Here is a 228,797-nt window from a genome sequence, read left to right on the forward strand (position 1 = left end):
CTTCTGTATATCTCAGGCTCTGGCAGACCTCTAAGGAGACAGTTATATCAGGCTCCTGTCAGCATGCACTTCCTGGCATCCACATCAGTGTTTACCTTTGGTGACTGCACAAGGGATGGATACCCAGGTGGAATAGTCTCCAGATGGCCCCTCCTTCAGTTTCTATCCCACTCTTTATCTCCATATTTGCTCCCTTGAGTATTTTGTTACCCCTTCTAAGGACCAAAGCACCCACACTTTGGTCTTCCTTCATGAGCTTCATGTGGTCTGTGAGTTGAATCTTGGGTATTGCGAGCTTTGGGGCTAATATTTAATTATCAGTGGGTGCATATCATGTGTGTTCTTTTGTGATTGGGTTACCTCACTCAGGATGATATTTTCTAGTTTCATCAACTGGAAAGAACCCAGATGTCCTTCAACAGAGGAATGGATACAGAAAATGTAGTACATTTACACAATGGAATATTACTCAGCTATTAAAAACAATGAATTTGAGAATTCGTAAGCACTGCTGCTCTTGCAGAGGAACCAAGCTTGCTTCCCAGCATCCAGGTGAAGGTTCACAATTGGTTCCAGGGCCTCTGATGCTCTCCTCTGGCATCAATGGGCACTGCATGCATGTGGTATACTTACATACCGGAAGACAAAATACTCAAAAGAAAAATTTGGAAACCCCTACCCTTCCCCCACACTTTGCTACATGTAATTCCAAGATAAGTACAGATGTACTTTGGTTGAGACGCCAATCTGATAACCAAAAACCGTATTTCTTTTTTATCCTTGTAGTTAAGTTACAAGGAGGTTAAGACACCTTTTATTGTAAATGTGATTTCTGTTGACATTTGTAGAAAAATTGCAGGTTTACACTTGGGAAAGGAGAAAGACCATATAGGTTTAGTTCATAAGCATGATTAATTTGCTATTTTAATATATTATTTGCTATTTAATATATTATATAGAAGTAATATTGTCTGTATGTCAGCAAACTTCACAATAAATATTGTGTTTGATTTCTTGATTCTCAACTGGTGAAAGACTACAGTCTAATTCCAGAGTGAATATCTCACTTCCTACGTATCCTTATTTTTCGCTGTCTTGCTGGCTCAGTGGTTAAGAGCCCTGGTTGTTCATCCAGAGGACCCAGTTTGATTCCTAGCATCCAAATGGCAGCTCACAACCACCTGCAATTCCAGCTCTGGTAGAGATGACATCTCCTCTGGCTTCCTAGTGGACCAGTTACACACAGTGCCACACATACATGCAGACAAAACACCATACATGTAAATAAATGGAAAAATGAGATGAAAAAATTATTTTATTGAGTTCCTATTTCTTTTCAATTTCTCCTCTTGAATACCTTAATTTGAATACCTTAATCTTAAAAGCTGTTGAAATCTGGGCCTTAATATGGCTCAGTAGGTAAGGGCACATACCTCCAATAATGATGACCTGAGTATGACCTCTGGGATCCCGAATAAGAGAAAACCAACTCCTACATGCTATATTCTAACCCCCACATATGCCTTGCATACATGCACACAAAATAAATGAAAATGTAAAAATAAGTATGTATAGAAAAAAGTCACTGAAGACTAAAGATCCATTTTCTGTAGTTTGTAGTTTCTGAACCAGCATGTACACCCTGCCTATCCAGGGATCAAAAGTCTGTCTGACCCAAAGAATACTTGAGAAGGTCTGAATTCAGTGGGGCAAGAGAGTCACCATTCAGTGGAACTCAAGAAGAGAAGAAATCTTCAATGTTGGAACCCGCACTGCAAAAAGCATTAGGGGCTAAATTGTTAGAGCCCGCATTGCTCCAAGCTGCTCCAGTCCTCGGGTAGGTGTTAAGCAAGAGAGAGTGTGAGGAAAGAGTTGAAGAATGGAGACCAGACAGAGTGTGATTCAATCCTGTTTATTCTTCAGTCTCTCTTCTTCTCTCTTTCCAAGTCCCTAGTTCCTAGTACCAAGTCTCAGGTCCTAATTCCTAGTTCCTCTGTAATAAATCTCAAGTCCTAATCTCTGTTCCAAGTTGCTAGTCTCTTTCCTGGTTCCAAGTTCTCTTCAAAGTGCCTGTCTTAAGTCTCAAGTCTCAAGTACTCTTCCAAGTACAAGTGTCTAAATGTCTAATCTCAATTGTCTGTCTTCTGTCTGCCTCTTGCTTTTTATATATCTCACTTCTAAGTCATGCCTTTGAGTCAGGCCTTTAAGTCTTATCTCTAAATCACACATTTTAGTTGCACCCTTAAGTCTCACACCTTTATGTCTCACACACCCAAGGGATGATCCTGGGTATCTAAAACAAGATGTTATCAGAGTGTGCTCAGTTGTTGTAGGCTGTTGTAATCAAGTCTCTTGTCAGGGTATATGGCTCAAGATGGCTGCAAGGATGATAGCCGCCTTCTGTAGGCTCCCCACACTTGAGACATCAAAACTCCTCTCTCTCTCTCTCTCTCTCTATCTCTCTCTCTCTCTCTCTCTCTCTGTGTGTGTGTGTGTGTGTGTGTGTATGTGTGTGTGCATGTGTGTGTGCATGTGTGTGTGCATGTGTGTGTGTTGTGTGTGTACGTGCGTGTTTGTATCATATATGTCTTAGTCAGGGTTTCTATTCCTGCACAAAACAGTATGACCAAGAAGCAAGTTGGGGAGGAAAGAGTTTATTCAGCTTACACTTTCATATTGCTGTTTATCACCCAAGGAAGGACTGGAACTCACACAGAGAAGGAACCTGGAGACAGGAGCTGATGCAGAAGCCATGGAGGGATGCTGCTTACTGGCTTGCTTCCACTGGTTTGCTCAGCCTACTTTCTTATAGAACCCAGGATTACCAGTCCAGGGATGACACCACCCACAAGGGGTCCTCCCATCCTTGATCACTAATTGAGAAAATGCCTTACAGCTGGATCTCATGGAGGCATTTCCTCAAGGGAGGCTCCTTTCTCTGTGATAACTCCAGCTTGTGTCAAGTTGACACATACAACCAACCAGTACAATATTAGGTAGGTAGGTAGGTAGGTAGGTAAGTAGGTAGGTAGGTAGGTAGATAGATAGATAGATAGATAGATAGATAGATAGATAGATTACATAGAAAGTTGTTATGCCTCAGGTTAGCACCAAAAATACAGGGCCTTTTTAAAATCATGAAGTGCCTGATAAATATGTATATAAATTGTTAAAATGTAAAAGGAAGATTCTGGCATAGAAATAATTTGGGTACATAAGTCTTAGAGAACTGAAATTCCTATTGTCCAGGAATCTGTGGATCCCAGAGATCATATGCAGGTCATCAGTACTGGTGGTATGTGCTTCCCTACTGAGCCATATTTCAAAGCCCAGACTTTGACAAATCTTAAGATTAAAGTATCAAAATCTCAAATAAAGAAATTGAAAAGGGATACAAAGACAATAAAATTATTTTTTAATCTTTTTTTTATTTATTTACATGTATGGTATTTTTGTTTTATGTGTATGGGTGCTTTGTCTGCATGTATATGTGGCAGTTTGTCCGAGACTGGTCCACTAGTCATGCATGATAGATAGATAGATAGATAGATAGATAGATAGATAGATAGATAGATAGATAGATGATAGATAGATACAAGATATATAGATATATAGATATTTAGAGAGACATAGATATTATATAAATATATAGATGTGTGTGTATACACAGCTGTCTGGTAATGGCCAAGTATCATAGTTAACTTCACCTATCCTTGGGAAGAGAGAACCTCAACTAAAGAATCTGCTCTATCAGATTAGCCAGTGGGAATGTCTGTGTGTTGTTTCTTAGTTATTGGTTGACATAGAACTCAGCCCACGGTTAGCAGTGCTATCTCTAAGCAAGTAGGCCTGGGCTGCATAAGAGAGCAAGCCATGGGGAGCAAGAGAGGAAGCAGTATTGCTCCATCATCTCTGCCTTAGTTCCTGCTGTGGCTTTCCCCAGTGATGGGCTATAACCTCTAAGCCAAATAAACTCCTCCCAAGTTGCTCTTGGTCATGGTGTTTTTTCATAGCAGCAGAAAGCAAACAGGTATACACAGACCTGTTTTCATGCTGCCAAAAACCCAAACTGCTGCCTGTTTCTCCTCACCAGGATACCCCAGAGCCTACCTCTCCAGACCTCTCCCCTCCTCCTGTGCCAATCACCCTGCATTGGCACTAACTTTATTTATATTACCCCTCCCATCACGTGCTCTAAGGCCACAGCCAAACCCCCAAGTCCTTCTCCTTCAAGGACACCTGACCCAGCATAGGTCCTTCCTCTAAGGGAAGTTGCTGGGGTAGATGGTCTTGTCAGAGTACATGTTCCTTTCTGGCTGGTGAACTTTTTCAAATAGAGAGCAGACTAGGTTCCTATACCTCTAACTCCTCCGCCTTTATTAACGAGTTCCAGTACATTACTCAATCTTATAGCTTGACTTTCCACGATGTCCATATGATTCTTACTAATAACTTCCTTCCTCGGGAACGCAGGTGAGTTTGGGAGCAGGCAAGGACACATGCAGATGAAATTCATCAAACAGATAGAACATATCCAATCGGATCTGAGGCAGTGCCTGACCAGGATCCTAGAGGGAATTATAACTCCACTGGTGGTATTTTAGCCAGAGATAGATTTATAACCTGCCTCCTGGCTGGCCTAAGAAAGACAGCCTTAAAGCCAGTAAATTTTGAACAACTCCAAGAGGTTGTCCAGGACAAACAGGAAAATCCATCTCCATTTTTAGAATGCCTCACAAAGGCTTTATTGCAGTATACTGATCCGGACCCTGAAAACCCAGAAGGTAAGCAACTTCTGATGACCTACTTCTTTTCCCAGAGCTACCCTGACATAGAAGCCAAACTTAGAAAGCTGGAGAGGGGACCCCTAACTCCACAGGCAGAAGTCTTACCACTGGTCTTTAAGGTGTACCATGAGAGAGATAAGAAAGCCCACAAACAAAAATACCATATGCTAGCAAAGGCTGTCTGACAAGCCCCAGCCACTGTCCAGGACTCCTAGTCTTCTAAGACTCAGAGACCACCAGGCTCCTGCTACAAATGTGGTCAACTAGGTCATTGGGTGAGAGCTTGCCCTAACTTCTGCAAGCCAAGGGGGCCACGCCCTAGATACTATCAGGAGGGACATTGGGCTGTCAATTGCCCTCATGTTGCACAGAACAGAGGGACATCACTCCCAGATAACCCTCCAGCTGATCTCCAAGGTTTGGCTATGGCTGACTGAGGAAGGCTGAGCTCCCTTGACCCGACCACTGCCATCACTAGCAGGGAGCCCCAGGGAGCCATCATGGTATGTGGGCAGCCCATCTCCTTCCTCTTGGACACTGTGGCCACTTACTCAGTCCTGATGGAGTTCTGGGGACCCGCTTCACCCTCTCATTTTCCTATTGTCAGGGTAGGAGGACAACTTTGCCTTTCTCCTCGGACCCCACCACTTAATTGCATTTTTAGGGGTGTACCTCTCACTTATTCCTTTTTGGTAGTACCAACATGTCCTGTTCCCTTATTGGGAAGAGATCTTCTAGATAGGATGGGAGCCTCTATTTCCTTTGCCCCCCTATTCGCCTAAACCAAAGCTCTCCAGCAGTTCCTCTCCTCCTTCTTCTAGCCAGTCAACTTACTAACAGTAACATGTTTCCTTTACTGGCTTCTCAGGTAGATCCCAGAGTCTGGGATGTCCAGAACCCATCTGTAGCTAAATACCATTCTCCTGTTGTCATCCAATTACTTGACTCTGCCAGGTACATCACCCAAGCTCAATTCTCTCTCTCTCTCTCTCTCTCTCTCTCTCTCTCTCTCTCTCTCTCTCTCTCTCTCTCTCTCTCTCTCTCTCCAGAGCCTCAGGGGACTCAAGCCTATCATTTCTGACCTCTTAAGGAAAAAACTGCTTCACTCCACCTCTTCCCCCTTTAACACCCCTGTTCTAGCAGTTAAGAAACCTAATGGTAACTATCGCCTGGTTCGAGACCCCAGAGGCATTAATTCTGCAGTGGTCCCCTTCCATCCTGTGGTGGCTAACACTTACACACTTCTTTTCACTATCCCCTCAGGGACTTCCCACTTCTCAGTCCTAGATCTCAAAATGCATTTTTCTCTATCCCTCTAGACGCCCAGTCACAGGACATATTTGCCTTTACCTAGACAGATCCTGACACCCACTTTTCTACCCAACTTACCTGGACTTCTACCTCAGGGATTCCAGGACAGCTCACACCTATTTGGCCAGGCCCTGGCTTCTGACTTACAGTCTCTGTCTCTCCCCCCACCCCCAAATCTTAGATTGTACTTTAAGTAGATGATGTCCTCCTCTGTAGCCCCTCTCTAGAGATTAGCCAAGCTGACGCCTCTGTTCTTCTAGATTTCCTCTCTAGGTGAGGCTACAGGGTCTCACCTTCTAAAGTCCAACTGTCTACTCCTCAGGTCACCTATTTGGGACTAACAATACCCCAAACCACAAGGCTATTACCTTAGATAGAGTCTGATTCAGTCTCTACAAAGGAAGAAATTTTGTCATTCCTAGGAATAGCTAATTTTTTACATTCCTGGGTTCCTTCCTTTTCCCTCCTTTCTTGCCCCTTATATGAAGCAGTGTTAGACCACACCCATGAACCTCTTCTCAAACCTGTTATCAAGCCCTTTCAAAGGCTCCAACAGGCTCTCCTTAAGGCCCCAGCCTTACATCTTCCTGACTTGACTTGTCCTTTTTCCCTCTATGTAACTGAAAAGGAAGGGTTTGCCCTTGGAGTCTTAGGTCACCAACTGGGACCATCTTTTGCACCCATAGTGTACTTGTTAAAAGACCTAACAACTCAGGAATGGGCACACAGTATTCATACCTTAGCAGCCACTGAACTCCTTATTCTAGAGTCAAAAAAACTAACCTTAGGGTCTCCTACAACTGTCTTCTCTTCTCATAATCTATCACAGCTCCTAACTTACAAAGGTTTACAGATCTACCTCCCTCCAGGGTTCTTTCTCTTCAGGTGGCACTAATAGAAGACCCCACACTCACCTTCCAATCATGCCCACATTTTAATATTTCCAATCGTCTTCCTCGACCAAATACTAACCACTCCCTATCTCACTCCTTCACTGAAACGTTAGAAGAACTACTACCTCATCCTTCATACATACAGGAGGGCACATTGCCTCGGGCCATCTATACCTGGTATACAGATGGCAGCTCCTTTCTACACGAAGGGGCCAGAAGAGCTGGCTATGCCATAGTGTCAGATACAGAGGTGGTGGAGGCACAGGTCCTTCCTGCTCACACCACCAATCAATAGGCTGAACTAATAGTCCTTACCTGTGCCTTCCAGCTGGCACAGGGACAATCCCTTAACATCTACACAGATTCCAAATATGCTTTCCATATACTCTTGTATATGGAAACTATCTGGAAGGAACACGGGTTACTTACCATTAAAGGAGGATCAGAAACTAATGCAAACCAAATTATGGCCATACTAAAGGCCTCCCCATCTCCCCACAGCTATTGAGTGTGTCCACTGCAGATCCCACCAGACGGATGACTCTATTGTCTCCAATGGAAACATATGAGCGGACAAGGCAGCTAGAGCTGTTGTCCTTAGGGGCCTTGACTTGTCTCACCCTCCTCAGGACATCCTTACACAGCAACCCACATCCCCACCTTCACCCCCTGACACTCGTCAAACTCTATTCCATCTTCACCAACTCTTTCATCCTAACAACCAACGTTGTCTTATTTTGTTAAGACCCACCTACAGCCTACTCCTGGGGACTTAAGTTTCTTAAAATCTATCACTGCTTCTTTTGAAGTAAGTCAGATGTCAGACTCCAACTCAAGGTATCAGAGCACCCCTTTTCCTACCCACCAGGCTAGAGGTGCCCTTTCAAGGTAATTCTTATGGTCCTACAGCTGCTAAACTTAAGGGATTCTCTTCTTGGGTCCACCTGTCTCATCTCAAACCTTTCATCCCTCCACCTAAAGATGACTCTTCTTCATACACGTCGACCCTAACAGGACTGTGGTCTGTTAAGCTCCAGAAGACGTAGAGAACACCTACCTTGTCTCCAATCCCAGAAAATGAGACTCCACTCTGGCAGCTGCGCTCGACCTCACTGGATTAGACATGGGTTTCTCGTCCTCCCCCGATGTTCTTTTCAATCCAGGGCAGCCCTTACATCTGGAGATTCGAGGTTCAAGAAACCCCCACAGATAATAAACAGTCTCTCCAAATAGAGTCAGTAAATAGGTGCATAGCTGGATGGATCCAAATTGCTGTCATCCCGGTATCTGTTGTCCCATCTAAATATTACAATCTCTATACTTGCTTTCTCTTTGACCAGACAAAAGATTATTGTAGAAAATGGCCAGATGAATATGGGGGCTGCACATATTGGTCTTGTCAGATATATGTGCTAGGAGCAATCACTTCTTCGATCAACACCACAAGACACTCTTCTTCTACATACAGGACTCATGGAATCCTAGGTGGGAGACAGGAGTTGTTGGTAAGCTCTACTATAAAAATCAACCTGGGTCCCCAGTAAATACTATCTGCATCCAGAGAAAATATGTTTCAATTGCCCAACCTCTAGATATTAGGAAAGTAGGAGAAGTAATCAGACACTTCCCCCAAGACCCTTATGTCTTTGACATCACCCCTCATAAATGGCTCTGACTTGTCATTTCACCTTTTTGCTTCAGACCTTGACCTTAGTGTACCAACTCCTCAATGTCACCAGACTTCTTCACTTTAAAAATTGCTGGCTATGTGTAACCCCTGGAACTAACTCACAAGTACCACTTATAGCCTCTCCAGTGATACTGCCAAGTAACCTTACCTCACCTTTTGTTAGCTTCTCTGACTCCGATGTTGCCATGACTCCATACCTTTCCTCTATCCCTCTCCTTGGCATAGCAAACTGTTTTAAGGCCTCTGGGACACAATCTGTAGGAAGGCTAAGCTCCCTAGACTACAATCGAACCACAACCCTTGAATATCATCTCTGCCACAATGCCCTGCAGTCCAAAACACGTCAATTCTTTGTGGCACTCAGGTATGTCATCGCCTACCCACCAGCCTGTCGGGAGTTTGCACGTTGGTACTTCTTTTCCCTGAACTAGGAGTAATCCAGGGAAATGAGCCCCTGCCAATCCCAGTTGTAGATATGATAGCTGCCCTATGTAAGAGGACAGCTCAGGTCATGCCACTCTTGGACGCTGCGGGAATAGCCATAGGTGCTGATACTGGGCATCTGAGAGCCCAAAGACTCAGACCACCAGCCTCCGAGCCAGCCTCGGCCGGGAGACCCCCACTCAGAAGCCCTGTCCCCGCAGGACCTCAGACTGAGTCTCCCCATGCCTGGGCGGGAGGTGGGGGTGCGGTGTGGGGTGGGGGATGGTGGGGAGCCCCGCAGCATCCACCTGGTGCTGCAGGGAGTGAACTCAATCAAATTCCTGTGCTTCTGCTCCCCGGAGCCGCTGGATCCACAACTCCGCCCAACAGGACCCATGCCCACCCCCACGAGCGAGCTAACCACCCCTCACATAAGATCTTCATTTTCCAAGTTATTGTTAGTAAATGTATACTGTGGGTTTTGTTGTTTGTTTGTTTGTTTGTTTTGAGATAGAATTTATATATATATATATATCTCCCAGGTTAGTCTCACATTCAGTTTGGGAGACTAACTGAATACCTGATCCTCCTGCCTCTGTCTCCTAAGTGATAGGATTACAGGCATGAGTCACCATGCCTGGCCATTTTTTATTGTTACAAATAAATAGTTTTAGTTCTACATGTAAGTGTATTTAATTTTCACCTAAGTAATGTTTATAATCTTCAGGTATCACAAGTTTAATCAAACATATATACATACATATGTAATCTTTAAGTTTCATGTGTTATAATTTTTTTCTTATGGCATACTTGAATCTTCTGGTTTTGTCCTCACTTTTCCCATTTTGGAAAAAATTCTTAGTACAATAATTTAACATTTTAAATCTTTTTCTCTAAGAATATTTCCTTTTCTTTGTTCCTTTTTTTTTCTTTTTCTTTATTTTTTCTAAAAATAGTTTTTCCCCCTCCTTGGGTATTTAGGATTAAACCCAGGTCCTTGAACATGCTAGGCAACTGCTCTACTCCTGAGCTATGCCTTCAGACTTCCTCTTACTCATTATTTTGAACCAGTGTCTCAATCATATGCCCAAGCTGCCCTTGAACCTATTCATTTGTACAGTGATAGTTCAACAGTTCAGATGATTGCTGCCATGCCTGACAACCTAAGTTAGATCTCTGAGAAAGAGCTGACTCCCACAAGTTGTCTTCTGACAGTTGTAGTTATGTGTGCAGAGTCACAAATATGAACAAGAAAATTTAAAATGAGACTATTTTTAAATGTGTTAACAGCAGAGAAGCATTTTTATCTTACCAAAAAAAATTAATTTATTAGTTTTACTGAATTGAAGAAATTTGAACTAAGTTTATGTGTGTGCTAACTTAGAAATGAACTTAAATTAAGCCTTTTGGGGGAAGACTTTATTATATAAACATATCATATGACATATCTAATGGTAGCATACAGAAACATAGATAGAGATAAGCCAATATAATAAAAGCTTTTCTTGTGATTAAAGCTTAATCATACAAAAAGAGCAAATTAATTTTTACCAGTTTAAAAGCGAAATAAATCTAAATACATAACATAACAAAATAAACCCAAACCACTGATTTGTCTGAACAATTCTTTTTTGTTATTGGCATTACTCAAGTGAACCTCAACCCTACATAAACTTTAGGATGTTTCACTTTTATATGGCCTTCATAGGCCCAAGTCAGCTTGATAATTTGATTGTGCATCTCACAGAACCATCTCACTGACCCTGATCATCACTAACAGACAAGAGTAAGTTGAGACAGTAAAACGTTGAACAGCCAGTTTTATTAAGAAGAAGCAGATTCATGTTTCAGACATGATAGAGAGGAAGGAATTGTCAGGTCAGGAACGAATACATTCAGTCTTTAGACTACAATGAAGTGTATGTTTGCTGAATGTGCTGTGAAGGGGCAGTAGGCCAGGCAAGAGCAAGTACCTGCAGCATAAGGCCGTGGTCTGGGGGAGAACAATTGTGGTGGATGGTTCGGGTGGTAAATTACTTTGTATTGAGTTTGCTGGAGCATAATCCCTGTTTTCCCAATATGGGAGTTACTGAGATGTTTAGGATCAGAGCCTGGACCCTGACCTTTCTAATAAACTAGGCTCAGCTATTCGTCCTGATTATGCCAATTTTGCTATCCAATGTAGTTCAGGCCCAACCTCAAACTCACAATCTTCATGCTTAGCCTCTCAGATACTATGCTCAGTGTGACTGACATTTTTATTTCAGTTCTAGAAAGACTCTGCTTCTTCTTAAACGGTATTCTCTGACGATATCAATGATCAACTGTCCCGTGGTTTGATTTCAACTGTCCCTCATTAGCAGGAGGAGATTTATCATGGTTAGTCTGACATGACTCCATGTTAGTGGGGTACAAATGTCAAGTAATCACTGCCAAGAAAATCCTTTATGGCCAATTCTAAACAACTAAGAGGGTCTTACTGTGAAGCTCAGGCTGGCCTGCCTCTACCTCTAGAGTGCTGGGGACAAAGGCATGCACCATCACACCTGACTCTAACAGCAAATATTTAAAGAAGAGTAATTTGAAAATTAAGTAACTGTTTAGAGATGCATCCCCTAGAGGACTAGTGTCTAATCTCTTTTATGAGGAAGTACCATTTAGAGTGTACGCTAGAGCAGTCTGGCCATCTTAGAGAGAATCACATGGACACAGCTGGGAGCATGCAAACGTAAACCTCAAAAAAGGCTAACACACTAGCAATTCTAGTTGGGTGGCTCCCAGCTTGGTAAAAAGTTTTCTGTAGCTTTGCATCTTAGAAGGCTTATCTAACACACATGAATTTTAAAAATTTAAAAAGCCAGCAACTATTAGCACAGATGGAAACGGAGAAAGTAAAACATTCAGGCAGTTGAGAAGCAAGGACCTCAGAACACAGCAGTTCTATGTTCTTGTCTTTGCCAGAAGCCGGAAATGCTACAATTACCTAGGAACACTGGATACAGTTTCTTGTTAGTTTTCCTCTCATTATACACAGCAGTGAGCACAGCTGCCTGGAGACTATATAGGAGGGCAGGACTTACATTCCAGTCCAGACACAGAGCACCTAAATAGAAAGGCGAATGGCTATCTCCTGGGTGGGACACCTGTACTGGACAACTCATGCCTCAATCTGGTAAGGCTTTGGTGACCCCCTAGATTGGGCCTTTCAGAGTAGGAAGGCATCTGTGGGACCTGCTCTTGCAGAAGCTCAGTTTGCTTCCCATAATTTTTTTCTCTCTTTTCAAGAGTAATTCACTTTTGCATACAACTCTGTGTGTGCACATCTGTATGCAGATCACTTAACTCTTAAGCTCTCACTGGTGAACCTGTAATAAACTCTCTTTTAAAAATCCATCTTCCTGTTACCCATGAAATCCATTCATCAACTTCACTAGAAAAAGGATCCAGAAACCACTGGCTTGTGTTAGCTTTGGTTGCCTTTGACCAACTGGAACCCTTGTCCCCAAACTAATGATCATCTGAGATGAGAAAACATTTGTCACACTCATAAGGACCTGGGCTTTATCCTCAACTTCCCTGATTACTGTAACTCCAAAAAAAAAATCTTTACATAATAACTTAGCTTCTACTTTTAAAGCAAAATTTATCATCTTTGAATCAATAGCATAATGGCTGGGCATATATGTTCCTCCTGGGAAATATCATACATTTAACATGAAAACATTGCGGTGTGCTTGAAAAAAAGGGGATCTTAAACATTTCCCTTTAGGGTGGGAAGAACATTTTTGAACATACCTACAAAATTATTCTTTATTACCAAACACCGGCAATATTTTGGTCTATTTATAACTTGGGATTGTTTATGATTGAAAAAGAGTAGGCGTTAAAGAGCCAGACTAGACAGGCACTTCAGAATCATGCCCCGCCCCCGCCTCTGCCCTTGCCTTTCGCTCCCTGTCTCTGCCTCCCGCGTGCCAGGATACTTTCTTTGAAGTCCGCCCCACAAAAACAAAGGCCTGCGGATGAGACCTACATCCAGGTCACCAATTAGTAGACCCAGAAGAAATCGGTGTTCTTCTCAGCCTGGGTAATGGAAACCTAGCCCCTGTCACATAGAAGGTTCCCTTCATAGTGCAGAATCTACTGAGTGACGCTTTTGTAACAAAGGTGTCCTGTCATAAAGGGCGGGGGCAGGGCAGCCTCAGTTGCCAAGGCTCCCTGAGGTGAGGGGCCTTTCTTCCCGTTTATCTGTTTATCTCCTGCCAGCGCACTCTCAGTATTGTGGATCACCTCCCTACTACGTGTCATGTCCTTACCACATGTCATGACTTCACTGGGCTTCTGCTTCTGCGTCCCAAGTCTTCTCCTCACCGGACACGTTTTGCTGGTGGTGACCCAGGCGGATCCCATTGCGGAGTGGGTCAAGAATCCAGTTCGTTTGACCTCAGAGCCCTGGGTGAGAACAAAACTCGGGTCTTGGCAGCCCTCTGATCAGCCACCCAAATCCCTGAAAGCTCATACATCCCAAGCAGCCGTGGGGGCCTTTGATTACCCGGGCTCCTCTGCTCCCTCCCAGATCTTCTCCCCAGCTCGGGAATTGAAGGACAGCTTTCTTTTAATCCAAGCAACAGATACCTCTGTGGAGCCTCACCCAGAGTCAGATCAGTTCAGTGTTCCATATCAGCACTTGGCCAAGCAAATGACTCCACCCAGGAAGCTGCGGGAGAACATTTTAAAGCTAAATGAGGACCAAAATCAGTCTCCACGATCCAGAAGTATTTCCAGTCTAGATCGGGCTGCAGACGAGCAGTTGTTTGAAATGCTTGTTCCGTCACTAGACAGTGAGAGTTCAAGCATAACAAAGTTCATAGCTTCACCCCACAAAATAAAAAAGCACCTAGTTCAGCACAGGCCACCTGCTAAGAAGGTTGTTGGAGCTACAAAACAATTTGCAAAACCTCAACTCCAAAAAAAAACTGTAGAGGATGAATACAGGGATCTAAATATGAATGAAGGTTATTCTAACAGCCTGCCTCTGCAATCCCAGGTAAACCAAGAGGAGCCTCTAGAGCCTTCTGGGCAGATTGAACAGCCTGAATACCTGCTGGAAGCACAAACTCAAGACTCAGACAATCTTGATATGGTCCAAGAAAACCCAGATCATCTCTCACTGCTCCCTGAGGAAGATGAACCTTCAGTCCAGAAGGAAAGACCAGTTCAACATCATTTTGCTTCTGGGAAAGCTGCAGCAGTAAAGCATCCTGACAGAAATGCGCCCTCTCCAAAAGGAAATGAAACTCACCACTCCAAATGGCCAAACATCACAGTTAAGCCTGTAGATCTGGAGATTACAGTAATTCCAGAGGCAGATAAGGAAACCCAACATACTCTGAGCTGGCAGCAGGCCCCAGGCCATCTTCCAGCGAGTCCTGAGGAGGTAGGACCTTTGTCAACCCAACAAGATAACCTGGTACACTTTTCAGAGGGTCCTGAGGAGATAGGAACTGTGTTAACCCAACAGGAGGCCACAACTCCGAATCCAGAGCTCTCTGAGGAGTTGGAGTCTTCATTAGCTAGACAAGAGGCCCTAAGTGAGTCTTTAGAACTCCCTGAAGACCTTGAAGCATCGGGTAGCCAGCTAGAAGTTCCAGCACTACCTACAAAGCCCCCTGAAGAAGCCAGTCCTCCAATTGAGCAAGAGGCCACAAACCCAACTCCAGAACCCTCTATGCCAGGTATAATTGAAACACCAGTAGCAGCAGTTTCACATCACAGTCAGGATCAAGTTCATCATTATATTTTGCCCACGATTACAGTCAAACCTGCAGATGTGGAAGTTACAATAACTGCTAAACCTTTTAATGAAGCTGAAACATCTCCAGTTCGTGAAGAGACTCAGACCCCAGGTCCTCGTGTGAAAGCTGGACATCATGGCCTAGAACAGCAGCCAGCTGAACCTTCTGGGTCTTCTGGGGAGGTTGAATCACCTGAAAGGTATCTGGAATCCTCAACTCAGCCTCCAGAGGAAGAGGAGGAAGAGGAAGAAGAGGTGGAGTCTTCTCTAACCCAAGAGGACGTCCCATCACAATACCCGAGTCCTCTTCTGGAGGAGGAATCTTCTATTGAACTACAGCAGCCAATTCGACCCTCTGGATCTCCTGAGGAGGTGGGATTGGGTCCTGAAAACCAGTCAGAAGTTATACCTGCAGAGTTCCCTGAGGAAGTCAAGTCTCCAATGGAGCAAGAGGCTCCACTTCACGCTCCAGAGTCCCCTTTTGAGGCTATAGTTGAAACGCCACCAATTCATAAAGACCGGCCAGCTCCAAATAAAGTGTACCATTATCATTTGCCAAATGTTACCGTCAGACCTGTGGATTTGGAGTTTACCATAAATTCAGAGCCTACCAAGGAGACTGAGTCTTCTCTAGCCCATCAGGCGTTCTCAATGCATCCTTCAGAGTATACTGAAGAAGGGGATTCTTTTCCCTACGAGCAGGAACAGCTGGTTCAGCCTTCTGAGCTGAACTTTCTAACTCAAGCCTCAGAGCATCATCATTTGGCAAGTTCAGCCTCAACTCACCCTCAAACTCACCATTCACTCTCACTCTCTACAACTCTTAAACCTGCAGATGTGCAGCTCACCATAGCACAAAATCCCACTGCAGAAGTGGAACCTCCTTCAGTGCTTCATGAGGTTGTAGGCAAACCAATTGCCATCTCAGACGAGGTTGTAAACACTTCAGATGAAAATTCAGAGCTCCTAGAGGAAGTTGAATCTTCTTTAGACCAACAGGAGACCCCAGTGAATTCTCTGGTGTTCCCTAATGAGATGATGGTTCAACCTTCAGCACACCATGAGGCAACAGGTCCTCCCCTTATTCACACTCAACTTCATCCTCTTGCATCACACAATGTCACAGCTAAGCCTCCGGAGTTGACTAATGAGGTTGAAACTTCAAGTCAACAGGGATTTGAACCTTTGGAAGACCAGCAAGAAGAAGTTACAAGTCAGTATCCAACGCCCCCTGAAAATCATCAAGATTCTTCACTTTATCAAGGGGTCCTAACTCAGCCTGCAAAGCTTCCTGGGGAAGTTTCTTCAGGTCAGCAGAGTAACTTGTCTCCACCCCTAAAGCACCCTCCAGGGGTGCAGTTTTTACCATTTCATCAAAAACTCCCAGACCAGCATCTAGAACCACCCAAAGAGGGTTTCTTTCTTTCTCCAATTGAAGATACCATGTTCTTTTCACCTGACGATATAGAAGCAATATTCAGATATGAGCTCTCAAAGCTGCGTAAAACCACAGTTTTACATTTGAACCAAGCACATACCAGAGCTCCAGAGTCCTCTGTGGAAGTCGAATCCCTTCAGGTTCAGGAGGATGATGTAGTTCCTATACCTGTAATTCCCACCGAACAAATTGAATATTCACAAGTCCAATTTGAATATCCTTCCCATACACCAGAATTCCCTGAAACTCAATTTTCTCAGCAACAGTCCATAGGTCAGAAAACAGACCTCTATGAAGAGGCATATCCTTTTCCTACTCAGCAGAGTGACCTATATCTATCTCCAGATTCCATTATAAGTGCAGAACTTTCTCCAGCTCAGCACTTGAGCTGGTCTCAACCTGAAGACCTCTCTGAAAATGTAGGACCAACTCTAGTGCTACAGCCCACCCTCGCACAAGATTCAGAACCTCCAAAGGAGATAGTTTTTTCTCCAACCCAGCAAGTGCTCCTAAACCAGCTTCCAGAGTTCATGAGCAATATTGTAACTCACCTTCCAACACAGCAAATGACAGTCCCAACACCAGGTCAGATTCAAGCAGAGTATCCAACAGCACACAGTATCTCATTTCAGGCTTTGAACCTGGAATTCTCCATAACTTCACAATATACTTCAGAGGACAACCACACTACAGAACCTCCTCCAACAAATCCTCAGGTGACATTTCCATACTCAACTGAAGTCACAGTTCAACCTTTGGATCTGGAACTTAGCATAAGTCCACAATCTACTCCTGAGGAACTTCCTCAGACTATGTCAGAGACCACAACTCAGACTACAGAACCACCAAGAGAGGCTGTAGCTCCAGCCACTCTCTATCAGGAGATGACAGTTCCAACAGCAGGTCAGGATCGAGTTGAATATCCAATTCCACCTGCTGTTTCATTTCAGCCTTTGGACTTGAAACTCACCATGAGTTCAGAGCCTACAAGAGAGACTCAGCAGCCTACAGCCACAATGAAGACTACAGGTACTCCTCCAGAGCACCTTCAGGATCACGTTTCCTATGTAACTGAAGTCACAGTTCAACCTTTGGATCTGGGTCTTACCATAAGTCCACAATCTACTCCTGAGGAACTTTCTCAAGCTATGTCAGAGACCACAACTCAGATTACTGAACCACCTAGAGGGGCTGTAGCTCCAGCCACTCTCTATCAGGAGATGACAGCAGGAGTTCTAACAGCAGGTCAGGATCAAGTTGAATATCCAATTCCACCTGCTGTCTCGTTTCAGCCTTTGGACCTGAAACTCACCGTAAGTTCAGAGCCTACTAGAGAAGTTCACCATTCCACAACCCCAAAGGAGACAACAGTTCCTCCTCCAACGCCCCCTCAGGTGACACGTTCACAAGAGTTTCACATTCAGAATCTATACCCAAGTGAAGTTACAGTTCAACCTTTGGGTCTAGAACTTACCATAACACCACAACCAACTCCTAAGGAACTTTCTCAAACTATGTCAGAGTCCACAAATCAGATGACAGAACCACCTAAAGAGGTTGTAGCTCCACTGTACCAAGAGGTGACAGTTCCAACACCAAGTGAGGATCAAGCTGAGTATCCAACACTTCCTATTGCCTCATTTCAGCCTTTGGACCTAGAACTCACCATGAGTTCAGAGCCTACAAGAGAGACTCAGCAGCCTACAACCACAATGAAGATTATATCTCCTCCTCCAGAGCACTTTCAGGATCACATTTCCTATGCAACTAAAATTCAACCTTTGGATATGGAACTTAACATAACTCCACAATCTACTCCTGAGGAACTTACTCAAACTATGCCAGAGACCACAACTCAGATTACAGAACCACCTAAAGAAGTTGTAGCTCCATTATATCAAGAGGTGACAATTTCAACACCAAGTTGGGCTCGAACTAAGTATCCAACACTTCCTATCGCCTCATTTCAGCCTTTGGACCTAGAACTCACAAGTTCAAAGCCTACAAGAGAGACTCAGCAGCCTACAACCACAATGAAGATTATATCTCCTCCTCCAGGGCACCTTCAGGATCACATTTCCTATGCAACTAAAATTCAACCTTTGGATCTGGAACGTAACATAACTCCACAATCTACTCCTGAGGAACTTACTCAAACTATGTCAGAGACCACAACTCAGATTACAGAACCACCTAAAGAGGCTGTAGCTCCATTATATCAAGAGGTGACAATTTCAACACCAAGTTGGGCTCGAACTAAGTATCCAACACTTCCTATCGCCTCATTTCAGCCTTTGGACCTAGAACTCACAAGTTCAAAGCCTACAAGAGAGACTCAGCAGCCTACAACCACAATGAAGATTATATCTCCTCCTCCAGGGCACTTTCAGGATCATGTTCCCTATGCAACTAAAATTCAACCTTTGGATCTGGAACGTAACATAACTCCACAATCTACTCCTGAGGAACTTCCTCAAACTATGTCAGAGACCACAACTCAGATTACAGAACCACCTAGAGAGGCTGTAGCTCCAGCCACTCTCTATCAGGAGATGACAGTTCCAACACCAGGTCAGGTTCAAAATGAGCACCTAACAACCCTTCAGCCTGTGGACCTGGAACTCACCACAACTTCAGACTTCACTACAGAGGCTGAACATTCTACAACCCTGGTAATGACTACAGTTCCTTCTCCAAAGTACTCTCAGATGACACTTCCAGAACAGGTTCTCTTTCAGCATCCAAACCCAGCTGAAGTCACAGTTCAGTCTTTGGATCTGGGACTTACCGCAACTTCACAGCCAGATACTGAGGGAAAACTTTCTCAAACTATGCAAGAGAGCACAACTCAGCCTATAGATCCACCAAAGGAAGCTGTAGCTCAAGCCCCAGTCTATCAGGAAGTGACACTTGCAACATCTAGTAAAGATGCAGCTGAGAATCCAACCTTACCCATCATCACATTTCAGCTGTTGGACCTGGATCTCACCATACATCCAGAGACTTCCAGAGAGGCTCACAATTTAACAACCTTGGAGGAGACCACAATTCTTCCTCCAAAGTACTCTCAGGTTCACACTCAGTACCCACCCCCAAGTGAAGTTACATTTCAACCTTTGGATCTGGATCTTAGCACGTCTCCACAAGCTATTCCTGAGGTAGAACTGTCTCAAACTGTACAGGAGACAAAAACTCAGCCCTCAAATCCAGCTAAAAAGGTTGTCACTCCAGCACCACAGCACCCAGAAGTGACAGTTCAAGCACCAGATCAGGATAAAACTGAGTATCTAATACTGCCTACTGCCTCATTTCAGCCTTCGGACCTGGAATTCACCATAAGTTCAGGGCCTACAACCCCACACGAAAGTCCAGTTTCTCCTCCACAATACCATCAGATGGCACTTTCAGAACAAGTTTATATTCAACGTCCAACTCTAACTAAAGTTACAGTTCAACCTTTGGATCCGGAACTTACAGGAATTCCAAGCCCCAATCTAAATGTTGAGATTTCTCCACATATACAGGAGATCCTTCCTGAACCTGAACAGCCAAATGAGGAGGTCACAGCAAAAGCTCCAGTGTTTTATGAAATAACACCAATTCAGGATCCAACTCAGCATCTGGTTTCTCCTAAAGTCACAGTTCAACATATAAAAGTAGAACATGGAATAGCTCCAATATCCAGTGTGGAGCCTGAACTTTTGCCAGCCACATATATTACAGCTCTTCCTCCAAAGCACCATGAGATGACCCTTCTACCTGAAGACCAGGTTCAGGCTCTGCATGGAAATCCAACTCAAGTCACAATTGAGCCCTCATACCCAGAATTTTCCATAGCTCCGCCACCTGCTACAATGGTTAAACGTTCTGCACCAGTTCAGTCTATAGAGTCATCTAAGGAGACTGGAACCCAATCTCCAGTATACCTCAATATGACAGTTCTAGCAATTGTCCATGGTCAACCTCAGCATCTCAACTCAGAGGCTACACAATCTAAAGTCCCAGCAACCACTCATCCAGAGACTGTACATTCCATAGCCCTAACAACTACTCATCCAGAGACTACACATTCTACAGTCCCAACAGCTATGTCCCCTCCTTCAACACACGATGAGGTAATACTTTCACGGTCAAGCCAGGTTCAGGCTCATCAGCCAAAGCCAACTGAAGTCACAACTTGGTCTTCACCCACAAGCCAACAATCTTCCATAACACCACAGTCTGTTACACTAATAAGCCCTTTTGCACCTATGTTTGAGATCACGGCTCAGCAAAACCCAAGTGGCATCACACTTCAACCTGTGAATCTTGGACCTACCATAACTCCTTATGCTGGAAATTTTAATACAGAAAAAGATTTAATTTTCCAAAAGAAACCAAATGTCTTCATGAGCACCAACGTATGTGACTTTTGCTTGTGTGAAAATCACACACTATTGTGTAATCATCTCAGCCCAATGCGGAAACTCCACAAGGTGCCTGTGCCAAGTCCCAACACCTACAAGGGCACCCTAAATGTTTTGTAAGAATCACCTTTTTCTTATTTCTGTTTTTCATTCTGCTTGACATTGGGGCCTTTTCCTCAAAGCCTTCCTGGACCTTCCTTGTCACCCCAACCAACACTGACTGACTTTCTGCTCTTACCTATGCTATGTCGTCTTCTTACTACAGTCCTCTCCTCCATTCATTTTTATTTAGCCCCACTATGTAATTATAATGAATTCAACTTTGGCTCTTCCTATTTTTCACTCCAACCTCTTTATAACTCATCTCTCTAGTGAGGATGCAGCAGAGAGTTGGGACTAGATTCCAGAGATGGACTCCTACAGTTGGACCCCATGTGGTAGCCTCTACAATTCTAGGAAGAGTGCATAACTGGGAGTGAACTTCCTCACCTGTAAAATGGGGAGTGTGTTAGACACTCTCTCATAGGATTGTTGTGAGGCTTAGTTGACTCTGTGGAATACTGAATCTTAGTTCTTAGCATCCATGAGTGTTAGCTGTTAATATTTGTAATCTCTGTTGTGTTCAGAAACTTATCTTTATCCTAGGATATATAATCTTTTGTGTGCAACTTGAAGCTAAGAAGTGTGAGAGTCACATATTATGTGTGTTGTATCTGGGACATGAAAAAAATAAAGAGGGGACAAGGGAACAGTAAACCTTTCCCCATGGCTCAAAAGATGTCTATAAGTATGGAACAGTAAAATTAGAGAGTACAACCTAGGCAAAGGCATGATTATAAGAAAGATGGGGAGATAGACAAGTCAGATTAAAGGAAAGACATTATGTGAGATCTGAAGTATCAACTATAAGATTTAGGAAGTGACAGAGGGAGACATGGAAAGCCACCAGATGTTTGCAGGAAAGAAAGGAATTACGACAGAAGAATTTAAAGAAAAATAAAATAAAGACAGACCAGTAGTATAATCTAGCCTGGAGTTTCTGATTCTCCTGTCTGGGCCTTTCAAGTGCTAGGATCATGGGCATATTCCACCATTCTCATATCTTGGATCATTTTTAAATCCATAAATATAATGGCCTCCAGGCCCTCCACCATGACAGTCCATAAGAAAGAGAAGGTAGGATTTAGTAGCCACTGGTTAAATTGAGAGTTGGGCTCTAGAGTCTATAACACAGAGAAGAGTGGAATGTGAGCCCACAGGCTAGAAGTTTACCTTCTGAGGAAGTGTCTCAATGCTTGCACCAGTAGTCCTGCTGCACCCTTAACTGCGCTCCCTTGGAAACAGAGATCCAGGAATTAGAGTTGGTGGTGTCTTTTGTTCTTCATTGAGCACCTCCATGAGGGTGCGATAATTTCTACTGATTCTTTTTCTTTTTATTCAAGTATATAAATTGTTTCTTCACAGAAATTTCCAAGGAAATGTTATCTCTTACATTGACAAAAATGTATGGAAAGCATACCGTTGGGTTGAGAAACTGTGAGTATGTTTTCTCCAAATATGAATATAAAACAAACAAACAAAAACCTACTGCACTGTAAGTTCCTTCTTGGTCCAGGTTTTAAGGCAAATACCCACGCGACAAGGCATTTCCCCTTCATAACCCAAATCAAGCTATAGTGACTGAATTTCTCTGGTAAATTTTGTAGTGACTAAGTGTTGCAGAGGGGAGAACAGTTGCCTAGCACAACACATGAGGCCATAGGTTCAGACACCATCAATTCCTCAAAAAATTGTTTTCCATTTTATTTTGCATGCACACCAAGCCAGAGCTTGTATGTGGAAGTCAGGGGACAGCTTGTAGAACTTGCTTTTCTCCTACCATGTGGGCCCAGGAGACTAAACTCAAGTTTCAGTCTTGGCAACAAGTCCCCTTTCCCTTGAGGTCATTTTGCTACCCAATTTTTTAGATTAAATTTTATGGACTCTCCCTAGAAGCACTGACAATTTAAACTTGTCTCCCATGCAGAAGTCATCGATGATATTTTGGGCTGTTTTGGTTTTTTTGAGACAATGTCTCTCTGTGTCACCTGGGCTAGCCTGAAACTCACTCAAGCAGACCAGGTGGTCTTCAAACTCAAAGAGATCTGCCTGCCTCTTCTTCTTGGGTGCTGGTTTAAAGGTGTGCACCACCAAACTTGATCTATGATTACATTCTTAATGGATATAAATTAAATATCAGATATAAAGAAATCTTCCTTGTGCTCTAAGTTTTCACCACTGGGATGTTTGTGTTAGTTTTGTTTTGCTGTGATAAAGACCATGAACAAAAGCCACCAGGAGAGAAAAGAGTTTTACTCCAACTTAAAATTGTAATCCGTCCTTATAGGAGCTTAAGAAAGGAACCTACAAGTGCCAGGAGTTGAGGCAGAGGCTTGGAGGAACACTGCTTAGTGGCTCATTCCTACTGGCTTGAGAAGTTTGTCTTCTTGTTCATCCCAGGCCCCCTGTCCTGGGATGACATTGCCCATAGTGGGCTGGGCCTTCACGTATCAATAATTTATAAAGAAAATGCCCAACTTGCCCACAGTGAAGACATCTTCTCAGTTGAGATCTCCTCTTCACAGATGACCCCGGTTTCTGTCAAGTTGAAAGTAAACTAGAATAGGTAACTGCTACTGTGATTTTGGTATATATCCTTCCAGACATAATTTGCATATAGAAAAACAGATTTGTCACAAATTCCTTTTTAATTTTTACATAAATGATAATATCCTGCAACTTGATGTTTTCACTGCATGATATTGAAAGTTACTTTTTAATACATAGTTATTCTATTTCTTTCTAGTACTGCATAATATTTCATAGTGTGTATACATCCACAAGAATTTAATATTACCCTGCTGGTGTTTAGAGACTATCTGATTATTCTGTTACATGTCTGGCTATAATAAATGTCCTGTATACCTTGGTCGAGTGATTCTATAGACCAGATATCTAGAAAGAGAGTCTTTAGGATGGATACCATTGTACATATGAAATTTTAATTGCCCTAACAATAAGTAGTGCCAACTTACGCTCTAGGCAATAGCACGTGACAGTGTGTACCTCTTCATCCTATTTCACCACCAATGTTCTCCATCTGTTTGATGATTTTTGATCCAGGTAACCTTTTAATTTTCCAGAATTCTCAGTGAAAATTACCTGACTGAATTACATAAGGATTCATTCGAAGGCCTGCTATCGCTCCAGGTTTTGTAAGTTAGTTGAGCATACCTATTTTTAAGTTAATGAATTATTCGTGGATGAATTAGATACTAACATGTCTTCAAGCAGTAAAGTTGTGCAATTATTGACTAGGTTTGTCAGTGCTTGCTTATAATCCCAGCACTGAGGCAGTGGAAAATGGGAGGATTGCTGCAAGTTGGAGATCTGCATGGTCTACATAGTGGGTTTCATACCTGTTCCAGGGCTGCTTGGCAAGAGCCTGGCTCTAAAACCATGATAAAAGACAATCTGCGGTTATGTCTGTCTGTGAGGGTGACAGCCTATCTCTACCATTAAAATGCCTTCTATGCATTTTAAATTTCCCAAATCATATAGACAACTTCAAACAGAACAACTCCATTTACAGAAGGAAAGTGTTAGCAGGATGTGAGTCATTACTGAAACCCACACAACCCTTGTTTTCTGAGGCGTAGGCTTCTATTTAGATCTTCATACCTCCGTCAGTTCCGGTCCATGTTCTCATTTACTGTAGCCCATGAGTTGGGAGTGCTTTGATACTCTTACCGGACTTGTGCAAGTTGATGTGACAGGGTGCCTGATAAGAACAAGTTAAGGAGGTAAGATTCATTTTGGCCCTTCATCTCAGAGGTTTTCGGTTCCTGACAGCTGGCTCCATTGTTTCTGGCCTGTGGTGAGGCAGACCATGATTCCGGAAGGCTGTGGTAGAGTAAAGCCTGGAAAGAGTGAAAGAAGAAATGCCCAACAATAAGCCACGCCCTCACACCCCGCCCCCTCCAGTCAGGCACCGCCTCCTCCTAGCACATTCAGGAAGGGACTCATCAGTGGGTTAATTCGTGGATGACCTTAGTGTCTTCATGGTAAATATACCCCCAGCTGAGAATCAAATCTCCAGTATATGCTTTCTTATTTTCAGGGGGGTTGGAGGGACTGTAGGGTTTACTTTATATCCAAACCATTAACAAAGCTAAAAAAGAAAAAAGAGAATCAATAAAGAATGTGCAACATAAGGTATGTGTGGCCTGCAAAGTCCAAAATGTTTGCTAATCTAACCTTTAAAAAAAACGCGTAGTAGGACAGAAGGAATTAATCCTTCAAGCCATCGCATCTAAGATTAGAGAAGAGCTACCTGCATTAATTTGAAGGTGTGTGTGTGTGTGTGTGTGTGTGTGTGTGTGTGTGTTTACATCTTTGTTTAGTGTGTGTGTGTGTGTGACAGAGAGAGAGAGTTCTTGTCAGAGACAGGTGTGGAGATCAGATGACAACTCCAAGATTTGGTTCTCTCCTTCCACCACGAGGGTCTGAGGGGTCAGACTTGGGACATTAGTCTTGGCCACAGGTATCCATATTCATTAAGACATCTCACCAGCCTCAGACAGGTCTCTTGGTGGAAAAGATGCTAAGCACTAAACACAAGAGTGGAGACAAAAGTTAAAGCCCTGTTAGAGGAGTGCTCATGGGCCCTCTCCAGACAGACCTTCTGGGGGTTTGAGTGCAAAGCCAAGGTACCACGACGAGGACCACGGCGCTGTAGCAATGCTTGCAAACAGCCAGAAGCCTCACAGCATCACCTGGAGCATTTGCTAGACCTGGGTCCTGGCATCCCTGCTCAGTGGCAGTTACTGAATCAACAAGTCTGAAGTAGGGCTGAGAACCTGTGTCTTCAAGGGCCCCAGTACCTGGAATTACCTAGTAATTTCAGAACTAGGGGAGGCTGAGGTAGGAAAACTGGGAATTTGAGGGCAGCCTAGCCTACATGGAAAGACATATAAAAAAGTCAGATAATCTCTCAACATGACTAACTCCAGAATCTATCAAGATCTATAGTTTTATTTTATATATTTGAATATTATAAAGGGTGATACTCTTGGGAGAAGGATGGACTGGGTAAGTGGCTTTAAATATTCAAATCCAAAGCTTTAGAGTTTAGACAAAAACAATGTATTTTCTATTATCGACTTTAAGTTCTCTAGTTATACTTACTAGATATCTAACAGCTAAGCAAAGCAATATTTCCCTTTTATGTTTCCTAGGGATTTATCCTGCAATAAAATACATTACATTGAAAGAAGGACATTTGAGTCATTACCCTTTTTGAAGTATATGTAAGTTACAATTATAACCCTTTTATGTTTAAATTTCAATCCCCCTTTGTGACTTCCAACTTAGCTAATAGGACTCAATAATAACCTAGACTCAAAAAAAGACAAATATTGCATTTTTAAAATTTATTTGTTTTGGTGACAGGGACAAACCTAGGGTCTTGTACTTGCTATCCAAGTGCCCTCTCAGTGAGCTACATTCCTAGTTGTATATGTGTGTGTTGGAAGTGGACGATGCCCGGGTGAGGGGTGAGAAGGGAGCACAGAAGGGTGGAAAACAAGAGAGGATAAGAGAAGAAAGATAAACCATCATGTTTCCTCGGGTGTGGGCAATCATTCTGTGCTTGTGCATGTGAGTGTGTGTGTGCGGGTGTGTGTGCAACAGGAAAGTAAGACTGTATTGGGAGGAAGAAGGCCAGCAGAGTGGGATGGAGACTTAGTAGGCCAGGTAAGAGCACAGTATAATGAGATAGAGGTAGATATATGAAATTATCAGGATAAAACCCAGTATTAGTACAATAACTCAACTTTACTGCTGGTGGAAAGCCATGAACATTCTAAGTCAAATTTGTATAATCTGTAATAAAGCTGAATGTGAGAATTCCGATTAGTCAGAGTGAATCGTGAGTGACAGTTCTCACTCAGTGTGACAGCACCCCCTTGACAATTGTGGATAAACTGCTGGCATCTGGTGAGCAGATTTCATAGCCATCATACCTGTTCCTAAGCACCCTCCAGTATATAGGACAAACCTATACAACAAAGAGTAGTCTAACCCCAAATGTCAAGGGTGAAAAAAAAAAAAAAAAAACGAAAAGAAAAACCTATCAGAGTAGTAAAGTTCTATGGGAGAAAATTTTGAGCATTTACTGTGACTAATGTATTATATAATGTAAATATAAAAAGTGTAAACCATAAGCCAGTGTCACCAGAATTCTTTAGCAAAGTGAGAAAGTATTGAGCTTAAGTTTAATTATATATAAACTAGAATCACAACAAACACAAATGTTCTAGAGAGTATCTTTTCATTGGCTTATGTCTTTTTATTGTTATTATTTTAGAAACCTTGGGTGTAATTTACTCACTGAACTGACCTTTGGAACATTTCAAGCATGGCACGGAATGCAGTTTTTACAGCAGTTGTAAGTGAAGTAGAAGTTAACTAAGCATATGTAAATACTTATTTGTGTGTCTGAAAGAATGCAGTATTGACTTACTGGGTACAAACCCCGTGTAAACTGGGGAAAGTCTGTCTTAAGGTCCATCCATTCTTTTCCAACAAGGAACCTAAGGCACAGGAGGCCTGGGCCTTGTGTAAATTACAGGACATGCTCTGCTTTCCTAGGCCTGACCTTCAGCTCAGGCACAAGTAACACCATCCTCACTAGGTGTAGTCATGAGGCCCCAGTGCCATGCTCTGACGTGGGGATGCTTTTGGAAACCCACTTGTGAGTTTCTCTCTGATTCCCCACTCCCATGCACAGTTCCCAGCTGCTTGAATGGCTGCCACACAGAGCTGCAAAAAATAACATCAAGGCCTGCAGGGAGCAAAAGCTGTGGGTCACTTCTTAGACGTGGAAAGGAGAAAATTCCTCAGCCTTGAGGCTTCTCTCTCCATGATTCAGAATGTTATTTTTCAGGAAGTATGTGCCTCTGAGGTCATGGATTATATATGGGTAAGAGACACTTTTGCAGCATGAGGAAAGATGCATTGAACTGTGTGATTGGAAAATATTCATAAAGAAAATGCATTGCTCCAGCCTGGAGAATATTTCTTTCTTACTGGGCACAGTGGCTCATGCCTTTAATTCCAATACTCGGGAGGCAGAGAAAGTGGATCTCTGTGAGTTTGAGGCCAGCCTGGTCTGAAAAGCAAGTCTAGAACAGCCAGGGCTTTTACACAGAGAAACCCTGTCTTAAATTTAAAAAAAAAAAAAAAAAAAGAGGAAAGAGAAAAGAATATTTCTTTCCCAAGAAAAGGGTTTTTTCCTTTAGAATAAAGGAATTTATTTTAGAAAAAATAAAATTCATGTTGTTTGCTAAGCATGGTGGCACATGTTCTCATGCCAGAGCCTGCACTCAAAAGAACAAAGCCTGAGTTTGGGGCTAACCACAGGGACATTGCATGTTCTAGCCCAGGCTAGACTATAGAGTTCAATCTCATCTTTAAAAACCTTTTATATGCTTTTCCGTGATCAGAAGGACGTTATAAACTCAAATCAAAATGTCCCTCTGAACTTGACTTTGGGTGACTGTACCTGTCTGGCAGGTCAGAAACCCAGATTCACAGCTGGTTCCCACTGGAGGGAGAGTCGGGATGTGCTGCAGCTGGATGCTCTGTAGACACTCTTTGTAGCTCTCACCCTCTCTGGTATAATTTGCTGACTCCTAACTAGAGGAAAGGAAGAAGAGCATCTGCTTCTCAGGTAGAGTAGGTGTGGACGGTAGGGTAGGAAAGACTCAAGCAGGAGGCACTGGCTTGTTGTCTCTAGTTCCTGTGTCCATCTTAACAGGAAGGGAAGTTGCTTCCTGGTGATGAGAAAAGCAGAACTCACTGGGATTGGACATTGATATTCACATCATGTGATCTGAATGGAACTACATCTCTCAGAATTCAGTTACCATCGCAGATTGGCACAGTGAGGCACGCACCATGTGAGCTGGTGGGTCTAGCTACTCAGATGCTGAGGCAGGAGGATGTCTTGAGCCCAAGAGTTCAAGGCTGACCTATTCAGGATAGTAAGAACTCATTTTTAAAAAGAACTTGACAATGTTGGACACAACCCAATAAGCATGTGCAGGGAGCTAGACTCCTCTGTCAGGATCCAACACCCAACTCTTTGTAATAGACAGTTTTCTTCGAGAAATATGTCTCATGATAGCTGTCTTAGGGTTTTATTGCTGTAAACAGACACCATGGCCAAAACAACTCTTATAAGGACAACATTTAATTGGGGCTGGCTTACAGGATCAGAGGTTCAGTCCGTTATCATCAAGGCAGGAACATGGCAGCATCCAGGGAGGCATGGTACAGGAGGAACTGAGAATTCTATATCTTGTTCTGAAGGCTTCTAGCAGAATACTGATTCCAGGCAGCTAGGATGAGGGTCTTAAAACCCATACCCACCGTGCCATGCCTACCCCCAAAAGGCCACACCTACTGGAACAGGGCCACACCTTCTAATAGTGTCACTCTCTGGACAGAGCATATGCCAACAAGTAGCACAAAAGCTTCTTGAATCTTTCCAAAGGCATGTTGCCGAAGGTGAGAACAGGAATCCCGAGAGTCTCTCTTCCGTCTCTTGTATTTTGTTGGAGATGCTTGCATCTGTAATTTCTGTTCACTTACCTAGATTTTCCATTTCCAGAATTTGCTCAGTTTGTGTTTTCTTTATTGCTTCCATTTTCACTCTCGGGTCTTGAACAGTTTTGTTTGTCTCATTCAACTCTGTTTTTTCCTTAACTTTCTTTAAGAGATTATTCATTCCTCCTATTTTTGTTTCTTTTCCTTGATTTCTTTAAGGGATTTATTCATTTCCCCTTTAAGGACCTCTCGCCTTCATAAAGTTCGGCTTCAGGTCATTTTCTTGTGCTTCATCTGTGTTGGAATATTCAGGGCTTGCTGTAGTAGGATAACTGGGCTCTGGTGGTTGTGTTCTTACACTGGTGTCTAGGCATCTGGGTTGAGGGTGGTTATAGATCTAGGGGCTGATTTCTGTGTTTGTCTTTGTTGAATGGGTGTTTTGTTCCTTGTTTTCTGTTTCCACTCTGGTCTTCTGACCAGGGTAGTCCATAGTTGAATAGAGAGTCTTCACCCAATTTGGCGGCTGGACTTCTGATACCCAGGTAGTCTTTGTTGGGGCAGAGGCCTTCCACCAGAGATGTGGGCTGGAGTTCTGGCAGCCTGCATTGGCCTCAGAGGTTCTGACAGTAGGCATGGCTTATGGTAAATCTCCACCCCTAATTAGTCCAGGAAAGGAAAACACACCTCAGTTGTATATTTACAAACTGCACACCTGTATCGGGCAGATTTGCCTCCTCGCCACTTTCTTCCCCAGCTATGAAATCCCTGCTACTTGCAGTTTTTCCAGGCCATGCACTTCTGCTCCATCTTCCTTTCAACCACTCTCCCTCTGTCTTCCTCTGTTTGCCATCCCTGCAATTCCTCCTCCTCCCCTCCTCTTCCTGTCTTGCCCATAAAACCTACCTCCTTGCTTTTGCTCAGTGATTGGCTATTTGTTGTCTTTATTAGCCAGATAATTAAGGGAAATTCCTCTACATCTCACCTTTTCTATCCAATAAAAAAAAAACTCTTCTTCCAGATATTGAAAAAAAAATTATGACAGGTAAATCACAGAGTATGAGGTATAAATGACATCCAGTCTAACAATTTATCAATTAGATAAAGCACTCTGCCATCCAACTTAAAAAGGAATTATACCTGAATTATGTCCTGTTTCAGATTGTATACCATCTGGAAACCATCCTCTCAAATCTGTGTCATCTCTCTCAATGCTAAACAGCTTGGGTTGGCTATGAGACTACATCCAGTCTTCAACCCCATCAGAAATCCAAAAACGATTTAAATATTACCTGAAAATATAAGGAGCACAAAACATACCTTCCAAAACTTAACCAATTTATAGAGACAACTGATCACCTGGACAGTCCCTCAGTCCACAACATGTTGGAGCATCAATTTTGTAGCCTTCTGGCTCAGGATCAACTGACAGACCTTGTGAAACAGGAATTATGAAGGACTAGCTTATTCTGTTTCGGCAGAACTAAGCTGTCAACTATCCTGTATCTTGTGTCCTCTCGTGGACAGTACAGGTCTGTAGAAGAAACAGGAAATTTCTGCCCAGTGGCTGCCTTGCCACAATAAACAACCTCTCCTGGGGGCGAAGATGCCCAGTATCTTCTTTGAACGGAAGAAAGGGGGCACTGTCAGGAGCAGGCACATCTCAGCATCAAATAATCAAATAACATTAAGTGTCACACTCTGTGGATCTCTGATGTTTTTAAAAAACTATCTGTATGCAAAGTATATCTGAACTGTTAAGCCTTAACTACTCTCAACCCTCTCTAATTGAAATATCTCAAAAACTCCCTTATAATTAACTCAGAACCATGAGTTTGCTATCTGGCCCTTAACTCATACTGCTGAAACATTTAAAAAAAAAAACAAAACAAAACAAAACAGCTTGTAATAGTAGCTAGAAGGACTGGGTCTAAGCTTTGTATTCTTAACTCTTTGTATCAATAGGAGAAATTTACACCAATGAAAACCTTAAATCTATATCACAATAGGTCAAAAGTAAATTCTGTACCAATGTCAGAAATTATAACTTTAACTTTGTAACAATTATAAGGTTTCTACCAATGTAAGATATAGCTATGCAATGTTTTGTTCAAGAGTAAATTTGATAACCTATCCCTATTTCTCTAATTTCTTTATTCCTATATTCCCCCTTCTCCTTTCCACCCCTCCCTCCTTTACCTAAAAAAAAAAGGAGAAGAGGAAAGGAAAGGTAGAAGTTTCCAAGTTTAAGCTCTCTCATTTCCTCCCTGTCTAAAGCTACATTTGTAAAGTATCCCTTAAAATGACAACATATCTGTAATCCATAAAATAACCAGAACCATCCATCTCAACATAAGAGACTAGAACAATGATCTTCTTTTGTCTGCTTCCAGCTGAATTGGGGTGAAGAATTTTCTTCTGGGGACCCAAAGGGAAGTAGGGAAATTGGCTTTGTCAAAGTAGAGCTAGCTGGCATCATTGCCTTCCAGTCACTCTGTGCTGAGAAAGTTCATTGCTTAGCTGACATCTTCACTATGATAGTCCGAAATGCTGGATAGGTGAGCTAGCTGTCCTGGAAAAGTTCTGGAATCAAGTCTTTAAAAGAAGCAACTTCGATGTAGTTGAGGTAGAATCAAGCAAGGAGCCGGAATGGAAGGTCCCAGAATCTCGGCATCCCGGAATGTGAATCTTGTCAGTACTGTCTTTCTCTTCTTTCATCCTGCAGTACACAAAACTTACAATGTATAGTTCTGCAAAGGCATTCATATGGAGAGTGCAGGGTGCAGATTGATTAGTGAAGATCAATAAAGACAGCTGCCTTTCTTCAGAGGTTAATTTGATCACATAATCAGATGGCAATATAAATTTCTATACATGCCATCTTAAATGATAGCATGTAATAACAAGTCATGAGAATTTTGTACCCAATAAGTGTTATTGGCTGTGTACAGACATATTAGTCTTAGCCGGTTCCAGAGCTGTCTCCGTAGACAGAGACATAAATATCACCACATATACATCACCTATTTTGTTGGTTGTTTTAGTCTCTCTTTTCTTCTCCATCACCAAGGTCTTCAGGAGGTCTCCATCTGTCATGTCTGATTTTTATCAACTTGGAAGGAACCCACAGCTTTTATTTTCCTGTGGAAACATAGGCATAACCTCTCCCCTAGCGTAACACATTTCCCATTTTCCATTCTGACATCAGAATATCCTTAATATAAATAGGCTAGTTTAGTTCAGTAGGTTTTTTTTTGATAATCCAATGTCTTTCAGCAGCTGTAGTGTTTTGTTCATTAGCATTAAAAATTTAAGCTTAATAAAGCACTATGTAATCTATCTTGGTGGGGGGGGGGGGGTTGGTTGCCTCCTTTGCCAGCTAAGTATCTCTTTTAGAGTTTGATTAAATTTCTCCACAATCGCTTGTCCTGTAGGATTGTGTGATATGCTGGTAACATGTTTTATAATATGTATAAAAACTGCATCGTCTTATTAGAGATATACAACAGACTGTTGTCCATTTTCATTGTAGGTGTATTCCCATAATGGCTATAAATTCTAACAACTGTGAAATTACAGAATCAGCCTTTTCTGACGCTAAGGCAGTTGCCCATTGAAATCCTAAATATGTGTCTATAGTATGGTGCACACAGTTCAGCTTACCAAACTCTGTAAAATGGAAGACATCCATTTGCCAAATGTCATTTCTGTGGGTACCCCTAGGGTTAATTCCTGTAGGCAAGGGAGTTTGGTTATATAATGAGCAAGTAGGGCATTGCCTCACAATTTTCTTGTCTTGTTGCCAAGTGATAGAGAACTCTTTCTTTAAACCTTTCCTGTTAACATGGTGTTTTTATGGAATTCTGAAGCCTCTAGCACACTTCCTATCAATAGCTGGTCAATTTAATTACTACCTTGCACCAGAAGGCCTGGCAGATCTGTATGGGATCTTACGTGTGTTATATATAGTGGATGACTCCTATTTCTGATCATTTGTTGTAGCTGAATAGTCAATTCCGAATCATCTTAAATAAGTTCAGCGATGTCTATGTGTAAAACAACCCCTTCTGCATATTGAGAGTCAGTTACTATATTAAGAGACTCTCGAAAATCTGACAACACCATGAGTATTGCATATAATTCAGATTTTTGAACTGACTTATAGGGACTCTCAGCCACCTTACTTATGTCTTCTAATTTATATCCTGCCTTTCCTGATTAACTGGCATCAGTGTAAAGTGTAGGAGCTCCAGATATTATTAGAGTTCTCTTTATTATATGAGAGAAAATCTAATTAGTTCTTTTTATGGATGGGAGTTGCTTGCTCTTAGGGTATCTGGTGTTAATCACTCCCAAGAAATTACTGCATGCTCTTTGCCAGTGTTCATCTTGTGCCCATTACGAGGCTATCTCTGCATTAGTAAAAGATACCATTTCAGTTGGATCTATTCTAACTAACTGTCAAAGTCTCATTTTTCCTTTTAGTATTAATTCAGAGACCTTCTCAATATAGGATTTTTATTCTTTAATCTGTTTATGTGCTAAAATCCATTCTAAGATATAGTCTTCCCTCTGCATGAGAATTTCTGTAGGGGAATGATTAGAAGGTAAGATGACTAAGATGCAAGCCATCTTTCGATCAATATGATCTAGATGTGTATCCTGCAATTTAATTTCTACTAGAGCTAACATCTTCTCAGCCTCAGCTGATAATTTTGGGGGGTTATTTAAATCTTTATCACCTTGTAAGGTTTAAAATAAATTGCTTAGCTCTTGAGTGGCCAAGCCAATTGCAGGCTGCAGCCAATTAATATTTCCCAGTAATTTCTGAACGTCATTAAGGGTCCTTAATTGGTTTCTTCTGATTTGCACCTTTTGTGGACTAACCTTGTGCAGACCTATTCTATACCCTAGATAATTAATAGAATCCCTTCTTTGTATTTTTTTTTTCAGGGGTGATTTGCAATCCCCAGCAAGACAGGGTTTTGGTGGGTTTTTTTTTTTTTTTTTTTTTTTTTTTTTTTTTTTTTTTTGGTTCTTTGGTTTTTTTGTGTTTTTTTTGTGTTTTTTTTTTTTTACTTCATCAAGCATTTTTTCCAGGATATCTATATCTAGATCAGCCAATAGGATGTCATCCATATAATGTAAAATAATAGAATGAGAAAATTGTTTGCAAATTATCTCCAATGGCTGTTGTACAAAATACTGATACAAGGTATGCTATTTACCATTCTTTGTGGCAGGGCTTTCCAATGTTATCCTTTTATTGGGCAACCTCTATTGAAGGTAGGTACTGAGAAAGCAAACCTTTCCTTTATCATGTTCATGTAGAGGAATTGTGTCTTTTACATCAATCACTATGATGGGCTGGCCATTCCTTAGACAACAAGGAAGGCAATGGAATTCCAGGCTGCAAGGAACCCATTGGCTGAATAATCTTATGTAATCACTCTGAGATTTGTCAACATCCTCTATTTTCTAGATTTTTTTAATGACAAATACTGGAGAATTCCAAGGGCTGGTAGACTCCTGTATATGCTGAACTCCTGGACTAGCTGTTCTAATGCCTGTAGTTTTTCTTTTGTCATAGACCACTGATGAATCCAAATGGGTTTGTTAGTCAGCCACCTTACTGGTAAGACTGTTGTTGTCTTATTAGCAGTGGTTCCTTGGGGTAGAGCTAAATTGTCAGCCTCTGCCATATCTTGTTTATGGACAGCCTGGACAGTTTGTAACTGCATTTGATAACATTCCCTAATTAATTAAAGTTTTTTTATTAGGAGCCTGACTGGTTTCATGGTCAAACGCTGAAACTAGGGATATTAATTTGTGTTTTCCATTGCTGTATTAGATCTCTTCCCCATAAGTTAATGTATATCAGCCACATATGGCCCTAATTTTCCCACCTGACCTTCAGGTCCTGTACATCTAAGCCATCTGGTGCTTTGCTTATTTGGATAAAGTCCCAATTCCTTGAAATTGGATGTCTACTTCTTGAAGTGGCCAACTTGAGGCCAAGATTTTGGAGAGATAATGGTGACAATCTGCTCCAGTGTTGGCCAGTCCTTCAATCTCAATATTGTTTACTAGTATTCTTAGTTTTGACCTTTGATCCTCTATAGAAGTTTGCCAAAGTATTCATTTTGGGCTTCCTTTTAAGTTTTTTGAGTTGTCTATAAAACTTGCCTCAGCCTCATTATCTGGTCTCCAACATCTGTTTTGAAGCAGTGATGTTTAATTGTCCTGAGGAAGAGAACTCTCCCTAACTGACATTGGGGCCTGCAAGAGTTCCTCCTGGGAGTTTTTTGGTACGGTGTTGCCCCATTTGTTTGTTGTTGCTCTACATTCCCTAGTCAAATGTCGGCCTTGGCCACATCTTTGACATATTCCAAAAGGCACAGGCCCCCTTTTGGGATTACTTTGGCTTTTTTCCTGAGGTTATTTCTGAGATGACTCTGCTCACCACACTTAAAACATTCAAAATCTTGAGTCATCTCTAGGCAGAAAGGTGTAGATGGCCCAATCAGTTCACTATGTCTGCCCAAGTCCAGCTCCAGGCTGGGGTGCTGCCCCTGGCTGAAGCTGTTTGCCTGGGGAGTGGGGAGGGAGTGTCTCTGCAGTTCTCTGTAGGCCCCTCAAATCCAGTCAGCTTTCTTTTTTTTTTTCTTTTCTTTTTTTTTTTTTTTGGTTTTTTGAGACAGGGTTTCTCTGTGTAGCCCTGGCTGTCCTGGAACTCACTCTGTAGACCAGGCTGGCCTCGAACTCAGAAATCCGCCTGCCTCTGCCTCCCAAGTGCTGGGATTAAAGGCGTGCACCACCACCACCCGGCTCCAGTCAGCTTTCAATCAACACACTGCCATAGCCTAGATTGCTGCCCCAGCCTTGTAGTGGGGATAAGTGGAGGGGCAGTGATCTTTTATCTCAGGTTAGTTGAGTTCTAATCCATATGTTGGAGCACCATTTGGTTTTGGTAAATCTCCACCCTCAATAAGCCCATGCAAGGAAAAAGCAACTCAGTTATATATTTACAAACTGCACACCTGTATCGGGCAGATTTGCCTTCTCACCACTTTCTTCCCCAGCTATGAAATCCCTGCTACTTGCAGTTTCTCTAGGTCATGTGCTTCTGCTCCATCTTCCTTCCAACCACTCTCCCTCTGTCTTCCTCTGTTTGCCATCCCTGCAACTCCTCCTCCTCCCCTCCTCTTCCTGTCTTGCCCAGAAAACCCGCATCCTCATTTCTGCCCAATGATCGGCTATTTGTCATCTTTATTAGCCAGTCAGATAATTAAGGGAAATTCCTCTATAGGCATGGACTCTGGCGGGACACAAGCTTCTTGTATCTTTTCCAAAGGCAAGTTGCCAAGGGAGAGAAGAGGAATTCTGTGACACCTGGTATGTGATTCCTGGAATGTTTGGGGGTTGAAATTCTATTTTCCCTGCATTACAAAAGTTTGTACAAAGGTCCCAAATTAGTTAAGGATTAGGCCCCTCGAGATCCACAGACACCTCTGGTTCTAGGTACCTACTTGGATACAGCCTCCAACTGTCAAACACTGATGTTAGTAGTACTCTAAGGGCAGACGCTTTTGAGTCTGAAATTCAGGTCAAAGACACACCGAAAGCTCACTGGTTATGTACCATTGTTTGATTGATAGCAGGAATCTTTCCTCATTCATATGAAAAATGTTACAAAAAAAACCAATAGTGGTTGATAATCTAAACGATAAATGTATCTCCCACCTCCCTCCAACTTTAAAACACTTCTCCTTCATCTCCCTAATCAAATCCAGACTGGTGGCTTGGGTTTTTTTTAATTCTTTTGCTACTAACTGCTAAAAGTTCATTGCTGCTACTAATAAACTCCCTGAAAGTCTTCACTTGGCAGAAGATCTACATATTATTCAGACCGAGCACATTCACATGATAGTTTGGCTATGGTTATGTCAAGAGCATAACCCTGAAAGGAAATGAAAGGAAAATCCAAGTTTTATCCCTACTGAAGTATCTGCACACTATTAAGAATATCCATGGGGTAAATGGCCATAAATTCACTCATGGACCCAGAAATACCCCAGTGCTTCCTTCTGGTCCCCTGGCATTGATTTCATGTCAAAATTTTGATCCTGGAGCCGAAGAGATAGCTCAGTGGTTAAAAGCACATGTCACTCTTGCAGTGGACCCGGGTTCGATTCCTAATACCCACATGGTGGCTCACAGCTATCTGTAACTCCACTTCCAGGAGACCCAATACACTCTTCTGACTTCCGCAGGTACCAGGCACACATGTGGTACACATACATACATGCAGGCAACTACTCATACACATAAAATAATAAATCTAAAAGAATTGAATATATTTCTTAAAAAAGTTTACTGTCTGCCTTCAGGATCTGGTGGTCCTCACTTTGGTTCAGACAGGATATTGGCAGCTGCTGCTCACAGTGAGAAAGGCGCAAACACTCCAGTCTGTCCTTCAGGATGAGTTAGGTGGGATGTTTAATAATTTGTAGTCATCCGGCAATCTTGAGAGGGTCACGTCTAATATTTATGGCACCTTTCCTTTCTCTGTCACATCTGATTCTTCCCACTGGTATGAGAAGGCTCCTTCTGTTGCCATCCCAGTAGCTCTCCCTCTGCCTGTAATAACTCTTTGGTACTCACATCTAAAGCTGTTTGACATGTTGCGGGTACTATTTGAAACACTGATGCGAGAGAGAGGTGGGCACATAGGACATACTGAAGCCTGTGGTTGACTTTTACTTCTCTGTCCATGAAACTATTCTTATCCAAGTCTTGTAACTGATGAAGTTGAAACCGAGAGACCTTGGCTACCTTGCCTCTGTCTGCATCACTAACAAGTGGCAGGACCACCGAGGAGTGGTGTTTTCTGGACAGGTTAGCTCAGCTTTCTGGGCTTTGTATCTTATCATGAAGTTGGCGTCTACTTGCAATAGGACCTGTGGGGCAGAAAGCTGCATTTCCTTCTAAGAAATCCAGACCTGTAGAACTCCCAGGCACACTCTTATCTGGCATCCCCGGGGTTCCTGCCCCTGGTTTATTGTCTATACAAAGTCCCTAGTGCTTAGCTGCCTGCTCTGGTCATACCTGTTCTAGATACCTTTGAATCCTGGGCTGCTTGGGAAGGAAAATCATAGGTCTTTTTCTACTGAAAGAGTTCATGTTTGAGGCTGTCCTACTCAAGTGACTTCACTCAGACGTTACGGAACCAGAGTTTGAACCCAGATCCTACTGGCTCAAGCCACTTTTGCCTGTTCTTCCTGCTTGTTTTCCTCATGGCTAGTTTAAGTACTGTGACTCTCAAAACTATGGTGCAGAAGCAAGATCACCACTTTTGATTTCTTAGAGTCTATTGGAATAACACAGAACAGAACCCTGCACTGAGGAGCTTGGAGTGGGAAGGTATAGTCGAAGGCTCAAGGACCTTATAGATGTGGAAAAGAAAGGATTTCTTCTTTCCTCACATTCTTCTTGCACGTTGAAACAGGGTCTGGATCACTACTTATTTCTCTGACCATCTTCCTCTAAGGAAGCCGTTTCCCTGCCTGCCTTTGGGATTCTAGTGTGGGTGCTTTTGGAGGCAGCCTTAGCTTCCCCCTTCTACCTGTGCAGAACTGCAAGGCCAGCCAGGGGTGAACTTCCTTGGGTATATTTGGTTGTTTTTCTACCTATGCTCAAACATACACATGTACATGGCCTTCCAAATACTCAGGCGTGTGGCTTGTGGTCTTCTGTCTTCCAAGCACATATGTGAGCATCTCACAGTTCCTGTGGACATGGAATTCCTCTGCTTTCCTGTCAGTCTGTTGTGTAGGCCTTTGTTGTCCCAACTGTGCTCACATCACTGCCTCAGTTAAAACACTTGCTTGTAATTGATTTCTGAAGCCACCTTCTTGGGGGGAAACCACCTTCTGGGCGAAGTTTCTAGAACTAGAGAATGCTTGGTAAGGTCACATACAGACAAGCCTAGTCTCACTAGGGGCCACCAGTTCCCTAGGATTGAGGCTTTGAAGGAGCGACAGCTTGATTCTGCTCCCTCTCACAGTGAGGCTGTGGGGTGTGTGTGTGTGTGTGTGTGTGTGTGTGTGTGTGTGTGTGTGTCTGTGTGTTAAGGTTGCCACTGAGCTGAGATGAGGAATGATTTAGGTGAGGTGAAAACAACACAAAACCTATCGTTCTTACAGAAATTGAGTTGATTTTCTTGACTAAATGATTCCAGAGTGTAGCAGGCCTTCGGTTAACTTTCCACAGTTTGATAATTGGTTTATGCCTATGCCGAGGAGCTCTGGTGTCCTTACTCAACTGTTTTCATTGATATCAACATATTATCTCGATGACAATGGGCCAATTAAATGTTAATCATGGGAAATGATTAAGGAAAAGGAATAAAAGGAAACCTTAGTTCTTCCAGCTGCATTCTAAAATGCGCATATGTGGTTTAAACAGTTAGCTTCTAAGCCACTCGCAAGTGTGTAATCCCAGCACATGGGAGGTAAAGCCAGGAAGATCAGAGTAGCAAGGTCATCCTGAGCTGTATAGTGAGTTCAAGGTTGAAGCTAGCCTGGACTAATAAGACTTGTTTCCTTTTTTTAAAAAGTTATTTCAAACCCATTATTTTATACTATTAATACACTCTTAAAATGTGTCTTTTCTTTTCTTTTTTTTGGTTTTTGTTGTTGTTGTTTTTTGAGGTTTTTCGAGACAGGGTTTCTCTGTGTAGCCCTGGCTGTCCAGGAACTCACTCTGTAGACCAGGCTGGCCTCGAACTCAGAAATCCGCCTGTCTCTGCCTCCCAAGTGCTGGGATTAAAGGCGTGCGCCACCACCGCCCGGCAGTGTATTTTCAGCCTTTACTTATTACTTTGCGTGTGCCATGGTATAACTGGGAAAGACAATTGGGCTCAGGGACTGAACTACAGTTGTCGAGTTGACAGTAAATCCCCTACCTAGTAACTGCCATTTCTGCCAACTGGCCAGCCCCAGGAAATTGTGTTTGTAAAGGTTTTCTAGAAAGAATATGATCAAAATATATTGTGTGAGCTTTAGCTTAGTGAGAACGCGCACCACCCGTGCACGAAGTTCACGGGTTCAATCCCCATCCTTGTCAAAAAATAAATAAAAAGAAAGGCTGTTAGGTGTGGAGATGATTCTGCAAGTGAAATTCTTGCTGCACAAGCCGGGTGGCCTGTTTGACTCCTGGACCCAGGGTATAGAGAAAACAGACTCCTCAAAAGTGTTTGCTGACATCCCACAGCCCCCTGGCACTCACATGCACAGCCTGGCATGTGCACCACCTCCAACACAATAATTATAAAAAATAAAATTTAAAACTGTTCTAAACTAAGCCTCAAGAGGAAGATTTCATTGTAGCGCTCTTAAATCCCCTTATCCATGCTGTGGGATCAGAACTAACCTCAAATTACAATTGTGATTTTTTTTTTTTTTTTTGCATGCCTTTAGCAGACAAGGACAAGTCATAGTTTGTGTGCCTTGGTTTCCTCATCTGGAAAGCAGGGGTGGTGGTTGGAGAGATGGCTCAGTGCCCAGAGCACATCTTGCTCTTGAGGACACGCGTTCAAAGTTCCCCAGGCTCTGACTCCCTCTTGTGGACTCCTCAGACACTGCCCCTGCTCCACACACATAAACACTTCATTTAATTTAAAATAAATGTTTTTAAAGAAACCGAGGTGGTGATTACCCTGGCACCTATGGTCAGGGTTAAACACACCAGGATGGCAGATGCCTGGGAGCAGAAGTGATTGTTACTATGATGTTTAGTGATTGAGAACAGACTAAACCTAAAACGGTTTTCCCCGTTTCACTTCATTTCTCCTATTTTATTTTGTTTTTGTTTGTTTGTCGGCCTGGGAAACTAAACAAGGTCCTCTGTCAAGAGAGCGGGAGAGAGAATCTATTAATTTTATTGGAGTATAAACAATGCTGCTTACTTATCCCATAAACACTTGTTAAATACCATGGTCAATTCAGGTGCCCTTCCAGGCATAGAGGTGATGGTGGCGATAAGGCACCGTCTTTGTCCTCCTGGGCTCATGGACAGAGCTTGGCACATACACAGGCTTGCTCAGTCTGTGATGATCAAGAGCACAAGTGAGACCATGTGGTGGAGCCAGGCTGTGATAGAAGCCCTGCTGTGGCTGAAGCCCGACTATGAAAAGGACCTGGCTGTGACAGGGGCTCAGCTGTGACAGAGGGGTGGGACAGGGGCCTGGCTATGACAAGGGCTTGGCTGTGACAGGGGCTCAGCTGTGACAGGGGTCCGGGTGGGACAAGGGCTTGGCTGTGACAGGGGCCTGGCTATGACAAGGGCTTGGCTGTGACAGGGGCTCTGCTGTGACAGGGGCTCAGCTGTGGCAGGGGCTCAACTGTGACAGGGGCTCAGCTGTGACAGGGGTCCGGGTGGGACAGGGGCCTGGCTGTGACAGGGGCCTGGCTGTGACAAGGGCTTGGCTGTGACAGGGGTTCAGCTGTGACAGGGGCTCTGCTGTGACAGAGGCCCAGCTGTGACAGGACCCAGCTGTGACAGGGGCTCAGGTGGGACAGAGGCCTGGCTGTGATAGGGGCTCAGCTGTGACAGGGGCTCGGCTGTGACAGGGGCTCAGCTGTGACAGGGGCCTGGCTATGACAAGGGCTTGGCTGTGACAGGGGCCCAGCTGTGACAGGAGCTCAGCTGTGGCAGGGGTCCGGGTGGGACAGGGGCCTGGCTGTGACAGGGGCCTGGCTATGACAAGGGCTTGGCTGTGACAGGGGTTCGGCTGTGATAGGGGCCCAGCTGTGACAGGGGCTCAGCTGTGGCAGGGGTCCGGGTGGGACAGGGGCCTGGCTGTGACAGGGGCCTGGCTATGACAAGGGCTTGGCTGTGACAGGGGTTCGGCTGTGACAGGGGTCTGCTGTGACAGGGGCTCAGCTGTGGCAGTGGCTCAGCTGTGGCAGGGGCTTGGCTGTGACAGGGGCTCGGCTGTGGCAGGGGCCCGGCTGTGATAGGGGCTCAGCTGTGACAGGGGCTCAGCTGTGACAGGGGCCCAGCTGTGACAGGGGCCCAGCTGTGACAGGGGCTCAGCTGTGACAGGGGCTCAGCTGTGACAGTGGCTTGGCTGTGACAGGGGCTTGGCTGTGACAGGGACCTGCTGTGACAGGGGCTCAACTGTGACAGGGGCTTGGTTGTGACAGGGACCTGCTGTGACAGGGGCTCAATTGTGACAGGGGCTTGGTTGTGACAGGGGCCTGGCTGTGACAGGGGCCCAGCTCTGTCTGAGCTGTAGCTTAGTGAAAACACGCACTACCTGTGCACCAAGAAACAGTCTTTCTTTTTCTCCAAAGCCAGGGAAACTGTCCTATTATTTTTTGTGACTACAAAATGTTTTATATTTCTAAAAATGAACAAGCACATTGAATTATGGGAGATATTAAAATAGCCTTTTCCAGCGAGGTATAGTGGTGCACCCTTTTTATTCCAGCACTTGGGAGGCAAAGGCAGGAGGATCTCTGAGTTCCAGGACACCCTGGTCCACAGAACAAGCTCCAGGACAGCCAGGGCTATACAGAAAGGACTAAATAAATAAATAAACCCCCAAACAAAATAAAGTCTTTTCTACACAGTAAGAGTTTTACCATCAGTGTAATTGTTTGCCAGATTTTTGACCTAGAAACTCCTAGTGTTTCTTTTCTTTGTATTTTGCCTTTTTTTTTCTCTCTAGTTCTTCTCTTTTATTTTCCATACACATGAATAGTCTTCAAAGGAAGACTGTTCAGGGATTCTAAGGGTGGTTTTTAGGTAAAAAGTATTAAATATAATATATAAACACACACATATATATATGTGTTTACATATATATATGTATATATGTAAACACATATGTTTATATTCCATCCTGAGGAATGAATGTGAACCTTTGGAGTGGGATGAAGCAGGTTGAACTGTGTGTAATCGGAATCCCACTGCTTTTTCAGAATCCTCAGCCGCAATCCTCTGACAGTTGTGGAAGATCCTTTCCTATTTAAGTTGCCAACGTTAAAATATCTGTAAGTATTTGGGTTCCCACTGTGATTTCTGCCTTTTTTTATTTTTATCAAGAGGGAATTTTGACTTAATAAAAAAAAACCACAATTTTAGTTTCAACTGTATTGTTGGAAAAAAAATCATTGAGAAAAGGGTGGAGATCTGGAGAGGTGGTGGGCGTCCTTAATCCCAGCACTTGGAAGGCAGAGGCAGGGGGATCTCTGTGAGTTACAGACCAGCCAGTGCTACACGGAGACACTGTTTTAAAAATTAAAATGAAAATGAAAGAAATAAAAGTTAGGGGTCTGACAAAATAGCTCAGCAAATAAAGGGGCTTGCCACCAAGCCTGGGGACCCAAGTTCAAGAACTAGCTCACACTGTTTGTCCTATGACATTCACATATTCACTATGGCACATACATACATACATACACAAATATGCATATATATGGAAAAATATAAAAAGGGTAAATAAATGATACAATAGGCAAGATATTCAGCTGAGGATGAAACAGTGTTTAAGGACACAAAGATGTTTATGTGAGCATATGTAGGAATAGCATCTCAGAAAGCAAAGAACTGTAAGTATATACTACTTCTTAAAATAAAAAACATTTCAAGTGCATGCAGTGCCCATAATTGCCAGAAGAGGGCATCAGATGACTGGAGTTACAGACAGTTGGGAGTCTGCTGATGTGGAAATGGAACCCTAGTCCTCTGAAAGAACAAAATTTTTAAAGGCTGATCCCCAGTGTGTACTACTTTTAAAAAGATGAGCCATGTTTGATTTTCCAACACCCACAATGAGCCTCTCACAACTGCCCGTAACTCTGGCTCCAGGAAATCTGACACCTTTGCTCTCTGTGAGTACCTCTTACACACACACACACACACACACACACACACACACACACACACGCCCTAAGTCTTTTCTTAAAAAAGAAAAGGAAGTTGGAGAGATGGCTCAGTGGTTCTGCTAGAGGACTCAAGTTCAGTTCTCAGCACACATAGCAGGTGGCTCACACCATCCAGAACTCCAGGGCATCTGTTGTCCTCTGGCCTCAACAGGCATCTGAACGCACACATACACACATAAATAGTGAATAAGCATTTTTTAGAATAAATGAAAAAGGAGGCTCTGTGTGATTATGCACACCTTTAGTCCCAACGCTGGGAAGCAGAAGCAGACAGGTTGCTGTAAATTTAAGGCCAGCCTGGCTACATAGAAAAACCCTACCTCAAAAATTAAAATGCCCCAGCTTCCTGTGTCTTTACTATAAATAGTGCATACAGACGGACAGAACCTTAAATAAATTGGGCTTTAAATATCTGAAATTTAAGTGAAAAATAAGAACTATAGAGTGGTAGTTACAGTAGGGAGAATGCAACATAAAAGAGAGGAAAGAGCGAGCAGTAAAGACAGGTTCAATTCTACCCTGAGTTCATTCTTTCGAGGATGGAAATGGAAAACTTCCTTCTTTTTTCAAAAGGAGCTCAGTGAAATAATCTCTTCTACGACAACAAGATTTTATTTTTGTTTGTTTACCTGAATGATGTGTCAGTGTGATAGTATGTCCACATGTGTGTGCAAGTCTCTGGAGAGGCCAGCAGAGGGCAGCAGACACTCTGGAGTTGGAGTTGCAGACGGTCGTGAGCTGCCCTGTGTAGCTACTGGCAACTGAACTCAGGTTTGAGCAGTACAGGCTTTCAACCTCTGAGCCATCTCTCCAACAAGACAGTAAAATCTTGAGCCAGCTAGTTTTATAGGAAAGCTGAAGGTTAAGTAAATGTGTGGTGAAATGTGTCATCATGAAGTCTGGCTTTCTCCTTCAGGGACCTGGGGACCACACAGGTGCAACTGACAACGGTTGAGAACATCCTCAAGATGACTCTGGAGCTGGAACGTCTGTAAGGTTTCTCTTCTTAGAATGATTTCACTTTGGTTTTAAAATGTTAGCATGAACGCGCGCGCGCGCGCGTGTGTGTGTGTGTGTGTGTGTGTGTGTGTGTGTGTGTGTGTGTGTGTGTGTTGTGTCTGTGTGTCTGTGTGTCTATGTGTCTGTGTGTGTCTCTGTGTGTGTCTCTGTGTGTAGGCATGAATGCCACACTGTGAATATGGAGGTCAATGGACAGCTTTAGGGGGTTAGCTCTCTCTTTACACTGTGGGTTCCAGGGATCAAACTTGTTTGTGTACCAGGGAACTTTTTATCTGCTGAGCCAGCTTGCCAGCCCTAGATTTCTTTACAGTTTCTTGTATTTTTAAATGTTTTGAGGTTTGCCTTATTTCTTGAGTCTGAGTTACTGGGGTATAATTTTCATGCAATAAATTCAAGCACGTGGTTTAATGAGTGGTTAGTTCCCTAACCACTATTACATAACGGATATAGATGGCTTGCCCCATCCACCCCTTTGCACCCCTCCCACCACCAGCCCCTGTGATCCACCAACCTTATTTCCAGCCCTATAGTCTTCCCTTTCCTAGACCATCTCGCAAATGACATTCTCCAGCGTGGGGCCTTTTGACCTGTCTTCTCCCAGTGAGCACGATGTTTGCATCTCTCACCATGCGGCACATGCGAAAGCAATGTCTTTAAAAGGCATCCAGCTGGACTGGGGTGGTAGCTCAGTGGGTCGTGTTTGCCCAGCATGCATGATGTCCTGGGTTCAATATAAACCAGGTTCAGTGACGAATATCTGTCCTTCCAAGTGAAGATCATCTTCAGCTGCACAGGCATTTCCTAGCCAGTCTGGAATACAAAAGAGCTCTGCCTTCCTGCTAGCGCATCTGAAGTGGTGTCTGTCTGTCGTCTTAACTCTTTAGTAGCCAGTGTTCTGGAGTGTCTAGTCATGAAAAAAAAAAACAAAAAAAAAAAACAAAAAAAAAAAAAACCTCTTACTGTGTGCTTCCTTTAAGACAGGGCCCGAATTGAATGAGCTATCCGTGTTCTTGTTGAGCCTCTGTCTTTGTCTACGATGCAGGGTCTCCTCCTGCAGTCTGTTGCCTTGGACTTGTGATCTTCCAATCTGGCTTCCTACTGAATTTTTGTTTGTTTGTTTTACGCATTTTCATTTCAACCTGGCTTTATTTTATTTCTTCAGGAATAGACCAGGTCAAACATCCGACATGGCCCTCCTAACTGGGATTTCAGGCAGCCTATCCATTCAAGTCTGATCACCCATGTTGATGTTCTTCTGGTTAGTTTTCTATGTGGGAATTTGTGGGGATTTGAGGAAGCACCACGAAAGACACTACCTTTTACCAGGGAAAATAGGGTCCCTTTGGAGGTTTTTAAGTCTCTAATAAAAATATTTAGGAATGGACTCAAAGGAACCTTGAGGCAAATTAGAGTAGATAAACAGAGTAAGCTGCAGGCTTGGCAGCTACCCAGAAACATCAGCTAGAAGGAAAGGGGAAGCCATCCACACTACAAGCAGCCATGCAGCCAAGGGGAGCAGAAAGCATCACACTGGAGCGGGGGAAGAGTAAAAAGGACCAAAGAACTAGAAAAAGCACATTAGGCTGTGGTCAACAGAAGGAGACAGAAAAGAACTAAGGTTAAAAATTACACCTTACATAGTCAGAACTCAGAGGGCATGGAGAACGCACAGCTACTGCAGAGCAGACAGGAATTCTAGGGAGGAAAAACACAGTGTCTCCTTAAAGGGAGAATTATTCCTGTCTCATTAGCACCGACTAATGTTGAGCTCCTGTCTTAGGATGGTGAGGCCTCCCTTCTTTTAGGGGCAAGGGTCTCGGTATGCTCTCTTACCCTTCACTGACTATCCGGCTTAGCGCATAAGTTAGGGGATATACCTCATTAGTCTTGATGACAGAGGTTTTACAATCCCTTACTTCCAGCCTGTAACAATGGACCTGTGTGGGTTTCATTTGAATAGCATCTCATACAAAAGCCATCAGTTTGTTGAACCGCATGGACCCAAAAGACAAGAGACTTAACAACGCCTGAATAGTTAGTATGACAGCAACACTCTTTTTAAAGGGCAACATATAACTTCCTCTATCAGAGGAGTAAAAAGTGTAAGCCTCTTCTATTCTGTTTATAAATGTCTTATATCAGAATCTAAATCTATAGAAATACAAAACTGATTGATCTAAAGAAAACTAAGGAAATCCCTGTTCCTGCTCTAGTCAATCTCAAACCCAAAAAACAACTATAGTAACTGTGGTAGTGGGTTTTCTCCTGGCTCTAAACAATCTAAATTCCCACTAAATCTAAAACAATCTAGTTCCCCACTAAATCATAAGTCAGGGAATCAAGAGTCCAATAGAGCCACCCTGGAGATATGGGTGGTGATGTCTTCTTCAGCACTGATAACTTCTCAGGTCAGGTTTACTCGTTGATTTGTTCCAGTTTGAAGGCAATTGTGAAGCATCTTCATGTTTCCTGTGAAGAAAAAATACGCTTCTCAGGGGGTTTCTCCTCCCTGGATTTGTTATTGTTGTCTATTTGTTTAATCAGTCTCTCTGGCAGCCAACGTGCAGCATCTGCAGTTTGGGAATATATGCAAACATAACCTCTTCCCCAGATAAGCACTGGATCTGGCCCATTCCAGGTTCCAGTTAATGGGTCTTTCCAGAGGACTGTTGCAAAATTCTTTTTGGTATCAGGATGCCAGAATCTATCTGCAGCAGATTTTCCTTCAGAATCCAAATTTTAAAAATTTAAAATGAAGAGTGCATGATGAAGGATATTTCTGGGGGATCCCTTGGTAGGGTACCATTCCCCCCTTTTAATTTTTTCAAATTGACATTTAATGGTTTGATGTGCCCTTTCTACTATACCTTGGCCCTGTGGATTATATGGAATACCCGTTTTATGTAGTATTCCCAATTTTTCACAGAATTGGCAGAAACTGGAGCTTGTATAACCTGGGCCATTGTCAGTTTTTATCTGTTTAGGCACACCCAATACAGCGATTGTAGCAAGCATATGAGCAATCACATGCTTGCTTGCTTCTCCAGTTTGTAATGTTGCATAAATGAAACCACTGTATGTGTCTACACATACATGTATATATTTTTGCTTGCCAAATTCATTATAATGAGTAACATCCATTTGCCAGATGCTGTTTGGTATCAGTCCCTTTGGATTTACACCCAAATGAGAAACTGGTAAAAGTTTAACACATGATTGACATTGTTTGACAATTTGTCTAGCTTGTTCTCTGGTAATTTTAAACATACCTTTTAAAGTTTTAGAATTAAGGTGATGTAACTCATGAGCCTTTATGGCCTTATCCAAGTTAGATTTCGAATCTGATAAAGTAACTGCAGCTATTCGAGTAGCTAGGTCTGCCTTGGTATTTCCTTCAGAGAAAGGACCTGGTAGCCCAGTGTGGGCTCTCAGGTGTCCTATAAAGAATTTACACTTTCTCCTCAAAATTAATTGTTGGCACTGTAAAAACAAATCAGCTGCTTCTGAGGAATGCTTTATTTGTGCAGCAGTTTCTAGCAGAGGGATAGAGTGAGCTATATATGAGCTATCTGTATAAATATTAATAGTTTGATTTGGAAATGCTTGAAACACTGCAATAACAGCATGTAATTCAACCAATTGAGCTGATACAGATGATGTAGCAAAAGAGATTACTTGATCCTTAAAAGCATAAGCAGCTGTTCCTGATGAGGAACCATCAGTGAAAACTAGCAATGCTTCCTTGATAGGTTCATGTGCAGTACGAGATGGAAAAACAAATTCATGATGATTACAAAACTGAACCAATTTATCTGGTGGATAATGATTATCTATCTGACCAGCAAATGAAGCACATGCAATAGGCCAGACTTCAGAATTCTGCATAAGCCAATCAACCTGATGCCTTGTCTAGGGTTGTACTATGATATCAGGATCTTTTCCAAAATATTTTTGACTGTTATCTCTGCCTAACATAATTATATCTGCTATAGCTGCATAGTATGGATTAAGAACTTTCTTGGGGGATGAGGGAAGATGAACCCATAATATGGGTGCAGTTTGCCAAAAAACTGCAGTAGGAGTTAGTTTAGTGTTAAAAATAAGAAAATATAAAGGCTTAGAATAATTAATATGAGTTACAAATTGAGATGAAATAGCATTCTCTACCTTCTGTAAGGCTTTTCTACCCTCCTCTGTTAGAGCCCTGCCAGATTGAGGGTCAGGATCTCCCTTGAGAATATCAAACAGAGATTTCAATTCTCCTGTCGTGAGTTTCAAATATGGTCTTAGCCAATTAATATCTCCCAATAGTTTTTGATAATCATTAAGTGTCTTAAGGGAATCAGTCCTCAGTGTGGCTTTACTATTAATAATACGTGGACCATTAATCTGAAATCCTAAATAGGTATATGGGTCTTGTAATTGCACCTTTTCTGGTGCTATTTGTAACCCTGCAATCTGTAAAGCTGTTCTAAGATCATCAAAGCACTGGAGTACCTGTTTTCCATCTTTTCCAGCGATCAAAATATCATCCATGAAATGAATCATGTAGATTTGCTTCCACATAGTTCTAACACCCTCTATGGCAGAAGCCACAAACTTTTGGCACAAGGTAGGACTGTTAGCCATACCCTGAGGCAAGACCTTCCATTGATATCTTTTCATAGGTTCCCTAAAGTTTATAGAGGGAACACTGAAAGCAAAACGTTTTCTATCATTAGGATGCAAGGGGATAGTAAAAAAACAGTCTTTTAAATCTATAACTATTTTATAATAACCTAAAGGTATGGCCACCGGTGTGGGCAGCCCAGGTTGTAAGGCTCCCATTTTAATCATGGTTGCATTAACAGCCCTCAAGTCTTGCAACAATCTCCATTTTCCTGACTTTTTCCTAATGACAAATATTGGGGTGTTCCAGGGAGAGTTACTCTCTTCTAAATGTCCTGCCTGTAATTGCTCCTGCACTAGCAACTGGGCAGCTTGTAATTTTTCAGTGGTTAGGGACCACTGATCCACCCCACGTTGGGCGCCAACAATCACACTCATGTGCATACACACACACACACACACACACCCCACACGTGTTCTCCCCTTTATAAAATCTCAGCCTTTCTTTCAGGAACTATAGCCAAGTCACTGGCTCTCACACTCAACCCATGAACATTTTCCCTTTTGTGAAATAGTCCTTTAAGATCTGAGTCTGAATGGGTTCATATTTATTGGTCGCCTTTTCAATTGGTGCTGTTTTCAAATTGTGGAAGGTTTCAGCTCTCTGGTCTGTGAGAACAGCTTTTGGTAGCTCTGATTCTTTTCTACAAGTCAGACCACTGGATCAAAGGTGACAGCTCTGACTGTTGGGGCTTCCCATTCAGGCACACCACACCGTATGGGTGTTCTTCAGAGGGTGTAATGACATATGTCCCACCCTCCCACATCGAGGGATCGAGACGGTGTTCTCCTGCAGGTGCTCCAAGACTTCCTCTTTATATCAGTGTGGTAGAAAGATACCGAGTCTTCGCTTGATACATCACTTTGTTCTCCTGGTTTGATATTTCCATTTGAACTTGCATGATGGTCTGGAACATCTTATTTCTTTTGCCAAAGTTTCTGTTCTTCCTTTCAACCTCTCTTTCTGCCCATCTCCTTCCACATGTGGGTTCTGGGGATTGAATTCAAGTTACTAGGCTTGGTGGTAGCCCTTTTACCTGCTTAGCCATCTTGCCGGTCCTTTTGCATTTAAGCCTCCCCAGCCTGAGACACATCAATTTTTTTCCCCAGCATTCTTTCTTCTGACTTATTTTTATATTTATCATGCATCTTTGCAGAACTAATTTTGGCCCATCACAGGAGGCAGGAGGAATCTAATTTATGGTTTTCACTAGCCCCACATTGGGTCGGCCAAAATAATGTTGCAGCCCAGGCAAAATGTTGAGGCCTGGGCCGACCCACGTTTGGGCAGCCACTGTATCCCAGCCCAAGCTGCTGCTCTGGTCTGTGGGTCAAGGTTCCAGCAAGAGCGAGGGTGACGGCAGATTCTACCTAATGTCAGAGATTCGTCTCTGATGATCCCTCTATATTCTCTGATCTCTGGTTCTGTCTTCTATAGTCTGACTAATGTCTTCTATCATCTGAAATCTGATCTGTTCTGTCTCTGCCTTTTATATGTCTTACTTCTAAGCCACGCCTCTAAGTTACACCTTTAATCATGCCCTTAGTTCTTGTCTCTAACTATGATCTCTATACTTCTAAGTCACACACCTTTAATCTCACACACCTTTAATCTCAAGGTATCTAAACCAAGATTATCGGAGTGTGCTCAGCTGTTGTAGGCTATTGTAATCCAAGTCACATGTCAGGGTATATGGCTCAAGATGGCTGCAAAGCTGATAGCCGCTTTCTGCTAAAAGTTGTGTCCCCCTCCCTGTAGGGTGGCTCCACCCTTTTGAGAGGTGGTCCCTTAAACAGGCAATTGACTTGCCCAATGGGAATGTTGTCTCCAGTGCCCTAGACCTGAGCTCCCATCCTCTTGGCCAGAAGGGAAGGTGTTCACTTAATGGGCCCTCCCCTCAAGCATTTTTCACCTAACTGTGAACCTGTGATAGCCTCTTCTGAAGCAAGTATTACTCGGTGGTTGAAACAAACACGTCTATTAGCTGATATTCTATAGGAAAATTCCCCCGATTTTCTTTTTGTCGAGTGCCATTGGCAAGCCACGGTTCCTTTTTATGATTATGTTGTGTTTCACTGTGGTCTTTATCTCCCCAATCCCATCTGTCCATGGGAGGGGGTGTCCGTGTGTCTGTGTGTCCGTGTTCGTATACATGTGGTGTGACTGTGTGTGTGTGTGTGTGTGTGTGTGTGTGTGTGGTGTGTGGTGTGAGTGTGTGTGTGTGTGTTATTAAAATCAAACCCAGGTCCTTGCACTGCTACACAAACACTGTACCAAAGAGCAAGAGCTGTAAGACAGAAATAATCTAGATTCGGCTCTTGTGATCCATGTTGCCATTTGACTATAAAGCATGAGTTAAACTAGGTTGGTTTAAGTATTGACAGGAATAGAGAAAACTGTCCACGGGTTGGAGGTTTGCTCAGGCCCTTCTTCCTGTGTGTGACCAGCCTGTGGCATCTTTGTTTTAGGCACAGTTACCCATCTGTTGAGCACCCCTGTCACCCTCCATGATTAGTTTCAATAGAAGCAGCAATTTGCCCTTGAGTCTCCGAGACCCAGCTGCCCATGCCACGTGACTCAAGTACTCCTTCCTCTGCAATCCTGTGGTGGCCTTGGGCTGCCTCTTCTACACCTCAGTAACCCTCTTCCAGTAACCCAATTCTCTGTCACTCCATTTATAGGATCTTACCTAGCCACATGGCCTGCTGCCTCTGCAAATTTAAAGCTGACATTGAGGTTATCTGCAAGACAATCAAACTGCATTGTAAAATGGGATGTCTGACAAACACCACACAATGTCGTGAGTCTCTTGCCTGATAAGTGATTTAATTTTGACGTATAATTTTTAACTGGTAAATATATGTTTAATTATTTTTATTTTAATTAAAATTAATTCCTCCTGCCTTCTTTCCTCCTTCCAATCTCTCCCATATCCCCCCTCTCTCTTTCTCAAACTGACCCTTTCTCTAGATTATTATTGTTACATATCCAGATATATACACACATAAATATTTCATACAACTTACTGAGTTTGTTTGGTGTTGCTTGTGTGTATATGGTACTTTGTCTCTGGTAACCAATTAGGAAGCTCATCTCTGGGAGAGGCTAATTCTCCCTCTCAGCAGTCACAGGTTACCTCTAGTTCTTTACCTAGGAGGAGTGACCCATGGTATTGGCCCTTAGTGTGTCTATTGGTGGTGCCCTTGTTCAGGTTTACCTAGGTGACCATATTTAAGGTATCACGGGTGTAACTTTCCTGTCATACATAGAAGACAAAAATCTCACAGCTGACTTCCTGGTCCTCTGACTCTTATCTTTCTGCCACCCCTGCCCCCTTTCCGTGATGTTCCTAAAATTTAAACTAACAATAGACTTGTTGTTTCCATCCATTCATTCAGAATACTAACTCCCCAAACTTCTGAATTTCTCCCTTGTGGAAATTGGGCTCTCTGATGTTATTTCACTATTTAAAAACATGACTGTTCTGTAGGCCAGAGAGATGGCTCAGAGGCTCAAGATGCCTGCCACATGAACCTGGTGACAGAGATTCAATCCCTGGAACCCACTGAAAGGTAGAAGAAAAGAATAAACTCCACAGAGTTGCCTCTGACCTCCACACTCAAACCATCACACACATGTACCCATACACATCCCGCACATACAGAATATATGTGTGTGTGTATGTATATACATATATGTGTGTATATATATGTATATATATGTGTGTGTGTATATATATGCATATATACACACATATATATGTATATATATGTACATACACACATATATAGTGTGTGTATAGAGACACACATATATAGTACTTATAGTACTTATGTATATATGTATATATATTTATATACACACATTATGCACATACAGACACTATATATAGTGTTTTGTGAGTATATATAGAGACACACATATAGTACCTATGTATGTACATATATATTTATATACACACACCATCCACCATACAGACACTATATATATATACACACATATATATATGTATATATATATTATATATACATAGTATACACTGCATATACACTATATATACATATATATACACTACATATATATAGTGTCTGTATGTGCATGGTTTGTGGATATATGTGTGTGTATACATATATGCAGGTAGAGAGATAACTTAGTGGTTAAAAGTACTTGCTGCTCTTTCAGAGGACCAGGGTTTAGTTCCCAGAACCCACATGGCAGCTCATAACCATCCATAACTCCAATTTCATTTATGACCTCTGCAGGCCAGGTAGGTACAGACGTATGAATGCAGGCAAAACACTCCTACATATAAAATGAATGTTTTAAAAGGATTCACATATTAGCCAGGTGGTAGTGGCACACACCTTTAATCCCAGCACTTGGGAAGCAGGCGGATCTCTATGAGTTTGAGGCCAGCCTGGTGTATGGAGCAAGTTCCAGGACAACCAGGGCTACACAGAGAAACCCTGTCTTGAAAAACCGAAAGACAAAAAAAGATATGCATATCAAAAACTTCTCCAGACACAGAAAGGGCAAGAGATGAAACAGGACAGGGAACAGGAGCAAACGTTCACCTCTGCGAGCTGTATACACTGTGCTTGGCACCTTGCTTCAGTAATCACATGCATATCATGCATGGCACTCTGAAGCTGGCTCTATCTATGTTAGGTCTCAAGTACCCCGTGACTTATGGGGCAGGTGGAGAATGGTTTGGTTTTGTTTCCTGTTGCCGTGTTTTTTAACACTGTGATGCCTTTTTATTTGGAATCCAAGATCCCCTTGTTTTATAAGGGGTGAGTGCCTGCCCAACTCTCCTGATAGAACAAGCCTGGATTGGCCAGCTCTGTGTTGGTGCACGCACTCGAGTTTTTCTATTCACAGATCACTCGTGTTATTTTAACTATTTATTTGCTTGATGTTTGGTTTTTGAGGCATGCTCTCACTATATAGGTTTGGCTGGCCTAGGACTCACCGGGTCGATCAAGCTGGCCTTGAAGTGATCCGCCTGTCTGATAGAAATTTTTTTGCTGGGATCAAAGGTTTATGGCACTGTGCCTGGTATCATAGGATTTTGAATGTGTCTTTCTAAGCTGAGTGTGGCATCACATGGCTGTAACACCACCTACTCACGAGGCTGAGGCAAAGGGAGCCTATTTCAAAGCCATATAGACAACTTAGCAAGACTCTACATGCCACCCCTGACCATGTTCCGAGGATGGAGTAAGCTCGGTTCTCCATACGCTCCACATACTGTGTGCACAACACAGATGTTCCAAAAGGACACTTGGCCCACCCTGTCCTCTCTTTTTGTCATTCTCATTTCATAGGTTTACAGTGTGGGTTTGTTCTTCTTTCCACTAATGGTCACTCCATCCAGTATTTGCTGGCCCCTCATTTATTAGAAAGGATTGAATGGTTGCAAACTGAGGAAGGGGCTGCTGGTATTCTCTGACCAAAAGCAATCTCTTGTTCTTTGACAGTTGAAGCATCTATAGGGAACCCAGAAGGAGCATTCATGAAGGTGTTGCTGGCCCGGAAGGAGAACACCAGAGCCGAGCTCACTATTGAACCAGAAAGGGGCTATTCAGACCAAAAGGATTTCGGCTCTTCAGGCTTCATGAATGAGCAGCTTGACTTTAACGATGAAAGTGATGTTATTAGTGCCCTAAATTACATATTGCCATATTTCTCAGAGGGGAATCTGGAAGACGTGGTATCGACACTGTTACCATTCATTAAACTCCTGTTTTCTAATATCCAGAATGGAGAGAATTCACTGGGACCCTTACAAAATGATACAAAGAGCCTTACTCTTAAATCAGTACCTAAGGCTAGTAAGTTGGCTTTACCTAAGGCTAGTAAGTTGGCTTTACCTAAGGCTAGTAAGTTGGCTTTACCTAAGGCTAGTAAGTTGGCTTTACCTAAGGCTAGTAAGTTGGCTTACAAACATAAAGTGAATAAGCTTTCTTTTCTAGAAAATCTGTTAGATGCGGAAATTGATGAGGTTAGGAAGGAAGCGAGAACCGCCATGCTTGTTCAGCAGTCGAGCCGTTTAGACCCCAAATTTAAACGACGAATATTTGAAAAGAGATGGGAACCCACCCAGGCAGAGGAAGACAGTTTTGCAGAGATTGAGAAGGCAGAGAGACAGCTCCACAGTATGAGCAGGGTCCCCAAAGGGACAGGCAGCATACAGAAAAGGCACTTCAAGGAACTGAGGGGCAAGAGCCTGTGGAGCAAGCAGAGTGTGCAGACGCCTCTGGAGAACATCTCCAAGGACAGGCAGCTCGGGAGCCCACCATCAACGGAGCTGCAGTGGCTCAGTTTGGAGCAGAAGCCCAGGGAGTTAGTGGGGAATTCCTTTCCCTCAGAGCCCTTGTTCCCAATGGAGCAGGGTGAGGAACTCTCTTTCTCCCCAGAACCGTCCCTGGTGGACAAGGCTCCCACTACAAAATCGCTACCTGAGTTCATAGACAGACGAAAAGACTTGTCTTACACCATTTATGTTTTAGAAAGTGCAAATGCTAATGTGAAGAGAACGAAGGGTTCTAACCCAAGTTTACAAAGTGAAGAAAGATATCGAAACCTTAGAAAGAAAAAATCTCAGTTTCAGTTGATTGCAAAGAGGCCGGCAGCATCCTCTGCAGTGAGGAGACTGATAAATTCCCCTGCACGAGGAATCTTTTCATCTTTACGAGATCTAAGTTATGCAGAAAGACCCTTTTCAGAATTATATGTTGCTTCAGAGCCTTCTACAGAAAAGCCTCTTGAAGAAACTCAGGCTATAATAGAGATTACTAAAGAAAACACCTTCAAATCAACTGTGGCTAAAGAAACTGTGTCAGAAAATAAACCTCCTGAGAATCCTACTGCAGATTCTAATGTGTCTACATCCAACTTAATTCCAACTGATCAGCAAACCAGCAAGCCACAGTCAGACTTCACTGTGGGGACTGAGACGAACGTCCACCTGGTAGAAGTTGTTTACCCATCACTGACGTCGCCAGGAGAACAGTTTGAATCGCATCTAAACCAGCAGCTGCGGCCCCTCATCCCCAACAACGACGTGAGAAGGCTCATCTCTCACGTCATCAGGACGTTGAAGATGGACTGCTCCGACACTCGTGTGCAAATGTCTTGTGCCAAGCTCATCTCCAGAACAGGCCTCCTGATGAAGCTTCTCAGTGAGCAGCAAGATTTCAAGCTGTCCAGGACCGACTGGGATACAGACCAGTGGAAAACTGAAAACTACATCAATGAGAGCACAGAAGCCCAAGGCGAACAGAAGGGTCTGGAACCAAGTCAGGTGAGGACAGCACTGAGACATGGGACCCCAGTCTCCCCAATCAGTTCAGCAGAAATGACTAGAGGCTCCCACTCCTGATCTTCTGCTGGCCACAGAACTCTAGCCCAGCCAAGACAGATTCCCTATTGTGCTTCTGTATGATTTTTTGGCTTTTGTTTTGTTTTGTTTTTGAGACAGAGTCTTTGTATATAGCCCTGGATTCTAGGAATTCCCTATGTAAAACAGGCTAGCCTCAAGCAATGAATCTCACGTGATATCTACCTGCCTCTACCTCCTAGTGCTGGGAATAAATGTGTTTGCTTCTACTGTGTCTCTAAGCTTAGAGACAAAAGCAAGCCTAAAACACAGAATATAATAAAATGTGCAATAATAAGGCACCTTACACATTGGATTCAATATAGTCTTCTATATATATGAAGGCTACTCACCTGGAAGAATGTTTTTAGGATTTTTTTTCCTATCATTTTGTTATGCAGTGTAGATCAAACCCAGGGCCTAGTACAAGCTAAGCCAAGGGTTCAGCCACTGAGGTACGTCCCCAGACCTTGGTTCTTTGAGTCAGAGTCTCACTGTACAGCCCAAATGGCCTGCCCACTTCGGAGTGTAAGTTGGTGCCAACCTCATGGCGGCCCTTTTCACTCCCTAAGTGCCAATCACCAATCAAGAATGGATGTTCAACAATTAGCCTTTACCTTCTTTTTATTTTGCGATTTGGTAACAGAAATGTCCACTTATCCATTTATCTTGTACTTTTTAGATCACAAAAGCAGTTCCAGGATACGGTTACAACAACAAAGTCATCTTGGCGATATCTGTGACAGTCGTAGTGACAGTTTTGATTATCATTTTCTGTCTCATCGAGGTAAGGACAACAGTACATCCTTGTATCCAGAACCTTGTATCCAGAACCTTGTATCCAGAACATGCTCTGTATGTGTAGTAGATTTAGAACCTGTAAACTGGAAACCAGAGCCACTTAGCCTTTCTGTCTGATGATGTCCCCGTGTGTTCCCAGGTTTTCTCTCTGTGAAGCATGTTCCTCAATGCCAGGTCCTTATGTCACATTCTGATTTGGTGTCAGAGGGTGGTTGATGTGAGACACTCTGGAGCAATGAGTGAGTTTTCTCTCAGCGAGGACAGGCTCAGTTTTAAGCTTGAAAAGCAGAGAGGTCTGCATGTACAGTCCTGTGTTGCTCTTTCATTGTGTGTACAGTTAGTTCATCCTCATGCTCGTATTTATTTATACTTTTTGAAAATTTTATGTATATGAGTGTTTTGCCTGCATAATAGTGCATGTCTGTGCACTATTGTTATGTGATATTTTTCCTGGGGAGACCACACACACATACACAGAGACACACTTACACACACACATATACACATTTATAAACACACACACACACAACACACACACACAACACACACAACACACACACACACACACACACACACAGTTACTTACCTTGAAAAGGAAGTCCACGACAAAGAAAAAATTGCACCAATTTGGTGAACTAGTGAGTTTTTACTAGGGTTACCAACAGGAGTATAGCTGGGGAGTTACAAGGAGCCAGGATAACTCAAAAAGAGCTGCATCATCAGAAATACTATTCCAACATGTGTAGCAACTCCCCAGATCCTGAGATTCTGGGGCTCTCTGTGCCTGCAGAGCTGTGTAGTTTGTGCACAGCGCCGGAGTCAGCCATAATCTGCCATGGATGAATGTCTCTGTCAGCAGTTTTCGGCTCAGGGTCTCCAATCTCAGCAGTTTTGTCCCCTTTTATACTGTTGGGTAGGGGCCCCAGGTGATGCTCCATGATTTCATTTTTCCAGACATGAGACCTTTCGCTCACCTCCTGTTTACCACCAGAGGCTGGTTGGTGACTCTTCCCTTTCTTTCCCTCCTATAAGTGATGTTTCAATTCAAAGGAACATGCCATAAAATAAGCACGCTGTGCAGACATGGTGCGACCCGCTCAGACCCTCTACTGATACTTTCTAGCACATTCCTAACACCATTTTGTCATTTGTACATGTTTCTCTTTAGGTTTTTTTTTTCCTTGCTTGAGACACGGTCTCATGTTGTCCAGGTTAGCATGAAACTCACTATGTAACCCAGGCTGGCCTTCGACTTCTGATTTTCCTGCTTCAGAATCACAGGCGTGTGATACCATGTTCAGCAGCCCAGCAGGTACATAGTATTTTGCCTGCACATATGTCTGTGTACCATGCTCATACCTGGTGTCTGTAGAAACCAAAGGGGTATATCAGATCCCCAGGAACTAGAGTCTCAGTTTTTAGCCACCATGTGCATGCTGCTAATTGAACCTTGGTCCTCTGCAAGGGCAGTCAGGGCTCATAACCCTGTCTCTCCAGCCTCTTATACTTTTTAATCATTTTGGGGGGCATCTTTGAATCAGAGGATAATGCACACAAGAATATCTAGTTTTGAAATAATTTTTATTGACAGATTCATTCTTTCTTCGCTGGTCTAGGATACCAACTCTATCTGGATCTAAACCCTGCTGTGGTCCCTGTAGCAGTACAAGAATCACTGCTAAATCATAGTTGTAATTTTGGTAAGGCAGGCTACTGACTTCCAAGCTGTTTTTCCACACATTGTTTAACTATTCTTAAAGTTTCCCTACCAAATGTCAGCCAGTCTTATTTTTGTTTTAAAAAAAGAGGAAGAGGAGGAGAAGGAGGAGGAGGAAGAGGAGGAAGAAGAGAAAAAAGAGGAAGAAAGATGAAGAGGAAGAAGATGAAGAAAAGGAGGAGGAAGAGGAGGAGGAGGAAGAGGAGGAAAAAAGAGGAAGAAAGATGAAGAGGAAGAAGATGAAGAAAAGGAGGAGGAAGAGGAGGAAGAGGAGGAAGAAGAGGAAAAAAGAGGAAGAAAGATGAAGAGGAAGAAGATGAAGAAAAGGAGGAGGAAGAGGAGGAGGAAGAGGAAAAAAGAGGAAGAAAGATGAAGAGGAAGAAGATGAAGAAAAGGAGGAGGAAGAGGAGGAGGAAGAAGAGGAGGAAGAGGAGGAAAGGAGAGGAGGAAAGGAGAGGAAGAAGAGAAAGAAGAGGAAGAGGAGGAGGAAGAGGAAGAAGATGAAGAAGAGGAGGAAGAGGAGGAGGAAGAGGAAAAAAGAGGAAGAAAGATGAAGAGGAAGAAGATGAAGAAAAGGAGGAGGAAGAGGAAGAGGAGGAAGAAGAGGAAAGAAGAGGAGGAAAGGAGAGGAAGAAGAGAAAGAAGAGGAAGAGGGGGAGGAAGAGGAAGAAGATGAAGAAGAGGAGGAAGAGGAGGAGGAAGAGGAGGAAGAAGAAGAAAGAAGAAGAAAAGGAAACAAAAATTGTGGAGACTGCTCAGTGGTTAAAACACTTTCCACACAAACATGGAGATGAGACTTTAGTTACAATTCTCAGGACCTAGGAAAATTCCAGCCAGGCATGATGGCACGGCAGCTACCTGAAATTCCCACTCCCAGAGGCAGAAAAGGAATTTTCCAAGAACAAGCTGGATCATGAGACTAGTCCTAACAGTGAGCTCTGGATTGAATTAACCCTCAATCACTGGATAAGGTGGAAGAGCTGTCTAGATATCCAACCTCAACTTCAAGCCTCAGTAAGCATTCACATACACACACATGTATCCACACACATGTAAGCACACACATTCTCCACATACACACAGAATATACATGAGCACACACAGAAAGTAGGGAGAAGATTCGATTTAATAAAATGACATGGTATTTACAGTTCTACTTTCACGATTGATACCTTTCTAACACCACCTGCTCCTGTGGCCTCTTCTTTTTTCTCCTCCACCCCCTTCTCTTTGGGATTAAATCCAGGCTTTGGGAAAGCACTCTACCACTGAGATACATCCCCTAAGCTTTCCCTGTTTTAGTTTCTCATGGGTTATTTTTTTTTTTAAAGACAGAAACTCACTCTGTGGCCCAGGCCGGCTTGTCATTTCTCTTAATGTTCTCCTGAAGAATGAAGAGTTTTAATTAGAGAACTTACTCATTTTCAATTGCATTTACTCTGAGATACTCTGTCCATCTTTGTAGCTACCATAAAAATGGGATCTTACAGTTTCTAGTTTGTATTGGGAAATCCACTAGGGTTGGTATTGTTGATCTACTATTTTGTGACACCAACATTATTGAATCCTCATAGTCTAGTGAAATGTTGATTGTCTTGGACTTTTGGCTGACCATTGTTTTCAATTACTACCAGCAGTTTTGTTCCTTCCTCCTCAATGTTGTGTTTATTTTCCTTTTCACACTAAGGTCTTCCCCCCAAGACATATACCTTGTAGCTGTGGTAAGACGCACTTTTTTCTTGCTCTTCCAGAAGATACCTTGAGGAAGTTAAATAATGTTTCTTACTTTGACTTCTAAGAGTTTTTATTTGGTTGTGTTGCATTTTACATAAACCAGTCAGAACACTGTACTAAGTGGCAACCACACGGGAGGCCTGGAGCAAGGTGTTATGGGAGAGAAGACTAGCACAGCAGATGTCAGATAAAAGGAATGAATGTAAACAAACAAAAAAAAGAAGTCACTGATGTAATCACAATGTTTTCCTCCAAAACAGATTTATTCTCATAGAACAGCAAAAGAGGGAGATGAAGAAAAGTTCCTAAGGTAAATATAAGGTTGGCAATTGTTCCAGAAGAAGCTGAGTTAGCAGAGAGCTTGGGTCTCCTCTCATTTAATCCTCTCACTTGGCAGTGGGGAAACTCAGGAAAAATGTTCTCTCTTGATGCCTTGCCTGGCTCCCCAAAATAGGAGGCATACCTAGGCCTAGCAAGAAGGCCTACAATGTCACCATTTCTTTAAGAAGGTTGGGTTGTGCTTGTCCTACTGTTGGTAGCATCAGGGATTCACTATGTAGCCAAGGCTAGCCTCAAAACTCTTGTTTCCGCTTCCCAAATACTGGAATTAGGTATAATCCATCATGCCCAACTAGCCATGTCCTTTAAACTGTTCTCACGACTCACTCATCAGAGGCAGTCTGCAGGGTGAAATTCTGAGTTTATGAGTTCAGCTGTGGACTCGACCATTGTACTTGGAGCTGGGCAAACAGGAGTGCCCCCCTCGCCTCAAAAAATCTGTGAGAGTTGGTCTAAAGGCACCAATGGGAAAAGCTCTGGAGAGCAAAATGCTTCTGCCCAGGGTAGTTTCTTCAAAGAGATGTTTGTTCAAAGGGATAAGTGGGGCTCTAGTCATGCTGGCACTTTGGCTGTGTTCCAGGGCAACCCATAGACAAAGATCTCATCAGAGGCCTTGTGGTGGCTCCTAGAACAAAAGTTCTTAGAAGCCAGGCATTCATGGAATTGTTCTCAAGTTCCAGGGCTGGGGTGAATTTCTTATGGGAAGAGCCAAGATGTCCCCCAGGACGGACACACACACACACACACACACACACACACACAAATGACTCCATCACTAACTGACTTCTGTGTTTTCTTCCAAGGGATAAGAAATACTACTACAAGACAACTGATATTCAGGTAAGCTTGAAACTGGGTGTGGTGACCGGAGACAGTGGGGTAAGTGAAACCAATGTCTCCCCTTCTGTTTTCTAGGATGGATTTTTCTGGCTAAGATGCCCACTGTGGCTTAGGGACATGTATAGGCCTCTGCATGACACCAGAAAGAAAAACATGGCTCAGGACCTACAGGACAAGGAGTCCTCTGGAGAGGAGGAGATTTTCAATAAGGATGTTCCAGGGTAAATGTCTCACTCAATGAGGAGCTAAGGGCAAATTGATCATTTCAAAGTTTGAAAGCCTTGGCATTGTTCTTCCAGGGAGGCCAAGAAAGGATCCTCGTTGACAAAATCGTCCGCAGAAGAGAGTGAACCAGTCGAAACCTCAGAATGATCTGCTATCATTTATTAATAAATTATTTTTTGTAGATTTGTGAATGTCAAAGGCTTTTGTACTCGAGTAAATGAAAATTGATGGCCAGCACTTGAGAGTGTGGGCCAATCAGATGACTCGTCACAGGAAAGCAGGTGTCATTCAAGCCTTGTGACCCGAGTTTGATTCAGAATCCAAGTGAAAAAAACAGCTTCATCCTCTGTCTTTATCCTGTACATCCTGTAGGCAAGACAGATTCTGAGTTGAAGGTTTTGTGGGTTGAGTTGATGTCCCCCTTCTTCTACTAGAATTCCTCCAGGAGGTGACCACTTCAGTCTCTGTAGGAATCTATGGGTCGCTCCCATAGACTCCTCAAAGTCTCTCCCATCCCAGGTCTCCAGCCAGAGATGCCCTCCCCCTCTGCCATGCTCACTCCAAGCCCTCTCCCACACCCCTCCCCCCCTACCTGATCACCATCCCTGTTCCCCTCCTTGCCCTCTCTCCCACCCAGTCCCTTCCCTCCATCCACCTCTGATGACTATTTAGTTTTCCCTTCTGAGTGAGATTCGAGCATCCTGCCTTAGGCTCCCTTATTACTCAACTTCTTTGTGTCTATGGATTGTAGCATGGTTATCCTGAACTTTATGGCTAATGTCCACTTATGAGTGTATACCATACTTTCTGGGTCTTGGGAATATCACTTGGGATGATATTCTCAGATTTCATCCATTTGCCTGCAAATTTTATGTCTTTGTTTTTAATAGCTGAATAGCATTCCATTGTGTAGATGTACCACATTTTCTATATCCATTCTTCAGTTGAGGGACATCTAGGGTGCTGCTAGTTTCTGGTTATTATGAATAAAGCTGTTACAAACATACTTAAGCAAGTGTCCTTGTGATATGGTGGAGCATCTTTTGGGTATATGCCCAGGAATGGTATAGTTGGGTCTTGAGGTAGAACTATTCCCAGTTTTCTGAGAAACTGCCAAATTGATTTCCAAAGTAGTTGTACAACTGTTCACTCCTTCCAGCAACGGAGGAGTGTTCCCTGTGCTCCACAACCTCTCCAGCATGTGGTGTCACTGTCACTTGAGTTTTTGATCTTAGCCATTCTGACAGGTGTAAGATAGAATCTCAAGAGTCATTTTGATTTGCATTTCCCTGATGAATAAGGATGTTGAACATTTCAAGTGTTTCTCAGCCATTCAAGATTCCTCTGTTGAGAATTCTAGTTACCGAACGAATGGCCAACCAATGACTGGCCCAACTTGAGACCCATGCCATGGGAGAGAACCAACCCCTGACACTATTAATGGTATTCTGCTATGCTTGCAGACAGGAACCTAGCATAACTGTCTCCTGAGAGGCTTCATCAAGCAGGTGATGGAAACAGATGGAAAGTCCCACAGCCAAACATCAGATGGAGTTCAGGGAGTCTTGTGGAAGAGTAGGGGATAGAGTTGAGTTAGCCAGAGGGGTCAAGAACACCACAAGAAGACCTACAGAGTCAACTAACCTAGGCCCACAGGGGCTCACAGAAACTGGACCACCAACCAAAGAGCATGCAAAGGTTGGACCTAGGTCTCACACACATTTGTAGTAGATGTACAGCTTGGTCTTCATGTGGGTCCCCTAACAATTGGAGCAGGGGTGGGGCCTGTCTGACTCTGTATCCTACCATTGGATCCCCTTCCCCTACCTGGACTTCCTGGTTGGGCCTCAGTGGGAGAGGATGTGCTTAGTCCTGCTGGGACTAAATGTCCCAGGGCTGGTGGTACCCAGAAGGGGATTCCCCTTTTCTGAGAAGCAAGGGAGGGGGTAACGGGGGAAGAGCTTTGTAAGGGCAGGACTGCCTCTGCTTTCCAGGTCCTGGGATTAAAGGTGTGTGCCACTATACCAGACTTCCACATCCTTTAGCAGATGAAGGAACTAGTGTTAGAAGTCAAGAGCTGAAACTGAAGAATGGAACTCAAGTAAGCTGCAGCCATGATGGAAATAATTGAGATGGGATTCACATGTGAGCAGTTCCTGGGACTAATACAGCGCTTCCAGACAGACCCCGACCCTAACGAGGAGACTCTGGAGGCCTTGGCTAGCACTTTCAAACTGACAAAAAGAAGACATTAAGATTTGGTTCCTTGCTGGGCAGTGGTGGCGCACACCTTTAATCCCAGCACTTGGAAGGCAGAGGCAGGTGGATCTCTGAGTTCGAGGCCAGCCTGGTCTACAGAGTGAGTTCCAGGATAGCCAGGGCTACACAGAGAAACCCTGTCTCGAAAAACTAAAAAAAAGATTTGGTTCTTTGTCAAAGGCGTGAGATGGAGCCCAGGAGGTTGTCCCAGGCCCGCACATCTGAGCTGGAGTCAAGGGACCACGCCTTTGTGTCACACCTTGTTGGAAGCTATGGGTCAAAGTTTGGCCCAAGAGTTAGTTCAATATACCTCTGGCACAAGGATTGGGAAAGGTACTCCATACCCACAGGTTCTACCAAGCAGATCCCCAAGGAGTCCTCCCCAAAATGACCCTGGGCTCCCCGAAGCTTTGGAAGCCTTGAAGAGTCTCACACTCTCTTCTCGGTACCAAAGCAGAGACGGCACATCACAGGACTTCTGACTCCCTGGCACAGGCTCTTTCTGTTAATGTTTTTTCAACTTCCTTGCTGGGGCAGGGGCTGTTAAGCTTTATGTCTATCAATGGTATATTAATAACAAACCTAGCTATTGGGTGGTGGCAGAAAGTAGAGAAAGATGTATTCAATATGAGTATATGAGGAAGAGGAACACCAAGTCCAGTGATTCTCCTCAAGTCCATCTTCTGGACCCCGATGTAAAAAAGTTTAGATTTAAATAGAGGGCAAGAAGTCTGCATTACTAGGCAGCCCTGCCCACAGGGTGGCTCCTCCCACCATCTTTTCCCAGTCTCTCTACTGTGAGGAGCCGCCCTCACATTCGCCATTACAAGATGGCGTTGACATCCGTTGTTCCAACTGGCAAACAAGTGGTTTGCACATGTGCTGGGGTGTCTTTCCATTCCTTGTGCTCTGCCTCACCCGTGACGCAGGATCGGCCGACGGGCTGCAGCCAACCATTGGGTGCCACGTCCTAGGCAGGGAGCAGTTTCCTATATAAGGGCTGGGATTTCGCCCCTCGGGGTCCTGTTCACTTGTAAGCTTATGCTCTCCCTCTCAAGACGCATTAAAGCTTTACTGCAGAAGGATCCTGCGTGTACCGCGTCTTTCCTGCTGGCGGGAGGTAGTGTGGGACATCTGGTGCTGAAACCCGGGAAACCTTGACCTTGTCATCGTCAGCACGTCAGAGAACCCCTCGATTCAGAGGAGGATTCAGAACTGCAGGAAGGTACGTTTGGAGAGGTATGTCTGCCCCTGAAATTTTTGGCCTGATCTTCATTGTGATTTTCATGGTCCTTGTCCTAGTTCTCTTGATCGCTTGTTTCTGCAGTGGCATTTGTTAATTCGGTTGGTGTTTGTCAGTCCGAGGTACATGAGCTGCGACACCTCCGAGATCTCGCCGTGAATCTCTTGTAGATAAAAGAGTGGCGTGTAGACTCCTCATCTTCGCTGCCAGTAAGACGGACATAAATAAGCTGCCGGCGTGGAACATCTTACTTTCGTTTTCTTGGCGGTGGTAAGTCAGACGTAGATAAGCTGCGCCCGCCATGGGTTCCTCACAGTCAGTAATCGCCACACTGGAGGCCGTTCTAAAACAACGTGACATTAAAATTGGACAGAAAACGTTGAGGAGTTTCGTGAAAGAAGTGGACCGGGTCGCTCCCTGGTACGCTTGCTCGGGTTCCCTGACTCTCGCTTCTTGGAATAAATTGGGAAAAGATCTTGATCACCATCACGCAGACAAGGACTTGAAACTGGGTACTAAGGCCATATGGAAGCTTATTAAAAATTGTTTAGAAGATGAAAACTATAAGGAAGCAGTAAGTGAAGGGCAGGTTACTCTCGAGGGAGTTCAGGACAGCATGTCAGAAACAGAACAGAGTGAGAGGTTGGGCGCGCCAAGAAAAAGAATGTCCCAAAAAAAGAAGGATAGGCACCCTCCTAAGACAGGAGAGAAACCCCCTATGGAGTCCAGTATCCCTCGTAAGGAGAGAAAGGGTGGGCTCTACCCCTCTTTGGAGCTGGAGGCACTGACCCTCGACAGTTCGGAAAGCTCCGGTGATGATGATACCTCTGATAAGGATACTCTTAACTCGGAGGAGGAGGCTGAGTTAGATGAAGAAGCAGCTAGATATGAGGCAGAGAGATATCACCCAGATGATAACAAAAAATATATAAAATTACCTAGAATTCCTCCTCAAAAGACGGTGCCCTCTGCACCTCCGCCTTATGAGGCGCATCCTCCATCAGGTTACTCGCTTGTAGCAGAAAAGGTGAGGAGAAAGATCAAGACTGTATTCCCTGTTTTTGAAACAGAAAATGGAGGGTGAATTCATGCGCCAGTAGATTTCAACCAGCTTAAGGAACTGGCCGAATCTGTTCGCAAGTATGGGACCAATGCTAATTTTACCCTGGTACAGCTTGATAGACTCGCCAATTCAGCATTAACACCAGCCGATTGGCAAATGATTGCAAAAGCCGCCCTCCCTAATATGGGCCAATATATGGAATGGAAAGCACTGTGGTATGAGGCCACACGAGCGCAAGCCCAGGTCAACGCTACTGCCTTGACCCCGGAACAGAGAGATTGGACCTTAGACCTGTTAATAGGTCAAGGGGCTTATACTGCTGATCAAGCTAACTATCATTGAGGAGCCTATACCCAGGTCTCTGCCACAGCCATTAGGGCATGGAAGGCACTTTCCCGAAAAGGGGAAGCAAATGGACAACTCACAAGGATAATTCAAGGACTCCAAGAGTCCTTTTCAGATTTTGTGGCCAGAATGACAGAGGCAGCTGGGCGTATTTTCGGAGACGTAGGTCCAGTCGAGCCCCTAATCCAACAGATAATTTTTGAACAAGCCACTCAGGAGTACCGAGCAGCCATTGCTCCACGTAAAAACAAGGGCAAGTTCTCGGTTTTGAGACCTAAAAAGGTTCCCGGCTTCAGGACAAATTGTACCATGGGAAATTCATCATCCTTACAGTCACTGCAGCATGCTCTTCGTGGCTTGCTAAAAGTGAGAGGGGTTGGTCTTAAAAGGGCCACCGTGGAAAAATTTTTACAGGCTGTAGATGAGGTTGCACCCTGGTTTTCAGTTTCGGGGCACCTCACACTACCCAGTTGGGAGAAGTTAGGAAGAGATCTTAAGTCAGCTGAAGAGAAAGGAGAACTAGCCAGCGGAGTAAAGCTTGTGTGGAAACTGGTGAGATCTTTCATTGAGAACAGAGAAGGGAAATGCACTGCAGAGTTAGAGAAGGGTAGCGATGTGCTAGAGCAACTGAAAGAGGAGCGATCTTAAAAGTCTGAGAACGAAGAAAGTTCTGAGGAAGAAGAGGTTTCCGAAGCTGAGTTAGAGAGACTGGCGCAGGACCTAGAGGAAGCAAAACTAGATATAGAACCCTCTGCGCCGGAGCACCTCGGCCACCTCCGTACGCTCCTACTGGAGAATCAGGACAGAGTTTTTGCCCTGAAGCCTAGAGGGAACTACGGGCTCAGTGTTTCCCAGTATTTCAAGACGCCCAAGGCAATCAGCACCATGAGCCTCTTGATTGGAAGGTTATTCAAAGACTGGCCAAGGGGGGTCAGGGCATATGGCATTAGTGTAGCTTTTGTGGTTTCTCAACTGGAGTCCCTCCATAGATATTGCATGACACCCAGTGATTGGCAGAATTTGGTTAGAGCTTGTTTATCTCCTGGCCAATACTTAGATTTGAAGGCCTACTTTATAGAGCTCTCAGCGGAGCAGGCTGCTGTAAATGCCACTAATGGCCAGCAGGCCTGGGACCAGGACATGTAGTTGGGCCAAGGCAGATTTGCAAATCAACAAACAAATTACCCTTTGCAGGTATATGAGCAAATTAATAATATAGGGACTAGAGCATGGAAATCTCTTCCCAATAGAGGTGAGGTGTCAGGAAACTTAACCAAGATTGTTCAGGGATCAGCAGAGCCATTTGCCGACTTCATGGCTAGAATGGTGGAGGCAGGGGGAAGAATTTTTGGAGATCCTGATGCAGCCATGCCACTATTAAAGCAATTGATTTTTGAACAATTTACCAAAGAATGTAGACAGGCCATTAATCCTTATAAGAGCAAAGGGCTGGAGGTGTGGATGAAAATTTGTAGAGAGCTAGGGGAGCCTCTTTCTAATGCCGGGTTGGCAGCCGCTGTTATGCAGATGACCCGAAGTCAAAACAACCCTAAAAGTGGAAAATGTTTTAAATGCAGCCAACTGGAACATTTAAAATGACAGTGTCCCCAATTTCAAGTCCCGGATGGCCCCAGAGCAAGGGTGCCTGGTCTTTGCCCTAGATGTAAAAAGGGGAACCACTGGGCAAATGAATGCAGATCTGTAAAGGATATCAATGAACAGTCTATCAATGCTGGATATAGAGGAGCCAGGCCAAAAATCTTGCCATGGGGCCCCCAACCTCAGGGCCCTCAAATATATGGGGCAGTAGCCAAGAGTTAGCCAAGCCTGAGGCCTCCAATGCAATGGGATCGCCACAGCAAGCCACAGCGGGAAGTGCAGGACTCGACCTCTGTTCCACCTCCAGACTCGTATTAACACCTCAGATGGGCCCTCAATTAGTTGACACAGATTCTCAGGGACCGTTACCATCTGGCACAGTGGGTTTGATTATAGGAAGGAGCTCCATCACTTTGCAGGGCTTAATAATTCATCCAGGGGTGATTGATCCAGACTATACAGGAATAGTAAAGATTATGGTGTCCTCCCCTAGAGGAGTGTCCACCATTTCTCCTGGAGATAGAATAGCACAGATGTTACTATTACCCAGTTGCCATGATTGATTTCCTGCAAAGAATGTTGAGCGAGAACCCAAAGGTTTTGGCCCTATTGGAACTGATTCCATATTTTGTTCCCTGAATCTTGATTCTCAGCCCTTATTAAATTTATTTATAGAAGGAAAATCAATTTCTGGCCTTTTGGATACTGGTGCCGATCACAGCATAATCAGTATTAAGGATTGGCCCAAGGGGTAGCCTAAACAAAACTCAAATCAGATGTTAAGGGGATTAGGATACGCCAAAGAGCCTGAGATGAGCTCTCAATTGTTACACTGGAGAGATGATGAAGGACATTCTGGGGTTTTCCAGCCTTATGTTATGGGGCTTCCTGTTTCCTTATGGGGAAGGGATCTCCTGAAAGAAATGGGCTATGTGTTAACTAATGAGAAGGAATATAGCCCACAATCTCATCACATAATGTCTGGCATGGGTTACGTTCTAGGAAAAGAACTGGGGAAAAGATTGCAGGGACGAACGTCTCCCATTCCCGTAAAACAGAAGCAAAATAGAACTGGAGTGGGTTTTTCATAGGGGCCACTGAGAATGTTCTTCCCATGTCATGGAAATCTGAGGAGCCCGTGTGGGTTCCTCAGTGGCCACTCCCCTCAGAAAAATTACAAGTTGTACAAGAGCTGGTAAAAGAACAATTATTGTTAGGTTATCTGCAGCCATCTACATCACCTTGGAATACACCCATTTTTGTAATAAAGAAAAAAATCTGGGAAATGGAGGCTTCTCCATGATTTAAGAGAAATTAATAAACAAATGATTTTAATGGGCCCAGTACAACAAGGTCTGCCTTTACCCTCCGCATTGCCCAAAAATTGGCCTGTCATAGTTTTAGATATTAAAGATTGTTTCTTTTCAATCCCATTGCATCAAAAGGATATGGCTAGGTTTGCTTTTACAGTCCCTTCCATGAATCATGCAGAGCCAGATCAGTGATATGAATGGGTTGTATTGCCACAAGGCATGGCCAACAGTCCCACTATGTGTCAACTGTATGTTGATGCCGCCTTGAAAGAAGTCAGAATTTTTTGAAAATCAAATGTTATCATTATATGGATGATATTCTTGTTGCTGCCCCACCGAGCAGATGCTTGATGAAGCCTATAGAGACATTGTGTTAAGTTTAAGAAAGAAACAGTTAGTGATAGCTCCTGAGAAGGTACAAAAGGGCTCTGTGGTTAATTATTTAGGAACAAAAATATCTTTAGGACAAGTAATTCCTCAAAATATCCAGATTTGCACAGATAATTTGCATACCTTAAATGATTTTCAAAGATTGTTGGGAGATATACAGTAGCTTAGACCCTATCTCTCATTGTCTAATAAACAATTACAGCCATTATATATTTTACCAGGTGATTCGGACCTCAACTCCCCTAGACATTTAACTAATGAAGCTAGAGCAGCATTAACATTAGTGGAAAAGGGCATACAAGATGCAGCCTTGAGGCGTAGAGATGAATCCAAGGATATTACATTATGTATATTGCCAACTGAATGTCAGCCTACAGGAGTATTATGGCAAGGGGCCCCTTTACTTTGGGTGCATCCGAAAATTTCTCCTGCTCAGACACTCACTCATTATCCAACTGCAGTAGCCCAATTAGCCATGCTGGGAATTCGTCAGAGTGTTCAACACTTTGGCATCTAACCTACAAGCCTAATTGTACCATATACAGCCATTCAACTTGAAGTATTGATGACCACTGTGGATGATTGGGCAATTTTGAGATGTACTTTTAATGGGACAATAGATAATCATTTTCCAAAGGACCCTATATTACAATTGATTAATGCTCATCCTGTGGTCTTTCCACAGATCGCCCATAGAAAGCCTTTGTTAAATTGCCCTACTATTTTTACAGATGGTTCTAAGACAGGATGTGGAGCGTTTTTGGTTGCAGGATCGTTCCCTGTAACCATCCAATTTCCTCCAGCGTCCCCTCAAGTTATAGAATTACAGATTGTGATAAAGGTTTTTGAACGATTTTCTCGTTCCTTTAATTTGATATCTGATAGTCAATATGTAGCTAATGCTATTAAACAATTGGAAATTGTAGGTAAAATAAACCTAAAGTCCACCATAGGAGAGTTACTGACCCAATTGCAATTTCTTATTTGGAATAGGGAACAACCCTTTTTTGTTCAACATATTCGTACCCATACAGGTTTACCTGGTCCATTGACTGAAGGAAATAATATTGTTGGTAAAGCTTCAAAGACCTGTTTTAATGCTGCAAATTTTGTGCTCTATGATTCCCAGGAGTTAGCAAGACACTTTCATAGCCAGTTTCATGTAAATTCTAAAACCCTATCATTTCGCTTTTGGCATTCCTCGTGCTGATGCTAGAGATATACTAAAAGCTTGTCAAGCTTGTGCCCCATTGTTACCCCAGATGGGAATCGGGGTTAATTCCCGAGGCCTACACCCCCTACATTTATGGCAAATGGATGTCACCCCTTTCCCTGAGTTTGGAAGATTAAAATATATCCATGTATCTATAGATACTGCTTCTGGAATTATGTTTGCCTCCCTGAATTCTGGGGAGAAGGCTTGCCATGTCATTGCTCATTGTTTTGAAGCCTGGGGAGCCTGGGGCATGCCTAAATGTTTAAAGACAGATAATGGACCGGTGTACACCTCTACTTCCTTTGTGTCCTTTTGTAAGACCATGGGAGTTCACCTTAACCATAGTTTGCCTTATAATCCTCAGGGGCAGGGCATTGCTGAGTGGGCAAACCGCACCCTAAAGGAATGTCTTCTTAAAGAGGGGGAATAGCCTCTGGCTGCACGCCTAGAGAGAGAATGGCTATAGCCCTTTTTACCCTAAATTTTTTTACTCTGGATAAGCAGGGATGGTCTGCAGCTGATCGCCGTGCTGATCTCGATGCTACCCATAAAGGCATGGTAATGTGGAAGGACATAGTGACAGGAAAATGGAGTGGCCCTGACCCAGTATTGGTGTGGGCGAGAGGGTCTGTTTGTGTGTTTCCTCAGGATCAACATCAGCCAATTTGGGTTCCAGAAAGACTTACCAGGGTTATACAGCAAGAAGACAGGAATGGAAATGCTAAGGAAGGCTCTTCTGCTGATGTGGATGCTACCAGCAATAAGGAGCAATGCTAGTTTTTGTTATGGAAGTCTCACCTTTGAAAGCTCAGTACAAATTTTAAGTTCAGGACAAAATATTTCTTTTCAACCCACACCAGTATGTGTGTGTGGCCTCCTTTTACATTTGTAGTATAAAATGATAGTTTTAATGGTAGTGTTTTAATAGTTGTTTTTATTCATTATGTTGGAATGTTTCTAAATATCATTTTACTATGGTTGCCTGTGTGCCTTGATATCTTCCTTGGCCTGTGGAAGCCCCTTCAGCCATGATTTTATTCATATCTAAAAGAGATTTTGGCATTACTGCAGCAATAGTTACAGCCATTGCTGTTTCAGCCACCGCGGCCACAGCGGCCACTATTTTATCGACCACCACAGTCCAGACCGCAGCTGCTTTGAATAATATGTCTGCAGCAGTTGCCGAGGCCTTGGATACTCAAGGAAATATTAATGATCATTTGAAAGCGGGCATTCTACTGCTTTATCAAAGAGTTGATCTTGTTCAGGAACAGGTAGATGTATTGATGGAGTTGGCTCAGTTGGGTTGCCAATGGAAAAATACAGGTATATGTGTACCTCTGTGCCTTTTCAGAATATAAGCCATGCTAGTAATCTTTCCAAAAGCCTTTCTCAGTTCCTTACAGGAAATTGGTCAAGAGAATTCAAGGAAATGTTGAGAGAATTACAATAGTCCATTGTTCACATTAACTCAACCAAAGTGGACACCTCCCTGGCCTCCAGATTGACCAGCTGGATTCTTCAAGCAATGTCCCACATCAAGGAGTGGGTGAGAATTGGGGAGGTTGCTATGTGCCTGATCCTCATCAGTTGCCTTGCCTTTTGGTGCATGCGTCAGATGAAAGCCCAACAGAAAACATCTCAGGCCTTGATTGTACAAGCGTTTGCAGCAGTGGAGACAGGACAGTCTCCTCAAGTGTGGCTTGGCATGCTAGAGAGGTAGTCAATGATGGGTAAGACTCCTTGGGCACGTTACCAACCTAAGACAGGGACCAAACCAAAGCTGTTTGATTCCCCATGACTGGTAAGGAGCGTTGCTTGAAAGGGGCAACCTAAGACAGGCACTCTCTCTGCCAAAATTAATAAATAAGGGGGAATTGTGAGGAGCAGGTGCGGCAACGCAGCCAGCTAAAATGGCGCCTGCAGAGTTTCAAACGCCGTTTCTTGGCAGTTTGCGTGCTGCCCTCCTTTCCCTGACAGAGCCACGTCCGCAGAACTACTGCACAGACTCACTGCCACACAGAATCGGGCCATTTGACATGCACCAATGAGGCATGCCCACGTGGCAGGTTCTGAATGGGACAGGCATGGGGATAAAAGGACTGCTGTTAAGGGGATCAGGGGCTTCCAGAGAGAAGATTGTAAAGGGTTCCTGAATAAACTGCATTGAGAAGAACTCCGAGTTGCATCGTTCCTGTCTGCTGGTTGGATAGAGAAGCAACACAGCCCAAGTGAGAGGGACAATATTTTCATTTCTGTGAGGATAATTACCAGGGAAATTTAAAATGTTTGAGTCTTATCACCCAAATCCTTGCTCAACTTTCAGGAAAACAAAAACAATAAATTTTTTTTAAATTTCTTTTCTTTCTATGAAATATACCCCATTCTAGGAGCTAGAATTCATGGGAGCTGAGCCCAAAAGAAACTGGGCATGAGGAGAAGGACACGGGCACTCAAGGACAGGAGACATTTGCTTTAGCGTCTCTGCCTTACTCCTTTCAGGGTTTGCTGAGCCAGAAGGTAAGAGAGTAAATCCTCTTCTGTCTCTCATGTAACAACCTCCACAGGCTCATCTGGCTGCACCTCCATTTCTAGTCCACAGGAACAGGAGGGGACACAGGCAGGCATCTACACCCAGAGCTAGCAGCTCCCTACCTCCCTCCTGCTACCCCCATGGCCTGTGTTCCTGCACAGGAAGTGCATAGAAGACAGCCACAGACACCCTGGTTGCAAGACCTGCCACGTTGCAGCGGGCATAGGTATAATGACCTGGGCTGGTATTTACAGATATGAGCACATATGCATGCACACACACACAAGCTGATCATACTGTCTCTTTTCTATGCCCACCCTCCTATGTAGCAAGAGAGGAAGGGTAGGCCATCCACCATGCACGTTCACCATGCCCACCGTTACCAATTGAAGAGGTTCAAAAGGCACAGTGGTGGAGGATTGCATGGTTGTACTACCTTCTTCATGCCCCTGCAGGGGCTCACTGTTCTGGGAGACAGGGCAAGCCGCCCTCCCATGACATGACTCTCCTCCCATTTGTCACTCTCACACTCACCCCCCCCCCGACCCCACCTGCACCCCCTCTGTGCTCAACTGCAGTCCTTGTGTTTCCAGGGGAGAAGGAGAACTGTCTGGCTGGAAGGCACACAGAGACTTTGAGCTTAATCTAGTTAAGCCACGCCCATGAGTAATTTTCCTCACCTAGCCAGAAGGTCCTGCTAGACACAACTGTTGCCATAATTCAGGCGAGAACAGGACAGAGACAAAATGCCAATATCTTTTTATTGTCTTACAGACCCCAATGAGAAGTTCTTTCTTTTCAACAAAAGCAGTGTCTGAGCACCTGTGTTAGTCAGGGTTCTCTAGAGGAACAGAACAGATAGGCTTAGTATATATTAAAAGAAAATTACATTGGCTTATGCAATACAGTCTAGGTAGTTCAGCAGTGGGGAAAGTGGAGCCCTAAACTTTCACCACCCCCCTGCTTCCTGACAGTGGGTGCAGTGTGACCTCACTCTCCCGTCATTATTACTCCCCATCACGAGGACTGTACCCAGGGAATCCTTTAGGTCACACTGTGCTATCACTTTAACTCTATGTAATATTGCCAGGTTGGTGAGATGACTCAGTGGGTTAAAAACAATTGGCATCAAGCTGAACACTTCCCCCGAGACCCACATGATGGAAGGAGAGAACTGGAGAGAACTGGCCCCTGCAAGTCATTCTCTACATGCCCTCCCCCCCCCCCAGTACAAAGGCACAGGTGAGCTAGACAAATACAAAGCTTGTGTTTGACTGCTCTAAATCACCCAGCAAAAGTGATGTCTGTGACCAAGGTGGTGAAGTCTCTCTACTAATTACATCTTTGATGGTAACATTTCTTCAGCTGTACAAAGAAAAAGGGCTAACCAACTGTTCGGACCATGAAGAGCCCCAGTCTGTGGTGTTGTGGTTCAAACAATAGGGAAGCCAGCTCCCTGGCCCTCAAAGACAACTCAGTTAACACCCAAACACAGGAACTACATCATCAAGACATTTCTTGGGGTCATGGACTCACCAGAAGGTTCAAAGCATTCTATGCAACTGTGAAGCCAGGGGTTCAGCCTCCCCTGGCTGATGTAAACTCCATTTTTACAGAAGGGTTCTGCCACTCTTCTCAGTGCCTGTCTTATCATTGATTGGATATGCAAATTTTGCCCATGCTGCTCACTGCAGATGGTGAGATAACCATCAGGCCCACTGGAAGAGCCTTTGAAAGTGACCTGAGGCTGGCTGTGACATACGCCTCGGTGATGTCTTATACTGCAACACAGATCTTTGTAGCCAACAAGCCGGCTGTCTTGTGCTGCTGTGCTTCTGGGGGTTGGGATAAAAGCAGCCTCATTCCAACCCATTAAACAGGAGGAGAGGGGAAAGCATGGTGCTAATTTCCCCTACCTCAAGGCTTCACAGCTTGAAGGGAGTAAAGAAATAGCACCAGGAAAATTCCTGAATCTACACCAGGTCACCAATACTCGATACTTGGGAAGGAAAGAGTGAACAGACATTTCAGGGATTACAGTTGAACAAAGAATATATTTCAACATTGTCAGCTAGAGATAGAAGATGCTCTCCAGCAGCAACCACCTAAACAGCCAGGAAGAATTGACTGTCCTGGCAGTTAAAGCCCAGCCAAGCAATGAGACCAAAGAAGCGACTAAGCAAGCATAGAAAACCGGCTTGCAACGAAAGGGCGAGAGAGCAGACTCTCCAGAGATGAGAGACTGTTGAGGTTGGTCTGGTGCTGCTATGTATTCAAATGCTAAATACTGGCCCCAAAGATCTGGTTGCCCCCTTCATAAGGAGAGCCTCAGTACGCCAAGTGATGCTATGTAAACCTTGCTCCCCAAGTTAATTGGTTAATAAAAGGCTAAAGCCTGTGATCGGGCAGGATAGAAAGAAAGTGGAGGATAGACTTGAGAGTGGAGGGGGTCTCAGGAGAGCAGAGGAGGAAGAAGGGCAGAAAGGAGACGGGGGGGGGGGGGGGGGAGAGGGAGCTGTCGTGAGAGGAGATGGACCATGAGCACATGGCCAGGAGAAACCAAGGAACATTATGACTAAGATGTAGAGTAGCTCCAGAACCTGTCCAATCAAGGCTTCCAGCTTGTAAATAAATCACCAAGATTGTGTGCTAGACAGAATATATAATTCCTACTACAAGAGACAACCAGGACCACCAGATAACCACAAGTGCTTGTTGGGAGCATGTGGCCTCCGAAGACGTAGGCTTGGAGCTAGATCCAACTGAGTTCAGCAAAGCCACTGGCCAACTTGAGACAGCCCTCAGCCTTCCTGTTGCTGAGCAGGGTAGCTCAAAGACAGTTGGCAAATGTTGTCCAGCAAAGGCAACCCCAGCAGAGACAGACCCCGATTCCTACCCAATAGAGGTCCTGAGAAGCCGACACTTATTTCACTACCAGCACACCTGCACTCAACCCCAAGAGAAAGCACCTCAACCCAATCAGCTCAGCACTTAGGGAAACTATTGGCTATGTTGATTTCGGCTACGCCGATTTCTGGCACCAGCTTGGAATAAAAGAAAGCGATCGCCACCTCGTCTATTCAGCAAGGCTACTCTAGACAAAAATTTAAGAAAGAAAAAGAGACAAGTAGCTGGGCGGTGGTAGCGCATGCCTTTAATCCCAGCACTTGGGAGGCAGAGGCAGGCGGATTTCTGAGTTCGAGGCCAGCCTGATCTACAGAGTGAGTTCCAGGACAGCCAGGGCTACACAGAGAAACCCTGTCTCGAAAAAAAAGAAAGAAAGAAAGAAAGAAAGAAAGAAAGAAAGAAAGAAAGAAAGAAAGAAAGAAGGAAAAAGAGACAAGTAGCAAGGAGGCTTAAGGAAGTCTCTGGAGCCACAGACCAGGATTTGCAAGCCTCTCCAGCAGCGGCTCCCTCAGAGGTTGCCCTTCTCCACACTCTCTTAGATGCGCTTCAATCCCAGCATCAATAAATTTAGAGAATAAAAAATGTGACAAGGCACATTCTCACTGACCATCATCAGCAAGTCCGTCAGTCGGCCTCCTAGGCCAAGATGCTCTTCGAGTGCTCCAAACACTGGCGCCTTGAGCAGGTGCAGCCTCATGGAGGAGCTACATCTCTGGAGAGGGACTAAAGGGTTTTGTAAGCCTTGCCCCACTTCCTGCTCACATTCTCTACTTCCTGTGTGTATTGAGACATGATCTCTCAGCTTCCTGCTCCCGCGGCCATGCCTTCCCCCACCATCACAGACTAACCTTCTGGAATCAGAATAAACTCCTTCTTCCGTAGTTGCTTGTGGTCAGCAGTAGCAAAGTGACTGACTGATACAGATGAAAACATCTCGAAAGCTGGAAACTTCTGGCACAACATCAGAAATGTCCTCCAAGGAGATTCAACTGAAAGCCTGGCCTTTCAACCTCAGAAACCTAGACACTGCCAGCACGCCTTTCTTGGGAAGCCTGTCCTCTCTGCGTCTATTGCTTATCCTTGCCTCAGCCCGGTTCTCAATAAGCTTACATTGTTTTTCTCTTCCAGGATCAAAAAACCCTATATACATGGTCTCTTGACACTGCTGCCACCAGGATCAGCAAAGAAGAACACTTAATGGCTGCCAAAGGTGATACCTTTTTGTCTGAAGAATTTCACAGATGGTTCTCAAAGGAGACTCCAAAATCTTAGAAAAGAGCAGGAGAGACTATTTCTGCCCAACTCACTTCTATGCCCCTACCCAGAGGCTCCAAGGAGACACAATTTCTTCTTTTAGTAGTGGACAGGCACAGGAATAGCTTAGCAACCTAGGACTCTGCTTGGCTAGTAACCTGGGACCCTCAGGTGCATCAGGCTGCACATGCATGCGCTGTGCTTCAGACGGAGTGTGGCCCTTCTCTGATAACACCTTAATAATAATAACTCTTTTGTGGTCAATTTTCAATCAAACATATTCTAGAACATCCCTAGCTATGAAAAGGGGAGGTGGGGGAGCAGTCCAGCCTGAAGTGGTTCTGGGTACGTGTCTGTGGGGCATGTGGACCATGCCAACATAGGAACTGGCATGGAACCTGCAAGACAGAGCATGCTCAAACCCCGGAAATCTCAAAACTTGAGACCAGTAAGAGTGGAACTAATTCCCTCCCTGTTTCCTTGCCTGCCTCGGAGCAAATAACCAGGAGACATTCAACCAGGTGGTCACAGGTAGTCTGTCATATAGCACAGCACCTGGAACTCTTCCCCATGCAAATAGGGCATCGCCTCAGCCAATAGAATGCACTTACCCTTCAAACCCCACCCCACTCCCTAAGGTTCATATAGTCCCTGTCCACCAAGGATCACCTGAGGCTGGCTGTCTTTCCTGAGCTATAACACTTGGGGGAAGACTCTTACCCTCCAAAGCACTCATCGTTGGACCTTTAGACCTGCCTGTCTGGCCAGGCTCTCATCACATCAGAGTGTTCTCCCCATCCCCCTACACACACACACACACAGAGAGAGAGAGAGAGAGAGAGAGAGAGAGAGAGAGAGAGAGAGGATTGGGCGGGCCCTATGCTACCCCAAACCTCTTTATTCCTTTTCTAAGAGCTGTAACACTTCGGCATCCCCAACCTGACCAGAGCTCTGTGGGCCCCATTCGTCCCTGGATTCTACTTTAATCTCTTGGCCTGGTGGGTGGTGGGCATCTGATGCTCTGGAGGGGAAGAGGTAGACTTCAGATCCCACCCACTCTAGACTTCTCCCTGTCCTATCCAAGCCTAAGGTATGGGGGGGTGGGGGGGAGTGACCAGGCAACCTGGGAAGAGAGACAGAACCCAGAGTCACACATGCCCCGCAAGGCAAGCTCTGTCCTTTGAGCTTTAAGGAACAATTTCATATTTACCATCTTATGCCTATACATAATCAGTGCACATATGATTCAATTCAGATGCATCATGAAAAAGAATGTTCCAACTGAGCAAAGGTTTAGATAATCCAAGCCCATCAGTCAAACCAGAAAGACAGCCCAAAACTTGCCCTTAGTCACCGTCTCTGCTTCCCTTAAAACCCATAAGAGAAGCCCCCAAATAAAGACCACTGTCTGAGTACTATGATCACGGAGTCCACTGCTCAGTGTATTATTGGATTGTCTCTGAATAAGGTTTCCTTGCCACTTTGCAATCTGTGTGGGCCTGAATTCTTTACACAAGATGCAAGAGTCTGGAAACATTCAGGCAGCAAGCTCCAGCAACGACCGCTATGACCCGTTTCAACTGTAAGGAGCCAGATGGATGACGGTAAACAGTAGTTCATCTCCAGTACAATTTTCAGGCCTCCACTCTTCTTTAGAAAAAATCATTTATTTCATCGTACATGTGTGCGCACATGTGTGGCTGTGCATATCACAGCAAAATTCCAAATCAGAGGTCATGTGGCAATCCGTGCCCTCCTCCTACCATGTGGGTCTGAACTCAGGTCAGGCTCGGCAGCAAGTGCTTCTATCCTCTGAGCCATCTCTGCAGCTCTGGCCTCCACTCTTGAGAAGGAATGTTGGGCAGCTAGACCAGCATTAGCAGGCTTGGAGGCCATTGAGAATAGACTCCTCCCCAACCCCATCAGCTTTAGGTCCCAGCTCCAGTTTACCATATGAAAAGATGGAGGAGTGGGGCTTCCTTGGGACCCTTTAAGGGAAAGCTACTTCCTAATGGTTGAAAAAACTAAAATCCTTCCTTCTCTCTCAGGCCCTACTAACTAGATATGACAGTCTAATATGCCTCCAGGATTAGAGATTATATACTATTGTCCCCTCAAAATGGTCCTGTCAATCACCTGGCCAGGAGACCACTCCTCAGGAAAGCTAATTTACCTGAAGACTTGCTAAGGAGATGGAAGAAATGAATTATCCCTTTAGTAAAATAATAATGTATTTACATGCTCCAGAAGCCCCTTCAGACTCACTGCTAAACCTGCCCACTTTTCTCATCTCTAAGTCAAAGTGGTCTCTTTTCTCGTTTACCCTCTCTGCATCTTCCTTAGGTACTGACCAAAATCAGAAGCATGCTCGCCCCAACACTCTGGAGATTTCCGTTTTCTCTGAAGATTCCCACTCTAAGGCTGCCGCAGACTCCTGCTGCTGACTAAGAGGCAAGATTTTCCTCTTCCTCTGCCACCTGTCTCCTTCCAGCAGCTTCAAGAATTTACAGCTTGTCTGGCCTCAGCTTTTTCTTTCAAGCTACAGTGAAATGAGCCTCCAGCTTCCTTCTGTGGTCCTTTAAAAATTCTTTCATCATCAAGACTAAGAACATTGTTACCATCCACTGAACTACTTTTTTCCCCTAATGTACAAGACACAGTTAATGTTGACTAAAGGAGTCATAATGACCATTTTTTTGCTAGACATCTTGGTATCCATTAGCCCTGTATCTGATTCCAGTCCCTGGAAGGTAAGTTCCCAGTAACCCAGTGACCTCCACCAAAAAAAGTACAGCTGTGACTGTCTACGTGTTACGATATGGTTTTTGGAGGGGGGTGGGTGGTTCTTTTGGGAGGGTTTTGCTTCTGTAACCTGCTTAAGCAGATACCCAAAGATTGTTTTGAGTTGCTTTAATCACCTAACTGGGTGGAATACAAGAGTTTTCACTTGCTTGCATAGATATTGAAGGTCTTTGTGTGGTTTTTCCCCTTTAAAAGTCCTTCTGTGTACTTCGACCTCAAATTCAGTTCAGCTGCTAGCAGCTAATCAATGTCTTTTAATTATAATTGGATTGAGGCTATGGTCTTTTCCAAAAGGTTATGAACTCCATAACAATACCACCCCAGGTTCTTTGCAAAATGCTCTGAAGAGTTCTTCTATATACAAAATCCTCTCAAACCTATATACAAACTTTGATTTACAAAAATATAAGGAGACTGTGTCACATCGACAGAAAAGGAGAGTGACAGAAAAGGAGGCTCTACTCTACTGCCAAGGACGCCAAAGGAGTCCCCTAATCATTGAGAAACTTGATTCAGGCTAAACAAGGATTTGTGGCATCTGTGCAGAAAAGAAGGTCAGGGTGAGTGGGGGTGAAGCAGAGATAGGGTTTTATAGATATTTTACTATAGGCTTAAGCATGAGGCTTGCAAGAGATTCTCAGAACAAAAGGCACATTCAAGAGCATAGGGGAGGGAGGGAGGGAGGGAGGGAGAGAGGGCAGGAGCTACATTGTCATTGCAACAGTCACATACACTATAATATACCACTTTGGTTGTAGGAAGCCTTGGTCAGTGGTTATACATTTGCCATTCCAAGATGGCGCTGGCCTTGTGTCTTCCCAGTAGTAAACAAGTAACTGCGCAGCTGCAAAGGCAGAAAGCCCGCCAAAGTCACTGGCCAATCCCGAGGCGTAATATTGGGTGGTGAGCGAACAGCCAATCAGAAGTGAATAAGTCACTCTAGGGTGTATTTAAGCTAGGCCTCTTCCTGCCTTCAGCCCTTCTGCGTCCTTCCGCGTTTTTCACGTTTGCTGTTACAGAGTAAAGCCTCGTTTTGCAGTAACTACCCGAATACTGTCTCTCGTGTCCTTTTTCTCGGGCGAAGGGGACTCGAGAGGTGCGCGGAACATCTGGCGTCGAAACCCGGGAATTTCAAGGCACTGCGGAGACCACCCAAGTTTTGGGGCGGGTTAACAAACTGCAGGAGTCGAGGTACATCTCTGGAAGGTATGCTTGGGGTGGAAACCTTCGTTGTGACCGAATTTTCATTCACTGCCGCTGCTGCAGCAGCTGGCCTCTTGCTCGTGTGGTTTTCGCTTTTAGTCTACTTGTGTTGTGAGGATCCAGCCCGAAGCACAGCTAGTAGGGCAAGTCAAGAGGTTTCAAAAAAGGTCTGCTCCAAGCTATCAGAACCAGGGTGTGGTAGCCGGCATCCAGCCATAGAGCTTAGAAAGGAGAAACAGGCAAGGAAGTCTGGACAACAGAGGCAGGTCAAAGAGCCTGGTTATAGGAAAGAATATTCAGGAGGAATAGAGGCCACTGCAGGGCCTATTAAAGCTAAGAAATCTTCACCGGCTGGTGAAGAGAAACGGGAATTCGGGGGAGGCCCCCCCCCCCCGCACCCAATTAAGGAGCCTGCTTCCATAAACCTTAGCAGCTCCGAGGAAGACCTAACCCTAACGCAAGGAGAGGAAGAGAGCCTGGGGCAGGAAGCAGCTGCCTATACAAAGGGTAGTGGTGCTGAGATAAGACTAAGAAAGCTAGCGGCTCACTCGGGCTCGAGGGTCCCCTGCCCTGCTTCTCGGCTCGGGCTGTGGGAGCAGAGACGCTGCGACAGGGCCTGGGTCAGACAGGTTGCAGGGGCGTCTGTGCTCTGCTACGTGTGGCAGCTTGCAGCCCGACAGAGCAAGGGAGCGTGGCGCGAAAGGCAGACAGAGGAGGGAGATAGTCTGCCCTGGAAAGCACAGCGGGCACACAGGGATTGTCCCGTGAGCTTAGAGCAAACAATGCCAGTGATAGAACAGATGATTTTTGAAAATGCCACAGCTGAATGCCGTGCAGCCATTGTTCCTCGTAAGAACAGGAGGCCACAAGGTTGGCTAAGGGCCTGCTGTGGCCCGGGAAGGGAAGCTGTTTGTGCTTATTCCACAGGTGAAAACAATTCAATTTGGGTCCCTACGCAGCTGGTGCAGATTGTGAAGAATGAAGCTAGGTTGCAAGATTACAGCTCTGAGTCTCCTGATACTGAAGTTCCATTTGGCGATAAGTATACCACTGTGGGCCATAGTCAGATCTTGAACTGTTCTCTTGCCAGTGCATTCAAATGCTGAAGTACTACCTTTTGCTTACAGCTATTTGAGTGTTACTTACAAAAGAGACTTTAAAACATAGTTAAACTGCCAATATTCCATTGGCTACAGTTGGTAGCTCAACCGAGAGTTTGAAAATTTTTGATTTGCCTATGTTTATAGAGAAAAGATACAACACGTGTCTTTTAAGGTTTACAGTTTAAATTTAAGGTTTAAAGTTAAGGTCAAAATAGCACAATTCGGCATAGCCAAGCCTCAGAGAGCAGGCAGAGGGAAGTTAAGTACATTTACATTTGAATTAAGACAATGCAGACTGCAGCTGTAGAAGCTCAGGTGTTAAGCTCCTTTTGTTCTGGGTCTTTAGGCCCTAGAAATGTGCTTAAGGGAATTTGTCTTTTGTCCTCATTGTTTCTTGTGAGAGGAGGGGTAAACCTAAGAACCAAAGACTTTACAACAGTCTGTGGGCTAAGAGTTATGATTATGCTATAGAGATTAAAATTATGCCTGCTTCCCTCCATGAGTATAGCTGTGCCTGCTGATAGAGTATGGTTCAGGTTGTTTTAATTCCTTTGTATTCAGAGTTGTTAAAAATGAGATGCTTTGGATTCCTCTAATATATGTAACAATTATTAGAGATTAAAGTTGGCTTTTATCTGATATTCTCATTGGACTAAAAAGATTGGTTATTAAATTAATCCAAAATAAAGTTCAAATTTAAGATTTATACAGCCTAACTTGCCTACTCCAGCTGCCATTTCAATAAATGCTTATAGAATTTTATAGATATAAAAGATGTTTTTCTTTTACCATCCCTTTACATTTCTGGTAAAGGTGAAAGGTTTACAGTTAGTAAATTTATTAATAACTTTTAAGAGCCCATGAAGTGATATTTGTTAGAAATAATTGCTTCAGAAAATGGTTAATTGTTTTACATTTTATATATACAAATATTGTTGCTGCTTTAATACAAAAAATTAAGAGGTTAAATCTTTTGGTGTGTATTATTCATGGTGTGATACTTTATTAGTGGATTTCTCTAAAGAAGTTTTTTCTGCAAGCCATTGCTCCAATATAACGAGCTTTAAAAAAAAATTTTAGAGTACTTGTTACTCCAAAAAAAGGATTCAAAGACAGTGTCTTTTCAATATTTGAGTCAAGTTGGGGCTAGAGAAATGGCTCAGCCATTAAAGGCTAGACTTTTAAAATATAAAGGCTGAATTCCCAGCAACCACATGGTGGCTCACAACCATTTGTGGTGGGGATCTAACGCCATCTTTTGGCTTGTGAGTGTACATGCAAAAGAAAATGGTTTACTTTTAATCTTGATTTGCTCTTAGTGATTTTTAAAAGTTGTTAAGAGATATTATTTGGCTAAAACCTCATTTTAAGCTTACCATAGGAGGATTTAAACCTCTGTTTGATATTTTCAAAGGGATGTAAGTCCTAAATTAAATCATATGTGTATTTTCTTGAGTTTACCCTGCTTCAACACAATTAAATTATATGTTGTAGCCACTGTTTAGAATGTTAAAAAAAAAAGGGGGGGTGTATCTGCCTTTGTCTTGTTAAATGATATATTTCATGAAGTGCAAAAGGTTTCAGCTACAAGATTTAATATCTCTAGCTATTTGAATAACATTAAAATTAATAAGGTGTTTTAAGAATACATCTACACAACCAGTGTTGGTGTGTGTAGACCCTCCATTTTTCTTTGTTATCCAACTTTCAGAATAATTCTGATTATCTTGGATTGTAAGAATGTTACATGCTTTTAGCACAATGCTGGAATGGATCACTAGACCTAGCCTTGGTTGTGCATGTGCCTACCTTTGTGCCCATCCCAGTACATCATTATGGAGACTTAAAAGAGACTTTGGTCAATCAGAGAGTTGATTTGCTCCAAGCCCATGTGGAGCAGCTCACGGATGTGGTTCAAATGAGCTGCGTGTCAGCAACCCCACATCCAGGTATTACGCCTCTGAGATTTGTGAATGATACATTTACTCAAAGCCATAATCTTTCTGCTTATTTAAAAGGAAAGTGGACTGGGGAGCTGGACCAGGTGCAACAATAATTGCAGATCCGGATCTTGGGCCTTGATGGAGCGCAGATGGACCCTGTTTCCCTTGGCGATTTTACTTCTTGAATTTCTTCTGCCTTTTTCTTTCTTTCTTTCTTAAGAGTGGGGATAGGCCTGCTTGGTGCAGCCCTATGTTGTGGATTAGTGTTCATGTATGGTTGGTCTGTAAGCTCAAAGCCCAGCAAAAACGTGACAAGGCTGCTTTAGTCCAAGCACTCGCAGCCTTGGAGCAAGCATCTCTCCCTGAAATTTGGCTATCTAGGCTAAGAAAGTAGCCGATAACTGAGACCCTCAGTCGATGCACCCCAAGGGTTCAGCCCATTGCACTGGGTCGATGAGAGGTCTAAGTCCAGCCAGCCCTTGCCTAAATAGCTGTGGTACCTAAATAGTAGGTTGACAGCCCTTGCACTCCTGGGAGCTATACTCCATTGCACAGGGATGGGTGTCAATTCCTCTTTACTTCCCCTTAGCCCTTGCACCCAGAGGACTTGTTTCCATTGCACCTGGAAGGGTAAGAGAGAATCTTTGGGCTATAAGCTCTTGATCACTTATTCCCCCAAGATGGAGTTTGCTTGATCGGGCTTGAGTTCGAATCTTGATTGGTACTGTGTTTGATAGGCAAAAGGCTGTTTCATATTAATAATTTAAACAGGGAGAGATGTAGGAAGCCGTGGTCAGTGGTTATACATTTGCCATTCCAAGATGGTGCTGGCCTCGTGTCTTCCCAGTAGTAAACAAGTAACTGCGCAGCTGCAAAGGCAGAAAGCCCGCCAAAGTCACTGGCCAATCCCGAGGCGTAATATTGGGTGGTGAGCGAACAGCCAATCAGAAGTGAATAAGTCACTCTAGGGTGTATTTAAGCTAGGCCTCTTCCTGCCTTCAGCCCTTCTGCGTCCTTCCGCGTTTTCCACGTTTGCTGTTACAGAGTAAAGCCTCGTTTTGCAGTAACTACCCAAATACTGTCTCTCGTGTCCTTTTTCGCGGGCGAAGGGGACTCGAGAGGTGCACGGAACATTTGGTGGGATTTGAAGTGACTGTCTTTAAAGGGTGGCTAAGGGACATGAATCAGATCCCAGGGTGACTCCCCAGGAGGAGCCGGGTGTCTGCGAGGACTACAGTTAATAAGGTAGGAGTCTAGATCTCAGGGGTGAAGTCTCCTTTGGAGTTTCCAGGAAACCTCTGGGAAGAAGAAAGAAGGCTCCTCTCAAGGGCATGTCCATTCCAACTTTAAACCTGGTTTGTTGCTATTTTAAATTAAACAGATCTTTATTTTAAATATTACGTTTATTTTTACCTATATGGGGGTGGTATGCACTTCAGTGCAGGTATCCATGGAGACTAGAGGTTATCTGATCTCAGGACCCTTGGAGTGGGGTTACAAGTTGCTGGGAGCCACCTGATGTGGATGCTGGAGACAAAACTTGGGTTCTCTGAAAGAGCAGGCTTCTCTGCAGGCTCAAGTGAAGCCTGCTTCCCCGTCCCCTGTGACGTAGACCTTCTCCTTAACCAGTGAACCATCTCTTCAGCCACCTCCTCCTCAAAAAAGTCTTTATATAAAGGGAATATTATCCCTTGGTCAACAACCTTCACAGCACAAGCTGTTCACTGTGCTACAAAATCCTTGCTTCTCAACGAGCGACAGGCTTCAACTAGACTCTAGCTGAAGGGTCTCTGCTTCCCTTTATCCCTGTCATTTTCTCTGTCTTTCTATCCTACCTCAATCTCTTTTCTGTAAAATTTATTAACTTAAAAAAATAAAGGAAAATGCTGATAAAGGAAGGAAGGAAAAAGGAAGGAAGGAAGGAAGGAGAGAGTCACACTTAGGCAGCAGTCTAGACTTTGGGATCCCCAATTTAAATTTTTTGAAAAGAAACTGAAATCAGCTTAGACAGGGGAAATTGGTCTTTCAAGATGGAGAGCAGGGAGTAAAGGCTCCCTGGGACGAACAGAGCCCTCGGGGTATATAGGCACTATAGCAAGAGGAAAAGAACTAAAGCAGACAGACATAGGTTGGTGACCAGGACCTCACTTGGTGTTTGGGCTATGCACACCCACATCTAATAATCCCTCCCAGCACTCCAAGATCCTCATGATACACACCACACATGCACACCTTGGCAGCCTAGGACCCCTGCCTGCATCAATCTGCATGCACACTTCACTCTGAACAATTGAATCTCCTCTTAATGGCCACCAAGCCATGACATCCTATCGAGTCATAAGCCAGTCACATCCAGCTATGGGGCTGGCAGAACCCATCTGGCTTGAACTCATTTTGCCTATGTGTGTGTGTGTGTGTGCTGGTTTGAATGAAAACAGTCCATAGAAGCTCAGGGGAAGTGGCACTATTAGGAGGCATGGCCTTGTGAAGTGGATGTGGCCTTACTGGAGAAAGTATGGCACTTTAGGGGGGTATGGGAGAGTGCTTTGAGATTTCAGATGCTCACGCCAGGCCCAGGGTCACTTTCTCTTCCTGATGTCTTCAGACTCAGATTTAGAGCTCTCAGCTATTTCTCCAGCACCATGTACATCTGCCTACACGCTGCCATGCTTCCCACCATGGATAGCAATGGACTGAACCTCTGAACTGTAAGCCAAATTGAATGAGAGTTGCTGGGTTATGGTGTCTCTTTGCAGCAAAAGAAATCCTGAAACAGAGTGCTAGTACAGTAAGGGAAACTGAGTCCTCTAAGTGAACTTTAAGGGTAAGTCCCTATTAGCCTTCTCATGCCCATGTGTAGTGTGCACACATATTCTGGGAAGGAATGTGTGTAGGAGAAAAGAGGTTACGTAGCTTTAAAACTGTCTATCACACTAGAGACCGTCCCCCAGGCAATAACTTGGGGCCCTGACTATGGTAGTAACTCTTTGAGAGTGTATTTCTTTGTGTCTGTGATCCCCTTTGAATTATTGCTAGTTAGCAATCTGATCATGCCTTTATTTTGTTCTTGAATAAGATGCTAAGAACATTTTTAAGATTGTTACCTTTTTATTTTTAAAGCATGTGAGTCCTTCAGGTTTGAAATCATAGAACCTCCTTTGCTGTTTTCAACATACGTGATTAAAACTTTGCTGGAAAGAAATAACCTAGACTCAGAAATAAATATTCCTCTCACATGTAGAAAATAGGGTAATGAGTTGTGTGTGTGCATGTGTGTATGCACGTGTGTACCTGTGTATATGTGTGTTTGCATGTGTTCACGTGAGTGTGTGCGTGTGCGTGAGCCTGTGCGTGTGTGTGTGTTTGATAGGCATGTACTCTACCTCTCAGCTAAACCCTTAACCCTTAGATGTATGTGCTGCATGAAAGTAGAAAATGGAACATGAAGGCTGAGAAGGGCATCTAGGCTAACAGAAAACAAGACCGAATAATGGGGAAAAGACAGAGGACATGTTCTCTCCCATATGCCAGGTCTAGATTTAAATGCCTCTGTGTGCCTGTGTATATGTAGATATGTAATATATGTGATATATATATATGTATGTATATCTCACATATATATGTACATATCACATATACATGTGACAGGAAATGACATGCAGGACTTGGGGGGAGGGAGGACCAGCAAAGAAAGGAAAGGGTAGTGGCGTCATAACAAAACCCACTATTTTCTACACTAAAAGAAAATCACCCCAGCTACTCCTTCTACATTACTGAAAATCCCATCTTTATTAGGCGTCTTCGCCCTGTGGATACCCACCCAAGTTTTTGTTTTGTTTTTTTATTTTGTTTTGCACATGGCATACAGGGGTCTGTACATATCCCTAAGCCACAGTGGCCACCCTAGTCAGAAAAAAACTCACTTTCCCAAGTCTGTCCTAAAGACCCCAAAATGTCTCTGGGGAGATCTTTGTATGTGGCTTGCCCTCAAGCATAGTAAAGGTGCCAGCATGACCATAGCCCCACTTATCCCTTCAAACAAACTGCGCAACCAGCCTGGGCAGAAGCATTTTGCTCTCCAGAGTCTTTCCCTTGGGTGCCCTTGAGACCAGCGCTCACACGCAGAGTTTCTGAGGTGAGGGAGGGGACACTCCTCTTTGCCTAGCTGCTCTACCCTCCAAGTGCAATGCCCGAGTCCACAGCACAGCTCGGAAATTCAGTTTCACTCTGCAGACTACCTCTCACGAGTGAGTTGAGAGAAGCTTAAGGGCTCAGCTGACTGGGCGTGGCGGGAAGCGTCCGCCAGAGGGGCATCTTGACTTTAAGAGCAGCTTGCCTGGGCTACACAATGAGGTCCAGAGCAGCTTGAGGTGCAAGTGTAAGACGCTATCTAACAAAACCGCTGCAGAGGGCAGACTATCATCCACACACGTTTCTTAGCATATTAGCTTTCCTTTCCCAATAGAAAAACTCAAGAGTGCATTTTCTAGAAACTACTGACATCTGCATGCTGCCAACCCAGGGAGAAGGTCAGAAGTCAGAGCCTACTCAGGGCAAGAGCACAAAGGCTAGAAGTCCCAGAACTCAGGGTGGAGCTGCTGACCTGGAGTGGTAGCGCTGAAAGCCTGTTAAAGGAAAACTATTTCTTCCTATCCAAAGCAAACAAACAAATATGTAATCTACCTCTGAGCAGAAACCCAACATTGCAAACTACCCTGAACCTAAGCTATTCTACACATGCTTCCTCTGAAACTTTGGACTCTTTCACTCTGTCTGAAGTTCTCCTCCCAGAGTGCTACCATGTGGCTGAACTCCAGGTTACTGTTGGCACAAACACCAGGGCTTTCTCTCTCTTCTTCTCCATTCTCCTCCTCTAGGCAGCCTGCTGAGATTTACAGCTTGTCTGCCCTGGGGTTGATTTTCTTTTAAACTCTAATAAAATTGTCCTTGAGTATTCTTTTCAGATTATCTGTCCTTAAAATATTTTATTAACAGGGATAAGAGCTAGAGAGGGGGACCCCAATTTCCCTGGCAATGAGTGATACTCCAAGTAGGGCTCTCTAAAATGTCCAGTTATACATGGTAACCATGAAGGGACCCTCCCCCCCAAAAATTCCTCTGAGAACAAAACAGGGTATCACAGTCCAGGACAGTAGGTAAGCTCATTCTGGTGGCTCAACCTGCCAGCCATCTCTGCTGGGGAGATACAGGAGACAGGTTTGATATTCTGTCTTGCCTCAGATCAGTGGACTCTACCTCAGGAGGAGGGAAAGGGCCCTTTGTCTTCCTCTCTCTCCTCAAGCAACTTTGGAGTCTTTCTTGGGTGGCTCTTTTTTTTAATAATTTATTTTATGTATATAAGTACATCATTGCTCTCTTCAGATGAGGGCATCAAATCTCATAACAGTTGGTTGTGAGCCACCATGTGGTTGCTGGGAATTGAACTCAGGTCCTCTGGAAGAGCAGTGCTCTTAACCGCTGAGCCATCTCTCCAGCCCTGTCTCTTGGGTGGCTCTTATGTGTTTCTGTGGCTAGCCACTGGATGCTAAATTTAACTCCTGCCTTTTCTCTCTGAGCATGAGCTTCTGCACTATCACTGTCCTCTATATCCGTGCTAACCTGACACACACACACACACAGTTGCTCTTTTTTGCAAATGGGGTGGTGTGAGGAGCCGCATTCGCCATTAAAAGATGGCGCAGGCTTCTGCTTCCTGGTTCTTCATGGAAGCTTTACTTGAGAATGCGCCTGCGCATGGCGCGAAAACCGAGTATGACAATTGGATGAAAGATTTGAGCCAATGAGGGATCTGCACATCTCACAAAGCTCTATTTAAGCAGCGGGCTTTCTGAGCTCGGCGTCCTTCCCTCCACCTCACCATATTGAAGAGCTATTCAATAAATGCTGTCAGAAGAATCCTGAGTGTGGCGTTCTCCTTATCGGCGAGGCTGTGCGCTACATTTGGTACCGAAACCCGGGCGGAGCCGAACGTCTCGGAGTTTTGACCAGTCACGAAGGACCCTGTTGGCTCGCAGAGGATTCAGAACTGACGGTGTGGAGAGTCTAGACGCTTTTCTGCAAGGTATGGTGGATCTTGTTTGGCTTAACAACAAGATAGCCTATCAGAAGCAGAAAAGGGAGAGAGCGCTAATAAAATAGAAAAGAAAACTAGGATAGAGAAGAAAACTAAGAAGGAAAGGCTAATTTGGACAGAGTCTCAATGTTTGAACTCCAGTAAGCGGGATACAGTGGAAGACACCCTGCGCTGGAGAACCAGTCGACTGACAGAGCTGGCTGAATTCAGAAGTGAAACAAAGGTAATTGCATAGTAACAAAAAATAAGTAAAAACAGATGAAAAAGGCTTTAAAGACGCGAGGAATAAATAGAAGGCTGCTCTAGACAGAGAGCTAAGCAGAATGATAATGTTAATAGATTTAACTTTCAAAATGGGTGTGATTCTGAGTTATATAATTATATTTTTCTGGATAAAAACTCAATGTAAAGGTTTTTCTGGTTACTGGCTTAAGGAAAGGCTAATTTGGAAAAAAAGGTTTTTCTATGAGTTTTCTGATGAGGTCACTAAGGTAGTAGTTATGTCTTCCAGAATTATATGGATCAGACATGACAGAGGTAGGCCTCCAGAACACTAGATTTCAGAGAATCAAAATAATTATCTTGATACTAAAACTTGTTTTGAGATTTGTATATTGCAGAATACACAGCTTTGGAGAATGAATCTTATCACCTACATGTTCACTGATGCCCTGGACTTCCAGCTGGATGCAGTTAACACAGACGTCAGAGGCTTATCAATTTACCCTTCCCCTCATCCCTCTTCTAGTAAGGAATGGGTGGGGGTAGGGTTATTTGGCTGCATGATCTTTGGGGGAGTGCTGCTTACTCTCTGGTTGCTCTGCAAATTCAAACAACAACATCAAAAGGATAAGGTGGTGATCACGCAAGCATTGCTTGCCGTGGAGCAGGGAACATCCCCTCAAGCCTGGTTGAATCTGCTTAAACAATGAGACACCATCACTTAACAGGATATCCTGAGGGCTCATGTTCCCATTGCACCAGGTATCCTAGTGGTGGTCCTCCACACTTCCCGGGGCTCAGGTTCCCATTGCACGGGATAAAAGGTGTGGAGGGTCTCGTACTGTTTAACTGCCTTGAACGCCTATCGGTAGAACGGTGGGCTAGATCGGCAACCTAACAGCCCTCGATTGTTGTTGCAGTTTAATAAGGAAGGGGGAGATGTGAGGAGCCGCATTCGCCATTAAAAGATGGCGCAGGCTTCTGCTTCCTGGTTCTTCACGGAAGCTTTACTTGAGAATGCGCCTGCGCATGGCGCGAAAACCGAGTATGACAATTGGATGAAAGATTTGAGCCAATGAGGGATCTGCACGTCTCACAAAGCTCTATTTAAGCAGCGGGTTTTCTGAGCTCGGCGTCCTTCCCCTTTTCTCCATCTTGAAGAGCTGTTCAATAAATGCTGTCAGAAGAATCCTGAGTGTGGCATTCTCCTTATCGGCGAGGCTGTGCGCTACAGGGTGGCTGCAGCATTTTCCAGGCCTATCAAGTGCCATGTGACCGGGTCAATGCATTTCTTATGTTAGACTAAGGCAGTTCTTTGGATATTTTTTTGAGGCATCATTTTACACAATGGATCCACTGGATTCTAAAGAGAATTTCAGGTTTCCCCAGCTGTGTGCCTCTGACATTGGCCAGATGACACAGGAAAGATACACTTTGAGATGGCTGGACCTGGGAGGTTCTTGTGAGACTGCAGCGGTCCAGGGCCAAGACTGGGAAAGACACAGATTCCCCCTTGCGTTCCCAACAATAAATCACACTGTGCCAGACAAGCTGCTGCCTATCGGAAGACAGCCACACAGTCTGTGGGTTCAGGTTAATTGGGCAGTAGATTAGGGTGCTGGGTTTGTGGGGTTGTGCCTGTTCTTTCTGCCAGAGTCTTTTTCTTCACACTTAATTCTCTGCTTTTAATGACGCTTTTGTTTTCTGTTTTCTGTATTTGGTATTCTCTAGAATAGAGGTTCCCTTTTGACAGGGGAAGGTCTATATAGTTGTGATGGTTTGCATAAGTGACACTATTAGAAGGTGTGGCCTTGTTGGAGTAGGTGTGTGACTGTGGGTGTGGGCTATATGACCCCCATCCTAGCTGCCTGGAAGTCAGTATTCTGTTAGTAGCCTTCAGGTGAAGATGTAGAACTCTCAGCTCCTCCTATACCATGCCTGCCTGGATGCTGCCATGTTCCTGCCTTGATGACAATGGACTGAACCTCTGAACCTGTAAGCCAGCCCCAATTATATGTTTCTTTTATAAGAGTTGCCTTGGTCATGGTGTCTGTTCACAGCAGTAACACCCTAACTAAGACAATAATCCTGGCTGTTCTGGAACTTGCTCTGTAGACCAGGATGTTCTCAAACTCAAGAGATCCACCTTCCTCCACTTCCCAAGTGCTGGGATTAAAAGTGTAGACCACCACAATCCTCACCAGCTAGATTATGGAGTATTGGATTCAAGTTATATAAACCATAAACTACACAGAGCTCTCCCAGTCCAGGCAGCTTGACTGGTGGCTCTTTAAACAGGGATTCACTCTGGGCACTTGTGTTTGTTTCCTATGTAGATTAAGAAATTGGATATGGATGGACAGATTATAAAGTTGAAAAACAAAAGGGTCAGAGGGAATGTGCCGGGAAAACATATCGGAGGTTCAACCCATGAGGGAGCTGGTGGCACGGAGTTTATGAGTGCAAAGTTGCTGCCTGGCCAGCCTGTGGATGTGCTGTCTGTCTTCAGCCCAGGCACACAACCTGGCTGTAGCCCGGGAGGGGAGGAGTGTCTGGACACTCCGAATGGCAGTTTTGACACCACTGAGACCTAGCAGAGAAATCAGATAATCCTCACAAAGAGAAATGAGGCAATCCATGGTTAGCACAGAGGAGGTCTTGTTGGGAGGAGACAAAGTGAAGCAGCCTAGGAATCATCGACATGAACAGCTGGGTCCAGGCTGTAAGCAAGACACTATCTGGCTCTAGGAAAACTTTAGTGGTGGGGGGCAGATTGCAGGAGGAGGGATTGAACATACCCTATTATTATTCTGTAAGTCCCTCCTTCCCACCCCCAAAAAAGTCACTTTGTTTTATAATTGCAGCATGTGTCCCCTTTATGTGATGGGAGACAAGGAAATGTATGTTCAGTAAGGACTGTTCAACAGAAGGGAAGACTTAGAGCCCAGAGGTCCCTAGCCATGTCACAAGCCTCATGAGACCAGTTCACAGGGTCTCCAGACTGATGGAGTATCACTCCCCCCCCAAAAAAAAAACCTGACTTAAAATGATAATAAGCACCTATTGCTCGCAATTTGTTATGGTTAAAAGAGTTCAGAAAAAACCTTTGGCAATTCCCGCTAAGAGTCTTTGATGCTGCTGCTAAGACGGCTGTGGCCATCCAAAGGCTTCAGTGGGGCTGCAGGATCTATCTGCAAGGTGGTTCAGCCCCCCACACGGGTGGTTGCAGAGAGGACTCCTCCGTTCCTGCCCACGTGGGTCTTTTCCCCCATGCTACTTGATTACATGTCATTAAAGCATGGCGGCTCAAGAGAGGTGGAGGAAGAAGAAGAGAGAGGTGCTCTCTTATGGCTTCACATGAGAAAGCACATAGCATCCCTTCTGCCTAGGCTCAGGAACAGCTGTTAAATGCCAGACAACCAAACAGCCCACAATCCAAGGGTAATGGATGTTAGACTTTGTCTTTTGAAAACATGAACCCCAGAGATGGCCATGTTGTTATACTGTCGGCTGGCAGATAGGAAGTACAGCCTCTTTTTGTACTACTACCCCCATTTCAGCCCTGCCACACCAGCATCTGCCAACTGCCTACAGCTAGCCTCAGGGAGTGGGCGGGGCCTCGTGAGCCCCACCCCCTAGGAACTGTTAACTGCTTCTAAAGTCACATCTAAAAGGCCAGGACTCAATCATCCCTCTCCCTAGTAACCGTTAACTGCCTGTAAGTTCTCAGGGAGGGGCAGTTCATGTGGGCCCCTCCTCAGCTCCATGATAGAAAGTCTCACAAGCTAATTTTGGTGCAGATCTCCTCAGAGTTCAAGGGGCAACTGATAGGTCACGTCCAGGGGAATAACTTTTCACAAAGACACTTAGAGTCTACGTTGCTTATTTTCTCAAAAGTTTTCAGTCATTATTTTAATCCTCTAGCCCCAGAAACAGCAGAGCAATCATTTCCCCTCCTCTGCACATGAGACCAGAGCATCCTTGAAGGTATATGCTTGAGTCAACTGTTCTCAATTCTGAGGAAGGGGATGCTAGACGCCATCTTTTGAAAGAAAAAAAAAAACAGGGTCCTAGAATTTGTGGGCCCATTTTTAAACTACCTGAGCACAGGGTAAGCACCCCTTTCTCTGCTATTTCACTCATTCTCCATCCTTCTGACACCAGCTGGGGGAAGGGGTGTGTGTCCCACACCAAGCAGCTTTCCAGTTCTCTGAGAACACCAGCTGGGTGTCCCAGAATCAGCTGAACTTTGCAGTAACTGGAGTTTAGAGTGGATTTAGGATCAGACTGCTCAGATAAGTGCTCAGCTCTATCAGATGGCCCCGTTCAGATGGCAGTAACAGTCCAGGTTGTCACTTGTGCAGCCTACCATCTAGAAGACCACTTCAGGGTTGATCACTTGCTAGGATGACTCGTGGGGGCCAGGAAAACTGCCACTACTGCATTACCCAAAGAATTTAGGGGAGCAGGGGACAGCACATAGGGGAGGTGAGCAGAGAGGGCTCCATAGAGTAAGGAGCTGGGGGGCAGAACATTCCTTCCATGTGGGTGTGTTCATCACCCAGAATCACTCTGACCTCCATCTTTAGGGACTTTAATGGAATCTTTCATCATACAAGCCCAAATGACTTTTGAGACATGGTCTTGCTGTTAGCCCAGGCTGGCCCAGTATCTGTAATCCTGCATGTTCAACATTCTGAGGGTGGAGATTTCCAGTGTGAGCTACCACATCTGGCCTGACCCTCCATCTCCACCTCCTCACCCTCCCTCCCCCCAAGGCACACGGGCTGAGGCTGAACATTCCAAGGCTTGACCTCGCTGATGACTAATCATCATCCAGAAACCCTGCTGCAGGCTATTTTACCACATCATGAATCCCTTGATTGTGGACTGTTTCTAATTGTGCTATGGCTCAGCCTTTGATCCCAGAACTTTCTGTTTACTGTAAACAAGTAGTTGTGGTGTAAACCAGTCCTAGCATGCACCTTTAATCCCAGAGTTAAATAAAGTCAACCCTAGGTCAAGAGGCAGAGCAAGACCAGCTGACAAGGAGTGAACATAAATAAACAGAAAGGAGGGCCTTTGAGTTGAAGGGTATTAAAGACAGGGCAGAGAAGGAGAAATGGCTTTTTTCATTCTTGGATGTTGGGGGGAGCTTTTTCCTTCTGGGATGTCAGAGGAGTAGAAAGGTCAGCTGGGTGCTTTCTTTGCTTCTCTGAGCCAGCAGGTTTTCACCTCAGCATCTGGCTCCTGAGTTTGATTGATAAAACCTAATGGTTTGGATTTTGTTTAAAAACAAAACAAAACAAAAAAACCCACCAAAAGTGATGTCATTCAGATAAATGGCACTCTGACTACTGTAGAGATTTCTAAGTGTTTTTGGAGCCAGCAACTGGGTGGCAGGTACCAAATATGCCTTTCCTGAGAAAGCACATTTCCTCAGACTAGGCTAGAAGCCATTCTTAACACTTCACACCAAAAAGGCTAAGTTCTTTAATGCAATTGTTATTATGTCCTTGTTTATTGCTGTAAATTGACTGTATGAGAGAATGGGTTTCATTATACCTTTCTGTTTTATTTTATTGTTAATGACATATACCGGCTGTGTGTGGTTTTGGGCACTTGGATGCAGGAGGACATGGCATCCCCCTGCATAGGGCATCACAGATGGTTGTGAGCCACCTGGTTTGGGTGCTGGGAACTGAGCTTAGGCCCTCAGGAAAAGCAGTACACACGCTCTTTGACCACTGAGCCATCACTCCAGCCCCTCATTATGGCTTCCATACATGCATATACTATACACTGATAACATTCACCTTCTCTGTCATCCTGTCATTTCCAAAGGGACTCTGTAGGTCATTAGTGGTTTTTATTGATGGTGCTAGAAGCACGGACAGCTGCTGAGTTGCTGTATCTCTTAACTTCGTTTCCTTTGACACAGCTGCTTTCCAGAAAGTGAACGAGATGGTAACCTCGTGTAAACACTGCTAAGGTCATTGTAGTCCAGTGGTCCCCAGGCTGCTGACTGGTGTGTATTCCCAGGTGGTCCCTGAGCTGTACATGGCTACTGCAGAGGAGGAATCAGAAGGCAACCACCTCTTCTCTCCACTTATGAATTTCACACAAGTACATATTGCCAGCAGGTAATATTCTAGCCAGGGAGTCAATGGGGTGTGGTTCCTGGGTTTCCTGAACCTGCACAGGATGGGGTGGACGTTGGAGGTCATTCTGCACCACACCTCCATATCCAGGTGTGATGAGAAAACCCCACCTGTAACTTGAAGACCCTGGTCCCTGCTCAGCTTTTGGTCGACTAGTGGATGTTCGAGGCTCTCTAAGAGCAGGGAGGTCCACGAGGAGTTACATAGTGGGGGCCTAACTGTGCCATTCCAGCCAACTAGCAGGCGATGCAATGGCTCAAACTGATCCTTAGTTTACTCTGTCTGTAATGAAGGCCAGATGGTCCGCAAGCTACTGAAAGCATAGCCCTCTTTTAAACAGCGTGCACAAACACACAAACACACACCACAAAGGTGTCTATAAAGAAGTGTCACTTCTTCAAATACCATCTGTGCACCTCTATCCTTGAACAGCATGGGGCTACTTATTTAAGTGGTTGGTCCTCAACACTTCCCTTCCCATCCTCATGCATCTCCCCTCACCCCCAAGTCAATCTCCAAGACAAAGAGATGTATTTATCAAGCTTTGTACACTCATTTAAAGTACTAAGGTACCACAGGGTAGGCAGGTGGCAAAGTTCTCTGGCTTCTTTCAGGCGGAGGTCACCAGGGAGAGGAGTTGGGGAGGCACAGGGTGCAGCCCACAAGGAAGAGTGCTGTCTAGTTAAGTCTGAGAGGGAGACTGGGTTCTTACCTTTGGGCTTCCCAACCCAGATAGCATTGCCCAGATGGAGCAGCCACCTTGGAGCTCAGAGCCTCTTGCCAGGTGCCACAAGCTCTGGCTAAGTTGCTTTTGTCCTGCATTTTGTCACAACAATAGACAAAAAGGGAACTATTATATCCTCTACAGATACAGTATAGCACAAAAACAAGACAAACATAAATCCAACCAACCAACCAACCAACCAACCAATCAACCAAAAAACAACAACAACAAACCCAAACCAACCAATGAAGAGCTGTCATCTTGAGTTCTGGAGGAGAGATAAGAAGGGAACACACCCATTCAAAATAGGAAAGAGACGATGAAGGAGGGGGTTTTACCTAGCATCCTAACATATGTGAGACCCTGCATTCTGTCCCTAGTCCCCAACTCCTGGCGTGTGTTTGGAGAGGGGGAGGGCAACGACACAAACTTGAAGCCTACAGTAGAAGTGAAGAGGGAATAGAGAGGCTTTCTGAAGATGGTGATGTTGAAGGAGGGTTTGGCGCCACACTGTGGAGAGTTTAGGCTTCTGCGGCTGAAAGAACTTGAGATTTGGACTTGTGCATGCTAGAAAAGCTTCAGGGAAGGGCAGTATCCCTAGGAAAACACAGCAGGAAGCAGAGCCTAGAGGCCAGACAGCGGCTCGGGGCATTTAGCTTAGCCAAGGAGCTCAGTTCTGAGTTCAAACCCAAGAACCTAAACAGTTGGAGAAAACAACCCCTGCAAATTATCCTTTGACTTCCACATGCATACGGTAGCACCTTCCCTTTCACTCAGGCTTGATTCGATATCACTATGATCCCTCTACCTCAGCCCTGTAAATGATGTGTTTCAGTTCTAAGATAATTTTGGTTTGCTTGTTTGTCTGTTTGTTTTGAGACCAGGTCCCACGTAGCCCAGGCTGCTGCCCTACAACCGTGGATCTAAGACTTTGACATTAGGACCCTACAGCTATAACCTTCTGAGTGCTGGTATTACAGGACTGTGCCATGCTGCCTTGGTGCTGGGATGGATCTCAAAGGTTCATGAGTTGAACGATCACTCTGCCAACTAAGCAACATCCCGGACTTCTTTTTACCATTGCATACATGGGCTAAGGATGTTACAAAGAAGGGCGATGTGCATACAGAGGTCAGAGTGCAGCTTCCTGGTGTTGGCTGTATCCTTTGACCTTTACATGGATTCACAATACCAAACTCGGGTTTACATCGATGACAGCAAGAACCTTTATCTACTGAACAAGCCATCTGGGTGTCCTGCCCTCCACTCAACCAGATTATTCCATAAGAACTCAATACGCTTCTTTAACACACTGTGTGTTGCTTCCTTCTTTCAGCGTGAACTTACAACCTAATAAAAGGAATGGGTTAGTTATTGCCACAACATAGGTCCTCAAATGTAAGGGTTAGAACAAGAATCCTTACCGGTCCTCAACTAGTTATACTAGTGATGGACATGCACTGCTGGTTGGTTTCCGACCCCCTGCAGCCCAGTTCCACCTTGCTAACTCTGTCACCCAGGCTGGAGAGGCAACAGGTACCCAAGAGAAGCTCTTCTGTGAAAGCAGAGTCCAGCACAACCTTAGGAAGTCTCTGCAAGCACATGCTTTGTTCTTCATGCCACAGGCCAAGGCAAGCCACTAGGGGAAGCCCAGTGCCAGAGGACAGGATAGGACAATCCAGCCACAATGAGACTGGATGCTAGGAAGTGCTGGAAACTGGGACCTGGTACTCTTCCAGGGTGTGAGGAGCCCTGGTTTGTAGACTGATTGCATAACCTGGGCTCATTCTTCTAGTGTTCACCATAGTGACAGGAAGTGTCCTCTGGACTCAGTTCTCTTGGGCGTCAGAAACCCTGATGGGACAAGAACCATAACTCCTTCATCTTCAACCACGCCCTTCCCGGAGCCCTGCCTCATGAATGACTTGGGAATATTCCTGAGTACATTTCCGTCTTTTCCCTTCAGCCTCGCCAAGTGACTCACAGAACACAGACCAGCTTACCAAAGCATTACATACATTTTGTTCAATACATCCTCCATAAACTGCAGAGACTGTGTCCTTTGAAGCTGAGATCTGTTCCCTGAAGTGTGTGACACCAAATCCTGAATCTGCTGCCTCCCACAGAGAATTCCAGAAGAAAAGGCTAAAGAACAAAAAGAAGTTAATGACATTCCCACCTCCTTCTGAAATTAGATTCTCAATCCTCAAACTCAGGTGGCTGAAATAGAGGATCAGGAGTTTGAGGCCATCTTGGGCTACATAGTAGGTCAAGAATAGCTTGGGCTACATAGTGAGACAGGATCTCACTGCCCCTGGAACCCTGCCAAAAAGATTCTCATCACCTGAAATGTCCTACAAGGAAGGCTATCTAAAGGTGTGAGTCTACTCAGTGAGCCACTTCATTAAGAACTCCAAGACCGGAGCTTGCCCATCAACACTGACCAGGGGTAACTATCAGGCAAGCAAGGCTTGTGACAGCTGTCCTGCTGTGGCTGCTGCCTTCCTAGGGAAACCACAGAAGGAGGAATGTGATGAACCCTGAAGTGGGCCCAGGCACCCATATGCATACAGAGGGCACCCTAGGACAGTCAGTGACTCATGACACTTACTCCCCAGTCCCTACAGGGTGGAGTCATTTCAGGTTAGGTGGATAGAGGGAAGGGATGGTCAGTGTGTCATAAAGTGTCTTGATTATAATATATGTGGATGATTTTATAGCTTGTTATAAAAACAGATGGCCCCCGGGCTCCAGGCCTTTTGTAGAAGTGGTTTGTTGCTTTGTTTAAGATGTTTCCGTCATCACTGAGTGGACATGTTGCTTTTGGGCAAGCAATGGGACAGTATAACATGGTGAGCGCCCCCCCCCCCTTGGAAGAAGCTTGTTCATAGCTGGGTATAAAAGAGGGAAGAGGGGGTGTGGTCCCATTGTTCTCTCTGAGGCTAAATTCCTAGTGACCTTGTTCTAAGCTCGATTTCTTAAAATTTCTATCAGTTCCCCACAGTGCCAGGCTAAGGACCAAGCTTCTAACTCAGGCGTTTGGAACTCATTCCAGTCCAAACACAGTACGAGCTGGCTTAGTCAGCTCCCATTGTTCCAGCTAGCTGGGGTTTCCTTAAGGAGAATTCTAGTGGCTGAAGGCAAGGCTGCAGTCTATTCTTGTATTTTAGGAACATTCTTCTCATAGTCTTTGTTGAATCTGTAGTGAGTTTTTAAAATGAGGGAGAGACTAGAAAAAAATCTACTTAAGTGAGCAGGGGTTGCAAAGTGAGGCTGTACCCGTATGATGCGTATCAGATGAGACCAAGCATTATGTTTATGTAGAGAAAAGAAGGCCCAATACTGGTCACTGCTCATACATCACTATGTAAATTAAATAGAAATTTAAGTAAGTACAAATGAAATAACACGTAAGAGTCAGCCCCTTAACATCACAAAAGCCATGTTTAAAGTGTTAAGTACCCAAATGTAGCTAACTAAAGGTTCACAGTTCAAGACCACTTCATCAGTATGCATCTCTTCCATTTTTGTTGTTGTTGTTGTTTTAAACATAGTCTTGCTATTGAACACACTAAGTAAGCCAAGCTGGCCTTGAACTTCTGGCTAAGATTATAGGTGAATGTCACCAAGCCAGGCTCACTATTTCAGTTCTAACAGATAATGCTTCTATAGGGTATTTCTGGAAAGACATACAAAACACTGGGGATGGCAGTTGTCTTTATGAAGAGAACCCAAAGGGTGCAATGCAAGATGCCTCCCCTGTTTTGTTTTGTTTTTTTACTCTCACTGTGTAGTCCTGCCTGGCCTCAAGCTTGCTATGTGGGCCAGGCTTCAAACTTAAAGAGATCCACCTGCCTCTGCCTCTGGAGCGCAAGGATTAAAGGTGAACATCGCCATGCCTGCCTGGAGTCATAGGCAGCTGTGAGCTATCCAACATGGGTGTTAGGGACTGAACTCAGGCCTTCTGAAAGAACAGTACCGACTCTGAACCTTCCTCAGGTGGTGTTCTGATCTCCAAGTATAAATGCATACACAGAGAGAGAGAGAGAGAGAGAGAGAGAGAGAGAGAGAGAGAGAGAGAGAAACAGACAGACAGACAGACAGACAGAGAGACAGAGAGAGAAAATGAATGTACTGGGGAACTGAACCCAAGTCTTCTGCAAGAGCAACAAGTACTCTTAACCATTGAGTCATCTCTCTAGTCCCTTGAAAACATTATTTTTTAAACTTGTAGGTGTTGGGGATATATCTCTGACCAAGTCAGCTCAGTCAGCTAAACAGGATCTCAAGGGAGGGAGTGAGGATTGAAAAGAAAAAGACTAATCCCAGCACTTGGGAGGCAGAGGCAGGCGGATTTCTGAGTTCGAGGCCAGCCTGGTCTACAGAGTGAGTTCCAGCACAGCCAGGACTACACAGAGAAACCCTGTCTCGAAAACCTGTCTCGAAAAACCAAAAAAAAAAAAAAAAAAAGACAATTAGACAGCACTATAACATGACTCCAGCCAGTGCTGAGGCTGAAGCAGGTTTATTTGTTTCCCTGTCTGTTTTTATATCATTCCAGGTAATACAAAGCATATGGTCAATCCTAAGCATAAACAGAGTAGTTAAGAAACAAACAAAAGCATAAACAAAGGTCCCTAGATTATTGAATTCAGAGTTAACAAGACCCACCAAGATACAGAGAACACATTCCTCAGCTGTATTCACCTTGAGCCTACTTCCTAGTCCTAGTCCAATGTCAAATTCCTGTCAAATTCCTAGAAGGCCGCCCCAAAAGCTCCCCACATAGGTCGGTGGTACAGTGTTTAGTTTATGGGGCTGGAGAGATGGCTCAGTGGTTAAGAGCACTGCCTGCTCTTCCAAAGGACCTGGGTTCAATTCCCAACACCCACATGGCAGTTCACAATTGTCTGTAACTCCAGTTCCAGAAGATCTGACACTCCTGCACAGACATACATGCAGGCAAAAGACTAATGCACATGGAATAAAAAATAAATTATTAAAAAATAGTAACGGTTTGTGTGTCTTTAATTTGTAGTTTTGCTTCTACGTATTCAACAGTACCACTACACACTCAGACTCAATTATTCTGCAGCTGTGGAGGAGGGGTCACTCCTGCTGAGGGAATTACTGATCTGCCAACCCTCAAATGGGATGAGGGCACTCTGGAAGCAGACACTGTGCCCTTGGCTATTAGAGGCTAAACCCAGGGTGAATGGAACCAGAGCTCAGGCCACTAGAGCTTGTGGTCAGACACAGCTGAGGATAAACACATTTGTTGGGCAAGCCTGACCTAAACTAAGTTCCATATAAAGGTAGGAAGAGAGAAAACATTCTTTAAAATCATCTATGGCCTCCCAGCACACATACAGAAAAAGGAAATTGGGGGGCTGGGAGCTATCACCTAGCCACTCTTGTTTTTAATTATATTTTATTATGCAAAACAATTTTTAAATTTAATTATATTTTGATGACATTCTTCCCCTCCTCCAAGTCATTACAGATCCTCTCCCCCTTCCAACTTTAAGCTCTTTCTCAAAAAAAAAAACAAAGACCCAATACAACAATACCAAGAAAACAAGACAACTCCCAAAAAGAAAAAAACAAAAAACCTGTAACCAGGTTTAAGTGCATGCACGCGCGCGCACATGCACACACACACACACACACACACACACACACACACAAGCAATCCCATGTAGTTCCTTATATGTTGGTCAGCTACTCCTGAACATGAGGTCTGCCCTGGAGTGGTTGGTATACCTGGTGTCACTCCATAGGGAGGGAAAAAAAAGATTTTCCTTCTCCCACCAAGTACAATGGACAGTTCAGTTGTTACTCTTTACCCTACTGCCAGGTTTCCATTCAAGAATGCTTTTTTTGTAAACATAGCAAAATAAAATCTAAGACAAAACAAAAACTATCACATCAAAATTGGACAGACAAATGAACAGAAGGAAAAGTCCTAGAGAAGTCACAGAATCAGAGCCCCACCAGTCGGCACATGCAGAAACCACACAAAAACACACACTGGAAACCTAACTGCAGAGGACCAGGTGTGGACCCATGCTGCCAGCTCCTCAGGAGGACGGGGATCACTCGCCTCAGGATCCAGCTACACCATTCTTGGGCACCATTCTTGGGCGTATCCCTAAAGGACACTTTCTTTATCCTACCACACAACACTTGTCCAGTCATGCTCACTGCTGTTCTATTCATGATAGCCAGAAACTTAAAAACAGATGTCCCTCCATAGAAGAATGAATAAAGAAAATGTGGCACATTTACACAACAAAGTATTACTCAGCCATTTAAAAAAAAAAAAAAAAAGGCATCATGAAATTTACAGGCAAATGGATGTAACTAGAAAAAGAATTATCCTGAGTATGGTACCCAAGACCCAGAAAGGACAAATGGTGTGTATTTGATTATATGTGGATATTAGCAGTTAAGTCGATGATAACCAAGCTACCATTTATAAAACCACATTGGGTAGCTGTAGAATAAGGGACTGGAGGGGACAGACAACTCTCCTTTGGAGAAGACTATGGATGGATGGGGGGATGAAACAGGAGGATCAGGTGGAGAAGGAGGAGGGGATTGGGGAGAGAATACACAGGGAGAGACAGCTAAAATTAAGGAGTATTTGAAGAGTAGTTATACACATATATGAAGGCAATCTAAATGAAAACTCCAAATAATCCAGGAGACAGACTATGAACTGGCCATTTCTTGTCACCAAATAAAGCTTCCAGTACAGGGATTGGGTTACATCTAATTAAATGATTGGCCAAAGATGCTCCGTAGGGATCTCCAAACAACCCAGACTGTTGCCAAGACTATAGGTTGCTCTTCACAAACCAACAGCAAGGCTCCACTGCTGAAGACAACACCTGTACAACTCACTGAACCTGGAGATGCTGAGTAAGTGCCTAAATAGAGCTTTCACCCCTACCTTCCAGCATCTTTTGGTACAGGAAGGTACAAACACCAAGCCAGCCACAACCCCTGCACAACAATGACATACTGCCTGCAAAGCATGGTGGCACAAAGCTCATGGGAGTGACCGACTAGTAACTGGTTAGACTTAAGGCCCAGATCACAAGATGGAACCCATACCCAACATGCTTGGAGTAACCAAGATCCAGAGACTAGACAGCCCAGGGACCTAGGGTAAAAGCAAATAATACTGGTGTCTTAGTTAGGGTTTCCACTGCTGTGAAGAGACATCATGACCAAGGCAACTCTTATAAAAGAAAACATTTAATTGGGGCTGGCTTACAGTGTCAAAGGTGCTGTCCATTATCATCATGACAGGAAGCATGGCAGCGTGCAGATAGACATGGTGCTGGAGAAGGAACTTTTCTTAGAGACTTGATTAGAAGGCAACCAAGAGAGACTGCCTCTTCCTCACTTGGCTGTCTCTCTCTCTCTCTCTCTCTCTCTCTCTCTCTCTCTCTCTCTCTCTCGTGTGTGTGTGTGTGTGTGTGTGTGTGTGTGTGTGTGTGTGTGTGTAAAATCTTTTTTTTAAACTATATATTACCTCAAAGCCCTACCTCCCTCCACAGTGACACACTTCTTCTAACAAGGTCATGCCTCCTAATAGGACCACTTCCCACGGGCCAAGCATATTCAAACCACAGCTGGTAAAAAGAAAGAAAAAAAAAAAAACCATAGTGATAAAATGACTCCTAATGACATTCGGGTACTCATAGATCAGTGCCTTGTTCAGCTATCATTAGAGAAGCTTGCTTCTGCAGCAGACAGGGAAAAAAATACAGAGACCCACAGCCAGATAGTCTGCAGAGAGTGAGACACTTTGGAACACTCAACCATTTATGGGTTCTTTAAAATCCCAACCCAAAGGCCTCAGGGAACCCCAAGGAAGAGGTGGAAAGAGTGTAGGAGCCAGAGGGGATGGAAGACATCAAGAAAACAAGGCCCTCTAAATTTGAGCACAGCTCGTATAAACTCACAGAAACGGAAGCAGAATATTTACTATGCACCCTTAAGGTTTCTCTTTCACAGACGCAGCTCTATAGCCCACATTTAGGCCCTAGGTTTCCTTTTGGGCAAAGTCCACAGGATACAGTGGCCACAGCCTTTATTAGTCACGGTAGCTACATTTGACAGTTTTTCTTCCGTGTCTATTAGGAGAGACGGTTGTCATTTTTCTGTAATGGAACAAAAGCAATTAAATAGTGAGAAGACAAAAAGCAGGTCCTCCGGGCTTCATGCCTCAAAGGGCTGACCGCAAGCAAACTAACAGGTCCAAGAAAGCCCTCAGGGTGATCACGTGGTACAAGTCAAGTCAAAACAACCGTTTCCTGGCTCTGGAAAAACAGACCTGAGGGTCCCACTTGGACCCAGGACCCAGGATCCACTTGCTCCCTCCAATACTAATGCCCTTAGAGAAGCATACGGGTTAATGGAGCCACAGGGCGCATCTTCGGTTTAAGGGGGGAAAAAAACGACAGCCCCAAAGTTGCACAGATGGGGCTGAGGGGTACAGACGGTTCCGACGCTCCAGTGGCTCAGCCTCTCTGAGCTACCCAGAACCTGGATTTCGGGAGCCGCAGGATCGCTCACCTGAACCAAGAACCCCTGCAATCCCCGGCTTGGGAAGAACTCCCGGCCCCGCCCCTCGGCTACTCTAAGCTCGGTGATTGGTTTCTAGGGCTGGGGGCGGGGCCGTAGCGACGAGCGGACGTGATGGCGTCAGACGCCGCGCGCCGCTTCCTGTTGTCAGTGCCTCTGGAGCCGCAGCTTTTGCTCCAAACTGAGGGCGTCTCGCTTCGTCCGGAGCGCCGTCGCCTGCTCCTGCTCCCTTTGGTGAGTCTGGGGTCTGGACGTGGAGGGAAGCGCGGGACGGCGACGCGATCGGGCGGTGGGCCTGCAGCCTCCCAGCCACTCGCGACCCCTGGGCGCCTTGAGACTTGAGGTGGGAACCTCGGCCCTTCGCAGCCCGGGCCTGCTCCCACCTCAGCCAGCGGCCACCGGCTCTCTCCCCCTCCGTCTCCACCGCAGCCAACCTCAGCCCTAAGCCGGGCCCCCTAACCACCGGTCTTGCAAAAGTGTAGTCTCACTCGTGACCCCTCTTTAGCCCAGTTGCAACCCGATCCGAGCGAGCCACATCCCTTAGCCACCTCTTACTTAAACGTCAGGTTTATCCCTCAACTCTTCTGAACCTTCCCCTGACCCTCCTTTCTGGCTCTGATTTCTTATCGCAGCCTGTCATACCCGCCTCACTCATCCCAAACACCCTAGGTCTGTCTCCCTCCCATTGACCCACTACTAAAGTTGTCTCCTGTTGAACTTGCCGGTTCCTTCTTGGTAACTGACATCAGAGCTTTAGTTCAAGACTTGTGTGTATCTTTTCTTTACCGACTTTTACCTAGTTTCCCAGCTGATCACAGAGGTAAGTTCTCTGTGACACTTTCCTGCCTAAGACTTCTATAAACTGCCTCAGTTCCTACCACTTCCCCCAGTCCTTTTGTTAGCTTTAATATACATTGATTAATTCTTTGAGAACTTTATACATGCATGTAATGTATTTTGATAATATCCCTCCCCACATTTATCACTGTTGGTTTGGTTTTTTTTTTTTTTTTTGGTTGGTTTTTTTTTTTTTTTTGGGGGGGGGGGACCATGTGTCTCTATTTAGCCTTGGATCTCTCTATGAAATCACTATGTAGATCAGCCTTGCCTCAAGGTCACAGAGATTCACCTGTCTCTGCCTTCCAAGTGCTGAGATTAAAGGTGTGGGCCACCACTCCTGGTTTTAATCTTTATTTTTTGTTCTTTGGGTTTTGTAGGGTAGAGGGTGGTTTTGTTTTCTTGTTGTTGTTATTGTTTTGAGACGGCCAATCCAAATAGCCAGAGCCAGCCACGGACTCCCGATCTTCCCTGCCTCCACATCCCAATTTGTAGGCATGAGTCACCATGTCTGGCTTCCCAGAATTACTATTAACTAGATCTCCTCAATTCCTATCAGTTCCTTCCTCAATGCAGCTCTCTTTCACTTTGAGAACTCAGGGCACAGCCCCCTACGGGTTATGCTTGCTGTATTCCTCAACAGCCATATCTGCTCCTTGCTCAGAGCCCAGCAGACTAAACGGCTGAATTGCTGTGTGTAGGACTCAGATGCTAACTGAGTACAGAGTTTTTACTCCAGAGCTTCTTGGTGGAGAGGTTATTCCTGGTGTCTGATCTCCTGAATGTGTTTCCACAGATGGCTTTTCTGGCATTCCTATTAAATCATTTGTGCCTGCTGTTGTAATGGTAGGTGTCATTCAGATACCTGGAAGGTGAGAGATGGCCACTCATCTGTCTCATTCATCCTGGGATAATGGAAGGCAGCCCTTCCTTTTGGCTGACATCCTGTCAGTAGAGAGCCTCAGGGAGCACTGTGGAGTGGGTTGTGATCACAGAGTCCTGCCCATGTGTCCTAGCACCTGCAAGGAAGAATTCTCCCAGAGTTCCTTTCTGCAAAGCTGAATGCAGATCTTCCCCATTATTGAACCCAGAGACATAATGGTCACAGAAGCATGTTGTAAGTCATGAAGAGTCCCTGGGAGGCTGAAGGACTAGGGGCTGTAAAATCGCTTCTCTTTTTGTAGGTCTTGGATCATTTAGTCTTAGCCACCGGGGTTTGTAGGAACACGTAAAGGTGAATTCAATAGGTGAGGCAGATGGGTGTCTTTAAGGTCCTATGCTCAGGGTTGTTTTGTTTTGTTTTGTTTTTTATTGGTATACATTTTCTCCAAATTCTAATGGGCTTGCTTCAGAAGGGTCAACTGTCTTTGATAGCAGCCCCCTGCCTCTCCCCATACCAACTGGAGTTTCAGTTGCTGGAGATTCAGTCCAGGACCTTGTATATGTTAGGTGAGTATTCTACCACTGAGCTATACACTTCAAGCCCTATCAGCAATTGCAAAAGGACCTGAGAGACCATCGTTACCACAGTGGTCTCCTGTGAAAGCTGAGTGCAATTCTGCCTTGAATAGCCTCTCATGATGATGCAGCCTTCAGAGTGGCATTTGGCTCATTGGCAGCTTAGTGTTCTGGCAGAAATTTCTCAGTGCCCCTACAGCGTAGAGTGGTGTGCCTTAGCTTCCCAAATAGATAAATAGATAAATGTACCTGTCCTATATACCTCGCCTTTATTATCTATTAAGTCATTCAAGAGTTGGGCTTGTTGTTTGTTTTATTTTATTTTTTAAGTACTAGTCTGTCGTCCTAGAAGCCCAGCGATGAATGAGTTCTTTCCTTGTTTTCATTCATTCAGAGCATACACATCTTTAGAATCCTGTTGCAAAGCCGGGCACAGTACTACCCACCTGTAACCACAGGTCCCCAAGAGACTGAGAATGAGAGTTCAAAGCTTTCCCAAGTAATAAGGCCTTCCTGGGCTACATTGTAAGTTAAAGGTCAATCTATGGCACATAGCAAGATCTTGCTCAAAAATGAAAAATTAAGGACTGGAGATTTAGCTCAGTGGTAGCACATTGGTGAGTACTAGTGAAGGAAAACTCTAATAAGCAGGCATCGTTGGCCAGGCTTTGTAATCTCTTTGCTGAGGGAAGAGAAACTAGGAAGATTGCTAAAAGTTGAGGCCAACCTGAGCTATACAGCAAAGGTCTTGTCCTTAAAAAACAAGACCAAAGGAAGGTAGAGGGAAGAGTCCTATAGTGTGTGGAACAGGAGTGTGGGAGAGACGGTGGTATTGGGTGAAAGGCAGGTTGGAGGGGAAATGTCCAGCGGGGACAAATGCCCTCACCCACATGAGTGTTTGGTCCAGTCTCTCACCCTCCAGCAGTATTTAATTTGAAGTTCCTGCTTCAGAAGCTTGTTCTCTTTATCCCATTTCCACCCACGTCCCCAAACCCTATTCTTACCCCTACCTACACTCACCCCTAATATTCCTCGTACCTCTATCCCTGCCTCTCCAGGACACTGGTTTAGAAGTCAAGCTTTCTTCAGGAAGAAGACTGTGCTGGTTACTCACTCAGCATTCATGTGTCTGAAAGGTCAGCTGCCTTTCTGAATCAGAACGTAACTTTGTCATTCTTTCCAACTGAAATAATAAACCTCATCCATCGGTCGGTCTGGCAGCTGGACAGCCCAAGCACAGAGCTGTTCACAACCAACAGGTATATGATTCAGGCTATGTAAGGAGAGCTGTTGGCGTGGCCAAGGTGTCTCCGAGGAGAAGCCCTGCAGTTCACTGATGCACAGAGTGCAATGAGGGTGGTGAAGCCTCCTTGTCCATTCTTCCAAGTCTCATGTAAGCCATGTTCCTCCTTTCTTCCTCAGAGTGTAGATGAAGTAAGATGACCATTACTAGCTAGAACTGGGACAAATCCTTCCCGAGTTGAACATTTAAGAAAGGACAATTCTAAAACTTAGGTGTCGTGAAGACCTGGGTTCGGCTGGTTGGGGTCATAAATCTGTCTGGTAAGATGGTGTCTTGCTTTAGTTCTTATTTGACAAAGTTCTTTTAACCTGAGACAGTTTGAGATGCAAAAACAGGACTCGGGAGACCTGAGATTTCTGTTTCTTGCTTGCTTCTACTGAGCCTGTGCGCTTGCTCTGCTAAAGTAGAGATGACCGTGTCCCACAGGACTGTTCTAAAAATTAAACAGATCAGAGAAGTTTTCATTCCAAAAGGCACATAAGGGTGAATCGGTGCCTGGGGTAGAGACAGACGTAGTACCATTTTGGGCTTTCTAAGTGGCAGGAGCTGTCTCCTGCTAACCTCCTCAGTAATGTTGGAGACCCTCAGTATTGTTGCCCAAGTCTCCTTCTACAGAAGTGTCCTGAAAGCCACACCTCTCTTCATTCTCCTTCTTGATGTCAGTGAAAAATAGCTAAGGGTAGGGTGTGACACCAGTCCCACATGCTGGGAGATCTGATGTTCACACCAGGTGGACAGTGGTCAGAAGACAGCTTCCATGGGCAAGTGTATTCTTGTCTCCCGGAAGCACTATGGTTCAGACACAAGGCACTCGCATGTTACTTCTTTCAAAGAAGAATAAATGTGCTGGCTGTGGTGGTGCTTGTCTTTAATTCCAGCACTGGCAAGGCAGAGGCAGGATGATCTCTGTGTTCAAAGCCAGTCTGGTCTGCTAGACTACATGGAGAGACCCTGTCTCAAAAAAAAAAAAAAAAAAAAAAAAAAAAAAAAGGCCCCCAAAACCAGAAATTTTTGACTTATTTTGTGAAATGTGAATGGTTGTTCTGGGTTCCTGAGTTAGTGTGGCATTTTGTGGCATTTCTGACAGTTTCTGGCAACGTTACTTCTCTTTACTTGAGACCTGTGTACTCTGACTTTCTTAGCTTCAGTTTAGTTTGGTTTGTTTTTTTTTTCAATTAATTAGGTGTGTGTGTGTGTGTGTGTGTGTGTGTATGTATGTATGTATGTATGTATGTATGTATATGCACCACATGTAGTGACATAAGAGGGCATCAGATCCCCCAAAATTGGAGTTAAATGGTGTTGTGATTTATCTGGGAACCAAATCCAGGATTTCTACAAGAGCAGTATGTGCCTTTAATTGCTGAGCCCCAGTTAGGTTTTTTGAGATGGAAATATCTGTAGCCAGGCTGGCCTGGAATGCCCTATATGACTGAGAGTGGGCCTGAGCTCAACAGTTCTACCTCAAGTCCTCCAGTCTTAAGTGTTGAGATTATAAGAATGAGCCCACTATGTTAGGATTTGGGGCTTGTTTTAGCATGGTTTTGGTTTTTTGGGTCAGGTTGTCCTGTAGTTGAAGATGATACTAAACTCCTCTACTTCCAAATGCTGAGATTACATGGCCTGGGGTAGCATTTGCTTGCTTGCTTGTTTGTTTGCTTGTTTGCTTGTTTTTTTTTAAAGTAATTACTGGCTTTAGCATATTAACTGTCTATATTAACAATGCCCCACTTGAGTACTCTATTACTTTCAGGTAATTAGTCCCAGAAGCTTTAATTGACATAGGCTATTAGTTATATGTTGAGATCTAAGCCCCAGGGTCCTGTTCACACTGGCTGAGAGAAGAGCAACTGGAGTGTGAGGAATTTTGACTAGAGCAGCAGCCAGAGGCTGAGAGAGGCTTATGCCCTGGAAGTATGGGGGGCCTGGAAGCCAAGGGCTTGGAGTCTGAGCAGCTGGTTCTTGCTTGCTGGACTACACAAGGGTCATGAGGGAGAAACTCAATGTCTACAACAGGCATGTTGTGAGGAGAGACTGTTTGATTACAGCTTGTACTTTCTTTTCTACCATCTTGGAAATCAGAATATGGGCCGGCTTCCTGAAGCCTTGAAAATCCCCGGGGAGATGGAGCAGAAGGGTGAAGCCAGAGTTTTGTAGTCAGAGCCAAGAGCTCTTCCTGGCAGCCTGTCTCTCTGAGGGCCATGCTTCTCCACACACTTGCCTCCTCGTACAAAGCCTGTCTTAGGATGTCCACTCTGTGCCCTTTTTAGTATCTAAGAAGCCAGACGGGCTTGGTCCCATCACTGAGGACCACCCTGTTTCTCTCCTCCCCGAGTCTCACGCTCCACTTCTGTTCTGTAGACCTCGCCTGCCAGACTGGCCTTACTGTTCATTGGGACTGCGGCTGAAGTGTGTGCACTCTTCCCAGCCCCCCTCAAAGTCTAGCATTGTTCCTAGTGGTGGAGCCAAGCCACTATCGTGTAAATTTGTTCCTAGACCTGCCTCAGCTTCCTCTTCCTTCTTCCTCTGTCAGGTAGAAATAATGAAATGGCATTGGTTCATAGGGTGATCACAGGGGAAGTGTAAACAAGGCAGTCTGTGTAACATCCCTTGGTTGTGGGAGCTTCTTTGTTCAGTAATTGAGTGAGATAGCCTTCATGTTGGCTCTGTAGTCTCTTTCCCTAGATTTGTTTGGATAGGAATGTGCCTGCCTAGCCTGAGTGCTCAGGCTTGGGCCAAGGGAAAAAGACACCTGCCCTGTGGAATCTTGAACTGTGGATACATACATACATCATGGGCAGTGGCATTCTTTTCGTTTATAGATTTGTGGCTACATCCATCAGAATTGCAGATAGCTTTTCTGTCTCGAACATATCATGTTCAGACATCACACTTGAGAAATAAAATTCTATGCTCCCATGGTCCTGCTGGTAGCAAATTGAGATATCAGAACCCATATTGGTCATTTACACATAAAACTGTGACACTCAGTCTAAAGCTTTGGAGCCCAGTGCAGAAGCAGAAGGGTGGAGAGGAAGCTATCTCCTGAGGCTGCTGCAGGTGTGCTTAAAACCCTGGACTGGGGCAGAGTTAGGTCCTGTAAGCCCCGGGCCTTGAGTGTGAACTGTGAAGCCCAGCACCTGGTCTCCACCAGTTCTTAACATCTTCAGTGAAAGCCCCTCCTTCATACCCTAGCTGCAGGCCTTCTGAAATTTTCAAACCTAACTCTTCTGAGAAGTTTTACGTGACCCAATAGGTAGGTGTGTAAGGTAGACAAATCAAACATTTAATAATAATAAACCATAAATCTATTTTAAAATGATTCCTTGGTAAATATACAGTTTTATTCTTTCTTTCATTTTTTTAAGATTTATTTATTTATTTATTTATTTATTTATTTTGTGTGCATCATTGCTCTCTTTAGACACTCTAGAAGAGGGCATCAGATCCCATTACAGATGGTTGTGAGCCACCATGTGGTTGCTGGAAATTGAACTCAGGACCTCTGGAAGAGCAGTTGTCACTCTTATTGAAGACAAAACAAGTTTGCATACTGATAAGAAAGCTGTGCTTGTCTATTCAATTCAAGGTATACTAATTTGTTACTTACGTGCTGAGGAAACACTAAAAGCCTTTGTTTTTATAATTAAACCATTATGTTTCTGTAAAAGTAGAAAAAAATTGTATAGTAAACACTGCTGCAAGTTTTCTCAAATCTGAACTCAGAGCTGGGTGTGGTGGTCTACACCTTTAATCTCAGGGCCCAGGAGGCAGAGATAAGCAGATCTTGGTAAATTTGAGGGCAGCCCGGTCTACATAGAATTCCAGGACAACCAGAGCTACATGGAGAGACCCTGTCTAAAGGGGAAAAAGATTGACTGAAATCCAAGCTGAGGTTGATCAAACAGTGCTCACTGACATGTATGGTGATGTATTAGGACTTCCTGTGTAATGTAAATACACGTGTTGCATGTTCAGAACCAGTGCAGCTGTGGAAGTCCTGTGATGCCACACAGGTGAGCTCTGCCAGAAATACCTCAGATTCATTAGACTTTGATTTTGAATAAATTTTTAGTTGTGCATTCAGAAACCTTTTTCTGATGATAAATTTTCTGCAGTCACCACATTTGGTTGTGGCACCTGATAGGGGCTTCAACCCACTGTTGAGAAAGCTTTGCAAATCTCTATCCCATAGGCCCTGGCTTTCTGCATAGATTCTGGTGAGAAGAGCTCTCCCCTCCCCCTTGTGGTGCACAGGGTTTCACCCCTCCCTAAGACTGAACTTCTGTTTCCTTCCTTAAAGTCCAGTGTCAGTTTTTCCTGTGCTTTGCTCAAAGGCATTTCATCTGCAATTTAAGTGACAGGACCTGACCTCCTGCCGCCTGCTGGGAGGGGCCTGCAGTTGTTGGTAAGTTCCTGAGCATGCTCATCTAGCCTCCTCCTTCTGTTCCTTCAGGTGTCATGTGAGTCTCCTTGAGAGCTGCTGCCCGAGTGGAAATGCTCTCGGTGGAGAATGGCCTGGACCCTCGGGCTGCCATCCAGGTAGGTGGGCAAAATAGGATCAAGGGAGGGAGGGACTATACAGGACCACGGTTTCATCAGCTTTTCTCTCAAAGATTTATTTATTTATTATATGTATATGAGTACACTGTAGCTGTCTCAGACCCACTAGAAGAGGGCATCAGATCCCATTACAGATGGCTGTGAGCCACCATGTGGTTGCTGGGATTTGAACTCAGGACCTCTGGAAGAACAGTCAATGCTCATAACTGCTAAGCCATCTCTCAGGCTTTTCTCTTAAAAAATTTTTTTTTCCCTTTTTAGATAGGGTCTTATGGACTAGCCTAGATGGGCTTCGAACTGACTTCATAGCAAAGGATAAACTCCTGATTTTTTTGCCTTGACCTTCAAGGTGCTAGGATTGCTGGCACGAATCACCGTACCCAGACTTCATCTACTTTCCTTGAAATAAATGAACACTGTTCATAGAGAGGCTTCAGGTGGAGAGACATTTACAACAAAGTCAGGCTTCCAGGAGATCCTAACCATTCTAGATCAATATCTTCTCCCCTTCTCTCTCTCTCTCTCTCTCTCTCTCTCTCTCTCTCTCTCTCTCTCTCTCTCTCTCTCTGTGTGTGTGTCTGTCTGTCTGTCTGCCTGCCTGCCTGCCTGCCTGCCTGCCTGCCTGCCCACCTACCCATATATGTGCCCTATAGCATGTGTGTGGCACTCAGGAAAACGTTTGGGAAATCTGCCTTCTCTTTCTGTCATGTGGGTTCTGGGGACTGAACCAGGTTAGGCTTGGCAGCAAGTATCCACTGAGCCATCTTGTAACACCATAGATGGAAAAGAGACATTTCATGATAAAATAAATTTAAGCGATACCTATATACAAACCTACCCTATAAAAGGTACTTGAACAGTGGTTCTCAACCTTCCTAATGCAGTGACCCTTTAATACAGTTTCTCCTGTTGTGGTGACTCCCACCCTTGCTTTTTGATACAGGCTCTCTCATTGAATTTGGAGCTTGCTGATTTGGTTAGACTGGTTGGGCAGCAGATCCTTGGGATTCTCCTCTCTCCTCCTCCTCAGTGCTGAAACCACAGATATCGCCATGCCCAGTTTTTTTATGTGGGTGCTGGGGATCCCAACTCAGGTTCTCATGTTTGCGTTTACTTTACAGTTTGCTCAAGCCCTTAGTCTGTCTGATGCAGCTGATCTCATTAGTTTCAATAGTGGGCTTAAGTTGGTACCGTGTGTGTGTGTGTGTGTGTGTGTGTGTGTGTGTGTGTGTGTGTGTGTGTTAGGTATTACTTTCCAGGAAAACTTCAAGCAAACATATTTGTGGCCAGTTTACCAGAACTTAGAACTTCTCCAACAGCAATTTTTTTTTTTTCACGTGCTTGGCCCTGGACTTGCCTAGGCGATCATGACAGGCTGTCTTTGTCCTCGGAAAGGCAAGCGGTCAGATAGCTTTTAGACTCAGTGGAACCCTGTGGTGGCTTCTTTGAAGAATCCTTTTCTCCCAGAACTGCTCCCCAGTTACCAGAATCTTCTGCAATAAGGAGCTGCAAGCAGCAGCTCTCTGCCTTCCCTCTCCTGGCCACTAGAGGGTCAGCTCCGCCTGTTTCCCTGCTGGCTTCCAGCTAGGCCTTTGAAGTCATCCCTGTCCTACCCTGGGCCCTATGGAGCAGATCCCTCTCCTCCTCCTAGCAAGAGGTGCACAGACTCGCTCCTTGAGGTGTATGTCTAGTTATCCCTGCATTCCCTGACACAGAACCTAGTAGGCACTCAGTTGGAAATAGTTTGACCCTTTTATATAATGTATTTTAAGTAACATTTAAAATTCAACCCCAAGATTGAAATCTTTGCTTCAAAGGACACTATTCATAATGCGTTGGAGGAGGGATGAAAAGATACTATCCATAGAAAAAGAGAAGATATTATCTCTGGAAAAGTTCTTGTATTCAAAATATGTAGAGAACTATTTCAGCCTTTAAGAGAGAATCTAGGGTTGGGAAATGGGTATGTATGGTGTGTGCTGGTATGAAGCCCTCTGTTTAGATCTCCAGAACCCTTGTGGTAGTCTTTATAACCCCAGTTAGGGAGAGGGAAGGCACATTTCTGAGAAATCCCCAGGGTTCACCGGCCAGGTAGGCCATGAATTTGTGAGCACAGGTTCAGTAAGAGACCTTGTCTATAAGAATAGTGTGTGTGCTGAGCATGGTGGCGAACTCTTTAATCCCAGCATTTGGGAGGCAGAGGCATGTGCATCTCTGAGTTCCAGGCCAGCCTGGTCTACAGAGTGAGTTCTAGGACAGCCAGAGCTACAGAGAGAAACCCTGTCTGGAAAAACCACAATAATAACAAAAAAGACTAATATGTAGAGTAACTAAGACACTCATCCCACATGTATGTGCTGACCTACACATGCACTGACACACACAAGCCCACACAGCACACATAAAAACCAGTTATACAGTGGACAAAGAGTTTCTGCAAGGAAGATATACAAATGAACAGTGAGTACACAAAATGAAACTTTTTCTATTACTGTTAATTACTTTTAAATTAATTACTATTAAACCCAGGGAAGTGGAAGAGAAAGCCACAGTAAGATGCTGCTTCACTCCATTAAGGTGGCTGTAATCAGAGAGATAATAGCAAGTATTGACAAAAACATGCAAAAGCTAGACTTCTCCTCTAACCTCTGAGAATGTAAAAATTATAGCTACTTTGGCAAACAGCTCTGTTTCCTAGAAAACATAGTGTTTTAAGGTGTTTTTTTATTCCTTTTCCTTCTGGTGTTAAGGGATGAAATACAGGATCTCACAAATACAGGCAGTGCTTTACCCCTGAGCCACATCCCCAGCCTGGCATGGAGAGCCTAGATTTTTAATGTGATTTAGCCATTCTTCGGATTTAAAGACAGGTTTTACTATGTAGTCTAGGCTGGCCTCAAACTTAACTATCAAGACGGCCTCCAACTCCCATGAAAGTCCTCAGCTTTTAGCAGTCAGGGTTGCAAGTCTGTCACTGCAAGCTCACATGTCAGTGGCTCATCGGTTCCATGACTGCGTAAAGATGTGGATAAAAACACTCAGAGCAGCACTGTAGCCAAAAAGTACCATCAAGCCAGGTATTTGTATTCTCATGAATGGCCAAATAAAGCTTGGTATATCCATGCAGTAGAATTTACCTGACAGTAAGAAAGAACTAAATTTTGAGGCTGTGCTGTAGTACAGATAACCCCTGAACACATGCCAAGTCACAGAAACCAAACTTGAAGTCACATGCTGTATGCTTCCATTTCTTTGAAATGTCCGAAATAGATAAATCTGTCGAGTCAGAAAGTAAAATTACCCCACAGCCACCCCACTCCCTGCTACTAATACACACTGTTTCTTTCAGTGGTGTTGAAATGCTCTAAAATTAGCTAATGGCAAAGATTGCACAATTCTCTGAATATGCTAAAAACCACTGAGCTTCCTTTTCCAAAACTTTCTATATTTTATTGTCTGTAAATTTTCAAATCGAGAAGTTTAATGAACTATAGACAGAGTAAATATAATAAAACCCTTGGGCTTTTGGTATTGCTGTGGAATACATCTATGATTAAAAGTAATAACAAGAACATAAAATAATACTGGAGAGATGCCTGAGAGTTAACATTACTTGCTACTGGTTTTTGTTTGGTTGGGGGTTTTTGTTGTTGTTTTGTTTTGTTTTGTTTTGTTTTTTTAAATGGTCTCTTGATGTAGCCCTGGCTGTCCTGGAACTCACTCTGTAGACCAGGCCGGCCTCAAACTCAAAAATCCACCTGCCTCTGCCTCTCAGGCGCTGGGATTAAAGGCGTGCCACCACTCCTGTCCTAATTAGGGTTCCTGAGAGAACCCTAATTCAGTTCCTAGTACCCAGTGTTAGTTCACAACTGCCTATAATTCAGTTCCAGGGGGATCCACTATCCTCTTCTGGTCCCCAAGAGTGCGGCACACACGATGCGCTTACATGCAGGCAAAATATACACATAAACTAAAATAAGTAAGTTTCTTTACAGGTTTTATTTTTATTTTATATGAACATTTTGCCCAAAAGTGTAAATATATCACATGCATACAGTGCCTGTGGAGGCCAGAAGAGGGCATCAGATTTCTATACAGTAGTTACAGACATGAGTAGCCACGTGCATGCTAGGCCTCAAACCTGGTCCTCCACAAGAGCAGCCAGTGCTCCTAAGCTGAGCCATCCCTCCAGCTCCCAGTAAGTGAACCTCGTTAATTTTTTTTTTTTTTTTTTTTTTTTTTTGAAAATTTCATATATGAGTACTATATGTCATTTCTAGCCCTCCTGCCTCCAGCTCCTCCTGTGACCCCCCCAAAGGCACTTCAAGTTCACAATCTCTTCTCTGGTTGTTACTGTCACCGTCGCACACATACAGACACAAACTTGTGCAGAGATAGAATCTACAAAGCTCATTAGGAATGCTCTTCTGCGTATGGGACTGGACAGCCTCGTGTGCTCATCCCGATTGAGACAGGGTCGTACCATGTAGCCCTGGCTGATCTGGAACTCCTTACGTAGATCAGATTACCCTCAGGCTTACAGAGATCTGCCTGCTTCTACCTCCTGAGTGCTGAGATTAAAGAAATGTGCCACCATGCTCAGTGTCAATAAATTAGTAATAATAATAATAATTTGTGAAAGTAAAAGTTAACCAGAATTCAAGAATGTGGTTACTTCTGGGGAGGATCAAAAAACAGTAAAACAAACAAACCCAGAAGTTTGTAGTTTAAATGAGAGAAGTTAAATGTGAATTATAACTTATTAATTAATTTTTAAAATTCAACTTTCCAAACACACTTTCTGTTCAGATAAAGTCAGAATAAAAGTGAAGTATTTATCTATAACTTAACACTTGCTTCAAACCAGTTTTTCTGCAATTCTGTCTAGTTCTTTGCCAAACACTAATATGATTTGATAGACTTATAATTATGGTTATATGTTTTTTCCACCAACACTTGGTATACATTATGAATTTCATGCCTTATATATGCTTATGGTATCACACACAGTGGCAAGTGTTAGAGACATGAAGAGGAATGAAAAATCAACTTCTGTCCTTAAGCAGTGACCCCTTCTGGGCATGGTGGTTCAGATAGATCTCTAAATTCAAGGTTAGCCTGGTCTACAAAGTGAATTCCAGGATGGCCAGAGCTACAGAAACTCTTTCTCAAAAACCATCATGATGATGATGGATGATGATTGTTGATTGATGATGATGAGGAGGAGGAGATGGATGGATGATGATGATTGTTGATTGATGATGATTGTTGATTGATGATGATGATGATGATGGATGATGATTGATGATGATGATGATGATTGATGAATGATGGATGATGATGATGATGATTGATGATGATTGTTGATTGATGATGATGAGGAGGAGGAGGAGGAGATGGATGGATGATGATGATTGTTGATTGATGATGATGATGGATGATGATTGTAATTGATGATGATGATAGATGATGATTGTTGATTGATGATGATGATGGATGATTGTTGATTGATGATGATGATGATGATGGATGATGATTGATGATGATGATGATGATGATGGATGATTGTTGATTGATGATGATGATAGATGATGATTGTTGATTGATGATGATGATGATGATGATTGATGATGATGATGATTGATGATGATTGTTGATTGATGATGATGATGATAGATGATGATTATTGATTGATGATGATGATGATGATTGATGATGATTGATGATGATTGTTGATTGATGATGATTGTTGATTGATAATGATGATGATAGATGATGATTGTTGATTGATGATGATGATGATGATGGATGATGATTGACGATGATGATGATGATGATGATGGATGATGATTGTAATTGATGATGATGATGAATGATGGATGATGATGATGATGGATGCCATGTCCCGGTGCTATAGATCACAAAATACCAAGATATCATTGCTGTTTAACTTTTAGGGAATTGAGGCTCAGAGAGGTTAAGTGAAATATTTGCAAACAGAGCTGGAACTGACTCTTAAGGCTTTGCTCTAGGCCCAGGCTCTTTAATGTAATTCTACTTCTATGGTCTTGACCTTTTTCCATTCCCCACAGTGTTGGGGATCTAACCAAGGGCTGTGCCTGTCAAGCATGCTCTCTTGAGCCACACTTGCTGGTCCTTTTTTTGTTATTGCTCTAAAGAAATACTGTCTGCTTCCTTAGCTTATTTCTGCAGAGTGCCCCCAAGCCACCATAGCGGTGTTTAAATACAAGATTGATGTTTAGTTTTAAAAAACAAAAGATGGGGCTGGAGCGAAGTTTCCGTGGTTAAAGCACTTGTTGCTTTTGCAGAGGACCTGGATTTGATTCCCAGCATCTACATGGTGTGTGGTCGACAACCATCTGTAACTCCAGTTTTAGGGAATTTGATACCCTCTTCTAATATCAGACACTAGGCACACATGTGATACACACACATATATTAATAAATCTAATTAAAACTTTAAAAAAAAAACAAGAACAAGAAACGATGTACAAAACAGAACTATTTCTTCTGTATTCTGGATCTTCACTTGCCACAGTAGCAAGCTTTGCAGGAGTCTAGGTTACATGCGTTGGAGTTTGTGTGTGTGTGGTTACACACATTGAAAGACAGGTCATGGACTACATTCTAGGACTCCTGTAGGATGTACCTCTAAAGTCTGCCCTTGTGTTTGACACAACTTAGGTCATCAAGAAGAAGCTAGTGGGGTCTGTGAAGGCTCTGCAGAAACAGCATGTGTCTCTGGACACAGTGGTCACCAGTGAAGATGGAGATGCCAACACCATGTGCAGTGCCCTGGAGGCCGTGTTCATCCACGGCCTGCATGCCAAGCACATCCGTGCTGAGGCTGTCGGCAAAAGGAAGAAGCACACTCACCAGAAGCCTCTGCCTCAGCCTGTCTTCTGGCCCCTTCTGAAAGCCGTCACCCACAAGTGAGATACGTCAGGGAAGAGCTTCAGAGTTGGGGGCACTTGACTCCTTCTGAGGGTGGCAAAGCCAGAAAACAGTGTTCTAGTGTGGTCATTATTCGATGATTGTAGGGCTGGGCTTAAGGAAGGCTTGTCTCCAGACCGTGAGACATTCCCTCCTCTAGAGCCTGTGGCTTCTCCTCACACCAGCACTAGTGCCCTTTTGACTCCGCTAGCTAAGTCGTGTACTTACTATCAAGTGTTGTGGCCCGAGAAGACTAAAGTATCCCCTCTCCTTTTAACAGGACGTGCTGCTGGCTTGCCTTTGAATAGTTGAGTCTGTCTTCAAAACTTAAAATTTAATTTCTTAAAATGTTTATATGTGTAAATGTTTCCCTACACGGATGTCTGTGCACCATATCTGTGTCTGGTGCGGGGGACACAAGCCAAAGGAGGGTGCCAGATTCCTGGGAACTGGAGCTATAGATGACTGAGCTGACTGAGCCAACATGTGGGTGCTGGAAATCAAACCTGGGTTCTCTGCAAAAGCAGCCAAGTGCTTTTAACCAATGAGCCATTTCTCCAGGTCCTGAATTCTAAACTTTATGTTCATGATGAGGTATGCATGGCATTTAGCCAAGAAGCCAGATATACCTCTGAATATTCACCCCAAGGCCCTGTCTTTGACCTTGTCCTTGGCTGCTTAGGCCCTATGCTGGCAGCTGGCACTACCTCCATAAAGTATTAAAGATGCCTTGTTAGTCTCTGGTCTGCCTTCCTGTACCTGCTGCTTCTGCCCTGTCTTGATTTCTTAGCTCTCTTCTGAGTAACAGTGGTTTTCTTTCTTTTTAGTTTTTAGATTTTTTTTTTAAGTTTATGTGTATGGGTGTGTGTCAGTGTGTATATCCCACATGCATGTGGGTGCCCATGGAGTCCAGAATTAGAAATCAGATCCCCTGGAGCTGGAGTTAGGAGTACTTGTGAGACACTCAACATAATGTGCTGGGACTAGAACTGGAAGCACAGCAAGTTCTCTTAACCACTGAGCCACCACCGCTTCAGTCCCTGAGAATGATTTGCTAGTTGTCTCTATGTCTTGTTCAGTGTTTCCTTGGGTCAGTTAGCCAGTCAGTATGTATTGTGCTGAAGTTAAGTGAAGCTTAGCCACTGAGTCCAGAGGACTATGGGTGCACTTCTGCATAGGATGCTGTGACAGCAGAGAAGGGGGTTACGTCAGACTGAAGCTTTGGGAACTGCGTTTCTACACCTAAGGTCCGAGTGTTCCCTTCAGTGCTAGTTGCTTGCAACTGAGCATATCTCAGTAGTTGAATGCTTGCTTCATATGCACAAGCTCTGGCTTTATTCCCTAGGAACTAGGGTTGGACTCAGCAAATGTGTCTTGGGTTAGTAGCTGACATCTGGTAGCTATAGCTCAGCAGCTCGGCCTTCCTAGATTCCAGAGACATCGTTACCCCAGAATTTAAATAGGATCCTGTTTGCAGTACTTTATCACTGGTTCTTGTTAAGCAGTAGCTTGAGCTGTGTCTGAGATTTGGGTTCTTGAAACACATCTGCTCTGTCCCCCTGCAGACACATTATCTCAGATTTGGAGCACCTGGTCTTCATCAACACAGATGTGGGCCGTTGCCGGGCCTGGCTGCGGTTGGCCCTCAATGATGGTCTGATGGAGTGCTATCTGAAGCTGCTCCTGCAGGACCCCGCACGGTTGTGCGAGTACTATCAGCCCACAGCCCTGCTGCGAGATGCTGAGGAGGCCGAGTTCCTCCTGAGCTTCCTGCAAGGACTAACATCCTTGTCCTTTGAACTCTCCTACAAGTCAGCCATCTTAAATGAATGGACACTCACCCCATTGTCTCTCTCTGGGCTTTGCCCTCTCTCTGAGCTCGACCCTCTCACTACCTCTGGTGCAGAACTACAACGGAAAGAGTCTCTGGATTCAATTTCCCACTCCTCAGGCTCTGAGGACATTGAAGTCCAACACTCGGGCCATAAGATCCGCAGGAACAGGAAGCTCACTGCCTCCTCCCTCAGCCTGGACACAGCCAGTTCATCCCAGCTGTCTTGCAGCCTGAATTCTGACAGCTGCCTGCTCCATGAGAATGGTCCCAAGAGTCCAGACCATTCTGAGGAACCTATGTCCTACGACTCAGATCTGGGCACAGCAAATGCCGACGACTCCGACAGGTCTCTGCAAGAGTGAGTACCTCCCTCACCCTTACTCTGTCTTCCTGTACATGTGACTGTCACCAGACGGTGGGATATAAAGAAAGAAAGGAAACAGGGCTCTCACTGTAACTGAGAAAATAGCACAGTGGGAGAATGGATTGCTTTATTTGTTTTTTGAAATGGTTTTCCTCTGTAGCCCAGGCTAGCCTGGGACTCCTAAGTGCTGGCATTAGAGGTGTGAGCCACCACTCCCAGCTGGAGAATAGATCAGTACTCAGAGTTGAACTGAGTCTTTGGCCTTTCTAAGGTCCTTAGAAACTGTGTCTTTTTCATCTAGAGGGAAGGAGTTGGTAGATGAGCGTGTGTATACAACTTCCATCCAATACAGTACATTAGAGTACATAGGCTGTGACCCTGCAGAACACCTGGCAGATACAAAACCTGTGCAAATGGAGAGTAGTGAGTGTGGAGGAGAGTGCAGAACAGACTCCTTTAACTCTTAACCAGAGAGGGGAATGAGGCAGAGCTCCTGCTGTCTCCAGTGCTTGATAAGCTGTCTGCCCTGGAGCTGCACTGCCAGCCTTGGTAGGTCCTTCTTCACACCCCACACTCATGGAGTTCTGCAAATCAAACCAGGGCCTTCCATGAGCTAGACATGCCCTCTACCCCTGAACTACATCCCCAAACTCCAAAGCTATTTGGTTTTTTTTTTTTTTTTTTTTTTTTTTTAAGATTTATTTATTTCATGTATGTGAGTACACTGTCACTGTCTTCAGACACACCAGAAGAGGGCATTGGGTACCATTACAGATGGCTGTGAGCCACCATGTGATTGCTGGGAATTGAACTCAGGAACTGTGGAAAAGCAGTCAGTGCTCTTGACCGCTGAGCCATCTCTCCAGCCCTTTTATTTTTATTTTTTTATTTTTATTTAATTATTTTTGTGAGACAGGGTCTCATACTATAGCTCAGGCTAGCCAAAGACTTGCTCTAAAACTGAGGCTAGCCTTGAACTCTTTGATCCTTCTGCCTCCACCTCCTGAGGACATGTGTTTCCAAGTTCCTAAATGTATCAGTAACAGATAGAGTGAGGTTTTACTTTATTTTCTGTTTAAATTTTCTTCCTATTTCTTCCCTTTTCTACAACAAGTAGTATAGGCATGTTTCTGTATAGCTGGTGTGTCAGAGCCTCTTCTTTCTTTTCTGATGTATATTGTTCCACTCAGTGGACATTTAGATGACTCAGCTCCCAGAAGCACAAGAATTGAATGAAGAAAAACTGGTCTGCAGTTTCCACAAATGCTGTCTGTTAACACTCTGCTAGGAATGTCCCACAGTCTCATAGTCATGCCAGTGGAAGGTGTTGTCAAGGCCGTGGGTGTTTGGTAACTTGTTATTGAGTTAAGCTCCTTCAGTTAAGCCCGTGTCCATCAGTTCATGTCTAGCATCTTTCCACTACCACTGCACACCCCACAGCCTTGGTTCAGGACCTTCCCAGTTGCCACCTGGGATAGGATAGATGTGTGAGCAGGGCTGACAGAAGACCTAGTTTCCAGGACTGCCTCCACAGTTTGCAAGTTGAGCAGAGAGAGAAAGCAGTAGACTGGACATGGCCTGCAGACTGGACCTGGCCAGGGCTATCAGTGAGAGAAGGGAGAATGAGCAGAGGCAGAGCATGGTGAACATACCAGGCGGGGAAAACCAAGAGAACAAATAGGCGTCTGGGAGGAGGAGGCCTGTGGAGAGGAGAAGGGCTGAGATGCTTGTGGACTTTGGAGTGTGTAACAGGTACTTGTGATACTGAGACAGCCTGGAGGCCAGCATGTGCTTTGTGAAACTACAGGGATATGTCCGTTGGAAAGCCGTGTGTTCCTTCTGCCAGAGGTAAGGAAATGACTACTTTAGGCAGATGGAACTGGTTTCACAAGTTCCTGAGGAGCGCTGGCTTTTATCTGACGACCAGAAGTCCTCCTGTAGTCCAGGTTGAGTTCATTTCCAGATATTTGCACAGCCTTTTGGAGCTTGAAACCTTGGGGTTTTCTTTAGACCTGACAGTGGCTGCTCATGTGAGGATGGTAGGCCCCAGAGGTGGAGCGCCGAGCTGTGAGATGGCAATTTCAGGTGTCAAGTGAGTTTAGATAGAGCATACTGGGGAGTAACGCCAGGGAACTGTCTCTGCTTTGAAGTGCTGGGGTGGGGGATACAGCATGACTTGGGCTAGCCTACCTCTCTCAGTTCTTCTCTCTGTCATGTGCCTTGACCTTTATCTCTCGTGAGTCTTATGACTGGAAGATTCCAGCACAAGGTCGTTGAATCAGTGACTGTCCACCCTGTCTAGGAATCACTGACATGGTTCTTAGGGGAAACTCAGAGTTGAGGCTCAGGATGATATAGACAAGCACTAGACACTGATAGAATAACGAGCCTGGAGCACACAGATGTACATACAAAGGCTGTGCTACCACTCTCAGAGCTGGGCCTTTAAGTTACCCTCTTTGGAGGGAAGGGATGCCACATCCATGTGGAGGTCAGAGGTCAGAGGACAACTTTCAGGAGTTGGTTCTCTCCAGAGGACCAAAGCCAGGTCCTCAGGGTTGACAGCAAGTGCCTTTACTTGCTGAGCTGACTCCCTGGACCTGCATTTTTCTTTTTAAAAATGGAGTCATGCCATGTAGCCTAGGCTGGTTCTGAACTCTCGATCTTCCAGAGCTGATTCACAAAAAAGCACTCCCACCCCTGGCTTGAGGTTAGCCTGGAAGCTGCGGAGACCACCATTTCTCAGTGTGTGTTTGAATAATAAAAGATCCCCAGCAGCTCTTGAGTTGAGTTTATTCTTTAATAACAGTGAACATTTATGTTAGATAGGCATAAACACCCTGTTCTTAATAATTCAACTCTTAAAACATCTGCAGATTAAACAAAGCACAAAACATAACTTCAGATGAAACTTGCTCAAAATACTGTAAGGGCTTCTGTTTGGCAAAAAGTAAATTGCAGCTTGCCATGTGGGCTGACTGTTCTTTGGGTCTGTACTATAATTTTGGAGGGTTGTAGTCTCAGCAGCTGAACTGCCAGGGTTGTCTATTTACCAGGCTTCTGCCTGCTCATCCTTCCTGACCTTGACATGAGGATAAGACTGTAAAGGAAAGAAGATGGGGGAGGAGTCAGGATGCAAAGCTTAGCACCTTGGGGGAGGAAGTCGGGATCCTGGATGGTGGTTTGATTGTGTAATTAATTGCTACATACAATCTCTGACATCAGTTCTCTCATTACTTGTCTTTGTATAAACAGCTGCAAAAAGTTTTTAGAATATGTATTTATTGAAAGTAATTTTTTCATGCAGTATATTCTGATCATGGTTTCCTCTCCCACAACTTCTCCCAGATCCTCCCGACTTTTCCCCTGTACATCCTGACCTAGTTGTGCCTGGAGGACACTGTTTCCTTGGTGTCATCCATCCCCTCTGGCTCTTAACAATTCTCTGCAAAACTTTGCTAGTGTTTGTCAGACGCCTTAGCACTAGAGCTCAGCTCTGGGCTTTCTTCAGCCGCCCTTACCTGCCAGTGAAACAGAACTGTGTGCCACAAGCAGGAAGGTCTGCCTGGCTTGGCAGAACTGCTCAACAAGATGCACACCTCACACATACATGCATGCATGCATACATACATACACACACACATACATGCATGCATACATGCATATATACATACACCTCACGTATATATACATGTCCATATAAACAGACAGGAGACTAGGGAGATAGCTTAGTTGGTAAAGGTAACAGGTACTTGTAATACTGAGACAGCCTGGAGGCCAGCATGTGCTTTGCCTTACCTGAATTGGATCCTCAGAACCCATGTTAAAAAGATCTGGGAATGATGGTACCTATTTGTAATCCTGGGGCTCACTGGACAGCCAGCATACCAACCTTGGCTTGTTCTGGGCCAATGAGAGACCCTGTCTCAAACAAGGTAGCAATAGCTGATGTTTGCGGAATGACACATGAGGGTGCCCTTAGGCCTGCACACAGATTTGGCCTTGCACACACATAATCTCTTCATCTCTCCCTTGCACACCAAAAGGGGAGGAGGAGAGCTCAGTGTTTTCCACTCCCTCTGGAAGTCACATTTGTAGATTTTCATTGCTTGGGGTTTTTTGGCTTTTTGGTTTTTTCTTTTGGTTGGGGAGACTGTCTGGGGGATCGAACCTAGCGCTCACTTATGCTGGGCAAACTCTACCGCTGAGATATGTCCCCAGCCTGCCTTAGATTTTTTTTCTTTCTTTTTGTTTTTTCAATTTTTTTGAAACAAGAGTTTCTTTGTGTAGCTCTTGCTGACCTGAAATTCACTATGTAGATCAGGTTAGCCTTGAACTCATAGATCTATGCCCAATCTTTTCATTTTTGAGGCAGGGTTCCCCCCTAGGGTCACCTTGAACTCACTGAGATGTTCAAATTGGAGCTCAGGATCCTCCTGCAGGGCAGTGCCTCCTGCAGGGCAGGGCTGGGATGACAGGGATGAGCAGCCAGCCCAAGCTTCTTGATCTTTTTGGTTTTTTCTTGTGATAGCATCTCACTTTGTAGTGTAGGTTGCCCTTGGAACTCATTATGACCAGGCTAGCCTTGAGCTGAGAGAGCCACCTGCCTCTGCCTACCAAGTGCTGGGATCAGAAGGCCTTGGACCACCATTTCCAGCTTGGTGAATTATCCTGACTCATGCATGCTCCACACACAATAATAATAATAATAATAATAATAATAATAATAATAAAAGAATTGTATTTTTTAAATAATTTCACTTTGGCATTTTCAAATATACATATGTGTTTGGATCACATCCCTCTTCTCTCTTTTCCTGGCCTTCCTCCTTTTCCCATGCAGCACCCCTGTGATTTTCCCCTTTCTGTTTTCAATGTCTTTTAATTCTAGATCCTATATGTGAGAAAAAATATACAATATGTGTCTTCCTAAGGCATAGTTCTCATTACGTGATTGTCTCCAAGCCCATTCATTTTCCCATAAATGGTGCAGTTTTGTTCTTGTTTACAGCTGTATTGTCTACCATGTATCTCTTACCCAGTCATCTGGCTGATGCTGTGACTTGTTGTCCACAGTGCCACACAAAGGCTGAGTCCTTGGGATCTACCCAGGAGTAGTATGGCTGATGGGATATAATTGTTCTAGTTTGTCTTTTGAGGAACCATGTACTGATTTGTATAGTTCTGTACTAATACTGTGTAAAGGTTCCTTTTCCCCCACATTTACCACTGATATTTTTTTTTTACATTTTAATTTTCTATGTGTGAGGGTTTTTGGGTGTTTTTTTTTTTTTTTTTTTTTGCCTGCTTGTGTCTGTGTACCATATGTGTGCAATGTTAACAGAGGCCAGAAGAGGGCACCATATCCCAGGGATCTAGAATTAGAGTTGTGAGCAACCATGTGAGTAATGGGAATTAAACCCTAGTCCTCAACAAGAGCCACCAGGGCTCTTAACTGCTGGGCCATCCATCTCTCCAGCCTCCCACCTGTCTAGCTTATGAAGATGAGATACCAAGCTCATACATCATAAAATTCACCTTTATTCACCTTTCAGATTTTTGAGGCAGGATTTTGTCATGTATCCCTGACTGACATGGAACTATTTAGATCAAAGTAACCTCAAACTCATCACAATGTTCCTGCCTCTGCTTCCTAAGTGCTGGGATTACAGGCACAAGCCAAAATGCACAGTTACAAGATCATTAGTGTATAACACATGGAAGGAGAAGGCAGCGCATTGCTGTTTGCTCTGTCTTTGCCTGTTCTAGACACTTTGTACAACAGAACCATGTCATACATGGCCTTTTATAGCTGGTTTCTCCTACTTGATATATTTTCAGATTCATCCACACTATAGCACGTCTGAATAATACCCCATTTGCTGCATCTGCCACAGTGTGTTCATTCTCCAGGTAGCGGACTGCCCTGTGCTTCTGACTGTTAAGGTCACAGTGCTGTGAACAGTCATGGCCACATTTGATCCGGACACGTTGTGACTCTTATGGGTGTGGACCTGGAAAAGAATCACATGCAGCTCTGATTAATCTTCTGATGAGCTACCAAACTGCTTTTTATAGCACCAGTACCATCTTACATTTGTACTATTGACAAATAAGAGCTAATTCCTTAGTTGGGAAAGAGAGGAAGAGGGAGAAGATTTCAGGTTCAAGGCCAGCCTTGGCTAAATAGCAAGTTTGGGATCCTATCTATAAGAAATAAATTTGTAAAAAGTTAGTTTTTCCAAATCTTAGCCAATGCTTGTTAATCTCAATCTCTCTCTCTCAATCTCTCTCTCTCTCTCTCTCTTTGTGTGTGTGTGTGGTTGTTGTTGTTGTTGTTGTTGTTGTTGTTGTTGTTTCACTTTGTAGCCTGGACTTACTGTGCAGCCCAGGGTGATGTCAGAATCAGCCTTCCTGCATGCATATATTTATGAATCATAGAGTTTGATTTTCTGCAGGCATGGCAGTGCATGCTAACAATCCTATCCTTTAGGATGCTGGAGTCGAAGAGTCAGCCTGAGTTACCTGGCAAGTCTCTGTCTCACACCAAAGTTTTTCCTTTTGATGAAGTCCAGTATATTATTTTGATTTATTATTTATGGTTTAGATGTCACATCTAAGAATTATCTAACTCATTATTTTACCTAACTCAAAGATACACTCATAGCTGTATTTTCTTCTAAGGGTTTTGTATAGGTTTAGCTCTTATTTAGGTCTTGAATGCATTTGGTTACTTGTATATGTGGTGTGAGATAGCAGTTCAGTTTATTCTTTTCCATGTGATTGTCCCCTTTTCAATAGAGCACCATTTATTGAAAAGCCTTACCCACTGAAGTGTTTTGGCATCTGTGTGAAAGTCATTTGTTTATAATGGAATGGGTTGGTGAAGCCTGTTGACTCCATTGTCTTGGAATGTAGGTGGGATTGGGGTGGAGTAGGTAAGAGCCAAACTCTGGTTCTGGTGACCAGAACTTTGCATTCTAAGATTATTTCCATTAAGGGGAGCTTACTCCATCTAAGCCAGTGGGACCAACTCATGCCATCTTTGGGCTCCAGTCAAAAGTCTTGTTGCCTTTTGAACCAGCATTTATCCATAGCATACTTGTTTTGTAAGTGGAAGAGGCGATAACAAATAGTTTATTTTAGAAAGGGAACTTAGATTCCCAGAAGCCCAGGAGAGGGAGGAGCAGTCACTAGCCAGGGCACATTCCAGAAGTCCCAGAAGTATATATGTATACAAAGGCAGTAATGTTGACTCTCCGTGACCCCTCTAAGAGGACAAGGGCCGGTAACCCCACAAGGATACTTTAGTGAGTTACACCCTGTGTGCTTGTGCATGCTCTTCCTCACTGAGACCCAGCAGTGATTTGGGGGACAGGAAGCTTCTCTATCTAGTGAACCTCTAAGAGCCTTTGCACCTCACTGCAGCCCTGGTGCTCCATGACTGTCCCGTGGACAAAGCACATCCTCACCTTATCTGTTCCCTATCTCAGAGAGCAGACTTTTGGGGCCCCGGCTCTTAGCTATTGAGGGCCTCACTCTGAGACACCACCTGTTCAGGAGGCTCTGCCACAGATGAGGGAGCCATTGACCATACAACCATGTTGTCTGTTTCCACTCACATCAGATTCTCATTTCTGCCGTGTGAATGTGCCATCTGAGATGGGGCCCCCGCCTGCCTGCCTGCCCACTGTGCCCACGTCCTAGCCTCAGTGAGGAATTTGAGAGCAGGGCTCTGTGGAGGCGAGGAATGCAGTGAATAGTTAGAGCGTGCTGCTGTGTTTGGTTTTAACAATCAGCGTCTTCCATTTTTACCATTGCCACAGTCCCCGTGGACATCCCAGCTATCAAGTAGCCAACAACAGTCTCTTTGTTTCTCTGTTTGTCTGTTTTCAAACTTCTAGGGTGTTGTCAGAATTCAGCAAAGCCCAGGTAAATTCTGCACCAAGCAGTGGACCCAGCCAAGAGCCAGACACCCCCATGTTCCAGTCCCCCCTCTCCCTCCACAGCCTAGTTACCAGCACACACCTGCACTTTGAGGGATCTGAAGAGCTCTTTCCTGCCCACACATCCTCTGGGACATCAAGTGGCAGCCACGAGCATCAGCTACTGCCTCAGGAGACCCCGGACGTGCAGCAGTTAGGCATTGCCCAAGCTGTCCCTGCACAGAGCACTTCAGACCAGCAGCCTTCTAGTCCCTTGGGCGGAGCAGGTGGTCAAGGGAGTGGCCCTTGGAAGGCCCTGGAGTATGGCAGAGTTGGACCGAAGCTTGCAGTTTCCTCTCCTACAAGTCCGGTGAGTGTGAAGGCTGTTCAGGGGAGTCTCGGAAATAACTCTAAGATGAAGTTTCCCCATCTGGTGACCCAGGGTGGCTCTGCCAGGGTGGTCATGCCTGACCCTGAGTGGGCAGTGTTAATGGCATGGTAATGATAAACTAATGTGTCTTGGGTGTCAGTAGAGCAGCCAGCCTTTATGTCCCATAAATATTTCCCCTTGTCTTCACAACCAATCCATGAAAAAGAGGTTCCCATCTGATACCACACTCTGCTTGGAATTTTGTTGTTTTTTTACTTTTAAGACTGGTCTCGCTATGTATCCCAAGTTGGCCACTGACATGTGATCTTTCAGTACTGCCTCAGTTTCCCGAGTGCTGGCGTTACAGGCATGCACAACACTGTTCAGTCTCTGTTCTTAACTACCTCATTTCATGAGTTTACACTTCTGGAGAAGCCATCTCACCTGCTTGAGACTTGACTTTCTTTTTAATACTTAAAATCAAATTTTCATAAAATCCTGGCTGTGAAATACTTATTTTTCAACATGAACCAGTTTGTAAACTTTGTCATCAAATATGGCAGTCACTACACCAACAGTGGCTGTCGGGCACTCAGATATGTCCTGTCCCCAGATGGACATGGTCATGCATATCTATAGTCTCAGTGATCTGAGGCAGAAGCAGGGAAATGGTGACTTAAAGGCTCCAGAGTGAGATACTATTTCAAAAAGAGAAAGAAAGAAAAATGTGGCCAATCTAGATTTAGATAGCACAGTTAAACTGACTTATTGGGGTATAATTCACACGCCATATAGGAGTATAATTCAGTGCTTTTAGTTTGTTTAGGTTGTGTCACTATCACTACAATCTAATCTTAGAACATTTCAATCCCTCATTTAAAGAAAAGTTCTTAGCACTCATTCTCTCAACCTCAGATAGCCATTGTTTAGTCTCAGTAGATTTGTCTGTTCTGGAAAATTCATATAAACAAGCAGGACTAAATAACATGCTTTGGGGGTTGGCTTCAGCTATTGGAGTGTGTGCACGTGTATATGTGGAGGCCAGAGGAAGGTCTGCTGCTTCATCCGTCTGTGTACATGGGTGCTGGGGATCCTGAGGCAGGTCCTCATCTTTGTTTGGCAAGCACTTTACTGACTAAGCCTTCCCCTGTCCCCCTAAGCATGATATTTTAAAAATTAATTGAGTGTAATGGCTCATGGCTGTTATCCTGGCACATAGGAGGCAGAGGCAGAAAGATGATGAAGCCAACTTAGTCTGCACAACAAAACTCTTATCTCAAAAATACGACAGCAAAAAGGTTCACCCATGTTACAACATGAATCAGTTCTTTATCCCTGTTACTGCTGAGGAATAAATAGCCATCAGCTTTTAAATTCCTGAGAACCATTCAGTCTTTCTTTTTCAGAAGTTTTCTTTGTAAAGCATTGCCTGTGAGCCAAGCACCCTAATAGGTGCTAGGGAAACCGTGATGAAACAGGACAGTCACCAGCTTAGAGAACTGATGGTGCACATTGTAATTACATAGCACCAGTGCTGTGGAGGAAGGGTGTAGGGAGTGGGAGCTCCTGGGTGACAAGCCTGGCCTAGTCACTGGCCCACACACTCTCTGCTTGTGGCATGGGTTCCCCTCCTGCAGTTGCACATGCAGCATAATGAGAAAGAAGAATAAACAGAAAGTCCAGTCCTTTGGGAAATGGCCCAGAGGCCACTACATTCCTCAGCCATAGCCGCCAGGCAGTATTCTGCTGACTTAGATAGATCCCCCATGGCAGATACTGCTTGGGTATAGATCCCAGGTCAGCAGAGCAGTGATCTCCTCACTGTTTGAAGGAACAGAGCCGGCCAAATTTGGGGGCCCTGAGCAGGCAGATGTAGGAGGGTGGCAGAAAGAGGCAAGAGGGAAACAGGGTGACGGTGAGACTGCTGAGATCCATTATTGCTCGAGTATTCTTCCTCTACCTCCTCTGTGAGGCAGATACACCCTCCATGCTCTCTCAGTGGGACCTCCCCCCAATACACACACTCTGCTTCTTACTGTTTAAGAAAAACAGAGCCTTTCTCTAGAGTCATCCCCCAGTGGCTGCTTCGAGGTCAGTGGACTCTGAACATTTCTTAGTAGTCTTCTTTTTAGTGGAGAGATAAGCAAGTCTGCCTTACCTGTAAATCACAGTTGTCTACATCCCTTCAGGCCCTTGCACCCACCTCTGTTGTTTTACATTGAAGACACTTGGATTGTCAGGAGTTAATCCCTTGGGCTGGCAAGATGGCTCAAGGAGTCAAAATACATGTCACACAAGTCTAGTGACCTGCATTCAATCATTGGAATCCAGTAAAGGTGGACAGAGAACTGACTCCAGGGTTGCTCACATACCTATGCCTAAACATTCACACAAACTAGCAGCGATGAAATAATCTCCTGTCTTTTATGACTCAATGCTATACGTTTTTGCTTGACATTATCAAGAAAAATGATAATTCAGAACAGCTTTATAGGATGTGAGTAAGCAGAGAATATCACCGAGTAGGGTGATATGTTTTCTGAGCGATGAGGGGATCTGAACTGGGGGCTTGTAAAGAAGCTTTAACGTAGTGACTGCTGGGATCCTAAGGAATAGTGTCCTCGCCAGGCAGTGGTGGCGCACACCTTTAATCCCAGCACTTGGGAGGCAGAGGCAGGCGGATTTCTGAGTTCGAGGGCAGCCTGGTCTACAGAGTGAGTTCCAGGATAGCCAGGACTACACAGAGAAACCCTGTCTGGAAAAAAGAAAAAAAAAAAAAAAAACAAAACAAAACAAAAAAAAAAAAGGAATAGTGTCCTCTCCTAGGGCTTATACAGGGCAGGATCACCAGATATGTGTGAGGTCACTAGGATGGCCAAGTGGCTCCTGGGAGCTATTTTTCACACCCATTTTCCTCAGGGAATCATCTGGGACTTGGTGACCCAGACAGGCTTTGTTTAGACCAGTTTTACATGGTCCCTAGCTACCACCATGCCTGACACATCATCCTGTCCCTAGCAGAAGGAAGCACCTGCCAACTCTGAAAGTCACATGAAGAGGCCCTAGGAGCCCAGTTCTGGAAAGCTCCCCCAAGCCTGAGTTAGAACTTGTCTCTCTTGGCTTCAGAAGTCTTGTCACATCTGAATTCTTAAACTGTCTAAACCAAGCCCTCTGACACAGCCATAGCCCGAACCCTCCTCCCTGTCTGTATCAGCAGGGAGGACAGTCTTGATTTAGGGGTTGGAAATAGCAATGTCAGAGCTAGATTGGTTGGTAGCACTTACCAGAGCAGTGGGGCGGGTCCTGCCTGTGTGACTCATTTCCTTTGTATAGACAGCCAGAGTGCAGCCAGCCAGCTTCCTTGCCTCTGCTCTTCCATGTCTGGGCACAGAAAGGCAGAGAGGGCTTATAACAGTGAAAAATAGGAACTAAACAAGATTCTCATAGGCCTTCTGACTTCAGATCTCCTCAACTTCCCCTGTCAGTGAGCAGCTTCAGGCTCACATAGTAGACCTGTGAGGGTGGGCAAGCAGGATCTACTGCTAGGGGCTTCGAGGACATGTTCAATGTGGGGAACAAAATTAGAAGCAATAATTTAGGTCTATGCTTACACACCACACCTTTCTCACCCCAAATCTCCAAGGCCAAAGAGGCTGAAGTGCTGGGACACCTGTATTTCCACCTGCAAGACAATCAAGTTGCACCCCTTCCTTACACCTTACACAGAAGCTCACTCAAAATGGGTCACAGAGATGGAAGATAGAATAAGACAGAAACGTAGGCGTAAGTCTTTGTGACATTGGCTTCAGCAGTGGCTTCTGAGATAAAACACAGGAGCACAGGCAGAAGAAAAGCTGGGTGAGTTAAGCTTCAGAATAAGACATCTCGGAGCTCCAGAAGGCACCATTAAGAAGGAAAAGAGAAGAAGCCGGGCGTGGTGGCTTGTGCCTGTAGTCCCAGCACTTGAGAGGCCAGGCAGGAGGCTCTTGCAAAGCTGGCCTGGGCTCTGTAATGAGCTCTAGACACTGAACCAACAGAAACTTGATTTGGCTATAGACACTGTCTCAAAAGAAAGGGAAGAAGAGAGATTTAAAAAAAAAAAAAAAAAGACAACACATAGAGTAAGAGAAATTATTGTTCAGTCAGATAACCTGCTAAGGTTCTGGTACCAGAATCTGCCCAGAATGCTTGCAATTTTTATTGGTTTCCTAAGCAGTTACAACAAAGTAGCATAAATCAGATGGTTTAAAACAGCAGCTGTGTATTCCTTACTAGTCCTAGAAGCTGAGTGAGAGCCAGATGTCGGCAGCAGTGGCTCCTTCTCTAGACTGAGAAGTAATAGCTCCCGTCTTTCTCTCAGTTCTTAGTATAGGCCTGTAGGTCCATCACTCCACCGTCCCATGCTTCTCCTCCACTTGACACCCTCCTCTGTATGTGTCATCTCCTTTTCTTGTTTTGAGCCAGGGTCTGGCCTGAAATTTACTGTGTAGACCAGGCTGCTGTAGAACTCACAGAGATCTGCCTGTTTCTGCCTCTAGAATTAAAGGTGTGCGCCACTGTGTCTGTCTCCTCTTATAAAAACGTCACTCTGTCTGTCTCCTCTTATAAAAATGTCAGTCCAGTTGGACGAAGAGCTCGCTCTGCTCCAGTACAGGGACGTCTGAACTAGTCACTAGGGTTTACTAGTTAGTCAACCCTAACAACAGAACCAAAAGCCCAATTTTTTTTGTTTGTTTGTTTGTTTTCGAGACAGGGTTTCTCTGTGTAGACCTGGCTGTCCTGGAACTCACTCTGTAGACCAGGCTGGCCTCAAACTCAGAAATCCGCCTGCCTCTGCCTCCCAAGTGCTGGGATTAAAGGCGTGCGCCACCACCGCCAGGCCAAAAGCCCAATTTAAAATAAAAATCTAAATAAAAATAAAAAATAGAAAAGTACTGCTAACCAATATGAAAAGATATTCTCTTGCCATTAGACATTAAGGAAATGCAAATCTAAACCACAGTGAGACAGCACTTCACAGGTGAGCATGGCAGGAAGACTTAATGACTGAGATTTGAGGGGTTAGAAGGAAACTGCTGTCCAGATGCTCTGCCTGTAAATAAAGGTGTCCACTCAGTCCTGACAACTGAAATCTGTCCTCCAGGGCGCCCACACAGATGGAAGGGGAAACCTGACTAAAGTTGTCCTCTGACCTTCGTGTGCTTGCCCCTCCCCAGTAATATCAACCTTGTACATGCTGATGTGAAGGTCAAATGGCTAATTTCATTATATGTGAGCTGTAACAAAATATTTTTAAACTCTTAAAAGACTGCCTCGCTATTTTCTTACAGAAAGGCAGGAGCTGGATTTCTGAAGAAGACTTCTGCCGACCTGCCCAAGAGCATACTCTGAACAGTGCTTCAGATCTCTGCACATCTCCTCTGCAAGGGACTCCAGAGTCAAGGACTGCTCTCCACGGGCCTTTTTCTCAAGGACCAAGAAAGAGCTGTTCTCTGGGCGCATTAGACAAGGCATGTGTGTCCTCACTGGGCTACAGGAATACCCAGCCAGCTCCAGCTCCAGTGGTGACACAAGACCATAAAAACTTCTGTGTGGTACACAGAAGGCAGATGGGTAGGTGACTGTGGAGTCCCATCCCCAGGGACAGTGTCTTTCAAAAGGCAGCTCTCAGTCCTCTGTCATTGCAAACAGAGAGTGTGTCCTTCCAGACTGAGTCTTTGCCCAGAGTGTAGAGGTGAGGTATTAGGCAAGCATGGCAGCACTTGGGGGAAATTGCTGCACTTGCTTACATGGTCTCACTAGAGCAGTGTCAGAACTGCCTGAGGATGCCCCTCTCAGCAGGCTCTGTCTCCCAGTGGTGGGATCAAAGGCCTGCAACACCCTGCCCAGCTGGCGTTGTATCTTGTTTTATTTTATTTTGAGACAGGGTGTTACACTATGGCATAGGTTGGCCTGAATCTCAACTGTTCAACCTAAATTAGCCTCAGATTTGCCACAGTCCTCCTGCCTTAGCCTCTTGAGTGCTGAGGTTAAATCCATGAGTCATCACACCTACAGACTTCCCCTGATATTGCTCTCACTTTTCTGTTGGTAGGGACTTAGCCCAGAATTGTGCCAAGGTCTGTTGGCTTCTTTTGGTTTGTCTCTCATGGCTGACTGTAGTCTCTACCCCAGTCAGAGAACCAGTGCTCCATGCATAGGCTTCTAGGCTGTCTGTCACTCTAGTCCAGACTGGAAGAGAGAGAATCATGTCTGTTAGCTTCCAGTTGGGGTAGTTCCAGGGAAGTAGAGAACAGTGTGTGTCACATAGGTACTTACTCACCTGCCCGGCCTCTTACTCACACGGTAGATATTTCTGTGAATATGCCAGGTACCATCCAAGATGTGCCCAGCACTGCCTCCAGTGCTGAGAACAGTGTCCTATCTTCCTGAGACTTCCTTCCTGCTTCTTAACTGTCACAACATAGAAAAATTGACCAGTAAATGTTTGTGGTCAAATGGTGATACTGGGAATGAATGATCCATAGTGGTCAGGGGAGAAAAGTCGTCATAGTGTGACAGAGGCCATCCTCACAGATGAGGTAACATTCAGGGTGGGAAAGAGAGAGAATGAGGTGATCTGCATTCCAAGCAGGGAGAAGAAGGTTAACAGCAATCTTCTGGAAACATACTTGATGTGTCCGGGGAGGAATGATAACCAGAGGAGACGGGAGTGGTCAGCGGTAGTATGAAGGGGTGAGGCGTGTGGGATCAGGGCGCGCTGGCAGTGGTCAGCGGCAGTACGGAGGGGTGAGGGATCAGGGTGCGCAGGCCACAAGAAGTGCTTGGGTTCTTATTCTTATTTGCTCACATGTACACACATTCGTAGAAATGGCTGAAAGCAGGTGAGAGCAGCTAGGAGGATGGTGGCCGTGGAGCTGAGGCACAAGTACTAAGTAAGCCTAAGCCCCAGGTGCTCCAGGCTTGAGAGGTCGGGGATGACGGCTAGAGATGAGGGGTTTAGAGGGGCCTTTCAAAGGAGTGGTTTCTTTTTCTTTTTTTTTTTTTTTTTTTTTTTTTTTTCTCTTTGGTTTTTCGAGACAGGGTTTCTCTGTGTAGCCCTGGCTGTCCTGGAACTCACTCTGTAGACCAGGCTGGCCTCGAACTCTGAAAACCGCCTGCCTCTGCCTCCCAAGTGCTGGGATTAAAGGCGTGTGCAACACTGCCCAGCAAAGGAGTAGTTTCAATGGCGTGAGGAGAACCCAATGGGACCAGGTTCAAGAAGGAACAGGGCATCCGAGGCAAAGCTATGGAAGTACAGTGGGAATCAAGAGGAAGGGTGTGAGTGTGGGAGGAATGACAGCAGCAGCTGACAGGAAAGACGAATAGAGAACAGGACAGGGGCAGCATGGGAGAGGAGAGTTGCTAGAGAGATTGCTGTCCCTGAGCCAGTAGATGCAAGGCGAGGGAGGGGGGACACAGTGCACTGTGGAGGGTTGTGGAGGAATCTGGGCACTTCCATCTTTTCAGTGAAATGTTGGAGGTGAGGTCACCCGCTGAAGGGAGGACAGGTAGTGATGTGCAAAAGAATTATTCCTTCTAGATGCAGGGTCCCATTGGAAAGTGCCTGGGGCCAGCTTCTGATGGCAGTCACTCTCCCACAGAGCACTGGACACCAGTTGTAGCTTTGAACTAAAAAGGGACAGGCCCATAGTCTAAAGTACCTCTTTTCTTCCACTAGGGCTCTCCAACCCATTCCGGGGCCTCATGAAGCTGGGCACAGTAGCCCGGCGGGGAGCCGTGGGCATCTGGAAGGAATTCTTCTGTGAGCTGTCCCCGTTGGAGCTCCGCCTCTACCTGAGTGATGAGGAGCGCACCTGTGTGGAGAGCTGTTCCCTGCTACGATGTGAGGCTGTGGGGCCAGCACACAGCGATGGACGTTTTGAGTTGGTCTTCTCGGGCAAGAAGTTGGCTCTCCGTGCCTCCTCCCAGGACGAAGCTGAGGACTGGCTTGACCGTGTGCGGGAGGCTCTGCAGAAGGTGCGCCCTCAGCAGGAAGATGAGTGGGTGAATATCCAGTACCCAGACCAGTCTGAGGATGCCCCAGAGGCTCCACCAGACAGCCTTCCCCCCTGTTCATCCCTACTCTCAGAGCCTGCAGGTGCCCAGGGCATACAGTTAGACTGGACATCTGCCCAGGTTCCAGAGCCAGATGCTATCAAAGAGTCCCTTTTGTACCTGTATGCAGACCGGACCTGGGTCCCCTATATCTTTTCCCTGTCCTTGGAGTCTCTGAAATGTTTCCGTGTGAGGAACAACGAGAAGATGCTTAGTGATAGCCATGGAGTGGAGACCATCCGAGACATCCTGCCAGACACCAGCCTTGGGGGCCCAGCCTTCTTCAAAATCATCACAGCCAAGGCCATCCTGAAACTGCAGGCCAAGAACGCTGAGGAAGCTGCCCACTGGAGAGACCTGGTCCGGAAAGTGCTGGCATCTTACTTAGAGTCAGCTGAGGAGGCTGTGACACTTGGTGGGAGTCTGGATGAAAATTGTCAGGAGGTGCTGAAGTTTGCCACCAGGGAAAACGGCTTCCTGCTACAGTACCTTGTGGCCATCCCCACCGAGAAGGGCCTCGACTCCCAGGGCTGCTTCTGTGCAGGTGCTGACTGCCTCCCACCAACCCCAGCTGCCTGGGTTCTTCCTCCTATGGAGTTCTCAGCTCAGCCCCCAACAGTGTAGCAGATTGGCACCTACTGCAGCCTCTGCTCCACAGTGCCCTCTGTGCATAGCCCTGCCTGTCTCTTGACACCTCCTAGTGCTGGGCGGGGCCTGTGGGCGGCAGTCCTGCTTCCTGGGCCTTCTGCTTTCTGTCATGGCTGCACTGTATATATTTTGTTGCAAGGGTATAGGATCCTTCCCAGGCGTGTGTGCTTGCATGCTTTTGTACAGCATGCTGTTTAGTGTGTCCGGTAGGGCTTCTGGGATGGTCTGTGCTTCTGAGCTGCAGTTCCAGGTCACATGGCCACTGTATGCGTAAAAGGGGGCCATGTGTAACTAAGAGCTGAGCTTTCCATTCACTTATGTATAAAGGCGACCTCTGACTTTGAGCCACTTTGTTGGGCAACATTTTGCTCCACAGTTTGAGGGCTCATTCACCCACGTGTCTCACATAGCCTAGGCTGGCTTTGAACTCTTGGTCCTCCTGCCTTGTAGGTCCTGGGGTTATAGGCATGTGTTGCTGTGCCCCACCGACACTCTTTTTGAGATGCAGTTTCACTGTGTAGTCAATGCTGGTCTTGAATTCTTGCCGCCTCAGCTTTCTAAGTAGTGGGGTTACAGGCATAGATCACCACACATATGTTGGCTGTTTTGTGCTTTTCTCTTAAGCATATGATTCCGTGGGAAGGATTTGGCCGTGTCGGTATCATCATGGGATCTGATCCTGTGCAGGGCACAAAGCCAGATGCTTTGTTTGGATTATCTCATTTTTTGTTCAGTACATCCTTGTTGAGTTAGGGGCTACTATTTTCTCATTTTATATTACACTGAGGAAACCAGAGCTCAAAGCTAGTAGCTTGTCTCAGGCTTTTAGTATATTCAAGAGGCAGAGCTGATGACTGTATCCTAGAACCTGCGCTCATTGAGATGACACCAGAGGGCCCCCACTGTCTGCCTTCCATTGGCACCTCCTCCCACCTGTCCCCTGGACATATTGTCTGGGAGAAATGTTAGCTGCCCTGTCAAAGAAGAAAGGAGCTGAAAGCTGAGCTGTCCTGATGGGGAGGAGTCCATAGGACCACAGAGGAAAGCCGGCTTCAAGTGCCTGGAAGGAAGTGGCCTGTGGCAAGCCCTGGAGGGTGGGCTGAGCAGAGCTTCCTGCAGAAAACACCTGCAAACCCCTGCCTGCCCTGCACTCGCACCCCAAACATGGGGGAGGCTTCTGTCTGTCAGTGTGAGTACTATAAGGAGAACTCGTCCCCGTGGCTGTCACCTGCCAGCCTGCTGTCGGAGCCTGGCATACCCAAGGAGCTCAGGCTTTCTACACTGCTGCACTGTCCAGTGGCCAGGAGGATGCCAACCAGTAATACTTGTGTTGGAACTAAGTTTACAGGGCACTTGTATTATTTACACTTCATATGACCTCACCAGATAGCTGGCAGTAGCTAAGCTATACAGTGAGACAGGATCTTAGGAGAGTTGGGTGAAGGTGCAGATGAGGCCACTCAACAGCAAGAAAGCCAGCTTTTAGGCCTGAAACCAAATGGACTCCCCCCCACACACACACACTAACTTCGCCCTGGGCACTTCTGATCCTTGACTCTCTCTGCACTCTGGTATGGAGAGATTCCTGACCACATGGCTAACGCTGTCACTCTCCCCTGTCCTGAGATTTGCTACTGTAGACTCCAGTGGAGGCCATGTTATGTCTAGCTCATGCTGTCCTGCTGGCTTCCTCGTCTGCTCCCACGGTCAGACCCCTCTCCATAGCTCCTTCACTGCAGGTCAAAGTCCTAGCTTTGTTGCTTTTGTTTCTGAGCCCCAGTGGAGAAAGGGGTGCAGGTTGGCACTGGGGAGCAAGCAGGGGAGGCAGTGATCACATGGCAATGGAGGAGAAGGATGACTGTGACCAAGCCCAACGTTGAGTGCCACCTGTCACTTAGCCTTGGTGTGACCTGACAGATGTCTTCCTGTGAGTTCGTTTTGAGCCAGGTTCTTACTGTGTGACCCTAAGCTGTCCTCAGACTTAGAATCCTCCTACCTCAGCTTCCAAGGGCTCCCAGACCCAGCAATAATCATGTTATAGTATATTGTCATAATTAACAGTTTTTCCAGGTGTAGTGGTGCACAAAGTGCAAGCCTTAATCCCAACACTTGAGAGGCAGAAAACAGTCCGATATCTCTGAGTTCAAGACCAGCCTGTTCTACGTAGTAAGACTCAGTCTGAAAAACAAAACAAAAACACATAAGTTTTTATTGTAAGTGGTGGGATTGAGTGGTTTAAAAGATTATATATTTAGTCATTGAGAGAGAGGGGAGGTTTGAGGAATCGGTTCTCTCCTTTTATCTTTGTATTTGCATGCCTTTCCCACTGCGGCAGACTCCGTGCTCCATGAAGCTGACTCAGGCTCTCACTGCTTACCCACCACCCCTTTCCCTAGGCTGCTCCCGGCAGATCGGCTTCTCCTTTGTACGACCCAAGCTCTGTGCCTTCTCTGGCCTATATTACTGTGACTTCTGCCACCAAGACGATGCCTCAGTGATTCCAGCCAGAATCATCCACAACTGGGACCTCACGAAGCGCCCGGTAAGTCCCGTAGGCCAGGCTGCCATTGGCTACACAGGGCTGCTCAGTACCTGAGGAACGGTCTCCCCTAGGCTGCCTCTGTTTGTCTGTTTGCAGGACTTTGGCTGTAGGGAAGCCAGGATCACTGGTTCAGGCCTGGGATATAGACTGAAAGCTTGGTGTCTATCTGCAGCCCTTAAACAGGGCTTTATAAAGCTCCTCCTTGCTCCCCAGTGGTCACCTGAGGACAGTCCCCAGAAGCTAAGAGAGCCACAGAGATGTTCAAGGCACTGGCAGGAAGAAAGTCGGAATAAAGTAGGGTTAGCACACTGATGGATGGATAGGCTGATGTAGATGGGTGGGAGGGTAGTACAGTGGGCCAGCCAGCAGTGCACTCTTTGTCAGCCCTGCTGTTGCAGATTCTCTGGGGCCAAGCTGACTGCACTTGCTACAGGAAAGAGAAAGTCTTTTTCTAAGTCATACAGTATGGTTATTATTTGACACCCACAACTTAGAGAAGCTCAAAGACAGATCAAAGTTAGGTGTCATCGCTGAAAATGACCACTATTCAGTTTTCAGCCTCTGAGCTGATGCTGTTTTCATCTGTAAAATGGCAATGCTGACTTTTAGAGTATTTTGGAAGATTTCTGGGTATTTGTTTATATAAGCATATGGATTCATCTTGCTTTACCACGGTTTGTTTATTTAATACTATATTTTCGGTATTTTATTTTTATTATGTGTGTGTGCTTGTGTGTGCATATGCATGTTACGTGAGTCTATTCTGTAGTCTTGTTCTAGGTGCTTCTGGGACCAGGAATAGCCAGTTCTCCCTCAGTAATCACTGGCCTGGGAAAGACAGGAAAATTCAAAACAGAGAGTAGTTGGCCCAGGGATTTGGGACTCCATTGTTCGCTGCTACTGCGCTGGCTGACCCACTTGTGCTGAGATCCAGCTGGCACCTGGCAGAACGTCAGCCCAGGACCAAGTTTCTGCTTTTGCCTGTCTACTCTTCCATGCCCACAGGATATGAACAGACTCTGGGGAGTATGAAGCCCCATGGCAGTGCTGGGCAGTGTTTAGCACGCCTTGCCGGATGTTGTTTCAACTGAGCCTTGCCTATGGTCAGAGGCTGAGTTGTGTGGAAAGCTGGGCTCAGCCTAAAGGGTAACAATTGGACCCCAGTCACCAGAGTTAGCCACTGGGATTTGCCCAGACTGGGAGCTGTTACTCCAGGACTCTGGCACACGGGAAATGGGGTTACCTATTGCTGGGGTGGGGGTGATAGCTGCTGGCAATTGGGAGATAGGAAGTTGGAGGTCTCTCCTGTCCCCGCGTATATGGGAAGCTCTCCTGAGGGTCCAGTTATACATTCCCTGACCCTCAGGGGCCAGTGGGATCAGGGTAGGCTCTCACACTAGAATGGCAGCAGCTCCCATTCGCTGAGGATGCGCAGCCTGCCAGGCCCTGTGCCAAAGTTTTATGTCTTTTAGTCTGAACTCAAAATAATGTCATTAAGTGTGTTTTGATTTTCCTCTAGCAAACCTTAGCTCTTGGCCACAGAAAAGAGTTTCTGGCATTCCCCATGTGGAGAGACCACTTGTGCTGGCCTCTGCCGTCCACAGGAGTTGGACGAGCCACTTGAGCATCTGAGGCTGTTTCCTCATCTATGTAGCAGGCACTGCCACCTCTCCCTAGGGATGGTCCTGAAAATGAATGAGCAAATACAGAGGGATCGCTCAGATCTTAGCAGACAGCTGAGACCCTGTGAGGCTATCATGAAGTACTGGCGAGAGCTGAGGGCACTTGGGAATGTCACAGGGCTCTGTCTGCTCTGTAGCTTCCTGTAGCAGGAGCTTGATGACAGTGGAGTCACCTGGTTCCTGAGTTAGGGCCCAGAGGACAGCATGTTTCCTGTAGGCAGGAAAAGGGGGCTGGGAGGACGGAAAGTGTGGGAAGTCTGTGAGGCCCCTGGAAAGGGGACCCCTCCCTTGTCTCACTCAGCATGGTCGGAATCAGACAGCAACAGGATTTGAGAGTCAGGCTGGTTCCGAAACTGATTCAACCATTTTCTAAGCTGTGTGACCTTGGTCAAGGGGCTACAATTGTCTGATATTTTCTGTTCTCTAATGTGAAGAAAGCCCCACTCGGTGGATGCAGGCTGCAGGCAGGTTTGAGCTAGCTAACACAACATCCAGCCAGAAGTCTTAGCTGAACCGATGAGGTTGTCATGGATTTTCTCAGGTCTGCCGGCAGGCCCTGAAGTTCCTGGCCCAGATCCGGGCCCAGCCCCTCATCAACCTGCAGCTGGTGAACGCCTCTCTGTATGAGCACGTAGAACGCATGCACCTCATTGGCAGGAGCCGGGAGCAGCTGAAACTCCTGGGGGACTACCTGGGCCTGTGCCGAAGTGGGGCTCTGAAGGAGCTGAGCAAGAGGTGAGCGCTCCTCATGTGCACATGTGCCTGCGAGTGTACACCAGCCCAAACCCAGGCAACCTGTCCACTGGGGAGATGGCAGGGCTGAGCCGGGAACTTCCCACGGGGCTGTGGGAAATCACTTCATCCTTTGAGGTAGTTTGTGGTTTTGTTCACATATTGTCATTCATTTGTTTGTTTAACAAAAATGTATGAGAACAGCTGTTCTGAAGAAGTAGGTGAATGTTAAGCTGCGTGAGGCAGACCCAAGGCCTCCCTTCAGGAAGCCACGGATCTGGTAGGAGGCAGATGAGGCAGCAGCACCTCCCACCAGGGGCAGAGGGTAAGGGAGAGGATGGATGGTCCAGATGTACAGGGAACACACATCTGACCTGAAGGGCAGGAAGGTCCATCAGAAAGACGACCTGAAAGGAGTGACTTCTGAAACGAGACCTGGGAAGTAAATAGAGTGGAAGAGAAAAAAAAGGAAGAAAGTTGGCTAAGGAGTGGCAGCCATGGCGGAGGAGGGGAGCACCATACATGGAAAGCTCAGTGCCAGTGAACTTTGGCTGAAGAAGAGGAAGTGGGTGGAGTGGTAAGGGCAGCACAGGGAAGGATGCTGGCCTGGCTCGTCCCTTGGCTGCTGCTGTCCTGGGCAGCATTCCTCTGCTGATCGTCTCCAGGATGTGCAATTGGCAACACTCAGGAGACCCCTCTAGAAACCCCTTGCTACTCTGAGCCTGGTTCTTTGGTGCTCAGGGGATAAGGGGTGACCTTAGACTTAAGGAGAGTCTCACAAGGGCTCACCAGGCCCTACATTCATGAGCAAAGATGTGGCTCTTTGGGGCTGTTCTCTCTAGGGATCCTCAGGAAGGCTGTCCTTGGGGAGGAGCAAGTCCAGTGTGGAGTTTCTGTCTGCTTTGCTGCCTCTCTGGAGACATAGCAGTACCTGCAGGCCATCCTTCCCTAGCCCTGCTCCCTAGAGGCCAGCCTGAGAGCATCATCTGAGCATGTCTGCTCAGGCCCAGGCATGTGCCAGGTCTCCCAGAGCCGGCCTGCACCGTGCCTTGAGGATAGATGTGTCTAATGGTCCCCTGATTCTTGGGGGGATGAGAGAGGAATGCTGGCCCTCTTCTGCCCAGAGCAGCCAATGAACCCCAAAGCGTTACCTGCTTCCATCAGGCCTAGAAGAACAGACAGCCTTTTGGAGTCTCTGCCACCTAACATCAGTCCAGTCCATGGGTCTACTTTTTTTTCCATGAAGTTGACCCATTTTCTCCTTTCAGAGATTCCACAGGCCAGGGCTTCAGAGACTGTGTGCCCTTGCCCAGGGGTAAAATCTCCATGTGGGAGAAAAATCTCACTTCCCTCTCTGGCACCCACAGACCTGAGGATCTGTATAGTTGGGTGACTACAGTGTGGCTTCTGGGTGCTGGCCCCAGCCACCCTCCTTAACCTGCTGACTTGTTTCCAAGCAACCTTTGGTGGGTGCTTAGGCGGCCTATTTCTGTCTCTGTCTCCATCTCCCTGACTTGCTGTCTGCACCTCGGCACAGCCCTGCAAACCTGCCTGTGGAACTCCTATCTTATTTAAAAATTGTATTTGTATGTGTATACATGGGGCAAGGAGGTTGCACAGCCTCGTGTACACGAGTCCAGAGGCCAAACAGCTGTCTTACTCAGTCATCCCTTGTCTTATTCTTTGGGAATAGTCTGTCTCTGAACCCAGACCTTGCCATTTTTTAGCTAGACTGGCTGGCCAGTGAGTCCTTGTGGTCTTGCTTCCTTTGCTCCACAGTGCTGGAGTTTGAGCCACACCTCGGCATTTTACAAGGTCGTGGGGATCCTAACTTACCCTCCTTCCTGTGCAGCAAGCACTTTTTCCCTTAAGAGATCCCTTTTAGAGGAAGCACAGAGGAAGAGAAGCCCATGGAGCAACCCCTGCCTGACCTAGATTGCTTCATGGTTCCAGGAAGTAGTTTTGGTGCTCTGAGCCTATTTATCCATCCATAAGATGAACCACTGGTCTTGGTTGTCTGCCCTTTCTGAGTTTTGGTGAGAGCCACATGAGGGCTCAGTGTTTGGGCCTGCTACAGACGGCAGCAGATGGCTGGGTCCGTACTATATATGTCCTGAGGAAGGGTTCCCAAGCAAGCCTGAGCAGAAGCTAGAAGATGGAGGGGCCTGGGAAGCTCCCCAGAATTAGTGTATGAAGGGGCAGCCAGAGGAAGAGTGGGCCTTAGACAAAACAGGTAATAAACCCTAGCCAGCCATGCAAGTCTCCTAGGTTACCTGGCCTTGGCAGGGCTCCCACCTCATTCCTTAGGCAGTAACTTTGTTACAGAGCACCAAGAGGGTTCTCCTTGTGGTACAGATAGAGAAACTGAGGCCCAGGCCAGGCTGTATACATCTTTGTATGCCCTTGACCAAGCCTTACAGGAAAATCAGTTGCAAAGGCAACTGAGAATGACAGGCTAAGGATTCAATGACTCCCAAGGAAGGCCCAGAGCCTGCTTGCTCCTAAGACTGGAAAGAGAAGATGACAGGGATAAAAGTCTCCATCCCATCACATCAGCCCCACCCTTCCTGCCAACTCAGGGTCAGTCTTTGTACCCCCCCTTCCATGTTTCCTGGCCATAAATGGCAGCTTCCTGTTCCCAGAAAGCTGGAGGCTTACTGGGGGCAAGCTAGAGTCCTCAGCCACAGGCGCAGTGTAGCCTGCCAGGTTGAATGGGTCTCTCCATTCTAGACCCAGATTGGGCTCCCAGACTCCTATGTTCAAGTTCTAGCGCAGATTCTTAACTCTGTGACCGCAGGCAAGTCATTCAACCTGTGTTTCCTGTCTTCTCAAGGTGGGAGTTAAAATGGAACTGGCTTCACAGGATTACGACAAAGACCAGGTGTCAGCACGTATCATCCTCACTGCTCGTTAGTCATGTGTTTACAGTGTGCTCAGTAAATTATTCAACCCTCAGAGCAGCCCCATGTCTCCTGGGAGGTTACTTAGCTTGCCCCAGGTGCTGGGGGCTAATCAGTGTCCGTGGGAGCTCAGGCAGACTGACTTGAACCCTTGGCCTGCCTGATGACCCAGACCTGTGTTGCTGGCTGGTAGGCAGGGCTGAGGGGAAGACAACCAGGAACTGGAAGCCTGACCTTGGAAGCCCTTCTGAGGAAATGCTTGTGTTGTCTTTGCAGGCTAAGCCACAGGAATTATCTCTTGGAGTCTCCTCACAAATTCAGTGTTGCTGACCTCCAGCAGGTGAGCATGCCATGCAGCCCACCGCTAAATCTTAGACTCATAAGTAGGTTCTAAATCCTGAAGAAATCACAGAGAAATAGCGGAAGGGACACCTGTCGTTAACTCAGGCCACCCATCAGAAAGGCTGCCCTCCTGTCCTCCACCTCTTGACTAACCAGGGGCTCCAGCACCCTAAGAGTGAGAGCAGATCGGCCTTTCCTTCAAGGACAGCGTCCATAAGTACCATGTCCCACTGACCTGAGGTGCAGGTGAATGCCTGCATCAACAGCCTGACGCAGGGAGTTCTCCTTGCCCGTGTGGAACCAGGGGAGTCCTGAGGTAGGTGCTATGGTGGTGCAGTGGGGCCATCTGAGACTGGTATCCACTTGCACCTGCAGATTGCAGAGGGGGTGTATGAAGGATTCCTCAAAGCCCTGATTGACTTCGCCTCTCAGCATGTCTACAACTGTGACCTGTGCACCCAGCGAGGCTTTATCTGCCAGATCTGCCGCCACCAGGACATCATCTTTCCCTTTGAGTTTGACACCACAGTCAGGTACCCCACAACCATAACCTGAGCAGCATCCACACTTAACCCTCGCCCTGCTTTGCAGGGACATGCTGAACACCCACAGTCACCTCTCAGCCCCTCACCCCCCACCCTGCTGCCTCTTGAAATGGGTGTCTTTGGCTCAGTCTACAGATAGGTTGAAGGGTTGACAGAGTGTGGCCCCAGAGCAGTGAGTGGGCACTAAACATTATTGGAAGCCCTTGAACAGGGTGTATGTATACCCCAGTCTTCCCTCACCCCAGGTAGGAGTGGAAGGCTGAGCTAGGGAATGATCTACTCACCTTCAGTAGGTAAACCAGCCAGTATCAGCTCTGGGCCTGGGCTCTTGTTTCAACTGCTCTAAAGATAGGCTAGAAGTCATGTAAGCAGTCAAGCAGCACTGGCAAAGAGTGACATAGGACATGTCAGTGGGCATGGGGGACACTTACAGGTTCAATGTCTTGATGTACTTTCCAAGAGAATTGGAGGGCAGCATGTGCGGGCGCCAGCTGCTGACAAAACACAGCTTCTCTGGGTTCTGTCCTTGGCCCCGGCACGTCTAGATGACTGGCACTAGTAACCCCCGATGCTCTCTTCTTAGGTGTGCTGAATGCAGAACTGTCTTCCACCAGAGCTGCCAGGCTGTGGTGAGGAAGGGCTGTCCCCGCTGTGCCCGCCGTCGCAAGTACCAGGAACAGAACCCTGTCAGTTAACGCTGCTGTCCTGACCTTCGAGGCCATCCAGCTGGGTTTGTCATCAGCCTAGGCTTCTTCCCCCGTAAGGAAGACTTGGGTGTGCTCAGCTCCAGCCTACAGAGAAGGTGCAGGAAGTCCCAGTGATGCCCGAGGCCCCTCACAACCCTTCTGCTCCAAGAGGAGTCCCAATAGGTGCCTCTGCACAGGGCCTGGCTTACCTAGCTGTCACGGCACCTCCATTAGGGCTGTTCATACATACACTGTGGAAACGAAGCTTGGTGAGCATTTTCAAACCATGCTCCTGATTAAAAGGTCTAGTTTTTTAAGGCAGGTTTTCCCCCCTTCATATTTAAACAGAAAATATTTTTTTATTCTTGACCTACCTAAGTCACCCAAGAAATACAACCCTTCACCCGAGCAGATGGGTAAGAGCAACCCCAGCCCAGAGGCAGGCATGGAGCTGGGTGGACAGGCCTTTGTGGGGTCGGCCTGTCTATGAACTGGGTGCCTTTCCTTTGCCCTTTCTGGCACATACTGCCAAGAGTGCAAGTGCCATGTGCCAAATGGCCTGTCATTGTGAGGCTGGTTGGTTTCAGTGACTCCTTTCCCGCCCCTCCTCATGCTCTCACCTGGAAAGCATCCCCTTCCTGTCGGAGCCCCTGGCTTACCTAGCTGGGCGTACAGCGGGAGCAAGGGAATGAACGACCCCAGCACTGTCAGCACTTTGAGCCTTCCTTGCTCAGGAAGGCCACAACCTTGCCCACCTCACCCCAAGCCCTCCTTAGTTCTGCAGGGTAGAGTAGGCTCGAAACCAGACAGCTCCAAGCTCCATCTGTGGAGAAGAGGCGCCATGCTTCGACTACAGACATGGAGGGATCTGCTCTGCAGAGCTTCACCAGCCCTGGTCTCCCAAAGCCTTGAGTTCGTAACATTTCTTGAGTTTTCACCTTGCCCAGCAGGACACTGCAGCACCCAAAGGACTTCCTGGGAGCAGGATTGCCCTTAAGAGGCTCTTGGGTCTGATCCTGAAATTGTTTTTAAGTTGATGGTCATAGCCTTGAGGTGTGTAGGGGTGTAGGGAATGAACCCCGCAGCCCCTTTGGCTATCCCAGACCACCCAACTTTGAGAGCCAGAGGCCTCAGATGGAATAGAGGACCTCCCTATCACGTCTAGAGAAGAGGTGTCCCCACCCTCCCTGAGGTGAATGAGCTGAGTCACCTGAAGCTTGAAGAATTGTGCAATAAAACATAGGAGGCAGTAGGCAGATGGCAGAGGCTGCCACACAGTTAGTTCATCTGTCCCCATCATGGAAGACAGTGCTCACCAGTGGTTGAAACACCAAAGCTTCCAGAACCACCCAGTGTATCCATGTCTGCACCCCCCCAGCTAGCATTAACACGTCCCCCAAACTACAGCCTCATCAGAGCCTCCTTGGTCTTGGATCCTAAATGGACAGGAGTTTGTCCCCTGTGGGCCTGTCCCATGAGAGTGTACTCCAGACCTGCCTAGGATATGGAGTCCTCCCCTGCCTGCACTGTGAGCATTGGAGCTGCCCTTGCCCCTTTACCAAGCTACTGGTGGCTCAAGTGAGAGACTTCTCCACCAGAAGAGAGCTCACGGGAGCCTCTGCAGTGCCCACACTATTGGGGGGAAATGCTATTTTATGCAGTATTCTGACAACTGGGCCTTGGCAATGTAGAGAAGAAACTGCAGCTGTGGTGTTTGAATGACTTTGCAGTAAAGAGCTGGTCTTTCTTAGCAGTCTTGTTTCTGACTCTCAGTCCTGCGGCTCCTGGGGAAACACCAACTGGCCCCCTTAATCCTGTGCACTGATCACTCAGGGTCTGGGAAGCACACTGGCCAGGCCAAGCAGCAAGGGAGAAGAGGTGAGAGAATTTAGGTTGCCCTGGGTGGAAGTGGGAAGCTTTCAGATTTACACCCCTCATCTGTAACAACTCAAACTAGCTTTCTGCCTTAAATGCCCAGAAATACACCACAACACACACACACACACACACACACACACACACACAAAAGGAATCGGCATGGAGAGAGAGGCAAGCAAGGAAATTAGGCCCTGGCTCCTACACTCATGGATTAAAGACTCAAGAGACCTGTCTGCTGCTAGCCTTCCCCAGGGGCTCCAGAAGAAGCCAGCCCCCCACTACCTCCCCCCCCCAATTAGGACAAAAGAAGGAAACAGACTAATTCCTAGGGAAGCCATGTTGCAGGAAAATGGGACAGAAGAAGACAACATCCAGGACTTCATTTCCTGACCTTGAGGACCTGCAGCCAGGGAGTCTGGTGCTCCTTGGCCATATCTGAGCCAGGTTCTCCAGGGGCCTAGGCTCAGAAAAAAGAGGAACTGGATTTGGAGGTTGGGGGTGGCAGGCCCAGGAAAGGCAGCTGACACTTGCGCTGATGCTGTTGTCTCTGGTTAAGTCTTTCCACCTTCAACACAGTGCCTCTGAAGGCAGTTTCCCCTTTCTCCCCTCTGTCTAGAGGGGGATGGGAAAACTGGAGTTCTCATCCCCAGAAAGTGCCTCCTATAATGAAAGTAACTAATAAAGTACATGTGCTCACCTCCGTTGTGTTTAGTGTTTCGTATTTCGTTTAACCTTCCCTGCAAGCATATAAGGTAATAGGAGGAGTTGGGACCCGGTTAAGCAGTAATCCTTTGTCTATAAAGGCTAGCTTGTGTCATAGTTGGGCATCAGGTTGCTCTATGGATAAGGACCTGGCTGGCCAGCCGGCCAGGTGACTAGGGCAACTAGGGAAAGAGAGGGTGGAGGGAAAGCTCACCCCCTCATTTTATGTCTATGCCTTCCCTGATGGATCATAAGATACTGACCACAATGCGGATTCCTAGTGGACAGAACCTATTGAAATCAAAATATGGAAGAAGAAATTGGAGGAGGGTTGTCCCGCTGAACCCTCAGCTCAGTGACACTAGAGGGACATAGGCCGTGGGGCCTCCCTTCTCTGCTCATGAGCCTTCCGCCCCTCCTAATGGAGCACCTAGTTGGACCCCACATTTCCTTGGAAGCCAGAGAAAATAAGCACCCGGGCCTGGGGCTTGCTCTTGTCAGAAATGTTCACAGGCACACCTCAGTGGCAAGGCTGCTTTCCCAAGGGGCAGGTAGTTTCCAAATGGGTGGATCCTGCAACTACACTCAGGCTGCCTGTAGAGTACTGGACGGTGACTCTTCCTCCGACAAGGATGAGGGTCAACGGGAGCGTAATCCGGCCAGAAGCTGAGAGAAACTGCCTCCCCCGCAGATCTCCATCCAGGACCTGCCACCGCCTCCTCCCCGGAGACAGCCAGGTGTGGCCCAGGATCCCGGGGAAGAGGGGGAAGGGTGGCGTCTCTGCTCCTAGAGCGCTGGCCCGGCCCAGAGGGGACAGGAAGCCAGGACACCGGGGATTGTCTCTTGCAAGCACAGCCCAGCCCCGGCTTGGGAGGAAGTTCTGCGGAGCGCTCTCCGCCGGTTGTATTGTTGAACAGGAAACAGGGCAACGCCGGAGCAGGGCTGTGGAGCAGGCAGCGCCGGACGCGGACCCCACGCGCGTCTGCCGGGACAAGTGGAAGCTAGGCCAGCGGGCGAAAGTTCTAAGGTGCCCGGGCCGGGCTGGACTGAGGGAGGAATGGCGTTGGGGAGGATGGCGCTGAGTAGTGGGAGGGCGGGAAAGGTGCCCCCAGGTGGCCGTCCCCACCCAAGGCCCCCCGCGCACCGCCTGCTCTTGCTGCACAGGGGCTAGAGCAGCCCGAACCTGGAGGAGGGCCTGGAGGCCCAAACCCCGGGGAGGAGCTTTAGGCGTAAGGCTGCCTTCTGTCTAGAGGCGAGAGGTGAAGCAGCCGAAGTCCCCTAGTGCTGACTTAGGTATTGGTGACGCTATGGCTAGGGACGACCGGGAGCAGAAGATACAGGAGACCTACTGGCTAAGGGTGCGTTCTTGCTTCTAGGGATCCTCCCGGCTCTTACATCCCTCCCCTGCTCTTCGCTCTCCCCGGATAATAGGATCTGAGGCACAGGTTCCCTATCACACAACCGGAGACACTGCGCTCCTGACTGTGAGCATCCCTGCAAAGGGACTCTAGTTTTTCCAGGCCCGGACGGGCTGCTCCCAGAGAGGGCCTCAGAGGGCGGAGGTGCTCCAGGAATGGATAGTGCTCTTAATCGGGCTGCAAAGGGCTCGCAGTTAGTGATTCAGGGAGCAAAAGGCCTCTCTCGGAATGTGCATGCCAGGACAAGACAGCCAACTCCGCCAGTCATTCCCAGAGCATCGCGCCGGCGGAACGCAGGGCCTGGAGGACAACAAATTCCTCCCGATCGTAGAGGGGAGAAGCAGGGCCTATTGACTCTCAGGCTCTGCTCGCTATCCATCAGCACCCCTTCCTCGCGCCTCCTCCCCCTCCCCCCCCCCCCGACTCAGTCTCTTACGTCTCCCAAGGGCCCCAGCACAGGCATTGTGGCTCCTCCTCACCCTCCCAGACAGACAAGCCGTATTGGGGACTGGGGACAGCCCTACTAAGTGTCGGTCTCCGCCTCTCCTCCCAGAGACTCCTGTTTCGCGCGGTTTCTTCAGTCTCAGTCCTTGGAAGTCCCGCCTACAGACATGGTAGAGACCTAATCTGCAGCCCTTCGCCGGCCCCGCCCATCCAGCCCATGGGCAGCCCAGGATCTTCCCAGCTAACGTGAGTGCACGGTTGGGGTCCTGGGGAAGGAGGCGTAACCCAAGTGTATACACTCCTAGGAATCTGCTCGCCCAACACTGGTCTACCAAGCTACCATCTCCCGGGGTCAGGATGCTCAGTGACTAAGTTTACACCCCTCCCACCATCAAGGAACTCTTGAGAAAAATAAATCAGTCTTAGCAAGACGGTGGACACCCCGCTGCTGATCTTCAGGCCACCTTGTAAGGGAGTGGTCATTGTAGGGTTTTGGAGTGACCAGTACTTCCGGAGTAGGCCACCGGCTTCACTTTGTTAAAGACCGTTGGGATTGTACAAACACACACACACCAGGCACTAACCTGGCATGGGGGGGGTGGGGGGGAGTCCGTTATAATGATCACTCCAAAGAGATTTAGAGGACCCTGGTGACCCTGTCGCAATGCATTCCCTATAAGCTACTCCCCCGGACAGGCATTCCTGGCAGGTGAGCATACCAGGAAGCCTCTTAAGAGGCTACACTGGAGCTAGCGTGCAGGGGGCGGTGCTGGCCCTAATGGGCGGGCCAGACCACTTGGTTCACGTGTGCGACGAAACCACAGGGAAAGGGAAGAGAAACCCAGAGAACCGGTTCTCCAGCCTTAGCTGTCCAAGCCCCTACGTCAAAATCCCCGGACTAAATAAGGCAGGGACACTTCTAAGGTAGAACAACTTGGCGGCTGCCTTACAGCCTGCGCCCCGACACTAATCTCGCCCTCCCGGAGGGCAAACTCCTAGAGGGAGGGGGCACTTAAGAGTTTCCCATGGATGCCTTGCAGGCTGGAGGCGTCAGGGTGAGGCGAGACTTGGGCAGAGGAGCTGCCGGAAAGGGGTCTTAATTCCCAATTCTCCAACCAGGAAAACGAGGTTCAGCCAACCTTCAGGCAAATGTGCTTGCTATCTTGCAGTCACCGAGAGTCTTTAAGCCAAAGTCGTCCCCCGACCCCCGACCCCTCCGAGAGTAAAGTTGGGTTCCTGTCACCCTCAACTTCTCAACAAGGGATGTCAGGGAGACGCATAACTCACAATCAACGACACAGAATGGAATCTTAAGAATGGGAGCTTTGGAGATGATTTATCCACGTCCCCATTTCAGAGAAGGAAAAACTGAAGCCCGAATGCAATGGACGTGGGCAGGAGCGGGACTCGAACCCTCCTTGTCTTTGAGCCCCAGGACTCGATGCTCTTCCCAGCTGCGCAGTCCTGACCTTGGCGGCTCCTTTTCTTGTTGCCTGCAGGAAAGCGCGGTGGCCTCGATGGCGGCGGACGTCGAGGGGGACGTGTACGTGCTGGTGGAGCACCCCTTCGAGTACACGGGCAAAGACGGGCGCCGTATCGCCATCCAACCCAACGAGCGTTACCGACTGCTGCGCCGCAGCACCGAGCACTGGTGGCACGTGCGGCGGGAGCCCGGGGGTCGCCCCTTCTACCTTCCCGCCCAGTACGTACGCGAGCTGCCCGCGCTCGGCGACCCTGCCCCGGCCCCGCAGCCTTCCGTACCGCAGCAGCGCCCCGCAGTCCCGGAGCCTCTGGCCTACGACTACCGCTTCGTGAGCACCTCGGTGGGCGCCGATGGGTCCTCTACCGAGCCCCGGGGACGCGCCAGCTCCCTGTGTGGTCCTGCACGACAGCGTACCGGTGGCCAGCGCAACAGCCTGGCTCCGGGAGGGCCCGCCTGCCTGTACGTGCGGCCAGCTGCACCGGTGCGACCGGCGCAGTCCCTGGATGACTTGGCCCGCGGCAGCACCGCGCCCCCTGCCGGCCTCCTCGGCAGCGCGGGCCACTTCAAGGCCTCCAGCGTGGCGGGCTCCTGGGTTTGCCCCCGGCCCCTGGCTCGTAGCGACTCGGAGAATGTCTACGAGGCCATCCCCGACTTGCGATGCCCTCTGCAGGCGGAGAGCCCAAAGCAGGTAGGTCACCGCGAGCGAGGGGGCGGGAGGGAGGTCACAATCCAGCAGAGCCTAGACGATTTTTTTAAAAAACTGAGGTCACTGGTTGTCCCTCCACCTCAATTATCGTAAATATTCGCGTTTTCATGCACAATGCAAATGAGCTTCATTACAGGGTGCCGCCCCAAAGCCTGCTGGGAGGTCAACTAACCTATGACAGGTGCATGCACTGAATAACATTCCTAAAATGCCACCTGCTCTATAAGGGACCCCTTGGAGAGGTGGACTCTCTTCTTCCCTAGAAACTGACGGTAGAGGTTGGATCAGATGGGATGGTGGATGTGAAAGTCAAGCATCTGCTTCTCTTTGGCGCAGCTTCCAATATTTCAGTTCCTTAAACAAAAACAAAATTTCTTAATGGGTTTGTTTCGAGTTTAGTTATGGTGAGGTCTTTTCTCTTTCGGAATCCGATTGTGTTAATCTGAGACACTGGAAACAGAGTTCTTGATAGCCTTGGAATCCTCTTGCTCTGCCCGGTCCTCTTGAACTTTAGAGCCTTTTTAGGGAGAGACAGCCTGCGAGAGAAGGGATGCCTCCAAATGGTTGACATTGGCCACCCGCTGTGGCATTATCCACAACTCACTTCCTCTCTCGGGCACTGAGTCCCGGGCGCCCTCACCCAGAAGGTGCGACCCCATAGGCCCGCTACTTGGCCTTGCCTCTGCTAGGGCTTCTCCTAGCAGAGCTCAGGTTTTGAGGCTACTGAAACCCGAATTTGACTCTGCTGGGTCATCTGCCAGCTGCTGGCGAGCTCGGTGTCCTCGTTGGTAATCAATACCCAAGGAATAAAGTTGTTGTGAACCCTAAACGCAGTGAGGCGTGGAAGCATTTGGCACCAGTGGGTACACGAAGAGTAACTAGGGTTCCATTCGCTGTTCGCAGAGCCCTGAGCCTCTGCGCTCAGATTTCCGCGCACCATCCCTCCCCCTTGTGGGCACTGCAGAGAACGACACTCGGCGGGCTTAAGTGTCTGCGGCAGATCAATGGTCGTCCTGATTATCCTCCAGCTAAGCTGGTCAGGCGCCTGTGGTATAGATGGCTAAACATTCGCGCTTGGTTCCCTGGTGCCCTTGAGCAGGCTCTCTTCCTCTAGAGAACTTCCGGGCCTTTCCAGATTGGGGGTCCTAGTAATGTTGGGAATGTGTCGTATGCCCTTACGAGCTCTTAGCTGTGGGAATGGCACCCGTGTGCTTGAATACCCCAGCGTCTGGCCAAGGACTTTCTCACACTGTCTTAAGAAGCGAGGAGCTGCAACCCCATCACCCATGAACCAGAACTATGTAAGTCTGTCCAAGGGCAGCTATCCAAGCTCTGGGACCAAAGAGAAAGAGATCCCAGTCCCCACCCCAGCTGCCAGAATCTCCTGAGAAATTTTCCCGGTCCAGAAATCTGCCAGGGTTCCTGACCAGTGTCACCTCCCCCATCCCTCCTCCCGCTCCCAGCAGGCTCCTGTTGCCAGTAGTTTGGAGACACCTTTGAAGGTGGACTGTTAACAGACACAAAAGAGAACCAGGAAGTCTGCCAGAGATCTGGATGCTGGACAAAGAGGCTGCTGCCTGGCTCTAATTAACTCGTTGGCTTCCACCGAGTGAGTGCTCAGTGTCTCTGGTCCTGTTTGCTTCCAGGTATAACAATAGCACATTCTCTGTTGTGGCTCTCCCGGACACTCTGTCCCCAGCAAACTGCAAGGATGGTGTGTTTGTTCTCCCTTGGGAAGGACTCACCCTTGCCCTTCCTTGTCCCAGGCAACGGAGTTTCCTGAAAGGTGACCCTGGCCATTTTCCAGCGAGTATAGATGCATAGGCACGGCGGCGCCCGAGGGCGCACGACCCTGCTCATACTCCCACTCCCCACCCTCATAGCTCCTCACAGCCTCCAGCCACGATCCCCCAATCGTTTTGCTTCAACACCCCCACACACACCCCTATCCTTTACCCCAGCCATCAGACCTAGCACAGCAGCCTGGGAGGTATAGATGCCCCTGCCACACATTGTTCAGGGTGTATGGAGCTATGGTGAGGGTACCATAGAGAAAGGACAGGAGAGACGTGCACAGGCCCTTATGGGGGTCTTGTAGTTCTATCTTAGCCCAATGTTTGCGCTAGCTGCGGTATCTACCCTCAGGCAGGGCATTGTGGGAATTTGGACCTTATCCTGAAGCCTCTGGAAGGCTCTTGGTAGGGAATGGGACAGATTTGAGAAGGACCCTGGGCCAGGGAAGAACAGTTGGGCCGAGTCCTAGGTTCCCACTCACACTGGTGGGTGTTCAGTGGCGCTGTTTCCAGGGATCTTGGAGGGAGCATGAGGTGGGAACAGATGGGGTGCACCTGAATAGAGTTGTCAAAAGGAGCAAAATAGGAATTCAAGAGGAAACGAAGGGACCACAGGGGCCTGAAAGCCAAGGTGACTGCACAGGCTCAAGCCAGACAAAGGCCACAGGACTGTCTGACATGGCCAGCAGAAGGCTGGCTTGTCAGAGGATTACAGAAGACAGAAGGCTGTGGGTCAGGGGCTGAGGGTGTGGGTGGAGACGGCAGGCAGCAGGCAGCAGTTTGGTAGAGAATGGAGAGATAAGCTGTGGTCAGTGGGAAGGGTGAACTAATTACATCATCCCGGAGTCTATGCGAATGGATGAGGCCAGAGCGGGAAAGGCTGAAGCAGGAGGAGGGATGATCAGATAGGAGCCCTGGAAGAAGGGCGTGACTGGAAACAGGAGCAAAGGTGTGGACCACGAGGTGTCACGGGGTGAAAGGGCATCTGCCTGTCACATACCCGTGCAGGCCTTAGGGCAGGCCAGTCAGCAGACACCCAGAGAAGAGGGAGCTTGGACCATATTTGGCATTCTATGTTCACGGCTCCTGCAAGTACCACATGCGCGCGGCACCTGGTGTGCCTTGGTCATCCAGCTGAACACTGTGGGCTGAGGTGGAGTAAGACAGTCCCCAGGGGCCAGCAGTCCTACGTCCTCTCACACAGAGGCCTGCGCACATAGCTCAGGCTGGTGGCTAGCAGCTCAGAAGGCAGCAGCATAGGATGCCCTTCTGCCCTCAAAGCAAACAGGACCATAGGAGGAAGTAAGTTTCGATCAGACCGGGAATTCAGACTCCAAACCCCACCCTTGCCGCCAAGTTTAGTCTCATCGAGGTGGCCTTCAGTGGTGGCCAGCCCTGTTAGGCCAGTCCTCTGGGCCTAAACATTGGGAGCAGAAGACAAGCAAAACACTCTCTTCTGAGCACACTGCCCAGCCCGGGACCCTCCATCACTCACCACCTTCATCCAGGGCACGGGGTGGGGGTGGGGATTAGCTAGCCTACGCTGACAGGGTTAGGGCCACACAGGAGGCCAAGCAACAAAGTGGCCTCTGGGGCCCTGTCTCTAATCCCAGCTACTCAGGAGGCTGAGGCAGGAGGACCCCATTTTCAAGGGTATCTTGAGTTATATAGAGCTAGTTAGAGGCCAGCCTGGTCCACACAGTCTCTCGAAATAATGGGTAAAAAGAGAGGTGAGGTGTACAGTTCCCGCCTAAAATGTTTCAGACACTGGGTTCAGTCCCCAGTATTGCCCTTCCCCTGTGGCCTCTGGCCTCTCTAGCTAGTAGATTTCAGGGTGTGTTAAAAAAAAAAAAAAAAAAAAAAAAACGCCTGCCCTAACCTTGTAGGTAGGAAGGTCCAGGGAACAGATGGTCTAAAGCCCGCCCCTGCCGCCTGGGCATTGGCCACTGGCAGGACAGGTTACAGGCCTTGCTGGAACTTATGCAAACAGCCCCAGAGGCATTGCTTTTGAGCTCAGACACAACCTGGACTGGAAGGAGCCCCTCTGAGCCCTCGTTTCTCCCACTTCAACTGTCGGGGAACTGTGAGTGATACCTCCTGGGTATTGAGAGCCCTGGGGGTTGGGGGTGGGGGAGAAAGAATTTGCCTCCCTCCCAAATTCCCTACCTGATCCCTCCCTGTCCTGTACACTTCCTGGGACGAGTGTCTCAGGGACAGACTCAGCCAACCATGTGCTCTGAAAAGCTAGGAATCAGTAAAAGCAGGGAGCAGAGGCCAAGAGAAGGAGACCCAATTCACCGCCCCCACCACTGAGTCTCAACAGATCCCTAGTTTGGGCAGCTGCTCACCTGGTTTCTTCATACCTATCCGGATCATACCCACCCCGTTGATCCACCCGCAGCCCCAGGACCTGGCCTCAGGGTCTGGCTTAAAAGAGAGTGAGTAGGAAGAGCAGGTCCTCCCATCTCCCCCTCCCCCAACCTTCTTTACCTCACCTACCTGGGCTTCTACTCACTGCCCTCACCCCTGCAAGCTGGGTAGCCACCCTGTGATCTTTAGATCCTAGGGGGCTGAAATCTTGCTCACTCTTGATCTCTGTTTCCCTTCATCCAGCCTTATCTGAACCCTGGACTCTCTCTCTCTCTCTTTCTCTCTCTCTCTCTCTCTCTCTCTCTCTCTCTCTCTCTCTCTCTCTCTCTCTTTTTTCTGCCCTCTACTCAGAAGTGGGAGGGGACAGTCTTCAATACCGGCTGGTCAGTGCTAAGTCTTGAAGCACAAGAAGGCCCATGATCTTAGTCACTGGGGTCCGGAATGTGCTCCAGGCTCCATGCCAGAGAAGCATCTGGGGTGGTGAGCAAGGGCACACTGGTTGGCCGATGTCTCGTGGAACAGGAACAGCTAGGCCTGTGGCTCTGGGGCATAAGAGCGATTGGTTAAATTAGGGAAGCTCCAGTTTCTAAATTGAGGAAGGACTGTGGTACTGAGGGGATTTACAAATCTCCCTCACTGCCCTCCTACCCAGCTCATCCGAAGGCTCCTGAGGGTCCCTGACCTGCATCCTTCCTGACTGGAGACTGGAGATCTCCTGTCTAAACCTGGGACACAGAGGAGCAGGGGCTGCCTTGAGGGCGGCCTCTCTCTTCCTTGTATCAAGAACATTCCCCAGGCTGTTTGACTGTGCGAATTTTCTACCCTTCCCTGTAAAATGGTTTGACTTCTTTTTAAATGTTGGGGGGTAAATTGCAGTCTATTCCTGCCCGCTTTGGGCTCCTCTCCGCGCATCTGGTCCCCAGGCTTCCTTGTGGGAGTTTGCCACACAAGCCAGTTCAGTTGGCTGATAGGAAAAGCTGTCTCTGGGGCTCTCTCCCATTCAGTCAGAAATGGTGGGTGCTGTACTGGGCACCATGAAGGCAAAGAAAGCAAAGCAGGTAGCTTATTGTCCACGAGGCCAGACAGACCAACAAATGCACCCTTAGGAGATGTGTACCAAACATGTCCTCAAGGGGCCACAGAAGACACTTTGAAAGTGTCTCTCTCCAGGAATGAGATTGGATTGGCAGGAAGTCTTTCAGAAGGAAGTGATGTCCTAAAGACTCTGTAATTTCTTCCCATGGAAACTTCCAGGCCAGGGCGCTTTCCCTATCACTATTAGTAAGTAGTCTGTCTGTCTGTTTCAATGTTTTTCCTAGTTCCCTAGTTCATTTTGGCTATTTGACGTGTCATTAGGAAAGTATTCATTTTCCCTAGATTTTTTTAAATTTCCTCTTTAGAAATTTAGTATGAGCTAGGGGTGATGGCACACACCTGTCATGCTAGCATTCAAAACCAAAAATAAACCAGGGCCAATTGCTGGCGTTTCATTTAAGAGCTGATTCCCTCTGCTGGATTTATTGTGTCTGGAGTTTATTGCCAAGTTTTGCATTTCTTGGTTGGCCTTGTGGTCTTCCCCTGATGATCCAGTAGTAACTGGCTTCCCTTTCCTTCTGTCATATTTTCCATTTCATTACTGGCTTCTGCCTCTGTCCTTGAGTCCCAGTCAAATGAGAATCCTGTGTCCCATCCAGTGCTTATAGAACCTGCTAGATTCAGTCCCTGTGAGATTTTTTTTTGTTTCCTTTGCTTTCTTTCACTGGAGAACTGGCTTTCCTGTGTCCATCCACCCCGTTATCCTTCCCCCCTTCTTCATGTCACTTTGTATTTGTGCACTGGGGAGAATTTTTTCTGCTTGAACTTCAGTCCACAAGTTTGAACCTGGTGAATAAAAGCTTTTCCTTCAGTGAGTCTGGTCTCCCTAAGAGGTCTTGCTTTTCAGTTGGAGTTGTAATTGCACTGACTGCCCCTGCCTTCTGCTAACAGTCTTAAAACTTTTTTAATGGAAATATGTGTGCAGAGTTTTTTTAAAAAATAATATTTTTAATATTTATATATACAATAAACCCTCACAGGCCCCTCCCTGCTTCCCTGCCTGGCCTCTGTTGGCCACAAATCAACACTTACATTCTTTGTTTTTCTCCTGGTTTCTTTACACAGACACAAACGAGTATGAATAGAAATTGGGTAACTTCATCTTCTGTGTCTCCTACACAAAGGAAGCTGGAGGGAGCTCTGTGTACAGTGTCGAGTGTCACGTTTTTCACCTTTAAAAATGTATTATTTTATGTGTATCAGTGTTTTACCTGAGCGTTTGTCTGTGCATCACGCGTATGCAGTGGCCAGAAGGGGGCACTGGATTCCTTGGAACTGGAGTTGCAGCACCATGTGGGTGCTGAGAATTGAACCCAGGTCCTCTGGAAAAGCACCCAACACTCTCAACAGCCATCTCTCCAGCTCCAATATTTTGACTTTTAATTGACATAGCAGTCACACACATTTGTAGCACAGAGTGAGATCCTGTCCATGTATAAAAATGCATGATTTTTTGTAAGCATATTGATCATCACAGATATTCATTTGTGTTGGGAACATTTAAAATCCTCTCTACTCGCTATTCTTAAATGTATAATTTCCTGCTGCCCTGCATAGGGCCCTTCAGTGCTCCAGGATGCTGAGAGTTACTCCTCCATCTGACTGAGCTCCTAGATCCACCTACCATCTTTTCTCTGTCACCCCTGGGACACACCATTCCCAAGCTCTGGTAACCAGTACTTCCTATTCTATTTCATCAAAGCCAACACTTTGGGTCCCACATTTAAGTGAGATACACTATTTGTTGTTCCATGCCTGGTTTATTTCACTTAACATAGTGTCCTCCGGTTACATTCATGCGGTCATATAGAATTTCAATCTACTGTGGCTGCATAGTGTTCCATTGTGTGTCTTCTTTATTCATCCACTGATGGAGGACTAGGCTGATTCTGTGTGTTGGTTCTTGTGAACGGAGCTACAATGATCATGGCAGTGCAGATGTCTCCTTAGCGCTGACTTCGATTCCTTTGGATATGTGCCCACAGTGAGGTGGCTGCAGCATATACAGCTCTGTTTCTAGCTTTTTGAGGAAGCCTCGCACTGATTTGCATACTGACTACTAGGTTACATCTCCCTCAGGCTGCAGGGGAATTCCGCTTCCCCCTTATCTCACTAGCGTTTGTTACTTCTTTTTTTCTAGATTTTAAAATTTATGTGTGTGCCTGTGCCTGTGTGTGTGTGTTTGCTCGGGTGTGCACGCTGCGCACATGTGTGTGCCTGTGTGAGTTTATGTGTACCATGTCCATGCAGAGGCCAGCAGAGGGTGTCAGAGGTCCTGGAACTGGAGTTATATGCAGTTGTGAGCTGCTCAGTGTGGGCTAGACAGAAACCAACCCTGGATACTCTGTAAGAACAGGGCATCTCTTCACTGTTGAACAGTCTCTCCAGCCACCATTTATTGCTTCTAGTTTTACCAATTTTTTTAACCTTTTTTTTTTTTTCCAGTGCTGGAGATCAAATCCTAGGTTGTTTGTTTGTTTGTTTGGTTTGGTTTGTTTTTTTTGGTAAACCAAACACAGTATCATGTGCTTGTATCTGCTACAGTCTGGATCATTTGAGCCCAGGGATTGGAGACCAGTCTGAACAACCTAATAAGACTTGGTCAGGTATGATGCACACCTTTAATACCAGCACTCTGGAGGCAAAGGTAGGTGGATCTCTGAGTTTGAGACCACGTAATAAGACCCTGTCCCAAAACAAAGGACCCTGTCTTAATTTAAAAAGAAAAAAGTTTTCCTTAATCACGTTTATGTAAGCCCATTAGGTTTGTACCCATTTGAAGTCTCTACACTTGAGAGACTGAAGCAGGAGGATTGGAAATTGGAGGGTAACTTTGGCCACTTATCAAGACCCTGTCTAAAAATAAAGAATAAAGAGAGTTAGGATGTAGCCAAGCAGCAGGGTCCTTGCTTGGCCTTCAAGAAGCCTTGGGCTCAAGATGCAAGTGCCATGAAAAATAAAATAAAATATTAAGTGTATTATTTATTTTGTGGCTTTTAGATTCTGGCCTTTTATTGCAGACTTGGTTAAACTGTTACAAATGTGCTAAGATTTTATGTGCACACACCCTGTCATGTGTCACTTAACATGGTAGCAGTTCTGAGAGATGCAGTAGGTGATTTCATTGTCTTGTGGGTGTTATCGGGTGTGATGGACAAACCTAAATGGCAAACAGGTTGGTCACTCAGCAGGACTTTCTGATGTGATCAAGGGATGTGGTAAGCAGATTTTTTTTTTTTTTTTTTTTTTTTTTTTTTTTTTTGAGATAGCGTTTCTCTATGTAGCCCTGGTTGTCCTGGAACTCCCTCTGTAGACCAGGCTGGCCTTGAACTCCTGGAGATCCATGCAGAGATCCATGGGAGTACTGAGATTAAAGGTGTGGCCCACCACGCCTTGGGGTAAGCAGGTGTTCTAGGCTGCTGGCCATCTCACAGTAAAGCCTCTGTTCTCAGTAGAAGGTGGGAACCACAGATATGATGGAGATCAGATGTTTGTGTTAGGCACTGTGCTGTACAGTCTGCCAGGCGGCTGTGCTGCAGCTTTACGAAGCTGCCAGTGCCAGATTAGTTTGCCACAGCATCAACAGGAGTGACTACTGCACTGCACTGCCACTTCCCAATGGTGCCAGTGTTGCTCGGGGATAAGAACTCGGGAATAAGAATGTTTCCACTTAAAGAAATGAAAGAAAAAGAAATCAATTTCAACGCCATAAAAATCTTACCAGATCATTATCATTGGTGGTTGTACAACTGTGTGTATATGTGTGTGTGTGTGTGTGTGTGTGTGTGTGTGTACACGCACAAAAACTGCAAGATTAGATTTTCTTTTCTTCTTATTTATTTAATTTTTTGTTTGTTTGTTTTGTTTTCCAAGACAGGGTTTCTCTGTGTAGCTCTGGCTGTCCTGGAACTCACTCTGTAGACCAGGCTGGCCTTGAACCCAGAAATCCTCCTGCCTCTGCCTCCCAAGTGCTAGGATTAAAGGCGTGCGCCACCACTGCCTGGCTCTTCTTTCTTTTCTCTTCTCTTCTCTTCTCTCTCTCTCTCTCTCTCTCTCTCTCTCTCTCTCTCTCTCTTTTTCATCAAATTCTGCTTCAGTCTCTCCAGTGCCAAGATTAGAAGACACAAGGATGTAAACCATCATGCCTTTTTAAATTGTTATTTTTATTTATCATTTAATTATTGTTATTCTTGAATCCCATCATGTAGCTCAGGCTAGCCTTAAACTTGTGGCAGTCCTCTGCCTCAGTCTCCTGAGTGCTATATGACAGGAATGAAGCACCAAGCCTGGTTACCCTTCAGTATTTATTTTTATGGCTTTAAAAAAATTTTTTTTTAAATCTTTAATCCTGAGGCTGGCAAGATGGCTCAGCAGTTGAGAACACTAGCTGCTCTTGGAGGAAGGAAATCCAGGTTACTTCCCAGCATTCATATAGTTGAAAACAGCAGCCTGTAACTCTGGCTCCAGGGAGAGCTGGCGCCTTCTTCTGGCCTTGGTGGGCACTGCATGTATGTGGTACACATAAACTCACACAGGTACACAAACATACACATAAAAAAATAAGTAAATATTTAAAAAAAAAAAAAACAACAACTTTAATCCTTTGAGGGTTTATCCCTGTGGGCAGTGAGTGAGAGGTAGATTTCCCACATGTCTATATTTTATATCTACGTGGCAGCTCCTTACCCATGGCCTTTTACTGATCAGCTAGTCATCCTAGTATGTGTCCCTTCATCTCCCCCACCCCCATCCCCATCTCCCAGTGACATGGCCAGTTCCAACCATGCTGGCCTCTGATAGCAGCAACTGGTTTGATTGTTTCTCCTGTCTCTTCCTAGAGGTTGACCAGTCTGTGGAGCAGATTTTGCATGTGTCCCTTCAGCAGGTTTGGGCTGAGCAGCAGGAGTCTCCTTGGCTGGGGTGAAGGGCATTCCAGAGTGTAGAAGAAATGATGGCCTCTCCCTTTAGGTGTCAGGCTGGGTAGACTTCTATGATCAAAACTAGACATCTTCCTGCTCCCTGCCTTACAGGCCTGAGAGTAGATGGTACCCAGACTATGTATTTGGTTCCTAGGTACTAGAGGGATGCTAGAGGTCCTAGCTGCCCCAGGGTCCTGAGGTGCCAGCCTTGTACACAGGCTCAGCCTTTTATTGAGCCAGAACCTGCCAACCACCCGACCTTGTCCTGCTTGAATCAGACAGAAGAGCAAGATCTGGGTGTGTGCCAGCTGCTTTGGTCCCAGGACCGCCAGCCCTGGACTGCATACTAAATTGTTCATAAGAGATTGGGGGTGGGAGGAGCTAGAAGAACAAGATGCTTCCAGATGAAAAATAATGAACAAGTTGAGTGGTGGGAGCACTGAGGGTGAAAATAGTCTCTAAAAGCTTTGAAGGTGACGAGGCACGGTATAATCCCAGTACTCAACCGGTAGAGGCAAGAGGACCAGGGCTGTCTTAGTCAGGGTTTCTATCGCTATGATGAAACACCATGACCAAAATAAATGTGGAGAGGAAAGGGTTTATTTGGCTTACACTTCCACATCTCTGTTCATCTTTGAAGGAAGTCAGGACAGGAACTCATACAGGGCAGGAACCTGGAGGCAGGAGCTGATGCAGAAGCCATGGAGGGATGCTGCTTACTGGCTTGCTTCCCCTGGCTTGCTCAGCTTGCTTTCTTATAGAACCCAGCACCACCTACAATGGGCCTTCCCACCCTTGATCACTAATTGAGAAAATGCCTTACAGCTGGATCTCGTGGGGGCATTTTCTCAAGGGAGGCTCCTTTCTCTGTGATAACTCCAGCTTGTGTCAAGTTGACACACACAACCAGCCAGTACAGATGGCCCCACCCACAACAATCTGGACCCTCCCCCATCAATCACCAATTAAGAAAATACCCTACAGGTTTGCCTACAGCCTAATTTTTGGAGGCATTTTTCGAATTGAGGCTCCCTCTTCCCAGATGACTTCAGCATATGTCACGTCAACCTAAACTATCCAGCGCCAGGAGTTTGAGGCCAATCTGGGCTATACAGTGAGTCTCAGGCCAGCCTGGTCTATATATCTAGACACTGTCGTTATATAAATAAATACGAACAAATAAAAGGGTTGCAGCAATAGGACCAAGGGCTGAATGGTGAGTGATTGAAATCAGGATCTCACACATGGAAAGGATTCCACCACCAAGCTACACCACAGCCTCATTCCCTCGTATTTCCTGTTCTCCTTTTGCATGGGTGTGTATAGTTGTAGTCTCATGTATGGATGGTGTGTAGTCGTATTCTTATGTGTGTAGATGACATGTAGTTGTATTCTCATGTATGTGGATGCACAGGTTTGCGCATGCAAGTGGAGACCCTAGGCTGATGTTGGGCACCTTCAAGTGGGCCTCAGCTCATCTTTTCTTTGTCAGATCTGGGAAAGACCTGTCCTCATCTCCCTTGCTGTGATTACAGGTGGGCCACCAAACCCACCCAGCTTTTCCCTGGGGTCTGGAGATGTGAACTCCAGTCCTCACGTTTGCATGGCAGATGCTTGCTTTCCCTGCTGAGCCATTTCCCTAGTCCCCCACTTTCTGCTTTGTTTTAAGACGGACCTGGTTAGGAGGATACCTCAGCAGCAGAGCACTTGCCCAGCTTTAGAAACACTCCAGTTCAATCCCAGAGCTTCAAAAACAGCACGGAAAACTGGGGTTGTGACTCAGTTGGCAAAATGCTTGCCACGAGTGCATGAGGCCTTGGGTTTGGTCTTCAGAACCCCATAAGCTAAGTGTTTAAAAGGAAGGGAAGTGTATGAGTCTCTCTCTCTCTCTCTCTCTCTCTCTCTCTCTCTCTCTCTCTCTGTCTACTGTCTCTGTGTGCATGTGTCTGTCTCTGTGTGTCTGTCTGTCTCTGTGTGTGAGCGTGTGTGTCTGTCTCTGTGCGAGTCTGTCTTTCTCTCTGTCTGTCTCTGTGTGAGCCCACACCCGTGTGTGTGTGTGTCTATCCATCTGTCTCTCTGTCACTGTCTTTCTCTGTCTTTCTCTCTGTCTCTCTCTGTTACACACACACACACACACACACATACACACACACACACACACGATAGAGAAACCAAGTTTATAAAGCACCATCAGGACCAGGATGATTAAAAAAGAGGAGTGGACAGAGGTTGGAGGTGAGTCCTCTGTAGCCAGTGGAGACTCTACAGGCCCAGGTTAGGGAAGCTGGCATGAACAGGAAGCCCCCATGCTCTGCATTAAAATGAGAGAAAAGTCTGAGGGGCGTGTGGGTAAAAGGCAGCCCCTGGTCACACTTTCTTACTCTGCAGCTTGGCTCAAGACCACAGCCTCCACTGGGCAGCCCAGAATTTCCTTGATGGGCTCCGCAGGCCCTCTGCCAGCACCACTTCTAGTATGTGCCAGGAAGGAGCCACGCCCAGATCTTGCCCACCCAGGAGGAGCAGGCCCAGCAGGCAGCTCCAGGAGGTCATCCAGAGGACGGGGCAGAGTCTGGTGCTTAGGGTGCCCAATGTGTAACCTAGAATCAGAAAAGCAGAAGCACACCCAGCTTTCTCCCCAGGGCCCTGTGGGTGTGGGAACCCAGTGGCCAGCTGTGCTTTCACAGAAACCAGCCCTGGGGGTGGAGAAGAGGGCAGCCTCATGCTAAAGAAACTAGGGCCCAGAAATTCCAGGCAGTGCACAGATAGACGCTGAAGCAGAGCCTACCTAGCCCCCCACACCTCTGGATATATTCATTCTGTGTTTATCAAGATAATTCAGCCCCAAGTCCATTGAGATGGGCACCTGCCTGGGACTGCAGTCACCACAGATAGCGGTGAAGTGCTCTGTCTATGGCTCCGCTCCTGGCTGGCCCCTGAATAGTACTGAGCATGTAGCTCTCAGCTGGCCTGGGTGGATACACAGGGATACTCAGTCACTGGCCTACAGAAGATGTAGTAGGGAAGGGACCCACTGTGTGACAACATTGAGATAAAAAGGGACCCACTGTGTGACAACATTGAGATAAAAAGCACATTCCTTCCTGCTGTCTCTCCACCCAGTTTGGGTGGCCAAGAGCAGGCAGGCTCAGAGAGGATGGAGGCCAGTTCCTGGCCCAGGATTTGATTTGTGCACTCCCTCCCCCACCCATCTCTCTATCTGTGTATCTTTTCCCCTCCCTCCCACGTCTCTTTCTCTTTTGTTTTTCTTTAGAGATAAATTCTCACTAAATGACCAAGAAGCTACTATGAACAAATTCCAGGCTACCTTCCAATTTACAGCCCTGCCTCAGTCCCCTGAGTGCTGGAATTGGAGGCATTTATTTTGCCTCTCAACCAGGGGGCAGGATTTTCCCCTTGTCCTGTCCCTTCCCCCTCCCCTTCCTAGGAGGGTTTTGAAGGTGAGGCCTGGAAAGGGAGACAGGGTGATTGGCAGCTGGTCTGTGCAGGTGGCTCCGCGCCCTCCTGTTGTGTAACTCTCAGCATGGTGTGCTTGTGGGCACCAGCTGTGGTCACCTCAGCTTGCTGGGAGAAGGAAAGTCACTATTTAGCCTGAGAGCTAGCCTGCGCACCCAGAGTAGTACTGGCTTCCTGGGAGCCGACTGTGGACCATGTACCCTGGGGACTGGGTTGCTGGTGGAGCTCAGACGTGGGTACTGACAGGGCCGAGGACCACAGAGCCTCGGCCCTCCTGCGCTCTCACCAAGTGTTTCAATCCTACATTCTGTTTCTCCGGGGTTTCTGAAATGGGAGAGCAGGGGTCAGAGTCTAAACTGGAAACAAGTTCAGGAGGAAGCACCTGGGGAGGGGCAGGACAGACAAGATGGGGCCCAGGGACTTGGAGCCATAGCTGCTCACCCAGGGCATGCTGGGTCTTCTGTGTGTGGCTGAGATTGGAGTGTGCACCTGTATGAGGGGACAGAGGGAGGAGAAGTCAGAAGAAAGGAGCTGGTTGCTGCCCTCCCTTCTTTCCCTCAGTCCTCCGAGGAGATGAGCGGATTCGCAGATAGATGTAGAGACATCTATGGGGATGGGTGCGTGCGTGTGGCCACCCAAGAGGAAGAGGGCAAGTGTACCTTGGTAACCAAGTCTGGAGGAGACAGAGCCAGGTGGTCGAGTGGGAAGCTCCATGGTGTGGTCACTGCCCCTGCTGTTCTCTTGGTTCTCAGAGTCTAGACACCAACTTCCCCATACCACATGTGTCCAAACCCCTTCCTCATCTGAAACGTTTCTTTCCACAGCCTTCCTCTTTCCCTTCACATCCTCCTGGGCCTGCGGGGAGTCCACAGCCACTCACTGTCTTGTGTCTGCCGCAGGAGCCTCAGTACCCTAGGCTAGCCCGGATTGAAGCCCTCTCCTCAGGGTTTCCTTCCACCTGTCCCCATCTTCCACAGCTCCCATGACTTACACACATGAGCGGTTTGGTACAGGCTGCTCTGAGCTGCGTCTGGGGCTGGGATGTAGATCCCCCATGTCACCAGAGCACTGAGCACAGGGGTGTTGGGGGACAGCCAGTGGAGGCCAGGAAACATGAAAACACCCCAACCTGCGCCACCCCACACCCATCAGGCAACTTTGTCTCAGGCACTTCCGCAGCCCTGACAGGAAACCAGCCACAGTCTCAGCCTCCCGCCATCTCGAGGCAACTTCTTGTTTCCCACTTGCCCTGTACCAGCCCAGAATTGTGGTCTTGGGCTCCACCCCCCTAAGCTTTCCCAGGCTCCATCCCAGCAACTCAGAGGGGGCCCAGGATGGTGGACATGATTGCAAAACTGGCCAGGAGGCAGACCCGGGCCCTGCGGGCACAGGTGAGTTAGAAGGGCTCGGGGCAGGCTCAGCCTCAGAGGGGACGGCCTTCTGGGTTTGGAGCTGCAGCAGACCTGCACCTCACTCTCTTAGGAGCTGACTGTAGAAGCTCAGAACAGGACGTGGGGGTGGGGATTGGAGACATTCTTCTCAGAGGTCTTTTCTGTCTCTTTTCTTTTTATCCTTGGAAGGGCAGACAGAGTTCTGAGATCCACAGCTTGGGGCAAGAGAGACAGGGCTTCCACTACTGTGGGCAAGGGGAGGGATTTGGAGGCAGGGGGCGCAGGACCATCAGGAAGTTCAGCTGGCTCAGTTCTCTGACCTGAGGTGAGGAGGCCTCTTCCTCCTCACCACTCCTGAGCCTAGAGGTTACAACTTAGGAGCCCTTGATACTATTTTTAGGCTATGGCTGCATGTGGGTCTCCAGAGTGGGCACCTGCCATGCTCCCCTGAAAACACAATGAAAAGGCCTATGCAGCCCAGAAGCAATGAGAGTCTCTCGGAACTGTGCTAGCAAAGGAAGGCTCCTTTAGCCTTTCACTGGAGTTGGAGGTGTGGGGAGTCTACGGAGAGATCCAGAGTTTGAGGGACCAGCGAGAACAGCCACATGTGCATCGAAATACATAAAGTGCAGCTTGCAGACCACTTCAGAGGGGTGGGTTCTGCCTGCTTGCCTCTACGAGGGTCCCTCTCTTCCACCCCAAGCAATTGGTGTCTCTGGGGCAAGCCTGTCTTCCTAATGCTTCCCGCTCCCACCTCGTGATTCTGTATCATCTCTTCTTGTGATAGCCCCGTCACTCCAGGGACCTAAACCTCTCTCCCTCTCTTCAGTATCCCCCATACCTGCTGGTGTGTCCTGTTTTTGATACCCCTCTTGGCTCCAGTAGCCTGACAAGCATAAATCCCTGCTCCAAAGAGCCCAGCATCATGGCATCTCCCCATCACCCATGGACCCCCTCCAACCCCAGGCCTGGAATAGGCAAGGCCACAGCCCTGGTGCGTCCAGCTGTAGGGCAGGAGGCATATCTGTCTTCTCTGTTCCCTGTCATTACAGTTTCTGTCCTATCCTGGGAAATCTCCTGGGTGCTGTGGCTCAAAGCCTTATCCCCAGTAAATCCTTTCTCACATTCTGTTCTGTGTGTATGTGTTTGTTTCCAGCATTTGCCAGGGAATTGACTTGTCTATAAAGCAGTGTCTGAGTAGATCTGCTATGTGTTTCACCTGAAGGGGGCCGGTGGCACTGGGCACACCATCCTGAGTCGTACTCACAAGAGATGCATGCCTGGGACTAGGGAGATGGCTCAGTGGGTAAAGCACTCACTGTGTAACCACGAAACCCCGAGTTTGTATCTCTGGTACCCATGTAAAAGCCAAGTGGGCATGGAAGTCTGTCTGTGACCCCAATGCTGGGGAGACACAGGGGATCTCTAGAGCAAGCTGGCTAACTGGACTAGCCTATTCAATGAGCTCTGGCTTCAAGAGATCCCACCTCAATACATAAGGTGAAGTTTATGTGGAGTTAAGTGGAGGAAGAAGCCAATGTCAACCTCAGACCATACACGTTGTGTGTGTGTGTGTGTGTGTGTGTGTGTGTGTGTGTTTGCATGTGTGCATGCACACACACGCATACCACATACATATGGAAAGAAAAGAGAGAGAGAGAGAGAGAGAGAGAGAGAGAGAGAGAGAGAGAGAAAGGAAGGGAGAAAGAAAGGGAGAAAAAAAGAAAGAAAGAAAGTCAGGCAGGTGGTCAGCTACCCAACCTCTAAGGCAGAATGCCTTGTGATGGGCTGCTTAGACCTCTCTCCAGAGGCTGTGACTTGAGGCTCCCCAAGAAGCAAAGTCAAAATGAAAAGGAAAGGAGAGAGAGGAAGTCAGGCCAAGGGAATAGCCTAAGGAAAGGCAAGGAAGTGGCTAGGTACCGTCTTCTGAAGAGGTAGGGGAGCATCCTGATGTAGCCAAAACACAGGATGCCACATGAGGTTTGGGGTCAGGGAAAAGGAGAAGTGAGTGGGAGGTCTGTCTCCACCACAGAATCCTAAAGGGATAAAGGAGGGAATTGGTGGGCTCAACCCACCTGCATCCTCGGAACTGGCCAACTTGATGAAACTGCGACCTCAATGTCTCACAGTGCCTCAGGGGGTTTTTTATTATATTTTATTTATTTATTGGGTGCCCACGTGATGCACACATGATCGTATACACCACATCCCACGTGTGAAGTAAGAGGTCAACTTGGGCAGTCAGTCCTCTCCCTCCGGTAAAAGAGTGCTGAGGTTCAAACTGGCATCAAGTGTCTTTAACTGCAGAGCCCTCTGGCTTTGCCATCTCTCTCAGCAGTGCCCAACAACGGCATGCTGCGCTTACCACGCCTGTGTGTGCACCCTGGAGGCCGATCTCACCAAGCAGGGACTTATATCCATTTGTTTCCTGCCACAGAACAAAGCAGAACAATTTTTGTAGGATGGATAACTGGGGCTGGGGGGTAAGATTTATTTATTTGTATGTGTGTGAGTATAAACACTCATGTATGTACATACATCACGTGTGTGCCTAATGCCCAAGTAGGTCAGAAGAAGGAATGGGTTCTGCTTGAGCTGGAGTTTGAGGTTCAGAAGCCACCATGTGGATGCTGGGAACTGAACTCAGGACCTCTGCAAGAGCAGCAAATGCTCTTAACGACTGAGCCATCTCTCCAACCCCAAATGAGTAATTTTTTTCTTTTTTTTTTTTTTTTTTTTTTATGTTTCTTCCTAAATCCTAGGGAGAATCCAGGTCGAGTCGATCATGTTTCTCTTACACAGGTGTCTCAGCCAAGGAGGATCATTTGTGATGATTTTATTTTATTACATATATAGAAAAAGAACTGGATCTGGGGTTCAGTGGACGAGTACCCATTTGCCTTTTGTACTTGAGGCCTAGGATTCAATTACCCAACACCCTTCCTTATCAAAGCATAGCCCCTATAATCACACTGCCCAGGTAGCTCCATTGTCTGCATTTTGTTTGGCTTTGGTCTTTTTGAGACAGGGTCTCATGTACCCCACCCTGGCTTCGAACTCCACACATAGACAAGGATAACCTTGAACTGGGGAGGTTCTGCCTCTGTCTTCTGAGTGACAGAAGTGTACTGCCTGATGTACCTGGTGGTGTGCAGGGCTTAGAGTCAAACCCAGAGTTCCCTGCATGCTGGGTGAGTTCTCCATAGCCCACCCATATTGGCTTTTTGAGGTATACTGTTTGCTGGGAGCATCCAGGGTTCTTAGACAACTATCAGTCCCTGGTGCATTTCTGCCGGCTTGGGTTTGATAATGGTGTTGTCTGTCATTCCTGGGCTGTGGTGGGAACATTGGAGGGATCTAGGAAGAGGTCTGGGAGTCAGCTGGGTGAGCCAGGTGGAGGTGGACACAGACAGGCTGGCTGCAAAGGAGCTGAATGCACTGAACCTGCTGAGGTTCCCGTGTGGACCGAGACTTCAGTGCAACTAGAGCTTAAAGTTCAAAGCTAGGGGCAAGGAGTGGCCGGAAGGAGAGCCCAAGCCCAGGCAGGTGATGGATGGCCTCTCAGGGCTGAGACTTTGCCCCTCCACCATCAGGGAAGCAGAAAGTGTGAATCACACCGTGAGCTCTCTTCCGTGACTAACCAGATGAAACCCTAACTGCCCCAGTCCTTTGTGGGGAAAGGGACCACTCCTTGCTTTGAGCCTTAATTCTCCAGCCCAGCCCATCTGGCTGCTCCGCTCACTCGGTGTGCATGCGCCTTCAGTGTGCCCATGGAATGCCGGAAGACCCCAAATGAGACACACTAAAGAACTGATCCCAGGTCACTGGTCTGTCCCTGCTGACGTTTCGCCTTTTCTCTAAAGTGCAGATTCCTCTGTAAAGGCAAAGACCTGAGTTCTTGTTATACGATAAACAAACTGACACGCAGCACTTTCAAAAACATGATTTTTTTTTTCTTTTTGCCATAATTTCTGGGATGGGCAAAGTACACATTTTCTACTCAGGGAAACTGATCCAGAGAGGTACCAGGGCTCGCTGAAGGTTGCCCAGGTTGCAAATGTGCAGGGCCACATTATGTGACTCTGGAGTTGCCCTAAAAGTCGTCTCCTTCGGCTCCTGCAGGTGGACGACACCCCGGAACCAGTGTATGCCAACGTAGAGAGGCAACCTCGGGCCACGTCGCCGCGCTCTGCAGCAGCTCCTCCTCGGCTCAGCCCGGTGTGGGAGACGCACACGGACGTGGGCACTGGGCGCCCCTACTACTACAACCCCGACACGGGCGTGACCACCTGGGAGTCACCCTTTGAAACACCTGAAGGCACCACCAGCCCGGCCACCTCCCGGGCCTCTGTGGGCAGCGGGGAAAGCCTGGAGACAGAGTGGGGCCAGTACTGGGATGAGGAGAGCCGCAGGGTGTTCTTCTACAACTCCTTGACCGGTGAGACGGCCTGGGAGGACGAAACCGAGGAGCTGCAGGAAGATCCCCAGGAACAACTGGAGATGCAACCCAGTCTGAGCCCGAGAAGCCCCGGGCAGCAGAGGGTGAGGGACGGGGCCACCCCAAGAGCCTCTAATCCCACCTCTTGTTTCTCAGGGATCAGAAGATAGGGGTAGGACAATGTATGTGCGGGCACTCAAGGGGGTAGGGAGTTGGGGGAGAGCATTACTGAACAAATTTGACCTCTTCTCATGCTAATCAGGAACCTAAGAATGGGGGTGGGGCCGCCTCTGAGCACTGCTAACCCCACCTCTTGCTTCTGTCGACCAGAGAGTAGGGGCAGAGTCCTCTCTGAGGGCCCCTGACTTTTTCTTGCTTCTTGGCCCAAATGACTAGAGAGTAAAGTGTGGGGGCGGGGAGGGGCAGCAGGAGACAGAGAACCTCTGACTCCATCTTTCATCCCTGCAGCCCCCGACTCCTGAAACAGACTACCCCGAATTACTGGCCAGTTACCCCGAAGAGGACTATTCTCCTGTGGGCTCCTTCAGTGATCCCGGCCCCACTTCTCCTTTGGTTGCACCCCCTGGCTGGTCCTGTCAAATTACCCCGGACAAGAAGATGCTCTACACCAACCAGTTCACTCAAGAGCAGGTAGGACCTCTCTAGTAAACAGACCTAGACTGCTTCCCTGTCACTCCCTCCCTGGACTTTCACACTAGGACCTCCCCTCGAGTCTAAAGTGAACACCCCATGCCATTCAACACTAAGTCCCGTGCTCCAGCCCTTAGTACCATCCTGGACTCTAGGCTGAGGGCCCTGACCATCCCTTTGTCCACAGTGGGTAAGGCTGGAGGACCAGACGGGGAAGCCATATTTCTACAACCCAGAGGACTCCTCTGTTCAGTGGGAGCTGCCCCAGGTAACCAGCTTGGGAAGGGAGACAGCTAAGGGGGTTGGGGGGGGGGGTAGAAAGAATGATAGGTGACTACATATCTCTCTCCAGGTCCCGATCCCTGCTCCTCGAAGTGTCCGCAAATCCAGCCAGGATAGTGATACTCCAGCCCAGGCTAGCCCTCCAGAGGAGAAGGTGGGAAAGGGCCATGGAGTCTGGGTTCGGGGATAGGCCTAATATAGCCCTCCTTCTCTGTAAGCCCCAGAGTAGAGAGAGCAGGGAAGCCCTGGAGTAATCTTGTGCCTACTTCTATAAGGACATCACCCTCCCTCCCAGCAGCTGGGCGGTTGACACGGTTCAGTGAGCTTCCGGCTTAGCCTATGGGGAACCTCCAACCAAGGAGATACTAGCTTCTGTCCCTTCCTGCTTGGACCCCCCTCCCCCCATAATTATTCCCTTTCCCCTCCATTCTCTTAGATCAAGACCCTGGACAAGGCAGGAGTACTCCATCGGACCAAGACTGTAGACAAAGGGAAGAGACTTCGGTGAGGGCCTGTCCAGACCCAACCCTGGAAGGGTGGGCCTTGATGGTGAAGTTCCCCTAGCCAAGTGCTAGACTCCCATAGGGCCACACTCTTACTATTCATGGTAGCAACTTCATACTAGGTCCTGTGAGGAAAGAGGAACCTAAGTCTCCTTGGCTATCCACTCTCTGAGGTGGGAATCCAGCCCTCTCAAGCCAGTACCCCAAGCTATGTTCTTAAAACTCTGTGTCCTACTGTGTGTTTGGGTTCAATGAGTCCTCCAGCAAATTTAAGCCCCACCCACCCCTACTTCCTCCTTACTCAGGAAGAAACACTGGAGCGCCTCCTGGACAGTGCTAGAGGGCGGGGTCCTGACCTTCTTCAAGGATTCAAAGACCTCAGCTGCAGGCGGCCTGGTGAGACCTGCCCCTGAGTAGAGGACACTTGCTCTTTTTCTGGTCTTAAAGATGGGTCCCCAAGTACAGAAGACAATGATGGCAAATTCACCCCTGTACAAGCAATTCCCACCACTTTAGGACTGAAGAACTGTCCTTGGGGTTGCTCAGCTCCAGTCTGGAGAGCAGGGAGGCTGGGTCCTAGGATACCTGCTCACAGAACGGGGGTTGGGCTCCTTCCTTCTCTTCCCTCCTGCTTGCCAGCAGGTTCTAGGACAAAGATGCACCAGTGGTCTGGTGTGTCAGAACCAGGGGCTGTAGCAAGCCCACCTGGGTGGATGCCCCGTATAATTTTGCTTCCTTCATTCCTTCCTTCTACAGAGGCAGCCTTCCAAACTCTCCACCCCTGAATATACGGTCGAACTGAAGGGGGCCTCTCTCTCTTGGGCCCCCAAAGACAAATCCAGCAAGAAGAATGTGTTAGAGGTGAGCTGTTGGTTAGGGGATGGGACCCAGCAAGGGGGGATGGGGCCTAGCAACGGGGGGCCTGTGGAAAGGAAGGCTGGAGTTCCCAAGACTCAAAGACAGGGCTGCCTTGTCTTAGGACCGGTGCTTCTGGTGTTGTGCAGTCTGAAGTCCCCAACCTGGGAACAGAGTTAATAGCCCTCGCCACTGAGGGTAAGAAGCAAGTCTCTGAGAGAGGAGGCCATCCTCAGAGTGGCTTTCTTCCTCTCAGCCTGAGACCAGGGACTCTGATTCTAGCTGCTCACTGTGATGGGCTGAACCAGGAACCTGCTTTCATGGGCCGGAGCCCAGATTCTGGTTTTTATTGGATCTCCATCAAATAAAACAGTGACAAGCTGGTCTGGCTTCCCCAGCAGGTAGAGCAAGAAGACTCTGGCAAGATCTTAGTACCACACCCTTCAGTGTTCAGGGGTTTGACAGTCCTTAAAAGCTGTGAGGCAGAACACAAGGAAGACACACAGGCAGTGAGGGAGGGAGGGCGGAGGAGATGGCTTGGTCAGTAAAGTACTTATTGAACAAGCAGGAGGATCTGATGATCCCAGAGCCCATGTAAAAGCATTTGTGTGGTGGCACTTGCTTGTAATCCCATGATGGGAAAGCAGAGACATGGATTCCCTGAACTCAGGACCTCTGAAAGAGCAATCAGTGCTCTTAACCACTGAGCCATCTCTCCAGCCCTCTAATCATTGGTTCTCAAAGAGCTTTCTAATGTGTAGCTCTATGAACCTGGGGTCTAGAGGGATGAGTGCCCTTCTAAAGTGCTCCACAGAATCCGAGCTGGGACTTTAGGACTGCTTCAGGAAGCAAATTATAAGGAAGTTCAGAAGCGTGGCCAGACATGCTACAGGGAGCCCAGATGTTTTGTTCTTATGATTCTCCCAGCTTTATTCGGTTCTAGATTTATTTAGTTTATATATGTGAATGTTTTGCCTTTGTGTGTGTGTGTGTGTGTGTGTGTGTGTGTGTGTGTGTGCGCGCGCGTGTGCGCTCGCGCACCTGGTACCCCACAGAAGTCAGAAAGAGGTATTGGGTTCCCTGGAACTGAATGGTTGTGAGCCGCCTTGTGGGTGCTAGGAACCAAATCCAGGTCTTCTGCGAGAACAATGAATGCCCATAACTGCCAGCTGAGCTGTCTCTCCAGCCTCTTAGTTATAATTTTAAAAGGAGAACAACCTAAAGACAGTTTTCTCTCATTCTAGAAGTTGTCCCCTCTCTGTGTGAGCCAGATTATGCTGTCTGCCTCTCTCTGGACCAAAGGGCAAGGCAGATGTATACTTCTAAAGCCAGGCATTGCAGCTGGTGAAACTCCAGGCCTCCGGGTGTCTGGGATCAGCCACAAGCCAGCCATGGTCTATTTCTGCTCCGCCCTGCATATTTTCCCCATTGCTGTTCCAGCAGCTAGGACCTTCCATAGGGATTTTCTATTGTTTGCCTGTGCCCTGGGGGGGGGGGGGGGGGAGGCCTGCTGTGTTCTGTGGCTGGCAGTGAGCCCTGAAGCACTCTGTTCTGTAACTATGAGTTGTATGCCCATAAAGTGATTCAAATGTACTGGACCTCACTTTAGTAAACACTGTTGCCCACAACATTAAACAAAGAGGAAGAGTTGGGCCTGGCTTGTGGCCTTTGCTCTATTAGGCTCTGAGTGGCTTAGGGCAGGGTCAGGTCACCTCCCTCTCAGTGCACACACAAACACACACACACACAAACATACACACACACACACAAACATACACACACTCTCTAAGCTTACTCCCAAGGTAGATGAAGGAACAGGGAACTGAGTGACTTGTGTCCTTCCAGCTTCGAAGTCGAGATGGCTCAGAGTACCTGATCCAGCATGACTCAGAAGCCATCATCAGCACGTGGCACAAAGCCATTGCCGAAGGCATCGAGGAGCTGGTAGGCAGAGCCTGGACTCTCCGGGGCTGATGGGGAGGAGCTTGGGCTTTTTGTGCAGGACCCTCAGCTATGCACAGAGAACTCCATGACACCAGCTCTGGGGCTGGTTTTGCCGGACTCTACAGGAGGGGGCAGGCACAACCTGAAGAAACTTGCCATTTGGAGGGAGGGAGAGAGGGAGGGAGCCAGACTCAGAAATTGGTTCTCAGAAACCAGACAGGAATGACAGCTACAACTAGAAGGTAAAAGCTCGAACAGATTGGATTCAAGGGCCCTACGTCTTCTAGACAAGTGCTTTGCTCTTGAATCACAGCCCCAGTAGTGCCAATTGCGGGTTGAGCATATAGCTTAGTGACAGAGGGGTTGCCTAGCACGCAAATGGTCCTGAGTTTGATTCTGGGCTCCGACAAAAATCAACAGCTATTTATATGGCAATGGCCTGATAATATTTGTCTCTTAATTTTATATGGGTTAGCACTGGGTATAGATTTCGGTTGTAGGACTCCAGAAGCAGGAGGTTGGCATGATCACCAGTCATCTGGCCTAAATGTGAATTGCACGCTCATAGTGGGATGCAATCGTGGATGCTCGTAGAATTGCAGTCTAGTGGGATGGAGACAGTTGAGGAACTGGGAGGAGGCTAGAGGTGGCCAGGATAAGAAAGGGAGAGGAGAGAATAACTTTGCAGTTTTCTGGAGGACTCTGCAGTCAGGGAAGGTGGAAGGTCTGATTCCCAGGACAGTAAACAGACAAGAGAAAACAGGCTCTTCCTGGGGCATCTCCAAGCCACCACTGCTCCGGAGCGGCCCCAATCCGCCCCAGGGTTTGCTTCTCTGAGGTTGTCTGATTTCCAGTCTGCAGACCTGCTCCAAGCTGAGGAAGGTGAGCCCAGCAGTGCTGACTTTGGGTCCAGTGAGCGCCTCGGAAGCTGGCGGGAGGAGGATGTGCGACCGAATGCAGGTGTGCGATGGGATCAGGTGGGAAGGCGACCCAAAGACTCCCCGCTGAGGGGCGGGAAGTGATGGCCTGGTTGAAGTCTAGGGCCAATACCATCACCTCCACCTGCTGACTGAGTTTGGTCTGTGGCAGTCTCACCCTCGCTCAGCCCTGGAGGCCTGGAAAGCGACTTGAGCAGGGTCCGGCACAAGCTCCGTAAATTCCTACAGAGACGACCCACTCTGCAGTCTTTGCGGGACAAGGGCTACATCAAAGGTATCTGCAGTTCGCCTGGATCCGGGCTCAGGTGGCGCGGGGCTGGGCGGCGCTGACCAACCTCTCCCCCAGACCAGGTGTTTGGATGCGCGCTGGCTCAACTGTGTGAGCGCGAGAGGAGCCCTGTGCCACGCTTCGTGCAGCAATGCATCCGCACCGTCGAAGCCCGGGGTATGTACGCATGCGCAAACAAGGCAGCGTGCCAGTGACCAGCTTTTAGGAAGCCAAGGGTAGAGACCCCTTGGTGAGAACAGGATCAAGAAGAAGGAGCGGGAAAGACTCTGAGTAGGAAAACTCTGAGTAGAAATCGTTAGGGACTCCAGTCCTTCCAGGGTCAGCCATTTCCTTTCCCGCAGGCCTGGACATTGACGGGCTTTACCGCATCAGTGGGAACCTGGCCACCATCCAGAAACTGCGCTATAAGGTGGATCACGGTGAGGCCCTTTCCCAGTCCCTGCCCTGGGGCCGGAAGGCACAAGGGGGTGCTGACTGCCTCTCAATCACCCCTGGCCTGCCGCAGATGAACGCTTGGACCTGGACGATGGGCGTTGGGAAGATGTCCACGTAATCACAGGTGCCCTGAAGCTCTTCTTCCGAGAGCTGCCGGAACCCCTCTTCCCCTTCTCGCACTTCCACCAGTTCATAGCAGCCATCAGTGAGTGGCTTGGGAAGAGGAGGGATAGGGAGGTTGGCCCGCTTTTGTCGCAGCCAGCAGACCATCTCTGATTCCTTCTCTCACTCAAGAGCTGCAGGACCCAGCCCAGCGCAGCCGCTGTGTGCGTGACCTGGTGCGCACGCTGCCAGCTCCCAACCATGACACGCTCCGACTGCTCATCCAGCATCTGTGCCGGTGAGCAAGCCATACTTCCTAGGGCAAAAGAAGAGGGGCTAGTCGTGGCTGGAGCCCGTGTTGAGAGACCCTCCAACCTTTAACCTCTTGATCTCACCAATCCCACATGCAGGGTGATCGAGCATGGCGAGCAGAACCGTATGTCTGTGCAGAATGTGGCCATAGTGTTCGGTCCCACGCTGCTGCGGCCTGAGACGGAGGAGGCCAGCATGCCCATGACCATGGTGTTCCAGAACCAAGTGGTGGAGCTCATCCTACATCATTGCGCGGACATCTTCCCACCGCACTGACTGTGGACCCTGGGTTAGCTGGAGGCCGTGAGGCTGGACCTCCTCTGAGGCTCTCCGCTTCCCACCCCGCTGCACTGTGACTTCAACACCCCTCGATTCAGAGGGTATGCTGACCCCTGGTGGGCAGTTCATGAAATGTGATTTCTCCGTCTCACGTCCCCTTTAGGGGTTCTTTAAGGCCCTGTCCTCGATTACAGCGCCACCTAGTGTGTGGATGTGAGAATAGGCCTGGGGGCAGGAGTTGTATGTTTGTTTTCTAGTCCCCCAACTTCACCCCAGCTGGGAAAGGGATTTGGTGAAGGCATTCTGGTTTCCTCAGGCCTGCACCTGGTCAGGCCTTGGTGGAGACCCTGTAGGCCCTGTGCTATGCAGGAGGTCACGAAGAAGCTACTGACATTGTCTCTGCTGCCAGGGGAGGACTGACCCTGGCCGCCAGCTCTGGCCACTGACTGCTTTCCTCATCCTTCCGCTCCAGTGCCACCCTGATACAGGCCACCTGAGACCTTTTCCTATGTTTCCCTCTCTCCCTGGGCCACACCCGTTCTCTACAGAAGTTCTTCATACTAACCACATGCCAACCCTGCACCTACTCCACGTGGTTCCAGGGATCTAGGGCTTGCAGAAGTCAAATTAGTTCTGGGATCCATAGGTGGTCTGATTCCCTGCAAAGGCTATCCCCACAGCAAGCCCAGCTTCTAGAGGAGGAAGTGATGCCCCAGCCCCACTGGGGCAGTACAGCCTGTAGGTAGACCAGAGTGATACACTGGAACACTTTGTGCAAGTTAGAGGTTGGGGGCCCCTGAAGGCAGCAGGGAACCTACCACAGCTGTTTGGTGGGGACAGCATAAATAGAAGCCCCAGCTGCTGTCTGCACCCTGGCTGGATGCCTACCTGGTACCCACTTGCCAAGCAGAGCTAGGAGAGGCCTGTCTGGGAGATCACAGCCTTAGGCAAACAGTTGAACCTGTGTGTCAGCTGCCCGCTTCCTCCCTCATGCACACACCACCTCAGTTAATGGACCTGAGCCCCTAGCTCCACCCACCCTCACTGACTCAACAAACAATAATAGCTAATATTTATTGAGCATTCATACTATGGCAGCCTTTCCCACGGGTTTCTCCCTTGGTTTCATGCGGTCTGTATTTATTGTGTGTCCTCATGTGCCAGGCACTGTGCTCTGGGGCAGGGGTTCTACACATGTGTTCTGGAGCTTGGGGCCCAGTGAGTATGGCTGATGCAAGCCCGGCCCTGATGGTAGCAGGGCGCAGAAGAAAACAAATGGAGGCCTCTTGCTGTACACCTATATATTTAAAGTTCTAAGGCAAGCTAATAACTAACTGTTAAATAAAATGTTTATTCTCCTACTTTGGCAAATGTACTTTGATGATAGCCTGGGAGACTGGCTTCTAGCTTAAACACCTGCCAGTAGCCTCCTGGCCCGGAGAGGGTAGTGGCAGGGGCACAGAGCAAGACTCTGGTGATGGCTTTAAAGTCTGAGGGTCTCAGGGCTTTCTGGCTCTCTGACCTGTACTGAAGTGCTGATGATAACTTCTAAAAAGTCCTAAAACCTTCTTCTGAGGGTAAGAGACTGCAGGCTTAGGTGATTAACACCTGTAGCCTAACAGCAGAGGATTAGGCAATGTGGCCTTTGTTCTATCTCAGCAGGAACTGCTGGGCTCTAATTTAAGTCTGCTGGCCTTCTAGTCTGAGGTCGCAGGAAGAAAAGACACTTAGAGAAGTTATTATAGAGTTTATTACTAAGTGTAAAAAGTTTCCTATGAAAGCTATCTAAGGGGAGAAGCGGAAAAATCCTAAGTGGGGAAAAGGAAAAAATTCTAATAAGGGAAAAGTTCTAAGGGAAAAAATTCTAGGCAGGGGAAGAGGAAGGGAAGGGACGAACGGCTCACTCTTTGTCTTTGTCTTCAGCACTTATACATTCTTCAGAGTACATGATCACATGTTACAAAGTTCATCACAAGTTCACCCCAAAAATCAAATCATAAATTGAAATAGAAGTTTACAACAGAGAATGTTTACATGCATATCCATTAGGAGTAATTATCTGGCTAAACATCCATCACCTGTCTAGTTAGTTCCCCAGGTTCACTGAAGGGTTAAAACTATAACTAAGAAATTAGTAAAGTTTTGTATAGATAAACCCAGGCAGTATTTTATCTTCTATCCCAGCACCTATAATAAATCGTTAGTTCCCTTTTAGTGACCTTTGGTTAATTGTTTTACAACCACTTGGAATGTGCTCTGAGCAGGAGAAAGTCTGGTTACTATCTAAGAGCAATTAACTGATGACACTTGGGAGACTGGCAGAGTTCTCATTGCAGTTTTGACTATCAGAAAAGGGACCTAATAGCAGTCCCACTATAAAAGAGCTTAATAATCATTGATATAATTTTAGGAATTCTTATAGGATCATCATTAAGACTTAAGAAGTCATCTATTTGTCTATATAGCATCACCACAAGACAGTACATCTTCGTGAAGCTGCAGAGATCTGCTCCAAAGGGGTGTGCTATTGCTTAGTGATTGTTATATTTGTTTAATAATAGGAAAAGCATATTAATAGCAGGAATCTTTCCTAAAATAAGTCCCTTACAGCCTTGCTGAATAAGGGCTCACTTGTCGCAGATTATATAATAATCCAAGGCAAGCATTTCAGGATGATTACCTACTAATTATTAGCTTGTCCCATTATGGCTCCTGACAAACACCTTGGACTCTTAGTTGAGCATTGTGGTATGTGGAAAGCTACTCTGATCCTCAGCCTGTCTATAACATCCTGCCTCAGTGTACAGCTGAGGCTGGCCTTGAACTCCTGACCGTCCTGCCTCCACCACCTAAGCACTGACATTGCATCACCAGGCTCAGCTGCCACCTTTTCTTTCTTTCTTTCTTTCTTTCTTTCTTTCTTTCTTTCTTCCTTCCTTCCTTCCTTCCTTCCTTCCTTCCTTCCTTCCCTTCATTTTCTTTCAAAGATTTGTTTGTTTGTTTGTTTGTTTGTTTATTATGTATACAGTGTTCTGTCTGCATGTATGCCCACAGGCCAGAAGACGGCACCAGATCTTACTGTAGATGGTTATGAGCCACCATGTGGGTGGGAATTGGTGGGAATTGAACTCAGGACCTCTGGAAGAGCAGCCAATGCTCTTAACCTTTGAGCCATCTTTCTAGCCCCTGCCACCTTCTCTTAATCCATTTGCTAACTGAAAGATCATGTGTTCTACCCTCTCTGAGGCTGTCAGGACAGACACCACTGTACAAGCGTTTCTGTGACCACATTGGCTTCCATAGATGCAGCTGCTATTGTAACGCTGCAGACCGGGTGGCTTAGTCAACAGAAATGTACTCCTCACAAAGCCAGAGGCTGGATGTTCAGGCTGAGGCTCAGCACGGTGAGGTGGGATAAGGACATCTTTGCCTTGCAGGTAGCAGCACTTTCTTGCCATGTTCTTAGACGGCAGTGGAGCTAAAGGTCTGCTCTTGCCACACAAGGACTTGGATCAAAACATCAATCATGACCTTACTTAGGCCTAGTCGCTCCTAAAGGCCCTGTTTCCAAACACCATCACCCTGGGGCTCGGACTTCAGTGTGACTTGGGAGAAGCTTCGAGCTTCCATTCAATGAGCTGTGTGTTTCCATCCTCTTGGGTACACAACTGTTGCTAGGTGCCACGGTGACCCTTGCATGTTACTTATGGACCTCCCCCACCATCTTCATCAGCAACCCTGGGAAGGGGGGTGTTGTACTGTCTGCCACCATCGGCTTCCACTAGATCTCCTCAGAGCCCAGTCTGCCTCCCTCCTTCTCCACAGGTGGGTGGCCTCTGCCCCCAGCAATGATGGAAAGAAACCACAGTGGGACTCAGAACAGCTCCTCCTCTCCCTAGTTCTCCACATCTCCCTGGGGATGACAAGTTGCCTTTGTTCCTTAAACACACCCACAGTTCTCCATGGGTCCTCTCATATTGAGCTGTTGTGTCTGGTGGAAGCCACCAGCAAATACAAGCAGGGAGATCAACCTGGGGCCGTCAAGACAGACACCTGTACAGGAATGAGGGCCACAATATGGGCCCCACATCCAGACTCAGCCAAGCTCCCAGGAGCTCTGGGTGAGCTTACACATTGTCCATCCTATGCAGACTGCTCTATTGACCACCAAAGTTGCCTGACAGATGGCACAGATCAGGACAAAGCATCTCTTTTTCAGCCCTGGGCATGTCCCAGCAGGACTCAGATGAGAGCTGTAGGTCACCACCCCTACCAAGCCGGGTCTCCACCCACTGGGAAACTTCAGTCATGGAGGAGGTTACGGTACCTGTGGTGTCCACTACTACACCTACCTGATCCCATGGGAAGATGTTACAGTCACTGTCACACTAGGAAACCCTCCACCACACACTTCTGTAAAACCAGACCTACTCTCAAAGCCAGACTTTTTAAATTATATTTATTTATATATTGTGTATGTGTGTAGAAGGAGCATGCATGTTAGGGCATGTGTATGTAGAGGATGAAGTTCAACTTGCAAAACCTAGTCCTTTCCTTCACCATATGGGTACTAGGAGACTTTGAAAGATGTCCATGTTCACCATTCCACCCACTGTCCTCAACCCCTGCATGCCACAGACCACAGAATCTCTTGTGGACGCAACAACACACTTGTGTTGATAGACACCTTGAGTCTCCAGCTTCACTGGCTTCCTGGGACATGCAGGTCCTCCTGGAAACATCTCTCCCTTAGTCCCTTCATGTTCCTTTCATCTCTGGCCAAGCATGGGAAAAAAAAATTCTCAGGGGCTGGAGAGATGGCTCAGCAGTTAAGAGCACTGACTGCTCTTCCAGAGGTCCTGAGTTCAATTCCCAGAAACCACATGGTGGCTCACAACCATCTGCAGTGAGGTCTGAGGCCCTCTTCTGGTGTGTCTGAAATGGTGTACTCATATACATAAAACAAACAAATAAATAAAACTTAAAAAAAAAAACTAAGCAAAGTATTATAAAAAAAAAAAAGAAGAAGAAGAAGAAAGAAAGAGAGAAAGAAAGAAAGAAAAGAAAAGATTCTCAGGCCAGACCCTGCTCCCCGTCCTTGCTCCCAGGATGATGCCAGCCACAGCACCAATGATGTCTGCCCCGCGACAGACCTCAGCCTAAGACTGGATTATTGATTTTGCCCAAAGCAAGTCTTCCTCCAGGGTTTGCCTATCCCAGGAAACGGCTCTGTTGTCCCCCAGATGGACAAGCTAAAACCTTGGAATATGGCAGACTCACTTCCCGTTCATGTCCAAAACCTTGGCCCACCTTGCCAACTCTCTTCCCCCCATCAACCTGGTTTAGAGAGCTAAAGTCTGCCTGGATTCCCACTTAGCAACCTTCCCTATCCCTGTCCTCAGTCTCCTCCCCTCTATTCTCCTAAACAGACTCAGTTTAAAACTCAGCCCTGGTTAGCTTATTGTCCCACTTAAACCTTAGACTTGGGTCCAGTGAGGTGGCTCAGGTCTACTGCCAAGTCTTTCAACCTGAGTACAGAAGGAGGAAACCAAGTTCCAAAAGTCGCCCTTTGACCTCTGATCACGATATTTGTTGTAACACATGTTCCCCATCCCCCAGTAATGTTATTTTAATGTTATTTAATGGTTTTTTATATTAAATACATTTGGAATAAGACCACAAACTTGGATCTAGCCCACCAGGCTCAGCCTTTGTCCCTCCTCAGTCACCTCCTCACTCCTCAGCAGAATGAGGAGTAGTGGCAGGACACTGGAGCCAAACTGCCTGACTCAAACCTAGACTGACCTCTTCTGCACCTCAGTGTATTCATCTGGAGAATGGGGGTACAATCGCAGCACCTACTCTATATTGTATCATGAAGAGTGTATGAATTGATAGTTCCACATTTTTAGTAACACTTCTGGTTAGAGCACACACCTGTTCAAGCCCCCGTGAGGCACGCACGTCACACACTGCCTTGGTTTCCGAGCTGTGACTGCAACAGCCTCCCGTCAGTTCCCCAAATGTTCTGTGTTCTTTCCTGCCCCAGGACCTTTGCATGTGCTATATTCTTTTCCACTTTTTCCTTTGTTTAGTCAGCCATCTTTCAGTGCTGTTCTGAAGTCACCATTTCTCAGCAGCCCTTCTGAGTGCCCACCTGTGCTATCTTCCCCATAAACACCATTAGAGACCTGTAAGCATCTCCTTTCTCTGTTTGCCGCTTTACAGCTATATATCATGGTGAGTCATCAATCCCCACCAGCCTCAAGAGGGAGAAGGTTTTGTGTCCTCAGTACCTAATAGTGACTGATATAACAGGTGTTCAATAAACACTTGTTCATGGGTAGAAGAGATGGCTCAGTGGGTAAAGACCCTTGACACCAACCATGAGGACCTAAGTTTGATCCCTGGAACCACATGGTAGAACAGAGAGAACTGACTCCCACAAATTGTTCTCTGCATACTTACGTGCACACACACACACACACACACACACACACACACACTGTAAATAAATGTAATATTCATCCACAACTGAAAATATTAAAAGGCAAGTATCCAGAGACCACATTCCAACCCTGACATTTTTTAAAATTTATTTTATTTTATTTTTATTCACCGGCATGGATGTCAGTGGAGGCCAGAAGAGGGTGTCAGAGCCCCTGGAACTGAAGGTACAGGTGATTGCAAGGCACTGATGTCAATGCTGTGAACCAAACTCAGGTCCTCTAGAAGGGCAGAGAGTGCTTTTAACCACTGAGCCATCTCTCCAGCTCTCCCCTGACATTTCTTACTGAGTGATCTTAGCAGGTAGCTTGCACCAGGCCACTCATCTATAAAACTGGGACGTCCACATCTGCCTCAGGAGCTGGCCACGATTGCAGTGAGACTTCTGCAGATTTTCCAGCCCTGAACCTAGTGCAGGGACATTTGTTAAATCACACTAGTCTTTATTCCTCAGCTTCTAGGCTAGCCCAGGTCCTGGAGAGTGACAGCCACAAGGCTACCATGCTGGTCCCATAAGTCCTTTGATCCCAGGGTCCTGCATCAGTCTTTTCTGAAGACCTCAGAGCAACAGGACCTCAGGAAAGCTACTCTCTCTATGCTTTGAGGCAAGGGTGGTTGAGGTAGAGTGCCCTGCCAGACCCAAGCAGGAAGGAACTCATCGGATTGACAAGAGGGCTGGGAGGGAGCCTGTCTTCTTGGGTCTTTCAAGCCCGGGTGTTCTCCTGCTACAGGTCTTAGAAAAAGACCTTTAGTAAGAGATTTCTTTTACTAAAAAGGGATGAAGATGAGCCCCCCTGCCCCCCACCCCGCCATCAGAACACGCTGCATCCTGCACTACTCACATGCACCACTAGGTGGCGATGATCAGAAGGACTATGTGGCCAGGTCTCCCTGTATTGTGTTGTATAGTGTTGAGACAGTCACAATGCAGTCAGACAGGCCTCCATTTTGTTATAGAGCCAAAGATAGCCTTGAGTTTCCCATCCTCCTGCTTCCATACCCCAAGTGCTGGGATAGCAACGCACCAAGATCCTTTCTCCTCCTTCTTTTTTTCCACCTCCTCTTCCTCTGCCTGTAAATCCCGGGGGGTGGGTGTGGGGAACATTATGTGTAGCTTTCTGCTAAGGCCAGAAGAGAGTATTTGATCCCCTGGTGCCAAAGTCTCAGTCCAACGCCCACCATGGCATCCTACATAACTGCTATGCACACCAATCTTGAGAGACAACAGTCTCCATAAACCCTGCTGTGCTATGGGGCTACCTACTCCTCTGGCCTTTGCACACTCTTTACTGTGTGTCTTTATGTAGAATTCCATATTTTATCCCAGGCACAAAGTGTCACAGCCACCAACACAATCAAAACAGAATGGTTTTATTGTTTCAAAAATCCCATTTCTGCCAGACATAGTAGTGCACGACTTTAACCCCGGCTTTTGGGACGCAGAAGCAGGTGAGTCTCTGCGAGTTTAAGGCCAGCCTGGTCTACATAATGAGTTTTAGGCAAGTCAGAGCTACAGAGTGAGACCCTGTCAAAAAAAAAAAAAAAAAATAGTTCTTGGGAGACAGCTTACCCAAAGAACATTTGCTTGGAACATGAGAGGCTCTAAGGCGATCTCCAGCACCAAAATTGAGAATTTCTGTTTGTTTTTTTTTTAATGTTTAAAAGGTTTTATTTATTTAATGTATATGAGTACTCTATCTGCATGTACACCTGTGTGCCAGAAGAGGGCACCAGATCCCATTACAGGTGGTTGTGAGCCACCCTGTGGTTGCTGGGAATTGAACTCAGGACCTCTGGAAGGGCAGTCAGTGCTCTTAACTGCTGAGCCATCTCTCCAGCCCTAAGTTATTACTTTATGTACATGAGTGTTTTTGCCTGCGTGTATGTACGTGTATGACTGGTGGCCATCTATGCCAGAAGAAGACATTCAGATACCATGGGACAGGAGTTACAGACAATTGTGAGCCGCCGTGAGGATGATGGGACTTGAACCGGGTCTTATGCAAGATCAACAAATGTTCTAATACACTTCTGACCCCTTCTTGGAGTTCCTCTGTCTTCACATCTCTCTGTCTCTTCCGCAATCAGCACCCTGGTCTTTCTCCATTTCTCATTTCTTCCTTTGAAACTGTTGTGTGGATGAACTCATATGGCCTGTAACCTCTGGAGACGGGCTCTCTGCATTGGGCACAAGGCACTTCAGACCCGAGAGCCAGTGATGAGGTTTGTGGTTCCGAGGACTGGTTTTTGAAGAGTCGCTCCCAGCTCGGGGTAAAGGATAAAGGAATATGAACCAATTAGAAAACCTCCAGGGTTCAGATGAATCTGCCAGGCCGGTATTCCACCCTCCCGACCTCACACTCCCTACCCCCACTTACGCCCCAGCCCCACTGCCCCACTGCCCCACCCCCGCAGCCCTAAACCGGGCTTCCTTCTCACAAGGTGCTTGCTTCTCCTACAGCATCCTCAGCGAGTGACTGGGATGCTTGGAGCAGAGCTGCCAGCAGGGGGCACGAGAGCCCTTTTACCTCAGGGGTAACTCCACAGACACACCCAGAGCGATAAGGGAGAGCTTTGGGACTTTGTGTGAGCCAAGAGAACTCAAGTGTCTTCTCCAGTATGTCCTAGCCCACAGGTTTCCGTCCAACTTTAAGCTTTAAGCCTGGGGTGAAGCAAATGACACATACCCCAAGAAGAGACAAAACTTGGAAAGGGAGAAGGGGGGGAGGAGGGCTCCCTCACACAGAGGGTGGATATTGTTCAGGATACCTGAGCACCTGCCTCCCCCCGCCCCCAATCTACCTCATGTTTCCAGGTCTCCAAAGTCCGCGGTGGCCTGTGCTCTCCTCTTGTCTGTCTCTCGGTCTCTATTTCTCACTCTATTCAAGACATCTCTTCTCCAGAGGCCCCTTCCAGCTCTGAGCTTTCTCTAACGTGCTCTCCTGGGTAAAGGACCTTAATGAGCCTCTACTGTGTGATGACACTGAAAACCTGGACGGAAGCCCTGCCCTCAATGTCCCCAGGGCCCTGGGATACAGAGCCTCTGGTCCCCATCCAGGTGGCAGCCATGTTGCAAAGTGATAGGCACCTAATATTAACCTCTGGCCTCCACAGGCATGCATACACAAGGACACCCACCTATGCACACACACACAAGGACACCCACCTATGCACACATATCCTACACAAACGTGAGTCCCTGTCCTCCGTAGTCTCACAGAGATTGTGTGTACATCAGTCATAGATCATAGTAAGAGAATTTTGCTCATGCAGTTTGTTTAAGTGTAATTCACACTCCTGTCTTCCTAAGAGACTCTTTTTCATCTCTGGTTGCCTGGAGCCTGGCATGCAAAGGGGGTTAAAATTTGATTGAAAGTATCAGTTACCAAACTTAGAAACTCTCTTCTTGTCATCCCCTCAGCCCACCGCTCCAAGGGTGGCTGTCTTTATAGAGTCTCTCCCTTTCTCCCCTGAGTGTTGCTTTAGCTCTTTCCTCAGCCCATTCCCCAGCAGGCTCAGCCTACACCACCCCCACCCTACCCCCTACAGAGTTGTAACTGCAGCCCTTCAGTTGCCAGGACTCAACCAACCCTGAAACCCAGACCTCTGCATCCCTATACAACTAAGCCTTTCCTGTGCTCCAGCGGTACAGGCATTCCCTCCTTGTGGAGGGAGGGAGGGAGGGAGGGAGGGAGGGAGGGAGGGAGGGAGGGAGAGAAGGAGGCTCGGGAATTCTCAAGAAAGGTCTAAGAACTCACAAGAAAGTTGCAAGTAACACAGGGAACTTGAAATGTCCCTTGTATGAGTCATCTGACCCAGACTGAAGCTGGCTTTTTCCTGATGCAGCTGCCTAAGGCACCGTGCTCCTGAAAAGTAGCCCCAATAATCACTGTCTCCACAAACAAGACTCAGACTTGGGAGCAAAAATCTCTGGTCCATTGTTGGTGCCCTATGCAGGGTAGACATGTGTTCACATCTTCCCAGGAAAAACTGCCCAACACACCCACTGACTCCTGTTTGCTAGAGAAGCCTTTGCCCTTCCCAGTCTGTCTTTTCTATAAACCTGAGAGTCCATCAGAACAGGAATTTTTGTCTGTCTGACTGGCTGCTGCACCCTGCCACCTACACATGAACACCGAATGATGACTGTCCCAGCATCTCCCTTCCCTCCACACGCTACTCCTTCCAGCCTTCTCTCTCCTCAGTCTTCTAGCTCTGAGCTCCCAGAAGGTTCTCTGCCCTCCTTCCCATCAACCAACCAGGCTACCTCACACTCGGTCTCCATACTGTCAGCCGAACAACGGTTCTCTGTTGCCCATCTCATTGTCAGCCCTCCTAAAGACTCTCTCCACAGTCATTGCTCAGATGCTGGTTGGGCCGTGTGTGAGGCTTACAGGGAGGATGGCACCAGCTGGCACAATTACAGGAGGTGCCCAGGTCCTATCCAGAGTGACTCGGGCACAGAAGGGTGACAGTGAGCATGGTGGGCTGCCATCTGGATGCTGTTTTTGTTTGTTTGTTTGTTTGTTTGTTTGAACTCTGTGAGACTTTCCTGTTACATCCAGAGAAAGTTCCCAGAAGTCCTGAGCGCTTATTTCTTTATTCTTTTCTAAAACTTATTTTTACTACTCGTTTGGGTGTATTTATCTGTGCACATGGGTAGGTGTGTCTGTGTGTGTGTGTGTGTATCTGTGCTTGCACATTGCGCATACACTCATACATAAAGACCGGAAGTCAATGGACTTCATGTTGGCTGTCTCCCTCAATAGCTCTACATGCCACTCACTGAGTCAGGGTCTTGCAATTGAACCCAGCATTCACTGACACTCCCAGCCAGCATTCCCAGCCTGGCTAGCCAGCTTGTCCCCGGGGACTCCATGTCTCTGCCTCCTGTGTGCTGGGATTACCGTTTCTACCACTCCTGCCTGGTTTTATATTGGTCCTGGAGATTCAAACTGTCTTCACACTTTCAGGACAAGGACACCGTGCCATCTCCTTGGCCCTTTTTACATTCACTGAACTCTCTTGTTACTATAGACTGGGACACCAGCCATAGCTGGCCACTAACATAGCTAACTGGAATGTAAAGAGAACATATTCTGCTCACATTCTGTTCATTTTACAGCACTTGAGACACAGGCTACAGGGTTCCTAGTTACAGTAATAATGTCCCATAAAGTATATTCACTGAAGAGATCCTATCATATGTAAACCATATCCATCAAAAGATTAATAACTAGAATATATAATGAATTCCACAGGAAAAAATCAATAAGCATGGGTTGTTGCCATCTGGACAGTGTTTATATTTTAACTCTGCGAGACTTTCCCGTTACATTCAGAGAAAGTTCCCAGAGGTCCTGAGGACCACTTCTTTGTTCTTTTCTAAAACTCATTTTTACTACATTTTTGGTGTGTATATATCCGCATGTGTGCATGTGCGTGGGTGTGCGCACACACGGGGGAAAAAACTGTAGGAAAAAAAAATCAATGGAAAACGTTGAAAATCATGTAGAAAAACTGGCAAAGAACTCAATGCTTCACACAAGAAGAGGCGAAAGAGGCTAATAAACATGTGTGACCTCACTGGGCATCTGTGAAACGCAAATTAAAAGTACCATGTGGTTTCAGTGTGTGCTCACCAGAACTGGGATGAAAGACTTGTTGTCAAATGTTGGTGAGGGTGTGGAGTGATTGGAACTTCACTGTCTGTGAGCAAGGTGTGTGTGTGTGTGTGTGTCTGTCTGTCTGTCTGTCTGTCTGTCTGTGTATGTGCATGTGTATTGCATGTCTATATCTCTCTCTGTGTGTATGTATATGTCTGTGTCTGTCTGTCTCTCTGTATATGGTATCTGCATGTCTGTGTGTCTGAGTCTGTGTGTATATCTGTATGTGTATGTATATGTCTGTGTGTATCTGTCTGTGTGTGTGTTGTGTGTGTGTGTCTCTCTCTGTCTATGTGTGTCTGTGCATCTGTGTACATTTTGAGAAACTGGCTCTATCTACTTAAGCTGAGCACACGAAGAAAGCCAGAGATTTCTGCAATGAGTATATAGCGCTCACTAAAAGACACAAACAAGAATGTTCAAAGTGGCTTGGTTCATAAGAGCTGCAAGCTGAAAGCAGAATGCGTGTCCATCGGTGACAGGATGGCAGCGTGCATTCTAGCTTGCCCACAGGATGGAGGACTGCAAAACTGTGAACCAGCAAGAGAGGACAGAGATGAGCAGAGAGAGTGGGCTCCATGCTTCCATTTGTGTGAACTTCAAAAGCAAGAAGAATTGGGAAGCAGCAGTCAGTAAATTGCTTGCTGCAACAATCATGTGGTGTGTGGTGGCACAGGCCGATTATCCTGGCACCAAGGAGGCAGAGACAGAAAGATCTGTGGGACTCCTAGACCAGTCAACCAAGCCTAATCAGTAAGACGCAAGACATCCCTAAAAGGGACATTCCAGGCTGTTCTCTGACCTTTACACACACACACACACACACACACACACATACACACATGCAAACATACACACACATACACTCACATACACACACACTTCCCACACACACATAATTAAAAGAAAAACTTCTTAAACTTAGTTTTTTTTTTTTTAAAGTAAATTACTAAAAGAAACAGTAAGAAAATAAAAGTTTGAGGCACTTAAGTGCCTTGCTGGCAGAATGCCTGAGGCAGGCATTTGAGGAGCTTGGCTCCCTAGGATCGAATCTAAGTTCTCTGGCCCCTGCCTCATACTATGAAGAAAGCTCAACTAGGTTGGCAGTTTGAGTTCAGATTCGGTTCTGTGTTGGGGAGGGGTGTGCTTTGTTTTGTTTGAGAAAGTATCTAACCATATATCCCTGGCAGAACTGGCGCTGGCTATATAGATCAGGTTAGCCTAGAACTGAAGACGACACCCTCTTCTTCAGCCTCTTAATATAGGGATGACAGATATGTGTCCTCACACCCAGCTAAGAACTTGAGACCTGTTTACGGAACGGATGAACAAGCAGGTCTTCAACTGATGCAAATCCATGCAGGTTTTTATTTGGCTGCAGGGAGATGGTTCCTCTTGCATGCTCACGAGTTCACTAGACACGTAGCCCTGCATTAGGCCCCTCACCTCTCTCTACGGAGAACTGGTGCACCACGAGATGTGTTGTGGGTACATGGTTATCATGATGACATCAGCTTCAAAGGTTAGGGATGCCCCAAGCCATCCTAGTTCCTCTTCCAGCCCTATGTGGATAGGTCACCCAGAACAGAGCTGGCAACTTCTACTTAACCTCTTGGTAGCCCGGCAGGTTCCCCAGGAGCCAAATGCTTCCTGAGGAGAATCGGACGATCTGTCTTAAACGTTCCAGAAGGGAGGGAGTAACTGGGTCACATGTAGTTTCATATGTGGCTGAGCCCATGATTCCCTTTGATCTATGGTAAATCGAGTCAGACCCTCTTAGTAAGTAAAGCCCTTGGGCTCAGTAGATAATGTGTGTGCTACAGCCTGAGGACTTGAGTTCGGTCCCCAGGACATACTTGGTAGAAGAGAAACCTAGAGCCAACCTGCACAAGTTGTATTCCGTACACACATTGTGGCATGTGTATGCACATGCACACACACCTACAATATGAATGAATGAATGAATGAATGAATGAATGAATGAATGAATGTAAAATTACATATAAAAACTGGGTGTGGGAATGTGTGTTCCTTTGATTCCAGCACTCAGGAGACAGAGGCAGGTGGACCTCTGTGTGTTCAAAGTCAGACTGGTTTACAAAACAAGTTCTAGGACAGCCAGGGCCACTGAGAAGTCCTGTCTCAAACACACACACACACACACAGAGAGAGAGAGAGAGAGAGAGAGAGACAGACAGACAGACAGACAGACAGACAGACAGAGACAGACAGAGATAGAGACAGAGAGACAGAGAGAGAGCCCACATAGACAGAAAGTCTTGTTTTGATGATACTGTTGATGGGACTCAGAACCCCATGCACGTGCACTCCGCCTTCACATCCAGCCACCTCTGTCTGATAGTAAGACCAGGGGCTGAGCAAGAAACAATGGACATCCCTAGTTCAGTCTGTGCAGAGACAACTTTCAGGACTAGCTGCCTCCTGGAGCCTTTGTTGCTCTCCACTGGCCCTGGACGCAGCGCCTGTGCACTCCAGCCTGACTCTTCTGAGTCCTACCTCCATCCCTTCCCCCTTTCTCTCCTCATTCTGACCTACTCTCTGGGTGTCCACACCAGGACCCAGACAGCTCCCGAGCAGTGTTGAGTGTGCTCTTGAGGCCTGGTACCTAGGCCACCTGGCATGGTCTCAGCCCTTTTCAGTTCCACCAGAACAGGTAGGGAGACCGTAGGCAACTGGCTTAGGGGTTAAGACTCTTCTTGAGGCCATGAAGTGGGCCTGGCAATGGCCAGGATTTCAGCAAGCCAGCGATCAGAAAGGCTGGATCAGAGATAGCATGATGGGAAGCAAACATAGAAGGCCAGGGGTGGCAGACCATGGGAAAGTGGAGGCTTGAAGGAGCTTGCTGCAGAGAAAGAGAGCTCAAGGGCAAGAGGCAACACCAGGGTGGAAATCCAGGGCAGAACTGTTGGCAGTGCCATCAAGAAGCAAAGTGGGCAGCCTGGTCTACACAGTGAGTTCCAGGACAGCCAGGGCTACACAGAGAAACCCTGTCTCAAAAAAACAAAAACAAAAAAAAAAAAAAAAAAAAAACAAAACAACAACAAAACAAAAAAAAAAAAAAAAAAAGAAGAAGCAAAGTGAGAGTGTGGGAGAAGCACTCAGCAGAGATGAGAACATTCACAAGCCAGAACCATCAGGAATGAAGCTGGGGTGAATGCCAGGCAGTGAGCTAAGAACCCAAACCCCAACCCCTGTCCTAAGTGGGAGTGGCTGGGACATATGGAGGCCCCCACAGGATATGGGTGGCTAAGTCATGGATGCAGAACCTGGATGGCTAGGGTCTGCCTAGAAAAGCCGGAGATAGGCAGGCATGGTGATGAACACCTCTAGTGCCAGCCCTTGGAAGCTTTGGACAGGAGGATTATGAGTTTGACAGTGAAACTCCATCCCAAAATAATCTTTGACTGAGGTATAGCTAGATTCCCCTTACCTAGCTCTTCCCAGCACAAGCCAAGCCCTGGCTTCTGTTTCAGCACTGCAAAATAAATAAAGACAGGCCAGGAGATAGAAGGAGGAACAGTTTGGAGGCTGCAGAGGAAGAGAAGTCCTACCCCCACGCCCCAACTTTGAGGTATTTGCTTTGGGGAAGAATTCTGGGAAGCCTCCACAGGGCCAGTGGATGGGAAGGCATCCTGAGAAACACAAAGTCCCCAGAAAGGACTGCAAAGGAATCCAGGAGTCTCGTGATGGAACTGGGCCAAAACGAGGCTGTGCTCTTGGCACCTTCTGGTTGAGACAGAAGACCAGTCAGGGACCCTGCTGGTAGAAAATGATATAGAGGCCCAGAGTCTAAGATGTCCAGGGACACTGTGGGGATGGAGGTTCCCAAGGTGGGTGAGAGGTCACAAGCTTTTGGCACAGATTAATCAGCCTTTCAAAATAAGATCTGAGCTTGAACCAAAGGGCTCCCAGCATCCCTGGCAGCTACTTGTGTTTTCTCCACCGGTTCAGCTCCTTCCAGTGTGCTGGCTTTGATAACAGCTGTAACCAAGGTCCACAGCTCTGCTGCTGGCCAATCCAACACACGGCTGGGGGAGGGGGGGGGAGTCCTTGGAGCGCAGTGCCTTGCCCATTTGCAGACGGCAGCTCAGGTTTCTAGAAGTGTGTGTGTTCCTGAAGGAGTTGAAAGCAGCTGAACTGTCCTTAAGATCCACTCTCTTAGCCTTCATTCTGCAAAGACCTAAACTGAGGCCATCCTGGCTGAGTGCCCATAATTGACTAAGGTGGAAAAACAGCCAGGGCCCCAGTGGCGTGGAAAGGACACGGAGGCCCAGTGTCTTCTACACCATCCACTCAGCCTTGAGGAGAGGAAACATGGACACCACATCTCACTAGAAGGTGCAAAGCCCTTGTGGACCAATTTGATTTTTTAAATTATTGATCAATGTGTGTGCCTTCATGGGTTTGTGTGTATGTGAGTGCACAACACATACACAAGTGCACATAGAAGCCGTAGGACACCCTCAGGTCTCATCTTCAGGAATGCTGTCCACCTCCTCTGAGACAAGTTCTCTTGTGCTGGAGCTCACCAATTTGACTAGACCTGCTGGCTAGTAAGGGATGTGCGTGTCTTTGCTCCCCAGGGTTAGGTTTATAAGCATGTCCCACCAGGCCAGGCGTTCTACACAGATTCTAAGGCTTAAACTTGGTTTCTCGTGCTTGCCAGGCAAGCTCTTTCCTGACTGAGTCGTCGTCTTTGCCAGACCCGAGGGGTGAGCTTCGGGGCTGTCAAACACAGCAAAAGGAAAGATAGGTGGCATTGAAACATAAATGTAGGATGTCTTACAACAGAGCCCACACCCTGGGCCCTGGGACCACACAGATCTCAACAGCCAGGAAGAGGACTGGAGGTCTGCCCTAAAGCAGTGGATGTAGGCATGAATATGAGGAGAAGTCACTAAGAAGTTCTGTCCTATTGTCCTGGGCAGCTGGAGGCATGGGTTGGCTGTGTGACTCTGGAGATGGGAGGTCCACATGCTCAGGGAGCTCCCACTTCTAGTTGGAGGTGGGGGGCAAGAAGAGAGACGCATTCCTGGGTAGATGGGCTTTTTCGAGGATGCTAGCCAACATCAGGAACTGTGGTCACCTCAGCTCCTAGGAAACGAAACTCCTTCAGGGTCTCCTTTGTTATTTGAGGCTGGCTGTCAGTAACTCCCCTACAAAAGAGCAGGCCGGGTGAAACTGGCCTAGGGGATGTGGGAGAGAAGAGAGCTTTCTGATGACCCTGTGGCGGGGATTCCCAGGGAGGGAGAAAGGGTCAGGCACTCAAAGGCCTTCTCCTCTAGCTCCGCCTCCTGGTGAGGGAGCGGGAACTTGATGGGGAGCCAGGCTGGGTTTTGGTGGCAACACCACCAGGAAAGATCTGTGTGACCTACAGAGGTCACTTCCCTCTTCCTCATCCATCAAATGTCAGGTCGGTTGATCTTCCTGGTTCTCTCCTACCCTGACATCACCAGGGAGCAGTCTCTCTGAACCCCTTCCCCCAGTCCTCCATCCAGAGCCTGCAGGCAGGAGGAACACCTTGCCAGTCTATTGTAGACCCCACCTCCACCTCTCATTAGCTCCTCCTGCCACCCGCCAGCTTGCTGAGACTGGCAGAGAGTGGGCGGTACCACTGCTGAGTCCCGCCCCCTCACCCCCACCCCCACCCCTTCCAGTATACTCCTAGCCAGGGTATCCTTCCCAAGATTTATCTCTCTGGGTGGGAGCAGCAGTGGGTGGGAGAAAATGGGAAAGTACAAGCCACTACCCCAGAGACCAGTGTGGGGCCCATGGCAGGTCTTCATTGCTTTTAAGAGTTCTCGGCACTTGTTACAATAGTTACTAATCATTGTGGGAATTTAATAGTCTGCTTCCTTGACAGACTGGAAGTACCAATGAAGACTGGCACCAGGGCTGGTTCACTGTTGTGTCCCCAAGGCTTGTAACTGTGACTTGCATATAGGAGGTGTCAATGTCAATAAGTAACTGTTAAAGGAATAAATGAATAACCACCCTGAAGCACTAAAGAGGGTTAGACACACAGAGATGCTATGATAAGAAGCTTCCCCTGCCATTGGGTATTATCATCATTGTCCGTGGTGCTGGAAACTGAGCCAGGGCTTCCTGAATACCAAGTACAGACTCTAACACTGAGCTAGCCTCCAGCCTCTCAGCATTCATTATTTACAACCAGCTAATGTATACTGGGGATTAATCCCATGGCATGATAAATTTGCCAAGCTTAGCAAGAGACAAAGTCAGAACGCCTGGCTAAAGTTTTTTCCCAGGAGATTCCCTATATTTATTACTGAGCTAATCCCTTAGTGTATATGAAAGAAAAAGAAAAAAAAACATATTCCCAACTTAAACACGTCCAACAAATTTAGACAGAACAGACATTTTAGCTTGATATGGTAACACTGGTTATGGATCAAGAATAATTTTGAATTTCAGTTACATGATAAAGGGTTTCTTTTGTTTTGTTTTTAATGTAGCCGTGGTCCATGTAATAGGTGCAGGTGTTATATTTGGTAGCCCTGGACCAAGCCACATCTCCTAACTCACACCAACCCTATGACAGAGGAATCACTATTTATTATTATTCCTCTTTACAAATGAGGGTTCAGGGGCACAGATGAGTTACCTGCCCCAAACCAAGGCTAGACCCTGGGCAGTGAAAGGTCTTCTTTATGGGTTTTTTTTTGTTTGTTTGTTTGTTTGGTTGGTTGGTTTTTTGTTTTTTGGTTTTTTGTTTGTTTGTTTGTTTGGTTGGTTGGTTTTTGGTTTTTTTTTTGGTTTTTTTTTTTTTTTTTTTTTTTTTTTTTTTTTTTTTTTTTTTTTTTTTTGGTTTTTTGAGACAGGGTTTCTCTGTGTAGCCCTGGCTGTCCACTCTGTAGACCAGGCTGGCCTCGAACTCAGAAATCCGCCTGCCTCTGCCTCCTAAATGCTGGGATTAAAGGCGTGTGCCGCCACCACCGGGCTTTATGTATTTTGTAGTACTAGGTATTGAACCAACGGTTGGTGAGTTCTAGGTTAGCCAGAGTTCTTCTACTGAGCAATTTCCTCCGCCATTTTGTCTGGGTTCCCTTTGAGATCTCAAGTGTCCCAAGCTGGTCTCGAAATCACTGTGTAGCAGCGCAGGACTTTGAACTTGTGATCCTTTTGCTTTGGCTTTCCCCATTGCTGAGGTCACAGGCTTACACCACAACACACAAAGTAAGTGGCAGTTCTTGAGTTAAATGCATGACCAGCAAGACACAATCCACTGTGGAAGCGGTTATGTGGGGGATTTATTTGTTACAAGACAAAGAAAGTTGTATTTACCAAAAACCTTGGTGGAACCACAGGTAGGGATGACCAGCAGGTGGGGAAGCACCCCTATAGGCTTCAGATGGTGTCTTGAGGACATTGTTAATATGATCTTGAGCTTCCCTCCTGGTCAGTGTCCATAAATACAGGCACCAGGCTGGGCTCTGGAGCCCTGTGGGAAATATCACCAGAAGAAGTCCTTACATGGGAGGAGAGATGTGGTGGGGGTTGGAGGAAGAAGCAGAATCCTACAGCATCTCTGATTCCAAATCCTGGGACCAGGTGTGTTTTAAAACTCAGAACTCCCCAGATTTTATTTAAAAACAAAACAACAACAACAACAACAAACCCTTTAGAGTTGGGGACATGATTCAGTAAAGTGTTTGGTGTGGAAGCATGGAACTTAGTCCAACCCCAAGATCTCCTGTACAAAACCCCAAGCTCAATGGCCTGGAGAGTCGGACATAAAGCAGGTCCTTGAGATAACAAGAACCCCAGGATTTTCTGGTCAGCAAATCTAGCCTAATCTGCCAGGCCCAAGTCTCATTGATAGATAGACCCTGTCTCAAAGAACAAAGTAAACAGCAGTGTGAAGAACAACCCTGGTCTACATACTCTTGTAGACACGTGACACACACCATGGACATACATGGAAAAGAGGAGAGTAAGGCAATTCTCAGCTTCTTGAGGTGGGAGGATAGCCTGGAAGTCAGTCCTTGCAAGGAGGAGGGGGAGAGGAGGAAAAGGTGGGGAGGAGAAGGAGGAGGAAGGGGATGAGGAAGAGAAGAAAGAGGAGGAGGAGGAAGAAGAAGGAGAGAAGAGGGGAGGGGAGGGGAGGGGAGGGGAGGGGAGGGGAGGGGAGGGGAGGGGAGGGGAGGGGAGGGGAGGGGAGGGGAGGGGAGGGGAGGGGAGGGGAGGGGAGGGGAAGGGAAGGGAAGGGAAGGGAAGGGAAGAGAAGAGAAGAGAAGAGAAGAGAAGAGAAGAGAAGAGAAGAGAAGAGAAGAGAAGAGAAGAGAAGAGAAGAGAAGAGAAGAGAAGAGAAGAGAAGAGAAGAGGCCCTTGAACTTTCCTGCCGCTGAGATGGTCACATCTGTTGTATATTACATAGCACCTTAGAGGTGCTGACTCCTCTGGTCTGCAATGTAGCATAGGTCTTTCTCTGCAGCAAACCTCCTTAACATTCTCATTAACTGGGGAAATTAAGACCATATCTTGGCACCTCAGATAGTTCGTGACAAGATTCAACGTCCTAAATTCCTTCGTGGATTCTGGATCGGAATTCGGAGCATGCGTGGAGCAGTGCCCAGAAGGAGGCTAGCTGCAAGCAGAGGTGGCGGCTAAGGGGTTTCCAGAGAGGAAAAGCGGCAGCCGCCAGCAGCAAGCCCGCGGGAAGTGGCGGGGAGAGCTGCACCCCCATCCTGTGAGCGGGCGTTCCTAGGCTGCCTGCACCCTGAGTCACCGGCCCCGCGGCGGAGTGAAGCTCAGGAAGGCGGCGGGCCAAGGACAGAGGGTGGGTGGCAGGCGGCGGGTGGCGGGCGAGGGCACAGCTCCGCGTGACTCAGCGAGACCCCGGCGAGCGCAACCCGACCAAGCTACTGCTGAGTGTGATGGGGGTGGGGGGGACACACCGCCTATGTCCCAGCTCGTAGGGGAACGCCCCTCTAAGACCAAGGGCTCTTCAGCAGCCTCCAAAAGGGACCACATGAAAGAATGGCACACATTCATTTCTGTGTATTCTGTGCCATCCCTTTCGATGTCTTGTTCTTGTGTAAGATGGGCTCACTTTGTCGACTAGGCTGACCTTGAACGTCTGGCTCTCCTCCGGCCTCGACCTCCCAAATGCTAGAGTTATAGGCATGCACCATCACACCTGATATAATTTTAATTTGTCTTTTACATAATACATCAATGCTTGGAAAATGTTGCCCCCCTGTGTGTGGAAGCTTTGTAGCGCTAGGGCAGGATAAAGGCATGAACAGGACACCGCGTGTAGACAAGACTGAAAGACGAGAGCTCGATGTCTCAGGCCTGTAATCCCAGCAGTCAGCAAGAGGATTGCTACAAGTTCCAAGCCAGGCTGGGCTCCACAGTGGGTTCCAGACTTGGTATCCAGAGTGAGATCCTGTCTCAAAATACATGGGTGGGTGGATGGATGGATGGATGGATGGGTGGATGGGTGGATGGACAGACTGGAAGGCAAGTTGGAAATAAGAATATAAAGTACACAGTAGATACATGTAGTAATGCCATAGTGGAATACGTCTTTTCGTATGCTCTTAAATATCAATTCAGTGGGGCAGGAGAGATGGCTCAGCACTTGAGAACGCTCACTGCTCTTGCAGAGGACCCAGGCTCAACTCCCAGCAACCACATAGGACTCCTGGGGACCCGAAGTTATCTTCTAGGTGGGAGACACCCATAAGTACGTGGTGCATATAAGCTCACACAGGCTCACCGATATACAAACAAACAAATTAATTAATTAATAATTAATTAATGTTAAGAATGAATCTGGGGGCTGGAGAGATGGCTCAGCAGTTAAGGGCACTGACTGATCTTCCAGAGATCCTGAGTTCAATTCCTAACAACCACATGGTGACTCACAACCATCTGTAATGGGATCCGATGCTCTCTTCTGGTGTGTCTAAGACAGTTACACTGTACTCATATACATAAAATAAATTAATAAATCTAAAAAAATAATTAATTCAAAAATTAAAGGTTGTTTTGAAATGTTATAATATGAACAAAAATCGAAGGCCTGCCTCCCCCCAAAAATATGTCAATCTCACACTCAAAATACAGCAGTGAGATTCCGCTTACACAAGGCACACAGGGGGACCTTGTTGACAGAGGCCCAAGGTAGAACGGTGGTCACCAGCATAATGATTTAGGCGTGCAGTGTGTCAGTGCAGCGAGACAAAAGGATCTTTGAAGATGGGTGGTGGTGACAGTAATGAGGGAGTGTTCATATGTGCGAGCACACACATGCACGCATGCAAACATACACACACATGCACACACACACATGCACACACACACATGCACATACACAACAGACACACACACGAGGGAGAGAGAATAGAAGTTAATTTAATACCACCAACTGTACACATTCATTTCTGTGCATTCTGTGTCATCCCTTTCGATGTCTTGTTCTTGTTGAAGCAAAAGTCACTTGAGCTAGGCTCTGCCTTTCCTATTAAAAATGGAACTTGGAGACCTTTCTAGACCTTTGCTTAAGTAACTTCCTCATCCCCTCCCCCACCAAAGCAGCTCTGCTAAGAGTGAAGTCATCTGCAGGAAGGCTCAAAGGCCACGGAGATTGCATAAAGCCACGATTATTAGAACAGTCTAGTTTGAGCGTGTCCCATTGTCCTATCAAGCTTCTTAGGGTCCCTTGAGAGTTGTTCTAGCTGGTCACCGAGTCAATGCCTCTGTCCACTTGCCTTTCCCCAGATTTTTATATTGCAATCATGCACGTGGAATTACATGCTTTTTGAATTGTTCCGTATTGCTGCACGTGTTTAATTGTTTAATTATTCCATGTTTTCCTTTTCACTGTGAGTATTGTCTTATGACATACATTTTGTATTTTGATTATCCATTCACCAGCTGATGGACATTTCCATGTTTCCAGATTGTCATTGTCGTTATTATTATTATTATTAATAACTTCATGTTTAGCTCTTTGTGTGTATTTCTCTTAAGTAGACACCAATGAATAGAAGAATTACTAGGCTGTCTGGGTGTGTGTGTGTTTGTGTGCATCCATGTGTGCATGTGTAAGTGTGCACGTACATGCATGTATGTATGTGCATGCACACACATACAGTTTTGCTGACAATAGAACCCAGGGTCTCCAGAATGCTAGGCAAGGACTCTGCCATTGAACTACTTCCCAGCCCCAAGTTTAAAGAGTTCTAGGAAGTTGCCAGATTGTTTCTCAAGTGGCTAAAACATCTTCCTTGCATCCCACCAGAAGCACTAGGAGTTCTAATGTTTCCATAGGCTCATGGAACTTTTGAGAACTTATAGCTAAGCCAGTGCATGTGAAGTGGCATTTCATCATGACTTTGTGCTTCCTTAGCGGTGGTTGGCGTCGGGCGTTGCCACGGGCTCATCAGCCGTTCATATAATGTCTTTGGTAAAATGTCTGTTGGAGTTGTTTCTGTACTATTTTTGTTGTTGTTTGGTTGATTTTGTTTGCTTTGCTTTGCTTTGCTTTGTTTTTCAAGACAGGTTTTCTCATGTAGCCTTGACCATCCTGGACTCACTTTGTAGACCAGGCTGGCCTCGAACTCACAGAGATCTGCCTGCCTCTGCCTCCTGGATGCTGGTATTAAAGGCGTGCGCCACTGCACCTGGCTCTTTTCTCTACTTCTAAATTTTGTCTTTTGCCTCATTTTCTGTTTTTGTTCTGTTCTGCTTTGTCTGAGACAGATCTAGCTGTCTGTGTAGCTCAGGCTAGCCCAGAACTCAGTGTTGGCCAAGCTGCCCTCTGACTATTATCCTCCCACTTCAGCCTCCCAGGCGCTGGACTGTAGGTGCGCCATGCCATACCTGGCTGTTAGTCTCATTGTTGAGTTCTGAGCTCATCCTTCTGTAGCTCAGTAATAGTCCATCATAGATAGGCCTTAGTTTACATAGCTCGTTTACTGTTGATGGGTCTCTCTCCCCCTCCCTTCCTCTCCTCTTCTTCCTGACCTCTTCCCTCTCTCCTTCCTCTGGTGCCAAGACTTGAACCCAATGCCCTTGCACGTGCTAAGCAAGGCTTTACCATTTAGTTCCATCCTTAGTCCCACATACATTTGGATATTTCAGACATTCAGAAGATGGCTTCCCATCAAAGTGTCAGAACACAGTGGCTGCCTGGATTGCCAGGGCTCGGTGTCCCTGAGGGGATATATAAAAGACAGTGCAGTTTATAAGCGGTGTCCAGGGCTGTGACCAGTACTGAGGATGGACCCTGTGAGCCCAGGTTTCTCTTCTAGAAGCTGTTAACCAAAGGGGTAAGGGGACTGTGTCAAAGGGGAACTGTAATTTTAAACTTTTCAAAACCTATTTTTAATGATGGTTAAAAGCTTTACACCATGCTTCTACCACCAGAGGTAGTGGAAAAGAAAGGATACAGGGAAAGTGGACCTGTTTAGAAAGGCTCTTTGGAGCAACTCCCATCTGTGTTGTCTGGAAATGGGCAGTTCAGTTCACAGGTCAGCATCGGCAGCTCGATCCACTTACAAATGCTTCACAGATACACCAGCAGTCTAGTTCAGTAGAGTCGTGACCGGAAACACAAACAGCAGCAGTGGCACTACTTAGCAAAGACAGACAGGCCTCAGCCTTGGCAGGAGGGACCTGAAGGGATGCCAGAAGTTCTCGGCTGTGCCTCTCTCAGGGAAGCGAAGATGCAAGACCCAGAAGTGTTGCACAGCTGGCTGTGTAAGCAAGCCACGCTCAGCCTCCATCACTGTCTGTCGGGTCCTGTTTATACTCCCTCCAAACATCACGTGTCCTCCACGAGTCTTGCCTCAGCCCATGAATCTGTCTTAGCTGACATCACTCTGCCAACCAGCCCAATCCTGAACAAGAAACTGCAGCACACCACCAGAAGTTTTTTTGGTGTGTTTCTCTCTCCCAACAAACGAAGCTCAACTATTGGTAAGGCAGACCAATACATGCACGTTGTTAGCAAACACGTGTTCTTTATCACGTGTGCTTCCGTGTGCTTGCATCAGTAGAACATCCTTTCACTTGTGGCTGCTTCAGCACAACGTTCCTGCACATGTTTGCCTTCGCAAAACACCATCCAACTGACTTTCCTAAGAACCCTAAGTTTCCACTTCAGAGAACAGCTTGGGAAGCCATACCGGTTTGATACATGCAAAGGGAGAATAGATCAGGAGGCCCAGTTTAGTGATCAGGAGGCCAGGCCTGGCAGCTCCAGCCACCGTGGTATGTTCTGCTCTGCTCCCAGCAGCCCTCTTCAGTTCAATCTCCACTCTAGAGTACCCAGGCTTTACCAAACGTTAGGAGTGTGGGCCACCATACTGTCAACAAATGGAACCCTGGTGCCTGTCTCTGGTGTGTTGTGATGACTGTCCTCCAAATCTCCATGGAAACAGCATAATCTTCTTCACACGGGTGTCTTTTCCTTTCATGCAGGCCAGTACAAATCTGGCAAGCCTCCAGGTCAGCTGTCCCTCGCTCAATGACCCAGGGATCAAGAAAGCTGCCTTTTAATGGTACCACCATTTAAAGCCCTGATGGCTGTGGCTGTAGAGGAACAGAGAAAGCAGGTCACTAAAGGGGGGGGGGGGTCTAGGGCTTGCACACTGGATGTCCCCAGAGAAAAGGAAACAGAAGTACATAAGGAACACAGACTTTGTGCTGGATTCCCAAGTTAAAGCTAAGCTCTTCTGCCACTGGCTGAGTGACCTTGGGAGACCTAATGTACCTCTCTGAGCTTTTCTTTCCCTCTGTGCAAAGTAGGGATGAAGCAATACTTCCCACTTCATTAGTTCTGCTTGCTGCAAAGCCAGAGCAGCTCACACTAATGCCCAGCACATGGGGAGCCATCAGGGAGAGTTGATGGTGGTCAGCAGAGGTCTGGGCTGTGGCTCAGTAGAGAGAAGTAGCCTACCTCATGGGAGGCCTGAATCCCTACCAGAAGGAGGGGAAGTGGGAGAGAGGAGGCGAGGAGAAGGGGAGAGAGGGGGCAACCAAGAGGGAGGAGGATTACACATGACATCAATAAACACATAGGCACATAGACTCCGTTTCAATAAGCAGCTCCCTTCTCTGTTTCATGAGACTCAGACCTGGAGACCCCATGGGATCTTTCCCTCCCTTCTAGAAGGATCCCTTCTAACTTCTAACTAATAATGTGTCTGCTTCCCATTCCTAGGGCACACATCAAGCCTTAGTGTAGCTGGAGAAAGGACCTTGATCCTCAACTGAAGAAGTGGCTAACGGTGAACCAGAGAGATGGAGGCTGTGAACCAGACATTGCTCTCACTCCCACTCACGACAAGTGGGACACCTAGAGATGGGTACCTTCCCTGTGGATATTACATTCCCTGAAAAGCTTCTTGGGGACATCAGATTTAGGTGAATGGAGGAGGCCGAAGCGTGGCCCAAGCCACTTCAAAATGGAGAAGACACGGAAGCCCATGATGGTGATGGACCAGAAGACAACCCCTCACTTCCCAGCAGCCCCCTCCAGCTTACAAAGCGAGGCTGCAGGACTGGTGGGGACTCCGAGATGCCTGATGTCAGGGACACCAAAATCTGAGCTCTCTTCGTGCTATTAGTTGTCACTGAGAAACCGTTAGGAAGCAGGGACATTTCCAGGCCTCTTTGGCCCTGTGACAGGTTCTTACCGATGGAGCTGAAACAGCATGTGTCACTTCTGGGCTCAGTGTGCATGTGTACGTGTGTGTGTGCCATTCAGAGATGGATACCCTATGTCCTCCTCTACTCCACCTTACTTTTGAGACGATCTTTTTACCAAGCCTGGGGCTCACCCATTCGGCTAGTCTAGTCAGGGAGCTCTGGGTGGTTGCCTATCTCCACCATTGCAGGGCTGAGGTTACAGAGGCACCATGGCACACCCAGCTTCTGCATGGGTGTGAGGATCTGAATTCAGGTCATAAGCATGCACAGAAGCACTTCACTCACTGAGCCATCTCCCTAGCCCCGTGGGCCAAACTTCTGAGAAGTGGCAGTATCGGCCCTCACAGAAGAAGGCCTTTTCATCCCCTCAAGTCTGGTGGAGAAGGGAAGGACTTAGGGCCTCAAAAGTGACAAGTCTGGTATCTAAGTTACTGCATGGAGCACATCGACCTGCCAACTGGATCAGCTGGCAGTGACTAAGGTGTAGACACTGTACTTGAAGGTCTGCTTGTCATAGCAACTAGTATGGTCTTAAGGCACACTGAGTGCCTTTCTTTAAAGGGCTTTGAGTACAGTGTGAGGGATAGAGGAACGGAGACCCCCTTTGGCACAACCCTCTCTCAACCCTTTTGCCTTGCCACAGGAAAACTCTCTTGTCATCTTCTCCTCTCCTTTCTCACCCACGCCCTTCCCACCATGACTGTGATGGGACCCAGGCCGGGTGGGGTTGGGGCTTGTCCCAGTTTTATGCTTCTTAAGAATCTTCCCTCATTGCATGAGCTGGAAGTTTTGGCTTCCCTAAGAGACGTGGGCAGCCTCTGTAACTGGGTGGAGCCCCATGAAGAACTGGAGCTGTCAAAGAGACAGAGATTCAAGGCAGTTAAGAGCGTGGTTATACACTTGGAGTAGGGACAGCCTAGGTTTCAGCTTCCATTTCTTTCTACAAGTAGAGACAGTCAAGGGCAGAGGCACGCAGCCTCCGTACCACCTCTACCACTAAGTTCATCAACCCCAAGGGCCCGGCGTATGCTAGTCCACGGCAGCTCTGCCTGTGGGCTGGGGAGATGGCACTTCTACAGGGGTTCTATGGAACAGGGGAACCCTCCCAGGTCCCCCAGTATCACCCCGACTTCTCTTTTCAGGAGAACGTTGAGGATAGGGCACCTGTCAGGGATAGGGAAGTCAGCATCCCACGCTGCCATTCGTCCAACCTCTCTCCTGTCACGTGACACCTTCCTCCCACCTTCTCAGATCAACAACTACCAGTAATTGTTACCTCTCCGGTTCCCACTTCCCCAAACCTACAACATCTTGACGAACTGTCTTTTCTGCTGCTGCCGTCATGATGTTCAGCTCTGTGGCCAGTGATAGAAAATGGAGTCTATAAAATAAGTGATGTTTATAAAATATTATAAATATTTTTATATAATTAAAATTAATTTTATAAACAAAATTTATTGATTTATAAAAATTTCCTGCCAGGCAGTGGTGGCACACGCCTTTAATCCCAGCACTTGGGAGGCAGAGGCAGGCGGATTTCTGAGTTCGAGGCCAGCCTGGTCTACAGTGTGAGTTCCAGGACAGCCAGGGCTATACAGAGAAACCCTGTCTCGAAAAAAACAAAAAACAAAAAACAAAAAAAATCCATTCACCATGAGATTTTTATATTGAAGCTGGCCTCAAACTTATTATTTAGCTGAGGCTGGCCTTGAACTCCTGATCCTTTGGCCTCCACTTCTCCAGGTCTGTACCACTGCACCCAGGTATTGTATGTTTACATGTATTTATTTTTGTGCCCCCAACCCAATGTAGAGTTTACAGCACACATGTGGCAGCCAGAGGACAACTCGAAAGAGTTGGTTCTCTCCTCCTGCTGCGGATGGAAGTCAGGTCATCAAGCTTGGGGGCAAATGACCTTAGAGGCTGAGCCACCTCTGCCCTCCATTCGTATTTTTAACAAAGCACAAAATCCTTAGGAATTGGTTTTACATAAGATGTCTAAGACCTCCATAGTGAAGACTAAGAAATGCTGTTAAGAGGTATTCGGGAAGACCTAACTCAGTGGAGGACGTAGCTCAGTGGTACAGCACTTGTCTAGCTATGTAAGGCCTTGGGTTCCATCCCCCTGCATCCGCACGCATGAGCACGTTGGCACTCCTCTTCACACAATTCAAAAAATCCTAGAAATCAACCAAAAACTAAAACCGTGAATTTTCTAGAAGAAAATGCAGGGGGGGTGGGATTTCTCAAATAGTCAGAGACTTAAAAGATATCATAGGAAGCAAGAAGCATTTTTTTTTTTCAAGATTGACAAATTAGACTTCATTAAAATTTAAAAGTTCTTTCTAAAATTTTCATTTCTACATTTTATTTAGTGTGTGTGTGTGTGGTGCGTGCGTGTGTGGTGCGTGTGTGTGTGTGTGTGTGTGTGTGTGGTGTGTGTGTGTGTGTGTGTGTGTGTGCGTGTGTGTGTGTGTGTGTATGCCTGCACGTGAGTACTCATGGGTACACACATGCAGGAGTACGCACGTCATGGTAAATGTGTGGAGATCAGAGGACAACAGAATTTAGCCTTTTCCTACCAGGATGTAGGTCTCAGGAATTCAATTCAGGTTGTCAGAATCAACAGCAAGTGCTTCCACCCACTGACCCATAAAATTTTAAAAGCTGAATGCATCAAAAGACTCCAAAAACAAAACAAAACAAAACAAAAAACTGTAGACAAATCTCACACTAGGACAATGGTTCTCAACCTTCCTAATGGTGCGACCCTTTTATCCTGTCTCTCATGTTGTAGTGATCCCCAACCATAAAATAATTTTGTTGACCACTTCATAAATATAATTTCACTACTGTTCTAAATCATAATGCAAATATCAGCATATTGATAATGTGATATTCAGCACATCTGATCTGTGACCCTTGTGAGAGGGGTCTCGACCCACAGGTTGAGAAACCACTGCACTAGAAGCAAGTCAAGGGAATGGTAAATAAATACAAGAAGCATCCTCACAACTCAATAACAAAGAAGATCAAGCACTGTCTTCAAAGTGGCCGAAATGTTTGAATAGAAACCTCATAAAGGAAGATGGACCATTGGCCAAGAAACACACAAAATAATCACTCAGTATCATCTGTCATCAGAGAAATACAAAATAAAATCTGTATTGAGACACCAACACCCACCCACCAGGAGAGCTAAACTGAAGGTCTGACACCAAGTGTTGGCAAGGAAGTGGAACAATGAGGAGTCTCAGGAGTTGCTGGTAAGTCTGTGAAAAGATGCAAGCCCTTCGTAAAGATGTGATTTTTTTTTTTAAATAGAGCTAAACCCAGAGGGAGCCAGCCATTCCACTTTTAGGTATTTACATAAGAGAAAGGTACATCCAAGAATGGTCAAAGTTTTCTGTGTTCAGACTCAACTTGGAACAGCCCGGTGACTACCTACAGAGTGGAAAATTCTCCTGATATAATCATCTGATGAAATATGACTCAGCAATAAAAGAAGCCAACGAACTACCAAACAGGAGCAAATGTCCCACAGCAGGGAGTGGAGGGAACACAGAGCCTTTCTAGCCTGATTCAATTGTTGTGAAGAACCAAAGCAAAATGAAACTAACTTAGGGTAGAAACATTAGAGTAACCTGAAAGTCAGAAGCAGGAACTTTCTGGAGTGTTCATAACGCTGTGTCTCTTAATAGGAGTTTCAGTGACATGGTACAGGCATTTGTTGCCTAATGTAGAAATAAGATCTGTGCACTTCGTGTGTGTGATTTTTAACCTTAGAAGCAATCAACAGAAAAGGCCTTAGGTGTGGTTCAGTGGTTAGGATGTGTGAGGCCCTGGGCTAGATCAACACATGCATACACACCGCCACTGAACTCCAGTGATGTATATATCATAAAGTGCTTAGAAGGAGATACATTGATGTCTGTAATTTTCTTTGAGACAGCTAAGACAAAACAGGGATGGATGCTATATGGATGGTTACGTGGCTGGAGAGGAAGATGTATACATATATAATTAAGCAATTACAATAAAGTATTAATAGAATTTAGGTGGCAGGTATGTGACATGCATGTCCACTGTTGCCATTCCGGTTTTTTGAATGCATATGAGTGTGTGCTTAAGGTTCATGCCCTCAGCCAAGAGAGCCGTTTCCCCAGCCCCGTTCTAATTTTTTCTTTTTTGCATGCTTAAAACTTTCATCACAGAACTTGTTTCATAAAAGACAGAACACAGTCTGGACCATTTAGTTTGCTTGGTTTTTTTTGTTTTGTTTTGTTTTTTTTTAAATTCATTCACCTTTATTTTAGACATTTGAGTGTTTTGCCTGCATGTATGTATGTGTACCACATGTGTGCATTCCCACGGAGGTCAAAAGAAGGTGTCAGAACCTGTGGAACTGAAGTTACAGACAGTTGTGACCTGTTGTGTGGGTGCTGGGAACAGAAACTGAGTCCTGTTTGAGAGCAGCCAATCTTCTTAACCCCCGAGCAGCAGACACCTTAACCTCCGGCAGCAGACACCTCCCTTCTTAAGAGACCATTGAGAGCGTCAGCTTTGCATCATTACCCAGACACTGGTACCTCGAGTCCAATCTCTCTAGGCTCCTCTCTAACACACCCTCTCATCTTTTCTAGAAACTTCCTCCCCTACTTCCTGGCTCTGATAAAGCCCAAGCTTCTCCCAGAGGAAAAATGACTGGGTGACATATGAGTTCTAGGCCACCTTAGCAAAACTCTATCTCAAAATAAAAAGCAGGATAGGTTGTATAGTTCAGTGGTAGAGCACTGGCCTAGAATGAGGTTCTAGAATGTGTGTGGTTTTAATTGGTACTAAGGATTATAAATAAGGCTTGGGGTACAGCTCAGTGGTAAAGTACTTAGCCAGTGTCTTAATTTCTTTTATTATCTCTGTGAACACCATAACCAGTACAACTCATAAAAGAAAGTGTTTAATTCGGTTCACGGTTTCAGGGGGTGAGAGTCTGTGAGGGAGGAGTAAAGTCATGCACGGCAGCAAGAACAGCTGAGAGCTCACGTCTGAATTCCCAAGCAGAAGGCAAAGAGAGACACTAGGAATGGCCCGCATCTTTTGAAACCTTGGAGTCTATCCCCTAGTGACACACCTCCCACAAGGCCACACCTTCAAATCCTTCCCAAACAGATCCACCTTAGGGACCACGTATCCAAACATATGAGCCTATGGGGGCCAGTCTCATTCAGAGAACATGGCCGGGATGTGCAAGGCCCTGAGTTCAGCCTCCAGCCTGACAACGTAAACAATAAACAGGACTCTCTGGTTATAGAATACATGGCCTTTTGTGCTTCTCTTCTTTGAGTAGCATGTTTTCAAGGTTCATCCAGGTGAGAACACAGGTCAATATTTCATTATTTTTATGGTGGACTAAGAGTCCATTGTATACATACATTGCTTTAATTTGCCATCTATCAATTAATAGACATATGGGCTGTTGGGGATATTTTGAGTAATATACCCATGTATGAGTGTGTGTTTGTGTGTGTGTTAATTTTCCTGAATATGAACCTTGGGGTGGAGTTCCTGGGTCACATGGTAACTCTGATCAGGGTAGCTTGGAATGCTAGGTATATGCCCTGGCTAGAGAAGTAGCTCTCCCCAGTGGGCCTCCACAGAGCCCCGAGCAAGGCTACCGTAACATTCCCCTCTTTGAAGAGGTAACCCTGCAGTCACAGGAGATGGACTGAAACTGGGAGACAAGTATAGCCACCGTTCACCATGGAAATACAGAGAGGTTTCGTTCCATGGCAGCTTCATCCTGTCTCCACATCACTAACAGCTGTTACTGTCTCCTGGGATTCCAGTGGTGTGAAGTAGCACCTCCATACAGTTTTGGATTGGATTTCAGTGAGAGCTGGTCATGTTGAATGTCTCGTCACTTATTGGCTTATTGGCCACTTGTGTAGCATATCTGAGAAAATGCCTATTCAGGTCATTTACTCATTAGTAAATTGAGCTGTCCTACATTTTAACGTTTATTTTTATTTACTCTGTGTGTGTGTGTGTGTGACATCAGTTGTCATTCTTCAGATACTATAGCCTGAATCTCATGGAGGAGGCATGGCTGGCTATCCAGCAAGCCCCGGGGATCTGCCTGTCCCTTCCTCCCCAGCATCGCTGACTACAAGCATTTGAGCCACAGGACCTGGCTTTTTTGGGGGGGATACGGGGTTTGGATCTCCAAACTCAGATCCTTATGTTATGTGGCAATTACTTTACAGACAACTGAGCCATTTCCCTGGCCCATTCACCTTTTTTATTGGATTAAAAAACTTCTTTATATTTTTCTAGACTCTTATCACATACATACTTTAATTTTTTTCTCTCTTTCTATGAATTGCCTTTAACTTTTTTTAAGCTTGAGGAAATTTTATTAGAGTTTAAGAGAAACACCAGGCAGACCAGCTATAATGTTGGCAGCTACTGGGGAGGGGTTGATGGTGAAGAAGATGGAAGAGAGCCATTCGGCAAGCAGAGACGCCACAGAGATGGGGTGGGGGATGAGTAAGAAAGCCCAGAGCCAGGAAAACATGCCCAGGCATTGGCCAGTGTCCAAAAGAACCAGAGGAAGGAAAAGTTACACTTTTCTGAACAGTGCCACAGGCTAACTCCTCTACAAGTGACTGTCACCTGCCACTTTTGACCTTCTCACTAGTGTCAGTTGAAAAAAAATGTCTTTAGTATTATTTAAATGAATTGTGTGTGTGTGTGTGTGTGTGTGTGTGTGAAACTTGTGTGTGTGTGTTTTTGAAACTTGTGATCTTATTGAACCTGCTTATTGGTTCTATTAGTTTTGGGGACAATGGAGTCGTTCTTTCTATCTGAAAGATCACGTAGCCCAGGTTGTACTGGATTCACAATTCTCTTACCTCAGCTTCCAGGTGCTGGAATTATAGCCATGAGCCACCACACCTTGATCTAATAGTTTGTTTGGGTGTGTCTGATTATAAATGCTGAGTGTATGTGCATGTTGTGTGTATACAAGTTCATATGTGCATGGCCCCCTGGGATATTCCTGTCTTCTCTTACCCACCCCCAGCACTGGGATCACAGACCAGCCACCATGCCTGGCTTTTACATAGGTGCTGGGGACCTGAGTTTTGGTCCTCGGGTTTCTGCAGCAAGCCCTTTATTGATGAAACCATGTCCCCAGCATCCTAAGAGGTTTTGGTTTTGGTAGGGTTTTTGTCATTGTTGTTGTTTTGGATTTTTTGTTTTTGTTTTCTTGTTTTTTGTTGTTGGTTTGGTTTGGGTTTTTTGTTTTGTTTGTTTGTTTTGGGGGATTGTTTTGTTGGGTTTTGGGGGGTTTTTTGTTTGTTTTATTGTTTTGGTTTGGTTTTGGTTTTTTGAGACAGGTGTTTTGTTTTGTTTTGTTTTGTTTTGTTTTGTTTTGTTTGTGAGGCCCTGGCTATGCTGGAACTCACTTTATAGACCAGGCTGTGGACTGAGCTGGCCTGGTTACCAGGCTGGCCTTGAACTCAGACATCCACCTGCCTCTGCCTCCAAAGTGCTGGGATTAGAGAGGTGTGTGCCACCATGCCCAGCTTGTTGTCATTATTGTTTTGGGTTTTGTTTTTAAATTGGGTTCCTTAGTATTTTCTATATAAAAGATCAAGCAATCTGAAAATATAAATGGCTTCCTTTCCAACCTCATATTTTGTTTCTTTCCTAGTTTCTGTGACTAAATGATACAAAGTAAGTCCTTATTTTATTCCTGAAATGAACTTTAGTGTTCACCACAAAGTATGATTAGTTTGTCTATGTGTTTGCTCCCCTAATCCCTCATCTCTCTGTTTCGATGCCCTTTATCAAAATGAGGAAGTTCCTCACTCCTCAGTCCTTGGTCTGTCAAGTGTCTTTACGATGACAGAGAATTGGGTTTTGTCAATGTTTTCTTCAATATATATTGAGATGATTACATTGTGTTTGTCTCTTGTTCTAGGGACATGATGGATAACATCAATTGATTCCTGGATATCAAGCCAACTTTGAGTTCTGGGATAAATTCCACATTGTCATGATGTATAATCCTTTTCATGTGTTGCTGGATTGGTCTTGTAGTGTTTTGCTGACAACTCACATTGATCATCATAATATGTTAGTCTAGTTTGCTTATAATGACTTTGTCTGGTTCTAATATCAAGGTAGTACTTGCCTGTTGAATGAGCTGGGGGAGTGAATAGCTTTCTTTTATTATTTTATTTATACATCTGTGACTGCGGTACACATGTCGTTATGTGACAAACTTTTCCTGGAGAGATACAACACACACATCTCCTCATCCCAGACAAGGAACCCATGAAAGACGAAAGTACAGAGGCCACCAAAGTCTAACTTTTTGAACCAATGAGCTTTACTGGGGTCCCTTACAGAAATATGAGTGACAGGTTACTTGCAGGAACAGAAATGACTCAAAGACTGCTTTGTCACCAAGGACCACCCCAGCATGGATGACAGCTCACAAAGCTGGGAACCTGGGCTCACTACACAGCCTGCAAGCATCTCAACAGGTTGTAGAGCATCCTTCCTTTCCAGGTGCCTCCGTTGCTCTAAACCTTTTCCAGGCAGCTTGGCTGGTTTCTGCTTCTTCCAGGCAGCTGGTCTGGCCTAAGAGTCCTCTTTGTGGCTTCCCTTGTCTGAGTCTCCCTTGTCTCTTGTCTTCGCTTCCTCTGAGAAGAACACTCAGTGTTTGTTTACTCTTGCAGGGAAGAGCCTAGTGACTCTGGTCAGTTTCAGGGACTTCCTTCAGCTCTTTTGAGTTGTTAGCCTTCCTGCTTAAGGGGCTTCTCTGCAGGATGAAATATTTCAATTTCAGAGGAAACTGTTACACAATTCTCTCTCTCTCTCTCTCTCTCTCTCTCTCTCTCTCTCTGTCTGTCTATCTGTCTGTCTGTGTGTTGGGGATTGAACCTCAGGGCCTTGAGTCTTTTAGGCAAGCACTCCACTGCTCAGCCACACCCCAGCTTTGACCCATATAAAGAAGGACAAATCCCATCCCAGCCTCACCTTCCAATCTCTGCTGCCCTCTGTGACAGGACATTCCTATGTATACATGTAGAGTCCAGATCAGAGGACATCAGATGTCAGTCATTTTACACCTTACCTTTTCACAGATGTATTTACTGTTATTTTTTTGTGTATGGGCATTTGGTATATATGTTATGTCCATGTATATACATGTGCAGTGCTCACAGAGATCAGAAAAAGACATCAGATCACTAGTAATTGGAGTTACAGATGGTTGTAAACCCCATGTGGGTGCTGGGAATCAAACCCAGAGCTGCCAGTGCTGCTAACTGCAGAGCCAATTTTCCAGGCCCAATCTCTCTCTCTCTCTCTCTCTCTCTCTCTCTCTCTCTCTCTCTCTCTCTCTCTCTCTCTCCCTCTCCCACTCCCCCCCCCCAGTACTGATTTATGTGTGAGTGCTTTACCTACATGTCTGTATAGGTACTACTTGTGTGTGTGCCTGCTGTCCAGGAATGTCAGAAGATGGCACTGGATTCCCTTGAACTCTTATGTGTGGTTGTAAGCTGCCATGTGGGTGCTGGAATTCAAACCCAAATTGTCTACAAAAATGGCAACTACTCTTGACCAGTGGCTGAGCCATCTCTCCATCCCCACCTTATTTTTTGAAACTTTTTTTTTCCCACCAAACCGAGAGCTTGTTGATTCAATGACCGCAGGCCATCAAACCCCAAGGATCTTTCTGCCCCTGCATCCTCTGCAAAGTTACAGGCACACACTGCCACATCCAGCTTTTGTGTGGGTAGCAGGGACCCAAATTCCAGTCTTCATGATTGTGCATCAAAGTATTTTACCCTGAGTCGTCTCCCCAGCCCAAGGTTTTTTTTTTTTTTTTTTGGTTTTTCGAGACAGGGTTTCTCCGTGTAGCCCTGGCTGTCCTGGAACTCACTCTGTAGACCAGGCTGGCCTCGAACTCAGAAATCCACCTGCCTCTGCCTCCCAAGTGCTGGGATTAAAGGCGTGCACCACCACCACCTGGCCTGAGTTTCTTTTTAACTTTAACTTTGTGTTCAAACTATTTCTTGGCCATTATAAACTTTTTTTTTTTTTTTTTTTTTTTTTGCCAAGAAGGTGTGTCTGGAGAAACAAAAGCAGAACATACAACAAAACCAAGCAATACAATTCAAAGTAGAATCCTGGTTTCTCGGCTCCAGAGACTGGCTCAACAAGTCTGCAAGGGCTCCAGCTAACGACCATTTGTAAGAGATTTTGTGGTGAGTACTCTCACTTCCCTTGAAAACTCTGGCTATTAATCACAACACTCGGGTGGCAAACAGATCTGAGTTCAAGGCCCAGCCAGGGCTACCTATTAAGTCATTACAGTAACTCAAAAATAAATAAATGTAAATGTCTTCGTTAGGTCTCATGGTAAATGTCTTAGTGTTTCTCTTGCTGGGATAAAACACAATAACTACAAGTAACTTGAGCAGGAAAGGGTTTATGTCATCTTACAGTTTGTTGTCCTTCATCCAAGGAAGTCAGTGCAGGAACTCAAGGTAGGAATCTGAGGGCAGGAACTCATGCAGAGGCCACAGAGGAACACACTGCTTACTGCCTTGCTTCCCATGGCTTACACAGTCTGCTTCCTTATACACCCAGGGACACCTGACCAGGAATGGTTCCACTCACAATGGGCTGTGCCTTCCCACATCAGTCACTAATTTAGAAAATTCACTACAGACCCGGGTGGTCATGTTGAACATCTTTAACCTCAGCACTCAGGAGGCAGAGGCAGGAGGATCTCTGTGAGTTAAAGATCAGCCTGGTCTACAGAGTGGGTTCCGGGACAGCCAGGGCTATATAGAGAAACCCTGTCTCTAAAAATAAAAAAATAAAAATAATGAGTTAAAATAAAAAAAAAAAACCAACCTACAGAGTGTCCTACAAGCAAATCTTATGAAGGAATTTTCTCAATTGAGTCCCTCTTCCCAAGGACTCTAGTTTCTTTCAAGTTGACATAAATAAACAATAAATAAACAATAAATAAATAATAAATAAACAATAAATAAACAAAATGCACTCGCCCAAATCGACTGAACTAGAAAAGTAACATTTCCTAACTCAAGAACCTCAGGGCTTTCAGGCTGTTGGAATCCACAGTGGATACCTAACCAGGGAGCTAAGGGATACATTGTTTCCCAAACTCTACAGTCTACACACTCCTTGAGTTTTGGAGAAGTACTTCACTGCCCTGATGGGCGTGACACACACTTCAGGACACTCAGACCACAGTGACGGAACTGTCCCTGCAGCCCCATGGGATTTTTTCCCCCCTCTCTTAACTCGCCTCTGGCCTGCAGCTGTTTCTGCACATGCTTCTGTCCATCAGAAGTCGGCCTGGGCCTCTATTCTGGTTGAGAGATTTAGGCATGCCCTTTGAAAGCCAACTTTCAGAAGGAACTCAAAATTCCACAATCAGGATAAATTAGTACTTGGAGGTCAGGTTGATAAGATTAATAGATAACCTGCCAGGCTGCCGGTGGTGGGGCCCAATAGTTTAAGAGGTGCTTAACGATCCCCGTGGCCTAGCCCCAGCACCAGTCTGTCTGTGAAGTTAGGACAGGCCTACCATCTGTATCCCCAATGCCTGTGACCTTACCAGAGGAGGAACAGATCCTTTCCCTCACCTCAGAACTACTCCCTAGGGAAGCAAAGCTGTCAGAGCTCCATGGAGAACAGGCACAACACTGTTTCCTAATCTCCCAGCTTCTGTGGGAGCATCTAATGTGCTATGGACACGAGGAAACTTGGGCACTGCAGGTTTCTGGAAACTGAGTGGATTTCATGAAGAAAGCCCCTCCCCCCCCCCCAGAGACTTTACAAAGCATAGGAGGGGAGGAAATGTATATGTCCATGTGTGTGCATGTGCAAGCGGAAGCCAGTTCATGATATCAGTTGCTCTTCTGCCTTATTATTTATTTTTTTAGACAGAGACTTATTTCTTTTCTTTTTTTTGGGGGGGGGGGGAAGAGGGGAGGACAGGGTTTCTCTGTGTAACCCTGGTTGTCCTGGAACTCACTCTGTAGACCAGGCTGCCCTCGAACTCAGAAATCTGCCTGCCTCTGCCTCCCAAGTGCTGGGGATTAAAAGCGTGCGCCACCACTGCCCAGCTAGACTTATTTCTTTCCTTCGTTCCTTCTGTCTTTCCTTTCCTATTCTTTAGTTATTTTATTATGTGTACAAGTATTTTGCCAGATTGTACATCTATCTGTGTACCACCTGTGTGCCTGGTCCTCAAGGAGGCCAGAGACAGCTATGGATCCTCTGGAACTGAAGTTACAGATGATTGTGAGCCACCATGTGGGTGCTGGGAATGGAACCCCTGTCCTCTGGAAGACTAGCCAGTGCTCTTTAAACCACTGGACCATCTCTCCAGCCCTGGAGAAACGCAGGGTCTTCCACAGAACCTGAGGCTCACCCATTTGGCCAGGCTGGCTGGTCAGTGAGATCTAGAAATCCTCCTGTTCCTAGCCGCCAACCCCAGAGCTGGGATCATGGACTTAAGCTACTGAGTCAGGCTGTTGTGTGGGTACTAGCCATCCAAATCTGGGTCCTCACACTTGTGTGGCAGCCACTTTACTAACGGAGCCATCTTCCTAGCCCCCCACCCCCACCCCAGTAGTCTTTTTTGCTGGCTCCTCACTTTGGATGTGTTCCCAAACATGAACTGGAGAGAAAGGGTAAAGAGGGCTGTGTGCCAAGGTGTTCCTGGAAGAGTCTGCCCTGTCGGGAATAGCCTTCCTCTTTGTATCCAATTGAGCTCGACCTCAAATGTGCAAGTTGTAACATTCACGTTCTAACAGTTACACTGAGGCCTGACTGGGCTCCGGATAGATTTTTGCTTATTTGTAAAATCATCATGGCCTGATTATGTTCCAAAGCGGGGAGGCCCTCAGCCTGACTTTGGAAAAACATCTGAAAGAATTGTTAGTTACCCAGGAACAACTTCCTGGCCACACCCTAAGGTCGACTCCAGGATGCGGCTTGCCAGAGGCCATTCACTCACTCCTGCATCTCATTAAAAGCCCTTTATAGAGATGGCCTGTCTCTTCCTTGGAATTTCCATTTCTTCTCTGTTCCAACAATTATAAAACCTTGCCAATCAAGTGGTAACCACGGGAACAAGAACAGGGCACCCTTGAAGAGGGGTGGCTCCGGAGAACTGGGAGACCTGCAAAGGGGAGGAAATGATTAGACTCCCTCCCTGTACTGAAGATAAGCCTCCAGCTCCAGCTGATCACAGAAGAGGCTTTGCGGTAAAATGCTGGTCCCCATGGCCTCTGCTTGTCCACACCTCGTAAATTTACTTCGAGTTGCTTCATAACCCTCCAAGCACAGTGGTGTCTTCTGGGAAGGAAGCGTTGCAATCACTCCGATTGTGTTAAACAAATAAACTTCAGAAATCGGGGCAAGCTGAACCCTGGGGAAGCTACACAGATGTGCAGGCTAGAAACTGCTAGAAACCTGGTTCTTGGGGGTTGTGTTCCCAACTTGCACAGGAGTGGCCTGTCACAGAAGGCAGCAGAGATTGGAAGGTGGAGAGGTGGGAATAGGATTTGTCCTTATTTATATGGGCTCAAACTGGGGTATGGCTGAACAGTGGGGTGCTTGCTTAAAACACTTGAGATCCTCGGTTCAATCCCCAACACACACACACTACACACACAATACATGGAGGAAAGCCAAGATGACAGGCGTCTCCAGACATCGGAATCCTTTTCCTCCTAGCACCAGCTCCTCAGTTCTATTTCCCAGATCACATTGAAGACAAAAGAGACTTCAACACCTGCTCGTGCAGCCAATCAACTCTTTCTCGACACATTCTGTGCCATTTATAGTTTTGCATACCACCAAAAGCTTTGTTCTTCTATGGGCTGAGTTTCAGCAGCCCAGGAGAAACTTGAGAAAGGTTAGGAACCCCCTCTAGTCACACCCAAAGGAGACAGCAGTCCTCTCTCTTGGTGGCACATTAGAACCTCCTGGGGTCCTTCAAAAACTCTCTCCATGTCCAGGCTACACCCCATTTGTATTGCATCGTAATCTCTCAGATGGAGGCCAGGCTTCAGGGCTTCTTAAAGTTCCCCAGTAGTACAAGCCAAGTTCAGGACCAGGGAGTTGGAACTCGATCAGATGAAGCCAATTAAGGACAAGGGATGCCTTGGCTGTGGGTGATAAAAGAATGCCCACCATTTATGCAGGCAAAGGTGTGTGATCCCCAAGGGTGAGTCACTTCTTTTTTCAAGGCCTCATCTGAAAAGTGAAGATCATTTTGTAATGTCCTCACAGGGTGCTTAAGGGTTAAATGATAAATGCTTGTAAGGGCTTGGCTCTGTGCCCGGCACATAGACAATGTCCAGGAACGTGTCATGATTACCAGTGTTTACATTGATGTCGTCTGTGAGAAAATGCACAATGAAACTGTATCTCCCCAATTCTAGGGCTATGGGCTGCTTACATTTACTTATGTCTTCAAAAGTGAGGTGTGGCCGAGGAGAGAGCTCGGCAGGTAGAAAGCTTGCTTCCTGCAGCTGGAGTTCGAGCCCAGGAATCCACATCAAAAGCTAGATGAGGCCTGGTGGTGATGGTAGAAGACTTTAATCTCAGCCCTCTGGAGGCAGAGGCAGGTGCATCTCTGAGTTTGCGGCCAGCCTGGTCTACAGAGTGAGTTCCAGGACAGCCAAGCTACCCAGAAAAACCCTGTCCCCAAAACAAAACAACAACAACAACAAAAAGGGAAAAGGAAAAAAAAGCTGAATGTGGTAGTGTGCATCTGTAATCCCATCTGCAAGTCTGCAGGACAGCTAGCCTTGAGGTCAGCCACAAAACCAACAATAGAGACCCTCCTCAGCAAAATAAAAGGCAGGAACCAACTCCCAAACATTGCCTTTGAACTTCCAAATGCATTCTGTGGCACATGCATGTCTACACACACACACACACACACACACACACACACACTAGTATCTCTTAAAAGTGAGATGCGTCTTATCATTGACAGTCACTGGCATTTGGTGATATAGTAATGTCACATTCTCTCTCCAGGGCCAGGTGCCATGGGGTATTTATGCTCATTGCTATTCTTGGTTGATATTTTTCCCTAGGATTCCTGAGAAGAATTGTTTATGGGTTTTATTATTATTTGTTTGTTGAGTTGCAGACTCAGTATGTAGCCTAGGTTGGCCACTCTTGATTGTCTTGCCTCAGCCTCCCAACTACTGGGATTACAGGTGTATATTACTTCACCTAGCAAAAGGAGCATTGTTATATCTTTCTTCATGTTACAGACTGGTAAATTGAGACCCAGAGTTTAAGGGGCCTCAGGCAGTGCCACCAGAGCCACTGTACTCACTTCCTGCCCTGGTTCCATCTAGACTGGTTCTCAGCCACAGTGGAGGAAAGTCTACATGGCTTTCTATGGATATGCAAGAGTAAAGCCTGGCTAGTTCCCCATTCTTCTCTCCCCTTGCTGAGCTGGCCCACAGACCCTCCTTCCTGAGCACCACAGGAGAGCCTGGAGCATCTCCTCCGGCTCATTTGATTGTCTGGGTCAATAGCACAGCTCATTTCTCTCCTGTCAGCTCTGGCACCTCAGGCTTCTGACCTTGTTTCTGCTCTGTCTGTTTGTCCTGAAGCAGCCTGTCCTGTGGGTCTCACTCATCCTGACGCTAGAGGGATATTCCACCCCACCAGGCATTCTGCCAAGGGCTTTGTATGATCTGCCCCTCTCCGTTAGCTGCCCATGGAGCTGAGTGGAGTTCTTACCCCTATTCTGCTGGCTTATTTAACACAGGGGGTCAGTTTGTAGTCTAGACTGGCCTGGAATTGATTGTAGGCCTTAAATTTGCAGCAACTCTTCTGTCTCAGCCTTCCAAGAGCTGGGATTATGGCTGTGAGCTACCACACGTGGTTCATTATCCTCACTGTGAACCTGGGACTCAGGTGGATGAACCAATGCTTGATGAGATAAAATACGAACCCAGAATCCCCGGACTAGCATTTCTACTAAGCCCTTCTTCCAGGATGGAATTGTTCGTTGAATCCCTTCAAGCCTGGCACTGAGAGAGTGAAGCAGTGAGCTGAGCAGGTTAAGACTTGGCCTCAGAGACTTCCTAAACCAGAGGGCAGAGGGTTCTGTGTACCCACTCTCCCACACAGTAATGCGGGAGCTCCCTACACAAGAGGCTGGAACTGGGAGAAGCTACAGGGCTTGCTTAGCCAGAGTAGCAGGAAGCCAGGAAAAGAGACCAGGAAAAGGGCTAGCTTGGTTCCAGGAAATCAAGGCTGCTCAGACACTATGCCTTGGGAGAGCCACTGTGTGCTGCTCAAATGAGCAGTGGATCAATGACAGGATCAGATCTGAGTCCTCGAGGGTCCTCCACCAAGGGCACATTCTGTCTCAACAGAATTCTGTACCAACAGGGTGACAGGCGCTGCCACCTCACCCAGCCTTCCCAGCAGAGGAGACGCTGAGCCACAGAGTCAAGGGCTGACTGCATATGCCACCCAGCCTGGGACAGTTCTCAGGAAATGAGGAAATAAGGAGACAGCAGGCTGGTTTAATTCAGTCAGAAGAGCTGGGAGGTGTCCATCCAAAACATCGATGAAATTAAAACCTTAGCCCCAACCAGCACTGCCAGATGGGAGTTGGCCTCAATGTTAACTTTTCTCACAGTCCCCGAGTCCAGCTGTGGTACTTAAGCAATTAACACTCAGGAAGGACCTTTCAGCTGAGCCACATCTGCTGGGACATTGTACAGGAGATGACTTGTGACCATATTTCTATTTGTGAAATTACATATATTTAAAGGTAGTAAACTCTTTTCTAAAAGGAAACGGTGGCCCACGCCTTTAATTCCAGTGTTCAGGAAGCAGAGGCAGGCAGATCATTGTGAGTTCCAGGCCAGCCAGGATAACAGTAAGACTCTGTCTCAAACAAACATTTGCTGGGCAGGATGGTGTACAACTATAATTCCCAACACTTGGTACACGGAGGCTGGAGGATTACAAGCTGAAGCCCAGTCTCAGCTGCTTAATGAATGTGACTACAGCCTAGGCTACATAAAGGCCCTGTCTCAAAGCAAACAAACAAAATAAATAAATAAAAATTAAGGGGCTGGAGAAATGTCCGTGTTGGTAACGTGTTTGTCATGTAAGCATGATTTCTAGCATCTGTGTAAAAGGCTGTGTGTGTTAGCACACACATAATTAAACACTAGAAGGCAGAGACAGGCAGATCCTGGGTGCCTCCTGCCCAGTTAGCCAAATCAGAAGTTCCAAGTCCCAGTAAGAGACCCTACCTCAAGGAAACAAGGTTCACAGTTCCTGCTGA

General features: G+C 46.4%; 3 protein-coding genes and 2 long non-coding RNA genes across 11 annotated transcripts; 3 read left to right on the forward strand and 2 right to left on the reverse strand.

The window, feature by feature from the left end:
• Positions 1 to 18,565: 18,565 nt before the first annotated feature.
• Positions 18,566 to 63,225, forward strand: LOC143442646 (leucine-rich repeat-containing protein 37A2-like). Its single transcript, XM_076935671.1, has 14 exons — positions 18,566 to 20,858; positions 22,207 to 22,278; positions 23,925 to 23,996; positions 26,019 to 26,090; positions 27,149 to 27,229; positions 43,377 to 43,448; positions 45,259 to 45,333; positions 52,713 to 52,831; positions 55,512 to 57,337; positions 58,095 to 58,199; positions 61,925 to 61,974; positions 62,807 to 62,843; positions 62,919 to 63,064; positions 63,143 to 63,225. The coding sequence occupies exons 1-14, from the start codon at positions 18,691 to 18,693 to the stop codon at positions 63,213 to 63,215; spliced, it is 4,968 nt and encodes a 1,655-aa protein (XP_076791786.1). The 5' UTR covers positions 18,566 to 18,690; the 3' UTR covers positions 63,216 to 63,225.
• Positions 61,057 to 108,083, reverse strand: LOC143442650 (uncharacterized). 2 transcript variants are annotated; one of them, XR_013110984.1, is made up of 4 exons: positions 108,032 to 108,083; positions 101,461 to 101,587; positions 99,431 to 99,534; positions 61,057 to 63,434 (listed from the first exon to the last, which is right to left on the reverse strand). It is a non-coding gene; the product is annotated as an uncharacterized LOC143442650 (long non-coding RNA). The 2 variants fall into 2 exon arrangements; XR_013110983.1 differs by lacking the exon at positions 61,057 to 63,434 and adding an exon at positions 98,078 to 98,752.
• A 55-nt stretch (positions 108,084 to 108,138) lies between these two features.
• On the forward strand, positions 108,139 to 153,575 carry Plekhm1 (pleckstrin homology and RUN domain containing M1). 3 transcript variants are annotated; one of them, XM_076935673.1, is made up of 13 exons: positions 108,170 to 108,274; positions 115,063 to 115,227; positions 116,095 to 116,180; positions 122,907 to 123,154; positions 124,721 to 125,347; positions 133,258 to 133,648; positions 138,979 to 139,261; positions 141,369 to 142,289; positions 144,790 to 144,935; positions 147,159 to 147,352; positions 150,526 to 150,589; positions 150,967 to 151,124; positions 151,720 to 153,575. In XM_076935673.1, the coding sequence occupies exons 3-13, from the start codon at positions 116,136 to 116,138 to the stop codon at positions 151,829 to 151,831; spliced, it is 3,189 nt and encodes a 1,062-aa protein (XP_076791788.1). In that variant the 5' UTR covers positions 108,170 to 108,274; positions 115,063 to 115,227; positions 116,095 to 116,135; the 3' UTR covers positions 151,832 to 153,575. The 3 variants fall into 3 exon arrangements, with proteins under 3 accessions (XP_076791789.1, XP_034362117.1, XP_076791788.1); XM_034506226.2 differs by lacking the exon at positions 115,063 to 115,227 and having other exon boundaries at positions 108,140 to 108,274; XM_076935674.1 differs by lacking the exons at positions 115,063 to 115,227; positions 150,526 to 150,589; positions 150,967 to 151,124; positions 151,720 to 153,575 and having other exon boundaries at positions 108,139 to 108,274; positions 145,705 to 147,260.
• Positions 130,838 to 151,720, reverse strand: LOC143442649 (uncharacterized). The gene is made up of 4 exons (XR_013110982.1): positions 151,421 to 151,720; positions 150,827 to 150,960; positions 136,933 to 137,029; positions 130,838 to 131,367 (listed from the first exon to the last, which is right to left on the reverse strand). It is a non-coding gene; the product is annotated as an uncharacterized LOC143442649 (long non-coding RNA).
• A 1,719-nt stretch (positions 153,576 to 155,294) lies between the features above and the next one.
• Arhgap27 (Rho GTPase activating protein 27) lies at positions 155,295 to 185,884 on the forward strand. Of its 4 annotated transcripts, none has more exons than XM_076935675.1 (18): positions 155,295 to 155,429; positions 156,376 to 156,510; positions 157,764 to 158,435; positions 177,618 to 178,037; positions 178,402 to 178,584; positions 178,772 to 178,852; positions 178,937 to 179,020; positions 179,303 to 179,370; positions 179,675 to 179,765; positions 180,126 to 180,230; positions 182,070 to 182,168; positions 183,023 to 183,128; positions 183,258 to 183,380; positions 183,453 to 183,551; positions 183,737 to 183,814; positions 183,901 to 184,035; positions 184,125 to 184,230; positions 184,343 to 185,884. In XM_076935675.1, the coding sequence occupies exons 3-18, from the start codon at positions 157,782 to 157,784 to the stop codon at positions 184,518 to 184,520; spliced, it is 2,610 nt and encodes an 869-aa protein (XP_076791790.1). In that variant the 5' UTR covers positions 155,295 to 155,429; positions 156,376 to 156,510; positions 157,764 to 157,781; the 3' UTR covers positions 184,521 to 185,884. The 4 variants fall into 4 exon arrangements, with proteins under 4 accessions (XP_076791790.1, XP_076791791.1, XP_034362496.1 ...); XM_076935676.1 differs by lacking the exon at positions 155,295 to 155,429 and adding an exon at positions 155,869 to 155,886 and having other exon boundaries at positions 156,374 to 156,510; XM_076935677.1 differs by lacking the exons at positions 155,295 to 155,429; positions 156,376 to 156,510; positions 157,764 to 158,435 and adding exons at positions 162,226 to 162,329; positions 172,929 to 173,495.
• Positions 185,885 to 228,797: the final 42,913 nt, after the last annotated feature.

This window comes from Arvicanthis niloticus, chromosome 6, assembly GCF_011762505.2.
Source record: "Arvicanthis niloticus isolate mArvNil1 chromosome 6, mArvNil1.pat.X, whole genome shotgun sequence".
NCBI lineage: Eukaryota > Metazoa > Chordata > Mammalia > Rodentia > Muridae > Arvicanthis > Arvicanthis niloticus.

Bases quoted from the DNA above. Each gene is read 5' to 3' on its own strand.
- LOC143442646 (XM_076935671.1), top strand. From the start codon at position 18,691: ATGAAGATTATATCTCCTCCTCCAGGGCACTTTCAGGATCATGTTCCC. The intron at 22,279-23,924 runs GTGAGTATGTTT...TTAATTTTCCAG, and splicing joins TACCGTTGGGTTGAGAAACT to AATTCTCAGTGAAAATTACC. The intron at 62,844-62,918 runs GTAAGCTTGAAA...TCTGTTTTCTAG, and splicing joins ACAAGACAACTGATATTCAG to GATGGATTTTTCTGGCTAAG.
- Plekhm1 (XM_034506226.2), top strand. From the start codon at position 116,136: ATGCTCTCGGTGGAGAATGGCCTGGACCCTCGGGCTGCCATCCAG. The intron at 133,649-138,978 runs GTGAGTGTGAAG...ATTTTCTTACAG, and splicing joins TTTCCTCTCCTACAAGTCCG to AAAGGCAGGAGCTGGATTTC. The intron at 139,262-141,368 runs GTAGGTGACTGT...TTCTTCCACTAG, and splicing joins GGTACACAGAAGGCAGATGG to GGCTCTCCAACCCATTCCGG.
- Arhgap27 (XM_034506605.2), top strand. From the start codon at position 157,581: ATGGGAGCTTTGGAGATGATTTATCCACGTCCCCATTTCAGAGAAGGA. The intron at 178,038-178,401 runs GTGAGGGACGGG...TCATCCCTGCAG, and splicing joins GAAGCCCCGGGCAGCAGAGG to CCCCCGACTCCTGAAACAGA. The intron at 179,371-179,674 runs GTGAGGGCCTGT...CTCCTTACTCAG, and splicing joins GACAAAGGGAAGAGACTTCG to GAAGAAACACTGGAGCGCCT.